The sequence below is a fragment of the Telmatherina bonti genome, assembly GCF_933228915.1.
Source record: "Telmatherina bonti genome assembly, chromosome: 11".
Classification (NCBI taxonomy): Eukaryota; Metazoa; Chordata; class Actinopteri; order Atheriniformes; family Telmatherinidae; genus Telmatherina; species Telmatherina bonti.
Genome location: NC_136629.1, coordinates 17,585,227 through 17,810,695, shown reverse-complemented (window position 1 = coordinate 17,810,695; position 225,469 = coordinate 17,585,227). Strand labels below are relative to the sequence as shown.

Genomic DNA, 225,469 nt, shown 5'->3' with positions numbered 1-225,469 from the left:
AAACAATGAAAACTACATTTCTTAGTCCTCCTTCGGTACTGCGCCATTTATATTGTGTAAATAACTCAATGTCCAGGACACATATAAAAATAATTTAAAATGGTCTATTTACCCTTTGTCTCTCCTGATTTGATTATTTCTTCATGTATTTGTTGACACTTTTTTCTTTTTAAACTGGGTCCTGAACTGACCATGGTCCTGAAAAGAGTAGTCTCAGCTTCACAAAAGTCTTTCTTGGCCTTATAAGATAATATGTATGGTTTTCTCTGGAAATAATGTACTAAAACCATGGCAGAATTAGATAGATAAATAAATTCAGTGCAGCTGTCATTCAGTAAGGGTTAATCATGCTCAGTTTTTTAGGTAGCTGGGTGGTGAATTTAATAAGTTTTCATTAAACAATTTACACACATTTCACTGAATCGCTTGAACCCCTATCTTTGACACTTTCTGATTTATTAAGCTCTTGTTATCACATGCCTTTAAGAAAAAAAATGTTTGTGTCAGACATTCAAGGAGAATCAAAAGGGAAGTTTGAGCCACACTTTGTTTAAACAGCAGCTTTGCATTTGAGTTTCTCTCGTTTATATTTGGAAACAAACAAATAGGCTTTCTCTGTGACATTTCTCATAATCATAATATTTAAAAATTCCTCATAGCTGGTAACTTTTAAATGCATATATTTATCATTTTCCTTCAATGTGATGACATATGAACATCTGGTGTGATCTTTCTGTAATGTGTCAGACTTGAAGACTTGAATCAAACACTGCAAGTGCCCTTTTATTAGGAAGTACTTTCTTCATTTGCTTACATATAAACAAAATTATTCTTTACTTCAACAATTAGAAATGTCAGTTTCAGATCTGCAAGTTGTCCAAAATGACAGTAAAAGGCACACTTTTCTGGAGGAAAACACTATAAAAAAAAAAATAAAAAAAAAAGGCATTGCACATAAGTGCATGAGAAAGTGAATACAAAGGATATATCTTTGTCATGATAGTAGTCAGGTCATTCTGCCATCACTATATTGTAGGCGGCAACGCTGTACAGAAGTGTTGCACAGAAGTTTAAATGATTTTTAGTGCATTGACATAATGAACATCCTCTCTGTATTTAGAATTGTGGTTATGAAACATTGTTATGCAATGTCTAAAATAAGCTCACAGTAGTGCAATTTGGAGCATGTTCTTTCATTTAGATGACAGTAGGTGGTCTTAGTGTTTAGAAAGGATTAAATAGACCGTGACGGTCATTTTGACACTAGAATGATTAAACCATTGTTCCTTTTTAATATTGACAGAATTAATTATGTCACTTGGCTGATTTTATGATGATTTTTCTGCATATAAAAGAAGAAAATACTCCTGATCATTACACAAAACCTGTGAAGTAAATCATATTTTGAGCTGACTAAAAGAAGAGTATAAGCTTGTGTTATGGAGATGCAGCAGCGTCACTTGGATTTGCCACCCACAATCCTCCTCTCTGTAGCTTCTCTTTTTGTCTCAACTGGTGGAAGTGAGCAAAGCAGAAATCCGTTCAGCTGGTGTCTGTGCAGGAATTCATTTCGGAAATAGCAGCAAAATATATTTTACTTCAAATTTGAGCTGTTTCACTAATCAATGTTGTTTAGTTGGAGTGAAGATTTGAGAAACAGCTGCGGGGAAAGGAACAAAAATGCTTTAGAAACAGGCAAAGCTTCAGGATCAAACTTTGTTTAAATTGTATGATGAGCATTACTTTTTCAGTCTTTTGCCTGGGAGTTTTTAGCTATGCCTGAGGCGGATTTTCTACCTGCAGTAAGGTGTGAAAAATAAATACAAAGAGATCTCTGTCTTTTGATATTTGAACTAAATCATAAAAACAGTTTCCCTTTTCTTTTTTTATGGTTTGTTTTGTATGCCAAATTCACGAACAGAAGGTTGTAAATGTATGTGTTGTGACATATCAAGCATCGACATCTTTCAATGCACTGCCGAGATCTCAGTGGCATACGGTATTCATGCTGGCTTATATTTGCACCATCTGCCTTGCAAACACAGTGGAAAAAATGTCACCTGAACTCAAAATAGCAGAGATCTGCTACACTAGTATAAATCTGAAATTTTGATCTTATTACGTTTTAAGCCAACATCAATGGCCGATACATAAATCTCACATACTGACACTGTTCCCAGAAAAACGTTTTTTTAAAACAAATCCCAAAATTCATCTGCTATCAGAAAATCTGCCATCAGTTCAACTCAGATGAATTTATGGAGGAGATACATAAGCGCCCATTGCATACATGACTTGCATATGTAAGAACAAGCCATTGATGAAGAGGCATAATGTATGCCACTTTACCACAGTTAGTATTGTTGTGGACCATGTCCATCCGTTTACAACCATCTTTTGATATCTAAACGTGAAGAAGCAGCATTTAGCTGTTATGCTGCAAACAAGTGGAACAAACTACCAGTGTCACCAAATAGACACTTTTAAATCCAGGTTAAAAACATTTTTCTCATGCGCCTATATGCATGAAATCTGCACAGTAATTTTTTAATTGATCTTGCTTTTATTTATTTATGATTTTATGGTAATTTTTGCTATCTGGTATGTTCTTTTATCCTTCTTTACACCATCTGTAATGATTTTAATGTTTTATGTAAAGTGCTTTACATGGTCTTTTACATGAAAGGTGTTGTACAAATAAACTCGCCTTGCCTTTCATACGTCTAGCAGGGTAAGGCATCAGGTCACAGAGCTGAAATAATCTCCAACTGCTTTCTTGAACATGTCAATGAGTTCACTGGACTCAAATGGCCTCCAACAGAACAGGATGTGGTGGAGCAGGAGATTCTCATCATAGGTGTGCAGCTGACAAATCAGCAGCAACTGTATGCTGTATGCTAAGATCTAAAGTTAGAGTAAAATCTCCGACAGAAATTTCCAACATTTCTGTTAAATATATGACACCAAAACTCTAGGCAGCTCTTAAGGCACATACAGGGTCCAAACACCTGGTACCTGCAAAGTGGACCTTATAAATTGGCCATTGGGTTGGAATTTTAGAGCAACATATGCTTTCATAAAGGCCACATCTTTTCTGTGGTTAGTTTAGCAGGACAATATGCCAGATCTCATTCTGCATGACTAACAACAGAATGACTTCATGCACACTATATGTGTGCTTGACTGGCCTGGCTGCGGTCCAAATCTATCGCCCACTGAAAATGCATGGAGCACTATGAGGAGGAGAATCAGACAACACCCATGCACACCTGAGCAGTATGACATCTTGTTTTCAGCCAGTATTTATCTAATTCCTCTGCCATAAATCCAACCATTTATATCCTCTGTGCCCAAATGTCTAAAAAAAATATCATTACAAAAAAGCTAATGTAACACACACTCAGCTTTGTTTGAGTGTGTTGCTAGTGTCAAATTCCACATTTTTATATTTTCCAAGAATGAAAGACATTGAAATTTTTTATTTTTGTAAAAATGAAGCCCTGCGATGGACTGGCGAGCTGTCCAGGGTGTACCCTGCCTGTCGCCCAAAGCCGGCTGGGATAGGCTCCAGCTTCCCCGCGACCCTGAATTGGAATAAGCGGTTCGGAAAATGAATGAATGAATGAATGTAAAAATGAATAAAGAAGTCATAATGGGACATATATGCTTTATTAATCTTTCACAAGAAAATGAAACATTTAATGTGCAAAGACTTAGCTTAAGAATTTGCATGTGGAGGATCAGATTTTCTCTCCATGTAAAACATCATCCCCATAGATATAAAATCATGCCAAAATTTGCAGTCTTAAATAAGCAAATTCATGGTACGTTACCTCATATCAACAGGATATATATGTGAGCTCACCTTAAACAAAAATAGAGACTTAACCTGCCTAATCCCCCGACAGTTTAGTTCGTCTTCAGATAATCAGTTTAAACTTTACTAGAGGGTATCAAGAGGTATCAGTGAGTCAAAAATGTGAATCAGGGAAAGCCTTCTTTTGTAAAAATTACTATTTACACATCATGCTAGAAGATTATTATAGGTGACTGCAAGACCAATACAGCAAATTCAGCCTCAACGAGATAACTTTGCTTAAAACCCATGGTTTTGATTCAGGCATTTGGAAATGTCTGCTCCAAAGCTTCTAGCCTCATTATGAAATCTATTTCACAGTGACACTTTTAGTGAAATCACTTCTACTGGCCCTACTTTCCATATAACATAAAGCAAATTCGTTGTTGCCAAAATATTCTGTTTTTCCTGTTGACCTGAGCAACAACAGAGAAACGACAATGGTAGCCTTTCAGCTTCTTACTGCCACTCTTCATATACTGTACAAAGACATGTTGAGCAGCAGCATTCAGGACTAAAGCCAACTAAACTAAGCCTATTTGTGGCCCTATTCCAGCTTATAGGGCTCTTCGTCTTTGGAAAGCCAGCAATGGTGGTAGCAAACAAAGTGATTGGAAACAAATGCTGAAAATAATGTTTTTTATTAAACATTTTCATTTTTTTTTTTTTTAATTTATCTGCTTCATTAAAGAAAGTACTGTCACTTTATAAAACTTTATCCAAACCTTATGAGACTTTTTTGAGCAACTTAGTCACTGTCATGTCATATTGTCTGGATTTCTTCCTGCTCCTGTTGTCCAGGCAATGTGCCTTAGCTAAAGAGTGCACCTTATCCACCATTTTAAGAACAGAGGTTTTGTTTGCATGACGGACTTCTGACTCTTACAAGAAGGACTATGTGGCTATTTAGCATATGCCGAAGTATGAATGAAATGAAAAAAACTGGTATAGACTACAAGGTGAGGAACAGCAACAACTGGAGGCCACTTTCCAGGCTAAAACAGGCGTTAGCTACTAGCTAGGTCTGGGCCCTGCTGAGTGAGCAGGGATTTGGGCTGCTAAAGGAAGCTGTTGGTGCATTTGTCCACTGGGGAACTGAAAGTATCCATTCATTGGTTCTTCATCTGCTCAGAAATACGGGGTTACTGACATAAGCAACCATAATTTGCATTTGCAAACAGAAGCCGTTAAAACTTAGCTTCAGGTAATAATAATGGAGAGTGTGAGCAACATCACTTTCTAAATCTTGGCAGCGAATGTTTCCTGCCTCGATGGGATTTTATCACACTTCTTATCCTTACTCATTAACACTCGAGTATACAGAAAAATATACATATGGTGAAGGCAAGAAAGACTAGATATAAGGACAAAGTAATGATCACTTTTATCATACAGGGACTTTGTGTGCACTATGCAGTCATGAGTTACCATCATCCCCATTGCTTTCCCACTCAGTGAAGGTCTTCTGACTGTTATCTATTTCAGTAAGTCAAAACACAATTTCCACAAATCCCCTAATTTTTTGGACCCTTCCCCGAGGAGAAACCTTTTCTTTGTTCTGAAAAACAACTCATGTATGATGGGTGCATTGCTAATTCTCAAGAACAATAATTAACCAACCTGACAGCTCACATAGTTAAAATCTTTTCTGTTGGATTCTGATGAATTAGTTTCATTACCAAGTCCTCCAACTGAAACTACCAAGTAGACCATTTCTTATTCTTACAAGTATTTCTTTTAGTACCCTGATATATAGGCAATGTTAGACTTATGGACGGTCAAAAGATGGACAAAAAATTCACAATTTCTACACTTTCAAGGCTCCAAAACGTACATGTCTGGTTTTTCCCTAATGAAATTTGGATTTAATGATGTTTTTCTTGACTAGAAACAATCGGGAGGCCATGGTAGGGTCATGACAGCAGGCTTTCATACAAGAAACCCCCATCTGATACCTCTCCCACCCAATATCGCCCACAGATCACCTTCACAGATATTTAGGTTAGGACATGAAATGACATGGCTACAATAACAGGCCTCTCTTCTATATGAGCGTTTGGGTATCAGTAGGCTTCAGCTGGATAAAGGAAAGTTATATGAATGAATGAAAACAAACAGAGTCTTAGATATTACACATTTTCTTGTGAGCTGCTGAGATCTAGTCTAGGTCATCTTTTTTATGAAGGGGAAAACAGATCAATCAAATAAGAATGGTACTGATTATCATGTGTGATCTTCCACAATATTCACATCTGTTTTAAACTGATCAGATAGATTTTGTGGGGATTGTCACACTATTCAGATTCTGCTCATCATGGACTTCATGGTTTAGGAGTTTCTGCGTTCAGCTTATTAATGTTACTTTATCACCCCAATATTACTGAGTCATGGCCTACGCATTGAACTTTATAACCAATTTTGATTATTTTCCTCTCAAACCTCATCTGGTCATTTACTTATTTATTTTGTTTATGGTATGACAGCTTCAAAGTTATCAGTGAAAACACAATTCATTCTTTCTGTGTTGACATTTACGCCTCCATCATCCCACCCACGTGGCTATATTGCCACCATTACCACAAATTACAAAAACACTTTATTTGCAGCTCTGCAGCTTGACCACAAGAGGATGAAGGGTATAAATCAGATTGTGCAGTGTGGTAAAACTTGCTGAAGGGTTTCATCAGTCACAGCCCACCTACTGATCTGGAAGACTTAGAGTAGATGCACAGACTGTGAGGGGGAGCAAGAAATCATGAACGGCAAGAAAACTCCTCGTCACTAGCTTCATCAGTCTGCTTCCTCCTCAACAGGAAGAACTTCGCCTGTGTACAAGCCCAGAAAGGAAATGCTATTTTAGTTGCTCTGTGAACATTATGACAATAAAGAATCAGGATTACATCAGAGAGTAACTTGAAGGTCCTCAAGTTTGACCACATTGTTTTTATAACAGGAACTTACTTTGAGTTCAGTCATTTTTAAGCAGTTGCCATTCCAGACTTAAAAGTGAATGAACAAATAAAAAAAGGGAGTATGTCTCACAGCCTGTGATTTTGTCGTAAAAGATAAAAGCATTGCATCCATTGGAGAATAAAAAGTCTGAATTTTGCTTCTAAATCTTTGTTAACCTGCAAGTGAGTGTACAGCTCATCTGTGCATGAGAGTATCACTTTGTTTTTAAGCGGGAAAATTAGAGATTTTACTCCTGAAAAGCTAATAATGTTAACAATTATTAAGAGCATTGAGATATGTAAACTTAAAAATGACTCAGTCCATGGTGTGAATTAGCCAAAAGATGACTTCATAGCAAGCATGAAAGAATACCTACGAGGTGTGAAGCTGAAGAGAAAGGAAGAAAAAAGTGTTGCACATACTGTCCCCTGCAGGCTGTGCAGCAAACTGTTCCTTTACAGAAACTGCAGGTGACGGGTCAGTGAATCAAAAAAATTACAACAATGGATTGCCATTTTCAGGATCACTGAGAGCATAATAATCCCGAATAATTAGCTCCTCATTTACTGCATTTGATCAGCAGATTGAAAGTCAAGCCCAATGAACAGGGAGGGATTTCAAAGAAGAATAAAAGTGCCGATACAAACAAAGCATTTATCAGTTGCTTTATATGTTGACATAATAGTATGTTAGTATATACACAAAGCATTTATACTGTGTTTTCTTCCAAATGTAATTTTCAGACAGAGATGTTCTTGATGCTCTTAATAACCAGAAACCTCAGCATTTATTAAAATTCTTTCTCATGATCATATTGAGAGCATCTCCACAACACACTTGGGAATATGTTCAGAAGAGTCGTGAAATGTAAATGAAAAATGTAATAAATATAATATAATATAATATAATATAATATAATATAATATAATATAATATAATATAATATAATATAATATAATATAATATAATATAATATAATATAATATAATATAATATAATATATAATATAATAATTTGAATAAATATTTATGTATTTAATAAATATATAAAATTAAATCAATTTAAATTTACAAAACTGAATAACTTAAAGGAAAATGCATAAAAACGGCAACATCACAGGCATGACAGAAGCAAAGACCCCATGATGATTTAGAGCTGCTTTAATGCCTCTGAGTTTGAGCAACTCAAAATCATCAACAGGAAAGCGAATACTCAAGTTAATCCAGCTGTAATCCAGGATAACATGAGGGAGGCTTTTCAAATTGAAGCTGAGAAAAAGTTATGCTGTGGCCACACTTCTCTTTCTCACTGTAGATACTGCTCCTATTGGTGGAAAGAAGCTTTGGAAACATCATGCTCTTCCTTACATATTTATAATCTGCAACCTGCCATGGATAAATGGCAAATTTAGAGTCTACATCTGTAACAGAAAGAGAAGAGATTTCACCTTCCCAATCCCAGCAATGAAGTCCATAAACTGATCTTTGACTTGAGAGCTTTTCTTTTCCTAGATGCTTTAGAAAATGTAGGAACTGAATGATTTGATCAGACACAATGATCAGAAGGATAAATGTGAAGTTACAGGCGATAAACTACTTGTTAAGTTGTTATTAATATTTTTCTGTTGAGTACTTTTCCCTTAATGCGAAAAAAAGGGCCACAAAACAACACCAGCACAGACAGAAGCGACAGGTATTTCCTTCATCCCCTGAGATTTTGTTCAGCATACGGACTCATAATGAGTCAATCAATAAATCATTAAATCATTATGCAATCATTAAACGCAACTTTTTCTTTAAGTGATTGTTCATTAATCTGCCACAGTTATTCCAAGACACACAAGGAGAGACTGCAGCTGATCAGCGGAGTTGACAGTTTCATCTGCTCTGTTTGGGAAGCTCTTCATTATCTCGCCTGAATTTAATCACTGGTATAAGTTATGTGTGACTTCAGGACGGTGGTGCTGCTGGTGTTTTGAGGGATGGGTTGACATCCACTGTCAGGTGTTTCAACGAAACTGAAACAAGCAAGTCATGAGTACTTATGGCACAAATTCCTGAGAACAGAAATAATTGTCAGTTTGCATCTTCTTTTCTTTTGTCATTTCACAACTTTTCAACATTAAAGACATCCAACGTGTTTCTGTATCAGATAATATGACCTAAATGCACCTATCTTTAGCTTATCTTGACTTTGTGACACTAAAAAGGACTTACCTATCCTACATCGCTCATCACACCGTCTACCATTTATCTAACTGCAATCTACGTTGTCATGGAAACTGAGGATTTAAAACAGGAATGTTGGCTCTTCGTCATCTACACATTCCCTCTCCTTCAACCCTGCAATCGTGTCTCCTCTCAGTCATGTTTACTTTAGTGAAACAGAAGAGTGAAATAAAAAACCTAGCAAAAACACTAAATAAACTGACAGAAACAGTAAAGAACAAAAAAGGTGATTGTTTTAGATCACTTCCCGCTCAGTTCAGAATCAGATAAGCTACTCATCTTTAATGCAAATCGTGTGACTGGCAGTAAACACATCCTCTGCTACACATATATTCGTTGTCTCTGGCTCCATCCATCTACATGAACCCAAACAAGTTCATACATGAACTGAAATCAGGCCTGATAAGGAGGAGGGAGTCCCCTACAAAAACCAGGTTCAAAATGACAGTTAGACTCTTTTATACTCGTAATAATACTGTCAGAGCCTAGGTAATAATTAAGGGAGCACATATTACACCCATTTTTGAAATTTACAATAAAAAAAGTCGGGCAGACAAACCAGTTTCTCTCAATCCCCACACATTGGTGCTTCTCACTCAGACAGAGATTAAGCAGCAATTTATTTTGGGCAACATTGGAACATTTATTCAATCATTCTTCCTAACCGCTTCGTCCAGTTCAGGGTAGCGGGAAGCTGGAGCCTATCCCAGCAATCACTGGGTGAGAGGCAGGGTCCAGTCCATCACAGGGCCAACACATTGTAATGGGAATCAGGTTTCAATGTTATAAATGCCAAATGGACATGCTGGGACTAACTAGCCTGTGTTTACAAGGTTGCTATGTTTTACTTGTAATTCATCACGATTGTGGTGAATGTGAAGACCTGGTTCTCAGACCAATAAAATACATTTTAATGTCTTATTTGACTTAATGATTGTTGTTAATTAATACTTCGATGGAGTGCGAGAGCAGGCAGGTATTTACAGATATAGAAGGTTGGTCAACTTTTCAGTGAGGCTTCGGCTGGTTAGAGAAGTCGATCCTGCAAACAGGTTTAATACAGAGAGAGATAATAAACAGTGATAGCAACACACAGGGGTAGTCTGGGAGAGGAAAGTGGAAAGAAAAGCATAAAGCCACTACTAAAATAAAAATAAAACACAAATAAAAACCAGAAAGACTGAGGAAGAACGAAGAGAGCAAGAAAAAGAGGAAAGTAAAATGAGAATAGAGACTTCCCTTTCCATTAGAAATCAAGTAAATGTTGTCTTAGTGTTGTATTCCATGGGATAAAAGAACAATCCAAATATTTTTTTTTTTTAACTCTGTAATGGACTGCATTCTGCCTCAGACAGGTGAGGTCAGAATTTCCATACATTATGTTCTGTTTTATGTCTGCAGAACTGATCCTGACTAGTTACTTGAAGGGGCTTTCTGTGATCACTACCACATAGAGAGACTGAATAAAGCACCTGAAAGTACTCAACACAGAAACATGGGCTCTATAAAAGCAGCATTTAGGTTCTGCACATGTTCAGAGAGAAACTCTTCTCCATAGCAACAGTAAAAAAAAAAAACCAAAAACATAATACAAACAAATTGCTGTCTGGTTAATTTTTTAAATAGATAAATTTATATTATTAAGTATTTTAAAGGTTGATTAAATTAGTTAATTAAATTTAAATAAATTTAGGATGCTAACATCTACCAAAGTAAGGACGTCATCGTTTTCTGGGCAAAGAAAACAACACTGTGAGGTTTATGCTTTTATTCTTCTCAGCCTGAAGGCTTCAGTTTGCTCCATAGCAACACCACAGGGGACCTTCACCTTGCATTTGTCATACTTCTAATCTTACTGGAAGTGCTGTCATTTGCAGAAATAGTCAGATGACTCTGCAGTTGAAGGGTGTATCTGTAATGAACAAGAAGACAAGTTCCACGTTATGAATTTAGAGGTGAAAGGAATAAGCCATTCATCCTTAGAGAATTGGCTGGACTAACGACACCTGGATGTTCCCGTGGACAGCAGATTGGACAGGAAATGGTGCAAGTTACAAGTTATGTTTTTAACCACGTCCTTAGCTGCAGCCATACAAGATGCCAAACACAGAAAGAAAGCAATCTGTGTGTGATGTGCAGAAACCTGAAAAATGTGAGAAAAGTAGATGTGCCTAAATAAAACAAAAACTATTTACAGGAATTTAACAATATCTGAACCGGGTTCCCTTAAATAACAAAAATAATTCAGTAAACATCTCACACAGGATCTGAGAGACGCAGCAGACCCTTAAGTCCATCCACCTATCGTTTGTTGAGACCTCATCAGAAAAAGTGGGAGAAATGGGGAACTTTTCAGAGGAGAAAAGACTTGGGTGTGTCAAATGATAAAATACCTGGACCAAATTAACAACAAGTCTTTTAGAGCAATGAATGCTCTCTAGAATGCATTTATATCTATATCAGCATAACCCATTTCTTTTTTTCCTGATACTATTTAAGGAAATGAGGGCAGGTTCAAAACTTCTGCCAAGTGCTAAAACCCAAATAAACACAATAAGTTATTCCATTTAATGGCACATAACACATGGCAGCTATCCACAGGCACATATATCATGTCCAGTGTTCTCAGGAAAACACATCATACTCATTAAACACAGAGCAACAGTGTCATTAACACAGGTTTATATTTTATTTAAAATAACCATAGATGTGAACTGCACTGACGCAAATCCTGTTTAAAGCAGCAGTCACATTTCCTGCTTATATTGTGCGTAGCAACATCTAGAGGGGTACACACTTCGTTTTTTCCAAACGACATTTGCCAAAATAATAACTTAAAAAAGGTTTTGAAAGAAAAAACAAAACAAAAAAAAAAAAAAAAAAGACACACACACAAACTATTTTTCAACTACAAATGGACACAAATCCCTTTTTGTTACTGCCTTTTTAACTTAGTGATAGTCATAATGACTAGGCACAACGTATCTGTGCATTAAATACTTCAGGTACACTTTAGCTTAAATAAATGCAATACTTTTGGTCTGAAGCTAAACTACGCGGTAACACTAGTGGAGACAAGTGCAAATGGTGCCTCTAAACACTTCACAGCTACATTCATACCCAACATCTCAAATATCTTGGAAAAGAAAAGTCTTCATGCAGGATCTGCACAGAAAACTCCAGCAGAGTAGGCATATTGCACAACACGCACACCTTACACTTCAAAGTGCTGCACTGATCTCATCGAGTCTCTTTAAATTAAAAACGTGTTCTGTTTTGTTTTTTTCTCTCTCCCTTCAGTGTGATTCTGTAACAATAAAGAAAAACAGATTATCTCCTCTCCACCCCTCCACCAAAAATGACAAAACCTCAAAAGACCCTTATCTGTCAAAGCATGGAGCAGCACAGGAGTAGTGCATGCTGACTTGGTAAGGCCTGTTGGGAAGGTTAGACTTTGGATCCAGTGAGGTGGGAATGGCTTGGGTGCTGCCATGCTGGGGGCCGTTGGGAGCCTGCAGGCTGGAGGTGGAGTGGCTGAGGTAGGAAGCAGGCCTGTAGTTGGGGGCTAAGCCAGACTGCGAGCCCTGGTGAGGATACTGCATGCTGGGCATGTGCAGGAACTGTGTCACAGTGGCTGGCTGGCCTGAACTGTGGAACACAGTCTGGCCCTGCTGCTGCTGGCTGGGCTGCTGACACTTTTGCTTGTTGGCCTCTTTGACATCACTGTCATGTGCACTGGGGTGGAAAAAACAAGACAATGAGTTGCACTGTTAATTAGTGAACAGAGTCAGTGCTATCAGATTGGCACTGATATTTATCTTGTACATCCAGTCTGAAATGTGTGAGCTATTGTCTTCCTGTACCGTATCTGACATGTGCTATGGTGTGTGTGTGTACTATTTGCAACTGTAAGAGGTCTGTACATGGAGTCACTACTGAGAAAATATATCCCTTTAGTGAATTATAACTCTGGAGCGGACATTTTACTGCTGTTTCATGAAAAGCATGCTTAGTCAAGGCAAGGTGTGGATACACACATGAGTAGTTTCTCTGCACAAGGGACGAGGTTCTCCCATGTGTAGCCAGTGAGGCGCTGTAGTCGGGGTGGCCAGGTAGGGGACAAGTGGAGGATGAGGCGCGAAGTGGCCACACAGGCAGCAGCCACCATTGAGGGTGCAAAGCACAAAAACACATGATCTAAAGTGAAAGCAAAGCAGATCCAGTAGTTAATGGGTTTAAATAAATACACACACATACATATACACATGAGCATTATGTCTTTTCAAAGCAAACGTCTTCTTTTCCGCTGGTCAAAAGTTGTCTGGTTTACTGAAAACACAACAGAGAATCTAGTTTTGCTGTGGAAAGCTTTGCTGATATTTTACATATTGCCATGGCAACTTGTTCTGAAACCGGTTTAGTGCCAGCTCAGGTGGATCTACAAGACTGACAGTGATGTTCTGGGGCTACTTCTGCTGAACAACAATGCAGGTTCCTGAGGGCCAACTTGCGATTAGTTAGAAGTAAAATGGGTTTTAAGGAACACATTCACTTCATTTCTCGACCACTCAATGGCAACAACCTTGACATACTTACATTTTCTATCATGTAAAGTACCTACAAGGAATAAAAATACATGAAATACAGCTTTGTGATTTACAGTTTATTCACCAGTCCTCCAACTCAGTTTTTAACAGTGTGGAGTGAAGCATTAAGGTCAACTTAAGGGGTGTTTATAGACTCAACTGTTCTTTGTCAGATTGAAGCTAATCTTGTGTTAAAGTACAACAGGAACTGAAGGTACTGACTCCCACCGGCTAACATTAAAATGTGCTACCTTTCTACACGAAATACTAAATCAGTCACGTGGGTGTCCTTCACTGACTTATGTGCAGCTTGAACATGTAGTCTGTCTGTATTGTGCTTTATATAACTCATGCTGACATGAATTTATCTATGGGTATAAATAAAACCTCATAGTATCTTTGATCTTTCTTATATCCTGTACTGTAAGCATGTTGAAGCACCGCTGGACTCCATGCACTGATTCATAGAGGGAGTGTGAATGGGTGCACTACAGGGGAGGCAGAAGTGACAACAGAAAGCCAACTACTGGGTCAATGTGTGTGGTTGAATAGTTTTCTTTGTTTAGGAAGGTTTTAATTGAGTAAAACGACCTGGAAGTATAATAACAGCAGCCAGGATAAGAGCTGGTTGGATTCTCAGAATGCTGAGGGAAAAGAAGCTTCAATGTTTCCTTTAATACACAGGAAAGACTGGATTTTTAGTTAATTATTTCTACACAGAGCTAATAACTGGGATTTTTGTCAATAAATATGAGGGAGAAATATGTCCGCTTGCATAAATAAGGATATGTAATAAGTTGTTCTGCTGTTGCTGGGTCTTGATGCGAGTTTGATTTGTAAGTTTTAAAGAGACGACAGATGTTTGTTTCTGCATCATCACATGTAAACAGGCTACAGTAGACCAGCATAATACTACTGCAATTTTAGAGAGTTGTGATTCTGCGTAAACTGTAAATACAATTATTATGAAAACTTCACAATAGAACTTTAAAAACAATATGTCAGATGTTGAAACAGACATTTTACAAGTTCACCAGTTACCATTGTGTTACGTAAACATTTGGGAAGTGAGAAAACCAGTTGCTCGACTTTAAGGAAAGGAATGTTTTACCATTTTTGTCTGATCAAGGATTTTAGCTCCCTTTAGTGACCAGATTTTTCATTTTCTTGATATGCTAAATGTTTTCTGTTGGTTCAGTTCAGCACCTGGACTCTGAAGCAATGCTATTTTGATGGATGTCTTGCTGAATCTGCAGGGCTTTCTCTGAAAAGACGTTGTCTGGATGGGAGCAGATTTTGCTTTAAAACCAGATATGGAAGCTGGCCATGCTATAGACACTAAAGCAACGCCATACCATCAGAGTGGCAGACCTTTGAACTGCTGCCTAACAAGCTGGATGCTCCCTTTCCTACGGTGTTCATGCCCCCCCCCCCAAAAAATGTTCAAATATTGATTAATTAATCACAGAATAATTTTCCACTCTGCCTTAGATTGTTTTAAATGAGCTTTGACTCAAAGAGGCAGTGGTGCTTCTGGATCATCTTCACATTGGCTTCTTTGCATGATGGGGTTTTAAACTGCATTTGTGAATTTCAGGAAGTATTGTGTTTACAGACAGTAATTTCTGGAGACATTCCTGAACCCATGCAGTGATTTACTGCAAAAAAATCAAGTTTGTTTTCATTGCAGTACTGCCTGAGGCCCCTGCACACACAGATTCCTTGTAATTCTTTAATTTGATTTTTTTTCAATAATATATTTGTATAGTCTTTTTCAGCAACCGTTAATTAAACAAAGTGCATTGCTAAAGATAAAGCATTATTAAAGCTAAGCACACAAAAGCAACTGTATTCTGTAAAATACAGGATGAGTTTTATAAAGAGAACATTACAGTAAAACGTAGACAAAACAAACTAAAAAAGCACTGTTCATATAGTATTTTACACTTTTTGTGGGAACTTCAAAGCCTTGGTAATTTTACTTTAGGGGACTTTTTTTTTTTTTTTTTTTTTTTTTTTTAAAAGATCCTTTTATATCTAGTCATGTAGACTTGTCATCTAGACTTGTTGAAAATTAACCTAATTAATTAGTTTTCATCCACCTTTTCCAGTCTTTCTCTGTATCCTGCTCTTACATTTCTAAGATCTGTTGCTGCCATCAACACATCAACAGCCATTTGCCATGAAATGCTACATATCTCAGTTTAACGTGTCTTATTTTGTTTGTGTTCTTTTGGGAATGAAATATGGGTTCATGGGTTTTGCATCGCATTCTGTTTTTATTTACATTTTACACATCATCCCAATGCTTTCGGGATTATGGTTGTAAAATTCTGAATATATAAATGAGAGGAATATGAGCTATAAAGTAGCAATATGTGACCTTCTGACCTTAAAGACATGTTTCCTTTTTTTTTGATGGTGCAGTGACATTACATATATGCATGGCACCATCGTTGCCTAGCAACATTCCAGGGCTAAGAAACCATGCTTCGCAACTTATGCTTCTGGGACACCACGCCATAAAAAAAGATGACTTTCACTTAATGTACATGCCAGACAACAACATGCCAGAAGCTGATATCAACACACTGAGAGGTTTTGGAACGTGCACTGCATCTGATTCAACAAAGAAACATAAAAAGGGCATTATTATAGGAGGAGACGGAAAGAAAGAAAGAAAAAAAGAAGGAGTAAGAGACAAGACAAGAGTCGACAGTACAGATAGGATGCAAGATGGATGCAGAGTTAGCAGTTGATAAGGGGTGTGTCACTGAAAAAATCTGCAAGTTTGTAGATGGGCTTTAATCAACAAACATTGTCCTTTGCCAAGGGGCAGCTGTAAGGATATACAGGCCAAACAGAAAATGCAACATACCTTGCAAGGAAACCTCTAGAAAGTAATCAGCGTACTTTGCCATGTACAGTTTAGTCTTCTCCAGGCTAGTCATAGGCCAGCCATCATGCAGATCTCCTTCATGAACAGCGACAGACAGGTAATATTCTATGAAATGAGCAGCTGTCGGGAGGTACAGGTTCCACTGGAAGGTTTCCAGAAGGAGAAGCTCCATGTGCAGTAAACCCTGCTTGGTAAGCACCAGGTTCATGGAGCTCATGCAGGTCAGGCTGTTCAGGGTTTCCAGCTTTGGCACCCGATCCTCCCTTTCCTCAAATTTACCTACAGAGAAGAACAATTAGATCTGTAATATCAGTGTAGGCAAAAATCCAGCTTTTGTAGTGTGAAATCGACAGCGGACTTACTCGCCAAAAGAAGACAAGAGAGTGAAACCATGTGAAGCTGCTGCATTGTGACATCGTAACGGTCCATGAAAAGGTCCAGCAGGTAGACAGCCAGGTGTCTGGCTGCAGGACAAAGCCTGAAGCGGTTGCTGATGATGGCTATGAGGTCTGAGAAGTATCGTCTCAAGTTGAGCTGAGGGGACTGACCTTTGTAGGAAGGCAACTTGAGCTCCTGTTAGACAACATATTGCACACTGATAGTTATGAAGTAATCAAAATTGACCATCTAGCAGCATACACTTATTTTTTTTTATGCCCATTAATGTATTAAAACCTGAAAATGTGTGACACAGAACTGAGATGTAATACTTTAAGTGAAGTTTTCTATGGAGGAAATATTGCATCCTTTGTTTAAATTAAAGCAACCAAAAATGTCCTATGTTGGACTCACTTTGTATCGCAGCGCCTGGTAAATATCTGCAGCAAGTTGTGCTTTCCACCATTGGTCCTCTAGCTCCATTTAACACTGTGCTTTGGAAAACTCTGAAATGCAACACATAGGTAAAGGTAACTTTGCATGGAAGATGCTTTCACTTCAGAAACTAAATTGCGAAACAGCCACATAGCTGTTCACATCAGCGATCAGTGAGTATCCTGATAAATCCTCTGTCGGTTCTGTCTTTTTCTCAACTAGGACGTGGAAATGAAGGTAACTGTGCGTCAATAAATAAAGTTTTCTTCATTTCATTTCGTTACAAACGTTTCATGTGTGGAGACTCACCCAATGAGCACATGTAGTGAATATTACAGGCAGTTTGACTGAAGTAAACCTCAATGTAAACTAGCCGGACAGGCTTTGCCCTCACTCATTGCTGTAGTTAGCGAGGCTTGTCGGCTCAGCTACACGAGCTCATCAAACTCTGCAGATGCGTTCAAAAGCTGCTCGGAAATAGAAACTCCAGGTTTGAAGACAGTTAGCTGAAACGAAACCGGGAATGTGCAGAAAAAGAAAAAATAAACAAAAAATTAAAATTTTTAAATTTACCTGATGATACATTGTATTTATATGGATATATATTTTTCCCAGAGAAATGTTTACTCTGGATCACTGCAATCTTGTAAGGGAAATTTCTGAAGTCGGAGCGTTTTTGATTAGCACCTGAAAGCATCACTCCACTGCCTGCACTGCTGAGCTTGAAGTAATGCACAGGATGCAGCCAATTACAAGTCAGTCCAACAACAGTCAACATCCAATCACTGCGCAGATTGGACAGCTTTGGTTTGGATTTACATTTTATAAAAGATGTAAAGACTGTTTCTAGGCAGTCTTCATATTTTCATTATCGGTAGTTAATAACTTGCTTTTTTTTTTGTTTACAATAAATAGTCTGTAGAGAGGACAACCAAAATACAATAAGTAAGGATTCAGAAATCCAAACCATGCTTTGTCTGGCTGTGACTTTATACTGTAAAAGTATTTAGAGGTAGAGTTATAGTGGAACACGGAATGCTAAGCAGCCATAGGAAAAGCACTTTTAGCACATAATTGAAAATATTTTGTTTTTGTTCCTTGAATAAGGTTTCTACAAACACAAGGTTTGCTGTCATTCAAGATATTTTTGGCAATTTGTTTCACAGATTAAGCCAACAGGCATCTAAAAGAATAATATAGACATGTAAATAAATTTAGAAGTTAACATTAGAATGGGAGTTTACAAAATTGCTTGGAATTGGTTCAGTATGGGACAAAAACACAAAAGCTGGTAACTTCTAAATCAATGTTATTGCTACAGCTTCGACATGTCATTATCATGGTTAAGGGTTCTAAAGAGTGAAACACATCAGAAGCCCTTCTCCAAGATCTTGAAGTCACTTATTACAAGAACATTACAATGTATGTAAAACATTTTCACAAAAGTTAATGGATTAAAGTTGCCTTGTAAATCTGACATTAGTAGATATTAGTACATAAGCGTTTGAAAATAATGGATAAAACAAGCAAATTCCTGTGTCTCAGCATGAGACCCTAGTCATGCCCAGAAGAAGACCCAAAGTAATTTTTTTATGCAAGGTTGCATTTTTATGGTTGAGTAAAAAACATTTACAAGGCAGGGGAATACTTGCAGTATATTTGACATCTTTCTTCCTTAATGGACCTCACTTTAATATGTAGCATGAGATTAATCACTTCATGTGGTCAGGATTACTATGCAGATGTTAAAATATGCACATTTAAAATAGCTTCTTAAGGCTCTGGATGCTGTGGGGCTGTCCTGGCTGACACGTCTCTGCAGCATCGCGTGGACATTGGGGACAGTGCCTCTGGATTGGCAGACTGGGGCAGACCGGAGGCTGTGCTCCAACTATGGGGAATCACACTTCTCATCCTCCCTGGAAAGGTCTATTCATGGGTTCTGGATAAAAGGGTCTGTTGGATAGTTGAATCTCTGATTGAGGAGGAGCAGTGCGGTTTTCCTCCTGGTCGCGGAACAGTGGACCAGCTCTATACCCTCTTTGGGGTCTTTGGGCATGGGAGTTTGTCCATCCAGTCGACATGTGCCTTGTAGACTTGGAGCCCGGCCACCCTTCCTCCGCAGGGCTCTCCCTTAGAGATAGGGTGGGAAGCTTGGTCTTCCAGGACGGGCTCAGAGTAGAGCCGCTGCTCCTCCACGTTGAGAGGAACCAGCTGAGGTGGCTCGGGCATCTGGTCAGGATGCCTCCTGGACCTCCCTGGTGAGGTGTTCCGGGCATGTCCCTCTGGGAGGAGACCCCGGGGAAGACCCAGGACAGGTTGGAGGGATTATATCTCTCAGCTGGCTTGGGAACGCCAGGGCAGGGAAGTTGGCAAATGTGGCTGGGAAGAGGGAAGTCTGGATGTCCTTGCTTAGACTGCTGCCCCCGCGACCCGACCCTGGATAAAGCGGCAAAAAATGCCATGGCATGGCAAATAGCTTCTAGGTCTTATGAAGTTATTCTAATCATAATGACAAATAAGGAATTTTTCTGTTCCAAAGTAAAAACAAAACTGTGCCAGTTTAGAGCACTTTGCTGATGAGCAGTTGGCCAGAACACCTGCTAACAGGTTCATAAGTTTGACTGAGAGTTAAACAAAACACCTGATTGCAGTGATCGCCTCAATGGTCTGTTAAACAAAATATTAGTTTTCCAGTCCCATCATGATTTTATTGTTTTAAATTCTGTTGATCAGCCAAAATTCAAACTCGATGTCAGGATTTTCATTTAATATAGTCAATTTCAACTCATTTCAATGACAGCTGTATCATTTTTCCTTATTTAATGCAAGGGTGCTAGTACACTTGAGCACAACTGTAAATGTGTAACTGAGGAAAATATGGTTGAAACTGCATTTATTCTTCTCAGGAAATTTCAGGTTGTTCATAATGTTTTATAAAAGGATAAGTAGTCAAATGCAAACATCATGAACATGAATATCATGTACTGGTTCACACTAAAGCAAAAGGAAACATTTGAAGTTAGTCTCATTTAAAAATATTCTGCCGTTGTTTTACTGTTCTGCCCCAATTGAGGTCAAATTTAGCTTTATTGGGCCTCTGAAAAAAGAAGAAAGAAAGTGCTTGACACCCCCTCACTAAATAAATGTTTAAAATGTTGCCTTCAGTTTGAGGCTTCATTAGTACTGCAGCAATCAGGACCAGTACAGCACATCATAAGGATTACATGTTGATTAATTAATGTTTCTTTTTAACTTATATTTACATTTTTGTTTTTATTTGGTCAGATTACAACAGTACAAAGTATCTTAAAAAAAAGGAATTTAAATGACTTTAGTAATCTTTTATAAATCCATTAATGGCTCTTAAGCAGGTACATTTTAGTGTCCAGCTGTTTCACTCTTCCAACAATGGATCAGTGACAAAAACCTTTAAACATTTAAATACAATACAATACAATACAATACAAATGACATTCAATTTTTTTTATCAAGTTAATTGCAATTTCTCTTGGGGAAAATTCACTGGGGGGAAAAAAAATGACTGAGGGTATTAAAGTGCTTCCCCAGGGCAGAGAGGATGGCTGCATCCAGGGGGTGATGTTAAGAGGATTAGTAATGCTAACCACTCTATGGTAGACATCACTGAGGTGGATGGCAGGGTCACTCTTAAATGGGCTGGAAGTGTCTTGCAGAGGAAACAAAAGGTGCCCAGGGTGGATGGAGCTTGTTGCAGTCCTTTCAAAGCCTCTCTTTTCTCTGGTGTCACACAGTTCCTTGCAGTGGGCTGCCACAAACCTGCCCAGCAGTTTGAACAACCCATTAGATTTCCTGTCTTCAAGTAATAATAGAGTAGAACTTGTGAATATTTTTCTTTTTTTTTGCATTATACTGCTGTTTTAGTTTATAAAACAGCACAGATAGAAAATTGAAATGCACAACAGATAGCTGGTAAAACCAAATATTAGGTTGATCTCTGCAACCATTATGAGGGTTTTAATATTTTAGACGTTAAGACAGAGAAAGTTTCAGAGTTGTAGCCTGGAGTCAGGACCCTCTGCAACCAGGAGGTGAGCGTGAACAGCTCTCTGGAGGGGGCATAGATTAGAAAGAGGTCAACAGACAGATAAAGAGCCTAAACAAGACATGATGTCTCTGTAAAGTGAAAGATTTTATCCAGGTTTTTATAAGAAGCCAATAGAGTTAGAGACATGTTGCCAGGATTTTGTGGCAATTTGAACATGTTGCATGCAGTTTATGACCTAATCTGGAAATGCTGGGAAGGACTTTATTGGAATATTTCTGGTAGGATATTGCAATGTGTTGAGAATTTGGTTTAGAAATGGCAGCTTTTTAAATGGTTATTTTTAATCCAAATATCTAAGTTAATATTTCTTTCTTAAAAATGTTACTATCTTGAAATAATCTCCAAACTATTATGTTGATGTATTCAAATGTCTCAAAATGCCACTGAAACGCTGTACTTGTTTCCTTCATTATATTTTTGTTGTGAGAAGCTGCTCTTCACTGAGTTCATTTGTGAAGCACTTAGTAGACTAAAGGGACATCCAGCTTCTTAATATCACACAAGATGAAGCATTGTCTTACTTTAGTGTTTTGCAAGAACAGGGCATTTACAAAACAAGCAAACAAACAAACAAAAACCAAACATGTTTTAGCTTCTCCTGCAAATACAGGAGAACAGTGTTACTGGTGTTTTCACAGAAACATGAGACAAAATGACTACAGACGCAGTGCAGTCTAATTGAATGCAATTAAACTGACTACATAAAGATGCATTTTGCATCTTTTTGTAGTCAATTCACAACCACATGAAAGATGCAAAACATCTGCAATTACACGCAAAGCTGTCAAAGCTGACCACAAATTACAAAAAGGGGAAAATTAATACTTAAAAAGATCTTGTAAATAGCACAAGTGCTACAGGTTTATATCTAGTGGTTAGTGCTTTGTTTTTACTTCTATAACATTAGAATATTTTGCAGACTTTATGACAATTTAAGGATTTTTAAGAAATTGTGATGGCTGACCATCCTGTATTCACAATATGTCGTAAATTTGGCAGAACTATGATTATAACAGCCAAGATGAGTTGCAAAACCACAAAACGATGCAAAGTATTTACACACAAGGCAACCAAAGCTCAGCAAAAATAACAAAAAAGGTATAAAAAGATAAATAAAATTCCCAAAGGCTTAACAAACATGCCCTTTGTTCAGTTAGTAGTTCTAAAACTTAACAAGGATACATTTTGTACACTTTATAACAGTCTAAGGACGTTGAAAAATATATTTGATAGCAATTATCCACCCTCTTGTACTGTCATTATTCAATTAAATTGAATCTGACAGATGTATGTTTTGTTGCCATTTTGTTGCATTCAAGCTTAATTGCAGTTAATGTAATTTCTTCTCCAAAAATATCACTCTAATCAGCTTTTAGGTAGTCGTATTTTTCTGTGGAATGAAATGAATTATGGTTAGAGTCACAAAGAGCAGTTTTGACGTGAAACGAGTCGGTGTTTGTGTGTTTGACTGCAGGCCTGGGACAGCGCGGAGGCACCAGGCTAAAGGCTAAAGCAGCTCAGAGGCTGTAATCCCCGGATGAAACCATCATGGCTGCCACTCGCTGAGCTGTCAAGCTCCCCACAAAAGAAAAGGTAAAAAAAAAAACAACGAGACAACTACTTGAACAACTCAATAGTTGCTCCTAATTTATTCCACACGGCAGGTCTGTCTGCAGTAATAGCTTGTCGCGGCTTTGAAAAAGAGCTTCGCGGTGTAACTTTGTCGCCATGCTTTGTATTCTCCAAGTTATTTCGTCTTTGTAAGCTCTTGTGCGTCACGTTAATTCAAATCACTCGCATGCTATCTCATTTTAACACTTAGCTTAGCGGAAACATTAAGGTTGGGATGCTTTACACGCTGGTTTTTAATTTGATCGTAACTTAATTGGCAATTGCTGTCGGTACACAGCCAGACTTATCACTTTGTTGTGGTTAAGTCAAAACTGCACAATGGATTCATCCCCCCGCCCCCCCTAGACTTGTCTGCTTTGAAAGAACTGCTAGCCCGGTCTATATCACTTTGTATTTCAATCGTTTATTTCTTTTTCTAAGTTTTTCCATTGCACCGCCCACCATAGCGAGTTCATGTGTTTTTATATGCAGACCGTGATGTTCAGAAATCGAACAGGTGAGCCGAAGTGCTTTCCTGCACCTGGTTACCGATTTCTTAAACGTAATGTGAATGTGATGGTTATTTATGATGTGGCAATTTCCACCATGGCCAGCAACAGGTGGACTAGTTGTAAAATAACATGCAGAACTGGACATCATGTGCAGCTTCTTTATATAGGTTTTGCTGTTACATGATCAAAACAAACTTTAAAAAAACCAAAAAATGCTTGGTCTCATTAGGAAAGCATTTTAAGCTATTGTATTTACCTTAAAGCTACACTTCTTTATCTAACGCTTGCATATTTTTGTTCTTTCAGGAATCTGGAAAAAAAAAAAAGAAAAAAAAAAGGCCATGGATTTGGTGGATATTTGTGCAGCCACCTCCACGGGAGATAATAAACGGCGTGTCAATATGAAGAATAGAAACTGGCACAAACGGCTCCGCCACCTCAGGAAGAGCGCCGTACAGCCCCCAGCTATGCAAAGCGAAGATAAGAATGGACCAAAGAAGATAGCAGAGGAGTGGGAGCAGACCACAGTGTGGCCTTCATCAAAGAAGCCTCACCAGGAAGCGCAGCAGAGTCAGTGCATGACGAATGATGACGGAAACACACTCAGGTTCACGTGTTCTCAATGCAAGGACAACTTGGAATATGTACCAAAAGACTTAGTGAGACATTTTGAGGAAAACCACAGAGGGAGCCCACCGGTTTTTCCCTGTCATATGTGTACCTTTAGTACTCATGAGTTCTCCTACCTTCAGGTTCATTTATTAAGCCACAAAGACACATTTTCTAGCTGCAGCATGTGCAGTGACAACATTCAACGCACATGGCCTGAGTTCAGTGCACACTTGACGAACTCTCACTGCCTGAATGGTAAATATTCATGTGAAATTTGCCAGAAATTTTCCACCGGTGATGTAAGAGTGTTTTTAGAGCACATTTATGGACATAATTTTGACCTGAAAGAAGCTGATGATAAGCTGCTGCTCAGAAAGGACAAGAATCGACTGTCATCGGCACAGACTTTACGTTGTCAGTACTGCGGCTTTGAAGCATCTCGGAAGTGGTTGATTACGAAGCACGTTAAAGCTGTCCACGTCTGCCAGAATGGTAACCAGAGAAGAGAGAAGAGGGGCGTTCATGCCATAGCAATAAAACCAAATGACACAATCCCCAGAATGAACTCCAGATTAACAAGAAGCGCAGTAAAGGGAATGTGTTGGCTAACGCAGGACTGTCTTTCCCTGCCAGGGAAAGAATTCCTGGATAAATACTGCCATCTGTCTGATCCACAAACAACACTAGAGGAGACTCAGCAGTTTTTGATGAACTCTGTTGCCGGGGAAACCGACGACCAGAAATGGACCAAGGCTTTTAAAACTGTGTTGTCAAATGTCCCTCAAGATGTGAATCTTCACCCAAAGTTGGAAAGTGGCATTGCGTCAAACCCCTCAGATCTTGCTGTCCTTACAGTCAAGAATAAGATAACTGTAGCCCAGAATGGTGCTTCTTACGGGAAAAGGCTAAAACTGATGACATCCACCGAGAAGAAAAGCTCTTGTCCTGAAAGTGCAACTAGCGATGCACATTGTGCAGGCGACCCAAAAGGATGCGAGCCAAATTTGAAAGACCTTTCCCCTTGTCTGGAGGATGAAAGCAAACTCCAAAATGATGTCTCTATGTCTGTCCAGAGTGAACCGTCTGTGTGCACTGGAAAGCAGGAAAACAGAGAAAATCAGGAATTCAAGACGGATCAGGAAGCTGAGGATCAAAATGAAAAACTGGAAGGACCTACACATGAAGATGGGCTGCATGTCACTGGTGATGTGAAGTTGTCAAGTGAGGGAGAAGAAAAGATTAGTTTTCGAAGAGCCTTACTGAAGCAGACAACAAATCGACGGCGGAAAAGAAGAAACCGATTTAAAAAGGTGGGGAAAAAACCAAAAGGGCAGACTTTAAGGAAAGTTCTGAAGAAGAATCCTGTGAAGGTGAAGCAGTGGGTTTCACAAAGCCCTTTGTCTCAGTCTGGAGGTGGTGCGATAGATGGCCTTCCTGGACTCTTAGATCCTTGTAGAGCAGAGGAGGAGACGACACAGATTCTACAAAACACGCAGCCAGGAGAAGTCCAAAAGACCTGGACCAAAGGCTCCGTCACCGACTCTAATGATCTGTCTGAAGCCATAACTTCGATTTTACAACCAGAGCTGGGAGACGAGCTTGCTAACACCTCCTCAGTGAAAGAAGTGACTGGAAATGAACCTGTCCCTCTCAAAGATGGTGCATCCATGCACCAAGAAATGCAAGCTGATGCAGAGAAGTCACTGGTTTTGTTGGGAACTGAAGCTGAAAAGAGATCAGCAGGTGAAACGAGCCAGATGAACCCGAGTGCTGCATCAGCGACCGAGGAAGGGACGTGTCAGGAGACTGAGCTGCTCCAGAAGTCCCTCAGCGGTGCTGATATTCATGTTTCAGATGAGAGGAGTCCAGCTGTGAATGGAGCTTCTCATCCTGACACCACGTCTTCTCCTGTTTCTCAACCTGTTGCTTCACCTCAGGGTAATGACTAACCTTACTACACACAGCAGTTGCACAATGATGTTTTCTTGACATTTGAACTTATGGTTAAATGATGCATTCAAGAGCAGTTCCTCTTTCTTTCTTTTTTTTTTTTTTAACAGGTGAGATGAATGTGGAAGATTCCTGCCTTGAACCTGATACACAGCCGAGTGACCAGTTTGTTGAAGGGACAGATAACGGAGAACTAGCCACAAACTCCAGTCCAAATCTCCTCAGCAGCATCCATTTACCCACAGGTAAAGCCATTCAGCAGGAGTCCTCACCAGCCTCCGGGGATCAGTGGCAACCGGCCCCAAAACACACGGAGAGGACCCTGAAGTTAGTAGCCATAAACCCCTCTCAGCCAGTAAAGCGTCCAGTGGGAGACCAGCCTGTCGTGGTGCTTAATCACCCAGATGCCGACATCCCCCAGGTGACTCGGATCATGGAGATCGTCAACAGGCACAAAGAGGTGCAGAAAGTCATCCTGTCTCGCAGGACTCTGAACGCGCTCTCGGCTTTGAACGGCGAGGTACCAGAAACGGAGGAGCCGACGGATTCCCCCGCAGAGCCCGCGGGGCAGGGTGACCCTGCTGTGCAGGAAAGGTTTACACTAAGGCTGAAATTCCGCAGGTTGAACAAGAAAAAGTACGAAATCGTGGGCGCAGTCTCCCCCAGCAGGGATTTTGCATTGAAATTTCCCTGCTGGTTTTGCGGCAGGGTCTTCACGAGTCAGGAAACGATGATGGCCCATCGGCAGCGACATCTGATGGAGTGGAAAAGCTGTGAAAACTCGTAAACGTCGCGCACACTGGATACAAGTTATAGCCTGGAAAAAGGACTCTTTGCAATAAAACAGAACAATAATGGAAGCATTTATATTTTTTAAAGTCTTGTGATTTCATTTTGAGAAGAATCAAATTTGTTTTATTTCTGGAGGCTTCACTTTCTCAGGGTAATGTTTTTTTTTACCTTTTTGTCTCCTCCGGTCAAAGTACGGTAGTTTGACACAAACTCTACAGTTGAGTAATAATTTGTAAAGCCACAAGAATGGGGGTGTTGATTATTTGGTTTTGTTTGTATTTTGTCTTCACAATAGCTTTATTTAAGGTGATTTAAGTACACTGTCATATGAAATCTTTTATAAAACACTGTAATATGTATATTTGCCATGCCATTTTCTTATGGATCAGTTTATGTACGGGTAGGACACCAGTGGTAGCTGTCATATTTATGTTTTTTTTTTTTTTTAAAGATGCAAAGACTCACAATTTACTCATATACAAAAACCTAAAAAAAAAAAATTAAAAAGGAAAAAAATAAGCTGTTTTATTCAATATTTATGATGCTTAAGTTCAGCCTTTATATGCTTCCTTTTATGTTTTTTCTTTGGACTGTTAGAGGAATCAGTGTACTAGTAAATTCTTTTGTATGAACTCCAAATTATTTTCAGAATATACATTGACTGAGTTATATATCCATGCATTGCATTAATTGAGTGGGAGACAATGACTTTTAAGTAAATTAAGCCAGTGTTTTATGTCAAAGTTGATAAAATTTCAGAAATCTGGATTAGAAAATTTTTGAGTTTTTTTCAAACCCTCCGTCTTTCCCTCTGTGGGTTTCTTTTTTGACTTGAAGTGATAATCTTGTCTTTTAATTGCACTATGAAAGGAGGATTTATATTTCCCATTACCTCACCTTGCCAGGCCTTAGCCTATGACGACAATCTCAACCCGTGTCCTATTGTGGCTTGACATTTCCTTGTGCAGCCATGATCCCTCAGTATTCTCAACAAGGGACCTCTGGCTCATTTGTGTGTGTGATTATGTGTGAAAGAGCTAGACAGTCAAGGACCATTGGACAAATGTACCTAAAATTGTACACAAATCCCCGTTTCTGGAGGGTCAGTAATACTTTTTTCAGTTTGAATAAGAGATTTATATTTGTACATAGTCCCTTTAGTGGTACTGTAAACTATGACCTGAGAATCCTCACAAAGTGCCTGGTAATTGTTATGCAACGAGTGTGCATGAGTATGATAGCATTACTTATTGAACAGAGAATAAATGAAAGTTTTTTTTTTCCTGGCGGCATCTTGTGACTGAAAATATGACCAGATTTAACACAAAGTTTTATTAAAACAAATGTACAATTTTGTATTTTTGTGCTTCAGCGTATTGTTTTAAACAAAAAAAAAAAAGGTATCCCTGCTTCTTCCTGCCGTAACAGCACTTCTCACTCATCACATTACTTTTAACACACTGTTTACAGACTTAAAGAGAATAAAGTTAATAAAAACATGAATTAATATCTTGAGAGTCAGTGCTACTTGAGCGCAGCACGCACTTCTGCTGACGGGTATTAACAATGAAGGAGACGAGCATCTGACAATGCGGCTGTTGATCTAGTGCACACTTTGCTGAAGTTAAAGTCTAAGGATGAGTTTGGACTTGTTTGGGTCACATGGCCACTTTTGAGGTACAATAAGCTGCACCTATGGCTTTCCTGAGTCTAGCTGACGTGTCCTGTAGAAATCAGACATATGTTGCAGACATATACGGTGCATAACGTCAATGCAGGTTTAAAAAGCAACACGGGCATAAAACCAGCTGAGCAGTTATATATCACCACGTTACACTGTTTAGTCAGATCACTGTTAATGTCTGCCTAAAGAATCATAACTTATGGTTTAAAACACCCACACTGATACTCTTCGATTGCCAGTTGAGAAGATACAGCAATGTCTATACCACACAGCTGGAAATTAATCCCCTGTAATGTTCCCCCTAATCTGCCCCCCATTCAAAAACTGCAGCTGAGTGATACAGATGTTAAGTGACAAAGCAAAAGCCTTCAGTAAAAACAGACATGACAGATGTTCAGCTCCAACTGTTGCTGTTTGTAGTCACAGAGGGTGTCCTTTAGGGCTTTACGGGGTAGCACAGCTTGGTCATGTCCTTGGTGTTGCTCTGACTGTCAATCAGCACCAGAGGATTCCTCTGGTGGTTCTCGATGATCTTTGAAAGGCTGCTGAAATACTAGAAGTGGAGGAGAAAAAAAAAAAAAAAAAGTTTGAACAAAGTTATGATTGAAAACTTGAATTTTCAAATTCATTTTGCTGGATGGCGTTTAGAAATGGCTTTGGGGATTATTTTACACATGGGCATGGTGTGTTCTGATGTAAATGAAAACTGAGTACATGCCTACATGCTGAGTAATAAACAAGGAACATAAATTGAATGAGCATTTTGCAGAAGTCATTTGTTGGATATTAGCAGACAAAAATGCAGAAGTAGTATGAAAAGGTGAAACAGGCAACTGTTGCCGCTTATCAACGTAATTTCCAGACAATTTCAGTCCATTGTTCTAAAAAACAGAAATCTCCTTTCTGGAGTGGAAAACATTTCAGAAAGTTTCAAGTCTTCCCATGAGTGGATTTCCCAACAAGATCAGTGTATTTTCAGGCTGCACTAAGTAACTAATAAACTGCTTAAAACCACCAGATTAAGTGTCGGATGCCACAGGCCTCAGTTTGCATATTGTTTGTTAAAGTTTTTGATGGCAGAGATAGAACAAGAGTAATTTTAAAAAGTTGCCAGCAGAAGGTGTCTTCTCTTTGAAACAGACATGGTGCCATGTTTAGGTTTGGAAAGTTGCATTTGAACAAAACAAGACTACTGACACAAATGTCCACTTGGACAGAAGAGACAAAAGCTGTAATGTTTGACCACAATGCAATAAACTCAGCACATCAGTTCAAACACTTGAACTGTCGGCCACTGTGTTACAGTACAGGGCGGATGATTTGAGCTTGTTTTGCAGCCACTGGACTTGGACACCTTGCACTCACTACCAAAATATTCTAGAATAAAATGTCAGGCCCGATGTCTGACAACTAAACCTTGGCTGAAACTGCACCATGCATCTGTGCTGATCTCAAACAGAGCATGCAGATCTGCAAAAGAACGGCTCCCAAAAAAAAATAAAGGGACCGAAATCAGTGTTGCAGTGTGAACCAAAGTCCAGACCACAACATTGATTGCAATGGTGTGGTGAGATCTTCACAGAACTGTAAAAAAAAACCAACAACAAATGCATACGCAACTTTACTGAAGTGTAACAAAATCATGAAGAAAAGCAAGCTAAAATTCCCACTATAGAACATGTGAAATTGAAAACAAAATGTGAGTGAGAAGGTGATTTTACATGTTATTAGATCAGTTTTTGTATCTTTAACAACACTGCTTCTGCATTTTGGCTCGTCTTAAAACTCAGACTTTAATCAGGACAAAATTGTGTTTTATATAAACCTCTGCACAAACTTTAGAACAGAAAGAATCATATGCTTTTCATTTCACAGGACTAAAGAAACTGGAGAAAAATCAAACATCCCTCCCATATATTAATGGAAAAGTTGGAAAAGTCTCCTGCTACCTCTTCCCCTCTCTTTTCTCTTCCCAGTGCATACTGGTGAGTAGCTGGTATGAAGCGGATTGGGATATTGTACACTCGGCTGTTGTAGAACACCACTAGCGTGTAGGGCTGCAGTGCGTCATGGCCAGAGCTCTGTCTCACCATAAATGCTCCATCCTGAAACAGAGAGCATTCCCAGTTAAACTCACCATTGTGGGTGTTTTATGGAATAATGCACAAGCTGCTCAGCAGGAAAAACTCTTGCTCATACCTTATTTGTGCGTAACAAGGCATCATCAGCAGTTTTGCGATCACATCTGGACGCATACCAGGGTTTTCTATAAAGATCTGCATCCTGATATGAGATAAGTTAATGTCAGCAACATTTCAAAACAATCAAACTAGACCAGTTTATTCAATCTGAGATGCAGAATTACACCTTGTCCTCATCTAATGACCCAGTTTCAGCAGTGACGCTTCCTCTCTCAGCCGGTTCTGCAACAATATACATGATAACTTGAAGCACAAAACTTCCATACAAATGGTTGCAGTTCTGCTGTAAAACCTACAAAGAATCTATACTTACTGGGCAGGCTAAATTGTGGAAGAGGAATCCTGCAAGAGAGTCCACAAAAAACAGCAGAGAGCATTAATTACACAGCAACAGAGATACGTGGTAATTTTCAGCTTTGAAGCAGCATAGGGAATTGCACATGGACAGTATAAACATACTGTACTGTGCAACTGTGTGCTGGATGCCTTACTTTGGTCGTTTGAATTCCAATGTGAAAGCTTTTGTAACAGGTTTATTGTCAGTGGGGAATGTGGGCAGCGTTCTGCCTTTAAAAATAAACACAAAATTAGCTTGATGGGAAAAACTTAAAGAAGCACCGTTTCTCAAATGCATGTAATTCACTTACTTTCAAATTCCATTGGCTTTAAATCTGGCTTCTTTAATTAAAAGAAAAAAACAACAAAACAAAACAATGAATGGTTTTTAGTATCTCATAAAATCTTAAATGCTAAAAATATTGGGCAAAATTTTAAAATCATAAAAGTAAGGAAAATTTGTGTTTGATTTTTTCATCACTGTAATACAATAAGTAGGTTTCCTATTATAGTTGAAAAGGCTGATTTTGTGACTTTACTATGAGGTCAAATTTGTGAGGACTGTTTTTCTGCGGAATGAGCAACAGGGCTAAATATGTGGGAAATGTCGCCCAAAAGTGAAACAAAACTTTCTGTAATATTCTCCTGTCAGTATTAACTCATCATGTTGAGATTGAAATGCTGGTATTTTCTTGTCAGATACATGATCGGCACCTCATATGGCACCTAGTTGACAACATATTAAAACAAGATTCTGAAGACTGATGAATTGTTGTTAAAGTGACGAATCAGACTTTCCTACAATGAATGGTTCAAAACCTTATTTCTGAAGCAAGTTTAGTTTAGTTAGCTATGTGGACATTTATTTAAATGGAGGAAAAAAAACTTACCAGGCTTATTGGCGGTCTTAGAGGTCTGGGAAAACAATGTCAGATCAGATGTTTAGATATTGACTTTTAGAAAAAAAAAAAAAAAAGAAAATAATGATCATAATAATTATTACTGTTGAGGTGGAGGTTTGGGTAAACGAGGTGGAGGACCACCTGCAGGTTTATCACAGGTATCTAAAAGAGCACAAATAAGCAATATGAATTAAGATGTCTGCTAGAATGTTTTAAACACGAAGAAAAACAAAGTCGAGTTTTCCCTAGTCGGCCTCTAGATGGCGCACCTGTGTGAACAGCACGTCTTTCTATGCACTTATTTCAACAATAATAATAAAAAAAACCCCAACATATTCTAACAAACAAAAACATTGTGTACACTGTATTTTGCTGTTTGAACGAATAGCTACTTACCATCCTCTGGATCACAAACTTCATATTCATCTGTTGGCTCCTGGACCTGCATTACAGGAACCCATGTTAAATTTAGGATAAATCCCACCTTTGGAATGAAATCTTGTACATGTTTCATCACTCACAGGAAGCGGAGATCTCCTCATGTTAATTCTAAAAATCAGAAAAGCATCATGAAAGTTGAACTACTGATGAGAGATACTTAAAAGTGGCATTTGCAGTGGAAATGTTTCTCAAATAAACACAGTTCAGAAGTATTGGAAGAATGTAGTTAGCTCTACCTGGGGCTCAGTTTAGGTGGTAAAGACTGAGAATGTTTAGAAGGAACCGGAGGCAGTATGTGAGATAGATGTAAGCAAATGTTAATTAGTCCCAAATCAAAATGATTTTATACAAAACAATTATATAAAGAATAAAGAAAGTATTCAGTATTTAAGAAAAGGTCTACAGAAGATATCCTAAAGCAGCAATTAAAAACCCCACAATTCATGTACTATTTTTGTATATATTATCTGGAAAATCACTATAGGCAGCATTTTAATGCTGGAGTTGCTAATGTTCTTTAAATTTATTTATTCTTTTTTTTTTTTTTTAAATTAATGAAGGTGCTAAAGTTAGACTAAATGATTCAACTAAACAGTGTTATGTTTTTACAGTTGTGTAAAAAAGTTTGTTAAAGTATCCTATAACTCAAGTTATTGATAAACATGAAACTAATCAAAATCCTACAAGACAAAAGTAAAAAAAAATAAATGAAAGTTTTATTTCAGATTTGGCAATTTGAATCTTTATTCACAGATTCCACTTTTACTGATACTGAGCAATTCATTGTGTTTATATTCTTTAAAACAACACAAACGCACATGAAAGAGGCGACAATCAGAACTATTAGTGACAGGTCAGGGTGTCACAATTAGGTATAAAAACAGTTACATATAGATTTGGCTTTTCCAAGCAATAAGTTGTAGCCCATCACTTTATGCAAGTTTCAATCATCCAAAAGATTTTCCTTTAAGCAAAGTTGATAATTGGCATCGTTACATCTTTATTTACAGAGTCTGGGGAAATTCTGTGTAATGGAATACACTGTTGGATGTGTGTAGCGTTCAAGCCATCTGATAATGTTAAGACACTTGATATTAAGTTTGGAAGTACCTTGGAATACCAAATTTGTTCAACACCATCTGCCATTGTATCGGTATTTCTGCTTCGCTGTCATGGTCTTCATTGTTTCTTTGCCCTGCATGAACTTTGTTTTTGGGTTTAGGAAAATTGTTTAATGTGTTTGTTCTTCCTTGTCTTCGTAATAACCTAATTCTCTGACTTACCATGTTGTGTTTTCTCATGAAATTTTTTGGTTGCCCTTACATCTCCATCACTAGCCCTGTCTTTCATGAGACTGACATGTTATCACCTGTTTTTATTACTTGTTAACTCAATGAGCCCTTCCAGGATATTGGCTCATTGGTTTCATCGTTCATCGACAAATCCTTGTTATAGTGTCCTCATGTTAGGTTATGTTTTTATCTGATTCATATTTATTTATTTTAATATAGTTTTTGTGTTTATTCCGAGTAAATTTAAGTTCTTGATAATTTGTCAGGTGTTTTTATCTTACAGCACCTTGTCTGTATAGTCCTGTATTTCTGTCCTATTCTTGTCTTGGATTGTGGCACTTATAAAAGAGGAAGTCACATCAATACAGCATGGAAACAACACTTTGTTCACAAGCTCATATTTAGATGGATTTAAAGATAACGGAGGCAAATGCTGTGAGCCACATTTCAGCTGCTGTTGGGAAGATGACAATCGAAATTAAAGTTTCAAAAGATGAACGACAAGACTTTGGCACAACTTGGACCTGTGTGGCTTCATAGAGTGTGCGTGTGTGTGTTGTGTGTGTGCTCTTCACTCGTCTGCCTACATCTGTCTGCCTTTGAAAATGTGTTGTGCGTCATGGAAGGAAGAATCTGAGCACGATCGCTACAGACAACTGAAATTGTGTATTCAACGTGATTGTTCACAAATTCCACTAGCAAAAATACAAAAATGAGTCACTAGTGTTTTTAAAAAAAGTTCCATAAAAGGACAGTAAAAGCAGTTTCAAACTCACCTGTTTGCTGGAGGAGTGAAAGAGTTATCCTGCAAAATACACAAATAACAAGAAAGGTTCCTATTGCACACATTATCATGCCCCATGTAATACCTAAAATCGGTCTTACATTTGTATAACAGCCTACCTCTTTGTCAGCGGCTTCATAAAAACCTAAAAAAAAAACCAAAAAACAAAACTTTAATGCATGCAAAGAGAAAAAAGATCCTCCTTCAGTATTAGGCTAAACTGCATTCAGTCTTCAGCAATGTGATGTTTTCTTTTGTTTCCAACAAAATCTTTCTTCTCTTTGTGGTTTAGACTACACAAGGATTTGCTAACAGGCTATTTTACAAGTAATTCATCTCTGGAAGCAAAATCCTTTCTGTGATATCTGGAGCAACTTTTCATGCATCTTAGAGAGCAGGTGAGATACGTGTCTGCAGGAAATCTCGCTGCACTCTCTTTAGCCCCAGCTGAAGCTTGTTTGGGGCTGATTAGGGGAAAAACAGATCTAAAAACTACGAAGGAAACAAACCTGCTAAAAGTCAGCACGTAAGCATTTCTGGTGTTAACATATTCCCACGTTCAAGCTAGCATCACTAAGTTAAAAACAAAGACAGACTGAGACTCAGATGTGCTGTGTTGTCCGGGACAGCTTTGAGATATTATAAATGACCATGATCTAAAGTTAGCATAGAAGTGTCAGTCCCTCTGATGCTTACAGGTACTTTGTGTAGCTTGATCTAACTTTTAACCAAGGATTTGTATCACTTGATTTTATTCTTGTGTTGAAATCGGACTTTCAGAGTTGACATTTAACAAGTGTTTGAGGTAAACATGTACCCACCAGGACTGGGTGGGTCCCCTCCAGTTCTCATCCCACCATGCATCATGGAATCTGAGAAGAGGCATGAAAACCAGAAATTATATTTTTGTTGAATGATTTCCTTCTAATCTTTGTAGTGAATATAAATTTAATTTTTCTAAATAATAAAACTTTATTCTGTTATGTTTCTTACTGGGAGAGGGATTCTCTGCAGGTTTTACATAGTTTTCATCGTCAGTAGTGCCATCTGGGTCGATATAATCACCCTGCAAAACAACAAAGAAAATCTTCTTTGACTCTTTAGCAATATTTGTGAAAGAGCTTTAAATAACGTAAGAAAAAGAAATTTGCTCTACTTCATCACTTCCAAGGTGGGTGGGCTCGGGTGGAAGCTGTCTGGAGGCTTTGCCTGGGCGGAGGGGCTTCCTGGGTGGCTGGTTGGGACGGTTACGGCAGCTGTCTAGAAAGAAGAAGCAGAAACAGAAACAACACGTTAAAATTTGCATAAAGTAAAGTAAGCTCTGAGGTCTTCACATCTGTAATGTGGCTTCAGGTCAACAGCGTGTTTAAATGACTTCATCTAGAAAGAACTAATAACACTTCTGCACGGTTGATTACTATAAAGGAAGAAAACAGTCAAATCCATTGTGTGTGACTAGGATTCAATGCATGGGAATGTTAAAAAGCATCATTAAAGGAACTTCATTTGAAGAAGATAAAAATACAACACTGACCAATGTACTCCCCTCGCGGCAGAGAAGCTGTGGGAGTTTTGAAGACTCTTTGGCTAGGAGGAGGCTCATAGTTGTCATCATCATGTGGATCTTCGTATGTGTCACTGTCATTGTCCTGGCAATGAGATGAAATCCTTCAAAAAATTATCTTAAAAAAAACTTTTTTTTTTCTGTTATTCCTGTTTTTTTCTACTTTAATTATTACTTACATAATCTGGTTTAGAGAATTGGTCGTCTTCCCTGTTGTCATCTGCAAAACCAAAGATTCAAAAGCAGAAATAAACAAACACACACACACACACACACACACAAAGCCTCCCCCTCAAAAAAAAAAAACCAAAACAAAGAGCTCTCTTAATGTGAAAAAAGAGAAGGAAAAAAAAAAAAAAACAACAAAAAACTGAATTGCTGATTTTACTACACCTACGACCAAAAAAAAAAAAAAAATCATTCACTTGTATTTAATTAGAATGGGCAGGTTTCAGAGCATATTTATCTATCTTTAGAGAGGCACTTTGAATTTGAGTATCCTTTTCTGTAGTAAAACCGGTGAAGTATATCACACCCCCATCTTTAACCTTCAAGTGCTCTACCAGTGGATTACTTCTTGTGCATTTTGAACCAAAAATACAGTAATTAAAGCAAAAAACTTTCAAATTAGAAAGTGAAGCTGCAGTACCTTGATATTAAATTAAGGTACTGCAGAAAGAAAGAAAAAGAAGATTTTTTTTTTTTTAATTTCACTGAGAATTTTAATTTTACTTAGAAAATTTAAATGAGAAATTGATACCAGTGACAGACTTTTTGGAAAGACATTAAGGACAACAGAAAAAGTGATAGTATTTACAAGTTAGAAGTGCTTTCTGAAATGGCAGATTAGTTGAGACTGGTGAGGATGCCAAGATTGGGTATAAAATCAACATCCTCCAAAAGCTAAAATTTTCACTGTAAGACTAAGTCTGTAAAAGTATTCACACCTCTTGGGGTTTTTTTCCCCCCTAGTTTTTGCTTCACAATCTGTAATTTAAATGAAATTTTTTATCATTTTATGTTTAAAAACAATTGAGATATAATCTAATGAAAGTTATAAAATGGGGAACAGAGAAAAACAAAAAAATAAGAAAAACAAATACAAAAAAATAAACCCAAACAAACTGACATGTTGTAATGAAATACAAAGCAAAAATAGAAAAAAAACAAAAAACAACAGCATATGAATTTGAACATGAATTAATTTGTTGATATGGAAAGCTATTTGTATTGCCACAGCTGCCCTTACACAGACTGACAGAATCATGGCAACCAATCCAAGGCCAACGGGCAATTTGAAAGGTGCTGGAAAAGTCCACAGCAGAGACAGCATATCCACCCATAGCACAACTAGAGACCTTTCTCAGTGACGTCACACTTGTTGTTATGTCACCATATTGAGTGGCAATAAGCTAGCTGCTAGCATCGAGTGAATGTTAATTAGCTACTAACAAAGATGATGCAAACAGTCTTCTCACTTTCCAAACCAGTTCAGAATTTATGGATTAGGTCAGACAGCAATTTTTTTTATTTTAAAATGTGCACTTGTTGGTGCTCAAGACCTTCATTTTCTAAAATTCTGGTTTACAAAATCTACAAAACTGCCAACTGATAGAGATATTGCTACCTGAGTTAGCTAACCACAACATTTGGAAGTCTCAAGTGGTTAATTCATTTTTCATGGCAGGACACGTATCAGACCTCAAGTGGTGAAAAGTGGCCATCATTATGTCAAAGGTGGGTTGATAGTGTTAACACAATGTAAGAAGCAGGGATGATTTCATTTAATATTTAGGAGTTAATGTGACCATTGTGAGAAAACATAGCTATTTCATGGCTGTTGACACAATGAAAGACAAAATAAGTCCATAACTTTTGATTACCACTAAAACTTGCACCCCACGTTATAATGCAGTGAAGGTTAAATTTATCAATTGTCCAACAAACTTTATTGCGGTTGCATTCACACTGAGAAAAACTTTTAGTTACTTTGCTGTTCAACACCAAGAAAATGCACACGAACACAGCTGAAAGCACTTCAGATTATCTCGCTTGATAGCAGCAATCCATTGAACCCATGGTGCAATGTCAGCCGGCACTCTGGAAAATGCAATCCCACTATTAAGAAGCTGATTAGAACATCCAAAGGCACAGCATGCAAAGCATGGTGTAGCAGCTGGTAGGAGGACGCCTGATTTGTCTCTTTGCCTTCTACAAATGTTGCAGACATGTAAGTCATGTGATCAGTGGCAAAATCTGAGAATGATTTATAAGCTGCACAGTCCACTGAGCTGGGCTTTATGGATGACCTGGCATACAAAACCAAAAAAAAAAAAAAAAAAACAAAACAAAAAAAACAAAACCGCAAACACCCACTGCTTAGTGATGGATATGCCAAAAGCCATATGAGAGACTCCCAATAATAATAATTCTTCTGATCAACAAAAACCCCCTAAAACTCCTAGTTGTAAGGAAGAAGAGGAAGAAGAAAAAGAAAACGAAAAAAAGAACACTGTTGCAAGCTACAGTAAATTAGAATTTCAAGACAACTTATCTCTCTGGGGAATGAGTGGTTATAATAGCAGGACAAAGTCAGAATGGTTTACACACTCCAAAAACTGAAATCTAAGTAAGATTAAAAATCTTAACTTGAGTACACGTATGCTTATTTTTTTAAAGGTAAGGTAATTCTTAGTTTTTATGCCAGAGAATTCCTCTTGTTTTAAGAGTATTTTTACTTGTTTTGGGAAGTGTTGACAAGCCAAATTTTCTTGTTCTGTTGGCAGATAATTTATCTTATTTTAAGCAACATTTACCTAATTTTTGTATATTTTTTCTTGTTTTTTAAGGCTGAATTTTTACAGTGCACACAATGTGTGTGCTTGACTGGCCTGCCTGCAGTCAAGATCTGTTTCCTATTGAAAATGTTCAAAGCATAACAACACTTCAGTGTGTTAGGATGAAATGTTTAGAAAAATAAAGAAAAGAAAGAAAGCTTGACTCTTGCTTTTCTACATGGAAACATTTCAAGGAACTCTTACCTCTGTAGTCTCTTGCAGGTACATTTGGACGTGGTTTGCTTTTCAGTCTATCATATGGAAAGATTGACATTGATTATTACAGGATTTAAGATTATAACTTTTACCGACTGTTTAGTTTTGTGAAAATGTTCTCTGCATCACACAGAGAAATTTTTCAACAGTGGCATTAGCATAGCCACAGTTAGCAGGCAGATGTGCGTTTTTGCAGGGACAGATGAGAATAAATAACTGCTGTAACATGTGTCAACTTCTATCTTTAGTTTCTTTCAGAGGTCTCACTTCAGGAAAAGAAAGTTAGAGAACAGCCATCTGTTTGAGTTATTTTTGATCGCCGTCTCTCTCTCTTTCCAACAGATGTCAAAAGAGGAATTGGGATTTTCTAGTGATGCGTGTAAACAAACCACACTGATGAGTTTTAGATCACCTGTCTTTCAAATAAGACACACATTTCAACTGGTGTGTTTCCACTTGCATAGCTTTTTTTTTTTTTTTTTTTTACTGAAATCAGAATGTAAAGATTTCTGACACTGACCTTCTGATTTTATCCAGTAAGCTGCCGTCGTTTTTCTTGATGTCTTGAACCATTTTTTGTAGCTGCCTGAAAAAACACAGCCATGGAGAAATAAGCCTTCAGAAAATAAACTGTGCTGAACCACAACTATTGCTCGTGCCTCCATTTAACTTGAATGCTCTTTCATAACAGCGTGCAGAAGCAGTTTATAGTAAATACTGATGTAAATAAAAGTACAGATCTTTTCACATTCTCATGAACTTTTTACCTAAGTATAACTCCTTTTGTCACATGTGAAACAAAAACCTTGCCTTTCAACTCTTCCTGGCAAAACATGAGAAAACATTCTGTTCATGTGGCACTTGTGTTCTCTCTTTATAGTAAAGATAAAAATAAATGCCAGGATCCACAGAATAATCTAATTAAAAGCTGACTGAAAAGCACAATTTCTTACCGGATCTTTGCTGTGGCTGGAGCTGCAAGTTTACTTAACTTATCAATATTCATGTTTATTCCAAGAGTTTGCATTTTCAGGCCTTAGTCCTCTCATGCAATAGTCCTGTGTTGCCACGTTCTTGGCAGAATCGTAAATGAACGCTGTGCTCGTCTTTCACAAAGAAGGGAGGGGACATTTTCCAGATGTCCTCAGAAAAAAAAAAAAAAACACTTCTCGTTTTCGATCACATTTTTTTGCATCACATGAGTCAAGATTTTCTTTAACTCTGCCCTTTTTAGAGAATAGGTGCTGTTGTTTCAACAGCTTCATGTGTCAACATGTGCAGTGGATAAATGGAAGTGACAAATTCAGCCTGAATAAATGTCTAGAATAATACCTATGACACTTAACAGGAAGAAAAAAAATAGCAAGATCTGCAGATAGATTCACAGGAAAGATACGACACTGGTCATGACATATTATGAAGGGCTTATATTATGAAGAGTCCCTCTGTCATCAATTTAAGTTTATATATAGGTAGATGTAAAAGCAGAAATAATGAGTGCAAAGCCTTTCCTGTTAGCACAATCACGTGACATTCTTTATTTTAGGGAAGAATCTGCATATGATTCACCGTGACAAAAGAGCCCTTAAGTGGTTTTATGCAATGGTTCATTTTTAGTGTTTTATTATCTTAATGTCAGTTCATCCTCAAAGTGTGAAAACGAATATTCATGTCAATGTAATGTGAAGCAGCCGCAAATTCCTGTACTGCTGTATAAATACAGTTTAAACTCAGTCGTTTGCTGAGTGTAGCGGGATGCCAAATGGCAGCAGACCATGAAAAACCTGTGAATATTTCATGTTACTTTGCATTCAAACAGCATGTCATGGTTCAATATAAACACAGTCAATCACACCCAAATAGTAGAAAAGTGATTGCTGATGTGAAATGGACTTGAAAATGGGTTTTACCTAATCAGAAAAGAGAGGCACAAAAAAAATTGGTAGCACTTTACAGACCGGCAATTATATGGTAACTGTGCGGTAATTTCATAGAAACAAAGAAGACATTACTTGGTATTTACAGATAATACGCAGCAATTACTAGTAGAATTAATCAGGTAATATCCCAGTAACAACACAGGATAAACTATATGTAATAATGTGGTATTCCATGGGAAAAAAAGAAGAAATTACTCAGTAATTACAGGTGAAACACCATAATTACTAGTGCAAATATCCAGGTAATATCCTAGTAGTAACACTGGAAACATCATGGCGACAAGAGACTTGAGCTGATGTTAATAAGGTGCCAGTTACCCAAAGCAATAGGAGGGTAACATATTTCACAAGAATGTGAAACTATGTGGTATTGTATTAATATTGTGGTAATTACTGAGTAGCTGCCCGGAAATGTCATCAAATATCTATATATGCTTTAAAAAGTTATAATTATGTTGAGATAATATTATTACCTAATTATAGAAGGTGGTTTTCTATGTAATAACCACAAACCAAGGCTGTACAAATATGCATTCAACATTTCCATTTTATTTCATAGTGACATTACATTACAACCAGAAAACAACATCAGTAGTTTCTATGTAATAACCAGGAATCAGGGCTGTAAAGCATAGCATGACTCGTTTCCGTGTTATTACATAGTAATATAACATGACAGCAGATGTCCACATTTAAAAACAATAACCAGGAAACGACATCAGTAGTTTCAACATAATAACCAGGAATCAGGGCTGTAAAGTAAAGAAGCTCAGAGAAGACGCTGAGGGTTGCAAAACTGTTTGAAGTTCAAATTTACTCGCACGCTGAATGATGAAGGACTGCTGCTCAATACAAAGATATTTTAGACTGCAAGTACCACTAAGAGTGACACAGTACCATACAATTACCGATCTGTAATGTAAAGTGCAACCAAAAATTTAAAAAGGAGTAATTTTTTCTAAGAGTACATGACAAATATGCACATAAATGAGATCAATGGGATGACTGGTGTTGTAGATTTTTGAGGAGCAGGAACAGATTGAGACTGAAAATGCAGCACTGAAGTGGTTTGTGATATGGGACAGAGCAGTGGCATCATCAGTAGCAGGTACCACAGCAGCAGCCTTTACACCAGCAATCCTCAATCCTGGTCCTTGAGGGCCGGGGTCCTGCAAGTTTTCCCAAGTTTCCCTGCTGCAACACACCTGATTCAAATCAGTGTGTATTTAGCAGACATGCAAAGTTTCTCTGAGTCTGAGTCTCAGGATTGATGATCCCTGCTTTACACAATGACTGTTTTAGTTATAATGATAGTTTACTCTTGTTATTTATATATACTACAAAAATATGGAACAATATACTGCTACAATCTAATTTTAGGATTAACAAACTATTAAAAGCTTCGCGGCAGTCGCAGCAAATTCCAAATTAAGATTATCATCATCATCAACTTATTTATAATGGGCTCACGTTTGTACATGACTGACCAAATATCTAGTCAGAGGTGGTTTCCTGCTTCTCTGTTCTATATTTCTGTGTAAGTTATTTACATAGTTAATCTTTCATCTGGATTCTGTTTGGTTTAAGGGCTTCTACAGAAAAATGCACCACATTAAGATGGCCAACCACACACTGAGTCTGAGTTTGGATGTATGCAAACAGGGAAATGAGAAGATAAAAGTTCATTTTGTCAACTTTGAGAGATCAATAACAGTTTGGAAATATTGGATTGGTGAGATTTAAGATGATATTCTATGATGGAGAAAATATCTAAACACAGCTTTGATACTAAAGAGAAATGTAATTAAAACTTTAAGGGTTTGAGTTGCAAAGCTGCAAACATCTGATTATACTTTAAGCTTTAGACTTTCTTGCACCCAATTCTTTGGACTCCCATCACCAAGTAGGCAATACTGCACCGAATGCAACACAATCCATGGTATCCTCAGTGTGGCCTGTTGTTAAGGCCAGTTATTACTGTGGGCATCAGACTTTTTCCAAAACTGTCCTTTCTGTGCCACAACATCCAATATCTATGCCCTGAGCTATGGGGTGAGGTAGTCATGTAGTGGATGTGTGCAGTCCTGTGCTATTGAGTTTGCAATGCATGTAGTAGTCTTATTAATGAGTTCAGTGAGGTCAGATATACACAGACCAATGAGTTTTGCAGCAGTACTGGGTATGTGTGTCAGCTTAGTCCCATTTTTAACAGACATTGTTATAAAACAGGTGGAGCAGGAAAAAAATGATGGATTGGATGAAGCTTTGGTACAGTGGCAGAGGATGTGGTGCGACAGAGATTCCTCTAAGTTAACAAATGGTTCATCCGTAAGCTGTTTTGGAAAGTTTTGAAAGTGCTGATAAAAGTTGAGTTTATTCAAGTTACTTAAAAACTGTTAATGGTTTCTACTGTTTGCTTGTTGATGATACGTGGGTGCTGTCACACCGAGCTGAGGGTGGTTGCTGTCACACCTCTGGGTGAAATGTCTGATGATGTTGTGATATTCAGGAACAGAGCATTAGGAAGGGATGGATGGCTCTGTTATCTGAGCATTTAATGGAGATGACTCTGGGAGATAGACTGATACAGCTTTTGGTGTAGAACATGTATAGAGAAGGACTCAACACAGAGCCTTGTGGAGCTTCAGTGTTTGTGTTGAGCGCTGGGGATGTGGCAATCTGCTAATGATCAGTGTTAGATTTGTATTTGTAATACAAACAAATGTACATTTGCTGTAATCACTGCTTCAGTCTTACCCAACTAGCTAACCACACAAATATTTATGAAGAGTAGATGAACATGATTAATAAAACATGAATTGTGTTGGCAGAAATAACATTTGTCATATTAATTACCTCCTTATGTTAGACTTGTATCTGTCTCTTAGCAATTTTACGTAAAGACTACCCAACAGATTTTTCTCTGAGAAATGAGTCTTGTTCTAACTTAGAGTCCAGTAAATTTTGGGAGTGATCCGGATCACCATCTGGATCCAGGAATTTTTAAAATCTTTACAATTGCAAGATAGAGCCATTTTCAGTACATATGCATAGAACTCCACGTGGTGCTTGGCTAAAAAAATACAGATGTTCCCAACATATTTTACAAGATATCAAACATAGATCTGGATCCTGGCAAAATTCTGGATACTGTGAACCAGAAGGGGGAAATAATAGGGCATGTTTGTAATTTTCATTGCTGCAGAAGAACAAATTAAGATATAAACATGCAACAAACACCACAATGTAGCCAAGACACTGCGGACTCATTAGTGTAATAGTACTCTAACACTATATAATAGGGTGGAAATGACAATATGGGTGTAAATTTGCTGCTTGGTGGAGGTCTTCACTCTCCAAGTTGTTTTCTAATTAATGTATGGTTCTTCTTTAAAACATGCATTAAATTATTTTAACTAAGTAAGTTAATAAGCAATGTTTATTTGTGAAGCATGTTTCAACATAAAATACACAAAATAAAAGACATAAAAGAGAAGTATAAATCTAACTAAATATTTGTTGGAATAAAACATTTTTCAGCTGTTTCTTTAAAATAAAAAAAAAAAAAACTATGTTGTCTAACCACATTGAGATAGTGGCAGGTTGTAATCTGTGTGCTACTGCTTGGAAAGATCAGTCGCCTCAAGTCCTGAAGCGAGAACGATGGAACATTAAAAGAATCTGATTGGACAACCTCAGACTATGGCTGGGTGTATACAGCTGAAACAGGTCAATACCTGTTTCAGCTGTACAGGTCAAAAGTAAGAAGCCGTCTGATAAGAAGCTTTACGAAACTGTTTCGTTATCTGACCTAAGAAAAACATATACAACAAAAATAAAATAAGCCCCAGAACACAACCCTGATGAACTCCACATGGCAGCTCTGTAGACTCAGACATTACCCGATTTTCAGTCACACTGAAACTCCCAGTTTATGAATGTTTACAAGGTTTTATATGACTTAATACTTTTTAATCATAAATCAAATTTAAAAACTTGATAATCTGTGCTCCCTCACTTTACCATATAAGTAGTTCCATTTTAAAGTCAGTCTTGAAGTTGGAGCTGAATTATAAAGTTCATCCCTAAAAGTCTTATTTTTCATTCAGTTTTCATCAAAAATGTTGAATTATCAATGAAAATGTGTTTTTTAAATTTTCATGCGTCCATCAATTTTCCATTTGCTTATTCAGACACACTGGACAGGTCATCAATGCAGGGTGTTTAAATGAAATAAATAGGTTATTGTTGCACAAAGCTTTGCTATTTAGGAAGCAAATTTGACCAGGACCCAGTCTGACCAATTGCAACGTAATTCTTCTGCACAAACATGCACACACAGAGGCATAATGCATAAGCAGGAACACATCTCACAAACATGAACAGACAAATTCAGTCGGGTGTGCAGGTGCAATCAGGCAGGCATAAAAACCTCATAACACACATCTAGCACAAACAAACAGAAATCAAGCTGCATGTTTAGACGATTAGCCAGCTGTATGAGAGTATACACAGCTGCCAACACCCACAAAAACACACAATATGCACTGTTTCCTTTTGTCTTCTTCCTTTTGTCATGTTTTTTTTTCAAGTAAATGTAGAGGTTCTAAGTTTTATCGGCTACAAAAGCATTGGAATCCATTACGCCATATTAAATTATGTGGAACAGAAAGTACCCTGCTTATCAAGCCTTAAAATTAAGTAAATACAATTTAAGATAAACACATTATCTGTTTAAGAAAATTTAAGCTACAACTCAGAAACACTGCACACATCTTCACTGTTGCAATTAAGAAGGTAAGAGGTAGAAATTTCTTCCTTTTAATGCACCACTTTAAGTGATTACAAGCAAAATTCCACAAATTATTGCACATGCTTCAGTTGTATGTTGAATATGAAAGTTTATGGCAGTACAATCAGAAAAAGGCTAAACAAATATGGCTTGTGTGGGAGAATTGTCAGGAGAAAACTTGTTTGCAACACAGCTTGCAAAGCAGCACAAAGCAAACCTCAAATCTTTGTAACTGGTTTTGAAAAAGAGATTTGTTAGTAGTAATGCACAGCACCGTGTGAAACAGAGGAGACAAATGAAGACACCATACATACCATACAAAATACAACATACTCTCTGTCATACATGGTTTTTGGGGCTTGTTTTGATGCTGTAGAATCTAAGCATGTTGCATTTACTGAATCCTTAGTTTTTTTTTTTGTTTTTTTTTAAATGGTGCAAGAATGGATGTCCACAAATCTCAAACTAAAGTGTAGTGTAGTGTTTGAATTCAACTAAAATTACATAATTATTCTATATTTTAATTGTCACATTTTTATGCTGAACTCAAATATAAACACTATTTAAACAGGGAGTAATAAAGGAAACTGAATTGAAGCAAAGAACTGAAGGAGGATAGAAGAAGGGAGAGGGACAGTGTTACTTACGGCTGATGGATAAGACTGAACTTCCTGATGTCGCTGTCAGAGAGGTTCTGAAAAAACAAATTTAAAAGCAATCGAACAAAGGTATAAGAACAAAGCACAAAAAATGAACATATGGGACTGAAATGCACAGATTCTTAACTAACATTAGATGGCAGCATTTCACTGCTGAACTCGTCAGAAGCACACCTTATTCAAACCTGTGTGTTATAAGCTCAACCCAGATTAAAATGAAAACTGCAGGGTCAGAGAGTTAAAACCTTGCAATATATCATTACATTGTGTTGGTTACCTGCTTAATGCAACCCTTCAACTTAAAGAAAACCACAAAGAAAGCAACAAAAAAAAAACTTCCTAAAAGGCTGAATCCCTAAAAACCATGAATAAAAGAAATGTTTCGTATGCTTTTACTTGTGTGAACATGAAACGCTGACCCCTCAGGTGAATGGCATCTTCCTTCACACCAAACACCACCAACATCATCAAAAATTCAAACAGCGTTTACCTGCCCATTATATAACATTTTTCTGTCATATTTTAGCGTATCTGATGCAGTGAGGCCACAGTGATTCCTAAATGAAAAGAAGATGATTACCATAAAATATGCAACAAATCCAGCTAAATTATGTATCCCCCCCTTCATTCATAATTCATTGCTGCAGGTCGTTACTTGCTCTCTTTTCCCTCTTCTGTTTTTAATTTGCTGTAATGTAATGCAGACCCATGACAACAATATTTTAAGGTTAGACGTCACATGTGTTCTCTCTCTCTCTCTCGCTCTCTCAATCTCTCTCTCTCTCTCTCTCTCTCTATATATATATATATATATATATATATTCTGTTTATATATGTGTCATAATTTATTATTAATTTGAACACAGCTGATTTTACAGTATGTTACAAAGCTGTCTATAATAATTTATATGGGATATTTTTGCTGAACCTGTGTGTACCTGTGTGTGGATGTGGGAAAACTTCTACAACAAAAGTAACAGTATATTACCTCTAGGAATAAGCCCATTGCATTGAAGAAGCCCTTTAAATCTGAGCTTGTGATTTAATCATTTGTAATTCAGAGAGTTAGATCACTTAATATGAAAGGCTTTACCTCTTACAAAGAGCTGAACCTTGCCCTCACAGATACGCACTTAATCATCACAGCGACTTACAGGAGGAAAAAAAACGCATCTGTATAAAATCAGACTTAGCCTTTTGACATGGAATAAAATATCAAATAGTCCACCCCAGTGGATACTCAGGTACTACACCCCCCCTCTTTGAATTATTTATAGGAGTGTCTGTGCTTGTTCAGATGAGACACAACAGCTCTACAAGCTGCAGCCTCTCCTTTGTACGACAGACCTAGAGTCCTCTCTCAAAAGAAAACCACATTCAATCACTTCTTAACTCTTTGGCGTTCACATAGAGTCCAATATGTCAGCAGGAAATACGATCTCCATGGTCTTTTATGGCTTGTATTCTTTCCTAAGATGACGTAGGGATACATTTTAAAGTAAAATCTGGAATTGGTGTTTAGTTTGGAGCTTCATGTGCAGGCTTTTAACATTTCTTATGTTGATGCCACTTTCAGATTTTGTAATTCTGCCGCTCATGTGACAAACTGATTTAGCAACCAGTTTAATCAGTATGAGGGCAGGATTTTCACTCATTTTGCAGAAGTTTAAAATAAAACTTGCAAAAAACATATGGTTTTAATCCAAGAATGAGACACTTTGTTTTTGTAGAAACACTGCAGACAACAAAGCTTGTATGCTTCTCTGATCCCTTCGTCTTAAGCTACTGCTTTCTGATTCAGGTTATGGAAACCCCACTACTTCCCTTTTCTCTGTTGTGTCTCGCTGGATAATCATTACATGGTGAATGGTCAACACCCTTAAAAAAAAAAAAAACCCACACAATTCAAAGAACAAAAGACACAGCACTGCAAACTGAAAGGTTTAAGATGAGCTCCCTAGACGTCTCACACAACTGGCAACTCTCTGCACTCAGTGCCTCTCTGAGTGGCATTTCAGTCCTGGAAGCTTTCCTGAATACTTGATGATATTATTTTTCATGTAAAACCATGCAGAGCTGAGTCAGAGCAGTACACCTCATGAATCCAAAGTTTGTAGCAGTAACTTCTTTTCTGTGTGATGTTATTGGTTTCTCACTTCACTGATGTTTGCAGGCAATGAGATCTCATCAATCAAGGCTGACTTCTGGACTTAACCTGGACCGTTGCAACACCTTGGGTCTGTGCTTTCTCAGGCATTCTGATGTAGATCTAAAAGTTTTGTTGTCTTGTTGCACAGGGTATTTCGAGTTTTCTGAGCTTTCTACAGTGTTAGTGTTGAATCCTCATCAGACATGTGAACGGCGGGGGGTCACGTGATGGCAGCGAGCTGAGAACAGCGTTTTAGCGGAGGCTCCGTACCACTTGGTTACATTTTTCTTAATATCCTGACAGTCTGCTCGGCAACCACACAAATTTTTAGCAGATACTACGGGCTATGTCCCTAGAATCATTCTGGCCTCAATCTTTTGATAGCATGGGAAAACCAAGGAAACCAAAAGACAAAAATGATGCGTCCTCGGGGAACAACGACTCGCACCAAGATGGCGCAGGGCAGTCTAGCCCTGATGTTAACAAAGCTACCGTTGACCTGGACCCAGCCATGGCTAAGGCCTTTGAGGCTATGACGGCTAACATAATAAAAGTGATCGATGATAAGCTGGGCCCATTATCTACAGCGGTACGCCAGCACACTGAAGATATTAAAGCCGCAAATACGCGGCTTGATGAGGCTGAAGCTAGGATACTAGCTTCTGAAGACATGATTGCGGCCTATGAATCCAGAATCGGACAACTGGAGAAGGAAGTCCGTTTATTATCTGAAAAGGCTGACATGGCAGAAACTACAGCAGACTTCTCAATGTCCGACTTGGCTGAGGGTTTGGAAACGAATCAGGCGGTTCATTTTTTGGAATCGTGGTTACCTCAGTTTCTTAAGATACCCACTGACACGGGGCGTATTCGGCTGGAGCGCGCACACCGCGTGGTACCTGGGTCACAGCTGTCCACCGCTGGTAACAAACCTCGGCCGTTGCTGCTACGCTTCCATTCATTTCAAGACAAGCAGCGGGTGATGGAGGCGGCGCGCAGGGCCAGCCAAGGTGACGCTCTCGCTTACAACGGGTCCCGACTTTTTTTCTATAATGACTTCTCTGCCTCCGTCGTGAAGAAGCGTAAGGCCTTTGATCCAGTTAAACGCCAGCTACGGGACCAGGGAATATCCTACGGGTTATTTTATCCAGCCACTCTGCAGGTTTCTTACAATGGTGCCAAGAAGACATACACATCTCCTGATGAGGTCCTCGCCTTTATACACTCACTGACTTCTGACTGACGCAAGTACTAATACGTGATCTGTATTGTCTGAGGTATTGGTTGCTGATCACGACTGTCAATAATTTATTTTCCTTGTAACGCCAAGTGGCGCAGTTGCTGCTTATTTGACGGTGTGTCTATGCTCTGGTTGAGAATAGTAGAATATGAGGGAGTTGTCCCTTTGTTCTTAGGGAAAGACCCCATTATTTTATTTTGGCTTTGTATTTCTGTTCTGTTTAACTGTTCTAGTTCTTTTTCTTTTTTCGTTGCTCAGGTCGAGAGTATTTGTCAAGGCCTTACAGCTGATTATTCTCTGCATGTAAATTTCTATCTCTTTTACACAACGTCAGCATCTACATTTGTACAATTTTCTTTTCTTTTTCTGTCATTATAAGGTCCAACGTAAATATTAAATTTTGTTCTTGGAATGTGAGAGGCTTACAAAAACCTGCTAAGAGGGCTGCAATTTATTTTTTTCTAAAGAGAGAGGAGATTTCTATTGCATTTCTTCAGGAAACCCATTATGAAAACAAAGATTTGACTAAACTCCATAAGAGCTGGGCCGGTCAAGTTTTTGCAACTTCTTATTTTTCATATGCCAGAGGGGTGGCAATCTTGATTAACAAAAAAGTCCCTTTCACTGCTACAGAATCTATTGTGGATCCTTCAGGATGCTTTGTCAGGGTCTCAGGTACACTCTTTGATCAGACTGTTTCACTCTTAAATATATACTGTCCACCCAGATATTCGCCCGATTTTTTGTTTAAAGTGTTTTCACAGTTTGCAAATTTGATTTTAATTGTATTCTCGACCCCTATATTGATAAACGTCCAGCCCATGGCTTATGTATGTCCAAACAGGCCAAAATGCTCTCTTTATGCCAAGATACAGGGTTTTCTGATGTTTGGAGATGCTTACACCCAACAAACCAGGAGTTTACATTCTTCTCTCCTCCACATAAAAGTTACTCCAGACTTGATTACTTTTTTGTTCCTTCCACTAATATAGCCCACGTTCTCTCTTGCTCTATCGGCAACATTATACTCTCTGATCATGCCCCTGTATTTATGGTTTACAATTTTACCAATAATGCTTCCCTGTCCAAATTTTGGAGATTTCCCCCCTTTCTTCTTAAAGATGACGCTTTTATTTCTTACTTAAATTCTGTATTGAAGATTTTTCTGTGGATTAATTCTGTTTCTGCTAAAAATCCTTCTATTCTTTGGGAAACTTGTAAGTCCTATTGCAGGGGGCTGGTTATTTCCTATATGGCATCTAAGAAAAGACATAGAACAGAACATATTAAGCATCTTCAATCTAGCTTAGCTGACCTTGAACAGAAACATATATCTACACCCAATCCTGAATTACTTACAGAAATTTCAGTTGCCAGAGCAGCTTTGAATACGCTTCTAATTCAAAAAGCAGAATACTCACTTAAATTTGCTAAACAAAAACTTTACGAATCCGGAGATAAACCTGGTAAATACCTTTCAAATCTTGTGAAGAAGCAATCGGCTGCTCATACTATAGTTTCTATTGTGGGTTTAGATGGTTCCAGGTATTTAGATACGAAATCTATTAATGCTGAGTTTGCTAAATTTTATTCAGATTTGTATAAGTCGGAGCAGCCTCCTAATGCCATAGATCCCATGCATTCTATTTTTTCAGACATTACACTTCCAGAGATTACAGAAACCCAGAAACGGAGTCTTAATGCTCCAATCACCAGGGAGGAGGCTCTCCTAGCAGCTCTCCTCTTGAAGTCTATGCCATCTGGGAAGGCCCCAGGGTCGGACGGGTTTGGGTATGAATTTTACAAAGTGTTTTGTGACACTATTATAGACCCCATGCTTGCCATGCTGGATCATTCATTTACCTTAGGTGTCCTCCCTCCCTCTTTAAGTGAAGCAAATATCTCTCTTATTCTAAAAAAGGGAAAAGACCCCGAAAAATGTGCATCCTATAGACCAATTGCTTTGCTTAATTCAGACCAAAAACTACTTTCTAAAATACTGGCTTTAAGATTAGAAAAAATACTCCCCGATGTCATTTGCAATGATCAGACCGGTTTTATAAAGGGGTCGGCACTCTAGTGACAATATGAGACGCCTACTAAATATTATTCAGTTTCTTCATGACTCCAGGAGCCTAGGTTTAGTGGTTTCTCTTGATGCTGAAAAAGCGTTTGACCGTGTAGAGTGGTCATATTTATTTTATGTTCTGGCTAGATTTGGCTTTGGGGACACCTTTCTCAAGTGGATTCAGATTCTCTATAGTTCACCAACTGCCTCTGTCATTACTAACGGATTTAGATCTGATAATTTCCCTCTTTTCCGAGGGAACCGGCAGGGTGACCCTTTAAGTCCTCTGCTCTTCAATCTTGCCATTGAGCCATTAGCTTAAGCAATCAGACAGAATAAATTAATATCAGGAATTTTGGGGAATGACAGAGAACATAAGATTTCATTGTATGCGGATGATGTACTAATTTATATGTCTAATCCTCAATCCTCTGTTTTGAATTTGGTCCGTACTATTGCTCTATTCAGTGAGTTCTCTGGCTATAGAATTAATTTTTCAAAATCGGAGGCCATGCCGCTTGGGTCCTTGGTGTCAATTCCTGAGCTGCCTATACCATTTCTGTTTCGTTGGTCACCATCTGGATTTGTTTACTTGGGCATATTTATAACACCCTGTTTTGATACTTTATATGAAGCTAACTATCCACCTCTCCTGGATGCCATAAAGTCAGATTTAGATCGGTGGACTCCTCTGCCTATGTCTTGGCTAGGTAGAGTTGCTCTTGTCAAAATGTGTATCTTACCCAGGTTGCTTTACCCTATCCAGATGATACCAGTTTTATTAACAAATAAAGTGATCAAGCTGCTTGAAGGGTGGCTGAGTTCTTTTATATGGAGTAAAAGAAAACCTAGATTGAAAATGTCTAAACTTCAAAGACCTCGATCTGATGGGGGTCTTGATATGCCCAACTTCAGACATTATCAGTTAGCGGTGCACCTGCGTGTAATAACTCAGTGGTTCCAGAATGATAATACGTCGACGTGGTTTGACATTGAAACCAACCAGTGTAGTTGCCCTCTTTGGAACCTCCTTTTTGTGAATAGTTCTGTCAAAGAAATTAGCAGAAATCCTATCTCTTTAAATACCGTTAAGGCTTGGAAAATGGTACGTAAACTGGAGGCATGTCATAACCGTACTTCACCTCTCACTCCAATTGTTGATAACCCAGACTTTTTGCCTGGCTGCAAGGACCAGGGCTTTAAACTTTGGTCAGGGAAAGGTATTCAAAAATTAGGAGACTTATTTGAAAATCACACGCTGATGTCTTTTCTACAGGCACAACAAAAATTTGGGTTACAGAAAACTGATTTTTTCAGATATCTACAACTTAGGCATTTTATTATTCAAGATACAACATTAACAAACACTGATTTAACTGCGGTAGAAAATACAATTTGCTCTCAGGGTAAACATTCCATTTCTATATTTCATAAAGCTATAGTTTCTAATATTCCCCCTGCCTCTGTGTCTGTGAAATTAGCATGGGAAAATGATTTGGGAATTTTGGGGTGTGGCAAGAAGTATGGGAAAAGGCTGCAAGAATTTCCGTTTGTAACCGGACCATGGCAGCTCAGTTTAGGATATTACATCGGATACATATAACACCTACTCTCAAAAATAAGATGGATCCAAAGTTTTCTCCGTTGTGTTGGAAATGCAAAGCTGAAGTTGGTGACTATTTACATTGTATGTGGTCATGTGTAAAAATACAACATTACTGGTCTAGTTTGGTCAATGATTTATATTTTATTTTTAATATTACCATACCCTTGGATCCCAGATATCTTCTTCTTGGCCTCCTGGACCCACGTATCCAACCCAAGCACAAACGACTGTTTAATTTGTTAACTTTCACTGCCAGAAAGAACATTTTGCATTTCTGGATTAACGACTCCGCTCTGACAAAAAAATCATGGCATAATATAACAATGGAATGTATCCCTAATGAGTACATCACGTGTATGCTTCACACCTCTACGGACACTTTCTACTCCACCTGGGACCCATATCTGAGATTTATTGGTCCAAACTTAGCATCCCATGTGCTGAAAGGATTTCCCTCTCGTTAACTATGTATGTCTTTTGTTTGTTTCTTCAGCTGTATATATGCTGACATCTCTTCTTTTTGTTTTTACGTTTATTTGCACATACTTTGTATAGATATTCTGTCATTATCCTCGCCTGAGCAATTCTGGTTTTTTTTTTTTTTGTTTTTTTTTTTGTTTGTATGTTCATAATCCAATAAAATGGGAAAAAAAAAGACATGTGAACGGCACCATTTTTTGTCACCTAAACGCATGTTTGAGTTTGAGTTCCAGCACTCTCTCTGTTCGGTTTCCATGGCGATGAAAAACGCGTCGTTTTAGAGAGTTTTTTTCTACTTGGAAATCCTTGTGACGTCCCGGGGTTACCTTCTACTGGTTAACAAGGGGATGTACAAATACATCAGGCGGGTGGAAAACGTCGGATAAAGTTATTTCCAACAATGGCTGGTGGGTTTACCAAGGAGAGACATCCTGCTGCATTCGTTGCTGTGGGTTGCTGTTTTCCACTTCGTTTTCAGGGTCTGATTCAGGTTCCAACATGTAGGGCTGTATGCTGTGTGTTGACAGTGTATTATTTTTTTTTTTTTTGACGGCGAAAGCAGTTGCGGTGCGCGCTCCTGATGTAGTGCAGTGGCGGGAGGCGGGGCTTAATGCGGAAGAGTCTCAATCCACTCGTTTTGCCCACAGGCTGATCTGACAGCCTACGGAGAGGGTGGGTCTGAAGTAAATAAAGCGATTTGTGACAATAACTTGACCAATCTCAGCCCTTCTGGTCTCAGACATAAAAATAAATTAGCCTGAAATGCACATAATAGTTCCACTTTAAACTGTCATACAGATGGCTTCACATTTGATTTTCAGATGAAAGATGTTCAGGTTATGTGGTTGTAAAACCAAGCACACACCATCATCACTGTCGTGCTTTACAGTCAGGTGAGATGGTGTTCGTAGTTTAGTCTAAACTTGGTGTTGACTGGTTTGTTTTATTTAGTTTTGCAACCCTAATCTTTGTCACCATGTTTAGTTTCATAATTTAGTAATTCTTCTGCCTTTTCTAAATCTGATGTCCTCTAACATTTAACGTGCTGACAGACATCTGTAGAGCAGAGATGTACTTCTTACATTTTTTTTTGCAGTTTCTCTGAGCATCGCACGCCTTGCGGTGAACTTGATGGCAACTGTCTTGAATGTTTCCTGCTGATGAATAATTTCACAGTAGAATGATGAACTCTGAAATATTTGGAAATGATCTTGCAATCTTTCCCTGATTGTTGGGCTGCAACAGGAAGTAGTGTAAGCAGAACCAATGCTTTTATGTCCAGGCGTTTACCCACCAATTAGTTTATTAGACATTACATCAAAAATGTAAAAAGTTAACCTCATGGGGGATTATTATCATAGTTATTGTGATAATATTCTTCATGAAACGACTGTTTTCTTCTCTTTTTGTCCCCTGCAAATAAGCATTTTACATCATGTGTGATTAGCCTTAGGTGCAGCTGTACGATCATGTTGCCATGCAATGACTTTCAAGCTTGACTTCTCCATTTGTGCATCATCATGTCCACTTTGGTGAGATGACCTAAGGCCATGTTGCTGGAAAAAAAAAAAAAAAAACCTTTTCAAATTTTATAGTAAAAAAAAATCTAAAATAAGAGGAAGTTATTTTGAAAATGTGAAATCTCTGTTTAGCTCAGCAGCAAGCACATGGATGGTTGCCAGTGTTGTTTGTGTTTGTGTGTGGTTTACTGTTAGAGAGGAAAACGCCAGCAGAGTCTTTGATAGATTTCTTAAGGTTGAAATGAGTCTCATTTCACAAAAGTGAAAACAGCTTTCCAAACATATGTCCACAAGATTACCCCTGGTTCTGTCACAGCAGCTGCACTAACTCTCTTGCTAAGCTAATACAAGCTAACTCTAATTTGAGGTGTTGTTTACCTTTACAACACAAATTCTTTGTTTGTCTCTGCTTTCGTCTATTACAATAAAACAGCGTTGGCTTTCAATTTAGATTTAGTGAAGCTTCAACTGTCTGCATGGCTGATATTTCTTAAAATGAGCAAATCTTTGATCTTTCTTTCAAAAGTAAGGCATTGACGCTTAACAAATTCTTTCACATCATTTGTATTTTAACATGTCACTGCAGATGTTTGGTTCAGCATATAGTGTGTGCCTAAGATGTGTGGCTAAGCTGTCCTCTTTGACTGGCCTTAGTTTGAAATGTTGATGTGATGCACAGAAGCTGAAAGTGACTTCCTCACACAGCCACCAATCACAGGCGGGATCTCACAGATGGAGGCTGACAGTTCTTTTGATCTGCTACATATCTCTTTTACCTTGTCTACCTGTGTGAGCAAAAGTGGCATCAAAAAGACAGAGATTACCTTTATCTTCACTCTGCTGACTGTCTGTCATTTCCAGCTTTACTGTAGTGTACAGAATTAGATTTTTTTTTTTTCCACCTCTCATGGCAAACACTAATCCGACAGAGGGAGGCCAACTTTGGGGCCTCATTTGTGGCAGAGCCTGATGCTGTCACATATTAGCAATTCGGATCTACGTTGCCTGCTTGCTTGTGGTGGTTTATTTGAGGATTTTTCTGATCTTTTGCTCCATCTACAGCAAAAGCAACACATGAATATGCAAAGTAAAGTAAAGGCGCTGCTCAGCAGCGACACATTTGTTGGGTTACTTTCAGAACCCACAGTACAACCCCTTTCTGTCCACAGTCACAGACTGAGCTCCTGGTGAACAGCATATCTTACTATAAATATTTCTGCTTTCTCTTCTGTTGCACTCTCAGCACAACAAGCAGCAATAAGCATATTTAGGTTTTTAGGATGTCAAATTAGAAAAGATTTTTGATGACATTTTGTTTCTGAAACATTTTCTTTAAAAAAAAAAGATTTCAGTTAAAATGGTGTAGATGATTATTACAACACACTTACATACTGGACTGTGATTTAATCTTGTCTGAATGCATGTGCTTCTGTATGCAAAACAATGTAAAGCTCTGTCCATTTTCTAAGAATGGAAGAGGAAGTGGACAGTCACATTGAGCAGACACATTCATGATAGGAGAAGTAAAGACAAAGCCAAAAATAACCACCTGCTAAATTATAAAATATAAATTTTAAGGATTACTTCCAGTGAAAATCAAGTTTTTATCCTTGTTTGTTGTAACTATATGTATCTTCTTTTAAATGCTGTGGGTCTCATATGTTTTCAGGTAAACTTAAATTATAGTGAAAGCATTATCTGTCAGGTGATCAGATTTAGCATCACACACAAAGTTCTGAGGTAACAGACACATTGTTTTGCTGATCTGCGTTGAAATGAAAGTTTCCCAAAAAAGGGCCCACACCATGTTCCAGGACCAACTGGTTTAGAAATGAATCATGACATTTTCCTTCCCGCTTAACAAAATAGATACTTGAGCAGTGCTGACCACAGCAATTTGTTGCCCACTGAAGCAGCAGACCGGCTTCTTTGTATTTTCAGAGGACGGTTGGGGAGGGCTGGAGGCGAGTGGTCGAGAGGTGAAAGACCAATGTGCATATCAGCGAATATTTAAAGTGCTGACATGCTTTTAAGTCATTTTAAGGCAAAAGAAAATATTTTAATGGAAAGAAAAGTACAGTATCCTTTTTTAATGACAGGAAATGTGTTTGGATGAGGTTTATCAATGTGTATAGAAGGAAATTTGCCAAAAAAAAGTTTAAAACATAAAATGAGTGAAGAATGATTACAATTGGACAAACAATACAATGATTTTTAAAAAAAAAACTTCTACAAATATACAGCTGAAACATTTTGGAGATTGGCGGCAATACTACGATGCACCACTAGGTGGAGACTGTGTTCAAATGTCCATACTAATCCCGAACCTCTCACTGACTACATACGAATACTCTTGGCAATTCAGACACAAAGCTAGCTATTTTCTCCTCGTCGCAGATCACATGATGACTGGCTGTAATCACAGCAACTACAATGCGTCGTTTGAAAATTTGATATTTGAAAGAATTTTTTTCTTTATATTTTTATTTTCATTCCTTGTATTTTCTTGTGTATTGTACATAATACTTTCTTTGTTGCATAGATGTTCAGCAAAAAAAGATGCAAAATGAATGGTCTGCATTTGTTTTCAACCTGCTTTGACATTTGTGTATTTTGCGCCACATTTTGAGCTCCTGCCTGCAATGTATTGTGACCTATATTGTCCCATCCAGTAACTATCGGTGCTCAGTACTTTTCAAGATTCATTTTGAGCAGATGTGGCAATTCCTGCTCCAGAAAGTAAAAGTCCTGCCATGTTTTTGGATCAACATGTACATTTAGAACAGGTGTTTTCACTAACAGGCTTGTTTACCTGGCAAATCAGCTCGTTTGGTGACTGGTCAGAACAGCTGCTGGACAGGATTTTTACTTTCTGGACCAGGAATTGCCGCCTCTGATTGTGAGTGCTTCATGTTCTTTCCCCAGGCATGTGGACACTCCTTGAAAATGGTGTGACCACTATTGTGGCACTGTGTAGGGCAGGGGTGTCCAGCTCCAGTCCTTGAGGGTCACAATCCTGCAGGTTTTCCATGTATCCCTGCTCAAATACACCTGACTCAAACTAATCAGTCATTGTGCAGAATTTCATTGGCTGATAGATCCATTTAGTGGAAGACAGGTGTTTTGGAACAGGGATATATAGAAAACCTGCAGGACAGTGGCCCTCGAGGACCGACTTTGGACACTCCTGGTGTAGGGAATAGTGTGGACATTTGGACACAGCCGGAATGTGAGTCATTGTGTGAGTCGTAGTGTTTGTTCTGCCTTGGACAGACTAGTTCAAGTGGGAGCAGAGAAAGATGTAATTGTTCTGTTATTTTATCTTTTTTTATTTATTCAACTATTGTTTTACCAGGCAGATGCTTGAGATCAAATAATCTCTGACACGAGCACTGCCTGGCCAACACAGTGACAGTAACACACTCACAATGAGCTTGAAAAATAAGTAGTTAGCTTTAAATTTAACCCCTTAATAATTTATGTTTCCTATTTAATGATTACTGTTTTTGAGGCCTTTTGCCTTAGATTTAGAAACAGTAGCCACATTTACATGGAGCCAAATATACCAAGCGCAATCACTTTGAAAGCTCCATCGCAGGGTTGTCCAAAGTCAGTCCTCAAAGTCCACTGTCCTGCAAGCTTTCAATGTATCCTTGTTCCAGTACACCTGGTTTCGGTTACATGGGTCCAGCAGTCAATGAAGTCCTGCACAATGAGTGATTACTTTGAATCAGGTGTGTTTGGAACAAGAATACATGAAAAACCTGCAAGATTGTGACCCTCGAGGACCAGAGCTAGGGAACCATGTTCTATCGGAGTGAAAATGGTCCATGTATACACTTCATTTAGAATGGAAAGTGTCCAAGTGAAAGAATTGCCATTCAGTTTCAGAAAATTCCTTTTTCCAAACTGATAGCGGTATGATGGGAACCAGGGGTGTCCAGCCACAATCCTGCAGATTTTCAGTGTATCCTTGCTCCAACACACCCGATTCAAATAAATGAGTCATTGTGCAGAATTTCATAGGCTGTTAGATCCATTTACTGTACTCTAAGTCAGGTCTGTTGAAGCAGAAATAATTTAAAAACCCTTGAGGACAGACTTTGGACACCCTCTAAGATAAAAACTGAATCAGAAAGTTGTCAGTTTGCTTTCTTACAGCTCATGCTCTGACTACACGTAAACACTCGAGTTATGTTTCCTCAATTGGGAGGACGTTGGTGAACAAACATGTTCCCCAGACAAAGGCAAAAAAAGTTTGTTTTTAATTCAAACTGTCTCTTTGCCTTTTCCTTTTTGTCATTCGCAATAGGAGAGCATGTGCATTGAGCTGCTGCTTGAATGTACAGCAAAAACCTGTCATGGGGTGGATGCTGAGGTGACTCAAATGCAGAGTAAAGAGGCAGGGATGCAGAATCTGGATGATTTATTGCGAACAGAAGAACTCAGAGGATTAACACAAACACACTGAACCCACAAAACACAACAGAACTGAGCGCTAGAAATACGGACTTAACAAGACACAGGTGTAAACAATGAACTATCGAGACCAGGTAAAAACTAACTAACAAAAACAAAGGCTGCACAGGAAACAGGGAAATACTACAAAATAAAACAGGAACCTGAAACAAGGAAACATCACATCATAACAAAATGACATCGACTGTGACGATGGGCTGGAAAACTTCTCCATCTTTGATAAATCCTGTGATGCAAACATCTTTCTGCGCATGTCAGACAGGACCAATCTGATTACATGTTAGCGCACGTACACACCAGATCAGAAAAGATTAGTTCCTCTGTAAAAAGCTGCCCTAAAAATCTTAAATCGGGATGATTTCAAATCAAATGGAACAAAAGTCTCCATGGAAACGTGGCTACTGTTATATGGCGAAAGCGCAGCACAAAACCATGTTGATCACAATCTGATCAAGCTGATAAGTATCTTCTTCCCCCTGGTGGATATACTGTATGTTGCACTATAGTTATTAATAATTATTACAAAAATAGTTGTTATTTCATTTATTTATTTTACATTTTGTTAAAGGGCCAAGACTTCAAATAAAGAAAAATAAATTGAATTTTCAGCTCATTTATTCTTGGGTCTGGCTTTAAGGGGTTTATTTTTAACCTCATATTTATGTTTTTCCTCATTATCTCATTAATTTCCCCTTTTCATAATAATTACTTACTGTACCTGCTTATTAAGCTTTGTTTTATTGAGCTCATAAGATCATCAAATTGAGCTTAAAAATGAGTGAAAACACGACACCAAAAGAACAACCTAACCATTTGGAGCTGAAGTCAAAGCATGGGTCTTTATGGGTTCAGAGGAAATACTGCTCGGATAATGATGAGATACAAGAACGCAGGAAGATGCATGCTGGTTTTGTCACAGCGTGAAACTCATGTTGCTGAATAACAGCATGTATTTTGTATATTTCACTGGATATTTGTCACAGAAAAAGGCAGTAGAGTATCTTGGCATGAGAAATTGGGGAATTGGAAACACAAAATGTTGTTGACAATCTGTATGAAAGAAGTCGAGGCAAGACATTTAAACGCTACAAATAACCTGGTAGTGACACAAAACTAAAAGTCTGGCGATCACACAAGGGGGTTGTGAAAGGGCCGATACGCTGCAAAATCGTAAGCGCCGCATGTGCAGAAAGGATGATGCCGTCTGCTACAGTCAGAAACGTCAGACTCATTGCAGCACAGAAAGAAAGTAACTAACTAATGAAAGCTAACCATCCACAAGTTGTCCACACGTTTTGAGTTAGGGTATCCTATGAACACTGCTGCTGTCATGGTTAAAAAATGAAAAACGGTAAACAAATCCCCACAGTGCCAACAGTGAACAGATCGCTCTGATTAAGTTTAGCAGCCCTAAAGATGGTAAAACAAACATGCAATGCAGCTTCTCAAGTATGGCTTTGGGTACCAATGAAATGTCTAACTGTGGGATTTATCAGTCAAATACATATTCTGTATGTATATGTATTTTCCAATTTGCTGCTGGTACCTTCACATCAAAGTCTGCTCTGAATCATTAAACATTTTTGACTGATAGGATTCCCCATGGAGTTTTTTTGGGAGGGCGATAAATATGTGAGATACAGTGCTTCGTTAAAGGGAACACGTATGGAGTGCAAATGGGATTTTTTTTTTTTTCCTGTTTTTTGGGAAAGAGGAAGCGTTGACTGAATGGCTTTAAACCATGCAAAGGAATGAAAACTACTACAGGAATGCTGATGTGCACAAACTTTTACTGGCTTCTTATTAGAATACCCCAAACACAAAAACTCCAGTTATTTGTCCTATAAAATAGTCCTTAAGCTGCACTCTTGTCTCTTTGTGTCTTTCCCCGAAACAGCAAAATGCCTTCTTAATGTAAATGAAGACAAAACATTGAAAGTTATCTCAAAGCAGAAGTTGCAACAGATTAGCAACTTCCATGTTACGTGGGCTGTATGTTGCAGGAAGCAATGCAAGCTACTGTGTTTACACCATTCACGTTTCACATCTTGCAAACTCTCTTCTGTTTCTCTACTCAGGGAATTTGTATTCAGCTTTACAGTTATGTGTAATCTATTGTCATTTTTCCTTCTGGAAATACTAGGGATTTGACAAAACATGGACAAAAAAAATGCAACCATAAAAGAAGTGTAATAATGTAAAAAAAAAAAGAAGAAGTTTACCAGTTTGTTTTCTTTATGAAGAAATAAAACAGCTCTGGAAATGCTGCTTTAAGGCTGCAATTAGTATAATAATTGCCAGCAGGGAATTTGTATATATATTCCCTGCAATTACAGAAACATACTGACAGCAACCCTGACATGACCCTGAAAGGATTAGTAGGTAATTTAACTGCACAAGAGACAGAACAATTTCCTGGGTAAAAATTTATGTCAGAGAGAAACTCACCAGAAATCTTTGTCCATTCATTTTCAATTTGCTCACGGTGCCAGCACAGTCCAGCATTTTATTCTGAGGATGGTAAACATATTGATTTAGCTTTCTCTTTACATTTACACTCTGATTAAGTGAATTTAATTTAAAAAAAAAAAAAAGCAACATTGTCTCTAGCCTGATCTGATGCAAAGGAATGTCAAACTTTAACAGCACAAATAACTGAATTATAAATAATAAAGTAGGTCAGTTTCTCCTCCCCACCATCTTCTGCTGCTTTCACAGTGCCAGATTTAGTCACACTTTTCTCACACTTACCCTGCACAGAAAAAAGGCCACTTGCTCCTGGTCCCACCCCTCACACTCCTGTTTAGATGGCAGGTTCATTTCTGTCTCCACGGGGAACCTCTGAGCATGGATATGTGTTTTAGGAGTTACAGTAATAAACTGAACCGTCACACACCGAGGCTCCGGCACTCCAGCGTAGCCTCAGCAGGGAGAAGTACACACAGGGGGGGGTCACTTCATTAAATGCAAAATGCTCTTCCCATCTACAAAAAAAACTTTAAATTGTGCCCTTGGTTGCGTTAAGCGATGAACAAAAAGGAAGCAGGGACTTCCTGAAAGCCAGTCTGTGGTAAAACTTTTAAAAACCAAATGAGTCATAAAACTGGAACATGACTGTCACCTCCCAGTTCAGCCATGCCGGATTTACTGTCACATGTCAGTAACATATACATATATGTCATTTACTGTCAGATACTTTAATCAGATACTTTTTGCTTTGTGCTAGTGGATACATTGACCTGTTAAAGATTAGGAGAGAACGTGGAGAGGAGAACTGAGAAAAAAGGAAGGGAAGGAAAAAAAACAACACCGCCAAATGTCCAGAAATGATTGACAGTTTGAGCACAGTTGGACCTTCCTCAGCTGCTGCTGCTGCTGCTGACGGTTAGAAACTGCGGTAAGCTGCATTGCGTTCACACCTCTGAGATTCTGTTTGAGTGTAGTTACATTAAACCCAGTTAACATGATCCATATGAGCCAGTTAGCGGTGAACATGCTAGCTGTTTGCAAAGTGATGAAGACAGATCAATAAAACAGCTGTTTTATGGTCATGTTAGTTCAACATTCACGAAATTAGTTGATGACACCAGCATTTCCACCATGAAAACCGCTGGTTAACTGGTTGCATTCAGTGTTTGAAACCACAGACCTTAGATTCAGTAAATTTATGTCTTCCTGAAAGTGATTTTATCCATCATTCAGAAAGATAAACAGTGAGTCAGCATCTTTTGGATCTCCTTTATTAGCCGATATGTTATCGGTAGTGGGATGATACTCTCATACTTTTAGTTTAAAACCTGCCTCTTTGTAGGTATTTGTGGACAATATACAGAATTTTTAAGACTGTTTATTTAAATGTTTGTTCATATGTAACACTGATGTTTACCTCCTTGTTAAAAAGTCCAGTAATTCTGGACACGGCTTCATTATTATGTAAACTTCTTTAGGTAAACTTTGATTGAATTCATGGAGATGACTTGATAAAAATATAACTCACATAAAACACAGTTGTGACAAAAAAGCTGGTGTTTACCGTTACTAAAAGCTACTAAAAGCATATAAACTTACCCTTCTGTTCCAACAAGGTCGATGTATTATGACAGCATCTACTGTTATGCTAACTTTGGAAACAAGCATTGTCTAAAATGAAAACAATTGGAAAAAGTTAGCCTTAGGCTAATTAAGGCAGCTCCTTCCACACGAGGAAGGCTGGTACCTTTTTTCAGATGCCCTCATGCTGCCTTTAAATGCCCTTTTTGCTTTCTTGGCAATAGTGAAAATGGCTCCTGTGCTCCTGCTGCTCTCTCACTGATATTCTTATCTGGTATCTCAATCACTGTGTGCTGGCGTTCAGAAAAAAACAAAACAAAAACCCACTCATTCTGCCTTGGCGCTTTTTGTCCCTTACCAGTAGCTGTAGTTTTAAGATGGGAGGCTATCATGGCACTTCTCTCACGGCTTACCTGTCATTTGTATGTACAAATTTTTGTATTTCTTTGCTTGTGAGAATGTGTCACAATACATCAATGATTAAACAACAGAAAATATTGCACAAACAAGGTCCCTTGATTGCAATCAAAATAAAATCTCTACTTAAAACAAATATGAAAATATAAGCCCAAAAATAGGAATATATAGGTATTAACTTCTAGAATACACAGAAAATAATAAAACAGCTGTAGAAGTGTAGACTAGCACCTTCACTTCTACAAAAAGAGTATAATTTATGATATTCCCTCAGTCCAGTAGTGTGTTGACCTCAGAAATCTGAATACATTTTAGTTTTAAATCACCAAAGATGTTTTGTCTTCAACACAGAAAAAAATCAAAGCACGTTCAGGGTTAAGAGATTCATGCTGGCAGTGGCAGAGTCATTTGTCTCAGTGATGGGGGCATTTCATTGGCCTGGAGGTTTGGATTTGGTCCAGGACCCTCATATACAAGTGACTGATTGGGGAGGTGAAGACTCAAACAATTAGTCACGTCTGCTCTTTGACCCCTGTTAACCCTCAGAACTGCACACTAATGACTTGGGTGTAATAATTTCTATAAGACAGAAACACGACGTGCTTTTCAGAAGACAATCAAGGCCTTTAATGATTTTATTCCTTTTGCCAAAATGAACAAGTCATTCTTTCCCGATCTACAGATGCTGCTTAGGACCCATATAAACCTTTTCTACTGGTGGTCGCTGTAGCAGAATGTGTCATATTGTAATTGTATCTGTGGAAATGAAAGTAAAAGCAGAAAAAAGACTTACTTTGTGCTCCTGATCACTACATGTCCTGTTATATTCTCATAGTAAATGCTTTTTATCACATTGTTACCTGGTATGAGTGGAAAGGCCGTACAGGAGCTTGTGGTCTCTCTAGGGGAAATGCCCACAAAGTCTCTCATTTTTAGGCAGTGAGCTAATTAAAGCCATGGAGCAGATGGTGCAAACCTGCTTTGGACATAATGAGACGGTGAGTGGCGAGACAAACTGGACATGGCAGGACAGCTGTGAAGGGTTTGTAAATTGACCGGAATTCAGACGTTTCCCCAGGAGTCAATTTGCTTGTGCCGAGAGGAAGAAGGATGACAACTCCACGAGAAGTTCGGAGCAGCTTTTCAAGAAACTTCTGGGTCAGGCGGTGTTTATTCCCCTCTGCTTGAACAACTTTTACTGGAAGCAAATGACACCATGCCAACAGAATGTTTTTGTCAGCCTCTTCTTGATCATTTGATCGTAGCAGGTGGTTTTTTGGTAAACACCAAATCCTCAACACCTGTTGCCAGAGGCCTTTCCGAGTGCCAATCTCACCAACTCTTCCCCAACTGAAAATAAAAAAAAAGAAAAAGAAAGAGTTAGGAGTGTGAAATAAACAACTGTGCAATTACCAAAGGGGGTGTTTTACCCTGAAGGAAAGTTAGACATAATAAGAAGGGTTATACAAGCAGTAATTCCTAGAGGTGCAGAAAAAGCTTTGGACAGCTCATCTCATGTTTCACACTCCTGTCATGCCTCGTCCGAGGAAGCGGTCGAGGCCAGAGGAAGCAGGCATTGCCAGGCATGAAGAGGCAAAGTTCGAAGATGTCAGAATATTCCTGGTGGAGAGGAAGATGGGAAGCAGCAGGAGAAGCTTTCTGACCCAGCTGGCCAGGTCAAAGGGCTTCATTGTGGAGGACAGTCTCAGGTTGGAGAAAAGCTCCTATTTGCTGTTCATTGACTTAAAGTTTCTAAAAGCTTTGTTTTATTTATTTTTTTCCTGATTCTTAAAAGTGTTTTTCTTTAACTTTTGTGGTTTACCAACATGACCTTTATTGTAAACCTTGTGAAAAGGATGTGCAAGATTGTAATCAAAGACCTCTTTCAGCATGACCGCACTGTCCAACAGCCAAGCTTGTGAATGCAGACTGACGACTCATATTCATGCATGGTTTAATATTCATTTGCAGGAGCATTCGCAACATGATGCTATGAATGTTTATGCACTGAAGTTTGGATTTTTGCTGTAGTTTGTGCCCCACATATGATTAACGGGTGAAAAATTTGCTTGTAGGTGACTGAAGAGATAAATTATTCCCAACTAGTGCTAGTTTGTTGCATTTCCTCACAAACGATTACCTGTTTTCAAAAAGTTAGGGGTCCGATTAGCTAATAATGGAGCCAATCTCAAGTCATGAATATGTAATTAAGAAGGATTAGGGCATCCATCGTGCCTCTGTTTCACCTTATCTGATTTCCTCCTCAAGCCATAAGTCACAGCTCCCACATAAATACGTTTACGGAAGAAATCGACTAAACCAACGGCAGCTTGTTGGCGGTGAGAAAACTACAAACACCAGAAGAAAAGTAACAGAGAAACAAAGAAACTTTCTTAATGACTTTGGCCAAAGTTCTTTGTCAAGTTGCTCTAAAGACGAGGTTTTGTGGAGCTTGTAGCTTGCAGTGATGAATCGTCTGTAGTGTGGTAATTATGGGAGCAGCATGCCCCGATCATCCCCCCTCCCCCATTTCTGTTTCTGAAAGCATCTCTAAATCAGACTCTGAGCACAGCAGAAGCCTTCTGCTTGACACCAGCCACATTTCAGAGTCAGTTTCCTTTGAGGTTGGTGATACTCCTGATGCAACCTCCTCTTTTTTTCCATTTTTTACATGGACTTTAGGCATCTTTGCTGAGCAACTGAGTGTTTTTCTCCCTCTTTTCATAACTTTTATTTCAAGAAAGTGAAATAATTTAGAAATCTATAGGTTAAAAATAGATAAGCAGGCCAAATAATGCTCGTGATTTAACTGCCGTCCTCATACGTACGGTTTATCCAACGTGCGAGTGTTTGTGCGTGAGAAGAGTTGTTTGAATTCAATTCTTGGTGGGCCTGCCAGCCATACGCCAGCTTGGCCATGGCAGCATTCCCAGAAACACAGCTTGAGCGCTCCTACGGTTACACTTGGCTTGATACAATTGTTTGAAACCAACGACAGGAAGTAGAGCATGGCTGCCTCAAACTGACATTAATTCTGCAAGCCGACAAAACTGACATCAGCTGCAGTCTGATAGCAACACCTCCTGTATCTAGTCTCACAGAAGTTTTAAGCAGACTGCCTCAAGCATATGCTCAGAAATGCTGCACACGTTCCTCTTTGCACAAAGAAACGTGTACATATGAGCACAAGCTCAGCACATGCATTTCTCTCTGGTCCAAATTCCAAGATCTGATGCATCCGACAGATGATGACATGTTTTTCTTAGTTGGCTGATGAGCCACATTAAATACTGTTTCACTTCATGACACACACTATAAGTTTATATTGTGACAAGTTTGAAATATTTTAACTTTTTTTTTTTCCCATCAGCTTGGTCCTAAATACATCAATACATCTAAGCTGTGTGTTCGTATCTATAAAGAGACAACTGGGTGGTTTTCTTAGCCGTTAGGTGCAATCATAGAATTTCTCCTATTAGCAATCAATCACTTGATCGATCTTTATTTATAAATCTCTTTTCATCCAATAAAATGTAAAACAAAGTGCTTTAAATTGTAAACATGATGCACAAAAAAAAGAAAAACGTTTACCCATCAAATCTCCTTTATCATCACACCTGCACACAAATACAACACACACACACACACATGCTAACATGAAGGTTTTGTTAAAAATTTAGCAAAAACTGACATTTTAGGGAAAAAAAAGGCTGGAAAGGATTGGATTTAAATTTTGGTTCAGGTTTGTTGTGCAGCCCGTTGATCGATTTTAAGAATTTGTTTTGATGCAACACAAACATCTGATCAGATGACAAGCTTATTGTTGGGGTTTACAATCAAGTTATAACTCCGTGCATCATTCTGGGTTACTGCTGCATTTATTTCACAGAGGAGAAGCTAAATGCTTTGCATGGAGAAAAATGCTCTGTTACCATAGAAGCAGGTTTTGTACTCCATCATTAGGAGGTTGGCTTTGTTGTGAGTGAAGGGAAGATGGAAAAAAAACCCCAAACTTTTTGACTTTTTGCTTTACTGTTTGATCTATGAGCATGTAAAGCTGAATATTTCCATTAAAAAGATTATTTAATTGGGCTGCAGAGTAGGATGCTGGTTTGCATCATTGCCTCGGCTAGTGGCTTTCTGTATGGCGTTTGTGTATTCTCTGTATGCATGTCTGGGTATTCTGCCTTCTTACAGTCTAAAAACCTGCTTCCTGGGTTAATTGGTGTTTCTAAATTCTCTGTAGGGATGAGTGTGAGCATGACCAGTTTTTTGTCTTTCTGTGTTGACCCTGTGATAGACTGGCACCCTGTTTATGGTCTATCCTGCCTCTCTCCTGGTTGTGGCTCCAACCCACCTTCAACCCTGTATTGGATTAAGCGAGCATCAATACTGAATGGATGGATAGTTTAGTTGCCTTGATATACGGTACCAGTCAACAGTTTGGTGACATTTCCCCATTGGATTTAATGTGTTGGAATTTTTGACTAGTACATATTAAAAGTAATATTGTGACAATATAATGTGACATTGACTCACCCAAAAAGTAATTTCCCTTGTAAGTCTTCCATTTTTAAGAATAAATGCTTAATTACATGTAAGGCCCTTCATCTGACTACTGGGTCACGTAAAATCCACACTGCATGTGAACATAATTCAGAACTGATCACTGGAACTGGATGCCACTGGACGATTTAAGAATAACAATAAACTCTGACTATATTCAAACTGAATAGGTGGAAATTTTGGTCTTATAACAAAGGTTTGTGTTAATTAGTCTTCCCTTTGTAGTTTAAAGCATTTTTGAGCTGAACATCCACCATTGTTTGGTATCAGTGCAGCTGCAGTGAGCTTTCTGTGGCTGCAGCCACACTGTTCTTTATTTTCTTTGACATGGACAGATAATTGTGTTATCCTGGTATTATAATTATTATTAATATTAATTCAACTTGTGGTTAAACAACAGGAAGCAGAGTAGGATGTATATTGCTCAAATACAACTTTATTGTTTATCTTTGTTGCAATACCAGATTATTTTTGTCCCTGTTGTTAATAATTTGCAGACCTGGCAACACAGAATTATTCACAATTTCTTATGGAAAAAAAAAAAAAACCTGCTGAAATGTACACTCCCAGAGCAGCTTGTTCCTGGAAGAGGAACAACCCCCTTCTCCCCCGGGACTTCTCAGATATCAGACACTCAAGTGTTATTGTCTTTAAATAGTGTGATTTAGCCTTTGTCATAAAAATGTCATTTCTTTCATTTCGTAGGGAAGTAAGTGAGAACAGGCTTTGACTGACATGACGCGTGTATTTAGTCCTCTTTTGGTTTGGGATTTGTCTTTGTTCCTGGGATCCATGTCACATTATATCATGTCCTTTGTTTTGTTAGGTTAGCCTTTGTCTTGTCATATTCACACCTTTTGTTGTATGTCGACTTGTATACTGTTTACGTTTCATTATATTTGAATTTAATGTTTATTACTACATTTTTCATGCTGTGAAAATTTTACGGTGTCATAAGGGGGTTTTGGACGAGATAAGTACCCAACTTCTTCCAAAACCCTTTTTCGAACTTAAGAAGCTTCTTTTGTTTGTTGTAACCAATACTTGTTCTTTTTAAAAGTCCTTTTTTAAGTCAAAATAAAATTATGATTACGATTATGAACTTAGATTTTGTCTTACTGTCTGATCGTTCACTTCCTTTTTTACGCTGTACAAGCAACAGTTTTGGTTTCTGCCTTTGTACAAACCTGCTTTCATTTTCCAATCGCCCATCCGTTGTGCATTAGTTCCACCTTTATCATGTTTAGATTCCTTTGCTGGATTATTAGGCAGGGCAAGACAAGTTTATTTGTGTAGCACATGTCATGTACAAGACCATACTATTTAGTGAAGCGGGAAGCAAACTCATTTAACAAAGAAAGTAAAGAAATTAAACAGAAGTATAAAAAATGCATGAAATAACAGTTGTTTTCATAAAAATGAGCAAAGAAAACATTTTCAAAGTTGATTTAAAACAGGGAGTTTCCATTTTTTTTAGGGTTTTTTTTTCTTCCCATGGCATACATTAAGTCTATTCTCCAGTCATTTGGTCCTCATCTCAAAACACCGACTGAATCCATGGTGATGGTGATGTTCAGATGAAGTCTTATAAAGCATTGAAGCTTTCCAGCAAATGAGTTTTTAGAAAATAGCTCATTTCTTGAAATTAAACTGAATTCATTCATTCATTTTTGTTTTTGTTTTTACCACTTAGTAAAATTCAGGGTAGTGGAGATGCTGAAGCTTTTCTCAACAATTAGCAGGAGAAAGACAGGAAGAACCATGGGCAGGTCGCCAGTCCATCACCGATTAAACTGAATAAAAATTGAAAAAAAAAAACAAAACACACACACACACACACACACACACACACACACACACACACAGAGTCTAAATCAGGGCTTGAACCTGCAAAGTCTCCAGTGAAAATGCTGACACTATTATCATCTGAGCTACAATGTCTGTATGATTGTAGACATATTTATATGTAGTACATGTGCAATAAACTCTACTCTCTCTACTCTACAGTCATTTAGCGGACGCTTTTATCCAAAGCAACTTACATATGAGTGAGAAACTGTGATTGCTTTAAAGAAGCATATCAGCAATCTAATTGTTTGGGGTCAAATCTCATACATTGTATAATATGGAGTCCATGGAACACATTTACTGAGTCCTTGTGAGATCTGACAACGCAGATTATTTTTGGCAAATGGTGAATATTATTACAGAACACATGTCAGTTTTTACACACCTCATTGGTGAAACAGGTCCGCTGCTCCTGCACAGAAAACTGCAGGTCCATGTCAATTTCATACCATTAGCTCAGCCTGAAATGCATCATCCTGGAAAACATCTTTGCTAAACTAAACATATTTACAATGAAGATAATATATGAATACACATTTCTTATCCTTTAGAAGCAATGTCTCCTAAATTTACAACTGACTGTGCTGGAAAAGGTAGCTATCGCTAACACATTTTATCACATGTTTCTAGCTTGCTAGAATGAGCATTGTCTTGATTAAAACAGGAAAACTGTTAACATTGTACAATATATTGCTATGATAATAAAGCTAAAGAGATTGCTTGCTTTCATGTTCACATCTTTACTTGATGAGCCTTTAAAAAAGACATTTATTTGACTGCTTTGATTAAACAACTGCTACTGAGCAGAGCATTTAACAAAAAGGCCTATTGCCCACTTCATTATGTTATTTATCTTTGATGTAGGGAGTGAATTTAATGTAAGCCAATTTACATATCCACTTCTTTACAAGAATAAATATTTAACCACTAGCAGTGAGCGTTTAGATCTGTGTGAAGATGAAGGAGCAGCTGTAAAAGGAAAATGAGGTCCTGTCATGGTGTGAAATCTGTTCTGGATGTAGGCAGGCTTTGATCAGTCTGTTGGTTTTCACTTTTGGAAGAAGAAACCGAGTAGCTGCTGATGGGAAGAGGGCCGAGAGACAAATGGAGAGTTCTTCATATCCCAGTCAACTGTCTTTAGCTCGTCCTTGAGTCTTGGAGTTTCACTAATTCCGGGAATTAAACTGGTGTTGGACTTGCTGTCTCCCTCATTTGCATGTCAATCTGCTGCTTTACATTCTGAGCAGCTATGAGTTATGCTAAAAAATCCAAAATGGGAGGACATATTAACTTTGGGTAAATATAGTAGATGTGTAGCCCTATGTTTTATGACCTTCACACACATTTGAGTCTATCAAGCCCTGAAGGTTATACATAGAAATCCACCCTCAAGCCCGATCATCAGTAAGTGACTATCCATGTCAAGCAAATTTAAGCATTGTAAGGCAGTGACGTGGCCTTTAGACAGCACAAATAGACATGTTTGTTTCTCTGTAAAGGTCTTTGGTCATATTTTTGTGATCTAAAGTCATTTACAAAAAGAGAACAAAAAAAAAAAAAAAAAACACACACACAGTTGACCTACTGATGACAAGACCGGCATGTTGAGCAGATAGAGGATTAGTTTCGCCAGTGATTTGGCCAATTAGTGCCGTGCCTTAGCTCTGCTGGGACCTCCCATAAGGAGCCTCTCCTCCAACTTACCCAAGCCAAAAGAGAGGAAAAGGAGGAGCATGCTGGGGGTAATTATGCACGGCTGAATGCGCTGATTGGGTATGGTACTTTCATGCCATGCAGGGAGTAGAGGGAAGAAGCTGAAATAAAAAGTCTGCTGAGAAAAGTCTCAGTGGAGATGTATGAGGCACTGGCTGAATGACTTCAGCTATTAAAACGTTGGGGGAGGGGGAGGCTTTGAGTGTGCGGTGATTGTTGTTTACCCAGTGCTGATCTCTAAACAGTACAAGTAAGACTGATGCTGTGATCTGAGTTGCATTTCAAAAGCGTCAAAGTGCACGCCTAGATTCTGCGGAAACCAACGCTGCATTGTTCTTGTTGTTAAATGGAGCGATAAAGAATCATTCTGACAGTTCAAGGATCAGCAATCTAAACAAAATGTAAACACCTCATTATTACTTAATTACAGTGCTAGTTGCTGGTCACAGCTGTTAAAGTCCCCCTCTGCTAAAAGTCAAGCTAGACTTCTTAACATACCAACCAGGGGTGTAAATCACAAGTTTAATCACAATATATCTTTTCACTGGAAGACAATTTAATCTCTGTTATCACATATATACCATGGTTTGACTTGATTTGATTCAGGAGCGAGGGATCAATATGAGATTAAGATACAACATGCTGATTAACACACTTCCATTACTTGTTTGCTCATATTGGTTCATTGATTTGATACATCCTCACACCCCTCATCATATGATGAGTGATACATGTGCCATCAATGCCATGAACAGCTATGATGTTGAATGAACCGATCGCCAGCTCTGATAAAGGGAGAAATAAGACAAACAGTATGTTGCATGAAGAAGTTTGAAGGATGTGGTCCAGATATCTCTGACAAGCTGAGCTGATGTGTGCTGTGAGTCAGCAGTTTACAATCCAAAATAATTCCACAAAATGATTGTTTGATTAGTTGGTGTTGTAATTTTCCGCTTATGATGGCTTTGCTTGTTAAGCTCTTCCATTTTCAGTTATGTTGTGAAGATGAAATCATCTAGATAAGCTTATTTTTCAGAGATATCATCACTTCCGTGCATCTGGCTGAGCTGATACTACAGTTCTCTGAGCTGGATCTCTAAGAAAATAATTTCTATTGCTGAGAGACACCTGATTATAACATTTCTGGCCTGAATCACTCATGGAGTTTTGACAAATGGACTGATTCCCTAATTTGCAGCATTTGGGGTTTAGGAGATGAACTACTGGCGTTGGACTTTAAGTTCACATTGTACATAGATTTTCTACATATTTAAAGGCCTCATAATGCATTTTGTAAATCCATTTAGATGAGACCAAACTTCCTGTGATGGACTGGTGAACTGTCCATGGCGTACCCTACCTATCGCCTGATGATTGGTGGGATAGGCTCCAGCTCCCCGGGACTCTTAATTAGACTAAGCGGCTAGAAAATGAATGAATATAAGATGAATGAATAATATTAAATTTCATATGTTAGTATTTATTACACTGGTTTGGCATGAAAGTGCAGTGCTGTCCCCCAAATAAAAATAGACCTTTTTACATGATAACATGATTCATTTATTGTAAAAATGTAGATCATAAACTGTCTTATTTTCATCCTTCTTGCCTCTAAAGTTGATGTTGCTGCTGTGTGAATGTTCAGTCAGAGAGGCTTGGATTTGCTTCCACGTTTCCATCAGTCTGCCCCAGGGCATCTGTCAAGCAGCTTCTGTATGAACGAGTATGAATGTGGTGTGCACGGTGGCGTAGTGGTTTTGCGCTGCAGCCTCACCGCAAGAAGGTCACTGGTTGGGATTTAACAGTGCCTTTTCTGTGTGGAGTTTGCATGATCTCCCTGTGTATGTGCTGGTTCTCTTCTTGTACTCCAGTTTCCTCCTACCCACAAGACATGCATGTTAGATAATCGCTATATGATCACTGATCACATGCAAGCTGCTTCAGAAAAAAGTGTCTTCCAAATGACTGTAAAACAGAGTGAATGATGGATTCATTGTGGGACTTTGGGTGCCTTAAAAAGGGCTTGAATATTATTATTATTTGTGTCTTTGAATGAGGAAGCTGCATGCAGAAGATCATATAAGTGTCTAATATACATGCTGGGATGACACGGAGAGATTCTCACCTTGGATGATTCATATCATGTTGACATTGCTCTCTTACACCAGACAGATGTGTTCATGTTTTTTCTCCTTGCGATGCATTTATATAAACTTTTCTATTCAGGAAGGACATAGGCCAAGAGCCAGACATGCACTGTCTCACTGCATGCAGGCATGTTACATACCGAGGAGCTCATAGCTCTCCCACATTCTTGCATGTACAGCAATAAATCAGAGTACAATTAAACCTTGACAAAAAGAGCTGAAAAGTTTCTGCTCGACAAGAGTCAAAGCTAATATGGCCTTCCTTTTGAGAAAGTGATGTTGCACGTCTCGGTCCAGTTAGGGGGAAGATTTTAATATACATTAGAAAACGGCTAGAGGACTTTGTTGCCGGGTTACTCTCAAATATAGACGAAGTACAGCCAGAGTGTGACTTGTGTGGAGCTGATATGATAGATAACGCACACTTTCATGACAAGATATCAAAGTTATCTATATAAGGACTTTGTTCTATTTTTGGGACTGAGGGTGACTTAACTAAATAAATCCTTATAAAACGTAACAGAAACATGGAACAAGGTCTGAAACTCACTAAAATGTAAGAATAAAATAAATAAATAAAAAGAAAGTATATAGTCTAAGAAAAAAGATTAAAGTCAAAGTATGATACGATTGATTTCAAGCTTAAAAATGGTGATAGATGTTTTAGCCTGATCAAGGATCTTGTGAAACATCTTACGTATACATCGTAATAAACGCTACGTGGGAAAAGGGAAGATGACATCCTATTTTACTTCTTGCTTATTCGTTTTATTCAAAGTTTAAACTGAAGACATGTTAAATTTCTAAATCTGTTGTCATTTATTGAATGTTTTTTTTTTAATTGGTTAATGATGCAAATTGAATTTATCCTGATTAATTGTGGCAATAAAAGAATCATGGTTACAAATTTTAATTGCTTGCATCCTTGAATGTTTGGCCAACAATAACATTTCTATTCAGAATATTTGCTTTATTGAACTTTAATTTGGATGAAATAAATATACAGCTGATAATGTAAGTTACACCTCTTACTAGGGCTGTGACGATATGCATTTGTCCTGATTCGATTCGATTCTGATTTTTTGGGTGCCGATTTGATTTAAATTGCGATTCTCAAAATTCTTCAATGTTGATGATTTTTGTAGATTAAAAACAACACATTTTTTTTATAAAACTTCTTTTTGCTAGTAATTTTTCTTGATTTTAGTTAGGAAAAAAACAACACAGTAGCCAGATCATCATTCTGCTGCTATAATGCCCAAAAAGATAAGTAAAAAGATCAATAAAAACAATGAAAATGACAAATTTTTTTATAGTGGATTAATTTTATTTATTTGAAAGGAAAATCAATATTTTAACAAAAAAAAAAAAAAAATCGATTTTAAAATTGTGAAGAAAAAAAAATCCAGATTTCCAATTTTTCGATTCGACTTTCCCACCCCTACCTCTAACACTCGGCTGAGCTTTGGGTTGAATAAAACCAAAATGTGATGCCAGAGTGAACTATTTTGTCCCCTCTTCTTCCACAGCGAAGCAGTCACTCACGTTGTGTCGGAGGATTGCCAAGCTTCAACCCTCTGGATGTGGCTCAGGAGTCGTGCTCTGAGGAATCTGTCCATGATGCACGTGCTGGACATTAGTTGGTTCACTGACAGCATGAGAGAAGCCAGACCAGTGACTGTGGAGACCAGACACCTCATCCAGGTTTGTTTGTCACAAACAAAAGCAGATGAAACAGGAATGGATGTGTGTTAGCACTAGATGGCACTACAAACCAAATGGGAAGAATTTCACAGGGGAACAGAATTAGCCAATAGTTTGTGTTAAAATAAATGAGTATTTTAAAGGTAAACATTCTACTTTTGTATGCCCCCCCCCCCCCCCCCCCCCATCTATGTTAATATAGAATATAAACCCGGTGACTGGAGGGTCCCAAACAGAGGACATGTCTAACAGACTTCGTGTCTTTGTTCTCACATTTCACCTCACAAAAATAAAATGACAACAAAAAAATTTCCTTCACATTGCGTGGGAGTGTCAAATGAACCCATCAGCTGGATGTCAGGGCTCAACACAGACACAGATACACACTCTCACAGATGCACACACATTCTCCCCCGTGAGGGACACGACCAGAGCTTGGCAGCATATGGACCTGGAATAAAGAAATATCCTGTCTCCTTTGCCATCCACAGTGGAGAGGTGCTCAAGTTTTCCCAGTTTGCCAGACTCTGTTTCCTTCAAACAGCCTGCACATATGGTTAGAATTAAATTATTCGAGACCCTCCATGTGAATCAATCCCTCCTTGCTACCTATAGCATTGTTTTCAGAAGGCCGCGTTAAGTGTGGAACATTTAACGGCATGCTTGTATAGTTGCATGCATGATTAGCAGATGAGGCTAATAATGTCATGCTGACATTTATTGACCCATCTCCCCGGGTAACCACATGCCCACTTCTCTGCTCGTTGTCTGATTCAGCCTCTCTGAATCAATCAAACATGGAAATGTGGAGCGGCATTTATGTGGTGGTGACTCTAGATTTGTTTTTATTTATGAGTGATTAAATCCATTTAAGGAGCTATCGTGCAGACACAAGCTACTTTCTTCACACATATGCCTTTCATGTTAGCGTGGAGATGTTTTACTATCATTAATATTCTGCAGAAATTCAGGAGGAATTTCATGTAATAAGCCCGCTGTTATGCATTTTCTTCCCTTACATCTCACCTTGTTCAACTTGTGTAAGGGATAATGTGCAAAGGTGCATGAACACTCAATGTGAAAGGAATGAAAGCTGAATTTCTTGTGTGTGTTTTAAAAACCAGGTAGGCTGGATTTCAGGTGGATATGAGTAGCTGCAGGAAGAAGCAGCTTGCCTTAGGAGGTGGAAATCTCCCCAACCTTTACCCTGCTCAGTGGTCTGAGAGGATTTCCACTCCTCCATCTACATGACAGGCATCAACACAGAGGGAAATACAAGCTGGGAGGATCTAGAAACCATACCCCTTTTTTTTTTTTTTTTTTTTTTTTACTGCACCCTTTCATTTCAGCATATGGCATGTGAGCCGTGAAGCCCCAGTAAGCAGACTGCTCTCATTAGCTTAGTTACGTCTAAGTCATACAGCAAAGGTGGAGAGCACACTGGAGAGAAGGCCAGGAGAGGATGCTCTACCTCAGAGAGCGGTCTGTGCACTTTCCCTTCCACACAGTTATATTGTAAGCCTGTATAATAAATGAGCCCAGATGGGGAAAACCAACCTCTGCATGCTGATGCACAGAAGTTTGTCTCCATAGACCTACTGTGTCATATTAGATTAAACAAACTGCGGAGGTAGAAAAGTGACTGAGAACCCCCCCCCCCCCCCCAATTGTATTTGAAATAAATGCAGATTGGGAGTTTTTTACTTTTGGCATAAAAAAATAGTACCTTCAAATACATTTCTGGGATCAGAAAAAGCTCCTGGCAGAAAATAAATGAACATTTTTTGAATCCCTTTCTCATTGATTCGGCCCAGCAGTGTGAGATGTGCTCTTTTTATCATACATGTGAAACAGCCGTGTTCCTACAGCAGCATCTGTGACAATCATATCTTTCTCCTCTTCCTCTCTTCTCTGTGTCCCGCTACAGTCAAATCTATGGGTAATTTTGTGCAAATACTGTTCTATATTTTGTGACGCCTAATTGTCTCTAAGAATATTAATATTACACTGGTAATCCTTTTGACACATATATTACAAATGGGGAACCGTTTCTTCATAGAACGAAAAGGCAATTTACAGGAGGCAAATTGGATGATGGCAAGCAGATTTGTAATGCCACGGGTTAGGTGGTGTAATGGATTTGGATGCCACCAGACTGTGAGATGAGTGTCATTAGCCTGTTGCCCTGGAGACACACAGTCATAAAAATAACTTCTCCAAGGCACTTTTTTAAAAATTTATTTATGTAATTTAATTTGAACTCTTGGCTCTGCGCTCATCAGAAAATGGCCTTACGGACATTTTCTCGTTTACCCTGTCGCCCTTTTGGTTTCAGGAAAAAAATAGGACTACATATGTATGCGTTTATGTGTGTAAGATCATAACCTGTCAATTATAGGGTTTTAAAGGAAACACTAATCTGCTTCTCACCAGGTGTTTCAGGTTGCTTAACTCATCCTCGCATGAACGTGTGACTTAATGCTGTGTTCATTTAAATTAAAGCAAAAAAAAGCCAAAAAACCATTACAGAAGTGGTGTCTGGAAAAACTGCGTGAACATGAAGTGAGAGCTGTTGCCGTGGAAAGGTGCAGCTAATTAAATACACTTAAACTGATCATTTTTAGTGTGAGGATATGAAAGCAGAAGATTTGGCAGTTTGCTAGTTTGGAGCATTCAGGTGTGTGTTGATACAATGCCAAGGAGGAAAGACATCAGCCATGATCTTAGAGGAAAAAAAACTGTTGCTACCCATCAAACCTGAGAAGGATTATAAGGGCCATTTCTAATAAATCTGGACCATCTGGACAGAGTTTCAAAGATCATTCACTACTGGAATTTTTACATTTGTTAATTCACCTCAAAGTCAAACCCCAATACTCAGAAAAACTAGGGACCCCGCTAGAGGGGAATAACTACTTCACAGATTCTACAGACCTCAGTCAGCATGTTAAATGTTAAAGTTGACGACAGTGCACTTATAAAGAGGCTGGTCTTTTACAGTTGTCAGGAGGAAGCCTGTGCCATTGAGAACATGACTGCACAGCTTAGGTTTGCAAAGTCACTTCTGAACAAACACAAGACTTCTGGGACAATGAGCTTTATTACCCAACCATTACAACAATTTTTATAATTAAAAAAACAAACAAAAACAACAAACAACAACAACAACAACAACAAAAACGTCCACCCACCCAAATTTACAGACAAAACCAATTCAAGATAATTGATTGTGATTTGATCAGTGTTCATTCTAGCCAATTCATAAAAATAAAAGCATGTCTACTAAAATTATTAGGATGTATGAAATCTTGACAGTGTGACACTAGATCACTTAAAGGGGTGCTATTATGGTATTTGGAGTTTTCTGAGCTTTCTACAGTGTTACAGTGTTGAATCCTCATCAGACATGCGAACGGCACTGTTTTTTATCACCTAAACACATGTTTGAGTTTGAGTTTGAGTTCCAGCACTCTCTCCGTTCGGTTTCCATGGTGACGAAAAACGCGTCGTTTTAGAGAGTTTTTTCTACTTGGAAATCCTTGTGACGTCCCGGGGGATAAGGGTCAGTGATTGGTTACCTTCTACTGGTTAACAAGGGCATGTACAAATACATCAGGCGGGTGTAAAACGTCGCATAAAGTAATTTCGAACGATGGCTGGTGAGTTTACCAAAAAGAGACATCCTGCTGCATTCGTTGCTGTGGGTTGCTGTTTTCCGCTTCGTTTTCAGGGTCTGATTCAGGTTCCAACATGTAGGGCTTTATGCTATGTATTGACAGTGTATTATTATTTTTTTATTGAGTTTATATTAGCCTAATCCTTCTGTTTATGAGATGTTACAATGACGGCGAAAGCAGTTGCGGTGTGTGGGGCTTAATGCGGAAGAGTCTTAATTCACTCGTTTTGCCCACAGGCTGATCTGACAGCCTACAGAGAGGGTCGGTCTGAAGTAAATAAAGCGATTTGTGACAATAACTTGATCAATCCCAGCCCTTCTGGTCTCAAAAATAAAAATAAATTAGCCTGAAATGCACATAATAGTTCCACTTTAAAAAATAATGACAAGCAGGTTTTGTGCACATATTATTACGATTCATTTTCCAGTCAGAGGTGAGTCTCCCGTTGCATGGCTTGTCAGTGTCAGGACCTTTTATGGGCATTTTGGGCATTAAGCTATTCAAAGCAGGACCAGCTGGCACATCCTCATACCTAATGAAGAAATTGTTTTTTATCAATCTGACATAAAAATAGAAAAATACAAAGTTTGTTTGGTCTGCAAAGATTTCTTTTGCTTGTTTTGTAAAAACGCTTCTTCAGTAAAAATAAAGAACAAATTTAGGAAGATTCATAAAATGATTTTAGTGAAAAGGGCTTAGTGTCCTTCACACAGACGAGACCAAAGCCAACAACGAACAGCACATCTGGCTAAAACCCAAACACTTTATACCAGCTTAAACTCCACATATCAACTGTGAAGCATGGCAGTGGAGGGGTCATGATTTGCTTCTTAACACCTTGTTTTGTGTCAACCATGAACTTCTCTGTTCATCCAAGTATGCTAAAATCAAACAATTGCTAAATCTTGTATCTAATCTTGAAATTGAGTCATGCAACAGGACAATGATCCCAAACACAGCAGCAGATCTACAACAAAATGACTAAAATGGAAAGGAATCAAAGTATAGTATAGTCAAATTCCAGACCTCCAGGCCTAGTTGAAACAATCAGGAGGGACCTTCCAGCATTGCTTCAGGTCATTGAAGCAAAATCACCCGAATACACCAGCAAACTGCTGCTAAAGGTGCTTCTATAAACTACTGAACTATGAGATGTGTTTAGTTCTCCACATAGTGCTTCTGCATTCTGGCTTAGATTTAGTTAATAGCAATGTGTTTCTGTTCCTCTAAGATTGTCTTTATTCAATTCTAAGACCTGGTAAGGACATCACCATTCTTTTTGTGTCTTGAAATGTAAATTCAAACTATTAAAAAAAGCCAAATTTTCTTTTTATAACAGCATCATTTTATAAGACTCTGGTTATTTTTTAACACAGGAAACTTCGCCAGAAGTTACTACACCTACTCCTGTGGCCACTGTTTCTCAGTACGCCTGCCAGAGACAGACAACCACAGAAAACCACAACAAGATTTTCACGGTAAGAGAGTGTTGCTCTAACATCACTCCACACAGCCATATTCAGCCACCAGATGCTGGCCCTCTTGCTTTGCAGTGTAAAAAGCTCCCTAATCTGTTCTGCTCTAATTGGATAGCTGGCTTCCTTCACTCACCAGCACCCCGACATGACTTTTCCCAAAATGCATTAACCTGCAAATGAGTAGCATCTGCAGCTGCAGCACGTTTGGAGGCGTAACAGCTGACATGTCTGCGATCCCTGGCATGGACATGCCCTGAGGCAGCGCCGTGCTACGCCAAGACGGGCAATGGACGTGACACCCCTCGCAAGCAATGATGGATCTGTCTTTCAGCCATCTGGTGGGCAGAGTGGGAGGGAGAGAGGGGAGGGCAGAGTCAGTAGTCCCCCCACAATCCTTCACTCATTCCCCCCCGCAAAACAGCAAAACGGTTAACTGACTTGGGTGTTGATGAGCATTGAAGAAAGTTGTACAGTTAATGCCAGTTTACAATAACTGCATGTGTAGAGGGAGAAACAGATGGAAAATAGAGTGACCAAATGTCTACATGTAGTTGGTCTATTTCTCACCGTGATAAGAGAGCACGGCACAGTCTGTCAGTCAAGCTGCCACTTTTTCTAATAATTTTTCAATTAAAAAAAGTCCATTTCTTTCTTGTCATAGTACACACAAACTGTCAATTTTAGATACACCTTGCTAGTAGTGGGTTGGATCAATTCAGTTAAGTTTAAGACAGCTTTATTTGAACAGTGCTAATTAACTAATAAGCCACGTAAAGGTGCTTGACAGACATGGTCATTCTTGTCAGTTCTGTGATCCATTTAAAACGATCAGTAATATTACAGTTCTTAACAACTCTGTTCATACATTTTTCAAAAAATAATGTCTAAGGATGAATATAGCCTGTCTAAGGAAACCCACTGATTTAACTGAATCCAGTCTTTCCATGCTTGTGGGCCACCTTTTCCCTTCAAAACTGCCTTAACCCCTTAACTCCTCCTGACCCAAGCTGAACGAAAATGCTGTTCTGATGTCTTTATGAGACCCTTTACCAAAATGTGAAAAAAATTAAAAAATAATCTGCATATTGTCTAGATGCAGTTTAACAAGATATGTCAGAATTGTTGCAATGCAAATGCGCACCACTAGGCGGCAGAAGACTTGTTGTAGGCGTTGTATGCAACAAGGTTTTAAACGAAGTTTTTACCCAAAGGTAAATAAAAAGGTCTAAGAAACAACATGTTTTAAATATTATAGTGCGGGCTTTAATTTGTTAATATGTTGTGGTAAAGATTCAACAAGATGTTATAAACATTCCTTAAAGATTTTGGTCCTGTGGCATCTCACATTTGCTCCAGATTTGCTGGCTGCACATCCATATCGCTGACAAATGAGAGGCCCAGAGTCTGTCAAGAAAAATATCATCCACACCATTACACCACCACTAGTCTGAACGCTGGTGTTCAGGTGATGTTTACACCAAGTTCCAACCCTGCCACCGGCATGTTGCAGCTAAAATAAGGGCTCATCAGAACAGGCAACAATTTTCCAATTTTCTGTTGTTCAATTTAGGTGATTTTTATAAATTGTAGCCTCAGTTTCCTGTTTGTTGCTGACAGGAGTGGCACCTGGTGTGGTCCTCTGACGCTGTAGCCCATCTGCTCTAAGTCTAAATCTGTTGTTCAGAAGGATATATGCTGCATAATTTGATTGGAACCCATGGTTAAGTTCCTGTTTCGTCTCAGTCATCTCCAACCAGTCTGGCCCTTCTCCACTGACCTCTAACATCAGCAAGGTATTTTCATCCAGACAACTGCTGCTCTCCGAATATTTCCACTTTTCCATACAAACTCAAGAGTTGGTTCTGCATGAACATCCCAGCAGATTGACAGCTTCTATAAAAACTCAGACCAGCTGATCCAACACCAATAAGCAGTTCAAAGCCACTTAAATTCCCTTTCCTCCTCTTTCTGTTGCATTTTCACATAGCTAAATAACCAAATAACTCTGAAATAAACAATAAATATGTACTTTTAAGCTTAACAATTGTTCATTGTTCATTTAGGACCCCCATTAGCTACAACATGGCTGCAACAATTCTGTTGTGACAAAGGAATATTTTGTACACTATTTAAAAGAGGAAATGCAGAAAACATACCAAAGCACATTCATTTCCAGTTTTCTGTTCATGACCTGCAATGAAAGCTACATCTCAGTCTTATGTAAGTCCCAAACCATAAATTTGGAGGTCTGAGATGAGTAATTTTCCTGCGAAGTGACTGGCAGTCCTCTTCGTGTGGGAGTGTGGAGACCTGCTGATGAGTTTTTGCTAGACCTATTAAGCACAGCTTACGAGGGCCTGTGAGGCATCTGCTTGGTAATGAGTCTTTACTTCCCGGTGACACTAAATGTTCATGATAGAGGCACATGGATACACATATTTTCCTTGTGTTTGCTCGCATGCATACACTGAAAGTCTCAGAGGCGAGCACACGTGTTGGTCTACATGATAAAACTGGTGCAGATGTGCAGACCGTAACGCCTGACACCTGGGGAAGGCTGCAGTTCAGTTTCTTCTCCCTTGTTTCTTTCCACAGCATTAACTGCTTAATTAGTAACCCTGCTCAGTTTCTCTATCCACATGATTAACTCATTATCTCTACATAAAGCCACGTCAGAGGGGACTTTCTGATTTGAAGGTTGTTCCAGCTGCGGACCTGAGAATAATATCACAGGTAAAACACTTTGTCGTGGCAGAAAAAACTGAAATTACCTGAACTATCCAAGTCAGACAGAACTACAAAAAAAAAAGAGCTGCATCGCCTTTTGTCTTTAAACCAAGTCGGCGTGTGGGAAAAAGAGCCGGCTAAGCATCAGACGTAGCAGATGATAGTTTCGTGCGGCAGTGCTAATGAGAAGCAAGCAATTGATCCATACTGGTAAAGAAATCCGTCATCTGGCCTGCTGTTTGCTTGATTGCAAGAGATAGAAATGATGTTATCCATGTGTATACATGTGTAATGAAAAGGCTTTGGGGGAAATGGGAGTAAATCTTCCTCATGTTTATATTTGTCACACATTTTTCAGACGCTTTTTGTGTCGGTTCGCCGCATGATGTGTGCATTTCTTCTTCATGTTGTGGCAAATTTAAGATGTGGAAAATTATCTCTGCCATTTAGTTGATCTTATTGCAGGATTATGGATGGGTGTATTGATAATCTGAGTCAATACCTCGTTAGCCAGCAGCCAGTCAAAATACTGGATCCTATACTTTTCTGAATATGGAGATACCACTCTGCTGATCCAAAACATGACATTTGTTTTCCGTCTGGTAGCCAATCGGATGTTAGAGATGATGAAGTTTTGTTCTCATGTTTTACTGGTTAAATGCAGCTTATTGCACCCCATGTTTCATTATATTCATCTCTGTGCTATTAAATATGTTTTTATTTTCAATAAATAATTCCATATTTGTGGAATAAACATAAATCCTTAAGAATTGTTTTTTTTTTTTTAAGTATCACAAATCATGCTGCTTCGTGAATATAAATCTTTTAAAAGTTATTAAATTATTTAATTAGTTTTATTTATATTTCATCCTGCTTTTGGAATACAGATTTTAAAACATACTGAACAACTAGGATTTTTTATTAAGGTTAAAAAAATAAATCAATACCGGAATCGTAATGATGAAAAAGTACCATAAATTAAGAGTTTTGTATCAATAGGAAAATTTCTGGTATCACCAATCCCTGTGCAGGATTAATTATAATTTAATACAACTTAAAGAGATATTCTTTCTTAAAGAAATACCTAGATAATTATCTGATTCTGAGAAGGATGTTCGGGAGCCTTATCATCAAGTAGAGCTTGTCAGAAAGATTGCAAATGGCCAGTTATGATTTACTGATGCTCCTTTAAAGATGTTGTCAAATCCATTCTCAGTCTTTAGCAAAGGAGCTGTCAAACCAGTATCACTTCAAGGCAGTATCTGCAAAATATATCTGATAAAGGCTTCTTTCTATAAAGCACAAACGCCTCTATACAGTTATAAACAGAATTAGAAACAGAAATGTTCCCTGTTTTGGGAAAAACATAGTGTGGTGGGTCTAGTTTGTTTTTTTGTACATTCACTGCAGTGTTGCCAAGCCAGGGCCACTGTCACCTAGCAACCACAACAATATGAGACGTCGTCCAAAAAAGAACAAAAGTCACAAAGGAATCACAAAGCCTGGCACCGGTGCAGTTTTAATCAACAATTACTTGATACACCGATTTGAATATGAATCCAGAAGCCATCTCATGTTTACCAACAAATGAAAAGCCTGTTAGATAAAGGAATGTGATACTAAAGAGCTCCCTAGAGGCTGAGTTTAATGTCCCTGAAAGAGTAAATTAAAGGTGTGGAGCATCATTTGCGAACATTTCTCATGTGAGCAAAAACAGGTCAGCCACCCGAGCTTGAATTTTTAGCTCGGTTTAATTTCCCTTTATTGACTCTTTATCTCTTCCACAAATCAGAACTTTCAGAGAACAGAAAACAGTGGAATAGATGCAGTCTGAGCTTCATTCAGTTTATTTACACAGATGGTCCGTTCTGAAAAATGACAAAAGTCTGTATTTTCCTTTTGTTGAAACTTTTCTCGTTTAGCTGTGTTTATTTGGCACCGCATGCCACCAGCCATGGATCACAATGTTCAAGGCATCACCTCTGAATGAGGCAAGTTACTGGATTGATGCATCAACACAACACAGTCTCACAGCAGTTTGAGAAACTTAAATGAAACATCAATAAAGAAGGGACCCACTTTATGTCAAATTATACCAAAGAGTGATTTATGACCCCTGTCATCCAATGAGAAGCTGCCACATCACAAGTGGGCGTGGCTTAATGAACAGGAAGTCCCTCCCCTTTGTGATCCAATCAGCGTGTGCCACGTCACGAGTGGGCGTATCTTAATGAACCGGAGGTCCCGCCCCCTCAGTGATCCAATCAGCGTGTGCCACGTCATAAGTGGGCGTATCTTAATGAACCGGAAGTCCCTCCCCCTCTGTGACCCAATCAGCGTGTGCCACGTCATAAGTGGGCGTAACTTGGGACCACGTGACGTCCGGAAGTGACGTCCCTCCTCCCAGGCGTGGCTCTAAAGTGACGTCATCCGTGGGCGGTCCCTGGACCACGTAACGTCCGGAAGTGACGTCCCTCCTCCCAGGCGTGGCTCTAAAAGTGACGTCATCCGTGGGCGGTCCCTGGACCACGTGATGTCCGGAAGTGACGTCATCCGGTGGCGGTCCCTGGACCACGTGATGTCCGGAAATGACGTATGTCCGTACGTCATACCTGGGCGGCATGTCCGGACATGTCTTCTGGACGTACGGCATGCCTGGACGGTGTGCCTGGACATGCCCGGACATGTCTTCTGGACGTACGTCATGCCTGGGCGGTGTGCCTGGACATGTTAGGGGCATGTCCGAACGAGTCTAGAGGTATAAAGAGGGGTCCGGGGGGAAAAAAAAAGAAAATTAAAAAACGTCTAAGAGAAAGAGTAATAAAATAAGGTAAAGAAAGTTTTGGGAAAAAAAAAAAAAAATCCCTTACCTTCTCCATATGCGTGTCACTGATGCAATCAGTATTTCTTCAGCGATGAGACGTGGTTTTTCGCCTTTGAGTCTTTTGGGTCTACTGGAAAAGAGCAAACTTATCATGGGAAATGCAAAAAGTAGTATAAACAGAGTTTACAGGGTGGGAAGAGTGAAAAAAGTTTTTTATGCTGGCTGCAAAAATCCTCTCTGAGTCTGTTTGTATTTACACCCCCGCTCTTCTACTGGCCCGTGTGACAAGCACCCCCTCTTGTCTGCAGCAGGCTTTTTACGACCCTCTGTTTGTGTGTTTTCAGTGACTTTCGCGTTGATAAACTGTTGGAAAAAAGAAGAAGAATTAAACTATTATGATAAATGCAAAAAGAGAAGTAAAAAAATAGAAGTGTTAGCAAAAAAAAAAAAAAAGTGCTAATAAATGGATGGGAAAAGAAAAAAAAAAAAAGTTGGTTTTTTTTTTTGCTCCTGCAGTCTGCAAAATCCTTTTTCCCCTCGGTGGTGGGACATGTGTTCTCTTGTTGGTCTGAAAGAAGAGCAAAAAAAAAGCTAACTTATTATGATATTTGTAGAGTTTTAACTGATAAAACGAGTACCTTTTTTCTACACACGTCTATCTGCTGCTCATGCGTTTTGAGTCTGTGTTTTACTGAAGGAAGAGAAAAAAAGTTCCTTTAACTGTCCCTGTTTAAATCCTCTAACACCTGGGTTAACTTGCAGAGAAGTGGCAACAAGTTGTTAGCTGAGATAATACAAACAGAACATTCTTTCTGTCTCAAAGTAAGCTTTTATTGATTAATTACCCTCTAGCCGGGAAAAAGTTTTAAAAATCAGACACCTGGTCCATGTTTAAGAGAAAGGGTTTTTTAACCTATGGATGCTCATATATTTAACAGAAACGTGTGGTAAACATACATAACTTACAGAGAAGTGTCAGCAAGCTGTTAGCTGAGATAATACAAACAAAACATTCTCTGTGTCAAAAATGAGTTTTTATTGCTTAATGACCCCGTAACGGTCAAGAAACCCGTCAACAACGGTTGCTTCTTATCTGAAAGTTAAGTTAACCACACGTACTTTGGTTCAGTTGACAATGTTGGGTCAGTTTTGTCCTGCAGGTTTTGCTCTGGCCTTATTCTCAAGTACTTTTTGCCTTTGTCCGAAAGCCAACTTCAGTACATCAACTTTCCCGCCGATCTGAACGAGCTGAAAATAGTTCGCATTCCTCTAGTTGGGACAGGCGTCATCGCAGGTACTTCTCACATGGTTTCATAAAGTTATCAATGTTATACAAAGTTTGTGAGGTGTTTAGTTTACCTGATTCCATATTTTCTACTCGCAAGTCTTCTCAGCACAATGTGTGTACCTTTTAAATGTAATCTGTGGTCCTGTTCACAGAACAATGCTGACGGCCGACACGCTGCATAACAGTAGCATAGAATGACCTTGTTAGCAGACTGATGTCGTAACATTTTAACAGAGAAGTTTTTATATTAGCTAATATTAGTCACTGTGAGGCGCTTCATTCTGTTCACACAGAATTAAGGAATTAAAAAAAGAACTGTTTATGTTGTTCCAGAGAATTTGCTTCGTCAGTTGGACTTTTTAGGACAATTAACGTCTTTATCAGGCTGGGGAAGAGTCTTTCTTGTATTTTAAAAACAGATAAGAAGAAAATTAAAGAAATTTCTCAATTATCTTCTCCACTTATACCGTCTCCATTTTTGATTGTTGCTGTTGGAACAAGCAAATCTTTCTGTCTCACACTGACTGAACAGCTATCAGTGATGAAACTATTAGCCTTTGGTTTACAGGTTATAACACCTGGGTTGTGGTTTGATTTCACCAGGTGTTAAGTGTGGAGCCCTCCAGGAACATTGCAATACAAACACTTTTGTACGTAATGGTATCCGCTCTCCTGTCCCTGGCTGTTGGTAAGACTTGGTTTTATCACAAAACCTGTAAATAGACACGTTATTAAGGCAGCTATCAATCATATTTAGTTTGCTTCATGTTGTAGGACTAGTTTTAGTGGCTGTCTTGTAGGTAACTATGATCAAATCAAAGATACTTTAATTAAAACCGTGTCAGTCTTATGATCCGTTCTTCTGCTGAAACATTTTAAACCTGGAATCTTTGCAAACTACTTCAGGTGAGAGGAGTTTTCCATGCTTTAGTAAAACAGCTTTGCTATATATGATAGTTGGATAGAAAGTAACCTGCAGGCTTTACTTTGTGTCGAGGATGAAAAGTACCCAAGCGGTGGTGGTGCAACTTGTTTGGCTTCAAAATATTAGATAATATTTAGGTACATGCAAAAGACTGTGGACTCATTGTTACCCACCATTAATTATTACTATTACTGGTCAAGCAGGGACAGATATGCTCCATCATAGTTCAGTTTTTTCTTTAAATTACTTGAAGTTTCTCTTGTTGTTTTATCATCATCTCCTATCAGTACTTTTACTAATTTGTCAAAAAACTGCCAAGTTTTATGTAGCCGCGCCGCTGTGATAACTCTGGCCTCTGAGATGAGGGATGTTCCAGCACCAGGAGATGGAGAAACTCCCGGGATGACAACGGTAAATATAGTCTCTTCCTCTCTGTATCCAGTTTGCTAATATTATTTGTGAAGTGTAGAAGTGTGATGAAAATACGACAGTCACTGTGTATCTCGGAAAAAAGAAGCCGGTGGACGGTTATGTTCAAGGATCCAACGTTCTGGACCTGCATCTTGCTTGCTCCTTAATACTGAAGTAAAAAAAATATATATATCCTTTTACTCCACATTGTGAAAGTTTAGAAAAAGCAGACGATTTTATTTGGTAACTATTTTTACTCAAATAATTAAAAAAAGAGTTAATATTTTATCCCTGTAAATTTCTGGGGTTTTTCAAAGGCTACCGAGCTGCACCTGAATTCTTACTGGGAACGACACTTTCTCAGCAGTTGCACGAGCTTTGATAAACTCTATATGCACGTACTTTCTATTCCAGCTACCTTCCAGTCGGAGCGGTGTTCCTGATTGCAGCCACGTGCTGGAGGTCAGCGACTGGGATTCCGTCAGAAAACTGGGACACTTTGCAGGAGCTGTGTTGCTCAGGTAGGTTTTACCACCAGGACCAGAATCCCACTCCTCCTGCAGCAGGACATACTATGCACACGCACTCTGGTTAAAGTTACAAGACAAGAACTCAGACATGCTCACACATTGGCTCCAATTACAATCATTTGTCAATCTAACAAGCTTTTTTTTCTTTGCGCTGTGGAAGCCGGACTATCAGAAGAAAACCTTTCATCATGTAGCAAAACAGAAATCATTTTCATGAGAGAAACATGATTCATTATGATTCATATCTGATTTGTTTTTATTCCTGGACTTCCGGATTGCTTACGACAGCTAGGGCCTGAAAAAAGTGCATTGTAGCACAAATATATCTCCATCCGCCGTGCCAAGAAGCTTGGAATGGAAAATAGTGAAGAAAAGCTGAAAGAAAGCAAGAAATTACTTCAGAAGAAAATTATCATTCCAACTCAATAAAAGTTGTTTTCACAAAGAAAATTATATTTTCACAGTGTTAAAATTTTTTGATTAACGTAAATTAGATAAACTACAAATTAGATGTATTAATTACATCTAGTAAAGTGATATAACATAAACCCCTTTTTAGCTGCACGGACAAAAGAATCCTTCATTCAATCAAGTTATGAAACGGAAATGAAGCCATATCTGTTATGCATTTTGGAGAAGATGCACTGGACTTAGACACACATTTTCCCATTTACCACAAAAAAAAAAGAACCTCATATCTAAATATTACAAATGTCGAGATCACAAAAAACTATTTACAAAACCAGCCAATGTGTAAACATAAGATATGAAAACATGATAAAAACAAGTGGTACTGAGTTGCATGGCGGTGGTGATGGGTGTTCCAACGCGGTGTGGTGAGAGTCAGACCCCTGGCTGGTGGTGTGGAGCCGGATCTCCTCCGGGGAAAGGCCCAGGTCACTTTCAGACATGCTTATTGGACAAAGAGAACAACATAGTTTGAATGATCCCAGACAAACTGTTAAAAAAGAAGCGTGTTTCATTTCTCAGTGACAAACAAACAGGTAAGTACAAGTATCCTCATTCTGGATTTTACAATATTGATATCAGATCTACATTTACAAAACTTAATCCGATTATAAATCTTATACTTGAAACCTAAAAATGCCGCATTTAGAATTAGTTTAGCATTTCCTCTTAGTATATTTTTGTAGCTCAGAGAAAATCCATGTATTTTTCATCCAGGTGACCGCTCTACTCTGCCCAACCCGACAGTTACTATCATCACAAGTAAACTGCAATAAGCAGAACCTCGCTATGCTAACTGAAACCAGACAAAAGAAAAAAATTATAACTGGTGTGTCATCTTATTGTGTAAACAATTGAAAAAATATAAAAATAAGTACACATACTTATTGGGCAGTAGACTTTGCTAAAAAACATTTAAAGGGGTGTCATCAATTAAAAAGTACGTTATGTTGATGAGAAGGACATTAAGGTTTGTAAATGTAGATCTGATATCAATATTGTAAAATCCAGAATGAGGATACTTGTACTTACCTGTTTGTTTGTCACTGAGAAATGAAACACGCTTCTTTTTTAACAGTTTGTCTGGGATCATTCAAACTATGTTGTTCTCTTTGTCCAATAACCATGTCTGAAAGTGACCTGGGCCTTTCCCAGGAGGAGATCCGGCTCCACACCACCAGCCAGGGGTCTGACTCTCACCACACCGCGTTGGAACACCCATCACCACCGCCATGCAACTCAGTACCACTTGTTTTTATCATGTTTTCATATCTTATGTTTACACATTGGCTGGTTTTGTAAATAGTTTTTTGTGATCTCGACATTTGTAATATTTAGATATGAGGTTCTTTTTTTTTTGTGGTAAATGGGAAAATGTGTGTCTAAGTCCAGTGCATCTTCTCCAAAATGCATAACAGATATGGCTTCATTTCCGTTTCATAACTTGATTGAATGAAGGATTCTTTTGTCCGTGCAGCTAAAAAGGGGTTTATGTTATATCACTTTACTAGATGTAATTAATACATCTAATTTGTAGTTTATCTAATTTACGTTAATCAAAAAATTTTAACACTGTGAAAATATAATTTTCTTTGTGAAAACAACTTTTATTGAGTTGGAATGATAATTTTCTTCTGAAGTAATTTCTTGCTTTCTTTCAGCTTTTCTTCACTATTTTCCATTCCAAGCTTCTTGGCACGGCGGATGGAGATATATTTGTGCTACAATGCACTTTTTTCAGGCCCTAGCTGTCGTAAGCAATCCGGAAGTCCAGGAATAAAAACAAACAAAAAAAAGCAGATATAGATATGAATCATAATGAATCATGTTTCTCTCATGAAAATGATTTCTGTTTTGCTACATGATGAAAGGTTTTCTTCTGATAGTCCGGCTTCCACAGCGCAAAGAAAAAAAAGCTTGTTAGATTGACAAATGATTGTAATTGGAGCCAATGTGTGAGCATGTCTGAGTTCTTGTCTTGTAACTTTAACCAGAGTGCGTGTGCATAGTATGTCCTGCTGCAGGAGGAGTGGGATTCTGGTCCTGGTGGTAAAACCTACCTGAGCAACACAGCTCCTGCAAAGTGTCCCAGTTTTCTGACGGAATCCCAGTCGCTGACCTCCAGCACGTGGCTGCAATCAGGAACACCGCTCCGACTGGAAGGTAGCTGGAATAGAAAGTACGTGCATATAGAGTTTATCAAAGCTCGTGCAACTGCTGAGAAAGTGTCGTTCCCAGTAAGAATTCAGGTGCAGCTCGGTAGCCTTTGAAAAACCCCAGAAATTTACAGGGATAAAATATTAACTCTTTTTTTAATTATTTGAGTAAAAATAGTTACCAAATAAAATCGTCTGCTTTTTCTAAACTTTCACAATGTGGAGTAAAAGGATATATATATTTTTTTTACTTCAGTATTAAGGAGCAAGCAAGATGCAGGTCCAGAACGTTGGATCCTTGAACATAACCGTCCACCGGCTTCTTTTTTCCGAGATACACAGTGACTGTCGTATTTTCATCACACTTCTACACTTCACAAATAATATTAGCAAACTCGATACAGAGAGGAAGAGACTATATTTACCGTTGTCATCCCGGGAGTTTCTCCATCTCCTGGTGCTGGAACATCCCTCATCTCAGAGGCCAGAGTTATCACAGCGCGGCGCGGCTACATAAAACTTGGCAGTTTTTTGACAAATTAGTAAAAGTACTGATAGGAGATGATGATAAAACAACAAGAGAAACTTCAAGTAATTTAAAGAAAAAACTGAACTATGATGGAGCATATCTGTCCCTGCTTGACCAGTAATAGTAATAATTAATGGTGGGTAACAATGAGTCCACAGTCTTTTGCATGTACCTAAATATTATCTAATATTTTGAAGCCAAACAAGTTGCACCACCACCGCTTGGGTACTTTTCATCCTCGACACAAAGTAAAGCCTGCAGGTTACTTTCTATCCAACTATCATATATAGCAAAGCTGTTTTACTAAAGCATGGAAAACTCCTCTCACCTGAAGTAGTTTGCAAAGATTCCAGGTTTAAAATGTTTCAGCAGAAGAACGGATCATAAGACTGACACGGTTTTAATTAAAGTATCTTTGATTTGATCATAGTTACCTACAAGACAGCCACTAAAACTAGTCCTACAACATGAAGCAAACTAAATATGATTGATAGCTGCCTTAATAACGTGTCTATTTACAGGTTTTGTGATAAAACCAAGTCTTACCAACAGCCAGGGACAGGAGAGCGGATACCATTACGTACAAAAGTGTTTGTATTGCAATGTTCCTGGAGGGCTCCACACTTAACACCTGGTGAAATCAAACCACAACCCAGGTGTTATAACCTGTAAACCAAAGGCTAATAGTTTCATCACTGATAGCTGTTCAGTCAGTGTGAGACAGAAAGATTTGCTTGTTCCAACAGCAACAATCAAAAATGGAGACGGTATAAGTGGAGAAGATAATTGAGAAATTTCTTTAATTTTCTTCTTATCTGTTTTTAAAATACAAGAAAGACTCTTCCCCAGCCTGATAAAGACGTTAATTGTCCTAAAAAGTCCAACTGACGAAGCAAATTCTCTGGAACAACATAAACAGTTCTTTTTTTAATTCCTTAATTCTGTGTGAACAGAATGAAGCGCCTCACAGTGACTAATATTAGCTAATATAAAAACTTCTCTGTTAAAATGTTACGACATCAGTCTGCTAACAAGGTCATTCTATGCTACTGTTATGCAGCGTGTCGGCCGTCAGCATTGTTCTGTGAACAGGACCACAGATTACATTTAAAAGGTACACACATTGTGCTGAGAAGACTTGCGAGTAGAAAATATGGAATCAGGTAAACTAAACACCTCACAAACTTTGTATAACATTGATAACTTTATGAAACCATGTGAGAAGTACCTGCGATGACGCCTGTCCCAACTAGAGGAATGCGAACTATTTTCAGCTCGTTCAGATCGGCGGGAAAGTTGATGTACTGAAGTTGGCTTTCGGACAAAGGCAAAAAGTACTTGAGAATAAGGCCAGAGCAAAACCTGCAGGACAAAACTGACCCAACATTGTCAACTGAACCAAAGTACGTGTGGTTAACTTAACTTTCAGATAAGAAGCAACCGTTGTTGACAGGTTTCTTGACCGTTACGGGGTCATTAAGCAATAAAAACTCATTTTTGACACAGAGAATGTTCTGTTTGTATTATCTCAGCTAACAGCTTGCTGACACTTCTCTGTAAGTTATGTATGTTTACCACACGTTTCTGTTAAATATATGAGCATCCATAGTTTAAAAAACCCTTTCTCTTAAACATGGACCAGGTGTCTGATTTTTAAAACTTTTTTCCCGGCTACGGGGGGGGGGTCATTAAGCAATAAAAACTCATTTTTGACACAGAGAATGTTTTGTTTGTATTATCTCAGCTAACAGCTTGCTGACACTTCTCTGTAAGTTATGTATGTTTACCACACGTTTCTGTTAAATATATGAGCATCCATAGTTTAAAAAACCCTTTCTCTTAAACATGGACCAGGTGTCTGATTTTTAAAACTTTTTTCCCGGCTACGGGGGGGGGGGGTCATTAAGCAATAAAAACTCATTTTTGACACAGAGAATGTTCTGTTTGTATTATCTCAGCTAACAGCTTGCTGACACTTCTCTGTAAGTTATGTATGTTTACCACACGTTTCTGTTAAATATATGAGCATCCATAGGTTAAAAAACCCTTTCTCTTAAACATCACATTTTTTCTTCCGGCTACGGGGGGGGGGTCATTAAGCAATAAAAGCTTACTTGGCGAGAGAGAGAATGTTTTGTTTGTATTATCTCAGCTAACAGCTTGCTGACACTTCTCTGTAACTTATGTATGTTTACCAGACATTTCTGTTAAATATATGAGCATCCATAGGTTAAAAAACCCTTTCTCTTAAACATGGACCAGGTGTCTGATTTTTAAAACTTTTTCCCGGCTAGAGGGTAATTAATCAATAAAAGCTTACTTTGAGACAGGAAGAATATTCTGTTTGTATTATCTCAGCTAACAGCTTGCTGCCACTTCTCTGCAAGTTAACCCAGGTGTTAGAGGATTTAAACAGGGACAGTTAAAGGAACTTTTTTTCTCTTCCTTCAGTAAAAAACAGACTCAAAACGCATGAGCAGCAGATAGACGTGTGTAGAAAAAAGGTACTCGTTTTATCAGTTAAAACTCTACAAATATCATAATAAGTTAGCTTTTTTTTTGCTCTTCTTTCAGACCAACAAGAGAACACATGTCCCACCACCGAGGGGAAAAAGGATTTTGCAGACTGCAGGAGCAAAAAAAAAAACCAACTTTTTTTTTTTTTCTTTTCCCATCCATTTATTAGCACTTTTTTTTTTTTTTTGCTAACACTTCTATTTTTTTACTTCTCTTTTTGCATTTATCATAATAGTTTAATTCTTCTTCTTTTTTCCAACAGTTTATCAACGCGAAAGTCACTGAAAACACACAAACAGAGGGTCGTAAAAAGCCTGCTGCAGACAAGAGGGGGTGCTTGTCACACGGGCCAGTAGAAGAGCGGGGGTGTAAATACAAACAGACTCAGAGAGGATTTTTGCAGCCAGCATAAAAAACTTTTTTCACTCTTCCCACCCTGTAAACTCTGTTTATACTACTTTTTGCATTTCCCATGATAAGTTTGCTCTTTTCCAGTAGACCCAAAAGACTCAAAGGCGAAAAACCACGTCTCATCGCTGAAGAAATACTGATTGCATCAGAGTGACACGCATATGGAGAAGGTAAGGGATTTTTTTTTTTTTTTCCCAAAACTTTCTTTACCTTATTTTATTACTCTTTCTCTTAGACGTTTTTTAATTTTCTTTTTTTTTCCCCCTGGACCCCTCTTTATACCTCTAGACTCGTTCGGACATGCCCCTAACATGTCCAGGCACACTGCCCAGGCATGACGTACGTCCAGAAGACATGTCCGGGCATGTCCAGGCACACCGTCCAGGCATGCCGTACGTCCAGAAGACATGTCCGGACATGCCGCCCAGGTATGACGTACGGACATACGTCATTTCCGGACATCACGTGGTCCAGGGACCGCCACCGGATGACGTCACTTCCGGACATCACGTGGTCCAGGGACCGCCCACGGATGACGTCACTTTTAGAGCCACGCCTGGGAGGAGGGACGTCACTTCCGGACGTCACGTGGTCCAGGGACCGCCCACGGATGACGTCACTTTAGAGCCACGCCTGGGAGGAGGGACGTCACTTCCGGACGTCACGTGGTCCAGGGACCGCCCCTCACCCAAGTTACGCCCACTTATGACGTGGCACACGCTGATTGGGTCACAGAGGGGGAGGGACTTCCGGTTCATTAAGATACGCCCACTTATGACGTGACACACGCTGATTGGATCACTGAGGGGGCGGGACTTCCGGTTCATTAAGATACGCCCACTCGTGACGTGGCACACGCTGATTGGATCACAAAGGGGAGGGACTTCCGGTTCATTAAGCCACGCCCACTTGTGACGTGGCACACGCTGGTTGGATCACAAAGGGGAGGGACTTCCGGTTCATTATGCCACGCCCACTTGTGACGTGGCAGCTTCTCATTGGATGACAGGGGCCATAAATCACTCTTTGGTATAATTTGACATAAAGTGGGTCCCTTCTTTATTAACATCATTTATAAATTTGTGTCTTTGGCCATAAATATCTCACTTATCAAATTACCATGGGTGTTAAAAAGGAAATAAAACATGCAGACATGAACAAACCAAACCCAACCAAACCAAAAGGTGGTGATCTAGCCTCCACCTCTGAAGCCATGTTGGTCAATCAGAAGATTGAAAAAAAAAACAAATATGGCAGACATGAAAATTAATGTTAATGTTGCATTGCTCTCTGAACACATTATGACGTTTCTGTTCCTCAGTATATTTATATCCAAACATGTAAAAAGGTCCTGTTAACAAGGTTAGCACCAGCACAGTGTGGGATATATGTGCCAGTTCCATTTAAACAAAGGATGCTTATAGAGGCAGCAGCCACCTGGCACTGCACAGTCTGATGGTGCGACCCAAAAACACTGTTTATCTTGTTTATCTACACCTAAACATCTCCAAAATATGATCCCAACATCTTCATTTTAGAAAATGATTTCCTTAAAGCCCTGAAACTGTGTTTGCATGTGGACAAGAGGGGCAAATGTAGAGGAAAATCTGTGTTTGTCAAAATACTGGCATGCATGTGGACAGGGTGTAAGAACATACCATGGTCTGAATTATCTATTACATGAATAAGCACAACTGTCTTCATCGTTTTCAACTGTAAAAGTGAAAGGGCACCATGTTGCATGAAACTAATAAGATCTTTTGTGTGGAAACAGTAGGAGAAGGCACACACACTGTAAGTCTTGGGAGTTAGCAGGTTAATTGATAGAAGAGGATTTTGATTTGCTTATTAAAAGCTAACGTTGCTGACAGGGAAGGTAATGCAAGAAAAATAAAGTTTGTGTACACAACAAAACCAGGAGCAAAGTGGAACAGGAACAGACCAGCAATGAGAAACACAATAATCTGTTGTGGAAACCAGGCAGAGCATATCCTGAAGGGAGTAATCAAGAATAAATCATAGGTTTGGAATGAATGGCAAAGTGACACCAAGGGCCTTTACTGGGAAGCAGCTTCAACTCATCCGATATCTTCCACTTAGCTAGTTCAACTGACCCTACTATTAGAGATAAGGCAGTGCTCTCATACTGCTAAACAACTCAATAAATAAACATGTATTTTCTAACATGAGATATGTGTGTTTTTGTAAGCCTATACAGTAAGTAGAGTTGGCATCAGATGACCAATCACAATCAAATATTAGTGGCATGGCTGCGGCGGCCAAAGCAGGAGCAAAAGCTGACCAAATGTCGACTGAAATATTAACATTCACAGGCCCCACGTTGAGACTAAAGTGGTAAGTAACACCAACTGCAGAGGAGAAGAGAAGCTAAAAAAAGTGAACAATAATAAGAAATCATGGAAATGGAAAAAAACAATAACTCAAAGACTACTACAACTAATCTCATCAGACCAGGAGATAACAGTAGAAGAAAAAGACATCTGAGCAGCTAAAAGTCCAAATCCGCCCCCCCCTAAAAAGATACTATCAATAAGCTGATCAGCTTCTCTCTGGCTGTACTCCTCCATCTGGACTCAGCTCTGTCTAACATTTTTTAATTGGAACATTTTCATTCGTTCTTTACATCTAAAATCCTTTTTAACATAAAGCCTGTTCTACTTACTTGTTATCATGAAAAATCACCAAGTGTTTCTCTCTCTCTCATTTGATTGACTGGCTGCCGAATGAACCCTTTGACAGCGCCGGATGAGAAGGGGGTACACAGGTTTCTGTGCCTGTATGTGCAAACCTGCTGGGATGCTGCAGATTGACACATGACCAAATACATACAGGCTGTTTTTTTTTTTTCTCCTTCTTTTGGTCAGGTGCTGTTTTTCCAACTGGAGGTATGTTGGACAGATGTGCAGTTGGTGTGCTCTGAGTTACATGCCACTAACTGAGGAACCTGCAGGAACCTTCCAGACTGAGATGACAAAATTGAAATAAGAAAAGAAAAATAAATCATGAACTGAATTTTTTTATTTGCAGCAGATTTTTTACACTGTTTCCAAAAATGCTACACAACCAACCTAGTTGTTAAAAATCAAATTTCAGTGAACACTCTTTAAGGCCCTTTCCACATGGGCATGAATTCAGGTCATAGAAGTGTTTATTATTTGGACGTTAACACAGAATCTCAGGTCAATCTCAAGTGCCATACAGTAAAAATCCTGCCCAGCAGGACATAATGCACATGCACATAAATGAGCATTACAAAAGTAACAATGTCCCATTTGAAGGTGGATTTTCAATATATTCTAAGTAAATTAACTAATAAAATAACTAAAATCATAATTAGATAGATGTAGGTTCCAGTCTGTCCATATTTGATGCGTTATTAAATTACAAGTTTAGTTAATGACAAATGACAAAAACCACTTTTTTTTACTGGTAGGCAAACATTTAAGAAGGGTCTTTGTCATTAATTAAACTTGTAATTTAATAACACATCAAATAAGGACAGACTGGAACCTGTATGTTAAAAAAAAACTATCTAATTATGATTGTAGTTATTTTTCTTAGTTAATTTATTTTGAAAATATTGAAAATCTTACATACTCCACCTGTAAGGGTGAGGGATAGAATCAAAGCATCCTTAAAGGTTTTAGCGCAAAGGGAGTGAAATGCATTTGTTTTTCATGTTTGAGAATTTTTCAAAATAACTTTATGTAGATTAAATGAATAATTTTTTTTAATAGCACAAAACCCCCAAAAGTGACAGCTTCCAACATACAAATGCAACGGAGTGACTACTTTTGTAAGACACAAGGTGGATGAGCATCATCTCAGCAACAGCACCCCAGCAAGGTGTCAATCACACACTGACAGCAAGCGGCCCTTCATTCCACAGCCATGCATTATTGATTTTTACATCCCTGCTCCATCTTTATCCCTCTGCCTCTCTTTCACACCCTTATCATTTTTGCCTGCCCTTTCGATATGTCTAACACCACCTCACCCCCACATACCCATTCATACTGTGCACTGCCGATGTGACTGGGAAATCCACACCGTATTCATGCACATAAGTCAATCTTCCACCCACTCTTTTTCTTTCTTTTTTTTTTTCCATCTGCGTAGCCTCGAGTCTTCAGTCATAATTTCACCCCATAAGTCTGACATACAAAAACACAAAAATTGATGTTTGTGTCATGGCTGATGGATGTGGCGTTTCTCTAATAGCAGCACATGCTCACATATTCGTACGTACAGTACGCTTGGATACAAAAGAGCAAACACCCTGCAGTGCAAGGCCTCCAGCATGTTGACAACAGAAATGTCACGGATGAGCAGATGGGTGGAGGGACACTGACACTCGGTGCATCAGACTGATGCAGTCCTTCACCAAGCGGAGGTCATAACTCAAAAAGGCAGCAAACAGAAAGTTCAGCTGCTGGTTTCTGTCTTTGTTATCATCAAGGATTGTGGAAAGGTACAATTCTGCAACCCTTTCTTCCCGATTTTCAGATCAGAATGCCTCCAACTTTCCTTTGATGGGGTTTGTACAGAGCGCGTCACCCCATTTTCTTCATGCTCTGTGTAAAAAAAAAAGGAAACGAGAGAAGATTCAGAATCATTCATCAGACACAGGAGGGATAAAAGCCACCTCCAGGATGCTAACCACATTAAAACTCTTCTCAGTGGGTTCTTTGACCTCCTTTCTTGGTTTCTTTTTGTGCATGCAGCGAGACGGGCTGCTGTGTGAACACGGCTCGCAGGCATATCCGTGGTATCCGGTGGTGGGGGGTAAATCGGTGTCCTATATCAACGTCCCCGCACACTAAGTTCCCCTACCAGCCTTAAGTCCTCATTAATTAGATAAGCACGTATGCATGGTGGATTATCCAATGCAGACCGATCCCTCCACGACAGTTGTCAGACTTGCTGTTATGTATGTGTGTGTGTGTGTGTGTGTGTGTGTGTGTGTGTGTGTGTGCGTGCGTGTGTGTGTGAGCGTGTTCATCTGCGTGAGGTCTTAAAGTTAAAGTCATCTTCATCAGAAGTTAAAGTCTTCATCAAATCATTAAATTTGGTCTCGGGTTTGTTTTTGTTTTACTCATTTCAGAAAGTTTTCTGTCAGGGGTCAAAGAAATGCAACAACTCCTTTAACGCTGTTCTTATTCTGAAGATGTCCTTTCCTTTCTCAGTGACATAATTATTTTGGGGAAACACTCATATTTTATGACTGCTGAAGCATCTTCACCAATGTTTCTGAGGGCATTGCTTCATTTTCTTGCTGTGAAAGGCAGATGGAGACAGCAAGGGGACATCTGAGCAGGTTATTGCCCTGATATGACTCCACAAAAGAAGCAGCATTCCAAGTTTAATATGTTTTTCTCAGTCCTGTAGTTTTATTTTTGTGAAATTAAGAATCCAAACTCATAAGATAAATCATTCACAACAAGAATCCTTCCCATTTTTTCTTTAATCATTTCTGCACAGACGGTCCATCTCTGTAAACCATGTTGGACTGTTTGTTCATGCAGACAATGCGTAACTCTGCTTACTTGTCACCAAGCTGACAGCATAGAATGCGAAAGGAAGGCATTTTAGCTCCAATAATTATGATTTTTTTGTGTAAACCCAGTCAGTAGGTCACCATAGTTTCAGTGAAGTGTTGTGTTTACTGACTGAGTGTAACTCAGACACACAACTATAGTTATATGTTGGTCTCAAACATGTGTCCTGGTTAAAAACACTGCATATAATTGCACTACATGCCCACTTTATTCCACCTCATGAGGAATTTCCATCTTGACAAAGGAAATACTTGCGAAACATGTGGAATTGTTCTGATTACTAAATGTTGTAGGCAGTTTTATAGCACTGGGCCTCATCCACCAGAAGTTCTTAGAGCACCAGTGTGTGAGAATTACTCCCATCTAGTAGTTTATTAACTTTTCTTTTACAGTGACAGTGGCTTTCACATTTCTTTTCCTCATATTTGAACAAAATATGAATGTTGTATTCGGTCATTAAGATACATTCATTGAATTACAAGAGTTAAAAACTACAGTTGTGTTCCTGCCAGATTTGTTATATATGGTACTTTATAAAGCATTTTGTGGTCGAAAAAATAGAACACCCCAACACTTTAGTTCACATTAAGTTCATTGGAACTGTATCATCCATTTTAGACACTAAACATTTCTTCATCTCAGTCCTGAACACAAAGTTCGTATTTACTGTTGTTGCAAGAAATGCAGAGGGACCAAGTCTTTTATGACTGCATATTTACAGAGAATGATGAGTACATATATGGATGCTTTAGGCTACTCAGTCTTGTTCTTATGAACTTTTATTAATAGTTTGGAGGCTGCACTGAAGAGTCATGCATAACAGTCCAACCTGTTTCCATCACTTTTCCCGTCGGCTTTGGGATTTATAGCAGCGGGAGCTGGAAGGCAGGGTGGGCATACAGCTGTCTATTAGCTGTCATAAGTCATGGATACAAGAGATAATTAGCTGGAAAATATATAAAGTTTTCATACACAGTTTACCTATGCAAATTATGGACAATTGGTACTGCTTTTCAACTTGTGAAGAGTATGCCATTTACCAGTACAAGAACAAATCTGAACAGTTTTTTTTACATTCAAAGTAAACTTTAGTAAGAATTAAGTTTATGTATGGGTCAGCATATTTGATTATATCCCAGATAGCAGGCAGATTCAGACCTAGTTTGGGTTACTTCTTGCATTCATTCCTCAGTTACATCATTGACAAGTGTTGCGTTGGCCAGATGTGGCCCAGATGTCAGTTGCAGGCTTCGACATGGGTTATGCGAAGGGTCTTGTGGGCCACATACGGTGCAGCCTGGTGATGGATAACTGGGAATTCCTTGTGGGCCACATGAGTGGAGTCAATGCTAAAAATCAAGGACATATACGGGCCAAGCAAACATGCAGATGGGGGCCACAATCAGGCTGCATATTTTTCTCACAACAGTGTCAAGCCAGATGTTTTGAATTTATAATACTTAAATTTAGTGAAAACACACAAAATAGAAGTTAGCGTTCTTAGGAGGAAGAAACAGAGGAAGGACGTGTGTTAAGCACGTTGTGTTGCTTTTCAGCAAAAAAAAAAAAAAAAAGCGCTTCATAAATAAAAATTGATTTGATTTGAAAGCTTACCCAGTTAATCTGATATGATGTGTTCTAGCTGCAAAGTTCCCATTTTGCTCCATGAAGCAACACAATATGCTGCCTGTCTGCTCCACCACTCCAGCAGCCACTGGTGATGCTCATCACTCACCATTTAGATATGAATTTTAGAAAATAAAATATGCTCAAGGAGAGATAGAATTGTAGCCTGATGCCAAATTTTTATCAAATTATCTGCATAAACATGGTTGTTAACTGTCTGACTTAACAAACAATTTGTTTCTATAGTAACAGAGATACGCTGTCCCTGAACCCTACATTACAAATAAATTCTGTCCTCCATCTTCATTCATGCTGTACCTGTTGCTTAGATAATCTTATTGAAATATTTATTTAAAATAACAAAAAAGGGATCGCCTCAATGCAATTAAGGCAGATCTGAAATATTTTATGTGTGAAAAATGTTGCAGTGAAGATTACTGAGCGTAGTAGTGATTTTACAGCAACATCAATGTGCTGATGTCAACAACCGAGCTGTGTCTGAGGAGACAAACAAGTCAAGACAGAAATCAGGGTATTTCAAGTCCAGCGATGAATAAACCTTGATGCTCGAACATGCATTCCCTTCAAATGATTTAATTAAGAATATCCACAAACAGCCAGTTCCAATCACACTGATTGCTTCAACAAATTGATTGCAACAGTGGAATACCCCAGCTTGAATACCATGTGGAAATTGGAGTTTTTCAGGTAAACACAATTTATTCATGTAGGTCTTGTTCATATGGCCTACTCCACAATTTGGGTCTCTTATTAAATTATGGCATTAACAATTGTGCCAAGGCTATCACTGAGTTTATTTGTAGCCTTTACAAATTTACACTCTCAGTTAGGCTGTAAAACCTGCTTCACAGCTGTGTTAGTGCATCATATCATGTGAATGTTTGTCTACAAAGATTTGGCTATTCTGGCTAAAAACATGGCAAACAAGAAACAACATATTTCTTGGTCTTTGCCACAACGTCAGATATTTGATGTTCTGGGCGTTCCAAACCAATGATCCGAACACATTTACACAACCTCCTTGTAACACATTCTGCTCTCTAAACACTTCCACAACACATGCATGCCCTGTAACCTATCCAGTCACAAGCTTGCTTTTCCTATTTGTTGCATGCTGTGAAGAGAGCCCAGCTGTGTCCTCGTGAGTGTTTGTTTGTGTGATATATATAGGGTCGTTTCCTTTCCATGTGCTGCAGTAAACGGGTCAGTGCCTCTCCTGGGTGAGCTGGACTTAGTCTGCTGTTCACTGACCTGAGGCACCATATCAACACAGGACGATGGGTGGTGCAGTGACCTCGGATGGCAGTTTGGCTGGAGGAGAGGAAAGGAAGGCAGAAATGTGCTGGAGTCTGGCTCTGCTAACACTAAGCTGCATTAAGCTCAAAGCCTTGATTTAGCCCTCCTCAGCTTTAGGTTTTGTGGTAGCTTTTAGTGTTGGTCTTTCAGGTACACTGCACAGACAGGTTGTGCGGCATTCAACTTGCATTTATTTTGTCATCATTTTCTTGATCACATTCAACATGAATGGTGAAATATCAACATTGTAGCATTATTACACATTAGCTAAATACTATGTTTAGCTTATTTATAGATTCATTTCCAGTTCCTCTACAGGAAGCAAAAAAAAACCAAAAAAAAAAACAAAAAGAAAAAAGATAAAAACACACAAAAGTTATAGTGTAATATTGATCAGCATAATAAGTGGTGACAGGTGAGGGTGCCAAGATTAGGTATAAAAAGAGCAAACATAACTCAGGTTGATGTTACCTTTTCTTCCATTTCACTTGAAGGACCTCAGAGTAATCTTTGAGAAGGACTTTCCATTTAAGCCAAAACTACCTCAGTTTCTGACCTTAACACTCTGTGCTTCTGACTCATTTTAATGGCAGACTGACATTTATTATGCACATTCTTGGAGCAGTTTTTGCCATGCAGCATCTCTGGGTTCAAAAACTGCACTTTAGAGATTTTGTATTCCAGCCTGAGCATTACATTACAGCTGCATTTTCCTTTACAGCACCACTTCACATGCAAACGGTTATTGACAAACAGGGTGTTTTGAGCGTTGGTCATTGCTGATTCAGCAAAGAAATGCAAGAGACCGTTAGCAGAGGTGAGGAATAGAAAGAGTAAGAGTTAGCACTGGACTGATTCAAGATGGATGTCAAATTAGCCTTTATTATATAGTGTGAAAATCTGCCAAATTTAGTGGTGGTACTTTAAATGTTTTAAGTTCACTAAAACTCAACAAGAAGTCTTTAAGAACAGACAGCAGATTAACTTGTGGTTCCTATTAAAACAGTTTCTCACAGAAAGATTACAAAGAGGTTTGTTGTTGTATTTTTTCCCGATCATCTGCAGATTAATGCTGTGAAAACATTTAGAAAATCTGGAGAAATCTGCAAAAATAGAGGTCAGAGATGAAAACCACACATGATACGCAGGACCCTCAAGTGGCACCTTATCAGTACCCTGAAAAAAACCCAAAACATTGTCAGTCAACATATATTTCAGCTGAAACTTTATCATATGTTATTATTATGTGTTCTGGGCAGGAGCTCATCTCAGATGGACAGGAATACAGCAGGCATTTAATCTGTGACCAAATTAGTTCACATTTCCACAGAAAGATGAGATTTGGCTCCATGTTTGGTTTCTGATGTTATACATTGTGTCACATTTTAAAATTTTTTGATAATTTCCGATTATAATAAAGTAGATCAGTAATACAAAAGAGCTTATTTTGATAATAGTTCGGGAAAATGTGTAATATAATAAAAAGAAAACTTACCTTTAGATAGGTTTTGTTTCTCCAGTCAGTGTACCTGATGCATGTCCGATAAACACATCAGTAGAAAAAGATAGAAAAAAACTTAAGATTGTTTGTCAATTTTAAGTTTTTTGTTGTAATCTATTAAGATGGTGTTAGTTCTGTTTCTGTCTTTGGATGGTTATGCTGCTTTGTTTGTAACTGTGTTATTAGAATTGATTAATATTCTGGTTTGTTTTATGCCTTATTCTGTTGTTTAGAGCCTGTCCCTTTGTTGCTTTAGATCACTTTACTTTCTGTCCACTCAATTCGTGTTGGCCAACCATCCCACCTATTCATCGTCTTATCATTTGATTCCTTGGTAAATATATACCCCTTGGTTTCTGTTGTTTTTTGCCAGATCGTTGTTTTCACATCATCTAACCTTATTTATTTCCCTTGAGTCTTAGTTTTACTCTTTGTTATCTTATATACTGGTTTAACCGACTCTGGAGGTGCCTTAAAAGTAATTTCTTATGTTCACATGCCTCCTGTCGCATATCTGTCGATGGCTGATTGATGCTTTGTTGAAGCTTTGACACTTGATTACAAAAAATGGCTTAAATGAGGCACTGTGTGCAAGGACATCGAGTGGTCCATAAAATAATGTGCAATGGAGGCATATTTTAATCCCTCCCCAGTAATTTGGAAATGTTGTAATGTTTTCATTTGGCATGTCTAATTATAGCTTCATTAAATGATATATGTTGAGCTATGAAATATTTAAATGGTGCAGAACAAATACCGATTGTGACTTTTTTTTTAAACAGGTGCAAATTAATTTATGTATAATTGGTAATGAGCATTTATGAACGGAGTTTCTCCACATTTTTTTTTTTTTAAATAACAAAAAAGAAAATGCCGCATGAACACCACTAATAGGATTACCTACCCAATGAAACCCTCACTCATTCCTATGCAAATCTAAAAACTGAAACAGAAGAAGTTCATTGCTGCTAAATCATTCACTCATTTGGAGTCAACTGCTTCTGAAGTCATGGACTTCAGTTTCAGATGTCAGTGGTCAGAAGACCAAATCAGTTTATGGCTCATGTTAAGAGCTTTTTGTGCGCCTGCATTTAGATCTGTGTGTTGCATATCTTTTTATTGAGACACTTGAAAAGAACTAAAATGTTAGTATAACTAGTAGCCACACTTCTGTTTATTTCCCAAATAATTGAAATAATCTGCTTTGAAAAAACAGGAGTTCAGATTATGAGAAAAACTGGCCAGAAGCTGAAAACAAACAGGGTAAAAAGAAGGAAACAGGGCTGGTGATAATGGGTTTTCTAATAAGAACAGGAAACAACACAGAGGGCAGCGTTCTTTGTTCTTTTTTGTTTTTGTTTGAGAATTGTTGTTGGAGGCAACAGAGTAAAACCAATCAAATAACCACAGTGGTGTGCTATACATGAACAATTTGATGAGAAAAAAAAGGCAATTACCACACCTCTGTCATGGAGACACACATAAGAGAAAATGCTGGAGGGCACTGACACATTATGTGTGTCTATAATGAGCCACGATACTTTTCCAGGATTTTTCAGGTGTGCTTATCTCCTTTGTTTTTTCCTTTCTGGTTTTATGTGTGTTTGTGCGCGGAGCTGAAGCAGATCATATCATCATGCGCAGTTGTTTCTCTTAGCCAGTTCTTCCTTGAACCACTTTAGTAGTCGTACTAGTTATTTAGATGGATGTAGCATCGAAAAACACTTCAATTGTGTTGCTATAATACAAAAACCTATGTCTATTAGAAGTTCTATTACTGCTCCTGCTTTCCTCACAGCACAAATGGGCTCCATCTAACAGACGTTCATCATAGCACATTTGACAGAATCACTTGTTTAGTTATTGAATGGCAGCGGTGATGTTGATGATGAGGATGATGCACCACTTCTGTTGTGCCTTGTTTTTCTTCACTTGGTTCTGCAACAGTAGCTCATCACCTCGGCAGGACAAACCATGAAGTGGTCCAGCTTCTGTTTGTCGGTTGCTGTGCTGAGAGATATTTATATTACATACTTATTATTTATTTATTCTCCCTTCTTATATTTGATATAAAATAAAAATATTTAAAAATTAAAACTTGGAGAAAAAAAAAAGAACTTTTTGGTCATAAAGGAAAACCTGTGTTACAAGACAGCTAAAAGAATAGTTAAATGATGGGATTTTTGTGGGTAGCAGCATTGTAATTAGTCTTGTAAAACTCTTACATAATGTTTTTCATTGTGTGAAAAGGGTCTGTAAAACTATTTAAATTAAGTTTCTGAAAATGTTACAACTTTGATGTGATCTTTTCTTTTTTGCACAAATGCAGCATATTTAAAAGTCCTTATGAGAAAGGTGGATGGTGGTTTTGCACTGTGGAATATCAGTCAATAGGTGTGTTTCCATTACACCTAGAATTGTGCAAAAACTAAATATCGCAATAAAAAATGCAAATGAAAACATCTACGTTATTAAAAAGTATCAGATATTGCTCAAAAGTTTCTGTTTGCCAGGTTCTGCAAACGCAAACTGAACATGCGGATTCTGATCTGTTTGGTTCTTTGATTCAAGAAGCACATTAGCCAATCAATTCTGAGGCTGGGTTAGACAGTGGCTTATAGACTAATATGCTATCTGTATGCATGCTAAAAGAAACAGTCATTTATCTGGGGTCCTTGTTTCTGCCCGTTGGAGCAAACACTGCATGTCACCTTTGAAAAGGCAAAGTCCATTGTTGCCTCCTGGGGAGCCCAACATGTGAAAATTGACGGGTTCTTGTCTGGTGTGTGAAGCATCTAAGGTGGCTGTCAGGTCATCCAGAAGAGACGCAACAAGCTGTAGGTACTATACAAGAACAGGAACACAGATGGAGAATTGAGGTTGGAGGAGGGAAATGGAGGGAGCTCCTGTCTCTGTTTTTTTCTTCATGGCTCAGTGCATCTCACATGTGAGTGCACATATGAAACACTTCTGCTTGACCTACTGTTGTCCTCTTTTTCCTCATTGTTCTCACTGTTTAAATACTTAAAGATAGAATGACTTAGTCAGTAAGATAGATACAATGCTTACCACACATATGGGAGGAAATCTCATCTTTCTTACATTATCCTTCCATCTTCCCTCACCTGTCCTCGCCTGCTTCTTCTTATAGGATGCATTGGAAGTGCTTGCAGTGAGCTGTGAATTCAATGAGATTGATGGTTCATGCCTGGCCTTCAGAAGAGCTGCATCCGTCCTGAAGAGTCTACCCTGGGCGGTGCAGTGTCTCCGGGCAACACAGGACCTGCCCTGCCTGGGCGAACACACCAAGGCTGTCATAAAGGTATGGCCCAGATGTAACGTCTTCATCAGCCTGAACCTACAAAAACTCAGAAAACCTCAGGACTGTCAAACGTAGAGATTTATTTGGAGAGTCAGTACGTACTAACCAGCTAGTTTCTCTGCGGAGATGAAAAAAAAACCAGATGAGTCTTCTTGAAAAATCAGATTAGGAGATGGTTCTGCAGAGTGGCTGTAACGTACACGAAGGAGTAGTGTCTGGAACAGGGAATAGGGAAGGAGGAGACGTGATCCAAAATCCAGGAAATGTATCAGCGAAGGCAGAATACCAGACTAGGGCAGGCAGGCTCAGAAACCAGGAGGAGGAAAAACAGGTCATTCACAGGCTGTCAGGAAGATATATAAAAGGTTTTATGTGTGGAGGGGCAAAAAGCTCTGACGATCTGGCTTTCAGAAGGAGGAAGGACTGCTGCTTAAAAAGGCAGAGATATAGGTGAAGGGAATCAGAGTCTGTTCAAGGTGCCTTCAACGTAGCACTGAAAATCCTTTCATCAAGACGCCATGACACCTGACCCTGCATATAGGGTCCAGTTGTTGAACTTTGTCTCATTGGGTTGTCAAGAAAGGAACTCTTGACCAAATTGAGCCACACCAAAAAGAAAGTAAACAAAGCTTTGGATTCATTTTATGAGTTTAAGACAGAGATTGCTTCTGTTTTTATCCCCTGGAACTGATTTCCCAACATCTCTTGTAAATGAAATAGACAAAAGGAAGCATTTACTGCGATTGATTACCTAACTCACCAACTCTCAACATTTTTACGCCTAGCTTCATGCTTGGTCTGCTGGTTGTGAATGCTGACAGTGTCACCACAGTGTCACTGTAGGACGTGCATGGTTTCCTGAGCTGGTTATATAGAAGTGGCAGGCAGGATGTGCTGCCATGGTAATATAGAAAATAAAAATCTTTCTCCCACAAAATAGTTTTCATTGTATACTGCGTAAACTCTGACCAGCACAGCAGAATCAAGTTTCAATCACTGTTAACTGTTGTTACTTTGTGCAGAACACCACAAAGGATTGCTGACAAAAAGCAGCTATGTAGCAGTTTCCTGTGCATCAGAAAGAAATGGTAAAGGGGGTACTGAAACAGCAATGAAGGGCTCATCGAATGCGAGTGAAAAATGACAGTATCATTGTTTCATTGTGTAAAGTAATTATTAATTGACACCAGACTTATTGCACCACTTTAATATCTAAATGCTTATTGTTGCAGCATGCAAGAACCGATCTCTAAAAGAACCTGTTTAGATTTTGACCATTCAGAATTTCCACTAGCCAGTTTTTAAGGACAAATAATCCAGATTAAAAATACAACTGAATACATTTAATCCTAGAAGTTTCTTTTGAGTTTGTTTTTAATCTGTTTTGTTTTTGATAAAGAATTGCCAAGAAGCAGAGATATTCTCAGTCTTTTCTTTTCAAGAAAAAACAAAGTAACTTTTGCTCTTAATACATTTGAGATGAAGAATTTCACCTTTTAGCTGAATAAATGTTTTACAATAATCATTAAAAATGAGTTGCAGAACTTTGGGAGAGTTTCACAAAACATCCCCAATGACGGCTAATTCTGCATTCTGCTAGCAAAATACCTAAACTCTGAGCTCTCTCCTGTGACTAAAAGTCAGTCTGATGTTGACCCTTGTCCTATCTCTTGCTCTTCCCCTTTCTCTTTTTTTTTTTCTGAATCTGTGCCACACTTTGTCTTCTCAGTGTCCTTAATTAGGTATTGACATTTGACCTTTGAAAGTACAAACTACCTGCACATCAGATCTCAATGGCTTTCACCTCTTGATGTATTGTCAGCATATTTCAATATCTTCTTTTTTTCTTGTAGTCATCCTCAATCTTTATACCATCCATACCTAAGTTTTCTATTACTTTCATAACACTTAAATTGTTTAAATTTAGCTTCTCATTCAGCTGCACTTTCTTCAGACAGTAATGCTTAAATGACACCACGTGTGCCACAGTAAGCACACAGCCAATGATATATGATACGTCATGGAATAGGGTTAATGGGAAATGTAGAAAAAGCACTGACAAAACAAATTATTAAAATTATTTGCTTAATGTATAAAATTAATTGGCCTTTAAGTTTGAATTTATACCCTGTTAGGAAAATTTATATTCTGATCTTTTTCATGTACCTCAGTATAATGGAATGATTTATTCATGCTAAGATTAAATTTTAGCTGAGGGTAGTGTAAGATGCTAATAGAGTCAAATAAAGAGACAGTAGTTCATAACATGCTTTAAAGGTAGAGTATGTAAGATTTTCAATATTTTCAAAATAAATTAACTAATAAAATAACTGCAATCATAATTAGAAAGTTTTTTGAACATGTAGGTTCCAGTCTGTCCATATTTGATGCGTTATTAAATTACAAGTTTAATTAATGACAAATGACAAAAAGCACTCTTTTTTTTTTTACTGGTAGGCAAACATTTAAGAAGGGTCTTTGTCATTAATTAAACTTGTAATTTAATAACACATCAAATATGGACAGACTGGAACCTACATGTTTAAAAAACCTATCTAATTATGATTGTAGTTATTTTTTTAGTTAATTTATTTTGAAAATATTGAAAATCTTACATACTCTACCTTTAAGACTTTACGAATCCCAGCATGACAAAAATCGACGGTTAGTTGAGGTTGCAGTCAGAGTTGGATGAAAAAGGTTTAGACTGGTTGAAACTGTTTTAAGCACGCCCTGTACATGTGCCCAGAGCCTGCAGGGATTGGCTGAGAGGTATGGAAATGGGAGGGTTTTAGATAGATTAAAACAAAGAAAATGAAAAAATAAATAGAAGCAAAGTAAAAACGAACACAGCACATACAAATATTAGAAAAAAACAAAGACTTTATAGATGTTGAGATTACTCAAAGGTTTTTAAAAAAAAATTGTGGTGAAATTCATCTCAAGTTGACCAGAAATGATAGAATAAAAAAAAAAAAGACTGGAGTTACATCAAAACCATGAAGTAAAAAAAAAAGACAACAGAAAACCAGCATCATAGGATGCACCGCACAAATGGGATCCTTAATTCAGCCGACATGAAGGTAATTACTAAATCACCAAATGTTTGAAAAACAAAATCCTACGACTACTTTGGATTTATTTCTTGTATTTTACTGTGCAATAAGAAATATTCCTGCAGCCCAGCCCATCTGCTGTCAAACAGCTGCTAAAGGCAAGTCAAAGAAAATTCAGATGATAAATCGATCCATAAATATATAGCCTATAAGAAGTTCTTGAATTTTAAGTGAACGGGCAAAAGTTGTTTTAAAAAGTTCTTATACACATGCAGCACACAGATTTATTGTCTTTGAGAGGAAAAAGTCTTATTAGGTCACTTCATCCCATCACCCACATCCAGCTTGGATCAGGAATCACAACAGCTCATCAGAGAAGTTGAGAAATGTTTGCTGAGAGTCTCTGCAGGAAAACAAGGTGAGCCCTGCAAACCGGCATTCTGACATCCACGCAGCGCGTCTCCAAATCTGTCAAATCTGTCAGCGCAGAGGCAGATTCATTAAACAAAGTAACATAAATGTTCCAGCGAGACCAAAGTAGACTTTCTGTCAGTGACCTTTCCTCCGTGTTGTTTGTTCGCCATTCAGACGCGCCCGGCGGTGAGGGTTTTCTTTCACTGCGTTGTCTCTTTGAACAGATTGCCGCTCAAAACAAGAAAATGACATGACAGGAAAAACAAAGTGAAACCAAACAGAGGAAAAACAAAACGCTTGATGCGCCTGTGAACATCAGAGTGACACTATCAGAGGCGACTGAAGCGCTCGCTGCTGACTGCACATCCAAAGTGAGGAGAGGATATAAACCCACTGACATGAAAGTCTGAAAGTGCTGAAGCAAAGTTGGAGATGAATAGTCGGTGTGTGTTTTTCTGCGTGTGTGTGTGTGTGTGTGTGTGTGGGGGGGGGGGGGGGGGGGGGGGGGGGGGGGGGGTCTTTCCCAGAGCAGGGAGTGTGGTGAAGCATGATCTTTGCATTTGAGGTTGGCTTTAGCTGGAGGGTTGAAAAGCAGACGTGGACGGCTGGATGCATCGCTGAGCAGTGAAGGCTGCTTCAAACTACACTGTACTCACAGTCTGAAACTCGGGAGCAGTGCTTCGTTTGTGCAGACTTTCATCCCCTCATGCTGCAGCTTAACAGAGACCCAGTCTTACTTTTACACTTCCCCCTCATGCACCCGATAATTGCTGCTTTATTTTACACCTTTACATAATGATGGCAGTTAGAATGTGATGAGCAAGTTAGTGGGGCTCGACGCAGACAGTTAAAGATATTTTTAAGAGCAAACAATGGAAATCTTGGGGAAAACATTACCTTGGGCGTTTTTAATGATTGGCATTTAACTGGTATTAATCCCAAGCTTCACAACAACAAAGTCGTTATCTCTGGAAACAAAATGGAAATGAGGACACCTGATTTAAGTGGAAATGGTTTTCAAAATGAGCAGCAATTTTGGACCATTTGCTGATAGCAGATGGAAGAGAAACTAGGGAACACACGTCGGTGTTGACACTGAAAGCACTTTCCTCGCTAATGTCATCTACTTTTATGTTTTCCAGGAGATCCTTCAATATGGCCGCTCATTTGAAGTCGAGAAAATCCTTGCAGATGAAAGGTATCAAACACTCAAGGTCAGTGGATGGATGGAACAAAAAAAAAAAAAAAAAAAAAAAGTAAGAAAACAGCTCAATCATTTGTTTTTTTTCTCAGTGGTGGTGCTTTGAAATCCCAGTGAAAGGAATCTGCATTTGCTATCTCTTAAGCACACAGAGCTCTTGGAATCTTTGAATGCTAACCCCCTTCTGAGAAGAGCTTGTCGTTTCAGTGTATGTCTTCTTGATTACGCCCTTACCTCGTTTCCTGCCAGCTGTTCACAAGTGTGTTTGGGGTTGGACCTAAGACAGCTGAGAAGTGGTACCGCAGAGGCATGCGCTCATTCAGCGACGTCCTGGCAGAGCCCAGCATTCATCTAAACCGGATGCAACAAAGTGGTACACCAACATCTTTCCATCTCCACTCAGCCACTTGACAAATTATAGACTGGGAAACTTCAACATGAGCTTGCTTCAAAGAGACACTTAAAGGCTAAATTGTTCACTTTCTAGGAGAACTGCGTATAATTTAGGACTTATTTTTGTCCCTCAGACAGCTTCTTATGCAAGGTTGTAATTGATATATGTTGCTTCTGACACAAAATGAGACATGGCATAGTTTGCACTGGAGAAACACCGTGGAAAATGCATACGTCTAATGTCAGAGTTTTGATTTGTTGAGGTGTATGAAAACACAATAGAAAATTGTCTGGTCCTCACTAGACCTTAGAATAAAGTGAGTGCATCCTCAGACAAATGCATAACAAATCATACTATCTTTATTTTTTGTAACAAAAACCTGATCAGATTAAAGGAACAGTGTGTAAAAACAGCATATTGCATGATTCAGTGGCTTATAAAACCTTTAGCAGCAATAACTTAAACCCTTTTCTTTATTATCAGTCTCACACATTATTGTGGAAGAATTCTGGCTCAATCGTTTTCAAATCATGGTCATATGATCAATGTACAGCTTTACCAAAGGTTAGGTCTGAACTTGTTTAGGAAACACCTCTTTTCTTCTTCTTCAGGCATTCTGCTGTAGATTTGCTGCTGTGTTTGGGGTCATTGTGCAGTCTCAGCAAAACTTTAGCTCTCAGATTGATGACCTCATACTTGACTCTTGAATACTTTGGTATACAACAAGCTGTCCAGGTTCTGTGGCTGCAAAATGAGCCCAAATCATCCCACTACCGCTACCATGCGTGACAGTTGGTATCAGGTGTTGGCACTGAAATGCTGTAAGGGCTTCTCTAAAGTTGATGCTCTGCATTATGAGGATCCTCTCTATAGTTGTGTTTATTCAAAGGCAACTGTTCCATAAGATATGAGGTTAGCTTGATGCAAGGCGAAGCCATGTAGCTTTGTTTATCTTAGAGCTCCTTAGAACTCCAGTCTTCCTGGGCCACTGTCCTGCAGGTTTTAGATGTTTCTCTGCTTCCACACACCTGCCTAAAAAACCGGTTTTTGTGCAGAACTTGACAACCAGCTGTTGGAGCCATTCAACCTGGACCAGGCGTGTTGGAGCAGGGATGCACCTAAAACCTTCAGGGCAGTGGTTGTTGAATACTAGAGTTTTTAAATTCTTTCTTTCTTTCTTCTTTTTTTTTTTAATTTTTATTGTCCTGTCATGAACTTTTTAACTTTGTTTCTAACAAGTGGTTTTTGGAGTTTTTATTTACTTTTTTTTTCTGAGCAACTTGTAGGAACTTAGAATTAACGTTCACTTTTGTCTGTTCTGATTCTGATTATTCTGTCGCACTGAAGAACAATAGACTACAAATTGTTTGGAAATGATCTTTTAACCTTTATCATATTGATGGGCAGCAACAGTTTATGATGTCTTTCCTCCTTGGCATTGTTAACACGCCCACACACAAGCAAACTAACGCTTCTTTTTTATCTTGCACTTGATAAGCTGCACCTAGCTGCTTCTTTCCTTTAAATTCTTATTGAAACAAGTGTGTGATTAGGTTTTTAAACGCTGCTTTTGCACTAATTGTATTTAATATTTGTATTTTTATAATAATTTCTATATACTTTGTCGTGGTTTCACTGGTTGATACATTTATCGTAATCTGAGAGGACAGAGTCAGATGACATAAGTCATCCAAAAGAAAGCACATTTATTCAAATAATATGCATATTCATATCTTTTAATGTGTCTTTATTTGTCACTTATTCATCTTTTTGTTTGGTTTGTTTAAATGAGGATTTTGATGGATTCATATTCTCATACGATGCATCAGATGGTAAATAAAAACTTGTTTCTTTACTGTTCAAATGCTCCCATTAAACTGCAAATTCTGATAGATGTGTCCATCAAACCACTAATAATCCATCATTTGGAGCATTGCGGACTCCACTCTGAGCAGAGAAAAAAAAAGTGAATGTGTTTGAAGCAAGAAACAGGAGTCATCCCATTAATTTCACTGAAGCGCAGGCAGAAATATCATTAAAGGTTTTCTAATTAATTGGAGGTGCACCTCTGTTCATTTAAGGAAGAAAAAAAGCAAATTACTGCTTTTTATGTGGCACAAAACGGGAGAAAATGCTAAGTGAGATGCATAAAATGAGATACCCATCAATGCATCAATCATCACTGAACACAGTTTCTGGAGACTTTTATCCTTTTATGTCTGCAGCCGGCGTACACCAGTAGTTTCCTTCTTTCAGCCAGAAGAACATATCACAGTTTTACATTACTTTTAATTCACCCTGACTCTCCTCTTCCCCACAGCAAATGGCTGTGATTGATGGCTGGCTGCCAGACTAATAACCACATGGTCTTTTCCCTGCAGGTTTTCTGCATTATGGAGACATCTCCAGGGCTGTCAGTAAAGCGGAGGCCCGGGCCCTGGGGAACATTATTGACGAAGCTGTCCGTGCGATCACACCGGATGCCATACTCGCACTGACAGGTGGCTTCCGCAGGTACAAGACTTGTCTTCTCCTTTCAGTGTTGATGTTGATGAAATAGAGCAGCACTTTTAATTTTTTTTCCTTTTCTCTCATTATTGTTCAAATAATAAATGTTTTGCACAATGAAAGCCCAAATCTCAGGAGGTCTGTTTGTCCCCCTTATGACTTTTCACTGTCAACTTCTACCAAAGTGGGTGCCTTCAAATGATTGGATCCAATGAACCAATCTTGTTTATATATTAATCTCACATTAAAAGCTGCAGATAATGTTTGTCTCATTCCTTTGTTCTTGATCTTGATAGAAAAGTTGCAGTCCGTCATGCTTTGCCTTAACATCAAGTCACTCAAATGCATTACATTGTCAACAACAGAGTGCACAGCAGGCACTCTTGTAAAGTAGCCTGCTGAGTGCAACTATTTGCTCACAGATGGCACCTCCCTCTATGGCTTTTTTTTCTATCAGCAGTGCTTTGTGCCTGAGTAAGCATGTGGTACTCTTCTCTGTGGTGTTATAAAAATCCAGCCATAACCAGCAGCGTATGAAGTAAATAATTCAAACGCAGTCTGGCAGTGAGGACATGGACTTGCCTCTCAACAGGGGCAATGAGCTGCCGCAGCTTAGCTGATGGCCTTTATTAGTACGTGGCCCACAAACATCATGTTACCAGAACTCCCCCAATTTTTGTCTTTGGATATAAAGCACAATAGAAATTTTAAAAAAAATGTACTGGTTCCAACATATAACCATTCGTCAAGTGTTTTTTTTTGTTGTTTTTTTTAAACTAAATCGCTTTTACTAAAATACGTATGTTATATGCTAATTTTGGCACAATAAATAAGGAAATCAGTGTTTGGGTGAATAATTTCTGTGCTGTAACAACTCTTATGCTACCATAGGTCTTATACTGTTATAAGGCCTGTTTATGTCCCTTTTAAATTATTCCACATGTGTAAGGACAATGTATGTTTAGGATGTGGAGGATGAATACGTTGGTTGTGCCCATGAGAAACTTGCCAAATTTTCTCTGAAAATGCCAACCGCCTTATTCTGCCATTAAGTTTTATTGATAATATTTGGTACCCCAGCTGCTGGCAATCAGGTGCCTGATTAGCAGCAATGCATATGAAGCAGTTATACCATATGGTCCAAGTGTGAAGAAGAACATGGAGAACGTGAGACACATTGCTGCGCTGATAGCTTAGCTCTTGTTGGAGGCAGTGTAGTGGCAGGGATGTATTTCCCCCACTGGAAAAAAAACAAAAAAAAAAAAAAACAAAAAAAAAAAAACTGGACTTGTCATCATTGGAGGTAATTTCAATGCTGAGAGAGATTGAGGTGAGATTCTGCACCACTGGCAGTCTCATATCTCCACTGTCTGGGATTGAACTCTGTCCTCCCAGATGACATTGCCCGCCCCGTCCCCAGAGCAGGGTTTTATCAGAGAATACCCCCAGAAATTGCAAGTGAAATGACCTGCCTGCAGCCATGACCCCAACCCCATCCACCACTTCTGGGATCAGCCTGGGTGATGTCAGAGTGATCAACACAGCTACACTAACTGACTTGCATCAAATCCTGGTTCAAAGATGGCGATACTGTCATTCAAGTTGGTGACCATCATGAGGGGGAGGTGCCAGGCTGTTGTGGCCGTGAACTGTTGTTCCACATGCCACTGAGGTCCTTGTTTAAAACAACTGTTTATGTCTTGTTTCTTCAGACTTCAGTCATTCAGCCCAATAATCAACAATCCAAACAAGAGTCAACAGCAGAGTTTGATATTTGGCACAGTGCTCCACGTTTTACCCATAATGTCCTACATTGTAGTTTGTGTTCTGCTATTGGTTCTCCTGAAGTGGACCGAGAACTATTTTAGACGGACCAGAGTTTGCTTCTTTGATTGGCATCAGTTATTTTGCACATTCACACATTCCTAAATGAAGCAGAAGGACTGGTGGGAATTTATCCACCAGACAATACATCCAGAAAAAGCATTGGTTCAATAACTCCTCCATGTCTGCTCTAGTAGACACACATGGGCCAAAACATGGTGCACATGACTTCTAGTTCAATCCCACTATTTTGCATTATTATAGGAACATTGAAAGCATCTTTAATTAAAATATCCAAATTCCAAAAAAAGTTGCTTTCATCCATAGTTTTCAGTTTATTTTACATGATAGCTAAATGCTTATTAATACTGACTAAAACAAAGCTTTCTTTGTCAATTTACAACTTACATGACTGTTTTCCTGCAGTGTGCAATAACCTACTTTAGTCAGTAATTAGATTTTTCTACCACATGTGTACTGGCATGCTGATAACATAATGGCTTGTTGATCTATGAGCGGAGCTTGTCAGCTGTCAATTTAGCTCTACTGATAGTTTTATCTCAGTTCATTTCAGCTGGGTTTATTAAGGAGCTGTTATATACTGACACATAATAGAGTTCTTGTCAGCCTGTTTTAACCCTGAAGGATTTCTAACTGGAGGAGCTGATTAACAGCGGTTCAGAATGGGCCACAAAGAAGCTTTTATTTGTCATCTTAAATGGCTAAAAAAAAGCAAAAAAAAAAAAAAGCATCAAGGTTGTCTGAAACACTACATGCTTAGTCTTGCACCACATCATCTTTGCCCTTATCAGTTGGTACTGAATAATGGAATTGACAGTAACAACTGATCAGTGACAGGACATGATGCAGAGTCCTGCAATGGGTACAATGTTGTTTTCATCAGGTAGGGGCAGATTATCATTTAGCACAGGTGGGTAGCAGGTGAGAATATTCTTATTTCTGTGGGCATTCATTCATTCATTATCCTAACTGCTTAATCCAATGAAGGGTCGCGGGGAAGCTGGAGCCTATCCCAGCAGTCTTTGGATGAAAGGCTTCTGTGGGCATGAGAAGTGTATTATCTATTATGGACTGGGGGTCACCTTTATTGTGAAGCCTTGCCAGAGTATTTCCAAACTTTGCACTTATTGCATGGAATGTTCTTGTCATCCAGCTTCCTACTGCTGGTTGTGGGATTCATAACGGAGAACATGTTGATGATATTTATGCACAGCGGTCTCCCAATCAAATGAATAAATCTTGCAAAATAACAGGCTACAGGGAGGTAGTTTGGTGGTTCAGTGTAATACGTAAGTAAAAAAAAAAAAAAACTAAGAGTAAACTTTGCTTAAAACAAACCTTCAAAAATACATTTTGTGATCTTAGTCGTGTTTTATTGCAAATGGCAAGAATGAAACACACTTTCATTAAATACCTGACTACATGAAGAAAGATAATGTAGTGAGGGGATGGACGGGGGTCTATTTACAATTACTGCATCTGTTTTGGGGGTTACACACAGGGTCAGGTCCAGATTTCACCAGTAGATACACATGGGTAACGCGTCGGGTTTGGTAATCATCTTAGCAGGTTTGGGTGGGTGAGGGTTGGTGTGGTTGAACCTGTGTGTTGTGGAAAAAAGTCTGTCAATGACCAGGAGTCTGGTTCTGAAGTGAAAAAGGTTACAAAGTTTGTTGAACGGAAAATAAGAAAGAACAGAATAATACAAATTGCAACTTGGAGAGACAGTTCAGAGATCTGACAGAGCGGAAAGTCTGACAATGCTCTAACCGAGTTTCAGACTAAACCATCCTTTTACCCTCGCATAAAGGCGTCAATTGCCTGCCCTAAACCTGTTATTCTAAACAAGAATGGTCTGTTTGGGTTAATCAGATCAGAGTACAGACATCTCCAGACCCTAGCATCATGTATGTCTGTGAAGACAATGAGCAGACACTGTGTAACTAGGATTAAGTTCTTAGCTTCAACATGACCTATTTAGACCTACAATAATCATCAGAAATTAGTACATGCTAAGGATTATAAAATATATGAAAATCTAAGTTGGAATATAAAATTTCCACAACATGTGCAAATATGAAGCACCAGTCATCCTGCATGAATGAGGTGTAGCAATTTTCTCTGGATGACAAAGCTGCGACAATGTACTTACAGTAACTGTTTGGAGAAAATTTCATGGTTTATAACATTTGCTTGAGCTGCTACAAAACTTCATGATAAAGTTGTGCTATAGAGGGTGAAGATTTGGTTTTTAGGATCTCCTAGCTTGGCTTTCCTTTCTGAATTATTTCCTGATTCTCTAAACATGAAGTATTCTGATCATAGACTGTGCCGCTTTAAAGTACCACACATAATTCCAGTTAAAAAAACAAACAAAACAAAATTAAGCGAAACAAAACAAAAGCAAATGTCTCTCAGAAAAGTCATAGTTTTGTCTTAACATGTGAATGGAATTTGTATATTTAATATCTGTGGTTTTAAGTTTAGAACTCAAGCAAAAATCTTATTAAACATCACTAAAACAAAATAAAAAAAAAACTTCTCATCTCAAAAAAGAATTATGGCAGATATTTATGCTTAATGGTAAAATGTGATAAGTGAGATGAAGAAGGTGATTAAAGCATCATAGAGTCAAAACTAAAAGGGAGGAACTGACCATGATTTATTGGCCAGGAGTCTGCTTCAGAGTGTAAAAAGCCTTTTGAAAGGGTTTATTATGGATTCAAACCGAGGGAGATGAAGCACATCTACCTCATTTCATGTTTGTGAAGACTTGGGGAGCATTACACTGGAGCTAATTGGAGTCATGCAGAGCTGTAATTGAAGAACGATGACTTGTACATTATCCGTCAGTCAGGAAGAAGAAATTCACCTTTTATTGTGACGAATAGCACGCCCTCCTGTCACGGAGGCATTTTAGAGACCAATCACAACAAAATAGTTCAAATGCTCTCAAATATGCCTGCAGTGTCACCAATAATCTCCTAAAACGCGTCATTGTGGCATATTTAAAAATTTTCTTCCCTTTTAAAGTCCTGTCAAAGCTCAATTTCATTACTTCTAATTTTCCAATGTGAGGACTTGCTCATTAGTATCGTCTTTTAAGCTGATAGCGCTTGTCAAAAATGGAAACAGACATACTATACACTTTCTTAAATAGTTATTTTTGGCTTCAGCCAAGCTTTCATCTGCAGATAAGACACACAAAGAGATATATCTACTCCCAAAAGTTTCACAAAATAAGAGCTGTGCTTCATAAGCTCAAGCTGTCACCCACTTCAGAGGGAAACAGCATGGTGAGGATTTGTTGATGCCACTGACATTAGCCTTATTGAAAGGACAGCTGTGGAAGGCGGGTGGCAAGTCTTAAAGCGGTTTTGTGGAAAGGGGGGGGGGGGGATTAAAAATAGATTAGGCGTGAAAATGCAGCTCCTACCACCGCTGAGACTCACACAGTGTCAACAGAGCAGCATATTTATTTCAGTATGAAGCCAGAAAGTCCCTGCTGTGGATCTTATTTAACATCAGATTGTCTGGAATATAACTCAAAATGACACTGATGAGGGGGGCCAGTGGTGTCTGCTCTCTAATCCTCAAACTGGGGGCTGAGTCTCGCTGCTTTGTTTGTCCTGAACAACAGCTACGATAACTGCACCTTATCAGTTTAGTTCAGGGTATCATGTTTTTTAAAACCGTCTCTCTTATCAGCTAACAACTACAAAGAGCAAAACAGTCTTTCTGGTCTCTACAGCCAACACATGCTTCATGCTTTCTGTGGTTTTCATTTCATCTTCCCGATGATCCCATTGCTTTTTTAGATTTCACAGGTGATAGAAGGTAAAATGATGCATAGTGACAAAAGATGCTGTTTGTTCTTCCTGACCTCTGCTTTTAAGTACAGCCCAACCCTCACTGTCCTGCGGATGACTTCATTTTGTAGACTTTCCAGCTGCAGCAACACTTCCTATATCTGTATAATTCATATATGTCGCATTGTCGGCCACACAAATTTGTAAATAACCATGTATATTTTATAGGCTTTGTGCAGAGCATTTAATAATTTAACATTTTCTGTCACGCAACAAAAGAATATAGACTTGCTCAATTCACACCAGGATTTTATGTAGGAGATACACAGCTCTGGTGTGCTGCACTTGATAAAAAGATATTTGCTACTGTGAATACTACATTTTCTCTCTTGTGTCCACCAACTGTTGGGTGATTGCTTAGCAATTTGATGCATATGTGTAGTTAATGTGAAAACGCGAGAAGAAGAAAAAAAAGTCATTTTTAACTTTTTACTGACATAAAAGGTTTGGTAAGGTTGAGAAGACAATGTTGTGAAAATTATTCTTCGTCATATGTACAGAGTAGAACATATGCTACACAACATATACAACAAGTAATACACACTATGAACAAATGGCTGTGGCAGTGAAGAAGAACACAATTCTATGCAGGGCGGCTGTAGATCAGGACGAAGAGCAGTCGTCTTTCAACACGAAGGTTGGGGGATCGTTTCCAGAAGTGTCCCTGGGCAAGACACTGGGCATCGACTCCCTCTGACGTGCCTGTCGGGGTACATATGTACATCACTTTGGATAAAAGCATTACTGTAGAATAGAATAGAATATACAACATGTTTCATCACATAAACACAGCCAACTCAGACCCCTGCCATGTAGATTTGTTGTGAAGTATAAAAAAGTGGTCCAGAACAAATTCTTCTTGTTAATTTCTCTGTTGTTCCTGGAATTTACAGACCTTAAAGGTTCACCACTTCCATTGATCTGAATAGCAATTTTGCTGATAAGTCATTGTGTTCCGGCTAATTGAAACATTATATTAAAGGTTCTCGTGCCGATAATTTTAAATCAATCAAATTATTGCTGGCTTAAAAAACAAAACAAAAACAACAGCAATAACACAAACAAACAAAGAAAAGAAGCTATTGCTGTCATTAAACTAGCCATGGGGGTGGCGGTGGCTTGGGTGGTCTGGCTGGTGGTCTTGGTTGCCAACGCTGCAGGCCCGATGGGGACACAAGTGTTCTCTGAGGGCTGGTCCTGAGCCTGGATAAATACAGGTTATGCTTAGAGGGAAATCCAGTGTAAAATGTGCGCCAAAGTACAACTGTGTTAGTAGGGCTTGGTAGATAGAGGCCAATGATTTGCTGTGGTGACCCCTTCAGGGTGAAAAGCCGAAAGGAAAACAACAGCTGTCATAAAAACTAGCCTATTTAAATAGTGAAAAACCTTACCAATATTTAAGAAATAAAATATTTCTTTCTCTACTCATGGGTATTTACAGGCCTTTAATTTCCTTACCTCATATTAAGCTAAATTTACTCATGAGTAATTGTGTTTGAGCTGATCCCAAGCTAGAAGAAAAACAAAGAAAAAAGTGTTTTAGAGCATAAATATATTTCATAATTATATAAAATGCTCTCTTGAGAATCTTTTTAGAGTGTTGCTAAAAAAAAGAAACTGTTTCTGTAATTAAAACTAATCTAGTTGCAAATTTGGAATTAACATTAGCATTAGCTGCTAACACTACTGTAGAAAGGGTAGGAAATAATGAGATTTGGCCAGTTTAGTTTAAGAAGGGCACTGTCGATGTTGGTGTTATGGCCCATGGCCTGTCATCGAGCTGATCACCGTTCAAATCATCATCACCTGGGAGATTGGATACACCTGGTTTTCTCCCTGGCACTGATGTGCTGGATGCTGATTGGTTGCCCACACGCCCACCTACCCTTGATTGGCCGGACATTATGCTGAGCACCTTCGTTCGTTACTCGCTTTGTTCATTCACTGACTGAATGAGGTTGACTGTTTGTACTGTTTGAACATTTTTGGGATTATAGCTGGGTTGGTGCCAGCTTTGGTTTATGCTTTTGTTGTTGGGTTTGTTTTGGCTTTTGTCTGTGACTCTTGATGCTTTTTAAAGGCAGAGTAAGATTTCAAGGCAATTCTTTCCACCACCAGGTGGCAAACACCAGGTCATGAGCAACAGGTTGGCAGTAATGAGCAAAACTTACCCTTCACCCTTCCTCCTTGCCAGTTCCAGTGAGGGCAGGAATCGCTTGTTAGCTGTAGCTCAGAGCTGCTCTGCAATAAATGGGCTTATACTCACCCTACTGGTGGAAAAAAGTACTTTTTTTTTTTACAGGTCAGAAAACATTCAAGAAAGGTCTTTGTCATTAATTAAACTTGTATGGACAGACTGGAACCTACATGTTTAAAAAAACTAATTATGATTGTAGTTATTTTTTTAGTTAATTTATTTTAAAAATATTGAAAATCTTACATACTCTACCTTTAAGGACAAGCGGCTCCAAACTAAAGCCTTCATTTTTGTGCATCTTCCTGGTTTCCTTGTGTTAATGTTGCCACCCCTTTGTACCCCTGGACTAACTCCATCGGGGGTTGTAACAGTTGGAAAGGGAGTTCTGATGGGATAAGTTTAGTTAAGGTAAGTTTCTTTTAGCAAATATTCCCTGAGAAGAGAACACAAGGTGGGGAGTAATGCTGAGTTACATTGCACACTTAATCAGATTTAGTGTTGAAAATAAATCTTATATGCTGTCTCCGTCTTAGTCTTGCGTTAGGTGTTTATTCTAGTACATTTGAAATAATGGGATGAAAAGTGTTATGTTATGCTGTCAGTTTCCCCAAACAACCACCATTTTATTAGTTACAGAGTACAGTAAGTATACATTTGGATAAAAATCAGGTTGTTCTCAAGCACTAATTGGAAGTAAATTCATGCCTATGATCTATCTGTCTCCCTCTGGTTCTTGTTATTCATGGCACACATTTATGCTGTGCACCCGAGTGAGTTTTGCCAGCACAGCACAGGCTAGCAGGATTCATCTTACAACTTTAGCACACTGTACAAGCTGGAAATGTTTGGGAATCTCAGCTTTGCCAATTAAGAGTGTTGAGAGTCAGGGAAAAAGGTGCAAATTCAGCAGACGGAAAGCTGTGATGCATCTTCAAATAGCTGCCCTACCAGTCAACTCATTAAAGCAGTCTCAACTTCTTTAATATAAATACTTGAATAAATATTACCAAAAATAAACACAAATTTAATAAAAAAAAAAAAAAAGAAGAAAAATAATTTTTGGGGTAAAACCAATTGAGTTTCTGTATCCCAGGAACTCGTACTGTAACAGCTGAAGGGTCCATGCTCTCTAACACAAACACTGTCACTGATAGCTTTGTAAAGTTTGATTTTTTTTCTTAACGCTTTCTTACTCCCCGAATTAGTCATGGTGACCTTTGAAGTTTTCCCACAAGTCTTTTATAGCCTCTCCTTATTCCTTTAATAACACTCAGTCTGACTGCCGTCACTCATTTGTCATCAAGGAAAGATCAAACACAAAACCCTGCAGCTGCAGAGGCTTCTTTAGAGCTATATATTGCTCCTCACCATTCTTTGTCATTTTGCTTTGTAGCTAGTGGTGATACTAGTTCTAATGGCTGTAGGATTTTTGCCTATTGTTTATCAAAGGGTTTGTGTGCATTTGCACATCCGTAGTGATCACATTGAATTGATGCTATACGTTTTGGCAGGTAGTGTTGGTGTAGACCTAAACTAATGGTGGCAGCCCTTTCACTGTGGCAGTGGGAATGTTGTGGTTTGTGTGTGTTGCTGTGAACACGTTTTTTTCTTATCCAAAACTAATTAAAGAACTTATCACTTCAGTTGGGAGGTTTATTATAATCACAGATGCCCACTTTTAGTTTTTGTCATTACATTTGACTGCTGTTTTGAGTCATTTTGCAACTTGTATAAAAGGACTAAAAAACCAGGGAAAGACCTTGGACAGGTGGTGAGTCCTTCACAGTTCTTACTGAAACATTCGGCCAAATGTTACACCAGTTACTTGTCTGTCATGTTCATGAAATGTCCATGAAAGAATTTCATGTCATTTTGTTCGCATTGTAAAACCGCAGCGAGAAAGGCACTTCGCATTATCATTACCGTTAGAGAAATTGTCATGTTGTTTATTATTATTATTAGTATTATTGTTATTATTATTATTGTTAATATTAATATTATTATTATTAATAATAATAATAATAATAATAATAATAATAATAATAATAATAATAATACATAAAACCTTGATAGCCCTTTTTGGACATAAAAGATAATATAGTTGAACAAGCCAACAGAATTTATAACTATGGGAAATCCTATTTTGACAGGTGGGTTTTGAGAAGTTCTGTAAAAAGTTTCTGATAGGCTGTAGGAGTTTGTTCCAGAGTAAAGGGTGGGTGCATAGGCTCAGTTTCCCAAGCAGACTTAATAAAGGTATCCCTGCAAACACTAGGATGCTAAATGAATATTGTGCCAATCAATACGTTCTGTTCTAGTATTTATTATGTCAAATAAGAGAAACTTGCCCTTATCCTGTATTAAATGTTTCCCTGCAACGCATCTGACGAGTCTTTGGTTGAGCTGTTCATTTGAGTCAGATATTTTGATGCTTGAAAACATTGAAAATCTACAGGACAGTGAGCTTTGAGGTCCAATGATGAGAATCCCTGCTTTAATTTCCAGTTAAAGAGGAACTTATGCCATCCATCCATTTTCATCCGCTTTTCTGCGGTCAGGCCACAGGGGCATCAGCCTAAGCAGGGAACCCCAGACTTCCCTTTCACCAGCCCTATTTGCCAGCTCTGCAGGGGGATCACAAGGCATTCCCAGGAAATATAGGATATAATCCCGCGAGGGGTCTTACCCAGAATACTTCACCAGGGAGGCATCCTCAACAGATGCCTGAGCCACCTAAACTGGTTCCTCTCCATGCGGAAGAGCAGCGGCTCTACTCTGAGCCCCTCCCAGATAACCAAGCTCCGCCCCCTATTTCTAAGGGAGAGCCCGGCCACCCTGCAGAGGAAACTTATTTCAGCCACCTGTATACGAGATCTTGTTCTTTTGGTCAAAACCTGATACATTTAAATTGAGAGCTTTGCCTTCTGGCTCAGCTTCTTTTTCACCACAACAGACCGGTGCAGAGTCCGCATTACTGCCGACATCGCACCGATCTGTCTGTTGATCTCATGCTACATCCTTCCCTCACTTGTGAACAAGGCCCTGAGATATTCAAACTCCTCCACTTGAGGCAGGACTTCACTCTCGACCCGGAGAGGGCAATCCACCCTATTCCAGCAGAGGACTATAGTCTCAGATTTGAAGGAACTGATTCTCATCCCAGCCGCTTCACACTCTGCAGCAAATCACTCTAGCAAGAGCTGGAGATCACAACCAGATGAAGCCAACAGGACCATGTCATTCGAAAAAAGCAGAGACCCAATTTTGAGGCCACCAAACCGGATTCCTTCAACACCTCGGCTGCGCCTAGAAATTCTGTCCATAAAAGTTATGAACAGAATCAGTGATAAAGGGCAGCCTTGGCGGATTCCAACCCTCACCGGCAACAACTCTGACTTACTGTCAGCAATGCGGACCAAGCTCTGACACCTGCCGTACAGGGACTGGACAACTCGTACAAGGGGGGCTGGTATACCATACTCCCAGAATACACCCCTCTGGATTCCCTGGGGGACATGGTCAAATGCCTTCTTCAAATCCACAAAAAACATATAGACAAACTCCCATGCCCCCTCCAGGACACCAAAGAGGGTATAAAGCTGGTCCACTGTTCTGCAACCACGATGAAAACTGAAACTTATGGAACTTATGGGCATTTCCAAATACCCAACCACTTCCAGATAGCCAATAAGTGCTGTCCAGCCACAGTTCCCATCATTAGCATGTGGCAAATCATAGGTACTAGCTTTTGGATGGACTTTCCAATGTGGAAATTTAACTTAACATAGTCAAATGGTTTCAAGTCAACATTTTTCTGCTGCAGCCAGTCTCATTGACCAGATTCTGCAGAATTTATGTATACAGTCCTTGAAGAGATGTAAATGTATTAAAGAGACCACAGGTACAACAATTTAAAAACTTTAAATGGTGTTATTACACTTCTGTGTGACTACAAAAGTAGTCACACAGAAGTGACATGTATAAAAAAAAAACAAAAAAAAAAAACATGACAAACCACTGTGGATGTAACCCCATCTAAATGAGGTGGTATGATGTCTCTCCATTGAAAGGCTTTCTAAGCCACTACCAATCATAAATAGCTGATTTTGGATGACACCCATATGGCAAACGCTCCACAGGGGACGTGTGGTGGGAGAGGGTAAGCAGAGGGATCAGGAGGGAATTTTGGAAAAGTCTCTACTAAAGCCACCTTGGTTATTGTTAAATAGCATCTTATAGAGTAGTTAAAAAGGAATTTAACATGTTTATTGTTTTAGTTCAAACTTTTGTATAATTATGGCTTTACAATTATACCAAATTGTGGCTGTTAGTTAACAAAGCACTGTTCGCAGTCAAATTTTTTTTATTAAAACAATGGAATCCTCCCACTTTCACTTCTATTTCTAGCATTTCATTTTTTATTCTATTTTGTTTTATTTAATTGTTTCCATTTTTAAGTTCAGTTTTAATGCACCTTTTGATGCCTTTTCTTCACCCTGCTGTAATGCTTTTAATGTTTTATACAAAGCACTTTCAATTGTCTTGTACATGAAATGTGCTTTACAAATAATCCCCCTTTGCTTCAACTGGAAGGTGAAAGGGAGCGGAGAACTACTGGGCAATTGTAAGCTACATACGAAGAAATTTGTTTTAGACAACATATTTTTGCAACATTTATAAATACAGAATTGGGCTTTTAGATTATGGTTGTTGTCCCCACAACCCACTGAAGAATTGCTACAAGCTCACTGACATGGTGGTTCTTAGGTACTTAGGGGGTTCATTGAAAGGCTGCTGGCGGCTTTTAGATGTCAGTGATCTATTTTGTATGGACATATTTTAGATTTTCAGTGTTAGACCCTTTTTATGCTTCTCTTTTAACCATATCTCATGCCCCACTAAAGCTGCTAATCTCAGGCTGTTTGGACTCCAGCCACAGACGCTTCCCCTCTCCCTAATTCTGTCAGTAGCTACCGATTTATGCATGCCATTGTTTCTTGTTTATTTACCACACCAACTTTTTCATTTTAATCTAATCTTGTTCATCTGATGCTCTTTGCTTGCAAAATGACTGGATACATGAATTTCTGAGGAGGCAGGTGGCACAGGGAATTTATATGCTTTGACAATATCACTGCCAAGTGAGGCTGAGTCTGTATCCGGTGATCCATTTGTGATTTGGATACAGCCAGCCTTGACAAAAATAACATGGTTTAAAGTGTACTTCCACATGAAGTTGGAAGTTATTTAGTTTTACAAAATCTTTTCTGTACGGGTAAAATCATTCCAAATAAAATGTGCACACCCACAGAAAACAACTAAAAGCACTGTAGAAAATATGCTATTTGTAAAAACAACCATGAAGGCCCATTTAAGCTCCTTTATGTCTGTGATAAGTACGTTCGTTTTAAGGATCGTCATACGCAGCTGCCCTTTATAATTCCTTGCATCTTTTACATTGCAATGTTTATGAAGTCATTTCACCCACTAGCAGGCAGTGGTGAGTTCACGGTTCCCTTCAGTGTTCTGACATCAGTTTTGGACACTGGTCCAAAACAGACTATTATCACTTTATAGTGGTAATGCACCACTACAAATTTGTTTGTAACCAACCAACACACATACAGCTTTCTTTAAAAGCTCCCTCCACCACCATGGATTTCGCCCTCATCGCTGATGTTGTTGTGATCATCATCCCCATAATTTTTTATTCTTCTTCTTGTAACTTTACTTCCACATCCTTTTCCTCCTGCTGTTCCTATTCTTTTTCTCTGGTTACTTTGTTTTGCTGGTCGAATGACAGCTACACTGCTCAACACTAACCCCGCAGCTTTTGGTGGTACAGTTACTGTGTCAAGTAATCCAAGGCCCCAGAAAAGCATTAGTTATGTGCAGTAATGACACATGAGACAAAACATCCATGTTTGTGTCCGTCTTCCGAAATGGGCATAAATGAACCTTAATGCTTCCACAGAAATACACCAAAAACAGAGAATAACATATAGAGTATGTCCATAAACTCATACAATACAGAACAATGAAGATGGTGGAGAACTGAGCTACAAATGTGTAGACTGCTGATGAGGAGATTTTACTCTAAAACCTATGTAATACTGTGAACTGCAGATGCTACCACCATTGTTTGTGCTGTATGCATGGCCTGTGCAAGTAGCCTACAGCCACACTGGTGTTCTGTTCTGGGTTTTTTTGGCCCATATTTGACTCCTATCAGACTTACTTATTGCAGTCTGAATGGCACAAATCCATCTTTTTTGTCTTTTTCTACTTCAAACCAGCTACTTTCATGTTGGGTCCTAAATTGAGTACATATCTAATCTTTGTTGAAGCAACCATAACCTGAATGGTAATTATGCCTTTCATCTTTAACACTTTTATTCTTGGTGGGGGGGTGCTTTATCAGCACGTGAACACGTGAAAACAGTGCCATCTACCATCCACCATCTACCAAAAGATTTGCATGATTTACAATGCTGTGTCTTCGTTTCCAGGGGAAAGGAGTTTGGCCATGACGTAGACTTTATAGTGTCCACACCAGAAGTGGGGAAGGAGGACAGTCTACTCATCAACATCATTGAGTCACTGAAAAAACAAGTAAGTTGTTTGTCACATGCACAAGTTTAGGCATCCCTGGTCAAAAATATAAATGTTTAAGTTTTTAAATTAACTACAAAATCATTTGAATAAAGCAGTACTTTAGACTTTTTATACTTTTTAAACCATATTGGGTCTGGAAGGACCCCCAGTTTAGGAAAGGTTGCTCTACATAGAAGTTGAGAGAAGTTTTGTGTTTGTGTTACAGTAAGTATTTTAGTAATATTTCACTGGCAGGGGTACTGAAATCTTCAGATATTAGTCCCAGCTGCGTTATCACTGCCTTTCCCGTAAATTATATTCCATGATATGCTGCAAATTCTTTTGTTGTGTGTTTACTTTAGCATGAAGAGCGTTGTTTAGGCTTTAGGCTGCCTGCCTGAACAAAGTGCAGCTGAATGAGGGGCTACATTTGATTTAAGTGATGTGTAAAATCGACAACAGAAATGTGACATTGGTAGGATGGTGTGCAGAACAAAGACAGTGACTTGTGGAGCCGATGGAAAATTTCAATCACATAAGAAGAGGATGAGGCCACAAACACTGAATATCAATCTGAAGAAAATAAATTAGGGAAATCTGTTAATCTTCTTCTTCATATATGTTCACAGTAACATAAACTTTGCCTGACGAGACCCCAAACCTTTATAAACTAGTGTGTGGTATTTACTGAGCCAGATTTTATACACAGCCAGCTAACTAAATAATATTCAAGTCAATGAAATTCAGTATGTTTTGGTAACTTGCACATTGTAAAATAAGCCTTAGCTGGAACACATTCTTGGCAATATGTATTAAATTACAGCTTTGTAGATACATTAGTAAATAACAGTTCAGAGAAATTCATAAAAAAGGCTTTATCTTTGAAAATATTAACATTTGCAGGAATTTCAGGCAATGGAAACATTCTGGTCCATCTGGCCATCTGCCTGTCCATATCCTGAATGCATAATCAATCAACTTTGAATGAAATCCAACCTATATCATGTTGCACAGTGGCCCAGACAGCACAGCTGCTCAAAAACTGTATTTTTTTAAAAGCATAGTGAATGGAATTGGGATGTTTACCACCATTTACAGCGGCGTCCATAGAAACACCTATTTTGTAAAAACTCAAGATCATAAAATAATGTGCTCTGCCACTGTAGTAGCATACAAAGGAAAGACATTAGGAATAGATGAGTAGATAAAAAGAAAAGAAAAATAGTACAGCTGGTTACATTGCAGACTTTAACTTGGGTTTTTAGGGACGATGATTGCTCTGGACATGCTTCAGTGGAAAACCGATTTTTAAATGGCATAACCGAGGGTTGGCGAAAACGTGAAAGAGGGAGATGCTGCATGCAGAAGAGACAGACGGAAGCAGTGTGAAAGCCAGTGAAAAGCGAGAAGATTGAGAATCTGTGAGTGACAGATAAAACACAGACTGTGTTAATAGCAGGTTATGTTTACATGCACTTAATGGCTTAATTAATGGCTGTGCATGATTGATGACAATTATTTGCTACTAATTTCACAGTAATGTGCCACATAAGTGTTCAGTTTACAACCCAGTGCATGAAGACATGTACTCAAAAGCACTGAACTCAAGTGTTAGCTGAAACTACAATAACTGTCAAACATTTTCAAGTACTTCTATCGAAAGGTAAAAAAAAAAAAATCAAGTGAAATGGGAGGTTGAAAGGTTTTGTAGAAATCTGTGTCAAGTGGTTATTTTAGTTGTGCAGTATTTCCCCACTTGAAAAAGGACTCTTTACATGAAGGACGACAGGACTTCACTCTTTGCTTTTACGTTGCTTTACTTTCTTTTTAAGCAGCAGCCGTAGCAGCAGTAGCAACAGTAGCAACAGGTAAAAAACCTCAAAGGAAAACCAGAAGACATAATGAATATACATTTTACAAAATGTTTTACATCAAGGTTTTACTTCTACTGCAATTTTTAACTTCACTGCTTTTATCATACTTTTAAATCATTTTAAATTATCATAATTGTCCTTACTAATGATGACTTCATTATGTTTTTACTTTGCCGCATGTTTAGAATTCATTCACAATCACACATTTGTAGGTCAGAGTTCACTTTCTCCGTGCGACCGTGAACGCATCACACATAGTAGCAGTGCTTTGTGCGAAATATGCAGCATAGCTTACCGGCTGTTCTTCAGGGATTGTAAAGAGATGACTGCACGGTAGGTTAGTTTCTGCTTTTTTGCGGCAGCTTATGGCTCGCGCTATTTGCGCTGTTTGAGCCGCTTTTTTGCCGATCGCACGGACCACACCACGGTTCGTGTTGGCTGTGTTGACAGTCTCTCAGTGCGCCTGGGCGCGTGCACGCTGTGATTACTCGCACCTGCGGGCGCATGAGTGTCTCCGCTCGGGGCGGGGAAAAGAGGAGGAGATGCAATGGGCAGTTCAACCAAACACCTCCCACTCGATCTTGCCACGGAAAGCCGTTGGGAAGGTCGCAAGTCGGTTCCTGTGAACTGCTTCCATGTCCGTTAGTTCTGCTCCTCGATTGGTAGAAGAACGACCAAACGCCTTACATCTCTGTGCAGTATTGTGGTTTGGGCGTTTCCTCCAAGGCTTGCAGATGGTTGGTTAGGTAGTGCTCTGGTCACTGGAATGCAGGAGCTTGAGACAACTTTTACATGTACATCCCTTACAATACCTTTTGTGTCAGGATTTATACTCACGATCCGTCCAAGTTTGAATTGTCCTCTGATGGCGTTTTGATCGCACAGCCAGACGACATCACCCACAGCAACGTTCCTTTGTGAGGTGTGCCATTTGTTCCTGACAAAGAGGTTAGGACCTGCAAGTTGGCTCCAAGATCTCCAGAATTTGTTAACCAGGTTTTGCATTTCTCTTAGTCTTTTGTAAGGATATTGTTCAAAATCAAACGTTTTGATATCACCATCATGTGAAGCACGTCCAAGTAATAAAGCATTTGGTGAAACATACCGGACAACATCCTCACAGCTCTGTACTCTGGCATCTATTGGGCGCTCGTTGGCCAGGTTGGCAGCTATTTGCAGTGTTGTTTGAAACTCACTGTAGGTAAGATTAGTCTCTCTGCCCAGGCTTTGGAGTGCTTTCTTTACGATTCGGACAGCAGCTTCTGCCGCTCCGTTGCGGTGAGGTGAGTCTGCTGGTTGTATTTTCCACTCCCATATTGTGCCGTTTTTTGCAGAGGCCTCTTCCAAACCAAGCTTGTCCTGACTTTCCAAGAATTGGTACAGCTCTTTCAGTACAGGTTTTGCCCCGATGAAATTTGTTCCAGGGTCGGACCAGATCCTTTTCGGGTGCCCTCGGATTGCGGTGAACCTCATGTATGCCATTAAGAAGCTTTCGGTTGACACTGCATTAATCAGGTCTGTGTGGATTGCTCTACTGGCCATACAACTGACGACAATGCCCCATGCTTTCATCATCACTCTTTTTTTCACCTCATCTTTAATAAGATACGGTCCAAACAGGTCGACTGCTGCGAATTCGAATGGGGCCGCTGGTTCGGACCTTTCTTGAGGTAGGCTTCCCATTACCTGTCGACACCTTTGGGCTCTGAACTTTCTGCAGAAGATGCAATTCTCCACAACTTTTTGAGCAATTCTTCTGCCTTGGACCACCCAGGCTTTCTTTCTCATTCGCAGCAATGTTGCGGCCACTCCTTCATGACCAGCACTGTGTGCCTCACGTGCAAGCAGTGTTGAGATCCATGCACCATGTGGCAGGAGTGGTACAGCAGTCTTTTCTTGATTAAAGCTCTGTATTCGTCCACCACAGAGCAATAACCCTGAATCTTGTTCTTTATAGACCACTAAGCGGTTCGTTGTGGTAGCAGGGAAGGTTACTCCATCCTGAGCTGCAAGGAAAATGTCTCGCAGCGCATCCTGTCGCTCCCTGACAGTGATGACTCCCTTCTCGGGCACGGCCTCCCACTTTTGTGTATCCAGGGACTTTATTGATCCAATAACTTTCTTTGCAGCTCTCCATATTATTGCGATAGTTTTCACAAGACGTGTTAAGTTACTGAAACGTTGCTCATTTATCAAGTTTTTGACAGTTGATCCAGCCGGTGGTCTATGAGGTCTTTGTTGAGTTGACAGCTCCATTTCTTGTCTTGCTTTGGCTCTTGTAAGCACTGACACAAACGACTTTTTCTGCATTTGGCAAATGTTTTCTCTGGCAGTTTCCGATACATCTTTTGCTGACATGATTGGCCACTCGTTTTCTTCAAGGCTGAGAAAGTGCGGTCCTTGTTGCCATTCGGAGCCCTCGTCTAGCTGTTCTGGACCAGCTCCACGTGTGATTATATCCGAAATATTTAGTGAACTGGGAATCCACCACCATTCTTCAGGATCAGTGGCACCTTGGATTTCTCCAATCCTATTCGCAAAAAAGGTCTGGAAACCGTAACTCTCCCGACGGATAGCACCCAGGATGGTTTGACTGTCTAGGAAATGATACCATCGTTTCACTTTGATTTGAGAATGCTGTTCAAAGTATTTCCTTAGCCGACTGGCAAAGACAGCACCACAGAGCTCGGCTTTAACTGGGTCCCCTTTGTGGTCAAAAGGAGTCAGTTTAGCTTTTGCTTCGACCAACCTCACTGTGATTCCTGATGTGCATGTCCATCGGAGGTATAAAACTGCCCCGTAGCAACTCTCACTGCCGTCTGAGAAGGTAACAGCAATAGGTTCAGTTATTGCATCCAACGGGGTCAGAGGTCTGGTGAACATCACTTTGCCGAGCTGGACATACTGCTCGAACAGTTCGATGGCGTTTTCTCTGAGTCCGTCCGATAGAGCCACATCCCATGTATCTTTCACAGCAATGCCTTTTGGTTTGATCTCCTGGAATGCTTTTCTTATCAAAATAGCCCCTTTTTGCTTCGTGGGTGCAGTTAGACCTATTGGGTCATACAGCCCAGCAACTTGACTCAATAACTCTCTCCTTGTTAATGGGTCTGGTGTCTTAGTTCTCACTTCCTCGAGCAACAGATCTTGTCCAAGCCTCCTTTTCTTTTTCCGTTTTGAAAAATTGATTCTTACCATGGCATGCAGTTTGTCCTCTTGGACTTTATATCCAAGCCCGAGGGCTTTGTTGTCTTCGTCTTTCATCTGATTAGGAAGGATGACAATCTTTGGCGTACTCACCTCTGTCTCCTTTCCTCTCTGGCCGGAAAAAATCCACGGTTTCAGAGCAAATCCTCCTTCCTGCAGAATCATTTCCACATTTGTGGTTATTGCTCTTAATCTTTCCAGATTGTTGTGGGACGTTAAGATGTCATCAACATAGCTATGTTCTTGCAAAACCCTGCGTTCATCTTCCAGGTGGCTGAACTGAGGGAGGTTTGCGGTTTCTCGCATTGCGAGCTGAGCTATACATCCAGCCGGCTTGTCCCCAATGTTCACCCTGGTAATGGCGAACTCATCCACTTCCTCCTCTTCGGAATCCCTCCACAGGAACCTGTGCAGGTGTACTTCCCGTTCTTCGAGCCAGACGGAGTTATACATTTTTCTGATGTCTCCTAGGGCAGCGAAGAAACCTTGGCGGAAAGCGAGAAGAACTCCACGGATCGGGCTAAGAACATCAGGGCCTTTCATCAGGAGATCGTTCAGACTTTGTCCTTGATACCTCTGACTGCTGTTCCAAACGAGTCTCACTGGAGTTGTGATAGAATGTGGGTTTGGAGCAATCAAGTGGCTGATATACCAGACTGGTCCACTCCAACGAAGAAGAACCTCCTCTGACAGTTTCTTTGCAGCACGCCGGTTTACCATCTCATGGACTTGTGCAGAGTATGCAGCTTTCCATTGAGGATCTTTTGCCAGCTGCTTCTCTGTCCTGAGGAAGGTTACTTCTACAGCCTTTCTGTTATTTGGTAGGGAAGATGGATCTTCGAGCCAGGGATAGCTTGCATGCCAATGAGGACTTTTGCTATGTTCATCTGCACCAACGTACGACAATCCATTTTTTACTACCTCCAACTCTCGTTCTTCAGCCAAGGTCATCTCTTTGCCACCAGGCTGACAGTTACCGCATCGGCAGCCCCCGCATTTCGGATCACAGGCAGCACCAATGCTGTCCCATTTCCACCATTCAAAGAAGTCGCGAGTGGTGGTTGCACAACTGGAATGCTGGATTGTGGGCAAGGAACAGATGAGTTCTTCGTACTTTACTGCTGCAGTTCTCATGGATCTGGCAAAATGTGTGCGGGATATGTGAGCTGAAACAGTTGCCTTTTCAAACAGTTCAGGATGTGTCCCAGCCACTGTCTTTCCTAATGGTCCATCCCACAAGACGAGATCTCCCACACAGCGAATTTTTTGTGGGGTCAGCCTCCCTTCCTTGTGGCTTATCAGGAGCTGTATGTCTTTTGGTCTTGTAAGCTTATTAACAGGAACATCGGGGAAGAAGTTATGAAGCTGCTTGGCTGTGACAGGTTGATGGATGTCTGCAATATGGTCAAGACCATAGCATACCAACTGATGCGACTGGAACGTGCCTTTCTCAGTCAGGACTCGGATTTTCAGCATGTATCTTTTAGTGTTTACAGTCACTTTCATGCCTCCGACACCGTGAACAACAAGCTTGATGTTTTCGCTTCTGAGGTCCAAACGTTTGGCTGCGTCATGCGTTATGTAATTTGTGTCCGATGCTAAATCAATCAGGGTGCCAACCTTTTGACCAGCATTAGCCGTGACTTCGAGAAGCATCATGATGACCGGCCACTCTTCCAGGCCATACTCTGCTAGAAGGCTTTGATGACCAGATATGTGGGAGGTTCTGGCCACTGTGTTGCAGAATACATTACGACACCGCTCGGCGAGTTCAGGGGGAAGGCTCTTAACAAATTCTTCTTGGGCTTCGGTGTAACCTCCTTTGTTACCTCCTCCCACTGTGCTGGCCTTGGTCTTTTTTGGACACAAGTAGATGTGGTGGCTTGCCACGTGAGCATCCTTGCATTCCTGATTTTTACAGAGGAATTCACTTTTACAATAACCACCATCTGAATGGACTTCCAAACATCTCTTGCAGGCTCCCAACCTCTTAACTGCATCTCGCCTTTCTGCCAATGAAAATGTGCGGAATTTTCTGCAGAAATACAGCTTTCTTCTATGTCCTCTGTCTCCGCAGACAACACACCCTGGAACCAGATTACTTGCTTGATTTACAGTTTTGGTGCGGGCCTGTTTTTGTTCATACCTGGGTTTTGATGAGTCCCCACTGAGCTGATCCAACTCCTCATAGATGGCTTCTTGGCTCTGAAGAAACTCAAGGAGACAGTCAAACCGCTCCTCTTGGTCTGTGGCCTTCCTTGTTTTTAATGCGTGGAGGAGCCATTCCTTCTTTAGTCCATCAGGAAGTTTGCTTTCAATTGCCTTGGTCATTAGCGGGTTTTTTATGGCCCCAGTCTGGCCGAGGTCACTCAGGTCTGAGAGGGCTTTTTCAATAGACTGGATGAGCTCAATAATTTTCTTGGGCTGCTGGTCTTTAATAACAGGGAGCTTCTGAAGATCTTCCACTATTTCAATAGCAATGCTCGTTTTGTTTCCAAACCGATTCTCCAGTACTCTGAAAATATCCTCTGCCGTTTTATGGCTTGACAGACGGAGATCCCTGACAGTTTTGTCATCAATGCTATCGAGAAGCTGGAACTTTTTTATTTCTCTCGAACCAGTGGGCTCCCCTTGTATTTGAAGGGCCTCCCAGTCTCTTTTCCACCTATGGAATTCACGCCTAATTCCCGTGAACTTTGGAAGTGACGCTGGCTTTAGTTTAATGGGAGGTGTGGCCAAGTGAACAACACCTGCTTGCAAACCCCTTTCCGCATCTTCCTTAACTTTTGCTCGAATACAATCAGCCTTCCTGGCCGTGAGCTTAGGAAGTATGAGCTCAAGGTTCTTTATGCGGCTCTGGAAATCCTCCTGCTCTGCTTGTGGGGCCCAGCACTTCCATTTAACGAACAGCTTTTTTGCAGCCTCTATAAGAAGTCCTAGGTGCTCCACAATGAAGCTATATGCCTCTTTATCATCAGCAGGCTCAATGGATTCCACCCTACCTGCTTCTATTTCTGCATTCTGTAGCGCTGTAATCAGCTCAGTTTCCCCGTGCTTGGCCCACAGTGTTTTTTGTATAAGGTCTTGGAGCTCGCTCAGTTTGTTCTCACAGTCACTTTCCGTTTTGGCCAAGTCAGCTTTTTGTGGACCAGTTAGCTCCTCAGAATCATTTTCTGCAGCATACTGAGCTCCAACATCGTCATTTGTCTCCATGACTTTGGTTGCTTCCAGGTTCAGCTGCTTAAAACTGTCTTTGAGCTCATCTTCAGACATTTTTGTGTGTAGTCGAACTACATTGTTTGCCAGACGAGAGAATTGACGTTTTGCTGATGTTCGGATGGTTTTCAGCTGCTCTAGAGACACCGAATCTGCCATCTTGGAGTTTGCAGAAGGGACGACTTTTGGTTGTTACTGTCTGGAGATTCTTGGGTCCTCAGCAACGGTTTTTTACTGTCAAGTGGTTATTTTAGTTGTGCAGTATTTCCCCACTTGAAAAAGGACTCTTTACATGAAGGACGACAGGACTTCACTCTTTGCTTTTACGTTGCTTTACTTTCTTTTTAAGCAGCAGCCGTAGCAGCAGTAGCAACAGTAGCAACAGGTAAAAAACCTCAAAGGAAAACCAGAAGACATAATGAATATACATTTTACAAAATGTTTTACATCAAGGTTTTACTTCTACTGCAATTTTTAACTTCACTGCTTTTATCATACTTTTAAATCATTTTAAATTATCATAATTGTCCTTACTAATGATGACTTCATTATGTTTTTACTTTGCCGCATGTTTAGAATTCATTCACAATCACACATTTGTAGGTCAGAGTTCACTTTCTCCGTGCGACCGTGAACGCATCACACATAGTAACAGTGCTTTGTGCGAAATATGCAGCATAGCTTACCGGCTGTTCTTCAGGGATTGTAAAGAGATGACTGCACGGTAGGTTAGTTTCTGCTTTTTTGCGGCAGCTTATGGCTCGCGCTATTTGCGCTGTTTGAGCCGCTTTTTTGCCGATCGCACGGACCACACCACGGTTCGTGTTGGCTGCGTTGACAGTCTCTCAGTGCGCCTGGGCGCGTGCACGCTGTGATTACTCGCACCTGCGGGCGCATGAGTGTCTCCGCTCGGGGCGGGGAAAAGAGGAGGAGATGCAATGGGCAGTTCAACCAAACAATCTGCTTGAGGGATGGAAGAGGTTTCTCCAACAGATGTCATGTAACGTTTTCAAGGTGTCAAGCTTCACTACCACCCTTTGTGGTGCTAAATAATAAAGTTTATTTTCTTCAAAGAAGTCAATTGAAAAAGTTGTATTTCACATTTCTTAATAGCCTCTTTGGACACGATCACATTAGATTAGCACTGAAAACAGAAACTTGCACTGAAAGTTGGGTAGCCACACAACAAAACTAGTTTATGCTGCTTTTTCATATCAGTTTACTTTACTGATATTCATAGTACTTCATACTTGTGTTCTCTTACTTTGTGATAACCTGTAGCCTTTGATGTCTACACTCACCAGTCACTTTACTAGGTACACCTTGATGGTACCTTGTAGGGCCGCCCTTTACCTTCAGAGCTCTCGTGATCCTTGGTGTCATAGGTCCAACATGGAGTTGGAAGCATTCCTTAGAGCTTTTGTTCCATACTGACATGATAATGTCACACAGTTGCTGCAGATTTGTTGGCTACACATCCCTGATGGAATCCTCCCGACCACCACATCCCCAAGCTGCTCTGTTGGATTGAGATCTGGTGACTGTGGAGGCCGTTGCAGTGCGGTGAACTCATTGTCATGTTCAAGAAAGAAGTTGGAGATTATTTGGTCATAAAGGGATGCACATAGTCAACAACAAAACTGCAACCATGTTTAGTTGATACTAAGGGACAGTGGCAAGACAATGTCCCCAACAGCATTACATCAGCAGCAGTTAATACAATGCAAGATGGATCCATGCTTACATGTTTCCAGCAAATAGTGACCCTACCATCCTAATGTGGAGCTGAAACAGAGACTAAACAGACCAGGAAATGTTTTTCCATCTTCTTGTTGTACAACTTTGCTGAGCCTGTGTTTGTAGCCTTGGTTTCCTGTTCTCAGCTGACAGGAGGGGCAGCTGAGGGATCTTCTGTTGCTGTAGGCCATCTGCTTCAAGGTTGGATATTTTTGTGTGTTCGGAGATGATACTCCGCATACCATGGTTGTAAACAATGCTTTTTAAAATTTACTGTGGCCTTTCTATCATCTCTAAGTAATCCGCCCTTCCACCTGCGACATATGATATTTGGTATAAACAACACATTTTGGTCCAGACAACTGCTGCTCACTGGATATTGTCTCTTTTTCTGAACATTCTGTGTAAACCCTAAAGATGGTTGTGTGTGATAATTCCAGTAGATCAAACAAACATGCCATGTTCAAAGTTACCTAAAACCCCTGGCTTCCCATTCTGACGCTCAGTTTGAAGTTCAGCAAATTGCCCTGACTATTTACATGCCTAAAAGCATGATAGATTATTTGTGTAACATGCAATTGACAGGTGTACCTAATTTAGTGGCTAGTAAAAGTATGTTCATTGTTCCGACATGCAAAAATGCAGACAACACACAAAACATTTTGATGTCAACACCATGTTGTGTTTCACACTGTCACATTCAGAGCGGTTGGTTGTCAGCACAGATAAGACTCCATTAATAGAAAGATAATCACGGGCCTACTGTTTCACATCTCCACAGTTGTCCTTTCAAATGCAGCCCTCTGTATGCATTATATTTCCTTAGACACCCTTCCTGTCACTGCTAGTATTGTGCACATATGGCAAATATGTCAAATTCCAGCGTATATGAAGATCTCAGAAGTGCGATAACTGGCAGATAAAATACACTCAGCTCAGACGTTCACACCAAGACAATTTCCTTATATTATCCTGGCACATGTATCATCCAATCAAGATTTTATCTAGATTAAAAAAGAAAGCTGTTAATTGCTCACAAATAAGAAATGGCGCAGTGTGAGAAGAGATTTTTAATTAGGATGTAGCTGAGATTAGATGACCTTTTTTTTCCCGTAGAATTAGATAAGTATCAGTAAACGGTTATAGTTTCATACTGATGTTTAACTCATTGGCTGCCAGCCATTATTAAAGTTTGCATCTGTTGCATTTCTAAACTATTTTGGTTTAGGATTTTTTTATTTGCCATTAAATTCATATGCCTTTAATACTTTGTATTTCAACAACTGCCGCAAATTTAGGTTTTATGGCATACCTTGATAGATTGTGTCCTCGTAGAAAGAGAGATCATTAAGGAAGGTAAAAGCAAATTTGATTTTGTTCTGCAAATCATGTGTGTGTACCTAGACACACACACATACAAATTCTGATTCTTTTAAGGGCATTTTAGGATCAGAAACAGAATCAAAATGATTGACGACTCAGTCATATAACAACAGTCTGAGTATTGTCTGGAACAATACTTGCTCATTTCTTACACAGAAACTCAACCTATATTTGGACTGAAAGATCAAAATCAGAGGCAGCCTTTATTAAAATCTAAATACACTGTCTGACCAAACAGATGTCCCCCCCCTGGAATAATTATCATGATATGAACCTCCTATTGGACAACATGGACTGGTATTTTTGAGCTGGTGAGTTAAAGTTATTTAACACCAAATGATTCACTAAGGAAGTTTTGATGTGGAATTTACACATCTGGTGTTCATGGAAAAGATTTTAGTTGTTTAAAAGGGTGAAATCATTGGCATGCATCACACAGAAAAATCTGGGGAGATTGCAGAAATGAGTGTAATTAGGTTACAATGCACTTTTTAAAACCGGAAGAATGATGGGGAACCATTGTTTTTAAGTGTGATTGGAAAAATATTGTTAAGGATCATGATCAGCAATCAATTAAACATTTGGCGAAATCATATCAAAGAAAAACAACAGTAGAATGCAGGCAATGTTTAATAGTGAAAGAGCATTTTCACACACAATGAAGAGGAAACTTAAGGGAATGTAACCATGAGAACATTAATCAGTTAGTCTAACCAGAGAAAATGGTTTCAGTTTGCTAGGGAGCATAAAGGTTGGACTCTATAGTCATGGAAGAAGGTCATGTGGTCTGATGAGTCCAGATTTAGCCTGTTCCAGAGTGATGAAAGCAATAGGGTCAGAAGAGAGGCAGATGAAATGATGAAACCATCATGCCATGTATCTACCGTGCCTTTGGGGGCAGTCCTATGATCTGAAGTTGCTGCAGTTGGTAATGTATGGATCCAGAATCATCATATGTTCAAAGAATGCAGTTGACTACCTGAATATATTGAATGACAAGGTTTTTCTTCCTTAACCACATGGAAAATGTCAAGATTCATAAGGCTCAAACTGTGAAAGAGTAGTTCAAGGAAAACCATTTTTACACATCTACTGGCAACAACAAAGTCCAAATCTTAACCCCATTGAGAATCTTTGGGATGTGCATGGCAACGCAGTGGCTGTAGACTTCCATCATCAGTACAGCATGCTGGGAAAAAAGGAACGCAGCACTGGTTAACACTTTATAATAACTACACACTATGAAGCATTGGTTAAGCATTAACAAATACTGAATTCATCATTTACAAAGCATATCTCTGACAGAAAACTCATTTGTATATGGTTTATCAGAACAGTTGTAGATGTTTTACCCATCATTGGTAAGCACATTAGTTAGGAGTTAAAAATTCCTGAATTCATCATTTGTAAAGGAAGTTTCTGACATTAATACTCATTGGTAGATACTTCATAAACACATTTTTTCAACATTGTGCTCTTTATTAATAAACTCATCTACAATGTGTTGAATGATTGTATTTTAATACTGGGTTATATGGATTTAGCATTTCAATAGTATCCCATCATTTACCAACCAGTTATGACTTATTTTTATGTATTTTTGCACTTACAGGGTTAAGGTATGTGCTATAGCTAGTAAATATCTTAATATTAAATACAAACTCACAAATTTATTTTCCAACCAATGTCTTATAAGGGATTATTAATATAGGAAGTCATTATTGTAGGTAGTTATAAAGCACTTACGACTTATTTATTCAGTATATGGTGTTAGCGCATCTAAAGTGTGCACAGTCACAGGTCTGATTGGAATTGTAACCAAATTGAAGGAATTTTGCACATGTAAACATGACTGCTGTTGACTGTGTGGAACTCTCCATCACACCTCACACCACTGCTTTTACTTATTGAACTTCAGATGCTACATCAGCTTGCAACATCACTAAAACCCTGTTTACTCGTCACATTACATTTCTCCTGCTGCACCTCCATTGGCCCCTAACCACATCCAATAACCAATCCACCAATCACTTTAAGATATTACAGCTCATCTCCAAAGCTGCACACACCACATCCTCACCCCACCTTATAACTCTGACCTCCACATTTCCACACCTCCTCTCACCCTCAGATCCTCTATATCTGTTGTCTCTGTGTCCCTTCCACTTGCTTCTGTGCTATGTTGTAAACATTCCTTTACTGGGTAATTAGAGCTCAGAGTTAATATTGCTCACATCTTTTAATAAGCACACTCAATTTAACTTTATTTTCACAATATTAAACTTTTTTTCACTCTTTCACTTCTCTTTGAAATTGCAGAAGAATTACTGCTTTCCTTATCTGCTGTGGGGAGCTGCAGGACAATAGCCTTCAAGGCCATGTGGCTTCAGCCACCAGAATGAACCAAATCAAGTACATGCCTTTTTTTTTTTCATTTCGGAAAGCTCTTTGTGATTGAAACATTGTCCATTAAAATACAAAAAGGAGATTTCTCCGTGTCAAAGCTGCATTGATGACACACCATCCATTATGTCTGCCTTCAGAGAAGCTTTATCGGGGAAAAGTTCTTGTTAATATGCAGACAGATAAAGGCTGCTCAAATAGCTAAAACTACATAACCAGAATGTCATTAAAAATAGATTAGAGACAGCATTGCCTGCGTAAAACGATGTAAAAGACATGACATTCTGTGGTGGAAAAAAAAAAAAAAAAAAAAGCATTGTTGGGGAGAGGACATGTAAGGACTTTGTGAATGTTTGGAAAGGGTCGTGAGTGGAAATAAGTGCTTCATGAAGAACACAGTCATGCTGTGTAGTTACTGACTTCTTTTATCATCAGTGGATTTAAAAACAAATCCTTCCATCCACACATCCTCATGCCTGAGCCCCATCAGAGGCTCATCTTTGTGATAACTACCACCTACTTACAGTGTGTTGTTATGGGGAGCTCTCACCTTTTGCATTAACATTCACCGGAGGTAGACAGAACAAGGGTTGAGGTGTGAAAGCAGAGAGGCTGAATGGAAGGGAGACAGTGAATTAGAAGGATGGCACAGGTGATAAAAAGGCTTTAGGAGTCTAAGAAGGGACATAATGATATGACTGGAAGCTTTCTTCTCAGCAGGTCGGATGAAAATGGGGGGAGGGGGGGGGGGGGGGGGGGGGGGGTGAGAGGGACCGGTCTGCAGGGACGAGGACACAAGAGACGGTGATTAAGTGGAGGTAGCAAAGGTTGACTTTAAGTCGTGTAACCTTGTCATGTGCAATCAAGTCCCTTGAGGCCAGAGTGCCTTCATTCAGACCTAACATCATAGGAAGCCTCTGGACACCCCCCCCCCCTCACCCCATCCCAATCCATCCCACACTCCTCTCCAGCCTGCAGGGAGTTAAAAATACATCTATCTAGAAATGTCCTTGTAAAAAAGGGGTTCATCATTTTCTTTCCCTCTTCACTCTACTGCTGATATTCAGGAAGCATAACTTGGGGGCAGAGGCAAGGTCAGTCACCAGCTTCAGAGGGAGACAGATGAGATTCAACTTGGCCCTGCTAATAGCAGCAGACCAACACAGAAGGCCATCTATCATCTCTGTCTCTAAATACTGGATACGCACTACTTTCTGAAGGCTTAGCTCAACATGTCGCTGTCATTAGTGCTGCCCAGCTTCGGCTTTTATTATCCTACATTTTGCCTGACTTTTACAGGGTTTAAAGATGAGAGAGTTTTGCCTTTTAGTGGAATAAGCATCCTTATAAAAAGCTGGCCATTCACCTAAAGGTTATTTCACAGTCAAACAAAGTTGGTCACTTTGTGACCTAAGCTGGGCAGTAATGGCTACTCTGCCTGCTGCTCAGATAGAAGGAACGCTCATATAGAGCGACACACAAAATGCTCAACTTTCATTTCAGTAATCAGACTCTTTCATTCTGGCAAAGATGTGTGTCAGAGTTGTAGCGCAGTTCAAACGGTGCTGGCTAACACGGGCTAATCTGCAATTTGAAGGCAGGTTTTGAAGTTTTGCTATGTGTGTGTGTGTGTCAGAGAAAATTGGAGATAAAATCTGAGTGCCTCATGGTCCCTGACAACACTGCCTTCTGGATGTAGGAGACCACAGCGACCACCAGTCACACTCTCAAAGAAAGCCCCAGAGAAAATAATCAAATTGACACAAATAGAGCTCAACCTTTTAGATGATAATTTTAAGAGTCATGTTCATGCCAGTCTTTTTTTTTTTCCCCCTCTAGTGCTTAGAGGTAAAGCTTTGGGGAAAAGATTATCTTCCTGCTGTCCTCCTCTGTAATTCCTTCTGTAAACAGTTCTGGTGGAATAAGCTTAACTCTCAGATGCTTGCTGACATTACCTGCTGTGTAAGAGGTGATTAGAGACTGCTGTTGGGCTAAACAGCCCCTGGAAGTGCTGAAATGGGGAACTTCTTGACATCTGGTCTTAATAGTGGATTTGTGAGTGAACAGGCCTAAGACAGAGAGAGAGAGAGAGAGAGAGAGAGAGAGAGAGAGAGAGAGATGCTACACCACTTCAGTGGTTTAATGTAGGCTGTGAGGCTGAATTCATTGAACAAAGAGGATTTTCATTTAGTTTCTTAATGGTGTGTGCAAGTTCCACCAGGAACTGGGATCCAATCAGCTCTTGTCTGCTAACTTGGCTGCTAAGGCAGGGGTGGCAAACTCATTTCAGTCCAGGGCCACATGCAGCATAATTTGATCCAAAATGAGCTGAACCAGTAAAATAGATGCATTGTAACTTTTAAATAGTAAATCTCTGTAATTCTCCCTTAATTTAGTCCAAACAAGTATGAGTAGGTTATCAAGATGTTTACATTTAATGAACTTTCTGTTTAGAAAACATTACGAAGAGCCTGAAATTTCTTTAAGAAGAAAAATAAGCAAAGTTGAAAGATCTTGCCTCAGTTACACAAACTTGTTTTATTTTATCGGTTTATCATTTTCTCTTTTCTTTTTTATAATTTGACTTTATTTATATTCATTTTACACAGATATTTGTTACACATTTACAAACTGACTCATTGCAATAAACAATCATATGTTTTATATGTAAGGGTAAAAAAAATCTCCCCTCACATAAAGAAAATGAAGAAATTCATTGACTCTTTTTTAAAAATTTTTTTAATAACCATTAATTTCTGTTATATCATTTTCATATTTACCTAATTCATTTAATGGGCCAGATTAGACTCTCCGGTGGGCTGGTTTTGGCCCCCTGGGCCATCATTTTGACACCCCTGCTTAGGGTAACCTGCCAGTGTTTTGTGGCGTTCTGTGTAGTGGATATACTGTATCTCTGCACATGAATATTCAGCCATTGGTTTTCCAACATTTCTGCCATCTTAACATGTTCATACTTTCCCTCTGGTCAGTATGACTGAAGGTTGAATCCACTGTGAAAGGGCCTGAAATGTTAACCGGGATTGTAAAGTGAACTATAGATACATTTGTTGCCACATGTATCAGAAGGACAGCGGACCTTCTCCCACAGCTTGTCTCTTTCACGGCTCAGGGGGATTTTAATTTCAGATTTATGTGTATTTAAGTGCTTTCAGCTGTCATCTCAGCCTCGTCTAAGTGGGTGCTGTCACTGCCTTTAGTCACGCTATTACCGGACTTCAAGAATCACGATCCTGGCCTATTATGGGAAGGTGAATGGTTATCTGTGATTGCAGAGGGAGAGCAGTCCAGGGGTGCAGACGAGGGTGACATGGAGAATTTTTGCCTGCAGTTGCAGAAGAAAGGACTCCATTCGTGAAGATAATTAAAGAAGGGGAAAAGCAAGGAGAGGCTCGGTGGTTTCTTTTAGCACTATTTTCAACGTGTCACTCAAGTTTTGTTAACTGCCAGGACCTTGGATTTCACAAAACGCTTTGAGAAAAGTCCTCATCTGATGACCTTTGGCCAGGCAAGCACTGTTCAGTAGAGACAGTTTGGCTATGCTGACAACGTGTTTAATGTTTTGTGATTAACCTCACTCTTCTGCTGGACAGGCAGAGTGGCTGCTTGCTAGATTCACTCCCCCAATTAGTGCTCTTTCAGGAGACTGAGGCAGATTTATAGCCTGTGAGAGGAGCAGTATCCCAACAATTACGCTGGGCACAGGAATTAAATGAACAATTTGTAATCTTAATCGCCTTAACTCTCCTGCATCCAGGGAGAGGGGTAATCAGCCGGGGCGAGACCCGGAGGTAATCGAATAATGGACTTTCTGCCTTTTGCTTCTCTCGGTCTCTGTCTCGGTGCTCATTTGACAAATATCTGACTGTCCTAAAAGCTGGATTTTGTATTCTCTTGTTTTACTTGCATCATTTCACTCTCCTTGTTACAGATTTGTCTTTCACCTCAGTGCCCCTCTCATTTTCTTGCTGACGTCTTTCTTAGCAGAACTATCCTTTATTAGAAGAACCACCAACAACTTTGTCCAAATGGGACCTGCTGTTCACATGTGTCCTTTTGACCATTTTACAAATTTACCTACCTCTACTCGTATGGCATTTCCGTTTTCCTACAATCGCCAATGAAACATATTTAATGCAGGATTGATATTTATTTATGTCTTTACTTTATAGAAACATCATTTACTTTATTTCATGATATAACAGATTATTTTGAGGACTTTAATAACAAAAAAAACAAACAAAAAACTGTATAAATGAGATGGCTGTCACACACACAGAAACACACACACACACACACACATACATATATAAATAAATAAATAAATATATATATATATATATATATATATATATATATATATATATATATATATATGTATATATGTATATATATGTATATATATATATATATATATATATATATATATATATATATATATATATATATATGTATATGTATATATATATATTATATATATATATATATATATATATATATATATATATGTATATATGTATATATATATATATATATATATATATATATATATATATATATATATATATATATATATATATATGTATATATATATATATATATATACATATATATATATATATATGTATATATATATATATATACATATAGATAGATATTTATAGAAATGCATAGAGATACACCTTTGGGAACAACTATTATCTATTAACTATTTACTATTTAAACTATTTAGCTATTAACTATTTAAAATAGTTTTTCATAGAATTTAATTGATAGCTATACAGTAAACATTAATTGAATTATTGTGACGGCTGCACGGTGGCGCAGTGGTTAGCACTGTGGCCTCACAGCAAGAAGGTCGCTGGTTTGATCCTTGGCTGGTTTGGTCAGTGGCCTTTCTGTGTGGAGTTTGCATGTTCTCCCCGTGTATGCGTGGGTTCTCTCCGGGTACTCCGGCTTCTTCCCACCTTCCAAAACACATGCATGATAGGTTAATTGGTCACTCTAAATTGCCCCTAGGAGTGAGTGTGAGCGTGAGTGGTTGTTCGTCTCTCTGTGGTTTCAGGATTTAGCTACTTCTATACTTAATGTTGTACACTAAGGAAAAAAGCTAAAACCTCATTAGAAACCTTGACCACTTAGACCTCATTTATTAAAAACACAGCTTTTTATAATTAGATCTGCTACATGAATGAAGTGTGCAGGACAATACGAGACCAGAACATTCCTGTTTATGTCTGACACTCTTGCCCCTTTCACACAGCTGCTGCATTTATAACAACTAAACTAAGCAAAAAAAAGGAAAGGGGATTTGTGATTATTTCTGTATTGTAACTGGACCTCTTGGCCATTAATCTAATTCTTTTGGGAAGCCTTTTAAATGGTCAGCAAAGATGAATGTGGGTTGTACCCATGAAAAACTTTAAAATCTTCTAAACCAATGGCAGACTTATTCTGCAACAGATTTTTTTTTTTTTGTTTGTTTGTTTTTACTTTCCCAGATTCTGAGTTTCCTGACTGGTGCTGCATTTGCAGCATCTGCGAACAATGACTCAGCAGCAGCAGCAGCAGCAGCAGACAGTTGGTGTTTGCTCCAAACATGTTTTACTGGTCTGGATAGGGCTGAGATGAGCAAAGTTGGGTTTAAAGGCCACTGTCTCACAGGGTTTGGGTGTTTCTTTCTGAAGTGCACCTTAATCTAATTAACTGATCCACATATTGTGGGGTGGTCATAACCATCAGCTTTGTAACAATTGTATGTTGACCACAGAGTAAATGTTTAGTCTAAAAACAGTAAGTGCATGGTGACTGTTGGGCCACACCAGACCAAAGATATGTGGATATATTATGTTTGTATTCAAGTTCAAATCAGTCCCATAGTTGTTAAAGTTTCCTTCTGCTCTGAACTACGATCAGTTCATACAGTTACTCATTTAATGGAACTGTAGAGTCACTAAGAGGGTGCAGAGAGTTCATCTATATACTTCATACAAGAAGAAGGACAAATTAACCCCTAATCGCAGCATCCACCAGCCTGACATCATCCCCAGAAAACTGTACTCATTCTTCTGTTTGCTACTTTAAGATGGCAAATATCCAGGCTTATTTGAAGAAACATAACCTTGACTCAACCACTTTTCAATACCTCCAGGCCTGTATCTAAGCTGCCTTTTATCTCTGAGATTAAGCAGAGACTGGCTCTAAAGCAAGTCGCTGTGCTTGCGGAAAGTAATACCATTTTCTAAGAAAGAAGTCAGTTTTTTGACTGAACCGCTTCACTGCCTGTGTTGAAATTTTAAATAAACTTGTGAAGATTTCAGAGGCAGGGTGGTGCTTTGTGATAGGGCTGTTGTTTTTAAGTGCAGCATTTTTTTTCCCGAAAGCTCGAACGAGGTTGCATTGGTTTGCAAATATAAGGCTGTTTTTGGAGGGAAATTGTTCTCATCATGGTCAGGGATTAAAACAGCTGCTTTAGTCACCTTATCTGCACTGACTATTTTCAGACAATAATCTAAAAAATTTAAGGAAATTTGCAAGTCATTATTGAGTTTTAATTGTATTAAATGTATCAGTTGATCCAATAACACACAATGTATATGTGGCTGTGGGTTCTCATCCAAGTTGAATTGGAATGGTGTTATAGGAAATAAAACTTTTTAATGATTTCTAATGATTTTTAATGAGAGTCAAGAACCCCGCAAAGTGCGTTAAAACCATGTAATGCATGGCTCCTCATTGTTTAATTCACTTATACCATGATCGCATTCCATAAAGATTTTATAAAAAAATGTTTATTTCTTTTTTTTTTTTTTTACAAAACTTGCTAAATAACCAAGAGTTTAGAGACTATTTTATGTTATGTACTTTTTCTGCTAAACAACCGTTGTCAAGCTACAGCGCATTTCTCTCATTCACCCGTCAAAACCCAGCTGATATGTACCAGTTGATTAACAAGTTGCTATGGTGACGCCCATAACGGAGTGAAGTAAGAGTGATTTAACTTGCAGAACTACATGTGCTTATATACAAAAATAATGCACGTCAGTTGGCATTAGCATTATCACTGACCATGGTATAGCTTAAATAACATTATATTAACACATGGAAGCTATTATGATAATAAAACATACTTTTTCTAAAAAGAGAAATGCTCATACTGTATTGTAACTAATGAAAAACATTGAACCAAGTGGTAGATTCTTTACTTTTGTCTCAGTTTTTTTTTTTTTTTTTTTAAATCAATCACTACTTGTTCAAATCTACATTTTCTTGATCCTTTCAGCTAGGTCAAGGTGTGTGGCTGTACTGGAAGTTTTGCATCCTGTTAAAGGGGAGTTTTCCCATCCCATCACCCTGTGAACAAGACAGGAATGAACCAGAGAAGAGTAATGCAGTTTTGTATGAACTGGCTGTGAATGAACCCAACTATTAATGGATTGGGCTAATACGGATTATGTGATTGATTGGAGTATAATTGGATTACAGTTTATTGGATTAAATTGGATTAGATTTCAGCTTTTTAAAAAGAGTATTGAGATGACTGTCATGAACTGAACTGAATAAAGCTGGGTGTATTTCCTATAAATGTGGCTTTTATGGATGCTGTTTTTACACACTTCAACTTATTTGGAGACAATATTTCTTTCAAGTTCAGTTGATACTTTCCCTCCACATGACGGTTTACTGGACTGCAGGGAGTTTGCTCCTTTCAGTTTGGATGCTCACAAGTTTGGACCAAAGATGAAAGGAGACCAGGTTTTCAGTCTCTGGGGCCCTGTGGCTGTTCATTTGAAAGGATAGACTGACTGTCCTCTAAGTTAAACCAAAAGCGGTGTAAAATATGTTAACAATTTCAGGCCTTTCCCAAATGTGAAGTCTCAGAGTATTAGCATCAGCAGCTGCATAATATTTGCTGCAGGTGTTGCTGATGTGCTTTGTAACATTTTTTAACCTGTTTTTCCTCTTCATCAGGGCATTCTTCTCTTCTGTGAACACCAGGCCTCCACCTTTGATATGTCAAAGCTTCCCAGCCACAGGTTTGAGGCCATGGACCACTTTGCAAAGTGCTTTCTGATTGTGAAGTTGAAAGGCAGCCAAGTGGAGGGAGGTTTCCAACAGATGGAGGAGGACAACCGGGACTGGAGGGCTGTACGTGTGGACTTAGTGTCACCACCTATAGATCGTTACGCTTTTACTCTTCTTGGCTGGACTGGCTCCAGGGTATGAAGGATCATAGTGAATGATTAGTAGAAAGAAAGAGATGTAGCCATTTAATTCTTTTACTGCTTGAACATCATTCTTACTTACACCATTATGACATGTAGTTTAAATATTATTAAAACAGTCTTTGCCTGTTTGAAATGTTACTTTTAAACTGCTTTTTTTTCTCTTTTATCAAACGTTTAGCTGAAATGGAAAAACAAGTCAAGATTAAATCGTCTGTAATGCTTTATTTACAAAGATCACCTTGCTAATGACATAAAAGGGATACATGTCCTCCACGAAGCCTATGCATTCAGGCCTCACAATTTTCTACTAATCCATAAAACAGACAAGCAAAGCAGATCATTGATTTCAGACTATCGATTCCCTCTTTCACAGCAGTTTGAGAGAGACTTAAGGAGGTTCGCTCGATCGGAGCGACGGATGCTGCTGGACAACCATGCCTTGTATGACAAAACCAAGGTACTACTTCCCTCTATATTCCCAAACAACAAGTAATTGTGTGATTCTCAATCAACTTGTGCTATTATTTGCAAAACAAGAAATAAACAAAAGAAAATAGTTGGTCAGCTATGTGGTGAAGACAAGTGTAATAGGTATTTATAATGTAGGTATAATAATATAGTAATAATATAGTAATAGGTATATAGTAATATAATAATAATAGGTATAATAATATAGTTGGTTTAATTACATTCTTTAAGTCACTTTTTATTCAAGCTGAAAAAACTAACAAATATTTTATCTTTAGTTGGAAGTTAAATGTGCCTGCTACATGCTAAAAAGATGAGGTTACTTGTTGATTTTTACTTTGCTAAGGGATTGTAAAACTGAATTCATGTTTTATTTCCAGTTAACAAAAAGAACAAGAATGCTAAAATGCCTATAAATATTCAGTTCAGTCTCAGCAGAGAATGTAAACAATATGTTGTGGTTTTACAGTCGAAGCATCAGATCTGTGAGATGACATTTTTTCTACAGGAATAATTTTTCTGTTGCCTAACCAACAAACTTAAAACCTCATGTTTATGTAAATCTAACCATGTGTGTATATATTACACTAAATGTACATTTGAAAGTACTTGAACATTTATGTAAAATGGGAGTGAAGAAAAAAGGAGTGGAGTAAAATTGGATAAGCAAGTGAACTGAGGAAAAACTATAGGGGATTTAAGGATGAGACACAAACCAGTGATCTCTGGCTTGAAGGTTAGGGTTATATCCCCATCCAAGAATCCCGCCTGCTTTCTGACATGACATTTGACGTTGTACTAAGAGTGGCAGCTGCGGATGTCATCGGGTTGTGAACATATGGAAATATAGATGTCTTCTAGTTTGCAATGAGATGCATTGAGATATTATAAACTACATAACAATGCCCTGCATATAAAAGATTTAGAGAAGAAGAAAAAGAGGGGGAAAAAGTGTAAAATGTCCCTGTGGATGAAAAAAAAAAAGATCAAATCAAATCAAAGATACTTTGAATTTCCCCTCAGGGATGAATAAAGTATAAATGTATGCGCCGATTTTAATCAATCAATCAATCAAACTTTATTTATGAAGTGCTTTTCCAACATAAAATATGTAACTCAAAGCGCTTTACAGTTTAAAATCAGACATTAAGGAAACACACAGACAGACATATTATATAAAAAGATACAAAAATTAAAGGGGTGCTATTATGGTATTTTAAGTTTTCTGAGCTTTCTACAGTGTTACAGTGTTGAATCCTCATCAGACATGTGAACGGCACTGTTTTTTATCACCTAAACGCATGTTTGAGTTTGAATTTGAGTTCCAGCACTCTCTCCGTTCTGTTTCCATTGCGATGAAAAACGCGTCGTTTAAGAGAGTTTTTTCTACTTGGAAATCCTTGTGACGTCCCGGGGGATAAGGTTCGGTGATTGGTTACCTTCTACTGGTTAACAAGGGCATGTACAAATACATCAGGCGGGTGGAAAACGTCGGATAAAGTTATTTCCAACAATGGCTGGTGGGTTTACCACAGAGAGACATCCTGCTGCATTCGTTGCTGTGGGTTGCTGTTTTCCACTTTGTTTTCAGGGTCTGATTCAGGTTCCAACATGTAGGGCTGCATGCTATGTGTTGACATTGTGTTTTGTTTTTTTTATTGCGCTCTTATTAGCCTAATCCTTCTGTTTATGAGATGTCACAATGACGGCGAAAGCAGGTGCGGTGCGCGCTCCCGATGTAGTGCAGTGCGGGAGGCGGGGCTTAATGCGGAAGAGTCTCAATCCACTCGTTTTGCCCACAGGCTGATCTGACAGCCTACGGAGAGGGTCGGTCTGAAGTAAATAAAGCGATTTGTGACAATAACTCGATCAATCCCAGCCCTTCTGGTCTCAGAAATAAAAATAAATTAGCCTGAAATGCACATAATAGTTCCACTTTAAACTTGTTGTGAAAGGTTGAAAAGTTCTTTTCATGCTAGAAAAAAGATAATTTGCCAAATAATGTCATAATGTCAAGTGTTTAGCTATAAAACAACCTGTGAGTCTTTCAGAGGAAGATGTGAAGAGTCCAGCCACACAGGGGGAAAGCTTGTATCATTCCTTTATTTTAAACAGTTTTATCACAATGATTTTATTCCAGATTAGTTTTTTTTTGCACCATTTTAGAAATAACCCTTATTGCTGTTAATATCCATGAAAACATCACATGACCATTCACATGCACCCCACATACAGCATATTGCCTCAAAAAAAAAAAACAACAAAAAACTAGAGGCACATGCAGGAAGCCTAGTTGTGGCTCACGACTGTAAATTAAAGGCAAATCCCTGCTCCTCAGAGGTTATTGAAAAGATCACGGCCCCAGTCAAGAAAACTTAACTTAAATTATTCATTATGATGTGTGTCTCCTCCGAGTGAGTAGAAAGATGATACCGTGTGGCGGCAACATTTTTAATTATAGCACAGTGCTCGGTAGGAGATGGGCAGGGTCTGGCTTTCTCCCAGCGTCTCACACAAACACAAACGAATGCACAGTATGTGTTCATCAGTGCAAGTCGAGATAGAAAAACACATCATAGTGTTTCAGGACATAAAGGCAAAAGCTTGTTAATGTAATTGCATAGGGGAGTTCAGGGTTCCTAACACAGACCCAAAATGAATAAATCACATCTTATCTCATACAAAGGTGTACAACTGCAGGGTTAGGAGGAGAAAACCTATTTACAGAATACCACATGCATATGCTTTGCATGCCTACAGTGTTGCAGCTAATTAGAGTTTGTTGGGGAGTTGTTCTTTTAATAGAACCGTGTAAGCAACAGAAAGGTTAAAGGAGATAGGTGTGCTTTCATGTCATGTCTCATACAGTGGTGATAATTGTATGATTTCCATTTGGGTATATGAAAAACCATTTAGCCATGCAGAGAAGTTATTTTTCAGATGTGAGAACTGGCTCTGACAACCGACGTGATGAGCTGAGGGGCATAGGTGGCACAGAGCACACTTACATTTTTAATGCTGGAAATACACCAGAAGTTCATTTTAAGACTACTCTAAGATTTTAGAACAGAAGTAAGCAGCTAAAACAAGGTGATTTAAACCGCATGCAATATGTGTGTGACATTTATATACAATCCCATATGCTGAACAAAAGCATTTCAATGATAAACACATTTTCTTTCACTTTCATTTTGACTTTTATTTGATTGCAGATGATTCATGTTTAAAATAAATGTTCCTCAAAGACATATTGGGAGGGATTTGCGTAGTTTCCTTCTACAATGCCTGATCACATTTATATGCATCAAGGTAAAGGGACCCATGATCATCAATCCTGTAAATGACAACATCAGTACCCGTCATTTATTGGTACCTGGTAAAAACAATTGATGGTCGTTCAGAGACACCCTCACAAATGGTGCTTAAGACTTTACTGAGCACAAATGAAGCATTGTGTTTATCTTCTTTAGACTTGGAGTGAGATGAATCATCACACTGTGGAGACATTAGATTAAAATTAGATCAAATTTCTTTTTTCAGTATTTTTTTTTTTTTTTAATTTTTTTTTTACAATTTAACATATCAATGTATCTGTTGAGCTATTTTTATATATTCTTTATTCATTTATGATTTTGGCATATCTTTCATAATTCACCGACCATAAAAGCAGTTTGTACTTTTTATTTATGCCCACCATATTGGATTTAAACCCTTTTGAGTGGTTTGGTGAGGCAGCACCCTCGGTAAAGTTCAGTAACACCTCCATGATGGCAGCATTAATACAGAAAAAGTAACTGAGATTTAAAAGCACCATATTCTGCCTTCGATGCACAGTGGTTTTGTGGTTAGCACAGTGGCCTCAAGGTCACTGGTTTGAGCCTCAGTTGGGGGGAGGTTTGACCAATAGCCTTTCTGTGTGGAGTTTGCATGTTCTCCCTGTGTATACATGGGTTCTCTTTGGGTACTCTGACTTCCTCCCTTAGATTAATTGATCACTAAATACTCCCTAGGAATGAATGTGAGTGTGCATGGTTGTTTGTCCCTCTGTGATGACCCTGTGATGGACTGGGTGTACCCCACCTCTCTCCTGATGATTACAGGGAACGGCTCCAGCTTACCTTGGATTGATCCTTGGACTGAGTGGTATAGACAAAGAATGAATGATATTTTGCTTTGAAGACAACTTTTTAATTTCCCAACTCGAATAAAACCACACATTGCAAAGGAATAACTATGGAAAAATAAGGTCCAGATAATAGAGAATTTTGACACAAAAAAAGTGACGACACGCTTCACGATATGTGTGCATGAGAAACGTGACAAATTAACAACTGAAACTCCTGATGATGTAACGCCTTTATATTTTTATATGTTATTGGGTAGTTTGATTACAACCACAATAAAAATACATTCATTTGTGAGGGGACTTAAAAACTTTTGAGTTAACCAAATGGATTTCATGCTCTACATGGTTTGCCTTCATTCCTCCCAGTCTCTGGTCTACAGCCGTAAGACACTGATGCTTGTTCCTGAACACAAAAGTTCTTTAACATGAACCTAAAAAAGTCTAATAAGCTCTTTTGCTGATTGATTTGCTATTCAGGAAGAAAAAGTTTATTATCCAAACAAAAGTACAACCAAGAACCCAAGGAGACATCAATCTTATTAGTGACAGACATCTTTGAAACCCCTCTTTTTCCAGTTTGTGAGACTTTTCACTGCTTCCCCCCAACTAATTTACAATGCGTAGGACAGACAGGCGAGCTGCTTGAGTTTCGAGTTTAGTGCGACAAGGGTGTAAGGCGTATCAGTGCGCAGATCGACAGGGAAGACACCCTGTCACCACAGTGTCCCGTCAGCTGCTCCCTGGGGGACAGAGGTCAGAGTCCCCGAGATCACTAGGTGGCAGCTCCCTGACAGATATTATACACAGCCAGCCAACTCAGAATGTGTTTATTCAAATGCAAGGGCAGAGCCAGGCTTGCTGACAGTGCAGCCATCCGTGCACTGTGAAGTGGACATCAGGGAATCAAATGCAAACACGTTCTTCTTGCAGAATCTTTGCAAAAGAAAAAAAAAAAGTGATTTAGAAGAAGTCAAGGCTCAAGAGGAGATGGATGCTATGAAAACATCTGCGTTTTTTTAATACCATCAAAGCCAGTTTAACTACTTCTGCACATGCACAGTCCCCTGCTAAAAAAAAAAAAACATCTGAAACTCCAAGGTCAGCAGGAAGCTTTACACTCAGTCAGAATGATGCAAAAGTCTGACCTGTTCTTCATCCTGCGCTCCACATCACAGCCGTAATTACCGTAATGAAGATCAATGTAGTGTCCCGGTGTCTGTCCTGTCGCTGCCTTCACACAACACAGCTTGTTCTCTCTTTGCCTTAAGGCAGGAAAGGAAACGCATAGCCCATTTCCTTTTCCTTTTACTTGTCCACATTCACCATCATTAATTGGTTGGACGTATGGCTGAAGACAGTGTGATAATAGGGCTTTCATCTCTTTTGTGTTCCTTCTAATTGGCCAGCAGTTTTTGAGAGATCCTGCATCGCTCCTGTGACTGGTGTCAGAGAAACAGGGGAGCGATGAGGACTGATGTCTGATTAAAGGGGAAACATCTCAGCTAAGGACCAAAGGCGGTCATTTAGAGGACTTTAATCTTGCGAGCTTCCGAGAGACTCTCAATGGACACAAGCTAGTCTCTGTCTTATTATAAAATGCTTTAAAAAAAGATAAAAAGGCTACAGTATACTAATGATCTCCTCCCAATTAAGAACAGGCTCAGGGGAAATCCTTGAATTACCACGTGGTGGTGGTGGTAGTGGGGGGGTTGACAACTGTCAGGCAGAGAATCACTGACTTTGGGTTCTTACACACCAAATGTGCTCCCAGGTTGAAACATTTACTGAAAGTCGGTTTGATTGCAAAGGTGATGAATCAGGTTTGGTTCTGGGCCATAGCGGGAACATAATCAAAACCAATTACAGAAAATAACCCCACAACACGAGGCTTTATGGGCATAAGGAGATGGATGTTGACAGTCGAAGCCCCTTATGCTCATCCAGCCTCGCATAACGCAGCAAGCAGACCTGCGACTTGTGTCCCGAATATGGGCTGAGGAGCTTTATTGAGGATGTTAAGGTATACTTGTTTCACCTTGGTTTCTCTTTTTTTTTTCCTGCTATTTGCCTTACGGGAGAGCCATACAGATTTGCCAAAAGGTCAGTGTAGGAAGTTTAACTCTTCTTTACGGTCCGAGTAGATAAAGGATTGGGTTATATTGCGCTCTGGGGGTTTAGGTAAATCTTTGTGACCTGCAATTCGGTGATGAAAAAATACCGCGAGCATCAACAAAGAGGTTCATGAATTATTCTTTGTGCTTTAATACATAAAAAAAGAATTTGAAGCAATTTTCAGCATGCTCTTTAATGTTTTGATATATATGTTTTCAATTATTGAAATGGCAAAGTTGAAAAGGTTTTGATGGGCAAGAGATCTTAGTTGTACTGTTTTGTTTGTATTTTATCATATCACCTGTTATGTCAGACATGGTTTTATGCATATTAGCTCTAAGACTACAAAGACAAGTCGTCCTCTGACACACTGGCACATGAAGCTATTCATGATGAATTAGAGATTAATCCCAACGCATGATTGGGATTTCAGTTCTGAATCTGCTGCAGATGCTCTGGCATCATACTCAGTGTGCCTGTCCAAGCTGTCTTTTTCCTCATGAAAAGTTGCACTTTTATTGAATATTTACATTTTTCATGACGGTGAAATAGAAGAGCAAAGGCCACCAAAAGCTAACCTACATGAATGGTGATTTTTTTTTTTTTTTTTTTTTAGAACACAAAAGATTGGGTGATTTTCACCCATGCTACATAGGTTTTAATGTCCTTTATTGGATATATATCGAAATAAACGTAATCACATCTCACACCTTAATGGCTACTCATCCTACATTAGTGTTCTAGCTTTAAGGGTTGTGTGTGTGCCGTCCTTTGTCAGCTAAAGCCACAAAAGTGACATATTCCTTTGGAAACAAAAGCCGTTAGTTCACTTTAAGTATTGATTTTTTCCCCCCAAAAATAGCTATGTGGCTTCATCTTTATTGTTTTGTAGATTAAAGAGTATGACTTAGGAGACTTTTCAGTACCTTTCTATTAATGACTCAGCTTATTCATACATTGTTAATTTACAACTGTAGTTATTTTAACAAGTTCAAACAGTCCTATTAAAATAACTTATTTTTAATCCAATTAAATCCAGTTCTTTATAATTGTATTCAATCCAGTTCATTATAGTTATAGTCAGATGTACCATCTTTATTTAAAGCAACACCCCAGATGTTTCTGACCTTAAAAGTCTGTGCTTCTGATTTGTTATAGTGGGTCATTGACATTCATTCATCATGCAAAGTCCTGGAGCCTTCAACGCCATGTAGTGTCCTGAGACTGAAAAAACTCTTAGCAGCATCACATGAGAGCTGTGTTTCGCTTTGCAGAGCTAATACACAGCACTATGTGTGTGTTAACATACATTCTTTCAGGCACCATGGCTGATACAGTAAAACACAACAAGAAAAAAGAAAAAAGAACAGAAGAAGAGAGAAAAGGCAATGGGAAGGAAACTACTTTTGCAGTTCGACAGAAATACATAGAAATGATGACTTTAAATTCCCTGTGCAACATGCCAGGAACTTATTAACCAGACCCAAAAATATCATGTTGCCCTGACTGGTGTGAACAACAGGCTGCTACAACTGCACCGTGCTGCTCTCTGCTACTTTTAATGCCTCTCTTTTTTTTTTTTTTTTTTTTTTTTGAGTTATTCACCAATTAAAATCCTTTTTTCTTCTTCTTCTTCTTTTTTTTTTTTTTTTTTTTTTTTTTAAATACAAGTAAGCAAAAGTAGAGGAGCAAAGCCATGCCATTTCTGGAAAACAAAGATTGATTATTGATTTGGAGATATATTTGCATGACCTGCTCCATTATGGAGGTGACAGATGCTGCTGGAGAAACAGCTGCTTATTTTCCGATGTTGCAACAGCAGTGTGTTAGTAACACTGTGTTAACTTTTTTAGAAATTTTGTGTTACCTAGATACAAGGGAGGAAGTGCCTTCGGAGGGCGTCCTGCAGTTTTAGGACTGACTGAAATTCTAATGATCCACTGGTTAGCTCATTTTTTGTTTTGTTTCTTTTGACTCATAGATGAAGTTGTCAGTTTTGGACAATGAAAATACGAACAGAACTGTCAACGGATCACCATCTGGTGGTGACTTGGATCAGATGGCTGGGGATTCTGCCAGACAGACCTAGTGGGCCTAAATTACTTGCCAGTGTCTGCTAGGGGATCATTTTCTTGTAGTCATTTCAATTCTTCTCTCTGAAAGAGATTTTATAATGTCCCGTGATTTTTGCTTCACACTTCCTTTGTTCAATCCCCTGCAGTGGTCTAAAGCTTGTTAATACCTAATTTGGTGACAACCGAAGGACCCACTACTAGATGCCACTGGTGGAGGATGCTGGTCAGTGACATATCGGAACATGTTTTTAAAACCTTAAGCAGCTCAGTATTTTGTTAAAACTGAAGAGGCCTTTTGGATAACACCTTAAAAGCCATCATTAAAAAATCTGGTCACTCTGTGTTTAATCTTAAGGGATTACAATGACCTGGAAAACTTGGAATCTACAGTCTTTTGGGTGTGATCCAAGTGGCAACCTCCGGCGGTTAAAAGTGAAGCCCACGCAGAAGTGCATAAAACTGCAGTTCCCCCTTCATCCACTTGGGGCTGGCTCCAGAACAGAGCAAATCTCCATAGACTCCCATGTTTAAAAGGCCAACTTCACAGCAGAAATAAACATGTTTACCCTGGTACAAAAATCCATTTTTACTTTAATAGGTCAGGTTTACCTTCATGACAACTGTGGGGGGGGGGTTAGAAATTTTTTTTTTTTCTAACTCGCCTGTTTAAAAGTAATTTAATCTCGAAGTTCGGCATATTTTGTGGAGCGTGTCCTCTTGATTGACAGGTGCCAATCTCTGGCTTCAAGTCGGAAGAATGTAAAACAACCGCAGTTTTTAACCGGTTAAATACGTAACTTAGCTTTAGCCCACTTACCTCTGTTAGCTGGTTAGCTCCTGTTAGCGCTGAGTTAGCTCGGTTAGCTTTTAGCTACAGAAAGCTCGGAGTTCGCTCGATGTCAATCATCCACCATGACGCTCACAGCCCCCCTCTCAGCTCCACCTCTTTGCCCATATTTGTATTTTCCGGGCGAGACGATGTGCATGACGCTACCAAGATGGCGATGGTATGAACCGCCCACCGAGCTTCAATTCAGCTCTTCAGAAACCTATGGGTGACGTCACTGAGGCTACGTCCATCTCTTTATAAACAGTCAATGGTGTAATTGCAGAAGGTTTGGAGAGGGATGCAGCTGGAAAATGGAAGCATCTCCAAATCTAAGGTCATAGTTTTCTGTTGGCTCATAGTATATTTTTGTAAAAGGAATCTGTCTGGGTGGAGACCACATAATTGATCCATGGTTCCCTAGAAATACCTCTGGTGTGATCAATATGCGTGTCTGTCAGATTTGGCAGCAATACCCTACTTGCCAGAACTTAAATGCAGTTGTCTTCAAAATATACTCTGCTAACTGGAAGTGCCACAAGTACTTAGTAGAAGTATCAGTACTTGGCAAACACAGTTGACTTTCAACTGGAGTGTGAGGTGGCAGTGCTCACTGGGGTGGTGAGCAGTGGAAGGAGGTAGGTTGGCCTCTGTGTGTATGTGTGCGTGCATGTCCTTTGCTGTAAGTCTGAAGGTTTGTGATAATTAATATGTGTAGTGAGCTTGATGAATGAGGACAGGTGGAGGATTTCATCATTCCTACACAGACTGACTCCCTCCCTGGGCAAGAGGGTTCCGTGACCCTGCCCAACATCTCGAAAAAACACAACCCTCTATTCGCTGCTGGATCTACCCTTGAAACTTGTGGATGTTTCTGTGTAACTGTGTGTGAATGCTTAACGTTGCAGTTCAGGTATGGCCAAGAGCCAAACCAAAGTACACCTGTTATTAATATGTTCATATAAATCAAGTCATTGTCAGGTGTTGGGAATATCTATGAATACTTTTAGGAGCTATATGCATGGGGCATGTTCTATACTGTGAGTTTGGGTGTGTGTATCTTTATGTGTCTTTCTCAGAGGGTAATTACTCTATGTCATGCGTAGGAGTGTGATTAATGAGGCTCTGGTCAAAAGGCTGTGAGCATAGATGTCCTGCCTTTGGTCCTGAAGCACAGATACAGATATGAGAGGATCATTTATATTCTCCGTCTTCCCAGCTGACACCTTCCGGCTCTACACCACATTCTTGTTTAGGTCTCTGTTAACTGGGAGTCAAACAAAAAGAGAACAATGTCGATGTTACACCATAAAACACTACGCTGTACATATAAACACATAAACCAAGGCTTTACTAAGCATCTATGATTTCCAAAAGTTCAAAATATTAACTCTTGTCAGATAAAAACAACTGATATTTTAATACAGGCATAAAACTATAGTTTCAGAAGTTAGCTGAAATGAAATGAAAATAAAAGACTAAAAAGACAAGACGATGAATCCTATGGATGATTAAAACTGCCTTGGAAAGGATGAGGAACTTGACAAAGAGTCAAAGTTATTGATTCAACAAAGCTCCCCAGATCCCCGACCCAATCATCAAGCAGCTGTGGGAAGCTCCAAATACAACACTCAAATCTGCTCCTTACATCCACAGACCTGCAGAACTCACCAGAGATCACTGCAGCTTTCTCCGGTGGATACCACCTGTTCTCTAGGCATAATGGGAGGTTTTGCAGTTGATGACAGCATATGAAAAAGGGATTCTTGTTCCTGGCATTCTTGGAATATTTTTTTTTTCTTAAAATAAAGGATTAATTAACAGGAGTATTTCTAATCCATGTCTGAACCCAACAGTAACTGCCTGAATGAAATTTATATAAATATCTTGCTTGTTTATTATTTTTGCTTTTACCAAATAGATTAATATCTTTTAGGGCTGGAACTAAATGTAAATATATTTAAATACAGGCTTTTTCATAAATGATTTTCATTAAAGCATTTTAATCTAACCCTTTAAAGCCAAACTTAAGAAAAATAGGGAAGAGAAATTCAATGTTTTAAATCTCAAGTTTTATTGGACCCATCAACAAGATTTGAAAAACAAATAAAAAAATTTGGGGGGGTATTTTTTTTACCGTGTGATGAGTCAAAATTGTTGAAGTGTCTTCTGATTCCTTGTATCTATTACATTACATTTCATTACAATACATTTGATTTTATAGGGTTGAATGGATTTTACTAGACTACTTAATCAATTATAGAAACATATATTTTAAACTTCAACTTTAAATATCAAATACATTTAATCAAATATCCCTCCAGTAAAAAAAAACCCAAAAAACTAGGAACTATCCATGGCCAAAACTGAACAGATCTAAAGTTAAAGGACCATTGCACTAACTGTTCTCCAGTTTTTATTTATTTCTTTATTTCAGACAGGTCAACATTACTTTTATTATTCATGTGCCTAAATATATACACATACCTTCATATACATAAGCATACGTACTTGCTTACATTCATACATAAAGTCTATAACAAAGTATGTACTCTGTTGACAAGTATAAAAAGGCAGTTTAAAGTTTAAAACATATTACAATACTTTTAATTTACTCAATATATAACTACACTTTTTATTATTAGGCATTGATTTCTGACATGAATCCATGGTGGATCAGCTATTGGCAACTTTGTGTGTTTCATTTTCAGTATAGTCATGGAGCAGATCTGTGACTGCAGCTTGGAGCCGTGTGCTGCATGTTGACTGTCACCTCTGGAAAAAATGAAGTTACTTTATGGGTCTGAAAACTCTCTAGATATAGCACCCAAGTAGCTAAGTTACTCGCCAAGCATTCTCATCATTGATGTTTAGCTGACAAAAACTGTGTGAGGCTAGCATGTCTCCAACATCTCATTGGATCTATGGCAGGGGTGTGAAACTTAAATATACAGTGGGTCAAAATTTAAAATTGGACAAACTTGTTAGACAACAATGAGATTCATTTATTCATTCATTCATTACTCTAACCACTCAATTTGATGAAGGGTCGTGGGGCATCGACCCCAGCAGTCTTTGGACAAAAGGCAGGGTACACCCTGGAGAGCGCACCAGTCCATCACAGGGCCACACAGAGACAAACAACAACTCACACTCACACCTATGGGCAGTGAACCTGGACAGTGGGTGGAAGCCGGAGTATCCGGAGAGCACCCATGCATACACGGAGAGAACATGCAAACTTCACACAGAAAGGCCACTGACCAAACCAGCGATCTTCTTGCTGTGAGGCCACAGTGCTAACCACTATGCCACCGTGCACCGTGCCTCCAACATTGATATGTTTTTAAGAAAATTACAGATATAATAATGGATCTAATAGATTGGCACAATCAGCTACTATGTTTCTGCTCAGGCCCTCATTTCAAAATGGGTAAAACTTTACAATAAGGGTCCAAAACGGTATTCAGTAATCAATAATTATGGTTAAGTAATGCTTATGAAGCACTAACATTTGTAAATGTTTAGGTCAGGATGCTAATGTTCTGTAATATCTTACTTAAGATAAGGTAAGGGCTGCCAGATGACATACACAACACAGCATCAGTAAATGATTAAGACACAAATAATTATTTATTAGTGACTTTTGTGAATGATTGCTTATTAGTTACAATCCAAGTTATGTGCACCTTATAGGAAAGGATTAGTAGATGCAGAAGTTAGTAGATGCATACGTAAGCTGTTAATTACAGCTTATTCACTAAAGTAAAAAATTATTTGAGAAATTATTGAGGGCTGACTAACATGTTAACTGATAGCATTATTAATGTTGAGGAATGCATACACAGTGACTAATAATGACATTACAACTGCTGTAAACACCTGATTATGAATTAAGTAAGGTTTAGTAGCAATCACTAATTATCTGCTTATCAATGCAATAGGCAACATGATGCTAAGTAACACATACTAATAATTGTTAACATATTATTTAACAGTTAATTAATGATTATTAATGCACAAGTTATGTTAATTAAGGGACCATTGTTGTAAAGCGTTACCGAAAATGCTTGTTTTTTTCACTGAGCAAACAAGCTTACAAACTTTTATCATGCCCATTTTTTTACACACACACTCCCTCATTGAAGGACTAGGCTTATTTTGCTGTCTCTGCTGCAGTAGCTTGAAGTAGCTATGATTACTGTCAACCAAGGAGAGATTCCTGTCCTGATAGACTCACCAAACCACCACCAGAGCATTCTGGGCTTTGTAACACTGACAGTACATGTGCTGCATAATACCAGCAGGGCCAGCTCTGGTAGTTGTTTGGTATTGCCCGGCTGGCCAAATGCAATCATACTGCGGGTCAAAATTGGCCCACAGGCCTCAGTTTGACACCTATGGTCTATGGCATGAAAAATTAAAGCAATTGTGAAAGAAACTGGAGAGTCCAATACTGAATGAGCAAGGTATGCTTAGTAAACCGGCTGCTGAGTGTAAATTATACACAAATACAGCATTTCCAAGGCTGTCTTAAATGGTTTAGTATTAGTTTTCTGGAGAACTGATTTAATTATGATTATTTTTTTAAATTATTTATAGGAACAGATATAAAAAATACAATAAAAAAAGCCCTTTCTTTGACACTTTTGCACAAATAAAAACACCCACAGTTGTATGAAATGCTACTCTAGATTCCTCATACATATTTAATATCCATTACCAAATAAAAATCATCCTGCGGGTTGTTCTTCAAATTTTCTCTGACAAACATAAAATGTTTCATTTAAACTGGGTTACAAATAAAAGATACTGCAGTCATGAACAGTGCTTCTTTTCTCTCCTGACTACAGGGGGTAGGAGCAGAATCTAATACAAAGCTCACTGTCAAATTACTACATCTCAGATGTAAAGTGCCCCCCCCCCCCCCATCTTCTTTCACCCTCAAAGCACTGGATGAGTGGACAATTACAGGGCAATTGCACTGGGCTTTTGGGAGTAGTGGTTCTGAATGCTCCCCCATGGTCGGCTGGATGGCGGCTGTTCGCGTTGGGGACGGGGGAGCTGCCTGGAAGGAGGTCCTCCTGTCTCGGGCCAAAAATGTGGGAGGAGAGGTTTAATTTAGCGAATGGGTGCATATACCCTCTGGGCGTCACACAGAGTAGTGCACGTACATATCTGTGCATACATGTGACAGACACACAAGGGGGGGGGGGGGGGGGCTGTCCTCTAAATATCCTGCTGGCCGGCAGCTGGTTGGGAAATATGCCATTTTAACAGTGACAAGTGTGGAGTTCGTATGGCTGTGGATCTCTTTCTTCGGAGCTACATTTGCAAATGCTTCTTCCTGACCTTAGCGCCACATCTGTTCCCATGAATTTTAACTAATAGAGGTAGATGAATAGATGTGTTGTAGCAGCTTTTAAAAGAAGTGGAATACACTGATTTTTTTTTTTTCTTTTCAAGGTCAAACGTTAGTTCACTTCAGCCTTTAAAGTGTGGTTATTAGATTTCAGCTCTAATTTACTGGTCAAATAGAGTACTTTAACTTATCTACTTTCTTCTTTTTTTAAATTACATTAGAAAGTATCTGTTCATACTGTTGGAAAATGAAGAAACCTTCAAAAAAGGTTGTGTTGTGTTCTGGCTCATAGCGAGACACACAGGACGAGCACCACTTTCCAGATTAATGGAGTCCCACTAACTAAACCACCAAACAATTCTTGCATTATTACATACTAAATCAAAAGCAACCAGTAGCAGTCATACTACTGACATTTAAAGAAGCTTATGATGACCTAATTAAACCTTAATGTCTTATTGTTTAATAGCCACATATGAAAAGGATGCACCTTTTTTCCAGTTTGCATGAGATTTTCTTTACTTTTTTAAATGAATGATTTTAAATTACTTTAGTTTTACTCATTTATTAATTTGCTGGTAATTAAACACCTCAAAACCTGATCAGAATTATAAAACTAATTCAAAAGTGAGAGTGTGCAAATGTCTGTAATATTGAAAGTGTGCATGTGTAATCTTTTGTGGTTTTGTTGAGTAAAATTATAAAACCTTAATATAACTTTTGATTAAATAATTATATTCACTCTCATTAGGAGAGAGTGATAATTTAGGAGAAATAAACAAAAACATTACATGTATCATATTTGAGCATAGTGCATGAGGCTTGAATTTCATCTTCAGGATTAGTTTCTAATTTTTTAAACTGGGAGAGCTTTGATTGCTGTTTACTTAAAGTACGACACTAACTGGCAGCTGTACTTTACAAATCGCAACGATAAGCCTTTAAATCCTTTGGAGTTTTGTTTTACTGCTCATAAATCCAACTTCATCCTTGACTGAATGAGAATGACTACTAAATGTGCTTCATACAACTTAGCTTTTTACAAATATGGAACACGAAAACACTGAAGTAACAAATTGGTGCTGCAAGTCAGTCTAATAGAATAATGCATACATCAACTCTGTTTTGTCCTCACACCGTCCATATAAAATAGAACTGAGGACAGCTGAGTGTAGATAATCGAGTAAGAGCCAGAGGGTACATTCATTTTTCCATTTCCCTTTGTCTTACATGGCTACAAACAATACAAGGCATTTCATTAGGATCACTTAGTGGATTCCAGGTTGAATTATTGTTACTGTTCATTATTGTGGTGGAAGCAGCTTATTTCAGGAACATTGCCCTCGTAACTGCAATGGCTGATCAATTTTCAGGAGCAAAAACTGATTTAAAGTTTTCATCCTTGTTTCTTTCCTCCAGACTTTCTCTTGTTTGTGGATGGCCTGTTTTGTTACAGATGGTGCGCGGTTTGTTAGTGCTTGGTTTTTCCCTTCTCAGTATTGAATTGTTCTCCGTTTTTTGCTTTCAACTCTTCTCCAGTCACATAAAATCACCCTCTGCTGTAGGGAGCACAGAGGTAAGATATAAGGAGTAAATGCTTGTCTGTGCTGGAGCTGTAGACTCTGTGTCATTTACACACTGAAACAAAATCTGTTCCAGGATAACAAAAAGATTCACGGAATGCAAACTTCATGATAGGAATGTGCTGCAGTCTGTAGGTTACCTTCACAGGTTTTCAGGGCTGGTATGTACTGTATAAAGCTACACACTTAAGCATTTATTGCAAGAATATGTATTAATATTATTATTATTATTATTAACTGTTTGGTAACACAAGGTGAGCAAGATAACAAGCATAAGCACATCATTATGATACTTAATGAGTGAGTTTATGATACAGACTTGAAGGTAAACAATATATTAATGTTGCTTTTTGAAGGCCTTGTAATCATGAAATTGTGGTAAAATAAACTGTGAATTGAATATGTGTACAGCGCTACTTCTAAAGCTGTGGTTAGAGAAGAAGCCATGGATTCAAGTATTAGCGCTTTAAATGTCCTCTGCTGAGATCATAGGAGCCTCTAAGATGAATAAGTCAACAGGTCTTCATCAGTCAGGCCAACATGACAGAGCAGCGTGATAAAAGTCACTATGTGGAAAAACATGACAACCTGCTTGAGCTCCAGCATGAATAGGAATATGAAAGGGACTTATCTAATATCTGTCACTACAAAGAACATGGCTGCACAAAGCACCGTGACAGAAAAGCGTGTGGTAAGCATCATGGTATGGGTTGGTGTGTTTGCTTTACAAGATGGTTACGACTGAAGACATGATAGTACTCAGACTTGTCCAGGACATAATGGCATCACTTGCTACTTAGGGGTCTTTTATATCATGTCAAAAATCAGCTGTCAGAAACCTTTGGAACTAAGCATCACTCAACACATCATCTGTCTTTTCAGTGTGTAACAAATCATGGGTTCAGTCAGATTCTGTCCACTCCTTCTTCACTGAATCCATCTGATTAACTTACCGTCAGGTCTCCCATAGTCCTTTAACACTAGCAGGGCCATGTCAGCTTCGGTTCCCAAACCTAATTTAGAGTTTAGACCTAAAAATACTTGGTTTAAAATCCCCCAAAATGAATGAATGAATGAATGAATGAATAAAGGAATAAAACCTGGGACAACAACCTCATGCTGGTTGTAAGTGCTGAATTATCATGCTGTTTCAATAAAGTTGAAAAAAAGGAGCCCAATAAACAATCATTCATCCATCCATCTATCCTTCAGTCCAATTAAGGGTGTTGGGCAAGCTGGAGTCCATCCCAGCGATTATACAGGTGCCCCCTTTACAATCTTACTTCTATAATGTGATTGTATGATCCAATGCGAGGGAAACGGGAAAGTAATAAGTCATGTCACCACATCACATGCTAGCAAGTTCTGAACTCGTGCACTGCCGGACTTAGCTAAAGAAACACAGACATTGTTGTTTCCTTTTTGGCTTGTCATTCAGAAGGGGTCACCACGGCGAATCATCACACAGGTGAATTGGCATATGTTTTAAACCAGATGTCCTTCCCGATGCAATTCTCTGTATTTATCTGTGCTTGGAACCAGGCCTCAGAGAAAGTTGTGTTCCCCTTGGGGCAGTAGCAGCAGCAGCAGTGTAGGGGGCCAGGACTCGAACTGCAGACCTTCAGGTCACAAGACAAGCAGTGCTACCTCCTGAGTCACAGCCACCCCCATCAGAGACTTAACAACAGATCTAACAGTACAAGTTGAATGCAAGATGAATCCTGAATTAGCTGCTGAAAGGCAGTGCATCACTAGGAATATTACAAGTTCTGTAGGTTTTTAATTGAAACCATTTTCAAAGATGCCTAACTAAACAAGACATTTGTGGCATACCACATCCGAAGAGAAAAATGATCCAATTTTACACAAAAATGTTTTAGTTTTTCTCCTTCTTCCTTCTGAACTTTAAAGTTCTATCCTGTTGCAAAAGTAGTGTACATTAAATGTCACACAGAGCACTTAGTCACCTTCACAGTGTTAATGTGCATTTTCTCTTTGTGTGAGATGCAGTGAATGGTCTGTCGCTGGTTTCCTGACATTGGTCTGCTGTGGAAGAGCCCTGAAACAGCAAGTGACAAATAAACCTTAGATAATGCTGAATTGACTTCAGAACAATTCCTTCAGTCAGTCAGACACTCCACAGAGGATTTACTCAAGGGGATGTTAAACAGTTTGTTTTGCCAAAAGTCCTTGTACTATACAAAACACTGAATTAAGGGTCTAAATTGGAAATTTAAATCTTTCTTTTCAAGTTGTTTGTAAAAACTCCAATCATTATAAGTTATTGTGTAATCATATATCATGGTGATAGATATAAATCAACAAAACATTATGTGGAATTACCTTCTGGAAGGCCTCTATCTTCTTACAACTTACTCTTATTTCAATCGAGATTTCTTTTTAAAAAGTCTACAGCTCTCAGCTGATGTCATCAGGCAGTAACAGGCTCACCAAGAAGCAAAGGGCTTTTTCAGTCAGTTAACACTCATCTCTGCAAAAAAACCAAACATCACTCCTCCAAAATGAATAACATCAAAGCCAAGATGCAACGCTGCCATCGTGAGTGAAAACAGCCTAACAGCGGGTAGAGCAGTCATCGCTGCAAGTGTAATATTATCACTGCAGATAGAAATGTCACCACCTTAGGTGTCAATGTCATCACTCTGGGTAGAGACGTCATCTAGGGTAATAACATACCCTCCACTCCTGGTCACATGAAATGGCCAATTATCATCTACTGAGTCAACAAGAGACTTACAAAGATATGTCTCTGTGATGTGACAAAAAACTACCCAGGAAAAATTGGGCAGTTATATAAATAGACCGATACACTGCATGAAGACATCTTGGAGCAGAGGTGGATGAGGAATAGCTTCCTAAGCTGGGATCAGACTGCAGGATTTAAAAAATCTCAACATATCTCATATTTTCAGGCCCTCCGCTCCAGATTTCTCTTATAATACCTTGTCTTACTTTCCAAGGGAAGCTTCCACCTACTGGTTAGATAAGGACAGGAAATGATGGATTACACGAGTCACTCGGATTTGTAAATAGGATTTGGAAAATTGGACCATCTCAAATGTTGCAAGCATGTGCATTCTTGCAATGTGCTGTGACAAAGTCAAGTCAAGCACGCTGCTATATCAGCCGTAAAAAATTGGTGCAGGTCTCCATCTTTCTTTCTCTTTTTAAGAAAAGAATGCATAAAAACGTAGGCAGTGAATGGATGCTAGTAATGATGAGTACAATGCCACGAGACTGACAGAAAGGGTGTAGCTGGTGCACACGCTGGAAAAGTAGACACACATAATGTTGCAGTTGTCTTTTGAATATGGGACAAATGCCATTAATTTACACTGTTCATGACTCACAGATGTTTTTCCCTTGACAAAACGTGACCATTTCATCTTTTTACAGTCTGCTTAAAAGCAGTGCTTGGAAATGAGTTTTTGGGAAACAGGCCACTGCAACCTGTTCTCATATCAAAGGTGTGAGAAGACATTTTCTTTGGATGGGTTTTATGGTGATAATTAATTCCCTGGATTTTCCTCCAGAAAAATTATGACATATGCACTTACCTGCTACTTTATTAAATATACCGATTCCATTGCTTATTAAAGCTATAGTTGGTAATCTTACTCAGAGACATTTGAAGGGGGCAAGACAGGGTGCCACTATCAAATCTTGCTGACTCCCCAACATTACCTTCCCCCGTTTTAACCCTCTAAGCACCAAAGTTGCAGAAAGAAAGTTTAACCCTGTTACCACTTTGCACTGCTAGATGGTAGATGTGACAGTTGACTGTCAACATTTGACTGCAATCTATATAAAAAGTTATTTAAGTAAGCTGAAAAGATAAACATAGATATATAGAAGAAACATAGAAACACAGTTCTATTTATGATATATTACATTCAGCATCAAAGGTTCAGGCTAGTGGTGACAGTGTGATGGTATGGGTAATATTGTCACCAAATAAAATATTTATAATTTCTGAGAACGCCACCAACCAACAGGAAAATAATTTTAATACAATCAAAATAATAAAAGAGAAAGGAGGTTTGTCCAAATGAAACAAAAGATATGAACAAATGAGTGGGCCACGGGGCCTGTGCTACTCATTTACTCATTCACTGTCCATACTGCTTCATCCAATTCAGGGTCACAGGGAACAATTAGGCGAGAAGCAGGGAACATCCTGGACAAGTCGCCAGTTTAATGCAGGACCAACACCACTGGAAACAAGAAAATCATTCACACTCATTCCTAGTGAGAATTTAGAGTAAGCAATGAACCTGGCATGCATGTCTTTGGATGGTGGGAGGAAGCCAGAGTACCCAGAGAAAGCCCACACAAACATTGGGAGAACATGCAAACTCCAAACAGAAAGGCCACAGTTTGAATCCCCATCCACAGCTGGAGTTCTTATGAGAGACCTTCTTTATGTGTGATGCTAATCCCCACAGCAGCTCTGATCTGTGCTACTTGCCTAACGTAAAGTACAAAGATTACCGAGCAGACCAAAGCCAAAAATAGGACTACCAGTGAGTCCGAACTCCTTAAAACAAAAGGTGGAGCAAATGGTGGTGGTGTCAGTGGACGCTTGAGGAAACTGTTCACTTTTTGCTTTATAACTCTGAGGTGAGGTCATCCAGATAAACACTCAGAAAGATAACAATTTATTTAAAATAACAATCCCAAAAAGATCACCCAGGCAGGTAACAGCTGGCGTCTGTTGGACCCTTTAGCTGAGCATCAACTACACACCACAGTCTACCTGAGTATTGTTGCTGGCCACATCTAACCCATCATGACCATATTGTACTATCTTCTGATGGCTACTTCCTGCAGGATAATGCACCATGTAACAAAGATCATATCATCTTCAATTTGCTTCACCAGTCACCAGATCTCAATCCAACAGAGCACCTTTGGGATGTGTTGAAAAGAAGGATTCTCATCGTGAATATCCAGCTGACAAATCTGTAGCAAGTATGTGATGCCATCGTGTTAATATGGAGCAAAATTTATGAATCTGAATTTATAACAGCAAGGTTTTGGCTTATCTGAAGTCACTGACTTAACTGGGCTAACAAAGTTTCGTGGTTGATGAGTATAAATTTAAAGAACAATGGAAGCTGTGATGTATTTAATGGCCATGCAGATCAGTCTGTACAATGTCTGCGGCAGTGCTTCTTTTCCTGATTTCCTCTGAATGTGTAAAATCACAATCTCCTCCACCTTTTCCATGTTTTCTAAAGTAATAGTTTTGAAAATGAAATAACTGAACTCTGCACTGCACCATGCCAGTATGTTGGTGGACAGTGATGTATTTATATAATGTATGTATCCATAATGAGCATGAATGAGCCCATACTCAGAAACATCTAAAGAAACATTCAAAACAATATTTTGTTCCAATTGATATATGAATTGAAGGTGTCCACAGGCTGTACACCCAATCAGGAGTAAAAAAAAAAATCTGTACTATTATATTGCCTTTCACAAGTAAATGAATTGTGTTCAGCTGGTTGAAACAGTCATCTGATTGCAGGAACACAGAACAAATGAAGTAAATCATCATACCGAAAGAAAGCCATTCTTAAATGTCCACTGGTTACAGACTTTGTAATTATTTGTAAAATACAAGAAAGGGGTCATTTTTGTGTGTGGATGAGTTTTTATTAAAGCAATCACATTTGCAGCCTGTCCATTAAAGGGCTCTGTCCTAAATGGTGGTGGTAGAGGTGTGGACCCAAATGCAGGAGACGGGACCCAGAGATGCAGAACTAATAGCTTTTAATCTAGGAACTGAAAGGCAGAGGACACAGGAGGCTAAACTGAACTAACACACAATCATCCAGCAACTAGGAACAGAAACCAAACAATAAATCTACACATAAACAAAAACGAGACACAGGTGAAATGCATCAGCTAATTGAGTCCAGGTGAAAACTATGAATAGAAAAGCAAAACAGGAAACCAGACATGAAGGAACAAAACAGGGAAAACTACAACATAAAACAGGAAACTAGAACTAAAGAGAACACGAAACATCACATCCTCACAGGTTCAACAACTTAATCTCTTAAGCCCCAGGCTTTGATTTTTGGATAATTTTTTTTTTATTTCTCCTGGCTATCTGGACTGAGTAGGACCTGTTAAATATAAAACCAATGCCCTTGAACAGGATGTAGTTTGATGAAAAATAATTCCTCAAATGGAGAGGATCAGGCTACTCTATGAGATTGATGCAAGCTTATTATTTACTGTGTGTGTGTTTTAATAAACAGCTAAAATAACTTTGAAATCACGTGGCTGTCCAAATGTATCTGGATGTATCGGAATGGCACAACTACAGGCTGTTCACCCAGTTTTGGCCTTGCTTTGCACAGATTTAGGCTAACTTTAGTCCTTGGAGCACATACCTCAAAAATAGAAGTAAATAAGGGAAATATATACTGTTCTAAATACTCATATGTCTGTGTTTACAATATCCAAATACAAGGAAAGTTTATCACTGTGTCTGGGTTGACTGGTCCAGCAGATAAAGCCTGGATTGCATGTGGGAGAAGTCTGTGTATCACAGTACTTTGGAGTTGCTTGGTATTTTTTTTAACTGTCTCCAAATGCCACTTTTGTGGGTTGTTGCCTTTGGAAGATCAAAGTGATAAATAGATCAGATAGATTAGGTCATAAGTGTAAGACAGCAACACAACACACACATGGGCCATAGCAGCCAGTCTGACCCAGGGTTCACTCTGTCCATCACACGGCTAGAGGTGGAATATAGGAAGTATTTGTTCAGAGCTTCGTATTTTTCTTACCAGTTAAGCAAACAAATGTCACCAGTCTTCTGAGTCTGTCAGGGCTAAGGGTAGTTGGATGAAGTGCAGAACAACCACTTCTTTTTCTAGTAAATGATTGTCGATAACATCCTTATGCCACTCAGGTAAAAAAAAAAAAAAAAACAAGGATTAGGGAGTGGACTTCTTCGCTTGTCTGTAGTAGTGATGAAAAACCTCAGTTACATGTAAGAAAAGACAAGGTGCAAGTCACTGCTAGAAGTAGCCAGCTAGGCTATGGTATTGAAAGATACCACCACCCTAAACTACTGATCCAAGGCAGGATGCAGATCTCAAAATCTGACTCCTGATCTGAATGTTGCAGCTGGTTTCATACACATCAGATCAGGTAGCATTTTTCTAATTTTCTAATATGTCCTGTTTCAGTAAGTTGGTGTGATTTTTTTTACCTAACAGAAATTGGTAGCCAATATGGTGTTCTGCTGCTAGCCCATCTGCTTCAAGTTTTGAGACGTTCTGCATTCAGACATGGTATTCAGCATGCCTTGGTTGTACTGAGTGGTTATGAGGCCAGTGTGCCCATTCTCCTCCAACCTTTGACATCAACAGTGCATTATGGTCCAGGCAGCTGCTGCCCATGTCTTGTTTTCAGACCATGCTCTATAATACTCCAAGCAGTGAGGGATACTGTCAAGCTGAAGAAGGAGTCCTATCAGACCTTCTTGGCCTATGGGACTCTGGAGATAGGTACCGTCAGGCTAAGTGGCATGCGGCTTCAGCTGTGGCTAAAGGCAAAAACTCAGACATGGGAGGAGTTTGGCGAGGCCATGGAGAACAACTTCCAGATTGCTTCGAGGTTATTAGCCATCTGGCGACTCAGGAGGGGGAAGCAGTGCTCCATCAATACTGTGTCTAGTGGAGATGGGGAGCTGCTGACCTCAACTCGGGATATTGTGGGTCAGTGGAGGGAATACCATGAAGACCTCAATCCTGCCAACACATTTTCCGGTGAGGAAGCAGAACTGGGGGACTCGGGTGGACTCTCTTATCTCTGGGGCTGAAGTCACTAAGGTGGTTAAAAAGCTGCTTGGTGTCAAGACTTCGAGGGTGGATGAGATCCGCCTGGAGTTTTTTAAGGCTCTGGATGCAGTGGGGTTGTCCTGGCTGACACGCTTCTGCAGCATCACGTGGACATCAGGTACAGTGCTTCTGGACAGGCAGATTGGGGTGGTGGTCCCCCTTTTTAAGAAGGGGGGACCAGAGGATGTGTTCCAATTACAGGGGAATCAGACTCCTCAGCTTCCCTGGTAAGGTCTATTCAGGGGTCCTGGAGAGGAGTTTCAGTCTGGTTTTTGTCCTGGTCGTGGAACAGTGAACCAGCTCTATACCCTCTTTGGGGTCCTGGAGGGGGCATGGGAGTTTGCCCAAACAATCTACATGTGCTTTGTGGACTTGGAGAAGGTGTTTGCCGTGCCCCCGTGGATTCCTGTGGGGGTTACTCCAGGAGTATGGAGTACTGGACCCCCTTGTATGAGCTGTCTAGTCCCTGTATGACTGGTGTCAGAGCCTGGTCCACATTGCCAGCAGTAAGTCGGATTTGTTTCTAGTGCGGGTTGGACTCCGCCAATTTATCACCAATTCTGTTCATAACTTTTATGGACAGAATTTCTAGGCGCAGCCGAGGTGTTGAGGGGATCCGGTTGTGTGGCCTCAGGATTGGGTCTCTGCTTTTTGTAGATGACGTGGTCCTGTTGGCCTCATCTAGCAGTGATCTCTAGCTCTTGCTTGACCGATTCGCAGCCAAGTGTGAAGCGACTGGGATGAAATTCATTACCTCAAAATCTGAGAACATGGTTCCTCATCCAGAATAGGGTGGATTGCCCTCTCTGGGTCGGGAGTTAGGTCCTGCCCCAAGTGGAGGAGTTTAAATATCTTGGGGTCTTGTTCATGAGTGAGGGACAGATGGAGCGTGAGATCAACAGCCAGATCGATGCGGCAACTGCAGTAGTCTCTGGGCCCATCTGTCATGGTAAAGAAGGAGCTGAGCCAAAAGGCAAAACTCCCAATTCACCATTCGAACTATGTTCCTACCCTTCCCTATTGTCATGAGCTGTGGGTCATGACCGAGATCTTGCATACAGGTGGCTGAAATGAGTTTCCTCCACAGGGTGAGGGCTCTCCCTTAGATAGGGTGAGAAGCTTGGTCATCCAGGAGGGGCTCAGAGTAGAGCCGCTGCTTCTCCCGGATTGAGAGGAGCTAGTTGAGGTGGCTCTGGCATCTGGTCCAGGATGCCTCCCTGATGAGGTGTTCCAGGCACGTCCCTCTGGGAGGAGACCCCGGGGAAGACCCAGGACACATTGAAAGATTACACCTCTCGGCTGGCCTGGAAATGCCTTGGGATCCCCCCACAGAGTTGGAAAATGTGGCTGGGGAGAGGGAAGTCTGGGCTGCTGCCACCGCAACCTGACTCCGATATGCGGAAGGAAATGGATGGATGGATGGCTCTGTAATTCTTAGTGATGGTTGTGTGTGAAATCAGTGTGTGTAAGATCGTCAGTTTCTAAAATACCCACTACTTAAAACAACGGTGCTTTCAAAGTCTTTTAAATCCCAATTTTTCCTCATTGTGATGCTCAGTGTGAAATTCACCGTCGTCTTTACCATGTCTACATGATTAAACATGCTGAGTCACTCCCATGTGATTGACTGATTAGTTATTTATATCCCACATTGCCAGTGACTGTTTATGCTGCAGACACTTCACCTAAGCCATTATTTCCAATTTCCCTCAATTAAAAATTTTCACCTACCTTCAGTGGTATACTATTACACTGTCAGATAATACGAGAAATTTTATTGTCTGTAAAGTATGTCTGTATTTACTTTAATAGGTGTAAATAAGATACACATGTGCAGTAGGTGTTTTAGCTAAAGAAAATCATCACTGATTTACACACGTATGTCTCCAATCCAAATCTGAGCACTGTAATTAGAATTTTCTATAAAACCTCAACATATTTGTCTACTTTTCAGTATTTATTAATGCCGCAGCGAGTTTTTTCTTGCATTTAAAAAAAATCTTCTGAGCAAACTGTCACTCAGCATTACCAACACTTGAGTTTCTTGGCTTGCCATTAAAGCCTATTACATGTTTCCTTTTTTCCCCCCACTTTTTCTCTTTTTCTATCTGCCTGTCTCACAACATTCAAGGCATTTTTTTTATGTCGGAGATTTGCTTTGATCACGTCGAGTTGGACATTTTTTCTTTGGTTTGTCCCTGAGTATGCCATGAAAGGCTCTGATGGTAAATAGGAAAAAGCGAGTGGAATGATTGCAGGCAGGTAAATTAGAGTGGATGCAGCATCGCTTTTACAGCATCACCATTCACTTTTGGTGATGTGAAGGTGTTTTTCTGCAGGGACGTTTAATTCCTCTACAAGCAGTTTTTGAGTTGTATGCTTTTGGATTCATACGTAATGAATGGTGTTGCCAGATAGAAGCAGAGTTTTCTTATAAATAACTATTCAACCTGAATGCCCATTAAACTCTCTCATATACATTTTTAAATGTTGATGTCGCAGTTATTGAAAAGCTGACTCTTGTCCTCTTTCCCCTTGAACAATACTCTTGTTGGCTCTAGCCACCCAGGAAATGATACTCCCATGACAGGTGAACAATGCAAATATGGACATTAATTTCAGGATACTGTTGCCATGCGATTGGTTCGTTTCACACAGAGGTCAGAGAAACAATTAAGGGATTTTAATGAGAATGATTGGAGAGTGTGAAGTTGGAGGGCTGCTGTAATAATGGCCCACTATGATGGAGTAAAGCTGGTGATGTAAAGCTCGTTAAAAAGATGGCACACTTCATTTGGTTCAGTTTTTTTCTCCCAGAATGATTTGCTGGCAGTGGCAGTCCGAGTTTGTTGGACTTGAATTGGCTGTGTATGGAAGCAGTTTTTTACAGCGTTCATGATAAAAGAGGTGCTTATATGTATAAAGAAATAAATAAAATACAACAAACTTGTTTCATGTACAAGAACATGCAATAATACTGTGGTTTATGTCCTTGTTGACAGTATTAACCAAGCCAGTTCATTTTGTTAGAAGAACAAAGTACGCTTGAAATCAAGAATTCAGTACTTATGTTCTTCCTACCATTACTTTATCACTGGTCTTCGGGTTGTGAAGATGGAAACAATCTGCTGTGACTTATAACAGCCAAGTACTTCTCATGCATCAGTGTTACGGTAAGAACTGCACAACCACTAGCAGCTAAACAAACAGAATCTGTCATCGTGATGTTTTCTGAGTAGCATCACGGTTAAAAATTAATCCAATATTTGCAGGTTTTATTCATGTCAACACATTATCTGCAAAGTTGTGCTCACTTATGTTCATTGAACACATCTGTGAATGCTCAACTGAATGAAACAAATTTGGAAATGTTGTTGAACGCAAACTTCTTTAAATTGTGTGAAGTACATTGACGATGTCTGCTTGCATTTTCCCAGTGCTACGCATAGCTTACACTACTTTACCCATGATGCATTGTCTACTATAGTACAAACCAGCAATGCCTCTACGGCAATGCTGGTGCAGAGAAATCGCAGATGCAGCGTGCACATCGTCTGCTTATAATAATTTAGGGGAATATTACATACTGTCTGAAACTCAAATCTTATATTTCTGTGCAAATTATGTCTGACTGTGTGTAACAAAAACAAGTTTGTCATCTTATAATTTGAAAACATGTATGGGGAGGATACATGATTCTTTATTGCCTTTCTGCTATTTCTTTAAGGGTTGGAACCCACTCTTATACAGTATGTTTACATCAAAACATCCCAAAAAGACCCATCTTATCTTCATTTATTTGTTTTCTGTCTGCTTAATCCAATTCAGGGTTGTAGAGAAGCTGAAGCCTGTTCATCATTGAGCAAGAAGCAGGGTACACTAGACCTCTTCAAATTTGACCTTTTTCATCAAACATATGCAAACTGATATCATTCCCATTCTCCAAGGTCTAAACAAACTAAATATATCAGTTATTTTGGTCCTGGACCTTGGCTATGCCTGCCTCATGAGCCATGTAGTTTTATTGTAGACGTTTTTCAAAAACAATGCAAAATTCGGGACATTATGTCCTTGTTTTCATTGTAGCTTCCCAGAGGCTGATGCTATTGCATTGAAAGTTGTATCAAATGAAAGCTATTTTACACCAGCCACTGTGTAACCATCACATCTGATGCAGCTATCTGCTGACACAGCTATCCATGACCTCCATCTTATGAAGAACATGGTGCCATACAAGGGCTGCACGATGGTGTAGTGGTTAGCACTGTGGCCCCACAACAAGTGAGGCCACCGGTTCAATACTCAGCTGTTCTCTCTGTGTACCTTGAGTACCTCTCAAGGTACTCTGGCTTCCTCCCACCAATTGTCTGTTGTGTTGGCTGTGTGATAGACTGGTGACCTGGGACATGGGACTGGGACCCTTACTTGGATTCAGAAAATGAATGAATGCTGCAATATAATACAAGCAGCATGAATTGGTTCTCCAGAAAATGGTAGCTGGTGTGACCCAGGAACTGGTGCCATTCACCTTGTTCAGTTCACATGACGGCATGACCAAATCTGCAAAGGAGAAGCTCAGATGTCAGAAACACCTTAGCTTTCCAGAGGCTTTCATGCAGAAAGTTGTACCACTGTGTAACCATCACATCTGATGCAGCTATCTGCTGACACAGCTATCCATGATCTCCAGCTTATGGACCTCCTGTCCTCAACACAGCTACAGACCTGGTAGCCCCAGAGTCTCACTTTGTTTGATGCTCTTGGAGTGAAATGTGACTAGCTCACTACTCTTGCTGACACCTAAATAAAATAAGTTAAAATTTACACTGTTAATGAGTTTACAACCATATGCAAGAACATTTTATGAGCTTTCATTTGGTACAACTTTCAGTGCTAAAGCATCAACCTCTGGGAGGCTACAATGGAAACAAGGACATAATATCCCAAATTTTGCATTGTTTTTGAAAAACATCAAAAATAAAACAACATAGCTCATGAGGCAGGCATAGCCAAGGTCCAAGATCAAAGTAAATTATATATTTAGTGTATTTAGACCTTGGAAAATGGGAATAATATCATTTTGTATATGTTTGATGAAAAAGGTCAAATTTGAACAAGTCTCCAGTCTAACACAGCCATCTTATCTTAATATCTCAATATATTTTTATTTTGACTCAACCATAGAAATAGATCTCATGCAGAAAAATGACAAAAACAAAAAAGTCAGTAGCTGTTCGAGTGCAATACTATCATGTTCACAATGATGGGGATGACTTGATCAAGTCTAGCATATCTTAAACTGAAAGTGCCACAAAAAAGCCACAATAGGAGCCCCCCCCCCCCCAAAAAAAAAAAAAAATCCCAAAGATGCTGCTAATATTTCACAAAATAAGTGAGAATTTGACTTGTTCATGGCGAGATAAGGGGACCCTGGATATAAAGTATGTATCGACTTTCAAGACAATCAATTTTCTTCAGACATCTGACTTAAAATCAAACAAGGGCTGTAAAAAGAGAAGCCAAGCATCACATAATTCATTCGATCATTGGGATTCATCCCCTCGGGAACACAAATGGTAAAGCAGTCAGTTGAAACTATTAAACAGGCTGAAAATGTGTTATTGGACCAATTGATGCTGCTGAATAAATCTGCTGATTCACAGCAAAATGCCTTCCTAATTATAAAATGTTCTTTGAGATAATTAATGATGGCAAATGATAAAATAGATAAAAGACAGGAAAAGCGCATTTGTTTTATCGAATATTTCTCCATGCTGAATGAACTAAATACGTTTTGTTTCCCATTTCATCACTTCCACTTGGTCAGGACATTTTTCCTTGACTAATATCTCCGTTTTTCTGCTTCAAATAAGGCAGCTGTACAGAATCAAAATGAGCTGCAGTTTATATGCTAACAGGACAAGATTATTTTCAGATTCTTTGTGCAGCTTTACAAGACCAGCTTGGGGCTACAATATTTAATTTCAGCATTTGTTGAATGGATGGGAAACAGATAGAAAACAAAGCCAAGCAAAGCAGTGGCACATAAAGAGATGGAAGGAGACAGGAGGGTTTTGTTGCCCTTCCTTCAGACTGTAGTCTCTGACTTTACCAGCAGGATGATCATCTAATCAGCCTTCACAGTGGGACAACTTCATCAGATAGCATCAATGATAAATCATATTGACAGCTATTGCCTGGGAGAAGGGGGGGTAATGATAGGAGAGGGAATTTGGAACTGTTGAAAAATAGGCTCAAATTAAGGGGAATTATGGACCAAAGAAGAATGATGGACAGATGTAGAGGAGGGGAAATTTCTGAAAGGAGAAAAGCACAATTGAGTTAATTGCACGAATATTATCCATTCACCTAATGTCCTTAAATTCTTTAATCTCTTTTTTTCTGTGTCACCACCCCCACCTAACCAGTGTCCCTCTTTCTCCGCTTCTCCATCCACTCATCCACCCACTCAGTGCCTGTTACCAGTGCTTAATAGCCGAAATAAAGGATGGGAGGTATTTATAGATTCTATTGAGCCTGCGTTTTGCATCACTAAATAATGGAACTAAATAGCAGGCTATTATCCTCCAAATCCTGCCACCTGCAATCTATTTTTTCTGGAATTACAGCAATAAAAGGAAAAGTGAGTTGAGTCTGGGAACTGGCGAGTTGGAAAGGGAAGGAGTCAACAAACAATAGAAACACACCAAGAGATGTGTGGTGATGGGCGAGGGATTCGGGTGGATGGGGTTTGGGCTGAACCAGAACAAATCAGCTCACTTTGTCGACTGATCTTCTCCATTATTGATGAAACCGAAGGCTTTAGGAAGACCTGGTGTTGAGCGGTGTCTTCTTGTCATTTAACATTAATTGACACAGCTCTAGCAGTATCATTGGCATCCTTCCATGTAGGACTCCTCTCTCAGTTTACCCTCTCATTTATTTATAGTAACAGTCCACTGAGCAGACATGAGGCTGGTTTAGATCTATTACCTGGCTTGACCTCTAAAATTGATGGTACTGTAGAATCTTTGGAAAAGGAGACAAGTCGTGCTACCTTGGCATGTATGGGCACATTTTCAACACCAAGCTTTTGATACTGAATCATTTTCGTCATTGAGTTAAAAAGTAGTGGAATTTCATTCTCAGGCATTGTAGGCCAGTCTCTGACCTGGAATTAATAACAAACTGCCTTCTCTGGATGAAGGGTCAGGAAATCAGTGTGTTTTGCGCTTAAAAAATTATGCCTTAAGTGTATGTGACTTTAGTATATGACTATGTACAGAGCCTGATGAGAAAAATCTGGGTAAAAAACATAGATTATGTAACTTCTGTTGTGGTGTCTAAGTCTATTGAGTTTAGTAAACACAAGGAAAACCAAGCAGTGCTGAACTTGTTTAATAGTCCAGGGTTTAGAAGGCTGTATTATGAGTTATTAACATCTAGGGTGACATTTGTATTTGTGGTCCAAGAGTTCAAGATAGTTTGGGTTTGTTGATGTTTTAACTGTGCATCCAATGCATGACCCAGGCGAAGATCAGTATGGACAGATGGGTTTTTGTGTGCACGACCAAGGGACAGACAGCAGTGCTCAACCAAGTTTGTCTGACAGCGCCAAGCTCCACTGCCAGGATGAAGAAGCAATACACAAATCACTGAAAAAATGTTGGAATTATTCAGAATCCCAGTGGGATCACAGCGCTTCTCTATGAGCAGAGAATAAATGTTAGCAAATTGCTGGCAGAAATGTAATATATAGTCCTTATGCTCTGTGTGTCAAACTCAAAAAATCTGATCTGTATGTAAAGTAAAAAATGCAAGAACATAAGACACTTTGACTCGTGGTCCTGGCCATGAGTCAATTAAAAATATCTTGTATGGTAACCGTCACTACTGATTTAAAACATAGTAGTGTTAACATGCTATTGACATTAACTTGTTGATCACCTGTTGATCACTGACTCTGAACAAACATGAAATAGGAAAGATATATCTCAGAGCATCTATAGGTAGACTGGTGCAGTGCTCACATGAATCAGCGTCTGCTAACTTTATTGAGTTCCATCGAATGTATGATGTACACATAATAAAGAAATCTGCACTGACTAAAAACTTAAGCCCAACCTGATTTGAAAGATTATATAAAATAATTATAACATGATTTGAAAAACAAACAAAAACAAAGCAAAACCAAACAAATATCAAATTATTAAAATGGAATGATTTATTTTATTCCTTTCTGCTTTAGGTAGGCACACACCCTGCCCAACTTGACTGCACGCAACTGAATAGATACCAGGAAACAGAAGATTATACTAGAATAATTTTGACCTATCACATGGTAATAAATGGTAAAAATAAAATAAAATAAAAAAATAAATAGTTAATTATTTTTCAAATTTTGTTAAAGGTCCACATAAAGACTTCAGATTAAAAAAATTGGGCTTTTCTCCTCAGTCTTTCTTTGGTCTGAATTTAAAGGTTTAAATAAATATTATGTATGGCATTTTAAAATAGAAAATAATTACAATTCCACTGAATTTTAACTTTTTATTCTACTAATAATTTGCTCACCTGTTTGAATTTAATTAATATATCCTTATAACCATGTCAGAGGTAATGCATCCTGATCAAGCGGCAACCTGTGGTGGTGAAAAGTGAAGCCTATGCCGTAGTGCATAAAACTGCAGTTCCTCTTTCATCCACTAGGGGCTGGCTGCAAAACAGAGAAAATCCCCATAGACGCTCATAAAAAAAAAAAAAAAAAAAAAAAAAAAAAAAGACCAACTTCACAGCAGAAATAAACATGTTTACAGCCTGAACAAAAATCCATTTTCGGTTCAATTGGTCAGGTTTACCTTTATGATAACTGTGGGGGGGAGTTAATTTTTTTCTAACTTGACTGTTTCAAAGAAATTTAATCTAAAAATTCTGCATATTTAGAGGCGTGTCCTTTTGATTGACAGGTACCCGATCTCCTGCTTCAATTAAGAAGAACGCAAAACAACCGCGGTTTAGCCAGTTAACAACGTGACTTTGTTTTAGCCCACTTACCTCCGTTAGCTGGTTTGCTCCTATCTCCGGGTTAGCCCGGTAAGCTCTTAGCTACAGAGAGCTCAGAGTTTTCTCAATGTCAATCATCCACCATGATGCTCACAGCCCCCCTCTTAGCCAATATTTGTATTTTCCGGGCATGACGACATGCATGCCCCTGCCAAGATGGCGATGGTAGGAACCGCCCACCGAGCTTCAATTCAGCTCAACAGAAACCTATGGGTGACGTCACGGAGGCTCCGTCCCTCTTTTTTTATATACAGTCTATAATCCTGATGGATGGTAATGAGCTATCAATACCATCTAAACATTGTTACTGCAGGTTTAGAAGGAAGACAGGTTCACATAACTAAAAATTTTGCTGTTCAGTTGTTACATTTTAATACATAATGCTGCACAGATGAAAAAAACAACAAAAACACCTTAGCACGCAGCCACTATCATCTCAGCTTTGTCCCACAACAGTTCAGTCTCAGCATAATTTTCATCATGTTAGTGCATTTGCTACAGCATGGAAAAAATCATGAAACCCTAACATGACAAAATGCAAAATAATATTTTACTTTTACTTTTTAAAATGGGAAATTAAACGGGGTCAATGAGATTTTTTTTGTAATAAAAAGTGAGGACAAGAACAGTGACATAAAGAATTTTAACCTCTTAAATGGATGTTTAACTACTTTAACTCATTTGAGTGTTTGGTACTTTTGAGCAGGGCAGAACATTTTAAAGAAATTTATGTTGAAAAAAGCAAAAGCATTGTAAAGACTTCGAGCAGTTGTTTGGAAGTGGAAATGATTATCAGGAGTTAAAAGGGGTAGTTAATTAAACTGATGCCTAAGGGTTAATATTATTGACAATATACTACAAACAACTGCACTTGCAAATTTGAAAACCAGTTGTGCTTTCGGCACCCGAATTTGTTGAAGCGGCCCTCGTAGAAACACAATTACAAAAATAAAAAAAAGACAAAAATACAGTATGAAGTAACTTTTTATGATTTACCTATATCATTAATTTATTTACAGATGAAGATAGAAGAGGTTTATCAGAGTCCTCTAACTGCCATCTGCAGTTTCCTGCAAGGTCTGACAAGCTGGTTTTGTTGTTTATGCAAACTGCCCAGCAGTAATTGAAGCAACAAGGATCAATTTCAGTGCAAAATTTCAAGTGTTTTAGATTTGAGTGATTTGTCATTTTTTGTTTTTAATTCTTCACCTCATTCCAGCATGCTAAGCTTGTTGATGGAGGGCACCAATTTTCTGCTAAATTTCAGACTGGGAAACAAATAAGGATAACTACTTGAAAAGAATAAATTCTTCTAATGTTATTTCCTGTTTTCTTTGGTTTCACTGTGAAAAGTTTCAGCGAGTGCTGGTTGTTTATTTTTGGCAGTTGCGTGTCTTGTTAACCTTCAACATCTGACAAAACAGTGCCGAGCTGCCGTCTTGAGCTTTCCTGTGCGAAGCATCTGTAACTGTCTCCCTTCCAGATGAAAGTTGCAGATGAGGCTCATTTCTTTGTGTATTAAAAACAAAAACCAACCAAATGTGTTACTGAAACAGAGCATTTAAGTAACAAGTAACGTTTTATTTCTTCATTAAAGTTATTATCAGATTTTTCAAAGCTGTGATAAAGTAACATACAGTGTTTAATGTTGTTGATAATTTGGCTGCAGCTCATAGAGTACATCAAAGGAAGGGATGAAGCTTGTTTTTTAAAAATTTTTTTTTACATATTTTAAATAAAGATGTCTATTTAATAACCCTTTTCCATCACTGTGTAGTAACCTAACCCACATAAAAGAATGATTCAGTCTGTCATGGTGGAAAAAAATACTATTACTTGAGTTATTCTTGTTGTTGCTTGTTGACTGGAACCATCCTGCACAAAGACAAGGGGGTAAACAAAGATAAGATGCTGCAGTTCACCCAGACTCTTGTTTTTGTAATCATGCAGGCTCATAAGACATGGTTTGTCACTTCGAGTTCACAATGACACATGACCGGAACCAGGAGGTGTGATTAGCAGGGAATGCATGCATCAGCCTGCGTGGGCTTTGACATTAGTCACAAGAAAGATCATTTCTGTTCATTCCTTTGGTCTGCTTCGAGCAACGTTAAAATGTTGTTGATGCAGTTCACACAGTTCAGAGCAAAAAAAACTCACTTTGAAAACATTTCACTGTGGGACTCCTGAAAGTTTGAGTTTCATCCTAAAACTTTAGGCTTTTTTTTCCCTTTGGTATCGTTTAACGATGACTGAAAAAATGAAAGGAACTTCTTTTAAAAGTGAATACCCCAAGATATTCATGCAACAAAGTCTGAAACATGCAAGCTTTGAAACGTGCAAGCTGATTAGGGTGAAGTCTTGTTCACAGTCATCTGAAAGAAACACAAGAGGACATAATTAGAAGAAGAGAAGGAAAAAGAAGAGAGAAAGGGTCAGAGCAAGAAATAAGAAATGAGTCAATTATGGACTGACTTTTACTGGCTGGAGAAAGCTTAGAGAAGAGACAAAATGTAAAAATGATGCAGAATGAACCTCTTTTACAAGTTGCCCCAGAAAGGAAAATGTCAGAGTTTAGTAATAAAGTTTAAACATCAAACAACAATTCTAACCACCTTTTCTCACTAGATAACCTAAAGAAAGGTTATATTAAGAATGAGAAATAATCAAATTACTTAACTGGCCCAGTAAAAGTTGGATTATTCAGACACATTTACTCCTTAATCACATTATTAAAATTTTTTATAAAATATTAAGAAATGAGTCACAGTCACAAGCATGTGATGGGTTCCTAAGTTAGCATTATGAACAACTTTGAGTTTTTTTTTTTTTTTGCTTGTTTGTATAGATCAGGTTTCTTTTTTTTGTGTCACAAGTTCTAGCAAAACTGACTCCAGTGGGGTTGAGCACAGCCAAGGGAGGCTGCTGTGCAAAAAGGATGCATATTTAGAGTATCCTGAGTTGTCAAATGCTCTGTGTTCAGTAGATATATTTAAGACTTCAGATAAGGATAGGGTATGGGGGAAAGCTAGGTAAACATAATGTGGGCATGTATTATTAATCAAACTATGCTTGACGAGATATAAACAGTAATATTTGTTGAATATTGTGTATGCAGCTCATGCAAGCACCATGACTGGAATACTGCCCTGTTTAGATCGATATTTGGACTCTTACCAAGAATTCTTTTGAAAGCCATAATCCCCTGACTATCAATGACAAATGGTTGAAAATGCTCCAAATAGCAACTAAACAGCTCTAAGATGGTTAAAATGTTTACAAGCTGCAAGTCCCACAAAATCTCTTACTAGGTCCACTTCAGTTTTTGGTGAGATGAAAAAAAAAAAAAAAAAAAGCAATTTAAGTGAGTAAAATGCAATAGAACTGTGGAATTATGGATGTTGTGCCTATTGGAAATTTCACCTGCACAGATTTCACAGTCACATAAATGTTGAAATGTCCCTGTGTGGGAGTAATGATAAAAAAAAAAAAAAAAAAAAACTCAAAGTAAAAATGATTCCCATAATAATAAGAATACTTATCAGTAGGATTCAAGAACTTGGATGGTGTTAATAGAGTTCTAGCTGTTATTTGTCAACTTAGTTATTGGTTGCATATTATTAACATAAAAGGTCACAGCTGCTATTTTAGAGACTTAGGGTCTCTGGATGTTTACAATGCTTGATACATGCATGGAAATGACAGAAAATACCTGCTTCCAGCACAACTGTTGTAAGTCCTCACACTAAAACTACCCCATACACCTTTATTCTTTTGACTCCTTAATGACACATAGACCACCACAGGGAGTTATTAAAATACAAGTTGAATGCCATCACAAAAGGAAAAAAGTGCATTTTACAAAAATATCTCTACAAAGCCCACCAGTGCACCACTGCAAAAATAGCTCTCTTGCAGAAACAAACAACAGTTATTTGGGTTTATGACAGACACCATGCACACTCCCTTCAGATTAAATTATATTTGTTTTTTATTCCCTGAACCAAAGTTTTCAACGACAAAATGGGAACTTGTTCAACATTTGCAGGCTGTATATAAGCATTCTGCATAGTATTTATGTCTAGGAGATATTATTCTATGATTAAAATTTTCAGAAATGGAGTGTGGCGAGAGAAGTGAGTAAGAAAAGGAACAAATGACTTTTATATTTTAAATAAAATACATGACTTGAAAAAAATTTAATTAACAGAAAAGTATTCTGAACCTTTATTTTGACACATGCAACTGATTTCTGATGTACCCTACACCTATAAAAAAAACTTCCTCTTAACGGCTGTGTAGAGCTTTTTCTTTAGTGTCGCTAGGCTAAGGCTGGACACATTAGTATCAGAAATACTCGCTGATCCATATCAAGATCAGGTTTGGCAAGTATTTCATGTCTAAACACCATCCAGTACTACAGGAATGGAATCATAATACTTTTTTTTCTGCCTAAGCCCACCACATACAGCCACAGGAAGTTACACTATCTTGCATGGCGATTTTTAGTGAGGCAACTGCATGTGGTTAGCATTAGTGTAATGTTAGTCATTTGGCAAAGATTTCTCATAAGAAAGTCTCAGAAGCAAGACAGCAACATGCCAGATATGCAAGGCTGAAATTACCAGAATCCTGCCAGGTTTACCTCCTGCAACCTTGGATTTGGGTTGCCATCTTTTAAAACGGTATGAGGAGTTTGCTGCTTTAATTCTAGGCATTGTTTCTGATTTAAAAGCTCTGATGGCAAAATTATCCCTGTCTTCCCATAGAAAAGGATACTATAAATAATTCCTGGATTCAAGCAATGATCTAGATCACCTGAAAATCAACGACTTGTTCCTTATTCCATTTCAGAGAGTCCCCCGAAAATGTCATTAAAACCCACCCAGAACTCTTAAAATGATGTTGCTTACAGACAGAATGACAGAAAGTCAAACACCATCAAGCACGGGGTGTTTCCGATAGTGTTTGTTCAACTATTTGATGGTGTGTGTTTGAACATTACCTCCACCATGGCAGAGGTAATAAACCAAACACCAGGGAATGATAACATCTAACCCATCCTCTTCCTCCTAACCATACCTTACAGTTGCAATGAAACAGATCCAAAATCATTGTATTAGGGCAAAAGGAAACTGTGGAGGACAATCATAGGTCTTTTACCCCACTTAACCCACTTTTACATGTTAGACTGGCTTCGAAAAGAAGCCTGCTAATGGTGACATGTTGTACACTCCAATAATAGCAGAAGAAAGACACTCACTGCTCTTCCGACATGCCCAATGGCCAATTGTCAGCTTATTGTAAAAGCCCCTAAAAATTAATTAACAGCTCAGCTGGATTTTGTTAAAAGGCACGATGATGACTGTTGGACGAAGATTGTTCTGTTTCATCAAAATTCACACAAGCATGTCAAGCAAATCCGGCACTGAACGCTACTCATTAATACTCTTCATGAGATAAAAATGATGATGGCAACAGCCTGACAACAACAGGTCTGTTCTGCAACAGGTTGTTGGAGACAGGCTTGCAAAGAAATAAAAGATCGACTAAATAATAAAGAATTAACCTGAGTGAAAAGCTTCTCTAAAATGATCTGGATCGAGAGTTGAGGAATTATTTTAGTCAGCAACTCTGAAGCATACTGCTCAGAAAACATATGTGTGAAATCAAGAAATTGTAGCCAAGTCCTGGAATGACTCAGTCATGGTCTGGATCTGAACTCAGGAGACTAACTCTGCAAAGTTTTGAAAATAGATACACATTCTTACCATCAAAATGGTTTGAAATTCAACATCTTGGCAAAAAATGTCGGAAACCTATAAAGAAAGGACATTTTTAAACAGCAACAAAGTAAAGAATCTCAATAGATTTCTACACTCAACCCTGCCTGAGATCAGCCATTGTTTTAAAAGACTAATAAGATCCTGTGTGAAAATGTGATGTGAAAACTCACAATTCAGGCTCATATTTAGCCGAAATGCTGTATCTAATTGAGCAGAATGAGAAGACAGCTGACATTGCAGCATCAGATCACACTGTCTGGAGCAGGAAGCAAATTGCTCATGCAAAACTAACCCCTCTTCAACAAACCAATTAATTATTTATGGGCTTCACTGGAGCGGAGAAAGTGAATTTATTGTTATCATTAGAAGACCATTCCGTTTGGGTCTATATGGGCAGGAGTCAAACCAAACTACAGTTACAGTCTCTGCAAATCTGAGAGAAGATTGCTGAAAATTGCAGCATAATCGAAATGAATTATTTTCAGTAATGTTAAGTAACACAGTTGACAATTTGATTTCTTTGGAGAACATAAAGGAATATCTATGAAGACAACAAACTTTGTGTTACTCAGTTATACATTTTTCATCACATCACATTTCTTCCATAGCCTCATGTGTTTGCAACACGATTTAGTGAGTTTATTTAAGTTCTACAAACATTTCTAGTTAAGTAGTTTTCTAAAACCATGAATTTTTTCTTTCTTTCTTTTTTTTTTTTCCAGGAAGACCATCTAGTTATTTTAGTAGTGCCAGGCGATACTACAAATTTTGGTAGCGATCTGATACCAAAAAAAATCCAGGGCAAATATCGTTGATACAAATTCTATACTGATACTTTTTGCTCAAGACTTTACAATTATTTAAGAATTTTACCTTGATTATTGATTATGATTATGATCCTAATAAAACAAAGTAGAAACTTAAAAAAAAAAATCTAATTAACAAACCGAATGGCACAATTGAGAAATTTAAGTGTACGTTTTTTTTGTTTGTAAAAATAACATCAACAGTTTAACAAATCAATAAAATAACTCTGTGGTTCCCTTTTATTTTTTGACAAAAAATACATTTATCAGTTCAAATGAGCTAAACAAAAGCAAAAACTACAGCTGGCTTTCATTCATATTCTTTGGCTTTATTTTCCCAAATCCCTCAACTAAAGCAATGTCAATCTTATTACTGATATTGAACAATACTGATTGCTTTGGTATTGATAGTATCGAAATTTGGATTGATCTGCCCAGCCCTACTTATTAGACATATGTGATGGAGGTGGAAATGATTGGGACGCTTTAAGACTTCACAAAAAACATTTTCAGAGGAACCTTATAAACAATCACATGGGCTTTTCCACTAAAATTCTCACAGGATCAGTACATCAGTCAGTTCCGCAGTCACATGATACAACTTGCACTGGTTGTTTCAACGTAAATAGAAGCCATTGTTATACTTACGAATTAGCTTGCATGGACTACAACAAATTTGTTGTTGTTTTTTTAAAAAATAAAAATAACAACCAATCCACCATTGATTTAAGGCTTGAAAAAGACTCTTTTTGTAACTTAAATTTTTCATAGATTGCTGCAGACTAAGTGGATTTCTAAGACAGGATTCACATTAATGTGAGGCCTTAATGCTAATCAGTTAGCAGGCAAAAATAGACCATGACACAAAAGCAGTCATTGTCATGATGTAGCGTTTGATTTATTGTTTTAGTTCTAGTTTCCAGTTTTATTTTGTGATTTTTGCTGTTTAGTTTCCTAATGTTTTGTTTCCTTTTATTTTACCTGAAATGCATTTGAATCTGTGGTGTTTGATGCTCAGCTGAGATAGACTCCGGCCACACTCTTTGTTAAACTGTCATCAGGTACAGAAAACAGATATTTCATCAACTGTCTCCCTGAAATCCAGTTTTAGATAATGTAAGATTAAGTTAATATTTAAAAAACGGATTTGAGCTTTGGTGGCTAGCTTTGGAGTTAGCCTTCAGTACAAACGTTAAGCAAAAGTTAGCATTCACAATCATGTTATCAATATTTTTCAACGTATGTTCCGAAGCTTTGGCATAGAAAAGTTTGATGTCAGAGAAATTGTAGAAAAACTCAACTTCTAACAGGGGGGGGGGGGAGTCAGAAATGGGCAGATGTGTATCAGTTATGACACAGTGAATGCGTTATGTGAATAACTCAGCAGCTTTCATGCCACCAGCAAGTAATGAGCAAAAGTCACAGATAGTTAATTATAATTACACATGCTGTTTTTTGCGCTTTCCTCTTCAAAATTATCCAGCGTGGCTGTTTTGTAAAAATCAAAATGTTCTAAACATTTTAGCACATTCCATTAGTACATTGGGACCATTAGTAGACTTCCTCCATTTGCAGTGGATTTACTTTACAGGCGGAGAACACCTCTGCAGACCCTCTGCGTACAGACTTTCTAAATGTCTCCCATGGTAGTCACTACCGAGTGCTGATGCAGTTTTGCTACCTTAACCTGTCAATACTATGTAAATACCATGTAAATAACATGTGAATAACATGTGAATACTGTGTTTATTGTGTTTATATTTAAATTGCTTCTTTCTTTATTTTATTTTCAAGTGACTGGAGTCAAATTTCTTTTTTGTAGGTAGAGACTTGGCGAATAAAGTGATTCCGATTTGAATATATTAGTTGGCAATTTTCTGTGCATGGCAAACTGCTACAAAATCATGACATTGAATTCATGCAGACTTGTGAAAAATTCATCACACAAACCAGGCTTATATTAACCATGACCCTACAGTGAAAAAAAATGTTCTCAAAAGTTTAAGAGCAGGCACTTGAAAACATTTGAAGGTCGTTTTCTACTTATAATAAAGAATATTATCAAAACATGAATATTTTTGATGAAAACAGAATATTATCAAACTATGATAAATTGTCATTGCTTTGTTGTCGCTCCTCTAATCAATGACAATACATGCAAGATGAAATATGAATTTTGAGGTGTCATGCTGCTGCTTTGGTAACATCATCAGGACACAGAGAACCCACTCTGCTTTTATTACACCTCAGTCAGACTTTTTGATGTGCCTGCTCATCGCCTTTGGGCAGCTTAATCAACTAAATAACTGTGATTTGCAAATGTTTACTCCTCCACGAGAGCAAAGCGCCATAACACCAGGGACGTCGAGCGAGGATCTCATTGTTTCTGATTAGGAAATCATTATTTTCTACCTGTCTGCCTCTCTGCCCAGCGCATGGGCTGATTAGCAAACTGGAGAAGGATAGGTAATGACGATAATACTAAACTCAATAGCTCTTTTATAGGCAGCTCTGTTTTATGATGCTAGCACTAATTGCCGGTGTGATTAGTGAGGTGTCTGTGCTGTCTTTGCTTGCTCAGGCTGTCCTGTGAGCCCAACTCTTGCAGACCGGAGCATGGGGGAAGAGTGGGTGTGCAGCAGATTGTTGCAGAGGGAGGACCCAGGGGCATAATCGACTTCCCACTTTTTCTGCCCCTGTCAGCCCTTTCCTGTGCACTGCAATAAAGTCAAATTAACTTAGAGGCAATCAAAGAATTTTTTTCCATGATCTCTTGGTAATATAGTAATCTATTTCTTACTGTCAAGGAGAAAAGAGAAAAGGAGAAATCACAAATAATAATAGTGATTAAAAACAAAAAAGATTATATCAGTGTCATTAGTTGATTTGATACTCCGAAGTTCCTGTGGAAAAACAGTTTCTGGAGATTATGCTCTGCCTGCAGGTGTATCCTCTTTACAGGAATGTATCTATATATCTTGTGCTGAAGGTGAATGTGCTTAAACTTGAAAGCTGTTTCTTTCAGCAGAAGTTCCATGACAATACAAGGAAAACATTCAGCTTCTAAAAGCTTGATGTGGAATTTCTATTTACTCTGACCTCAATAGTCATTGTTGCTATTGCTGAATAAAGTCAGCTCTAAAAATCAGATAACAACACTTTGAAATTTGTGTGCAGGTACATTTTTTTGCGAGGGAACTTAAATGAGTTAATTTGCATGGATTAACAACACAAATCAGCCTTTTTTTTTATTCAAATCCAAGTCCATTTGCTCGGAAAGTCTGCTTTGTTTGGGTAGCTGTGAATACGCCAAACGAATTCTGATTTGAATCAAAGAAGCGGACTTGGTCTGTCTACAAAAATGCCAGTCAGGAAGCAGACTACTCTTCCTGCATTAGATGTAGCATTGCATTGTGGGTAAATACAGGCGGAGAACACCGCCTGTGTTTACCCACAATCGTATTAAGAGTCCTATAGCCTCATCTGTTGCTCATACTGCGTCCATTGTCGCAGTTTATTTCTGCGATATACTTGTATAAGACAAAATAAAAAAACCAACGCAACAATAGTTTTGTCTCCATGTTTAGCTCACAAGTGAAGAAAACAAAATTTTCCCGCGGGTCTTGTCCTCTCTTTTGCTCAATAATAGTGCAGTCCTCCTTTGGTGAGAATGGGCGTATATTATTCTAAAGGTTTGGCTTGTTTGACCAAAGTGCAACGTCAACGCGATCTCAGTCCAGATGCACTGCCCTACAGCTGAGCTGAGTCCCCAATCGGACCAAGTCTAGTGGACTATCCCAATGTAAATGCACTTAGAGTTTTGTTTGCATCAGCTCTTTAGCTGTCTATCTAAAATATCTATCTATCTAACTGGTCCTGGCCAGCACCAGATTTTCTTTTTCATGGTCCTGCTTTTATCTTCTTGATCAGTGTTCATTTCAGGAAACATCTTCCTGTAGACGTTGCAACAGCATGATGTTGTACAGGCAGTTTGGTCAATTTGAGCAAAGTTTAGCATGAGAGTTAATCAAACAAAACCAAAGGAAGGTGCGAAATTTTTAAAAATTCTCCACTAAGTCATGACGTGGTTGTGTCCTCAGACTCAGGAGCTGCATGCTTTATAATTATTACCCAAACTGTCATTTTAGTTCATTTATACCATGATCAGTGATCCTTTTTAATTCCATCTGGCATGCATTATTTTTATATAGACGCACACGTAGCTCAGCAAGCTAAACCACTGTAAAATCACTCCATTACAGGCGTCACCATAGCAACACGTTGATCAGCTGATTCAGATCAGCTGCTTCTTACAGGTGAATGAGAGACATGTGCTGCAGCTAGGCAGCGGTTGTTTTGCATCAAAAGTACATCGAGGCAAACTTAACGGATGAAGACAAGACAAAACATATGTACATGATAACCACTATTATCACTAAGTTTCATACAGTTAAATGACAATAAAACAAAATAACTTTTCATCGTTGACATTTACAGTCATTTAAATCCCACTCTCTTTTCGTGGTGAAACTCATTGGGGCTGATATTGAGCTGCCTCCATGTTTATGTCCTCAAAGTGTTTCCTGGCAGCGTTGAGTTGAACAGTGAACCAGGTTTTTCCTCCATCTCTGTCTCCCTCTGTCTCTTTGATGTGTCAGTTAAGTCGGGCAGGCAGCCATCAACTCCATCCATCAAGCTGTGAGCCGGGTGGCAGAGGGAGGATGACGGGCAGCAGGGAAGGGGCAGATGTTTAGCAGGAACTGATATGTGTTCACTTCCATGAGGGATGTCATTACGTGGCAGACAGAGAAACATGTAGCTGATTAGTGCCTTATTAAGTCAAGGACACAGGCTCGCAGTAACACACACTGCTGCCATTTAGGCTTGTGGTGCTGATGGTTTGCCAGTTGCTGACAACATGAGTGTCTCAGACAGATAGCCTCTCTTTCTCATTAACCGCCTCTCTGTTCCTCAGCTCTAAGCTCCGTTTGATACACCATAAAGCCCCCGAATCAAAACTGCTTTTGCCTTTTCAAGCGTAGTCTTCTTGTGTATGCCTAAAGGGGAAAACTCAAAGGTACATAAGGTTTGTGGATTTATGTCCCACAGAGCCCATGCTGTGTTGTGGCCAGTAAATAAAGCAGCATCTACCTGAGGGCATGTTAAGAACTGTAGGAATTGTGGAAAATGGTGTGCATGTGGGACAGAGGGCTTTAGCTCTGATCCAGGACAATGACTAAATTGGTAATGTTGAAACTCCCATCTGTGTTTTCTCCTTTAGTTGTCTCCTGTTTCCTCTGAACAATAAGCCCTTCTATAAAAATCTATATCTGCTGTGATTCACTTTGGCCTTGTCTGGCTTTCTTTATTTCCTGCGTTGTTTCATTCTGTCTGCAATTATTATCCCTTCCATGTTTAATACAGTTCAGCTTGCCACGTCATAAACTGCAGCTTTGTGTCTGCATTTAATGTGTTTAGAGTGGCTGAAGCAATAAATGGGCTCAGGGTTATGACAGCAGTGAAAAATACAGGCAGTGGTAGACCACTTAATGGACCTCGGGATGGTTCCAGTCAAATGTAATCATTCCACCAACAATACACCCTTTGAGTTAAGGAGAGATCCCATTCCCTTTGACAGTCGAGATGGAAAGTTTTCTGTGTGCAAGAGAAAATGAGAGCAGAGATTATCTGAGATACTTGGTCACTCACAAAGAGTTTTGTAGCTTATTAAACCCAGGTTTTCTTCTTCTTCTTTCTTTGTTTTGTAGCTATTGCTCTCTGCAATTCCCTGTGAAATGCAACATTAAGTGCATGGACGTAAGCAGTGAGACGATAAGCAGATTTTAACCTCTGAGATGGAGTGAAGTAAAGAGTTTACATTCATATTGCATCATCAGTTTTTTATGCACTTTTTTTTAAATCAAATATATCAGTTTTAGGAACTGGAAAATGAGTTAATCATGTAAGTATGAATCACATATTTTAACGTTTTTACCTTTGATGGAGATTTCAAATGACATTTTTTTAATGAGTGCAGCAAAATTTTGTAATGATTTAGAGAATTTTAGATGAACGTCTTCATAAAAGCAGTAACACGAGACCAGTCACTTTACAGCATAAACTGAACTAACAAGACGTTGAAGGATTTGTAATTTGCCAAAGCAGGAAATCCTAATCAAACACATAAATAAAAACAGAGGTTGAATAAAAATGAAATTGACAGTGAGGAGATGTGACCAGTATCTTCCAAACTAAATGGCTAACTCCCTCCAAATTTACTGATTCTTATTGTCACTTGAATGATCTAAATGCAAGGCTTTGCTCTGCAGCCTGTCTTCGATGCATGGATCTGTAAACTCCAGTATAGCTTTGCTGTTCTGGACAGGAAAAGTGTTGGATGGGACTCAACAGCAGAGCAAGTCAGAAGTTGACTTGTGGTGCATTTTCAGGGCTTTTTCAGTCAAACGCACAAACACATTTCACTACAAATCATCCGAAGTCTGGTACAAAAGAGTGGATTACAGTGGAAATCTTTTTGGAGTGACAGAGTTGGCATTCATGCTCACAGAGACACTGAATTTCATCAGGAAATCGACTGAAGACCAAGTGACACTGCATAATTATACAAGAGAAAAAATATCCATCTGTCTCAACCTGTTTTTGTGAGGGTGATGACATTGCAGGAAAAAAGGATGATTAAATATTTAACTGATAAAAGAATACATATATATACATACATACATATATATATATATATATATATATATATATATATATATATATATATATATATATATATATATATATGTATTCTTTTATCAGTTAAATATTTAATCATCCTTTTTTCCTGCAATGTCATAATAATAATAATAATAATAATAAATAAATAAATATATATATATATATATATATATATATATATATATATATATATATATATATATATATATATATATATATATATATATAATTATTATTATTATTATTATTATTATTATTCTTTTAGACAGCATGCATAAAAACCTAAAAATCAATAAGTAAATGAGGAGAGATAAATTAAGAAATACATGGATATATAGATAGACAGACAGACAGACAGACAGACAGACAGATAGATAGATAGATAGATAGATAGATAGATAGATAGATAGAGTTATAGTGAAAGTTATGAAATCTGACTACCAACCTATGATGCCATAATCTAAAATTATACAAGCCATTTACAGCCATCATAAACTCTAGTTCACAATGAACATTTTTTTCTCGTTTATGACATGCCTTAAGAACTTTAAAAAGTCTGGCGCCTCAGTCTTAGCTCAATTGGATCGCCTTTGATTTAGCAGACCAACACTTTTTCTGAAGCAGTACTTTTGCGTAACTCTCAGATACTGCTCTTAAATGGTTTTATTCCTATTTTGAAGATGCTCATCAAGGACCCATAAAATAAAAACACAATGTGAGCCTTAGAAATGTAGACTATTTGGGAGGTCATCAAAAGGCATGGTGTTTGTTTTCACAGCTTTACTGGTGACACACAGATTTACATCGCCATGTTTCCTTTTAAAAGGTAATTTAGTTATAAAGTCATGGATGGCAGAGAACTTCTTCTAGTTCAACCATGTCATTACTGAAAGTGTTTTATGTGTACTTAGTGTGTGTGTGTGTGGGTGAGACAGCCAAAGAGACAGTATGATTGCATGTGTGTGTGTTTCCTAAATTTTGCTGTAATAAACTTAAGCATGTGATGGCTCAAGCTTTTAACTTTCAGAAATATGTTTTTTTTTTTTTTTTTAGTCAAGGAAAGCACTTTGTGCTACTTCTTGTATAAAAAAGTGCTTCATAAATAAATTTGATTTGATTTGATTACAATTCAGCGTGCTGGAGTGTGCTCGCTTGTTGGGAAAACAGGTTTCACACTTTGCTGCAGCAATCTCCCCACATTTCCATTACTGTTATTTTCTTTAATGTCAACATGATCAATTAAAATCACAGCCAAAGCCCAAAATTATATGAAATGTAATTTATCTGAACCCAAATCTACCTAGAAAGAGATTTAAAAAAGTCTGATACAAGCAGAACTTCTAGCATTATGTACTCAGAAGTCCCCCGCCCTGCATGGCCAACCCGTCATTAGCATTAAAACTAACAAGTCGGTATGGAAGGAGACGTGCCTTGTAGTGGTTTTCCCCTCTCCTGCCTGCCTACTAGTTGCTCTCAGTTATCTCCGCCTTTGGCTGACAGTTGGAGCTGACAAGCTCTTGTGTCAAGTCCAGTTTAGCACTTGAAGGCAGACCGTGTCAGAATCACAGCCCCCCCCCCCCCCCCCCCCCCTCCTCTCTCTGGGCTGTCTTTCTCCCAAGGTGAGTCATGCCTCGTCACTACTCCTATAGAGACATAACCCATCGCGCTGTGCTGGTAGACCGCCAGCAGTTAATAGCCCTGTCGTGATTTGTCAGGGAAAATACTCATCTACTGAAGAGAGCAATCACTTAGAGCAAGGTTAGGGTGTTTATGCGTTGGAGGGGAGGTGGATGCTCCAATGTAAATCTGCACCATCATGGCGTGTCTGATCCTTGGCACGAACTGGGTGAATAGCATCTTAGATTTATACTGACTGCTTACAAAGGAGGCAGGACTCCAAAATATGAGCAATGGACTCAGATGGAACTGCATTTCTTGGAATAGCGAGGCCCTACATAAAGAAATGATGGGTTTGCATTGATGTCATGGATGGGAATGCACAAATTTCTACACAGGTTGGTGATTTTGGGTTTTCTTGCCTTCTCTCTCTTTCTAGAAGGAGTTCCTGGAAGCTAAGACTGAAAGGGACATCTTTGCCCATCTGGGTCTCGAGTACATGGAGCCTTGGCAGAGAAATGCATAGGCCTGCACTCCTCCCCGGATGGATGATACCCTGCACGTGTACATCAGCCATTATCCCATCTGCTTGCTGCTCGCAGCCTCTGCCGTGATTTGCCTTCAAACAGCTTTTGATTTCCAAATTTTCCTGTTGTTGTTGCCAATATTGTTGTTGCCGTTGTCGTCTGGATTACACGCTGATGTGTGATTCATCATTCATCACATTCGGTATTGTCTGCCAGCGAATAAACATCCTCCCGTAGCGTTGAGGCCTGCCTGCATCTAAATGTTGCAATCACAGGCAGGACAAAAAAGACAAATCAGTAGACGTACTGTAGGTTCTGCCTGGAGTACCTTCCACATGGAGGAGAGAACAAAGAAACACAGCAGCAAGATGGAGGGGAGGGGGGAGGAGGTGACCACTGAGCGAAAAGGAGGGCGAGGGAGAAAACAGGAAATGATGAGAGAAAGCGAGGGGGAAGGGGGCTGATTGTCGAGCAAAATGTTGTAATCACCCTCCTCCTGGCAGGAAAATACTCCATGTGAAGCTGAGCCAGGTCTCTGAGGAAGGGAGAGGCGGGTAATGAGCATCAGATAGAGGAGCGTTTGCGTCGCCATTTAGTCTCCATTTAAGTTTACATCCAGAAGAGATCACTTAACTGGCGTTCCTCAAACCAGAGACCCAGAGTCTCTGCTCATCGTTCCCCCTCATGAAGCCCCCCCCCCCCAGATGGTTGCCTGAAAATTGGAGGTAATCAGCTGCACCAGGAAATCGAGAAGAATTCAGATGGAAGGTAAATGAGTCCACTAACCACATGGATGGCTCTTGGCATTCGAAGCAGCTTCAGCTCTAGTGCATCAGTTATCGTGTTTCTTTGGCTTTCATAATGTTTAATGCATAACGGTCGCTTATCAAGACGTGCGTCCTTATTCTCAGCACAGCGATCCACTAATGAAGAAGCATTGTTGATCCCTTTTGGCAACGCGAGGAGGGCTGAGTTGCTCATCCAGCGATGACGAGATCTGCCCCGCTGTCATCACCCCAACCTACTTTCCCATGATGCTCAGCCCTCACTTTATCCCATGGAGCCTCAACAACAGCAGAGACAGATGAGAGGAAAGCATTTTAGACAATCACCCTATTTAAAGATCTTTAACTAGAACAGTCCAGCACTTTGAGGACTTGACCCAGGCCTTTTACCCCCCCCCCCCCCCCCCCCCCCTTTTTGGCATGTCTTTCTCTCGCTCCTGCCGTGCTGTTCTTCCTGCCTCGCCAACACAAAACAAAACTTTCGAGCTGCAGCGCTCGCACCAGGTGGAGCAAACTACCCCGGCCCAGTCTCCTGGGCTATCTCATGTTTTCACTTTAAAAAACGGGGTAAACAGCCTTTCTGTTATTTTTCTCCAGAGAGATCCCTCCGGAGCGAAATAAAAATCAAGCTGACCTCAATTCATCTACATTTGTCTGCTTTCTTTTCCCCTAATTGTTTTTCAAGTGCAAATTGGATGTCTGTTTCTGCTTTCACTCTAAAAGTAAGAAAAGACTAAATGACTTTGACACAATTTGAAAAAAAACAAAAAAACACTCTTTTTTATTTTGGTTTTTAGAAAGCACTACTATATAATCAAATATTTAAATGCAGCTTTCAGCTGTCGAGTCCTGCAACTCGCTCCCTGCGGAGTGATAGAGTACATGTCCAGAAAAACAAAACACAGAGGAAACGAATGGGCAAAAGCTTCCCACAGGAAAATTACTGCAGTGATAAATTTGTTTCAGTTGGCAGATTTTTTTTTTTTTTAAGCCTTGCATGATCTCAACTGTAATAGGTGATTCATGCTTCTGCAAAGGTACACACGCTTCAAACTGCAGATCCTACAGTGAACCACAGGCTTTGAGAAGCTAACAATGCACAAGGCTGATGCAGCGTGTTGATTAAAGGATGACTGGTTGAAAATGAACTCAAGCTAGAAAGCTACAACTCTACGCAATTCCATCCGATCTTATTTACAAGCAGGATAAAGCCTGAGATGTCATCGTCATGAGCAGGAAATCCTAAACTGTAGCAGAAGTTCTCAGTTTCACAATGTGGGCTTTTAACCAAACAAGTCAGCGCTTTATGTGTCAGAGCAAGAACCAACCACAAGGTCTGTCTTTGCTAGAGACATAAAATTGCCCAACAGATGACCCGGGAACATGAGTGGCTGTTTTTGCTCTGATTATGATGTGATGCCATTTAAAACAGACAGGATACCTAAACAGGCAAAAAGTTTATAATCCAGAACATTCTACTCAGATATTGTGATCAAGTTCGTTCTTTTTGCCATCATAAACTTCATATTTAATAACTGTTTTTATGAATTGAAGACATTTATCACTGTACATTATCATCCTTTTAGCTAGAATACTGTGAAACACAAATCTAACAGCATGTGATCATCTTGGCTGATTGGAATGACATCAAATTTGTGAAAATTAGGCAAAATGTTTATTTGCATGACATTTTATGACTAATTAAATTTTATTCAATTATGCAGATAAAGCCACAACTCCGAGTGCTAAAGCTCACCTGCCTCTCGACACGCCTCGGTATCTCCTCTAAACTGCCAGGCAGCTTTGGCTTAAAGGACCTAAAGGAGCGATGCTTGATGTAGATGAAGAATAAAGATGACTCCGCAGTTGGTCTAATAGAATATGACAGGGACAATGCAAGACTCGCTGGGCATTGGTAAGGTAAACAAATAACAAATAGAACTTATGTTTCAAGATGTTTGAGCACTGCCCCCAAGCGTGTTGCAGCGAAGTAAAACAGGTAGTCACACATGTCTGGAGGCTTGTCTGTATTTAGAGTTGCTCCAGCTTTCAGGGTTTCTTTAGCTTGATCATCCAAAGATACCTGGAAGTGTTGAGCCTGGTTGCTTGTTCTTTCTTCCAGATGTCAAGGAACTGTCCTCATATTTGACAGATGTTTTATAAGACACGAGAAAAAATATTTGAAGTGGCGCAATACAACTTTACTTATTTATATGTATGAATCCTGTGTCCTTGCTTGGATCAGTCTAACCCCTGCATGATCCTGGTTCTATGCCATTACGTTACCCATGCATATGCTGTAAGAAACCACATTTATTATAATGGATAAGTGAGAAATCTCCCACTAAAGCAAACTGGTTTAGGGTCATCATGGTATGTTTTCTTGTAGAAACTTTAAAACCACAAGAAGCTTCACTCCATCAAGAAACAAACATCTTTCTTTTTTTTAATTTGGACTCCATGCTTTCTTTTTAATATTTTCACATTCCATTTAATACTTGGAAACATTATGCTGGTTTACATGTGGACCTATTTTCCCTCTGTTATTTGTATTGCTATATGTCCATGCTGGATGTGCAGACCGAAGTTGTACTCAGTTTTGTTTTGTTTTTGATGTTTGTAAATCAGACAGGAAATACATCAATAAATAAAAACCTTGAGGTAAAATAAAACTATGATTGATACTAGACATATAGAAAACTATTCTATATTAAGTTAAAAGGGATTATTACACATTTTCTCTGATGGATTTGTAATCTCCATGGTAGTAAAATATATATATATATAAATACATATAAGATCTTTCTGATCATTCATTTTCTTAACCATTTAGTCAAGTTCATGGTAGCAGGGAAGCTGCTGGTCTAGAACAGCAGAGTGGGCTACAGGTTGCCAGTCCATCACAGGGCCAACACAGAGAGAGAAACAAGCATTCACACACACACACACACACTCAGGCTACTTTCCACTTTACTATAAAATGAAAAAACTTAATCTTTGTTGCTAAAATCAACAAACTAACAATACATTATAGTTCTTGTTGTGTTTAGCTGCATAAAACAGCTCAAGTTCTGTGAAGTCATTATTGTAACGACTGGTTTCTGCAGGTGATGTTGATCTCAAGCCTCAGATCCAACTCATTTGTTTATCCTTCACTTTCAGCCAATCACACGTGGCTATTTTTCATGCAAAGCTTTGCCTTTGGCTCCTCTGTTTTGCAACCGCTGCCATTTTTTTTCTTTCTCTTTTGCATGCTTGACGTCTGAGGTCTGACTGAGATGACAGATGTGTGAATAAATGAAAAATTGCTTGCAGGAATTTGCATAAAAGTGCTTGATTTGCTGACAAAAATGTATTTTGCCATCCAATCACTTTTCATTTTTACCTATGCAATCATTTCCATTCCCTTAGTTCTCTTTCAGTGACATCCCAGCGCCTAAAGCCTTCAATCATTTCCAGCGGATATCCATTCTTTTAACTCAGGTGGATCCATTACTGTACTTCACACAAAAAGCCTTATGTGAACATCTTGATGGTATATGTCAACATGGTTTCACTAATTTGCAACTTTGCAAGCTCACTCCTGACCTTTTAGTAAACATGAGTGCTGTCTTACATACATGCATGGTCTGGTGAAAGGTCCAGCTGAATGCTACTCCAAAGGAACTCCAAAATAAAAAAAAGATTGTTGTCTCACTAAACTGGTTCCAGTGTGAAGCCCAATTTGGAGTCACTTATTTCTATTTTGACTTCCAAAGCACAGGTTCCAAGACTGGAAAACAGCAACCAGAGCAGTTAGAATAGCTAAACCACCACATTTAAAAATCCAGAGCAGATGTAGCATTTAGTCTGCTTGGTTCAGGGGAGAATGATTAAAAGATGTTTGAACTCCCTGATGTAAAGTCAAAGCAGCAGAAAAAAAAAAAAAAAAAGAGCTCAGCATTCCTCCTATGTTGTTGATTTCACCATTTGAAGCTGATTCTTTAAAATTATTTGCAGCTATGTTTTTTTTGTTTTAGATTATGGTGGATTATTTCGGAGTCAGCTGGTGTTTATTAAACACCAAGACCCATAACCTCCTCCAACTGCTCCCCAGACGCTGAAACATGGCAGCACGCTGCTTTCTAGTGCATCAAGAGATGGGTCAAATGCAGAACTGAATTTCACAATCTGGTTTGATAAAGTAAAAATTATTATTATTATTATTATTATTATTGTTATTATTATTATTATTGTAAACACAAGTTCAATAAAGTTGGGATGTTTTGTAAAATGTAAATTTAGAACAGAATACAATGATCTGCAAACTCCTTTAAGCTATATTTAGTTAAAAATGCCTTATGTAACTTTTTCACCTCAAAGCGCTGCGTTCCAGACTTGTTTGATGACACAATGACATCTGTCATGTGCCTTTCTGGAGCCGCTGCTTCCCAGTGGCGTTCCAGGACTCAGGACTGTACCATATGACTTTTTTTTTTTTTAAGGACGGAGCGTGACGTTGCAGTATGAGATCCTTTTGACACACTAGAACATATAGGACCACTGTGATCGTAGTGACCCTGTTCATTTCTCAAACAGGAGAAAATATGGCATCTTTGGAATTTTCATCACTGCAAGAGAAAACATAAACTGCATACACACATTCATTGAAGCCAGTGTAATTAGTGTTTGTTTAGTGGGATGAAGAAATCTGTGGTTAGTTGTTTCACTTACAGTTTTGAATACACACATAAGGGGAGTCACCATTCTCCAAGTGGTTGCAACATTTATTAATCATTCTGAAAGCACCAGCTGCCACTGTGTGACTGGTTGACAAAAACTGACCGTGTGGTCACACAAAGGAACAGTGGTTGCAGCCTGAATCCTCCAACTTCAATGTGGTTGCCAACATTCTAAATGTGTTAGCGTATCTATAATAAACCATCCTGAAAGATTCAGAGACGTATATTTATCAGTTTCCATGCAGTGTCAAGCTTCATTATCCATTCCTAAAGCAGTAGCAGCCAGTGAGCTTGCCCTCTAACATATTAAATGTTCAACAAAGTCAGATTGGGGGTTGAAGAAGAAGACTGGCCACTAACGTTACTCTCCTCCTGTGCCACTTTGGATTGTGATTTTAAATTCAATTCTAAACTCTCTTTGGCGGTAAGCAGGCATGAAAATGAAAAAGCTCTTTGTTTTGTTCTTTTTTGTGCCATTAAATGAAAAGTCTTGAAGAAGAAAAGGAAAATGCAGTTTGGATGATACATTGTTAATTTTATTTATGAGTCAAAGAATCCAGCTATGACCTTGCAACGATAACGTGTTTTTGCTAATGCGTTTTCAAATTTGACATTTTGAATTCATTTTTGGTAACTTTGTTTAGAGGGAAGAAGAAATCTGGAGTTAGTTGGGCATCTTCTGAAAATGAAACCTTAAATGTCCTTTTCTTTAGCATTTAATTAAAGCTGGGGTAGGTAATGTTTGGGGAGCTAGCAAGAGGTGAAAGTAGCACCCTGTCTTGGCTCCTCCCCCTCTGGTTTTACTCCTTGCATCATCCAAGGCTTTTTTCTTACCTCTGCCAAGGAGGTTATGTTTTTACTGGTGTTTGTCTGTTTGTGTTCAAGATAACTCAAAAAGTTATGGAACAGAGTTTGATTAAATTTTCAGGGATTGTTGGAAATGGGAAAAGGAAGAACTGATTTTACTTTGGTGGCGCTCCTGATCACTGTTTGGATCCAGAAATTTTGAAATGCCGTGACGGAGGTTTACACTAGAGGTGCTTCTCTAGTTTGCAGCTTTTTCCCCCAACGATAAATAAATAAACCGAGCCGGGTCGGGGAAATCCTTCCTGCATTTTTTCAGCCGTGAAGAAGCTTCCGAAAAACAATAAATGAACAACTTCAATTCGGCCCGAACGTTTGGATTGGTCAGAGTTTTTATAGATTTACAGTAAACTGAGGGGTCTATATTTCTTATTGTTTATGATTACAGAATGTACAAACTACTATCAGGATGAGGAACCACTTCACCCAGATTAAAAAAGAAATGTCTGAGCAAGATTACCTACCCCAGCTTTAAGTTGCAAATCCAGATGTTTTAAAGAAGAAAATTAAAATGCTGTTTGGATTATTTATGATTCATTTTTTTTGTAAAAAAAAAAAAAAACAAACAAAAAAAAAAAACAAAAGACAAGAAGTAGGTATGTTCATAAAATGAAAAAAAGGATGTCCGTTGATGCATTTTCATTTGAATTATGATACAGAATGGCTTCCGTAATAAATGTGCCAGTTAATCAACAAAATGGAAGTTAATGTGGTCGGGCCAATTCAGCTCTCATTATTTGCTGCTAGGCCTCGTTTTTGGCATTACTTTTTATTAAAGTCCCTGTCCGCTGAAAATCAGACATTTTTATTATGTCTACACATTTATAAGGTGCTTATTACTGTGTTAAAGTTAGCAAAATCCGGCACTGATGCAGCAATTCTGTTTTCAGTCCTTCAGTCTGTAGAACACCACGTATAGTCCTCAAAGGTCCGTAGTGGCCTCTGTAGGCTGCATATTAGAGCTCTGCATGTGGGCTTCTGATCCTTGGAGGAGACATGGTTGCATTTGCAAGAAGCACTCATCAAGGCATACTTTTCAATCTCTTTATTCTGCACTCAAACTCATTAATGTACATGCTTGCATAGTCGCTGTGTTGCAGTGTAAGTATATCGATATCTACATTTTCATTGAGGCATTTTTTTTGCTTGTTTTGTTGTTTTTGATGTTGTCGCCACTTATGTTCTCAGTTTCATTTCTCATTGGGCTCCAATGAGAGTTTACCTTAGTTTTTTGTTTATTAGTTTTTTACAGAGGCTATTAAGTTTCTCTACAGGTCCATCACCTGTACTTTCTGTTGTAGTTGTAATGCTGTTGTAGCTGCCTTTGGTATCTTTCTTCTTTTTCTGCTCCTCACTGTCTCTCATTTCTTGTTTGGTCCTGTATGGGACAGTATTAAAATGTAACTTAAAAAGAGGCAAAGCAAATGTGTTTTGCATGTGGCTGCTAGACCATCTTTCTGCTGTCATGGTGCCAGACAAGAGAAGTCATTGAAAAAATAAGCAGTCATTTTGGTTTGAACTGGTCCCTTCCTCGCCAGATAAATTGGGTTTTTGGCAAAGCTGAAATTAGAGTAACTTGAGCAGATTCACTGCAGGTCATAGAAATATCCTGACCTGGGGAAAATAAACAAAACAAGATATGTAACTGCCCCTTTCAAATGACTTCAAAACTTCCTATTTGATCATATGAAACAAACCATCTGCAATGTCTGGTTTAATTAAAGTTGCAGGGCAATCAAATGCTGCAATTCAGCCTCCTCCAGTCTGATGTGAAAATGATTATTTCAACAATTCACGCAGAGAATAGCAGCAGTGATGTTAGAATGACTAATGCGAGCATTCAAGACAAAAAACAACTTCCAGAGGACAGAAAATAACCTACATGAATTTGTAGCTCCTGTGAAAGTGGAAAGTGGAACCTTTTTGCTTCATGTCTCATAACTCATCCATGGATACATTACAATGTAAATTGACATAAGGTCATTCTACAGCTCTGTCAATTTGTCACCGCATGCGTTATGAGGTTGACTGAGGGTGCTGATAATATGAGGACAGGTTTGCATTGATAGGAAGCGCTCAAAGATTAATGGGTGACTCTTTGAGGAGGACACATGTACCCGAGGGAGCTTGCATCAGACATAAGGTTTCTCTAGAGATGTTCTGATGATAGAATAGGAAGTGCCACTTTCCTCTCAAAGTTACATCAACAGGGGTCATGGCGAACCACGAGTGTGTGTGCAATGCCAATGAGTGTGCAGATATACAGTTATTCTTTTAAAGGTGAGAGCAAGCATCTGTGAATGAAGACAGTTCATTAACCAACAACTGTTGCAGCGTTTAACCTCAGCTTTCACCTCTTGCATATTTATTCTTTCATGTCAACACATCCAACAAGTGAAAATGGAAGAGGCTTAAATAGACGGAGAGCAAATGCTGATAAAGTCTGGAACGAGATCCATGAGCAAACTTTCTCTCGTATTGTATCAGAAGACAGTGATTTATTGGCTGTGCTGTAGAGGCTTAAATGCAAGTGTTGGGGCCAGTCAAAGAGGAGAAAGTGACAGAATAAGGACAATGTGCGTTCTTGCCTCTCAAGGTCTGTCACAACATGAATCTGCTAGAAGTGAAGAAGAAGTGCAGAGACATCTGCTTTAAATGGTCATTAAAGCGCCTCATCGTTTTAAGTATGAGTAAATATGTAAAATATATTAAGGAAATGTCCATAAAACACAAACTAGTCATTTCAACTGCCTTAAAAACTAAACTTTAAACTACAAATAATCCACACAGATTTCTTTAATAGGAAAGACAAACCCCAGTTGACATCTCATGACTTTCAGAGTCAGTTTGCCGATTTGGGAGGGATGCATTTGGGATGTCATTCGGGAGAGCAGGTGAAAAATTGTGCAATGACTTCCAGCAAACTTTAATCTGAGGTGACCTGCTCCTTTCATGATAAATGACCTACATCCTTGATTTCAGGGAGAATGGGTGGTATCGAAGCCCGTGTGTCCTCCTCCACAGGTGGCAGAGGAGTGGGAGGAAGAATCAAAGAGGATGAGGAGGAGGAGATTGGCCATCTGCTGCAACATTTCACCACTTTCCATTTTATTCTGTGCTTTCTGCTTTGTGTGAAAGCAGCAGGAGAGGTTTTGATCTGGTTGTCTTTGTGCAGTGTGATGGTGTTCAAATGCAGCTTTCAATCCAGGAGCTAAAAGACACTTTTAATGTTTCTGCGTGGTTCCATGTGCTTGTGCAAGTTTTACATAACTCCGCCCACATCTCACCTGTCTGTTTTCTTTTCTTTAAGGGCATGCTATTGCTTATAAAGTACTTGTAGAAAAGGTCAAGAAATAGCTAGCTTTTCAGTCTGATGTAAAGATGTAGGGACAGATTAGTGGCGTTGAGGAAAACAAGCACAATGTTGAAATAAAAAAAAAAAAAAAAAAAAAAAAAAAAAAATCCAAACAAGAAAAACTTGTACTTGAAACAAAATGGATATTAAGCCTTTGATACCCTAAGAACTAAACAGTATGAGTAGTGCTTCCACTTTACTTTTGGATACCCGTGGGTACATCATGTATTTGATAATCAGAATAAACAGTCAGAGAGAAGAAATGTGTATGCCATGTGCATCTTCATTTTCACCATTACTATAAGAATCCTCAGTTGTGTCTGGGTGAGTGACAACTGTACAAATACAGATGTTGTTTTTTTTTTTCGTTGGAAGATTCAGTTGCTATGGTACCAAAAGGTACAAAAAAAAGTACATAAGGTTGAAAAAATAAAGGACGTAACTCAGACTTTGGTACAACAAAATAAAGTCCACCCATTCAAAATCTGCAGACTGTAAGGGTGTAACAGTAAGTGTATTGATTTTCAGATTATTGCGTGCAGAACGTTTGGTACAGAACAGAGGAAGGTACATGGTAGACAAACTGCCTTGCACATGCTTGCTCTGTAAACGGCTGCATTGTGTGCAGCCCAGCCTCTGACTGGCTAACGGGCGATATTGCTAGTAATAGTTTCATGGAGAAACCAGAGCAACCTTGTGATAACTTCCAGTTACTGTACATCAAGGAAACGATCTCAGCAAAGGAGGGTTAGGGGTCTTTTTTAAAAAAAAAAATTATTATACAACTGAATCCTTTGCCAATGCTTTGTGTTTTCATACACTCTCAATCCTTTTGGCACCACAAAGATCATGAAAGATGGATTGCAGTTTGTGCGATATGCATTTAAATATTTTGTTTTACGTCTCTAAAAATATTGACATTCTTATATATTACATGAAATGGCAGCATCACTCATAAACAGCTCTTAGTTACCTTTTTTTTTTTTTTTTTTTTTTTTGTTATATCAGTTTTCTAGCTGTTATGTGTTTAATCACCAGTGAAGAATTGCTATGTTCATTATAAAGGACTGTCCTTCCTTGCATTTGGAAAATTATGTATTTTCCAAACACAAGGATGGACTTCTTGTCAGTAATGAAGGATGTGATGAAGGATGTGTCCCTAAATTTCAAAAGAACTTCTCATTACATTACTTTCCTGCTTTTTAATTTACTGTGTTGGACCACACACGTCTGCACGGTGAAGAAATATGCCTCACTGTTAAATCCACAAACAACAGGACAAAGGAAGCTCTGATAAGGTCACGCTGTGCTGATTCATGCTACCAGAACTCCCCGAGCTACTGTTTTCATAAGGCTAAAGTCCCCTGTGGCCCATTGTCTATGTGTTCTCATGTAAATTTGATCTATTAACACTATCCTGGAATAACCCCACCCTCTTCAATATCTAACTTGTACTCAGTGCAAAAATAGGATAAGGATGAATGATATTAAATATCATCTTGGAAGACATCAGCGCTTTCAGATCGGTGGTAGCAGAATTATTTCACATCATAGCTGATTAGTTCAGTGATTATCTCCTTTTTCCTTCACATGAGCAGTCACCTTGCCCAAATCAGTCTCTATGGCAACGTGCCCAGGCAAGGATACGCAAAGGCAGAACATCCGCGTACAACTTAAAACAAATTAGAACACACACAGACAAACATGGTTTGGGTAATGCAGCATAGGGTGTCCATATAGCATTGTAAAGTTATTTTGTTACTGACATGATATGATATGATATGATATGATATGATATGATATGATATGATATGATATGATATGATATACTGATACGAAGGACAATTAGATCTGCTGATCACATTGACAATGTTAAAGCTTGTCAATCATAATGTAAAGCTCTTCCACAGCAAACCTGCACAACAGTAAAAAAATAAATAAATAAACATCAGGCTTTTTATTAAAAGAAAGTGCACTGCAAAAACTCAGCCTTAAAAAAACAAGAAAAAAAAAATATAAAATTATGTAAATGTTGCTTAAATTAAGATAAATTATCTGCCAATAGAACAAGAAAATTAGGCTTGTCAAGACTTCCCAAAACAAGTCAAAATACTCTTAAAACAAGAGGAATTCTCTCGCATTAAAACTAATTATCTTACCTTTAAAAAAATAAGCATATGTGTACTCAATTTAAGATTTTCAATCTTACTTAAATTTCAGTTTTTGCAGTGTAGAAACCAAAAGCACAACTCAAGACAAAATGAAACAGCCTTCATGCACATTTGTTTCATTTTCTAGATTATGTGGAATCTTACTACTGATATGGGTATTTTTTCCCAGCAGCGACACCTAAAAGACACCTTTAAAATTAGACAGCATTGATTCAAGCATGCATAAAGTAGATGTATTTTCAGCTAAATTATCAGTGAGTTTTTAGTGCTTGTTAGCATTTAAGTTGTGTTTACACATCCTGGCTTGTGTTTGGATGCGCCGTATTTGATATTGTCTGACTTCACTCTTCAAAACGCAGTTATCCACCTTCTTTTTCTTTCATTGACCCTGTGCTTTCACTGGTGTGTGTGCCACAGTCATTGTGTTCATCTGTTAGCTGTTTCTGACCTCTTTGTCTCTGCTGAGCCTGAGTCTCTACAGTTGTTCTACCCGCTGTTCCAGATGGACCTGCTTCCATATCAGGCTGCTAATGAGGCGGCGCTGTTCATTCTGGGGCTTTTTGAATGAAAGGCCAACCATTTAACCCCACACAGTACTCTCCGTGACCTCTATGTATTTTTAGGCTTCACCTCATTTCATGCTAAATAAACACCTATGTCTGACCACCCACGAGGGGGCCGAACCTCATGCCTTCCTAGTGGATTGAGCAAAAATGAAAAAGTTAAGTATTCAGCAAAAGCTGTTCTTATAGTGCAGGGTGGAAGAAGTGTGTATAAGTACCTTTTATCCTTTGGATTGCAACACAATTTTCTTTAAAGCAAGTTACTGTCATGACCAAAGTGTTTTTGACCGTTTTCTTCTTTTGCAACTTACTTCTCCTGGAAGTTAAAGGTGAAAGAGTAAGTTCAGTGGAATTGAAAACATACTTTTTGAGTTTTTATTGTAAACTTAAATCACCATCAAGAAGTGGTAAAATTGTCATTTTGCATTGAAGAATGAGTAGGTGTTAAATGTGTTGCATCACAAAATAGCTACAGCGTTTAAAAGGGTCTCAATCAAAATGATAAGATTTTGGTTTGAAATAAAATTGAGGTTTCGTTTTGGTCACTACAGGGATTTTTCTTTATCCTTTCTCCACAGACCAGATGACATTAAATTAGCTTTTTTTTTTTTTTTTTTTTAAGTTAAACTCTTTTCCCCTGGGAATTAAAACAAAGTGGTGTTGCACACAGAGTGATTTATTCTTTAATCCACACTTGCCTCTGCCAGATGCTTCCGTCTTCCTAGCCTTGTTTTGCCATTCTGCAACTGTGCTTCTGGTAGCTGATGTCATAGGCTTCTGGCCTCTTGCTGAAAGTAGGAATGAGTTGCAGAGATGAAACCACAGGACAGTTTTACTTTCAACATTCCTCATTCTTTAACATAGTCTGGAAAACCTGCACTAATGGGCACATTATTAGGGGCACCGTACCTGGTAGGACCCCATTTTGTTGTCAGAACTCCATACATCCATCAATGTGTAGGAAACATTAATCAGAGATTTTGCTCCATGTTGCCATGAAACATCACAGTTGCTGCAGAATTGTCGGCTGCACATCCATGATGAGAATCTCCTGTTCCACCACATCCCAGAGGTGCTCTGTTGGATGGAGTTCTGGTGGCTGTGGGGGGTCACCAGATGTGTCTGGGAAGTAAAGAGAACTAATTGTCATGTTTAGGAAACCAGATGGAGATGATGTAGGCTTTGTGTATGCTTTGTCCTGCTGGAAGTAGCAAGGAGCTGGTACAGTGTGGTCATGGATGGACATAGTCAGCAACAATGCACGTGTAGGCAATGTTGTTTAAATGATGCTCAACTTCTACACTCATTACACCACCATGTGTAGCTTAAAGTGTTAATATAAGGCCGGATGGATCCATGCTTGCATGTTGTTTTCTGACCCTCCATCTGAATGTAGCAACTGACATCCAGACTTGTCAGTCTAGGCAACGTTTTTTTTTCCATCATCTCTTGTCCAGTTTGATGCGTTTGTGTGAACCTTAGACTCACTGTCCTGTTCTTAGACATGTAAAGCACCCAGTGTGGTTTTTTTCTGTTGCTGTAGCCCATCTGCTTCAAGGTTGGACATGTTGTGTGTTCAGAAATGATATTCTGCATACCTTGGTTTTTAGCAGTACTTATTTGACTTCATGTTGTCTTTCTATTATCTCCAGCCAGTCCACCAGTTCTCCTCTAATTGCTGACGTCAACAAGACATTGTGGTCCAGACAACTGCTGCTCACTCTATAATTTTTCTTTCTTTGGCTCTGTGAACCTTAGAGATGGTGATGTGTTAAAATCCTTGTAGATCAGCAGTTTCTGAAATAATGAATAACTTATCAGTTAAATTTGTGCATGTGTTGTGGTTATATTTTTTGTATTTGCCATTTTGCTACGAACAAGAAATCTCTCTTTGAAGTCATATGTCTACAACTAGGTTACCAGAATTCTTTCTTATCTTTAGTTTGACATTTTTCGGAACACTTAGGGGATTATTTCAAAGAACTGTCCATTTTATATAAATGTACATCCTGAATCCTCTGCAAAATGCCCACACACACAATAGGACCCTGCTTGCTTCAGCCCTGACTCATTTAATTAGCAATGTCTAAATTTAGATTAACTTTTATGTGAACTTTTAACCGTCATCTGACAAAAGATAGAACATGAGACATGCATTTGTGATGAAGAAAATTGCAGAAGTCTTTAACTGAAACAGGCAAACTATGCTAATTGTAGACTACTACAAATTGTTCTAGCATCTTCCTCCAAAACAAGTTCCTGGTTCTGGTCAAAGACAGGCAGGCAATTTTAACTATGAAATTCTTGATCCTGGTGCACAGGCAGGCAATTTTAACTGGGAAATTCCTGATCCTGGTACAGAAAAAGGCTGTCACATAAGCTCACATGAATTGTCATTTTTGTATTTATTAGTTCATGAACTATATATAATGTGGTAATTATGCAGTTGTCAAAGGTGTCAATGAACAGAGTTCAATTCAATTCAACTATTTATATAGCGTCAAATCATGACAATGCCATCTCAAGATGCTTTATAGACAGGAAAAAAAAAAACATAATGAAAACCAATTTATAGTAGCATATAAAAGGAAACCAACAGATTGAGTTGGGTGCTCCAACTCAATCTGCCATCCTGAGCAAGCACACTGGCGACAGTGGGAAGGGAAAAACTCCCTTTTAATGGGAAGGAAGCCTCCGGCAGAACCCGGCTCAAGAGTTTGGCATTGTTAGCTGTTTTTCCTTTTATCCAGTTGAATACGTCAAACTAAGGTGCCATCTTCAAGAACCTAACATGAACGGGAAGATGCATGTGTGGTCAAACAACAAATGACAAGGCTTTTTACCTAATATCAAGACACATTTTCTACAGGATGAAACTATGTTACTGAGCTTTATTTCCAAAATGTCATAAGGTCTTTTTTCATGAGCACTCATTGTGTCAGTCTCGTTGATTGTTCCTTGTTAAGTAGATGTAAAAGAGGAAATGGATGTTATCACCGGATGAATCCCAAGGCATCTTTAATTGTCAGTCTGGCACAAAATGAGCCCCTGTCCTAATTTATTTGACTTAATTTATCAACACACTTGCTTCCCATCCACACGGGAGCCTGCAGCTTTTATGTTGGCTTCTGCCCACACACTACTGCACACTACTTTTAATGTTTCCTGAAGTTTGACAAGACATCTCTTCCTGCACCATTTCATTTCCTACATTCAGTGCAGATTACAGAATAAACCATTACATAGTCCATCAACTTCAACAAAGCAGCTCTCAGGCACAATGACAAGGGTGCAATCAGACAAGAAGACCGACAGCAACCAGACAGCTGCCTCCAATCAGTCTCCTATTTGCTCTTTGCCTACTTTCTGTCTCGTTTTCTTTATTCTTCTCTTCGTCTCCACTAAGCTCTTTACATCAACCGATTAGGGCAGCAGCAAGAGCAAATATTTTACTTCTTCTAATCGTCTGCTTTTCAAGACGATGGGATAAACATTTCCTGATGACAGCATCACTGCTGCTTCTTCAGCATTTCCAAACCAACAAATAAAGAACTTTCTGGATAATGATATTACAGCAATATGTGCTGACAATGACTAAATGTTTCCCCTTACAAAGGAGTTCTTTTTTCTTTCTTTAAACTACTGTGCATGACACAAGAGGTGTAACAGAATTAACAATTTAGGTTACAATCAAATAGGAAAAAATGGAATATGAATCTATGATTGGTTCCTTTTTCTTCTTTAAGGTGGTGTGGATTATGCTGTAACACATCAGGTATTCTTTACGGTTGATTTTAATTTAATTTAGTTTCTTATTTAGTTAGCTGGAGGAGTCAGTGATGTGGCATGAGAGTTTATATATTTATCAGAAACCTTGATCCTTTCCTAACTTACAGTACTGTAGGTGCTTGCATCAAAGATGTTTTATTGCCCAAAATGGCAAATCTTCAGTGCCTAAACTTAAAAAAAAGTGTCTCATATGCAGCCCACCATGCACTCAGACTTTGCTTTTTCATTAAACACTACTGTAGGGATGTGTTAATTATGAACAAATCGTTCAATACTCAAGAATCACTTTACCTGAAAATCACAGTTTCTCATCCTCACTGACACTGGTGTTAGCTAGCTAACTGCTAGCTAGCTAACTGCAAAGAAGAGACGAAACAACAAATCCCTTTTGTGCAGCTGTTTCTACTGCATTTAAGTATTTCTCATTAATCATTTTAATTGTGAGAAAAGCATCGTATCATGTTTCTTGTTTCAACTTAACTTCCCATTTTCATGGTGGAATGTTGTAATTTCCCTCCCTGCTTTGAACTGTAAACAAATTTGAGTTGATGAAAAGGAGGCTATTTAGCGCTTATCTTTAGATTTTTTTTAAATTTTTTTTTTACTGATTCTATTTTGCCTACATAAAAAGATTTTCTACTCCTTTTTGGCAAACATTAAATACAGTGTAGTCCTCAATGTGTGTGATCAAACACTGTGGCAGTCAGTCCACTGTTAGTATGGTGTGGATAACCTTTGATCAACTGAAACTGGTTTTCCCCAATATCTGTCTAATGTGAGCAGCAAATGCAGTGAGATAACTGACGTGTTGCTCTGTGATGCATTTTACATCACTTCCTCTCTTTGGTTCAATGGACGGTCCATTAATTTTCACACTGCATGTAAACTGCAATAGGGTTCCCTTGCAAGCAAATTGAGATCCTTAGTTTTCAAACAGGCCTGAGTTTGTTTTTTTGGTCTACTTCTGACAGGAAATGAGCATTCATACTGTTCCAAATGATCCATACTAGTGGACCAGGGATCAGCTGAAGTGGGCCAAGCAATGCCAGTGTGAATCCACCCTGTAGCTACATCTAGAAAGGGATGTGCTACTCTTTGTATGCTGCAATTATTAAAGTAATGACAGTGCAGATCTCAGTAACTCATTTAATTAAGTTATTGATTGATATCAAGAAAATAGATTTTTGCCTCAAAAGGAAAAATGAATAATGAGGGATGTAACAATAGTAATGTTTTTTTTTTTTTTTTTTTACAGTGTTGTAGTTTATATTTGCAATTGTTTGTATTGTCAATAAGCTCACTTTTGAAGAAGGGTCACATTTGCACAACTACGTTCTATGGCCATAGTTCTACTGAAATGCCATTCATTGTCATTTTGCTTGGTTGCATATCTATTTGATTTTGTTATGTGTGAATCAGTGAGAGAAAATAAATATTTCCCCATGGAGAATTGTTGACCTTTCATATTTTTTTCCCGCAATGAAATTATTTCCCTGTTTCAAATCAATATTTTTAGCAGAATGATTCAGTCAGAACTGGTGTGCCAATAAGGATTTCACCACACAGTGAGTGACTGACTCAGTGACTTAAATTCCTGAAAAAGCTCATTGCCTTTGATTTCAACTTGAGTTAATAAAAACACAAGTCAATGACTTGGCAAATCTTTTTCCCTTCATTGTTTTTCATTTCAGACCATGACACCTTGCAGTGGGCAGTACTAGCAGTTTCTCAGTACAGCTATGTGAAGCCACTGTCATACAGACAAGACACAGAAAATACACAACTTCACTGTGTGTTTATGACTTTTCATGAATTCAGCAGACACTTTTATCCAAAGTTACTTCCAAGTGAGATGTGTACAGAGTCAAATTTTAGACTTTAAAGAAAAGAACAGTGTCAGCATGTGTGTGCAGCTGCAGAAAGTCGTTTGCTTCCACAGGTGGTGATGCAGTATTTTAATGTAGTATGTTTTTATTTGCTCAGCAATATTAGAACCACAATTGAGGTAGTATCATAAAAGGTATTGGCTAGTATGCAGAGCCAGTACTGTTCTATATGGTACCATATTATGGAAATTTAACGTTAGAGAATCAGGGACGGGGAACTGAATACTTTTGTAGGAAGCTACTGCAACTGGTAAATACACCTTTTCCATTATGGTATGACCTCAAGTCCAGTCACATGTAAGAGGTCTGGTAAACTGCGGTTACTCAGTATCTGTTAAACATTAGAAACAAAGGTTATGCTCACTACCTGTGCTTCCACAGTATTATAGATGATGTCATCTTTCACTTCTCTGGTGACAACTAATGCAGATATTTAAAGTGAATTGAAGTGACAGCTTAGAGAAAAACCATCTGCTGCAAAGATCTAATGTAATTAGGAGATAGTACATGGAAACTGTTTCTTTGTGTAAGTAACTCTATATTTCTGAGTGGTAAAAATAAATGGATACCTGTTACGCCCCAACTCTGCAAGGGGATGTGAGGCGTAACAAATGAGAACTGCGGACAGCTGTTAACAGGTGAAATTTCTGAGAATTTATTGTTACAAGTGGAAATGGACACAAAGAGGTGGCAATATTACAAGCGTTGGGCTCAGTGTAGCTGCATAAACAAAGGACAGCTACCAACAAAAACCATCCAGTACAAAAAAGAAAAGAAAACAAGGCGCACAATGTGTTAAACAGAATCTGGTCTGCTGAACTAAAGCAAACAGAAAATGAAGCAGCTCCAATAGTCCAAAGGCTTAAAGGCAAAAGTAATATACAACAAAATACTTATTAGCCCAACACAGTCGACTTTAACAAAATACTATTTATAAATGCAACAGAAAGAAGAGCAAAAAGGGCTTTAATATACAATTTACAACTAACAGAAAGAAAGCCTACTTTAGCTATGAAAACAAACTACTTAGCAAGAAAATAAACAGAACACAAAACCAGCCAGTTTTAACACTGCTGGAAGAATCACTAAAAACCAAGCAGTTTTTAAACACAGAAAGAAAATTTAGCCAAATTAACAAAACCAACAACAACAACAGCAGCAGCAGCAGCAGCAGCAGCAGCAGCAGCAACAACAACAACAACAACAACAACAACAACAACAACAACAACAACAACAACAACAACAACAACAACAACAACAACAACAACAACAACAACAACAACAACAACAACACACTCATACCCCACAGATTGCAAGCTAAGGGCAGACTGTCTGTGCCCAACAGTTGCCAGTGAGTCCACAGCTGCAGCCGGTTTAAATCTCCCTCCAGTGTAGCTGCAGCGTTGTTGATAGGCTGGGCAATTGTCCAATCAGCAGGCAGGGAAGAGGGGTGTGGTTAGTGGAGCCAATCTTCAGGTGGCGACGGCACACAGGGATTTGAAAACAAAATAAAACAATTAGGTGAATTGGCATGCAGCCGTAACATTCCTTGAGGTGTTTATTACAGAAATGTGTATATATATATATATATATATATATATATATATATATATATATATATATATATATATATATATATATATGTATATATATATATATATATATATATATATGTTCTTTCAGGCATCAGTTCTGCAGTTTAGTATTTACTGTTGACATAATCAAACATCTTTATGATGACAATAAATACACCGAAGTTGTTGCAACCTCAGCCAAATTTCTTTGCAACATATTTGACATGTAGAAAACTTTTGTGGGTGGTTTTAGGATGCATTCACATCAGAATAGTCTGCTAGACTTTGTCCGACTAGGGACTTGGCTCAGTTGTAGGAGAGTGTATCTATGTGGACTGAGATCGTGTTCCTGCTGTCAAACAAGCCAAACCTTTACAATAATATATTCCCATTCTCAGTAAAGGTGGTGCTGCACTAGTATTTACCAAAAGAGAGGACAAGACCCACATGAAGAAGAAAATTCCATAACACGAAACTATGCACGTATATTGCAGAAATACACTGCAACAATGATTACAGTATGAACAACAGACAAGGCAGAGGACTCTCAACACTATAACTATGAATTTACTCACAATGCAATGCTACGCCAAATGCAAGAAGTAACTTTTTTTTGTGCTTTTGCAGTCCGCTTCCTGTATCTGGTCCACTTGAAATGGAGTGAGACCCATTTCTTCTTTGATCTGAAGCAGAATTGTTTGGCAAATTCACATTTCCCCAATGAAGCGGACTTTCCAAGCAAACGGACCAGGGTTCAAATCAAAAAGGCTGATGTGAATGTGTCCTTACAACACTGAGGATCCTTACAAACTATGCTAAAACATCCAAGCAGTTATTAGGTGAGATTCATGAGTTTACTTCCCAGAAACACACCCATCAAAGATCCTTCACTGACTTTTTGAAGCATCATGTGATGGAAAGAAAAAAAAAGTGAGGTATATGATTAGTGGATAACTAATCATTTATTCATTATCCTAACCGCTTAGTCCGATGAAGGGTCGCAGGGGAGCCGGAGCCTATCCCAACAGTCTTTGGGCGAAATGTAGGGAACATCCTGGACAGCTCGCCAGTCCATCACAGGACCGCACAGAGACAAACAACCTCTCACGCTCACGGGCAGTTTAGAGTGACCAATTAACCTAACCTGTCTTGGACAGTGGAAGGAAGCCTAAGTACCCAGGAAGAACCCCCATATACATGGGGAGAATGTACAAACTCCACACAGAAAGGCCACTGTCTAAGCCTCCCCCCAGCCGAGGATTGAATCAGCAACCTTTTTGCTGTGAGGCCACAGTGCTAACCACTAAAATACAATCCGTTCAGCAAAACATGGCAGCCAGGTTTTGATTCAATGTCTCAAACACACACACAAAAGCAAATGATTATAGTTTGAAAACAGTATCAATTAATGAAATGTTGGCATGTGGATTACAGCAGTAAATGTCAAGATGATTGTCTACAGCAAAAAGGAAAGCTGCAGGTGTGTGGTTTAGTCTCCAAATTTTCACCCAGAAATCTTTCACCACAGTAGAACAATTTCTTTTATAAAAGCTCAATATGCTTTTTCTTAACTGCTTTCCAGCATTACAAAAGTCAAAAATGCTTTGAACATTACAGGGCCTTGACTGTGGGCCTGCAGGCTACAGGGTGACAGCTGGAGGTAATTCACTTTGCCTCGTTTAGCTCGCTGTTAACAGCTCATGGGATGATAATGGCAGCACAAGAGCTTTAATCATATTCCTCTGCCTTTACCAGAGATATTGCTTTTTCTCAGTTTATTGAGTGGGCAGGGGAGGGGTGTCTCTGTGTCTCTGTCTGACAGTAAAAAGGCAGAGCAGGATGAAGGGATGCATGTGCGTTTGGCTGGTAGGTGTCATGGGAGGCCAGGGGACATGTATCATCGATCTGCTACCCGAGGCTTCCTGTACATGGGGTGGCATTAAAATGATCCATGGCTTCTTTCCCGGCCTAACCACTGATATTGAGATATCAGACCGCTGTTTTCTGTTCCCGGCAGCAGGGAAGATCAGGGGGAGGGGTAGATGCCCAAGCCTGCAAAGCAGGGACACATAAGACAAGACAAGAGGGTTCTTCCACAGCGGTTAAGGCGATAATCTAATAGGAACATTTGTTGGTTTTTTTCTCCAAATCTCTCCACCCTCTTCTACTCTTCTAGCATAGAAAACAAAACGTTCATCGAGGGGGCCTGTAGCTGCTGCTGATGCCTCTGTGGCGTATAAATAACAGCCGCACAACAGCAAAACAAGTGTAGCACACACCATCTGGCAATCCATCGGTGTTTGCCTCAGTCACAGAGATAGGTAGGAACCGCGAAAAAAAGAGGAGGAGGTGGGGATTAGACGATCAGAATGGCATCTTGTTCTCACGGGGAATGCAACATGGATGCCAGTTTTAACATTTACAAAAATAACTAAAAAGTTTCATTTCTTCTGTGCATTCCAGAAAAACGTGGCTCATTCAGCTGAAGCTAATGAGTGATAGCAGGTTTATTTTAAAGTATAGAATATGACTTGTGTCACATGGATGATTATTGTTGGCAACAATCCAAAGACTCAAATCTACCATCAAGCAGAATGTGGGCTTGGAAGAAGCTGCACAAACACAGGACAGTTTTCCACATTAAACTCTATGGCAACTCTAGGGAAAGCTGTGTAGCCTGCAGATTCCTGCGGTTTGGCAGCAAATAGATGTTGCTGCATGATTCCTGTTTATTTTTATTCTTCCCCAGCTGGCTTGTTATGTCTGTTTCTACTCTCTCAGGTTAATGCATATAAAAACACCAGAAGCTCACTGTGTCCC

General features: G+C 38.8%; 4 protein-coding genes across 4 annotated transcripts; 2 read left to right on the top strand and 2 right to left on the bottom strand.

The window, feature by feature from the left end:
* Positions 1–12,416: 12,416 nt before the first annotated feature.
* On the bottom strand, positions 12,417–17,382 carry ccnj (cyclin J; the record flags this gene model as incomplete). Its single annotated transcript, XM_079248349.1, has 5 exons — positions 12,417–12,771; positions 13,074–13,233; positions 16,501–16,800; positions 16,884–17,094; positions 17,314–17,382. 5 exons carry the CDS (start codon positions 17,380–17,382, stop codon positions 12,417–12,419), a joined length of 1,095 nt encoding a protein of 364 aa, XP_079104475.1.
* Positions 17,383–22,917: 5,535 nt separating this feature from the next.
* On the top strand, positions 22,918–28,198 carry znf518a (zinc finger protein 518A). Its single transcript, XM_079249373.1, has 3 exons — positions 22,918–23,014; positions 23,851–26,094; positions 26,217–28,198. The coding sequence occupies exons 2-3, from the start codon at positions 23,886–23,888 to the stop codon at positions 26,891–26,893; spliced, it is 2,886 nt and encodes a 961-aa protein (XP_079105499.1). The 5' UTR covers positions 22,918–23,014; positions 23,851–23,885; the 3' UTR covers positions 26,894–28,198.
* A 719-nt stretch (positions 28,199–28,917) lies between these two features.
* Positions 28,918–62,908, bottom strand: blnk (B cell linker; the record flags this gene model as incomplete). Its single annotated transcript, XM_079248733.1, has 22 exons — positions 28,918–29,135; positions 30,532–30,687; positions 30,782–30,865; positions 30,950–31,005; positions 31,097–31,125; positions 31,275–31,350; positions 31,431–31,461; positions 32,010–32,034; positions 32,123–32,183; positions 32,418–32,463; positions 32,543–32,570; positions 34,531–34,559; positions 34,658–34,683; positions 35,532–35,604; positions 35,695–35,794; positions 36,069–36,187; positions 36,282–36,322; positions 39,144–39,190; positions 39,676–39,741; positions 46,535–46,581; positions 62,537–62,599; positions 62,840–62,908. The coding sequence occupies 22 exons, from the start codon at positions 62,906–62,908 to the stop codon at positions 29,019–29,021; spliced, it is 1,389 nt and encodes a 462-aa protein (XP_079104859.1). The 3' UTR covers positions 28,918–29,018.
* Positions 62,909–66,070: 3,162 nt separating this feature from the next.
* dntt (deoxynucleotidyltransferase, terminal) lies at positions 66,071–202,940 on the top strand (the record flags this gene model as incomplete). The annotated part of the gene is made up of 11 exons (XM_079249223.1): positions 66,071–66,264; positions 76,359–76,533; positions 81,587–81,688; positions 109,649–109,819; positions 114,432–114,503; positions 114,740–114,863; positions 117,266–117,398; positions 131,813–131,915; positions 153,707–153,955; positions 154,337–154,420; positions 202,854–202,940. 11 exons carry the CDS (start codon positions 66,071–66,073, stop codon positions 202,938–202,940), a joined length of 1,494 nt encoding a protein of 497 aa, XP_079105349.1.
* Positions 202,941–225,469: the final 22,529 nt, after the last annotated feature.

Excerpts from the sequence above, each read along its gene's own strand:
- znf518a (XM_079249373.1), top strand. The coding sequence starts at position 23,886 with ATGGATTTGGTGGATATTTGTGCAGCCACCTCCACGGGAGATAATAAA. Across the intron at positions 26,095-26,216 it reads ACCTGTTGCTTCACCTCAGG|GTGAGATGAATGTGGAAGAT; the intron begins GTAATGACTAAC and ends TTTTTTTAACAG.